General features: G+C 45.2%; 4 protein-coding genes and 1 long non-coding RNA gene across 13 annotated transcripts; 3 read left to right on the top strand and 2 right to left on the bottom strand.

Moving 5' to 3' along the window:
* Positions 1-50,587: 50,587 nt before the first annotated feature.
* On the bottom strand, positions 50,588-64,262 carry SIK1 (salt inducible kinase 1). Of its 3 annotated transcripts, XR_005932842.1 has the most exons (15): positions 64,088-64,262; positions 63,623-63,856; positions 62,612-62,728; positions 60,032-60,095; positions 59,663-59,824; positions 59,259-59,383; positions 59,021-59,144; positions 57,797-58,020; positions 57,408-57,557; positions 56,639-56,761; positions 56,158-56,383; positions 55,181-55,456; positions 54,398-54,629; positions 52,982-53,595; positions 50,588-52,083 (listed from the first exon to the last, which is right to left on the bottom strand). XR_005932842.1 is itself a non-coding variant. In XM_030020293.2 (14 exons), exons 2-14 carry the CDS (start codon positions 63,773-63,775, stop codon positions 53,175-53,177), a joined length of 2,397 nt encoding a protein of 798 aa, XP_029876153.1. In that variant the 5' UTR covers positions 63,776-63,856; positions 64,088-64,262; the 3' UTR covers positions 50,588-53,174. The 3 variants fall into 3 exon arrangements, 2 of the variants coding, with proteins under 2 accessions (XP_029876153.1, XP_040980823.1); XM_030020293.2 differs by having other exon boundaries at positions 50,588-53,595; XM_041124889.1 differs by lacking the exons at positions 63,623-63,856; positions 64,088-64,262 and adding an exon at positions 62,856-63,594 and having other exon boundaries at positions 50,588-53,595.
* Positions 64,263-106,494: 42,232 nt separating this feature from the next.
* On the top strand, positions 106,495-110,982 carry LOC115343723. Its single transcript, XM_030020065.1, has 2 exons — positions 106,495-106,902; positions 109,820-110,982. The coding sequence occupies exons 1-2, from the start codon at positions 106,844-106,846 to the stop codon at positions 110,391-110,393; spliced, it is 633 nt and encodes a 210-aa protein (XP_029875925.1). The 5' UTR covers positions 106,495-106,843; the 3' UTR covers positions 110,394-110,982.
* Positions 110,983-127,370: 16,388 nt separating this feature from the next.
* LOC115343722 (heat shock transcription factor 2 binding protein) lies at positions 127,371-188,757 on the bottom strand. Of its 5 annotated transcripts, none has more exons than XM_030020064.1 (8): positions 188,654-188,757; positions 186,270-186,420; positions 181,348-181,451; positions 177,070-177,219; positions 173,330-173,468; positions 171,083-171,200; positions 164,860-164,963; positions 127,371-127,502 (listed from the first exon to the last, which is right to left on the bottom strand). In XM_030020064.1, the coding sequence occupies exons 1-8, from the start codon at positions 188,687-188,689 to the stop codon at positions 127,471-127,473; spliced, it is 834 nt and encodes a 277-aa protein (XP_029875924.1). In that variant the 5' UTR covers positions 188,690-188,757; the 3' UTR covers positions 127,371-127,470. The 5 variants fall into 5 exon arrangements, with proteins under 5 accessions (XP_029875924.1, XP_029875919.1, XP_029875921.1 ...); XM_030020059.1 differs by lacking the exon at positions 127,371-127,502 and adding an exon at positions 155,504-156,225; XM_030020061.1 differs by lacking the exon at positions 127,371-127,502 and adding an exon at positions 155,504-156,225 and having other exon boundaries at positions 186,270-186,417; positions 188,654-188,738.
* A 252-nt stretch (positions 188,758-189,009) lies between these two features.
* Positions 189,010-215,014, top strand: RRP1B (ribosomal RNA processing 1B). Of its 3 annotated transcripts, none has more exons than XM_030020057.2 (16): positions 189,010-189,254; positions 194,773-194,873; positions 195,852-195,909; positions 196,629-196,714; positions 197,752-197,813; positions 200,009-200,138; positions 201,597-201,661; positions 202,204-202,367; positions 202,954-203,045; positions 203,888-203,985; positions 204,494-204,513; positions 204,933-205,058; positions 205,873-206,615; positions 209,558-209,704; positions 210,461-210,527; positions 211,648-215,014. In XM_030020057.2, exons 1-16 carry the CDS (start codon positions 189,122-189,124, stop codon positions 211,836-211,838), a joined length of 2,283 nt encoding a protein of 760 aa, XP_029875917.1. In that variant the 5' UTR covers positions 189,010-189,121; the 3' UTR covers positions 211,839-215,014. The 3 variants fall into 3 exon arrangements, with proteins under 3 accessions (XP_029875917.1, XP_029875916.1, XP_029875918.1); XM_030020056.2 differs by having other exon boundaries at positions 189,011-189,254; positions 202,951-203,045; XM_030020058.2 differs by having other exon boundaries at positions 189,012-189,254; positions 194,791-194,873; positions 202,951-203,045.
* Positions 215,015-218,005: 2,991 nt separating this feature from the next.
* Positions 218,006-227,536, top strand: LOC121233451. Its single transcript, XR_005932898.1, has 2 exons — positions 218,006-220,374; positions 220,770-227,536. It is a non-coding gene; the product is annotated as an uncharacterized LOC121233451 (long non-coding RNA).
* Positions 227,537-228,859: the final 1,323 nt, after the last annotated feature.

Consider the following 228,859-nt stretch of genomic DNA (forward strand, 5'->3'; position numbering starts at 1 on the left):
TGGTAATTCCACTTCAGTGTTTGCTAATTTTCTGTCTCTTGCTCTGCCAGTACAACTGTCATCGCATGCATTGTGCTATGTCCTCTATGAAAGGATGTACAGATAGCAAACAGTCTGTACGTACAATACAAAGGCTGCTCTTACCTCTGCTCCGGCAAACAGCTCCCTGCCTGCAATTATCCTTTCAGTTCTTCTCTTCATCCTCTTCTGTTCCTCGGGTCTTGGTTTTTCTGTGTATTTCCTGCAGTCTGGCCCCTTGCCAGCTTTGCTTCCCCACCTCAAGCTGAGTCTATGCCTATTCCTGCCATTGGTAGCACTTGCAGCACTTCCCTCCCTTGCCCAGACCAGCCTTGCTGAGACAGCTGGAAGGGAGCGGTGTAACAAAGAGGACGTGAAGAGCATCTACTGCAGATCTCTGTGGTCATGGCTGAGGTCAAAAAGCCAAACGTTTATGGTTTGTGCGTGGGTGTTATGTAAACAACAGCAATTATTCATTGTCAGATCTTCCTAACTCAGCCAAAACTCAACCATTTTTGCTGGACTGTTCACAGAGCCTGCTAGTTCTAAAGACTCGCTTGCAGCCGGACTTCAGCCTTCCTCTCCCAGCTGTAGAACTATGTTACTACTATTGAAGGACTCCCACTGAAATGAATGGAAGCGTCCTCCCATTAACTCAGCAGGTTTTAGAGCCTCTTGCACCGAGGTGTGTCAGCCTCTATGTACTGCTTACACTTTTGTTTACGAAATCCTGTGTGGATGGGAAGTTGCATTTTGACTATAAAGGAGGAAGTAGCCAAACTCTTTAAGCTCTTCCATCGGAGACAGACATTTAGCTTACACAACGGTGGCCTCATTTCCTTCCTTTTGACTAGAGATTTGGAAATGGCATTGGCTCTCCAAAAGTCAGTGAAACCTAGCAGTAGTTAGGTCAACTGCTAAGTAGTTGGGGTAAGCAGGAAGTACTTCAAAGGGTGACAGAAAGGCATCAGAACTTTAACATACATGAGATGGCTTCTGATGACCCTTCACTTGCCCTTTCAGAGTCCCCAAGTGTAAGGTAGAGGGTGGAGTTTCTTCATTATACCTAGTTCCCCAAGAAAATCCCTTAGTAATCCCCATCCTTACACCCCTTGCAAGAATGCTCCTCCATCCTCCTTCTGCCATCACATGCAGAGTAATCCTCCTTTTCCTGCGTCACCCGTTCGGTGATCCTTCTTACTCTGCAAGATCACATGCGCTGCATGCAGCGACCTCCCTCTCACACTCACAGGGTGAGCACTGAGCTGGGGAGAAAAAAACCTCCCCTTCTCCTACACGTTGCAAAGAAAGCCTCCCTTTTTCCCTATTCCCCCCATAAGACCCAGGCAGTTTAGATCACCTTTCTTTCACCTTGATGCCACGAGACCACTCTTCTCTGAGTGGTACCAACTGCAAAGGTGGTGTTTATTGACTTTTTCAGCTAACTTTTGCCATCGGTTTCTCTTTGCTGCGATAACCTTTCCCACCCACTCTTCTGCTCCTCTGAGGCCGTGAGCAAGGCAACACTGTGCTGACGTTTTCTCTTCTGTCATAGCAGTGGGACATGCTGAAAGAACACACCAGGACTAGGTTACCCTGCCAGCTCCCCCATGTACTTGTGCCCTTGCAGCACACAGAAAGCATTGTATTGCAAACCAGGGTGCTGCTTACTCACAAGGGAAGCCTGTGCTGGCTTGTAGCCTCAGGTAAAGAGCTGCATTTTTTCAGTGTGAGAAACTGTGGGTGAAATGAAGAAAAAATACCCTGTGAAATGGCCTCCCTCGGTACGTGCAATCCCAAAGTATCAAGGTCCACAGACCCTCTTGCTCCAGTGTCACAAATCCCACTGCAGCCAGCATGACTCCTGAGCACCCAAGGAAATAACTCTATACATTAAGCATACAGCTGACCAGAGGAGAATAAGTGGGCTCAAAAGCTGCTGGTTTCTAGATTATTGTCATCTTGCAACTCCAATGGAGCAGCAAAATTGGAATCAAAAAGTGACGGTGACTTGCCTATCCTTCCCCTCCTCTCCCCAACACCCATACAAGAGCTTGGCTGTGCCTCTCCCAAGGCAGCCTCTCTCTTATTCAGTGGAGGTGACTTAATCCAGAAAGGGTGAAGAGCAGGAGAAAGATTTAAATCAAAACCGATTACTGGGGCTTGTTAGGCTTCCCTGGCAAGCTGTTCTGGGACTGACCCAGAAGTTGTCAGCTCACTGCCTGCTCCCTTGACAACACTGTTCGGAGGGCTCAGGACCCTTATGAAATGGAGCCGTCCTCCCAAAGCTCTTCTCAGCTCCAAAAATCAGCCTCTCCTTTCCCCTGGCAAAGGACAGGTGTGCATTGAGGGTCATCAGGAGGCTGAGCAGCATGTGGCTTTTAACTAGCCCTTCAGCTATCGGTGGGCAAACAGATGGAGAAACAGCTCTGTGAGCGCTTTGTCCGAGACTCTTGAAATGGCACACTCTCTCTGTGGCTTTGGGAGTAATCCACCTAAGAAATTACTCGGCGTGGCTGCAAGATAATCCTGCCAAGCCATTGCATGTGCTCAGCCACCATCCCCCAGATGCCGGGGCTCTGCCCGGACCTCTCCCAGGCCACGTAAATGGCTCATGATGTCCACAGGGACCTCAGGATGGGCACTGGGCAGAACCCAACCAGCAGCCACTCCTCATCCCAGAGAGTGGAGATGTGCATGCTGGCCTGAGGCTCGGAACAGGGAGAAGGTGCCATCACATCAGTGGTGGTGGCCATCACAGGCACCAGCCTCCAAGGCAGGCAGGTCCCTCCTGGCAGGGGTGGGAAGCAAATCCCTGATTTTGGAGCTCACAAAGTTTATGGAAAGGGTGGTAGGAGATGGTCGTGACTGTAGCAGAGACCTGAGCTCAGTGGCTGTGGAGATCCTGGCCAATATCTCGTGCAGGGAAGGAGGGGAACAGATAAATACAATACGTACAGCACAATACGAGTCGTAGAGGGACAAGCACGAGGGAGTTGCATCATGCTGCAGCGGGAAAGCTTGCTGTCCTGGACCGAGCTACAGCAAGGTTGGCTAATGCTGGCCAACACCTGAACCCCCCAGGGGGATGCAGGCCATTGAAAGTGATGAAGAAACATTTCAGAAACAATTCTGAAATGAGTCAAATACATCCTTTTTTTTCCTCAATTCAGTCATAAATGCAGCTATTAAAACAGATTGGGTTATAAATAAAAAAAAAAACTGGGCCAAAGCAGCATGAGTGTTTTATTTTTATTAAAAAATGGAGAGTAATAAAGTAAAGCTGTAATAATAATATAAAAACGTTGACTAATATCTGTGAAAAACTTGGACAGCCATAGAGGGAATGAGCTATTGTGTTTTGTGGCGGGTGGGGTGCTGGTGAAGTGTTTGTGGTTAGGACAAAGACACTGAATTTTGCAAGCAGAGCCGATGAGTTTTAGGGTTTGCTTTCTGGAGACTCCCTGCACCAGTGAGGAAATTGCTCATGCTCAAGGAAGGCAGAATAGGCAGGCTTTTATTGAACTAACCAGAGTCTCTTTTGAGGGTCTTTTTTTTCTTTTCCCTTTCTCCCCCTTCCACTACCCAGTGCCATTGATAAAATACATTTCAATATTGCAGAAAGAAAAGCAGTGACAGACAAAAAGCTCCTTGTTTTTAAGCCATATCAAACCTATTACTGCAAATCCAACAACACCTACCATTTTACCTTGCTGAGCTGGCTTTGTGGATGGGAGCTGGTGGGACCTGGCTGAGGAAAGGCTGTGTCTGTGAAAATTCAGTGAAATAAAAGTTCAAAGGAAGAGAAGGGAATGGGAGATAAGAGAGCTTCAAATCTTCATTTAAAAAGGAAAGAAAATCTGATTAAGATGTGCTGGCTAACTCAAAACATATGAGCCTGAACATCAAAAGGTTCGTAATTCGTACACGTGCTGTAGATAATTATCAGTTTAACTCGATACATCCTACAGCGACAGAGCTGACGTCAGACTGCTTCAGCGACCGACTTTCAAACCAGCCTCTGACATTGAGCGAGGGCCCCGCTGCTGACGTGCCATTCTTCCCCCACCCCTTACACCCCTGCGTACACGTGTGTGCCAAATAGTCTGCTCGGATGCTCTCTCGTCTGCCCAAAGCGTGAGACCCAGGCAAGACTGAAAGAGGAGGCGAGTGGCTCCCAGGCGGCTCTGGACGTCTCCTGCTGCAGACGACCTCTTGTAGATCCCCTGTCCTGCAGCGTGCACTGCAAAGGACAATGACAGAAAACCTAATTTAAACAGGGCTCCCGAGACTCCGTCAAAACATGGCCTAGAAAATAAATGTCAGACTCTGCTTCCTCCAGTCCACTGCAATCTGGGGATGGCTGTCAACTGGCTCCTCCAGTGCTGCAAAAAATTGCTCCTGTGCTGCAAACCAGCGAGGTATGCAAGGCAGCTGGTGGCCCATTCCTGCCCCGGCTCTCCTCGTCCTGCTTGGCCAAGGGGCAGAGCTGCTGGCGCGGTCCGGGTGGGGACAGGGTCGGGGGCACTGGGAGCTGGGCACACAACCTGTCTGCCTCTCAGCCAACTGCGGTTTCATGTCGCAGTTTGGCCGGGGGAGCTAATCTTGAAACTCTTTGCATATTTCCAAAGCCAGAAGGCTAGGGCAGAAGGCAGGTAATGAATCCCAGACCTTCCAGGAGAGCCGTGTGTAGCATGAACATAAGAATAACGTGACTTCGGGGAATGGCAAAGCAAAGCATTTTCCTTCTGTGTCCAAGAGACTTCTGTTCAGTACTAAGCTCTCCCCGAGAGTTGAAATGACCTTCTGTCTGCCTGTCCACAGGAGAGAGAGACAGACAGAGACAGGATGTAGGCAGAGGAGAGGTCATGTTTTTGTTAGAGGGAAAAAAGTAATCGAAAGCCTGCTGGTGAAATACTCCTAATCCCTATGACTCTTTGTATGGTGTAGCTGGGAATTTTCTCTCTCTCTCTCCTCATGCATAGCCCCATGACACTTTTCTTTTATGAAGAGCTCCTTGCACTTCATCCACAACCCCAAGACCACCTTCTCTACATTCTTTTTTAATTTAAGGATTTTATTGCTTTGAGGGAGGAGGGGCGAAACGCTAACAATTACAACTAAGTCCCCCGCTGAGCACTCTGTCATTACCCCATCCTTGTGGAATATGCTTTTTTTTTCACGTACTTAATCATTCATTTAATGGATAGCCAACTGCATGTGAAGCTTCAAGGTCTATAAAGAATGAAGCCTAACCTGCAAGACGCTCTGGTAAGTCGAATGTTTACAGTAAGCACACCAATCCATCAAACGTCCTTCTGAAGGCTCCTGAAGAGCAGCTTGAGGCCAATAAAATAGTCCAGATTTTTTTTGGAGATGGAGAAATATACCTATAAATAATCCTCCCTGTCTGTGCCAAGTCTGAAATGCAAGCATCTAACACCATGGAGAGTAAGCCAGCTCACTTTATAGCAAAGTGGATTCACACTCTGTTGAATATTAGACACACACCAACTGATCGACCTCCCCTGGAAGTTCAGTTTTGTCCCACCCAGCAATCAATTGCACCACTTCAAACAGCATAAAGCATCATGTATTTATTTTAGCAAAAGGAACTCCAGATACAGAACTTAAACCTATTCCTACAAAGGTGCTTTAATTACCTAAAAAGGCTGACAATAAATTTACATTTTAATTAAGAGTAATGAATTATGCATGATTGTGTAGCGCTTTCTGTGTAGCTAGCAGATGAGCACAGAGAAAGGTACGGTATGGATTGCAGGAATTTATCCTGACAGTACAGGGAAAAGGCCATTTTGTTTGCAATTGCAGGCAATTTAGGAAAAAGGTCACTCCAGCTAGGTAGCTATGTGTGAAAACGGTCCTGCTGCACTATTGCAGTTCTGCTGCAGGCTCCATGTTGTATTATGATGTATGAGAACTGAGTCCAACTTCTCCCTGTCATGACAACACAACGCTTGAAAATCACATCGCTAGAAGTTTACTCCTTCTGAATGCATTAGGACTGTATATGTAGGAAGAGTGATGGCAAAATATCTCCCATCCTCAGGAGGGACATGGAAACACCAACGTGACTGTTGGTGTTGCAGACTCCCATGATTTTGCCATGTTTTGTCAGCTCATCTGTTGCAAGTGTCACTCATCCCCCACATAAAACCATAGCACTCATCTGGGGAGGAAGAAAAGGGAGGAAGTTAGCTCTTCAGGATGTATAAAACAATAGGCAAATATGAGTACATGCAGTCAGGAATCCTGAAAACCAAAACCACCAGAGGACAAACTGGACCTCCAAGTGGATGCTTGAACTGTGACTTTGGGGATTTTTTTCCATCAAGAGTTCTTAGATTAGGAGTGGACAACAGAGCATTGCTATGAAATTATTTGAGATTTCACTACCAGTTCTGCCACTTAGAGCTCTGACCTTCAAAACAGCTTATGTTTCCAAGCAAAAAGATGTGAAAGGCTGGAAAAAAATTAGAACCACTAAGGAAAAAAAAAAAAAAAAAAGAATTGTGTCTGATTGGCACCATCCTGTACTTATGTCAAATTCTAATTTGACTGAGTTCCTTGACTTTCATATTTTAGCTGCTTGCTTTGGCATCATAACAGTAATTTCCTTCTTCAACTGCAGCGTGATTAGTGCTCCAGCCCTTCTCTGCGTGTTGCTGGAGACACCACCCTTTCATACCCTTGTCCGAGGGGAGGTACTACCTTGGAAAGCAGGGCAGTGGCACTTGGGCCTCATGGTGAGGAGCCACTGTGAACTTGGCATGGGTGAAAATGTGAGTTTTGCAGCAGCCAGAAAGGCTGGTGGGGAGCTAGCAGGGACTCAGGACAGGTCAACGGAGCTGAGCTAAAGCCCACAGTTCTGCAAGGGATGGCACGGTGTGAAGCGGACTGGGGCCCAGCTCTCCTGTCTGACCACAAGAACTCCTGTCCAGGGCGTCACGGATCCCAACAGCCTTCAGTTAAAGCAAGGGGCAAATTGTTAATGTTAACGGGAGATTTGCAGGGACTATTTCTAAGCTGAATGACAATGTCTGGGTCCAGGACTTGCTATACAAGGCACCTTGTTCCTGCTGGAGCAGATGTCAGGAGTGTACCTACAAAGTATAGTAGAGTTTCGTTTTATTTCCAGTGTTGCCAAAAGCAAATAATAGAAACATTTCCAAGAACAAAAAATCGACTAATCCAAGATTTAATAATAATAAAGCCATCCTACAAGCCTCTCACTGGTACCCAGGAGGTAACTTTGTTACCAGATATTATCACTTTAGTTAACAATGGATTTTGAGTACCTTGTTGATGAATATATATGATCACAAACAGAACAAAGGACAACAGTTTTAGTCTCTTCTTTCACCCTGCTTTACAGAAATGAAAGATTTGATAGGTCTGGTTTAGGTCTGTCTTTGCATTGTTGCTGATATTAATGGCATGTGTAACTTCTGTTATCCAAAGCCCACTAAAAACACACAAATGAAAAGTTTACTGAGTACAGAATTTTGGGAAGTATTTTAAAATAAGTAAAAACAGTGGTGAAAGCCAAAACTGAATGCTACTGATACTTTCACCTTCAATACAGTGAACTCAGCAAAAACAGCACCATAGGACTCATCTGAGTTCTGACAGAGTCCTGCACCGGGAGCTCTGGCTTCTCCCCAGTTACAGCTACAGAACATAAAGCAGCTCCATCTTTCCATGCAAGGTGTTCTGAGTAAGGTGTAGTATGAAAGATGGCCAGCATTTGGATGCTGCTGCTATCTTATTGCACGTTTAAAGTTAGAGTCGCATGTAATGGTAGTTATGCCCTACTGGAAAAAATAAATCTTTTATTTTGATATGCTGCAAACATACAAAAGATCCTTTGCCAACACTTCTGCCCTAAAGCTCTACGATCCAACTCCAACAAACAGGACATAAGTTCAGGAGTGAAGAGGTCTGAATACATCATCATTTAATAAATTAGTACAAAAGACTTCAGTGAACTTTGTTATTCATTTTGTATGCAGCTCATCAACAATTTTAATATTTTTACTTGGGGATATTTTTTACTAAGCATACAGCAGTTATCTAGTTAAATTAAATGGCTACATGAGACTATCCATTAACTTCACGTAGGCCACTGAACAGCCACCAATAAAAACCTTTAGCTGTTGCTAATCTTATCTGAAGTCAAACTTGTGACCTTGAAGCACGGCAATACAGTTCCATTACCAGTCCCTGTGAACTAGCCAGTTCCCTGGGTGGGACTCTGTGTTTGTTTCTCTTTTCCTCCTTGAATTTTCCTTTTTGTGTGTGTGCTCCTGGTGACATTGAAGGGGAATTTTAATTGGTTCAGCCAACAGAAGGTGCACCTAATGTCCCTTTTGAACGGTTGCTCTCACTGAGGCTGGCTATGAAAAAAACACATGGAAGGAAACCTACTGAAGCCTTTGATGATGGAAGTAGTGGGAGGTTTCAACATCTCTTTGCTTCTCCACAGACCTCCAGGTGATATGTTACTTTTTGATCTCAGTCAGAGTTTGCTGGGCTTTTGCCATGAAGAAAGAAAAAAAAACCACAAAACCAACCACCTACTTTCAACTGCTGATGCATTTGCTTTTGTTTTGCTCTTTAGCTGAGCTCTCCAGCACCAGAGGGGGATGTTTGACTCACACTAGTGTGTCTTTGCCTTTCACACAGCACGGTCCATTTGGTTGCTGTAGCTTTGCTTAAAGCAGGTCATGGGGAAGAATTAAGCTCCTTCCTTCAGAGACATGCAAAAAGCCCTCCAGTTCAGGCAGGCTTAGCCAAAGGGAGAGGAGACTGTCTGTCTCCTTCTGTGCAACTGTAAGTGTGGAGGTAGCCTGAAAAAGTCTTGATAGCAGGAGACTGCTCTAATGACCCATGACCTTCACAAACCTCTTGATCCTGAAATGACTAATAAGATGCCCAGATGAACTGAGTTTTCAACCAAAAAAGATAGCATTTCCCCTCCCCTCCACAAACACAGGCTCACACACGTTTGGTCCTGGCAAATCACACGCTCTCTGGTTCAGTGGAGGGCCCAGCTGCACCAGGTACAGAGAACTGATAAAGGCAGGCCAAGATGCAGGTTTTGTACAGGACTCACAGCTTGGTTGTATCCACTGTCAGGTGGGTACAGAGCCAAATGGCAGGTTTTCCCCCAAATTGGACAGGGCATGCTAGCTAGGGCACAGCGCTGCCCGCAGAGTCACACTGCTTCTAGGCTGGATGTGCCTTGCGCCTGAATGACATGGTGTGAGTGAAACGAGTTTGGATCTGCTCTTACCTGCCCATGAAGCCCTGTCCTAAGAAACCCAAAGACACCACAAGATGATGTGGATGCCCCATCACTGGAAATATTCAAGGACAGGTTGGACAGAGCTTTGAGCAACCTGATCTAGAGAAGGATGTCCCTGCCTGTGGCAGGGGGGTTGGACTAGATGATCTTTAAAGGTCCCTTCCAACCCAAACCGTTCTATGATTCTATGAATAAGTCACACTTCCATGACTGGGGAAGGAGTGCAAGAAGTAGACAAACAGATAATAAGAGAATCTGGAAGAAGACAGAGTTTGTAATGAATTCAGCCAAAAAAGTAACTAGGACGAGATGAAAGGCATTTCAAATATCTGGGCTCATTAGGAGCAGGTAGTCAGTGGAGAGACTGTGGCCAGAGCAACCTGAGAACTGGAGGACATATTTCCAGCTATAAGGAAACTCTCAACTAAGCAAAACTGGAAGTACCCCAATGTCTGAGATATACTTAAGGCCGAGAGACACTGAAAGAAAATATTTGAGAATTGACCCAAACTGCGAGGTTGGTACAAATGCGTTTATTAGCTGGGAAATGCCCGCACACACCTAAATCCTTCATGGAAGTATAATCACAACCTCATATGATCTATAATTTTTTAAATTAAGCCAAAGGAAGACACTTGGGGAGACAAAGCTCATACCCATTTTCTGTGTGCTGTGTGCTACAGCAAGGTGGGAAGAAACAAGTCTGAGGCGTTTGACTTGTCACACACGCCACATATTAGATCAAGTCAAAGAAAGATTATGGTTAAAATAACAGAAGAAAATGAAACATAGATTTTCTCACATTCTTATGAGAAAGCTGCATTTATTCCATTATTGTTTCAACTTTGCAGAGACAGCCCTACCAGCAGCCCCAGCTAAGCAGGTGGCTCTCAGACCTATTTCTGGCGGCTGTGGTGTGCCAGGCAGAGTCGTTCCCAACCAGCCAAACCGATGTAGGCAGCCTGCTGAGCAGCTTGGCTGCAGACATTTCACCATTATCTTTACGCATTTTAACATTTTGGTTGAAAACAGTGTTTGGGTAAGGAAGCTCCGCTGGAAAGGGTGATGGGGTCAGATACCGATCCTCACCCGACATCACAGAAAAGACCCAGGAATGAGCTGTTGCTGCATAAAACCCCATTAGAGATGCCAAGCTTTCAGGTCCCCCCGGGACCTTCGACACAGCCATCGTGTCCCCCAACCTCCACCCCAGAGCAGGAGCCCCACAGGGAGCTTTAGGCTCCCCGCCAGCCCCCAGTGCTTCGCTTGCCGGGGAAGGAGCGACACAAGGGGCCCTGCTGCGGCGGACGGCCCGGTGCTCAGCCCTGCTGCCGGGCCCACCTCAGCCGCAAGGCACAGCCACCGCGGTGCGCCCGCCGGCGGTGGGCAGAGCCTAGACGGAGACTGGGGCCCACCATGGTCACCGTCTCCTCCACCCCAGGCCCCGTGAGCCCGGCACAGCTGGTGTCACACTTCGTATTGACCACGTGCCGTTCCCCCCACCGCCATTTTATCCCCCGCTGGCTGTCAGCCGGGTGCCGCGCTCCCGAGGCAGGTTTCCTCCTGCTGACGGGTGAGGTGCAAACACCCCAAGCCTGTGGCCGAAACGGTGCCAGCTGGCTTCTCCCTGCTGCGAGCCCAGCAAGCAGAAGATCGGGGAGAAGTGCCAGGAACAGCCAGTGCCACCCAAACGCAGGCTGTCCCCCTTGCCCCTGGAGGTGGGGTACGTTCCCTTCCTGACGCGTTTCTTGAGCTCAGCCGCGTCGGCTCCCCGGCAGGATCGTTCCTTACAGATCCTGGCACTGAGACCTGTTCCCGTTCTGGGTCTCTAAGTACTAATAATGGTGCGTACATGTACGTGCACCACGGTAATGACAAGCAGCTGGAAGGTGGAGTGCAGAGCGTGCTGATGTGAGGTGATAGCAAGCCGGGAAAGACAGTGCAGGAGAGCATAGGCTTAGACCACAGCAGGTCGGCTCCCAGGAGACACAGCTCAGTCTGTCAAAATCAGACGCAAAATAACTGCTTTAGGAAGAGATAACCAAACAGATGAGTGTGCAGTGGGGACAGACTGAATAGCGCAGTGCAGCTTCACTGCAATCTCCAGAGTCCGAGGAGAAAAATCGGACACAAGAGTTGCACTGCACTGTGTATCCCATGTGGAGTGAGTTAAGGAGTCATCCTAGTACTCATCAACCTCTCCCTGACTGTCCTCTGAAAGCAGTGGACAAACTGGAAGTGAACCAAAATGGAAGGCAAAAAATCTGCACAGAAGGAAAAGGGGCGCAGGGGTGGTCACAGGGAGAGCTGAGCCTCCAGGCTGCAAATGAAGCGCTCAGAAAATGGTTGCCCACAGGGGCAGGTCCTGCTATTCTCTGTCAATAGCCGGTAAAGCTAGTTATAGCAGGGACCGTGGGGATCAGGTGTGCAGGGGAAAGGAAAGGCGCTGTGTTACTTGACAGGGTTACCCTCCAGGGGGAAGGAGTTCCCCAGCTAAACCCTGCTGCGAGGCACACGCTGAGGCTTCTGCTTCCTTCTCCCAGCCACTGCTTCTGTTCCCTCCTTGTGCAATTTCACCAGCTTTGCCAGCCCTGCAGTGGCTGGGAAAAAGGCACAGCAGGCCTGGGAATGACAGCAGACATGAGGCAATGTGAAGGGTAAGTAAGTGGAGAGACTGAAAGCAGCCACAACATTTCTAAAATCCAGAGTGATTCCCTCAAGGCCTCTTAGGCGTGAGATTTTTTTTTTCTTCGCTGCAAACTGAAGATGGTGTTTGTCCGTGGAAAGATGGTGCAGGCTGGGGACCACGCTCAGCCAATACCCTGCCCTTCCTGCTGGTGAACCAGGTGGAAACACAGCTCTGACCCTTCAGGTAGTGTTGAAGGCACAGCTGGGTTCAACGTCACCCACCCTGCTCACAGGGGGTGTAAGAGCTCTTGACTAGGCTGATACTACACTGTGAAACAAGGAACCTTTCTGTTAGCTACCAAGGAGCTGAAGAGATATTGTACCATACCTCTCTCTTCCTTCCCACCCCGAACCCATTTCCCCTCCGTTTCTGTACTAGCACTTACAGGGAAGAAATTGCATTGTGTAACCTAGATTTGCACTCTGAATAACAAGCGGAGCATTTCAAGGAAACACAGGGAGGGAGGAACAGAACAGAGAGAGCTCCTGAGATGCTCAGGAATCGGAAAATCAGAAGTGCATGGTTTCTGGGAGCGCCGCGGTATGAACAGGACTACCTGGAGAGCTCAGCAGCCACCCACTGTCTCCAAGAGCTGCCTGCACACTGTAGGCCCCTGTAAGGGATGGATAAACGTGAGTCTTTTCAACACTGTGGCTCTCCTACTTTCCAGACAGTGGCTCAAGTGACTCCTGTGGTAGAGGGCCTCTCCCTGTACCATTAAAGCCCTCCCTGTGCCAAGTGCATTCAGATTGCAGACCTTATCGCAAGGCTTGAGAAGTTACCATCAACTCCACAGCTTAAGTGCTGCAACAGGGAAGATGGATCCTCCTACATCAGCCAGCCCAGGACCCCAGACACACAGCTGGGCAGCAGACCTGTCCCCCCACCCAAAAGCTTGTATCATCCTCACCCTTTGCCCTGTTGGTACATGTACTACCCAGACTATCCTGACTGCAGTGTAGACATCCTTTTAATCATGTTGGGGAATTTTTTCACCTCCACATCACCATTCTCCGCTGAGGTATTTCAGCTCTCCTGTCTAATCCCCAAGGAAGTGCAGAATGAAAGGGGGCACAAGACAGAGAAGACATGAGGGAAACCTAAACACCCCTCGTGTGAAAAGGAAAGGATAGATAAAGCATCCTGATATTGAGAGGGAAGAGAATGAAAGGAGGAGAGGAAGGAGATGAGCATATGAAGCTGCCAGATGAGCAGAAACAAGGAGGCACTGGGTGTGGGGTGGGAGAAGCAGGGAGCAGAAGTGGCTTTGGTGAGAGCAACTGGCAGAAGCCCGGAGAGCAGGGAGGAGCAGGCAGGTGGTGTACAAGAAGCTTGTGTGGGGAAGGCATCCCTGGCGTGGGTAGCCAGCTAGGTCTGCAACAAAGCACGATACACACAGAGGCAAATATTAGCCACTAGAGAGGAGCCTCAGTGTGGGGAAGTCCCTCAGAGTTTTGCAGTTGAGCTAAATGGGGACCAGAGCTGGATCTTCCTCATAACTTTGCAGGAATTTTCAGCCTTCCTTTAGGCTAGAGCCCCCACTGTGGAGTAGTGGGGGGGCTGTTGCTTGATTGCTTTAAACTAGGAGCCGTTCCAACAGTACAGAGCCTTGGTGCGGATAGCAGAAATGCAAGGTCTTACACTGAGGGAGGCAATTTGTTGGGACAGATGGAGGCACTTAAAGTCCTACAGGAGGTAACGGGTGCATGCTGTTGGGCTGAGATGGGGAGATGAAAAATGCTTTGGTGCTGTGCTGCATCCTGCAGTGAATATACAAGGTGAAGGCGGCTCTAGAAATGGCATCCTCCAGTAAGGTGGCAACTCCTAAGCCAGGTCTTTCTGACAGGGTCACATTGGCCGCAAGCCGTCCTTGCTTTTCTATGCCAATATTGGAAGAAGCATTGCACAACCTTCTCCGCACCCACCCCGGCCTCTCTAAGCCTCCAGCGTGGCACACAGCTGGGGAGGCAGCTAGCCCAGCCCGCGAGCCCGGTACCACGCAGCACGGCACTTTCCAGTCAGACAAGCCCTGACCCGATAGTAAGCCGCTTTCGCTTTGCAAATTACTCAAGCATTTCCTGTAAACACCATCAACATCACCTACGGGCTGTGAGCAGGGAAACATAGTGACATTATAAAATGTCTTCTGAAAGGGCAGGCTGCCTCATTTTTTCCATTATTTCCCAGTTTCCATGTTTGGGAGAGCTAGAAATTGGGGCAGGGAGTGGGGTGTGGGGAAATCCGATATTGCTTTAGTGGAGGGTAACCTTAGCAGAACCTCAGCACAGTACTTTCCAAAGCTGTCCAAAACCTTGGCGTGGAGCAGTTCTTTCCCTAGAAAACTTTGGGTGAGAAAAGATGAGGAGTGCTTACCAGTTTCCCATCCAACTTCTGTACTCACTGTGCCTGAGGAAAAAAACGCTTGTGGTCTAATATCAGCATAGAGAGCGAGCCTGCAGAGGACATACAGGCAAACAGAGCTGCAGCTAAATAAAATATAACCAATCTCACATGCTTGAAAGTTCATGATTCGGGCTGCCCCAAACTGTGACATTGGATTAAAGAGCAACTTAAGCATTGTGCTTTGGAAAGGACAAGAAAATAGGCAAACAAAGCCTACCTGGAGGTCTATTTGTCTTCTGATATCTTTGTTTTCAGGGTCACCAGGGAGGGGCTTCACCATCTCCCTATGACCGTGAGACCTAGAAACAGCATAAAAATTGATGGCTTAGATTCTCATGTGACCACAAACATCCAAGCATTTAGCAAGCAACAAATATCACAAGATTCAGGGTTCATCACATGAATGAGGAATCATCACCAAATTTGCCACTAACACAAAGCAAAGCAGACTGACAGTGTCACCTTACACTGGCATATACTAATGAATTGCTGTAAGAATGGGCTTCAAGGACTTTTTGAAGTCAAGCTTACTTTCCCCTTGTTTGTCTTATGCTGGCATTTGCCTACACCTCAGTCAGGACAAGGGGGTCACCTTGCCAGGAACTTTATAAAAACCCTTTTTTTTTTCCTCAGGGGCTCACAATCCAGTGTCAGATGGTGTCCGGTAAAGGGACAGACATGACTAAAGCAATGAGCCAAGAAGAACCGTAAGGACTGGACCTAAATTATTGCTCTGGAGTAGATAGAGAAAAAAACCAAAATAATAATCTGCGTGATGCACTATCACAAAAACATGAAAGAAAGTTAAATAGATACAGGCAGCTAATGCAACCTGGCAAGTTCCATGGCTTTACTGGCGCTACGCCAGAAGGATTGGTGCCATCTGGTCTGCAGCCATGCCCGAGGCTTCGATTAGATGAGGAGCAGTGATTGATGAACGAAAGCGCACAGATGCAGGGCAGGTGGAAGGGGCGAGAGGAGGGGAGACAGTGCAAGACAGAGCCAGTCAGATGGCAGCACATTTGGAATTATCTTGGAATGAAATCTCCAAGGCTTAATTTTATTGCAGATTTCTGAGCCCATTTCCACCGAGTTCTGTCCTTTTCCAAGAACGGTCAAAACCCTCTTTCTGCTGTCCACAAGAGCTTCACGTCACAAGGTAGTGTGGTCTCTTATGAAAGTCCCAATACTCTTTTTTAGATCAGAGCCTGTCCCAGGGAAAATTTCTCGTACTCTCTCTTTGCTCCTGCAAATTAACCTGGAAAAGGAAGAGAGACCTGTAGAAAGGAAAACTAGTCAGTCTGCATTTCTAAACCTCCAAGAACCTGAATCTTTTTTGACTCAGCAGGATCAAAATAGCTGTAATTGGGCAGGCTGTAACTGGGCAGGTTGGATTTTCAGCCCAAACCTCCCCCTTCCCCTCCAAAACCACTCTGCTCCCACATACAGAGTTCTGCGTGGGATGTTTCTCTGCTGCATTCAGTGTCATCTGAAACCATTACCCCAAGTTACATATTGACCCATGGTGTTATGCCCAGTGAGCAGGAAAACTGGCAAACAGGCAGGCATTGTGCATGGCCTGCCTGATACACCTTCTCAGCATGGCCAGCAGCTCTCTCAAACTCTCATGGAGAACTTTGCAAAGCCTTTTGCCTCCTAGCAAAAAAGCTTCCAGGGGAGATGGCAAAGCAGGGGGCTGGATCATAGCAAAAGCACAGCATCATCCAGCTAGTGAAGCAGAGAAAGATTCCTCTGTCTTCTTCTCCTGACAAGGGCAAGGATGTCCCAGCTACCCCAACCTGCATGAAAAAGTTTGCTCAGAGAGTACCAGGACATGAAGATCTCTGCTTGAGGAGTTTCAAAGAGTCCATAATAAAACTCAGAGGAGTTTTGTGTCACCTCCTATTTTGGAGGATGTCAGGATGCAGAGAGGGCTGGCTGCTCCCTAGAGGCTGGGCAGCTGGGTGCAAGGGTGACCCCAGCATTGGCCATGCCCTTGATGACAGGCACCATCCTGCAGGAGCCAAACATAGTGGGCAGACCTGGGGGCTTACGGAGGTCCATTGACAGCCCCCAACAGCGCAAGGGGATGAGCCAGGGCCAGAGGCCATCCCGGGGCTCAAGGAGACGAGGATGAGAAAAGAGCTGGAGACAAGCTACCTACAGCACAGACCTCAGGACCATCCAAGAGATGGGGCTGGAGACAGCCACACCTAAATCATGGGTCAGGAGGTGACTAGAAGCCCCAGGCTGAGCTGAAATGGGGCTCTTGAACCCATGGCCAGGGTGTTGGGGGAGGCCCCAGGTGAGACCGGTCAGCGCCATTAAGGATTGTTAGGGCCCTCAGGGCTCCGACAGATGAAAACGCAATGGGAAGAGGGGTCTGCCTTATTTAAAAACAAGTCCTTTCCCTCTCCTTAGCTTACATCCTGAAGAACACCTGATGTGAGGCCTTTCTACGGAAGTATCAGCTCCTTAACCAGTGCCTGCAGGCTTGGCTGCATGACGCACGTCTGCAGAGTGGTCCTTCATGCAAAGTCTGCCCTCATACCAGAGAAATCTTGGTCGCACAGCTGACGTATGTTCCTCAGAATCAGTTCCTTACAGCAGAAAATACACCCCTTAAAAACAGTGTTAATGGAGGTGTGGAGTCCAAAGTTAGGAAATGCTATGATTAAGGCCACCTGTGCAGCCTTAACTTATCATCCTTGTGCGTCTGCATTGGGAAATAATCTCTAATTGCCTGCTCCACAACGACTTACCTCACTCGGTGCACAAGATGGGCAGCGTTCTGCTGTTTAGTCTCTGGCCTCTTCTGTATCCACTGACATATTGCTGCAGGCTTTGTGAGCTGCACACTGCTCCAGCCCTGCCCAGAAAATGATTATTTCACAGCTTTTTCTGAACTCCCCATCATTAATGTATCAGGGCATTTGCCATGGGGATTCATCCAGCTTCACAAAATCCATTTAAAGGTGGAAAACTGAGGCAAGAGACAAAATGAATGAATATACCATTTTTGGTACTGAAACTGGGAGCGTGAAACTCTCAGAGCCTGAGACTTCCCAGTGCTCAGTATTAACAGTGCTCAGTATCTTTAAGGACAGAAACCACCAAGTTCAGCTGAGTCAAAAAACCCACAGCATGTCTGCTGGTCAAATCCCAATGCTTCCACTTTGTAGCCAAACTGAAGGAACAGCTGATTACTGCTTGGTTTCAGCCACTTTTTTTACCATCATAACTAGAGCTTTGCAGAACAGGCTGCAACAGAGTTCAGTCACTAAAACATCATCTTAGACAAAAGATGTTTGAGATTCAGACTGGTTCCTTCAAGGGAAATAATGCACTTATATGTACTTTAAGATACACTTGTATGTACTTTATGCATCCCTGGTGCCAATTTATACATAGTTAGAAATGTGAAATTAGCCAGCACTTTTCAGGAGGCTGTGTTGGCTGCGTTCAGGAGTGGCATCTTCTCAGTGTGGTACATGCTTTTCTGTATGCTCTCTGCAGGTTTGACATCCTGGAGTTGGGAAGAAGAGTGAGAGGTCAGCAAGCATGTTTGTTCCAGTCCCATCTTCTTCTCCCTCTTAGATCCCTGGCTATCCTCTCCTGTGATGAGCTGAAGTCCTCATCGTTCCAGCCAGCCTTTCCCCAGCCAGAGTCATCAGCCTTGCAGTTGTCTGCACTCAGTCTCTCTAGCATCTGAGGTCTAACAAGCTCAGACAGCTGAGGACTAGCCTCTCAATTCACCAGCCACAACAAAATCCACACCAGGTGCCCTCAACTGCTCTGCCAGGCACCAGCCTGCTGCCCCATGCCCAAGCCGTCTCCATCCAGCTGGCGCCTATTTCCTAGTCTTTGATTACGGTCTCCTTGTGACCCTTCAGCTTCTGTTTAGCCTTGTCTCCCCCAGGAGACAAGCCAACCTTTCTGTTACCACTGGGCCCTGCCACCCATGTGCCATTGAAGATCCTACAACACCAGAGTCTGAATCGCTGCTTCCTTGGATAACCTGTCTCTCTGTACTCTACAGACTTGGTCCTCACCTCTCCTCAGCCTCTTCTCTCAAAGTCTTGGGGAAAACCTCAGCTCTCTCCCAGTGCTCCCATCTCCACCTCCCTGCCTAGACATCCCCTCCTCCATCCTTTCTCTGAGTCAGACCAGCCTTTCTGCCTTCCCTCCACTAACTCTGCTTCCTAATCCCTGTACCCTTTCCTCCCCTGCCTGCTTTCTCCCAAGCCTCACTCTGCTCTCATTACAGCTCTCACCATCTTCTTGTCTAGTTTCCCCTCTTCACCTGTCTGGCCTCCTCTTTATGTGCAATTCATGAGAAGGTTCATAATCTGAGTGGGTTTTCCACAGGAAGGGGGGGGGAAACCACATCCCATAAACCAGATGTACATTCATTTATGATGTTACATACCACCCAGGCAGTGACATGATGTGCTCACGGTGTCTTTGAAATAATTCTCACACATTTCTGAAAAACTGGACACATGTACGAGATAAGGCAGCAAAACTCACCCAAACTGTTTACCACAAACTGAGTGCTCTTCCCTTTACTCAGATATCCTTTTAGCTCGGGAAGGAAATACCATGTCTGTATGTGCACAGGACATGCTATAAGCAGGTGTTTTGTGGTTTTTGTTGTTCACAGGAGCAGGTAGATTTGCATTAAGGGCAGACACAAAGGTAAACTGAGCAGACAGATTAGGTACAACCACATCGGGTGATGTAGAAATGCCCCTCTTTTTCCCCCAGTTCATTAACACTGACCCATTTGAAAGGACATTTCACTAAAAAATATAAAAATATCAGCAGTTATCCTTGCCTTGGTGGTATGAAGACAGAGAGCACAACCAGCTCCCACCCTCTCTAAAATGAGGGTGACCAGAGGTGAATGACTGAATAGCTCAAGAAGTTTCTTCAGCGATCATTATCTATCAGGCCAGCATCATTCGGCACAGCTAATTCCACCCACCACAGGTTTGTTTTGAAAGCAAGATGATGCCATTCCTTGTTGTGGATGCACTGTTTAGGCATGTTACAGTATTGCCTAAACTCAGCAGGAAAGAGAATAACATTGCTAAGGGCAGGTGATATCATTTCTGACTGAGAGCAAGGACACGTCTTTCCCAGCACCTGTGGGGAGTAGAAACTGGCAATAAGTAAGCAGTAGGGAAAAGAGGAATTGCACAGTGGTCCTGATTCAACAGAGTTCCAAGCACATGCCCAGTCTCAAGTTTGTGAGTAGCCCTTGATTAAGGGTTAGTTCATGAGTAGCCCCCTTTGGTTAGGGCCAGGTATATGAACGCCTCACTGAATCATGGCCATAATAATGGGTAAATGCAAGATGGAAACGCTGTCCTAAAGCTCACCAGGCTCCCAAACGAGGATCCACCTGTCTGCTAGAGATGGGGTTAGGAAGGAAGGAGCAGACTAACTGGCAAACAGTGATATCCACAATTTATTTTCATGCCTACAGTGCCCTGACCTGTAACAGAATATAAATACGTATTCAGTGTGTCAAAGAGACAAAATTCTTTAAAGCGAGCAACATTTTCTTCCCAGCTGAAACATACCTATTGCATCAAGACTCGATCACACACTTCTTCAAAGAATGCCATGCAACCAAATGGCAACCAGTCACCTGGATTTTTTTTATACCACACCAGGGAGGGAAGGAAGGCAGAGAGTTAGTCCCGTAAGTATCAGAGGGTGGATTTCATCTGGTGACCCCGAGATTTTCAAAACAACAGTAGATGAGAAGTCATTGAAAAAAAGGGAGAGGGGAGAGAGAGAAGGAAGAAATTCCTATTTCCTTTGAAAGCATCCGTGTCTGGGAACAAATAGGAAGCAAACACCTAAAGCGGACATTTACACCTGAGTTAGCTGCTTGTGGAAAATGGGGAACAGTGGGCATTTCTGGGACACAGTTTGCCTCATCCTCATGGAGATGTCTAAAAGAGATCAGATGACTCATGCCATGGGAACGAACTCCTGCTTCTCCTCGCTGACAATAAAGGGAGCCCAGAGTGACTGGTGCAAACAGATCTGTCTGCAGGCGCTTGCAGCTGGATGAGATACACCCCATCTGCAGTGTCCCCAAATGCTTGGTAAAGACCTTTTGTAAGAGACTGAGTCACTTTTTTTTTTATTAAAAAGAGATCATACAGACAGAGAGAATTGTCTTCAGGGTCACCTTTTGCTCCATCCAGGCTTTCCTTGGAAAAAATCTGCTGATGCAGTTGACAGACCTGTGTCTCCTTGCTTTGGGAGGCCGGGCAGAGTCACAGGCTTAGCTGGGAAAGGACAGAGACTCAATGGTGACAGTAACACAAATCCCCTCGTTCAGAAAGGAACGGAAAAAAACCTTCACGCTTCAGAATTTGCTAACTGAGACTTCTAGCAGTCATTTAAGGGAATCCCTCCATGCTGTTGAATAACCTTTAAGGCGGAAAGCAATGGCTGGCTGAGCTTTCTGACATGCACCGGTACGTCACCGAGAAAGCAGTGTGATTCACGAGCGCACGAGGTGCTTCGGGGAAATCCTTCCACTGCGTCCTCTCGCGGGGCTGGGGGAGGGCAGGACAAAGCCAGTGTGACGGGGAGCCAGCTGCAGAAAACAGCCTGTAAGAAAGAGCAGGGGGAACCTTTCATGTCTTAGTGCTTTTGAACGTGACCATCTGGGCTCTCCCTCCCCCTGCCCTCATCCCTAGGGACTTCTGTCCCCGGATCGAAATGCGGGCCAGCACCGAGAAGGCAGGAAGCGGGGCACAGCAGCTGAAACCTCGGTGCTGCCCTAAAGGAAATGTGATGGCACGCTTTAGACAGCGACCGTCATGCCGTTTCCCTCGTGTTATAATGTTGGCTCCTCAAGAGGGCAGGCAGTGTGGATGCTCCAGCTGATGAGCCCTCTCCCAGGGCCTTGGGAAGCACCCTTTGGGTGCACTTTGGAGGACACAAAGGAGGAAGGTCTTGTTGAACTGATCAGACTTGGCTCCACACCAGGCTGGGTGTCGTTTGGTTCCATGGACAGCCTTTCAGGTGTCTGGATTCAACATTTCCCAGAAGCTGTATTACCCAGGACTTCTTCCCCCCACTGTAATCTACTGTATCTTGGACTTCATTCGTTTGATAATGTTATCCATACACCGTAGCTGAATACCTCTAGTGAACAAAGTTCTCACTGGCCAGGCAAGCATCATACCATTCAACCTTGGCAATTTCCAGCCTGCCTTGCAGCACCATTTCCTTTCTTTGGCTTTTCTAAGGAAACATAACAGGTAGCTGTTATATCAAGGCATGTGGCCACTTGGGAAGCACACTAAGATGTTCATTTATAGACAAACTACAGAAAATACCACTCTGAAAGCTCCAGTGGTGGTGAGATTTACTTCAACTCACTGCAGAGACTGACAGAGACTAAGGGACCAGATGTTCAGAGGGAGATCAAGCCTCAGTTGTATCAGGATTTCCAGAAACTCTCATCCCATCTCAGCACTAAAAAATAGGAACTGGGTTTTCTAAAATGTTTTGCCTGCTAGCAGAAGTTACCTCTGGCCACAGGCACAATACCCTGAAAATATGGCCCTTCTCTAGACACTTAAGCAGGGTTTGAGCTCTACGGAAAGCCTCTGGCTCCAGAGGTATATTCATCTGTGCTTAGGAGAATCCTCAACATTTTCCAGCTTAAAATACATTTAGCATGGAGTCACGCTGGTATGGACAAGTGGCTGTTGCTTTGACCTACTGCTCAGAGATACGCTGTCTCCAAGTGAAATCAGTGCAGTGCTCACTTAGAGGCATGCAAAGGCAGCAGGAACATAGTAAACGGACATTGCTATTCATGGGCGCACAACAGTAAGCTTTCCTGCCTTTGGGAACTGTGCAAACTGTTTTATGAGCCTTGATCTATGGCAAGGATGGCTTTTAAAAGAAAGATAACCTTTCTAGTTTATCTGGGATTTGAGTTTATGTGTTGCTGTTGTTCTTGTTGCCATAACAAAAAAGAGCTCTTGGTCTTTTAATGTGTGCTGTCCTTGATGAGCCTTTTGCCAGAAAAATCCTGTGAAGTGCGAGTCCCACAAACCTTAAACCTTTCTATTTATTTTAATAGCAAGGAGTTTACCACAATTAGTTGCCCATGTTTCTGTCTCCTTTATGATGTTGCTGTGCCTTCTGTTTAACAGGAGCAACTATTGCAAATTCTTGTTTTGAATAAAAGAATCAACATCAAGCATTTTGAAAGCAGCATATTCTATCACCTCTAGGTAGTCTCAGACCCTCCCACCTGTCAGATTTGTTTTCTTACAGGCCTGCGTAACACAGAGTGCAACCTTGAGCCCAGTACCTCTGCTAATGATGCCAGTCTGGATCACAGGCCTAAATTATCAGGTGTTTGGCACCAAGTATTCAAAGGGTATACTTGAAAAATAAATTGTAAGTTTGCAGAACTCAACTAACACAGTCTGTAAGGAAAAAAAGTGGGAAAAGGGTATATAAAGAAAGCTAAAAGTTTTACTTATTCTTTGATCATTTTCAGTATTCCTGCAGGATTATTTACTCAGTACTTAGAGCATAAGACTTTCTATTTACCTTTTAAATGTGTAAATAAGCATTTTTTCCCTAGTCTGATGACCAAGCAACAAAATTAGAGGAAAGGGTTCAGATCACATTGTGTTTTCAATTTTCCTGCAATGCTGTAAGCCAGAGGAATTGCTCAATGCTGAACATCAATATTCCATTTGTCCCAGATAAAACATTTTCCTTTGGGGGCACTGGTAAAACAAGCAAAGGAAGTGAAGGACTCGTTTCCTGGGATGGTTGAGGAGCAGGCGTGCTCCCTTACCTAATAGTTCAGCGGTCAGTTCATTTGTCCAGGATGCAGGAGATCCGATATTTTCCCTCTCTCCATGCAAAGGAGCCTGACCCCCCACCTTGTGTCCTTTAGATGACTGTCTTGAATGTATGAGATGACACTCAGGGGCAAAGGGAGCAAGAAGGGCAGAGCTCAGTTTCTCCTGCTGACGACATTTTACTTTGCATGACAACTTAAAACCTCCACTTAATCAGAGATGAGCGCTCCCATCCCGTCTACCACACGCATATCTCCGTCACGAGGCTAGAATTCCATCCCTGCCCCTCTGAACTGGGAAGTACACCGTGCAAAGAAGGAGTCCCAGTTCAAGTCTGCTCTCCACCCAGCTCAGCCTCCAGACTTTCAGCAGGCAGGAGCTGCAAAGCTATGCGGATTTTTACTCAAACTGCATGAGCACAACTCAGATCTGAGACATGCAGTTGGGCCTGACTTAGAGGGTGTAAATGCATGGTTTAGTACAGAGGTTTTGCCCTAATACCACATCGTGTTGACACGGCTACACCTCTCCTGAAGCTGCAGTTCCTCCAGAGACTTCCCACACAGCACTGCAATATACTGTGTACATGCAGCATATCCCTGACTGCTGCAAATTTGACTCCCTAGAGATGTAAATGGGAGCTCTGCAATGTCCATGTTTCTTAACAGCTAAGGCTAAAAGGAAAGGCAATTCTCATGCCTTGTTTCCAACATTAGCCTATCTGCAGGTAAATCAGTTCAGAAGAATGAAGAACAAGACCAAACTTAGCCAATTTGAAGGAGCTTCCATGAGAAGATTGGTCAACTAACTTGAAAAGGGAAAACTGTGCAGCACCTTTGTGCTTCCAGGTCCTGGTGCAGAAGGACGTAGCTGTTCTTGGCTCTTTCATTTCATCATCCTTCCAGCCTAGCCAGTGAGACTAAGGCGTATTTCCCTCTCTTACCAAGCTCTCTAGCCAAAACACCAGAGTGAAATAGTTTAAGTAAATCATAGGTGCGCATCTAAGTTTGGGATGCTTAGCAGAACAAACCGAGAATCTGAACTTTTGAGGCTTCCCATGCACATCCAGTGAAACCCAACACTGTAACCTGTGCTGTTGGATGATGCATCAGTTGTTCTTGGCTTTCAATCCAATTCCACTGAATGTTTGTATTTTTATGGTAAGTTTGTAAATATCCATGTAGCTGGTAACACGGTATAGTTTGAAAAGCAGCAGAATGTTATCTGGGCTTGTTGGGAAAGCTTTCCAAATGTTACTAGTCTTCATGGAGCCAGAAGAGGCAGAAAGTCTGTGTTTCCAAGCCAAATTAGTCTGCTGGTTGCTAACAAGCTATCAAATTATCCAGAGTAGGCTTTGTGCACAACCATACTGTAATTGCTGTCTCGCATGCACTGTGATTTACAACAGATCCTAAGAAACAAGATAAAAGCCATGGGTGAGTCAAAGCCAAGTGTCTCGCTGCACCATCTGCTCTGCGAACTGAAATTTTCACCTGGCTTGAGAAAAACCCGTAAATGGAGAAGAAGATGGAAAAGATTGCCAGCAGTGCAATCTGAATAAATCTGAAGAGTAAAAAAACCAAACACTGCAAACTCTCAATGAAAATGCAGTGGGAGCTACTATGATCCCTTTGCTCCTTCTGTAGGACTGCGTTAGAGCCAGAGCGCTTTATCTGAGCATCTGAGTTGTGGCTGGAAGAACATGGCCCTCTGTGCTGCTGACTAAGACTCAGGTTCAGTAAAAAGGAATGATGTGACCCTTTCAGTGCTAAAGCTATAGCAAACACAGGGTCAGAAGCTGGTGAAGAAACCAGCAGGAGCACACTGGACCATTTAAAGTGGTCCACTGATACACGCCTTAAGTATATTACATAGCTGAAAATTTTTGCCCACTTAAGAATTTCAAGTGACCACACCCAGGAATGTCTTAATACTGTTGTAATTAGGGGTGGGACAACCGGTTCAGATAAAATATAGAACAACCTGAAACTACACCCAAAACTTAAATGATCCTCTCTCATCCTGTTCAGAGTTGTTTCACCTTTAATCTTTTTTTCTCCTCCACATACCTTGCCAGTTTTGAACAAAGAGGAAGCAGAAATACTGACTAAAGCATAGCAGGCTCATCTCATTTCGGTAACTGAAACCAGCATATATTGCAAATCTCATAAAAAGTCAAGACCCTAAATCTCCAGTATGTTTTACACAAATGATCTGTGCTTTATAAAAACCCTCGCAGATAGAAATTTCTTAGCTTACCTCCAGGTTTCAACCGAAGAAATGTAATTAACATTCACTGTTTGTATTTGTGATCACCTTATGTTTGCAGTTTAAATGATCACATTTCTGATGACTGGCTACAACAGCCTGGAAAACACCTCTCCTCCCAGGCCCCTTCCGTGCCCCACCTCCTCAGAGGGGGGGATACAGCTCAAGACTGGACATGGGGCAGGAAGACCTGCAGCTTTTCATGGTTTGGAAAGCCTTTCAGAGTCCTGAAAAGCTGCTGCTTCTCACTTCTGTGCTCAAGGTTAAACCGGTTATTAGATGTAGAATAAGGAAAGGATGTCCCCCTGTCACTCTCCAGTCAGGCTGGGGAGAGGACAAGGCTCTTGTCCTTCCTTTTTTTGTAGCATGGAGCATCATCCACTGCCTAGGATCCCCTGGGGACTGAAGATTTGCTCTCTTTTTCCTACATTTCTGGAAGCTCAGAGCATTTTTGGCTCCTGGGCTGAGGTGCTTTCATTTTCTAGAGCATGGGTTTGTGGAGGAGAGGTGCTAGGAGGGAAAGGCTGTTTAGTGACTGTTTAGTGGTCCCCATGGCCAATAACTTCTTATGCATTTGTGTACAAATCACGTCTAAGCTTTCCAGGTGACTCCTTGAGGCCTAGCCACAAAAAGGAAAAGAAATCATGGCAGAAAAATTAAGAATGTATTGAGACATGACTAAGGGAGTCATATTTTTATGATTTATAAAGTAGTCCTGAAAGGTGTTGGGTTTTTTTTCTTTATGTTTATTAAACCATTTGGGTTTTTTACCTTAACATTATCAGGAATGGCCCAGCTTCCTCTTTACATCTTGTTAGTGGTCAGCCTGGAAAAAAAACCCTCAAGGGACTTGGCTTGAGACAGCTCCCAAGGGCTTCAACATCAGCAGCAAAGGAGCTGAATCCTAAGTACATGGGCTGAGGTTAGTTTGTCTTTTTGCCCCAGCTGTCTCTAGTACTTAAGTTACATTTGGCTATGTTAATTAAAGTATAGTGAACTTTAGTCTGACTAAAGATTACTTCCCTTTCAGTTAGGTAGCATTTCTACAATGGCAAGTGTCCTCAGCTTCCTATGTTTCTTTCATGGTCTGTACTCTTTAAATAAACACATAAAAGTCACAACAGCAAAACCCATGCAGGAAGCAAGCCGTTTACTAAGCTGTTAAAAACCCCAAACACAGTTTTACAAGTTTCAGACGCTATGGGTATGGACTCCTGCGTCGCAGGGAGTCAAATGAGGGGGCTGTAAATGGGGCAGGGGCAATAGCACGGTCACTGACCACAGCTCTGCACCCCACCTGGGTCAGCTCTGCCAAGCTTCACCTGATACCCCAATTTTGAATGCAAAGAGCAGCCGGGAACAACAAATGGAGCCCAGCCCGTGGCAACACAATGTACCTACATTCCCAGCTCTTCCTCACACCGCCCTGAAAGCCTTCATCCTGCCAGGTCTGACAGCACCTGGCTTTCCGCAGAGGTAGCCAGGGAAGGCAGGCAGCTAGCCAGGAAACGGCTCACACGTGGCGAACCAACCCAGGCCATAAGCCTCTGCAGCCTCCACGTGCCCCAGCACTTGCTGCAGGGGCACAGGGGGCTGGAGGAGCAGCGAGGAGGGCTCCCGGGCTCACCAGCCACTGAATCAGCTCCTCCAACAAGTGCTGTGCTGCATGCAGTTACTAGGACATTTTAATTTCCATCTCTTATTGCACGTTCTTTTCCCCTCTTTTTTTTTTTTTCTTCCTCTCCCTCATTCCTCCCCCACGCACTATGACCTTGGTGCAAAATGAACATGCTTAATCAAAAAGGAAAGAAAAACAAGCGCTGCCTTGTGCCACCACCTGTAAGCTGTCCTGAATATATTACCTGTATGGTGCCAGACAGTGACGTTCCCAGCCACTGTGAGTGAAGTACAAACACTACCTCACACCAATGGCATGTGCGTAGGAACAAAAAAACAACAACAGAATTCCTGTACACATTACTTCAGTCTTGCAGACTTTCTTTTTTTAATGTTATTTTGCCTCAACATGGGCATTAGAAGCACACTCTTGATTTATTTTATTATTTCTTCAGATATGCTTGCAGTTTGTTGGCTAGTTAAGCCACTTTCTAAAGCTCTTCATACACACAAAAACAGCTGAACAATACTGCAAAATTATCGGCAAGGCTCCTTGCTGGTTTTAAACCTAGGAAATATTAGAAGACGGCAAACACCAAACACGGTCATCTTCTTGCCTTCCAGTTTCTGAGCTCTTGAGGTGCGTGCTATCAGATTGCTAAGCTTGCCTGTCATGGTCACAAGGGCTGGAAACTCGTTTAGCTTTTGTTTTAATCCTGCAGTTCCCCCCTTCTCACTTCAGCAGCTGGGTAGCAGAGCTGCTGGTGGCTCTTGCTCTGTGAAGGAATTGCACAAGAGTTTAAAACACAGGTAGTTTTTAAAGGACCAAAGTAGTAATAGTAGTAAAACATTTGGCAGTGACACCAGGTCTCAGGAAGATAATTTCCTCAGCTTATGTAACTGAACGTGTATCTCACTTACAAAGGCGGCTACCGCTTTTCCAGAGACAGGGGCATTTAGCAGTAAGATGGCATCAAGAAACAGCCGCTTTCCAGCTCCCCTGTTCTCATTTGCCTGCAGAACAGGGATCCCTCTACAGAAAGTTTCAGCTTTCTGTTATTTAAAAAGCTAAAGCTGCAGCGATTAAGTTTTCTGGACTGCATTTAAGCTGTTGATACTGCAGTAGCTGGTGCCAGTCCCCATTGCGAAACAGGCCACCACTAACAGTTGCAGAAAAACTTTGAGTTGCACTGAAGTTTGGACAGTCAGTCCTTTGTGTGGACGGGCTACGGCCAAGCGGTCCACGCAGCGCATCCGCTCCGTTCTCGGTATCTGCGAGGGTTGCCTGGGAGGTGGCCAACATCTCACTGGCAGCTAGTGGGTGGCTCCCATCTATGAAGAGGCCATAATTTATAGCCTGGACCACATCAGCCAGGGATGAAGGACTTGGTATTGCATTTCCATTCCTGGGGCACGCAGGCACCATGCTTGCTACTGTTTAGTCTTGCCTTTTGAGAACGTCTGGTAGTTTCAGGTTCAGAGCAGTAATAAATTCAAAGGAAAGAAGGCACATTTTAATTATAAAACCACCCATTTTTTTGCTTCACAGTTCTAGCTTTTTGTTTTTCAATGTATCAGTCTTTCAGGGATCGTGTTTTACCATGTCTCTCTGCTATTTCCCAAGCTGAGGTTTGGTCAATGAAACATTAGATTATAATGAAACTGCAGCGGTTATGTGCTCAGAAATGCAAGAAGCGTTTTTTACTGTGGTTTTGCTCTTATCCAATTTCAAAGATTCACTGGAAGACTTGTGAAACTAACCCACTCGAAGTGTGAATCAAAAGCTTGGTCTGAGCTCATAAGCTGTGCTTGAGAAGGAAATCTGTCTTTCCTCTATGCTGAGTCAAACTATTAACCCACCCAAAACATATGTACAGGGAATTTACAAAGCACCCACTTGTTACCACGTCTCGCCTCGCTCCCGCAAGTCTAACACAGATAGTAACTTCCACTCCCTCTCGACTCCACCACCCATTTGTTTTTCTCTAACTCCTCTCTGCTCTTATGCGGAGGGGGAAATTCATCTGCAACACACAGGCAGCCCAATGCCCACATACTTCTGAAGTTTAAGCGCTGGCCTTTTGCACCGACCCCTATTTCCCCAGCCTTAGAGGCCTCCCAATCTCTCTACATAACCCCCTAATTCAAGTCACTGCAATCAACCCACTTTTCCGCAGTACCTGGTGAGGGCAAGCCCACCACTCGATTGTTCTCTCAGCCCGGGACCCTCTACCCTGCCTGCGGCAGAGTCAGCACCTTCCTCTGGGACTCTCGCTTTACAGCTGTTGTCCAAGGCCACAGGTTCCAAGCAGCGATGGGTTTTGTCGCTTGCGAAGTGTCAATCTGGTTGCTGTTGCCTCAATAAAAAAAAAAAAAAAAAAAAGGCAATGATAATTATACTGGTCAGCAAACCTCCACACTTTTTACACTTGGATGGAAAAGCCCCACTTTTTTTGGCCCAAATTGTCACAATTGTGCAAGAAGGGCTTGTTATCATCAGTGCTTTCCTGAAGGGTCAACATCCAGGCGATAATTTTCTGTGTTTGATTGAAAACCCCCAAAGCATTAAAAATTTTTTTTTAAAAGTTTTTCATCACAAAAACACAAAAAACTTTTTTTTTTTTCCTTTCCTTTGCATCAGATGAGTTCCACATAGCGTCACATCACAATAACGAAGGTCTCAGTGTGAAATTATTTGCTGTAGGTAAGGTGAGGCCAGGCCTCCTCTTTTGTCTCCCACCAAGGGACACAGCACTCCATACGTGTTCAGTGCAGCACTGGGAGTAGACCACCACAGCTGTGGTCCCAGCTACTTACAAGGGCTTGAGCAACTAGCAGTCGGAGCTGAGCAAAGTGGTTTTTGAACATGATAAATAATAAAAGTGGTGATGGGAGAGATAAGTATTATTTACATATTTGAATACTTAATTACATACTTGAATCTGTTTGACAAAATAGGCTTAAAAAAAACAATTGGGGGAAAAAAATTTCAGGAAAGGCATTGATATCTTAAAAATTAGGCAATATGTTAATTTTAAAATAGAGCTTTTGTTTCAAACTGTATACATGTAAAATTGGAACGGTGTAGGGAAAAACCTTGCCCTGAAGATGAAACAGAGTCTTTGGTCTGAGCTTGACTTTTGCTGACTCAGAATAGTGTGTGTGGAGGGATCACATTGGAGGAAAATAAATCCAGCCCCCCAAACATTTCACACCAGGGTTTTGTTCTTGTTTTTTCTTTATTGAAGTTCAGCTACCAGATCAAGGATGTATTACTTACATGTTATTTATACGTTTATAATTAATGGGTATGAGCATTATTAGTGACCTCTTGCATCATCAGCACCACATGCTTTCATATTTAAAATGTATCCGAGGACCTGAACAAGTAGGCAAAGCGAACGAGTTGTTTGTTGTAGCAACAGCTCTTTCATTTTTGCCGGGAAAACTCCTCATGGCCTCCAGACACTATATAAACCAAAGAAACCACTTTGGAGAAGTAGAAGATGCTGATTCAGTTTCCCCGCATGCCCCCCCCACTCCCAAGAATGAAAGGGTGAAAATATCCTGTGGTTATATGGGAAAACACTAAATTAAACACCTTAAATGTCCATTCAATTAGGCTTGAAGGAAGGTAGCTTAGTATTTGAGGATAATGAGAGTTATTTATAAGGAATTGTCACCTATATAAATATTCCCAAGCTGTTACACAGACCATTCTCCATTAATCACTCAGTACTTGTTCAGTTAACTGTTACAACTACCCTGCGCTACGGTTGTAGCCGTAGACGCATACGTTCAGCTACCAGCCAGTTAATCCCATATGTGCATGCTAGCCTCAGCGTTTCCTTATTGCTTTTTCCTGCTGCTCCCATCGCCTCATTGCTCGACACACCCTCAGACAGATTTGGTGACGACTGTCTGTTCCTGCTGCTGCACGGGTATTTTGCCTGTGCTTGTCCTTATGGGGAGAATCCAGCCTCGACTGAAACACACAAAAGCCTCCAACAACGATGCTAATTTGTTTATACCCCTTTATTACTTAATGTAAAACAAAGCAGCTCATCTGCCGCTAAGAGCTTCCAGCTCCCCTTCCTTGCCCTGCGCCGTGCCACACGTGAGCTTGGAGCACATGGGACTCCTCGGGCAAGAAGGGAGCTGATGCTCAAAATTACTGCGAGAGATTGCGGGTTTGCACAAAAAAGGAGAAGGAGAGGATTGGAAAACCTCACCTCCTCACCCCAATATATATATATTTTTTTTTACAGAAAGAGCAGGCCTGGGAAGGCGAGGGGGCTGACACAACAGCAGTTACCCAACTGTCAGACCGGTGGGAAAACGCAGCCAAACTCCTCATCCAGCAGTGACCCATTTACCTTCAGGCAGAGAGGGAGATCTCATTAGATACCATGGTACAACCCGAGACCTTTTTTTTTTCCTTCCCCCTCTGAAAAGTGATCACAGCCTTAGTCAACTTGCCTGGGTGTTCAGAAGCCTTCTGTTGTGAAAGCCATATTCTCACCTGCTCCTCTTGCTGCGCTGGGTTTGCACGTCAGAGTGCTTCCTCCTACCAGAAAAATCATTAGTTCTGAGGAAATCTGTCACACTGAAGTGGGCTGATAAGCCATTCAGAAATCTGAGGCTGCTTGTTAAAGCTTTGAAGAAAATAAATTTTTTTCCAACAAATTAAAAAAAAAAAAAAAAAAAAGCCTTGGGCAGTAAGTTCACTGGGCTGGCAAACAAGCAGATTTTTGTGAGACCCTTTATGTCACTATCATTTACCTTCATTTCTGTAAATCTCTAATCCTTTGTTCTTTTGTTACCTTGCCAAAGGATTTCTCCTGCTAAAAGAGCACTTTACTTTTAGGTGAACAAATATGCTGTGAGAATTGTGGTGGGGGGAACCAAAATGCCAACAAAGCTCTACTTGGGGAAAAAAGGAGGGAGCACAGGGGGAAAACAAAGTAACATACCCGCATTTGGGAGAGGAATGATGGAAACCAGGAAGGATTAACCCTTGAGGCTCATTTTAGTAACAAACTAAAGTTTTCCATGGGAAAGCAGCAGATGATTCAGGCAGCGGGCTGCAGGATGCGCAAGGCGGGTAGCTGCAGAAGAGGGCTGGCACACAGTCTGTCCATCCCGAAGGACTGGGCGGCAGCTCCACCGTCCTGTTTGCGAGCTGCTATCTGCAGCCCCGGCTCCTAAGGCTGCTTTCCAAAACACCCCCTGCTCCCTCGACAGCACACCTGGACTCAATAAGCACGAACCTGAAAGTTAAAAGGAGAAAAGAGCTCACGGCAGTACTGATCTGACCAGTTCACATCTTCATTTGGAAGAATATGTTGTTCTTCTGGTGTTAGCATGCTCGTAGTTAGTTTTTAGTTCATATTCCTTTATAACCTTAAAAATAAAGGATCTCTTTCACAGAAGACTGTTGCAGCCAACTCATACTAAGGATATCCAGCATCCACCCAACTCCAACAGCGTTCACGAGCTGAGAAATGTTGTTATTCAGCTATATAACAATTCATCTGATACCAATAAAGTGTTGCTATGTAGTTTGGGATTTAGGAACCAGGAATTCTATATGCTAGTGTGTATGTGTAAGGGGGGTCATTTTACACTGTTTCTTTTCAAATGAAGCCCATGAACAGCAGAAGTTAGTTTCTAAGACAGTTGACAGCTTTGATGCAGATTCAGAGAAGAGGCTGCTGGCCACCGAGAAGTCTGAAATGTTGAAAGTTTCAGGGTTTTAAATGGAAATAAAAAAGTTCCGTGACAAAAAAAAAATCCAGCTCACTGTACCTGCAGACTTTATCTACCTACTCCAACTATTCAAATTATAAACAAACTTCAGATAGGGGCTTACCTTGGCAGAACAGTTGTTAATCTGAATTCTGATAAAGCTCCTCTGTCCCAGTCACTCAAATCTGTAAAGATGCTTGCTGATCTCCCCATGGGAATTAATGCTATCAGGTGACTATAATCATAAAAATGAAATTAAGAACAAAGCCTTAGGTATTTCTTTTTGTTTGCCATGCAGAGAGAAAGTATCCCAGAGACAGTAGGCTGAAATGTCTCCTTCAACATGCATCACAGGAAAACTGCCTACAAAAATCCTCCACAGCAGCCCTGCCGTAGCTCTTCTCAGAGTCTGTGTTGATGATAATGGCTTCTTCAGGGGTCACCAGGGGCCTAATTCAACTAGCAGCACCTTGGTTCTTAACACTGGCCAGGTGGCCTAAGGAAGAAAGGTTCTCATTTTGGGCTGGGCCAGAAAAGCAGCTACATAAATACACCTCTATTTTCACTTGTTGCCCAAATGGTCTCTATAGAACCATAATTTTCATATCAAAAGCCCCTTTTCAGAAAAGAACTGCACCATGGAGAACCACAGCATGTTTTCAAGTCACTTCCCCAGCTGGAGGACACTCACTTGGGAATATGTTCATAAAGAATTTAGTTGCCTTTTTAAGATTTTTAATCCAATTCTGAGGTTTTCAGAAACACTTCTCCATAGCTCCTCATCTTTTACATTCCCTCAGTATCCTATTGCTAAAGCGCAGCAGATGCCCTCATTGGGCTGCTATTCAGATGCACAGCTACCCAAATTCCTTTGGATCCAAGCAGTTTGATAGCTCAGACCTGGAAAGATTCACTGAGTGAGCATTCTTCCACCTGCTAGATCTGATGTGGCAGGTGTTCTCCTAACAAGCCAAGCAGATGTGGCTCCACATTGACCACAACAGGGAGCAGCTCGAGATCCGAGGTCAGGTCCACCCTCTGCCTGACCTAGGAGCAGTGGCATAGCAAAGAGGGAGGGTATGGATCTCAGGGAAATGATGAAGGTTTCTCCCCAGTACTTTCCATAAACCAGATTATTCTTGGAAACATACAGACATTTGTTCTTTACGGGCATGCTAGCTCCATCACAGATCACTGCAAAGCCCTGAGAGGATCCCTTCCCATGTAGGGTCTGAGGATGACCCCAGAGATCACCTTCCAAGAAGTTCCAGATGTCCTCATTGTGGGACAGCTGCTTCTGCAGGGTTGCCTGCCACACTGAAGACAGGTCAGACATGTTGGAGCAAAGACAACTTTGCTTCTTTTAAACTGAATTTGGTTTCACAGCCCTTTTCTTGACTTGTAGTGTCAAAGCAATTTTCTCCCCTTTTTTAATTTCATTGCCATGTTTGTGCTGCAGGACCAAGAGGACTGAGAAAAAACAGCTGGATTTTATTCTGGGCTTTTTATTCAGAGTAAGTTTTTCAACACTAAACAGTCAGCTTGAGTCTTGCTCTGTGTATTATGTACGGCTCCCACTCCTTCTCCCTCCGGACAGTAAGCTCTTTGAGGCAAAGGCTGGTATGTTCTCTGTGTTTGGGCAGCACGTGGCATATCTGAAGCTTACCGTTTTTAAAATACAAAGAAATCCCAGGCACCTGAGGCAAGCAGCTGCTGTACATGCCCGCATGAGTGTGGGCAACTGGCAACTCCGTAGTAAAACCAGCCAGGTTGATTGGAAACTGGCCAGATGGCAGCTCCTGCAAGCTAAAAGGATTAATTATTTGGGGATCATGCCTGGAGAGCAGGCGTGATGAATGCAATATATAATTCCTTGTCACGACTATGTGTCAGCACTGGGAAATAAGGAACAGCCAGTACCCTGGGATTCAATCACAGCCACCTTTGCGCTCACTGGGGAGGTGGCAGGTTTTTTTATAAGGCCCAGAAGATGAAAAAGGTCTCCCTTTTAGCCTGGAACTGTACGTGTGAACAGCTATCATCTAGCAGCCTTCGCTTTCCTGCAATTACATCGATGTCATACTTTCTTATTTATTTTATTATGTATTTCACAACTGCAGTGTTAATTAACTATTTTATTGGATCTGTGTAATTAACCATGTCATGACTCAAATATCTACAAGGCTGCTTTGGTTTTTTGCCTTTCAACTTATCACATAAGATCCTGTCGCTGCTTTTTCTACCGGGTATTTCACTAGATACCCCTACTGCTCCTGGCCAAAGAAAGCTGCCAGGCAGCCTCCGAGAGTTCCTAAAATTGTCCGGTCTAATTAAGAGCAGTTTGTCTAAGTGGAAAAATCCACTTAGGAGTTTGCTGCCAAATGTCCCCCGCAGGGCTCATCTGGGGTTACCTCTTCTGCTGTGGTTCAAGGCGGTGGGGGTTTGGTGGCCTTCTCCCACCCCGGCCCCGCAGACGGCTGAGGCTGGAGCTGGGGGGGATGCGATCCTCCTGACGTGCCAAGTGGGGAAATTCCTCTGCACGGAGCAAAAACACCTCCCCGGCTTTTGATCTACGTATCCTCGGTCCAGAGACAAAGGCAAACCTCCGACACGGTCCGTTCCTCCCGTTGGGCAGCAAGGTCCTGGCTGTGCTCCCGTTCAAGCGGCACCGGTGACAGCCTGTTTTTGACAGCTATGCATAAGCACAGTTATTTCTAGCACAGTTTCCCTGAGCTGTGCCAGCAGAGACACTTTTTTTTTTTAATATATTTTCAGACCCTAGCTAGCCAAACCGTGCTATATTCTCCACCTAGACATGAGTATAGTGTTACAGACCCTAGCCAAAGCCGCGGGGAGGAGGAAGGACAACGTAAGTTCTCGTATAAGCCAACTCTGCCATAATCTCTGGGGCTTTACCCCCCAGACCTGGGCTTAACCGCACGCAGGGAGAGCGCAGACAGGGCTCCGGCCGTTTTGGCCCTGCTGCCCGCACCCCTCCTCGTGCGAAGTGCCACTTTGCTCCTCAGGCGTGGGCATGATGCGAGCAAAAGCCGTGTCAGAGGGAGACGCTTGCTGAGCAGGGCTACGCGCAAACCCTTGTTGAGCCTGCCCTCCCTCCATCAAACTGCCCTAACTCACAGCAGTGGCCTGGCGGGGCTTGCTGGGGCTGTGCTAAAAGGAAAGAAATGGAGCTCTGAATTTGGCCAGCTGGCCATGCTTGCCTTTGCCGCCTGCCATCTCAGTCCCCAACACCTCGGCTGCCATGGCCCCGGGCTCTGGGGCTGCTGCTCTGCCTCCGGGCTCAGTAAGGACATCCCCCCGCCCTCACACAAACCCTCTTTGGGGATCTTTGTGCAGGTACATCCCTCGGTGGAATAAAATGTCCTCCCTCAATAAAACAATCTCCTTTTGGTTTATCATCTCATAATTTTTTAGATCCTTCTTTCAGCAACAAAAGGACACATCACTGGATGCCTGTCATTGCGTCATTGCAGGAATTCTGCAGAACAACGCAGATCTACTTTCAGCCCCCGGATCGAAGGAGTTTCCGACTGGTCCCATTTTGGTGAGATCTGATCATGTTAGGAAGGAGCCCAGATTTCCAGGATGCTTTTGCATTGCTGGGAGCAACCCCACAGCGCCCTCCCCTCAGCCCTTCTAGCCCCCTCCCCATTTATTTACGTGTGACTTCTTTAGCTCTAGTCTGCCGCTTTGCTGTTGTGGAGCTGGAGCCAACACGTAAATAAGGCAAATAAAACAGGGAGAGGCCTTTAATGCCTCTCTGCAGTGAGGCTCCTTAGAGCCAAACTGGATTTTAGGAGCTCATCTGTGCCCATTGCTGTTTCCTCACCTGAAACCATAATCCTCTCTTTGTGCTTTCAGTCACTTCCATAGCAACCAGTTGTGATGGCTCTGAGGATTATCGCTTCAGGAAGGAAATAAGCAGTGATGGAAGAAAAAAAAAAGACCTGTTTTTTGCTCTGATCCTGCTTTTATGATGATGGAGTGAATGAGTGCAGATAAAATAAAGAGCTTTCTTAGCCCTCAGCTGATCTCCAGACAGTCCCAAGCTGAATGAGTAGCTGGTTGCAAAGTTGGGTTTGTTCCCTCCTTTTCTGTGAGTCATTGTATTGAGGTCTTCTAGCTGAGCCAAAGCAATATGAGAAACACGTTCACCAAGAGCCTGCTCACCTTGCTTGGCTGACCTGTCCAGTTAAATCAGGTCGTATGATCAAATTGACTTTCCTCAGAAAGGACCACTAGTCTGGCACTAATGCACCACAAAATATTTGTGCAAATTCCTCGGTAATAAAAACATCCTGAGAAAAGGAAATGGATAATACATGCTCAGTGATCCCATGGTGAAGCCCAGGAAAATAAACAGAAAAGCCTCCTGAGCTTTTTTGGCCGGACCAAATTGATAGAAGAGTCCTTTAAGTAACTGTATTAACCTGGGAGAGAGACCTTTAGAGATCACAAGGAACAACTCGTTTCTCTCCAGTGCCTCAGTCAGATCAAACAATCCAAATATCTGAAGGCATAAGAAACAACATGGAGGATACTGCAGGGAAAAAAGAGGTAGCGTGAGCCCATGAGGCAAAGTCTGCTAGAAGGGTAGGAGCAGTACAGCTCCCTCAAAGTGCCACGGGAGGATCAGGGGCAGCTGAAACAGAGTTAGTGATGTGAGTTATCAGGTCCTGGAGAAACAACGCTACGGAGAGAGACACTTCCCCGGAGGAGCGGGATGGGAAAGTGGGAGGGATGGGAAAGTGGGGAGAGCGATGGAAGTCTGTAAGTGACCGGGGGGCTGCGTTAGTCTCAGAGCCCCAGAGCCAGCGCTGCTAGTAGGGGTAATGCTGCCAGGATCCAGAGTTGAAGAGGCAAGAAACCTCCTGCTCCTTGACCACAGCTCCTCCGCCCCCGCCCTTGCAATGCCGGGCACCCACCACCACCAGGAGATCAGCACAGAGGGGTCTTTGTGCTGCCCTTGCTGTCCTGAAAGGTCTCTCTAATTTTTATTGTTGCTTTCCCAGAAGCGGCGGTGTGTTCTGGAGAAATGTGCGTTATTTGAGGTGCTCAGTACGCTGATTTTTGTCATTGCAGGTGCAGCGACGAATGAAATGGAAAAGAAGTTCATTCCTTCAACAGAGTACGATTACTCCTAAGCCTGACTAATCACCCTCTGACCGCAGCGGGCAGTCTGCCCAAGGAAGGAGCTCCGAGATAGGAACGGCAGAGCTCGTATCCTCTCCTCCTCGCCGCCTGAGAGCGAGCAGCCCTCAGGGAGCAGCGCTCTGCCTGCTCCGGGGGGGACGTGCTGGGTCTCGGCCGTTCAGGCCTGCTGCCGCTTGCAAAGAAGCCGGCTTCTGCACGAACCTGCGTATTTTCATCCCCCTTGATGAATGCTTTCCGAAGGGCACAAAACGTCTCCCAGAGAGGAGCCTGACACCGGATCTGTCGTTTGGGGTTATGGAAGCGGCTTGATTTTTTTTTTTTTGTCTTTTCTCGCGTGGAGGCAGTTTGTTGCTAGGACTTCCCTCCAGCGCTGGCCACAGCTTCGGTGCTGTGCCGTGCGCAGGGAGGGCAGCGAGGCTGGATCCCCCTCCCCTGACGGCCGGCTCTGCCAGGGAAGGTCCCCCTCTGCCCGGTGCAGGGCACCTGCACCCCACCGCCTTCCCCGGGACCCCGCGGAGCCGGGGGACGTGCTGCCGGCTGGCTCTGGGCTGCCCAGGAGGCTCCATCCTGCCTTCCCCCTGCGTCCGCCCGCGAGCCGAGCCAGCGGGAGGGGACCGCGGGTGCACCCCTCCATCGCGGCCTTGTGCCGGCAGCCCCGGCACAAACCTGCCGAAAGCGAGAGGCTCATTTTTTTTTGGGGGGGGGGGGGATGCAGCCTGCAGCAGCACTCGCTCTTTCGCCGTGGCTCTCGGTTTTGGGAGGAAGGTGCTGAGCGGCAGCGGGGTGCTTGGCAGGGGGCACGAGGCGACGCCAGCCCGGGCGCTCGTGGGTTGTGGGCAGAGCTGCTCAGCTGGGTCCCGGCACTGCGCCCGTGCGCTGCACAAAGCTGAGAGCGACAGGTTAGGAAAGGTGAGGTGAAGGCTCGTACAGGTGACCTTGAAAAGTCGGAGAGAAAGCTATCTGCATGTGTACTTCAGTAAAAATCTCCAAGGAGCCTAATGAAAGCTCTGATCTCGAACCACCTTCAAGAATGCAGTAATGACAAAGGGAAGCTCAAAACCATGAACAGGGTAATGTACTGAACTAATACATATTCACCACCGCTCATGCGGAGGTCGCATCAATCAGATCCGCTTCATTCTTCAGAGCCTGATCCAAGACAGGTCACGCATAATCTATTTCTTTTCACTTAAGTCTGTGCTGGAGACCGGTGGTTACAAGTTCTGTTTACCAGGCTGTGCCGCTGAAATTGTTTAGCTGATGACTTTGGTGTGGTGTGTTAGAAAGGATTAGGTTCTTTGTGGGCATGTGCACATGTACGTATAAAATGAAAGTGTTTCTTGTTGAAACCTTCTGGGGGAAATCTATGCTAGGATATATTTAGCAGAAAACCCCAAAGGAACATTTTTCAGACTTTGATTTTTTTCCTTTTTGCTAAACATTTTTTTTCTTAGATGAAAGGAAAAGAAAGACAAGGTGAGAAAATAAGATAAAAAAGGGGACAACAAAACTTTGCTAGGATTTGTAGGGAGGAAAGCACGCAAACCCAGGACTGCAGAGCCACATAAAAATGAGGCCGGAAGAGAAATAATTAGGTCGCATGGTCCCACAAAACAGGACCAGCTGGACATAAACCTGCTGTATTGCAGGCTGAAACAGTCCAAATCTGTGGTGAAAACTCCCCCCGCTCCCCCAAACCCACCTTCCCCACAATAGCTTGCTTTTTCCATTCACCTTTCTCAGGCCCTTCAGTTACAAGATGGCAGAGACCTACAGAGCACAGGTGGAGAAACACAGAGAGCTTCCAGTGCATGCAGAGAAAAGAAACAAAAGAAAGCACAAAAAAAGGCTGATGATGTATTAAGCCAATAACTAAAGCTTTTCACACAAGCTTCTTCCTTAATTACTGTATTTAGCGCCACTGGCATAATCAAGAACGTAGCACTGTGACTGTTCACTCAGTCATGACAGACCCAGCACGGTATAAACTCATGCTCACTCCTCACCAAGTTCCCTGAAGCCTTTGCAATAACATCCTTCATTCTCCAACCCTGCAGCCTAGAAAATAAGTCAAGGATGGATACTGAACTGTATCAGTACGCTCTGTATGCTGAAATGACTAATGTTAATATGCTCACATTATAGCAAATACCTACAAGCCACACAAATCCCCAAAGCTAAAACCGACCTGGCAACCTTAACTCTGGCTATATTTCCATATTACAGCTCCTTGGGAAGCAGATTTAGCTTAAAATGTGTCCTCCTGCCCTGCTCTATGCTGCTGTATGTAGAGCTCCCTCCAGACAGCTGTGGCCATCTCTGTGTTTTAGCAGCTCTGCTCTAAGCTAACTTTGCAAAATGACCTGGTTTAAAAATGTTTAAAAAAAAATCTGTGTTTTGGGGTTGTTTTTTGCAAGCTAGGACAATTTAGAGCTCTTGTTTCAAGCATGCTCACCAAAAGCGTTGGGCTGGCAGCCCAGAGGGCTGTGGGAGTTACCTTTGGGAGCAGGAGTGGTGGTGAGCTGCTGGGGAAGAGAGGACACAGACCGCACGGGACGGATGTACCAGCAAAGGGACCAGAGGGTAAATTCCTATTCATCTGTGACTTAGTAAAGTTAAACCTCTACACATCAGGGACGTGACTGTCCTCTACATGGAGGCCTTTTCCACCATTTTGACAATGTAAAATGTCCTCAAGGGGACAAGTGACATTCCTGTTCTTTTTAAATTGAATGCCTTCGTTGCAGAGGGATCTAGTTCTGCACCAACAAGGATCAGATAGTAGTTCTCGTTATAACATGAAGTACTTGGGCTGTGGAATAATGCCAAGATCATGTTGTTTGGGAAACCCCATTATTATTACACTCCTTTTTCATTTCCTGACTTCCTGATGGCTCGTCTTCCAACCTGAACTTTGCATTCTTTTCTCTCTTTCCCATCACTTAGTTTTAACTAATGAAAGGGGCAGGGGGTAAACCTTAAAGAAAATTTCAATAGAGCATCGAAATTCCTTACCAATGGTTGTTATTTTCCAGTTTCCATACAAACTTAACAGCCTCACTCTCAACTATCATTGCAGACGCACTGCCTTCATGCCAAAGCTTAAGGGTTTTGTTCAGAATGAAAATGAGGTGGAAAAAATGTACCTGTGCAGCTGATGCCTCCATTCTGCCCCCTCCAAAGTCCATAGGCACCTACCAGCCCATCCCTGTTGAAGTTGGACTGCACTCCCCAGGAGGAGTGTGAGGTGATAAACACCAAGGAGAACAGGACTGGGCAGGGCCATCAAAAATGGGATAACAGGAATTAGCTGAATAAGTAAGAAATAAATGTCCTATTTCTACAGTCCTGTTCCTCATCACAGTTCTGCAGAAAGAGTAAGTAACTAAATTAAGCAGAAGAACCTTTAGGAGGAATATGACGGGAAACGAAATCCTGACAGCAAGGTCTGTTCGGCTCCGAAATGGTCCCTCAAGGGAAGCAGCGGACGCTTGAGTCATTTGAACAATAGACTGGACCAAGCGCTGGAAAATATACAGGAGGGAATAAATCTGCATTAGCAGAGGGACGTCTCAGATGACCTAATAGGTTGTTTCCATCCATAAATCTGGGATTCTGTGACAAGCCCTTAGCCAGAAGAGGGCTGCGGCAACATCACAAACGGATACACCCATGTTATGTACGTTGGAGCTTGGAGTGACCACAGTGACCTATGTGTTATGTGAATGAGAACTCGTATTTTTGGAACATTTTAGTATGTAAACTGCTTTCCATCACCCATAGATTCTGGATCTAACTTTTGTGTGCACCTCACTACCCAGTCCACATCCTATTTACAGGATGAGGGAAAAGAGCTGGGACATCTGTGCCACTTAGTTGTTCTTCATAGTTAAAATACTTGGTCTAGACCCAGCTCACTGGCTTCTGGGGCCTTCCAGCTTCTCTGTTTTTTTCTTCCAGTGTTTGACTTTTGGGGGACTCCATCTGGAAATTTTTGTGGGAAGAAAGTGCCCACAAGTCTATTGATCTTAATCCAGGAACAACAAAATATAGGCCTTTCTCCCTGCACCACAAAGAAAAAAATCATAGTACAGAAGTAAATAAACAAACAACAAAGATTAAATGATTTAAAAAACAGTGATCATCTTGGTTTATAATAATGCACACAATCCACCTGCTAGATTTTAATACCCTTAGTACCAACGTCATCCCTTCAAGGACTTCCATTCTCAAAGAAACCATCCTCTTCTCCTCACATGAGTGCAATATTAACATGAGGAAGCAGAGGCCTGTTCCCCAACACATGGGAGACTTAGCATTAGACATTCTCTTCCTCATCTCCTTAAAAATAAAGCTCTCTTTTATACCCATGCATGTACATGCCTGCACACCACTTCTGATGGCTGAGCCAAAAGTCAATCCTCTAAACAAAAATGAGGATTCAAACCCACCGATAACTTCTCTGAGCTCCCATCCCTGCTCTCCTTTGTCGCTCCAAGAAAAAGGGGTTGGAGGGTCCCACTTCAAGCCTTTCTCTGCTCTGTGTCACCAAAACTCAGACCTACGTCCTACCTTCCATCCATCCGAAAGCATCAGGAACCACTGGGTGCCGACCGCTGCCCGTCATGCTCCAGCAAAGGGCAGCCAGCCTGTCTGCGGTTCCCCCCCCCGTCACTCACCCCTGCAGAGAGGGAAGAGCTCAGCAGTGGAGTCCACCAAGAAAAGTTTCCCTTGCTGATAGTGAGTCCTGAGAAGCCTTAGTAGCCCCTCATTACCAGGCAGGCCTGACAATAGGTAACAATCAATGATCCATTTAGGCAAAGAAAGAGCTCCTGAGAGTGTCATTATTAATTCTGGGAATATAATTTTGTGTGGTACCGAGAAATCACACTGATTCAGGCTCTGAATGCAACACAGGGAGTTCAGAGCACACAGCGTACGTGTGTATTCACGCATACAGGCACGGGTGCGTATGTGCATTCCCTCTCCTGATGCCTATCAGCCAGGGGAAAGGAGGTGAGCTAGTCTGTACTGCTCCAGTTTGACCGGGCACGTCTACAGCCATAAGCACATCTGATCCCTTGTATTGCCCTGCCAGATGCCAGCGCTGATCAGCATACTGCAGTGGTAGCTCCCATTTTCCCCTGCAGCAGCCAGATCCTGCCACCAGGACACAAACACCAGTTTGCCCAGGCATCTCAAAACTCAGCCCTTCCCGTTGGGCCTGAGGAAATAGCTAAGACTTCTGCAAGTGGTTAAAAAATGGAGGTGGACATTCAGCAAGGTCTGGAGCCCTTTGGAATTGCACCCCTCACCTGCCTGGGTTAACCTGGTCCGAAATGCCAGCAGACACCTGTCCGCAATTTTAAGAGCTCCAGTCCTTTCAAAAGGTGTTCCCTACTGGACCAGCCACCAGCTTGGCCCCGAGGGCAAGATGCAGGACGACAAGGATGGGGAGCCCTTCCTGGCTCCTGCTCCAGCACAGCCCCTGGTGCTGGCACATGAGGACGGCAGGAGGAACACGGCTTGTCTCTGCAAAGAGAGGGAAGGCTCCTCTTTAACACTCCAGCCAAGTCCTCTTTCGATGATGCAACTGGGTTTGAGCAGACAGAGGAGTGACTAGGACGGTCTCGACACGCAAGGTCTTCTGCGAAGTGCAGTTAGGATCTGCTGTGATTTCCTCATCAACTTTGGTAACGGCTCGCGTGACAGGGGAAAAAACTGGTAATGCTGGAAGCTTTTATTCTTTTAGTGAGATTTCATTCCTCCAATAAACAATACGCACCTGAAAGTATGATCTCAGAGATCACTAACCCAGGTGAAAGCCAGCTCAGTTCACAGTCAAGGCTTGGCGGTGGTAGTAGAGGCCATGTGCTGACACATCAGCCTCTCTGCGGTAAGCTCCAAAGCAGCCTGTGTCCTGGCTGCATGTGCTGGACACCAGGAAAAAACTGAATACCAACACACAGGAGGCAAGAAATAAAAATCCCCTCCCTGCCCATGTGGCTCTGGAACGCAGAGCAAGTGTCCATGGCGCCTCAAATTCAGCAGCCAGCAAAACCAGTGCGAGAGGTGCTGCTGGGGTGCCTGGCTCTTGCTCGCTCTGCTGCGTGGAGAATCGATGTTTAAGGGCATATCCTGCCCTAAGGAACTGGTTAATCCTGCTCACTCGAAGGATGAATGCAGCCAGTGACTTGATTGCATTTACACTGTTAAGCCAGTCTTTGTATCCAATTGGTGACTGTTGGCTGCTTGTGGGGTCTTGCAGGTGGAGAAATGGATCTACTCTGAAACCAGGAGGGCACTTAGGAGCTTGGAAAACAGAATCTGTGCTGAAGAACAACTGGGCATTGCTGCACCCCATAACCCCCGTGTCTGCTACCTGACAGTGGGCTGGAGCTGGGAAAGTGGATTTCACAGCTCGTGACTAACCCCAAAATGTGCCAAGGAGGGCCTCTGAGCAGCAAAATTATTCAGTTCCTTTTGAGGACAAACAGTAAGGCTATGACAAAAGTGCAGTAGTCCCAGGCAATTTCCCCTCACTCCCAAAGGTCCAGCAGCACGTACAACCTCGTAGCCTGGTTGCACCGACACCTCCATCACAAGACCCATGGTTCCTACTCCTGCTGCCTGGGACCGTCCCAGCCTCTCCCACCGCTTCTTGTGCCATTCATGACGGGTAGCTGGTGGTAGAAGAGACACTGGCATTAAATGCACCAAAGCTGTCCATAGAGCTGCTGCCACCAATAAGGAGCATAAGAAGACCAGGTCTCCCATTCCCCCCTGCAGCTCTGATGTTCCTCCCCCCGGGCTGAAATGCAGCTTCTCCTCCCTTCCCTCTGGAGAGCACACCTCCCACCACGCATCGGAGTCCTGCTGAACAGGACCTCCTTCCAAGCAGCAGCCAGTGTGCAGAAGTGGGCTGCGCGGCCTGAAGTCACCTCATCCTCTCAGATCTCCTGTTCCTCTTCGCTTCTCACTGTCCTCGTGGGAACACAACCCACTGGGCCACATCGTTTGGATGCCTACGACTCATTGGGTCTGGTGTTTGGTGATTTACAATAGAGATCTGAGTAATTAAGAATTAAAACTACATTTCTGTGTCAAAGCCATTATGAAGACATCGCTGTAGCCTCTTAAAATCATCTTACCTCAACTAATCCACAGAGAAGCCTTTCCTCCCTCCAGGACAAAGATCCACCCTTTCACTCCCACATTTAATTGAATTCAAAGTGTCCAGACCTCCTGCTGCAGAGAGTTATTAACCACTACCCCAAAATTAAGACTAGTACCCCAGTTTTTCTCAGACATACCAGTAAAGGGAAAGCATCATAGCTCGTATAAATAACTGCCTGATCTGTCCAGCTTTGCAGTTAATTCGGTGGCTCTGTGTCCTTGTTCCTGTTGTACTCGCTTTCCATGAACCGAAAGCAAAAATGTTCATGGAATATGGGTTTCAAAGGCATGTGCATAAGTGTTCCTGGAAATCTAATTTTACATTTTCAGTAAAAGCATCTGCTACCATACAAGGGTTGAGCAGGAAAAAACAATAAGACACTTAGCTGACCACTGCACAGCTACCTCCACTAGGTCCAAAGAACAGAAAGTGTGAATATATCCCAGCAAAAATAAGAGTAATCTTGTTAAACAAGCAGGGCAAAGCAGCTAAAATCAAATTATTTGCTACTTTTTTTTTTCATGTGGTATGAACAGAGGGGTTTAAAGCTCAAGTTTTATATCATGTTGCTTGCAGGAGGAGATCTGTTTGGAAATCCAGCAGGCGGCTGGGATAATGGGTGTGAGAGGCCCTAAATACCCATCTACCTATTGAGTGTGTAGACGAGCTCACCAAATGATAATGAAGCTACCTTACCAGGAAATGGGAAAGAAATGACCAGCAAGGATAGGCAAAAAAGCACTTAACTAGAATTTCTGAAATCCCTTTCAGCTCTTGACTAAGATATTTTTGTTGTCACGGAACAAACCAAGGACTGGTAATAAAACAGTTGCCCAGGGTAGCGGAAAGGAACGTAAGACAGAGAACTAAAAAGCACCCCAGCATGATACAGGAAAAGCTCCATCAAAAATAATGAATGTAAATTCACTGCCTCAGTGGCTGAAGAAACAAAGGATGAGATCGTCTGGCTCTGGAGGTCAGAGCCTTAATGTGCTGATAATAGCGCTTATATCATAAAGCAGCGTTGCTGCATTAGCTTTGATTTAGCAATGCCAGTTTACATCAGCTGAGGAAGCGATCCATAAATTCAGCTCTGCATCTCTGTAAATACAGTGAAGGGGGAAAGGCTTGGTCATCTCTGGAGGACGTAACGAGGGGCCCGCTGGGCTGACCTGGGCACTCCGCGGTCAGCGCCCACCCTGCTGTCACTGCTTTGTCACCTGCCTGTGAGCTGCAGAAGGGACAGCATGTGGTCTGCACGGCTCAGCCGCCGGCTATGCGGACCCGTCCGTCCGCTCATGGTAGTTCTGCTCGACTTCATGCCCCACTCCAGCCCCATTCCAGCGGCTGGCTGCACAGGGAACGAGCCTCGGAAACTCTCCAAAACTCAAGTGTCAGTAGAAGAGATTTTAGGATAAAACAATAAAAGTAATATTAGCAGATTGCTGGGACCAGACGGTTTCACTCAAGCGCTCTGAGGGAACTCAGACTCGAAACTGCTGACCTATTCAGTACAATACCACAGCAGCTCTTGAAATGGCGAGGCACCACAGGAATGGAAGGTGGCAAATGTTACATTCATTTTTAAAAAGGGCTTTTAGAGGCCATCCAGAGACCTGTGGGCTGGAAAGCTGGGCAAGGCAAATTGACAGAAAGTATAACAAAGAGCAGAATAGCTAGGTATGTGACAGAACGGGAAAGAGCAAAGTTTGTAAAGTGAGAGCTCAGGCATCGCAAATCCATTTGTGTCAAGACCTGGGCAACTCGACATATTCATAAAAGATCCAACTGCAACCCAGTGGAGAGTGATCTCAAAAAACTGAATGACAGGTTGATGAAATGATGTATGAAACTTGCCAGCAGCAAATACAAAGCAAGGAGCTTGAGGAACACCATCCCTAGCCAAACAAAGACCATCAGCGGCTCTAAATTAACATCAGTCAGGAATGAAACCTCAGAGTCACTGAGTTTGCTGAAAACTCCAGCTCACTGCCTAACAGTTATCAACGAAGTAAAAAGGAGCTTTAGGAATGACCAAAGAATGAAGAGAGAATGAAAAAGTGACCACTTCTAGGGTACCCCTGCCTCAAACACAGGGTGCGGCTCTGCCTACACCAAGGAGGATGTAGAAGAGTCGGTGAAGATACAGAAGAGATGGCACGGAAACGTGCAATGGTTTCCACAGGTGGGCAGGCTAACTACGGTAGTGCTCTGCTCGGTCACCTCAATGGAGAAGGGATGTGAGAGAGGTGTGGAGGTGTGAACAGGAAAGCATTACTTGTCACGTCTACTATCACAAGAGAAAGGCAGCGCGACTCAATGTGTTGGGCTGGAGGTCTAACACAAAGAAAAGGAAGTACTTCTTTCACACAATGCAAAATTGAATTATGGCACTCGTTGTCACAGGATGCTGTGAAGGCCAGAATTATAAAAATTCCAAAAGGGGTTAGCCAAATTCTTGGAGGCTCGACCCATCTGCAGCTGTTAAACACAATGACCCAGATGCCAGTCAAAAATTCCCTTAACCGCAGTCTGCTCTCTACTGAGCTGGTAATACCACGGAGGGATTGTGCTATGCTTGCCCTGTCCTTACACCCTTTCCCTAAGAGTCTGCTTCTGAAATGAGCTACCTGATTAGCTGGACCTTTGGTCTGAGCCACTATCGCTGCACAAGACATTATATATTATATAAGATATATGTTAAGAAACTGGATTTTATTGCAGGCGATGATCAAGTTTGTTCACCTCACGTGAATGTCTTGCCTTTGGCAGGCACTAATATCTGATGCCTTGGGAGAAAGGCATTTCTGTCCTAAAACTCTATCTATCATGCCCCTGGCAGTCTGTACCAAAGACCAGCTCTTTCCTGATCTCCCACAGATGCTCTGCTAAATCCATAAACCATGACAGTGGATTACCTTTATCATTGATTTAACTGTCACCACTAAAAGTAGTTAGCAGTCATGAAATAAGCCAGCAACCATATTTGAAGCAACGTCCTCCCGAGGCACATATTTCCTTTTATCGGTTCTTAAATTAATTCTCCTTCATTGCATGAAGCGTGCCTTATTCTCACTTTGCAGGATGAGTAAAACGGAAGTACTGATCACTTTCTATCTCATGCACCATAATTTTGTACGCTCAACTGCTCTCCCTTCTGCCGCTTCTCCTTTCCAGCTGACACAGGCCAAGATTACACGACGATGCCGTTCACCACGAGGAAGTCCTTTCCTCACTGAGGTGTGACTGCTGCTCTGGACACAGCAAAGGAGAAGGTCGTGGGTCTGGGGATGAGTTACGCATCGCCTGCCGGAGGGCAGGAGGAGAGGGACAGGTGAGAATCCCTCGCTACCATGGCTGGACCACACTGGCACCAGAGTGCTTGGCTTGGTCTCTGCGTTCAGCTTGCTCTGTGCAAAAACAGCCTGTGTTTTTCATTGCTAACAGCCTAGCATCTCCTGCCAGCTCTAAGCATTTCCTTTTTTTAAAAAAAACAAGGGTTGATCATTCACTTTTGGGGCTATGCTAAATTTGCCAGCATCTGTTCCATCTAAAAGGGGGGGAAAAAACATCAATCCCGGACGGGGAAAGAAAGGAAAAGGAACTAGGTACCAAGTTGTGAGAAACGAAGCCAAGAAAAACAGCATCTTGAGAGATACTAAAGACAAAAACAAATGTGGTAAACAGGAGCAGAGACAGATTTCAGAGGAAAGGCAGGAAGACAGTGACTAAAGCACCAAGAGTGAAACAGTGTACACATGGAAACTGAGTCCAGAGTCCCAGGGTTTCTTTGTTCATGTTTTCCCTACCATTTCACAGAAATCATGGTGCTGTCAAGATCCCTCTATACCCAAGGGTCAGTGATGTCAATGAAAGTTGGTGGAGCTGCAATGATTTATGTCCATTACGAAGCAACTTTCTGAGATTTCCCAGAATTACTGGGGTTTAAAATAATGCCCTGAGAACCCAGTTGAAAACAGCAGTTGGGATTATTCTTAAACCAGGTCATACTAAAAGCTAGATTAAAAATAATTACGAATACCCCCATTATTTTTTAATACTTGCAAAATTCCTAACTTTGGATGGTCACATTGAAAACACAACCCTAGAAAAACATGTGCATGACATTTTTCTACCAGTTTGAGAGCCATGGCAAATGCATACAGAGCTCTACAAATTCCAGCTCAGCAAACAACTCCTTTAGAAAGCAAAATAAGTAAATACTATCTCTGTTGCCCCCAGGTTTTGTTTAACTTTTTGGATTTACCTTCCCACCACTCTCCCCTTCCTTCAAAATGTGATAGGTGGATTTGAAAATAAAAACTTCAGAAGGAGGATCTAAACTTTTTTCAAAAAACTCACCGTTGTTCATTGGGAAGAAAAAATCCTTTTTTTAACTGAGTGTTTGCCAGGTTAAACTAGAGGTTTCAAATATTTAGAGGTCCCTTTGCAGGTGAAACTCCTCCTTGCCCCCATTCTAACTGCATGTGCAGAACACAAAACCTTCTATCGCTGACATCCTGCGGGCATGCTGTGCAGGCAACAGCCCAGGATTATGCATGTCTCTCAAAGGTGCAAAGCAAACACAGAGCAAGTGAAGCCCACACTCAGTAAATACCATCTCCGCCAGCTTCAGTGCCACCGTCTCAGTTGGCAGGCAGCCGCGCCGGGTGCTCTCACAACTGCTCTTGCTAGAGCAGAGGTGCATCCCCACCGGCAGCGAGGGCAGTGCTGCAGCGCGTGGTCACAGGGGGAACCTTGGCTTGTTTAAAGCCAGCCGAGGCATCTCCACAGTGCAGGGCAGCCAGCGCTCTACACACATTCCCAGGCCAGCTAAGCCTGTACCTTTCCAGCATTTTTTAAATTCTCAAATTCTATTTTAAGGGAGAAAAGCCACCACCCCTGGAATCCCTCCCTCCCTCTCTCTTCCCCTTTGCTCTTTTTCCATCACTGCCTTAATCTGGCTGGGGCCTCTTTCAGATGAAGGTGACACGGATGGAGTGCTCATCTGGTAACGATTAAACCACGCTTGACCATTTTCTCTCCATAGACCTCTCTTACTGTCAGATTTTATAACCCGATTACTACAGACTTGGGTTAGATTCAGACAGATTGCCTACCAGCGAAAGGCTCAATATCCCATTATCAGATTTGTGAGCCCGCCATTCCTCTTCATCTAGTATGTAATAGAAAGTGTCAGTAATGTCCTATGGACTTAGCCTTTAAAATGAGTCTTAACTATGCAAATCGTATGTATGTATCAGGAGAAAATACTCCACAGAATCATTTGCAGGACAACAATTTTAAAACATTTTTTATTTAAATATTAAATAAAACACATCGACTAATCATTTTGGTGTACACCTCTCATTTTAACATAAGAAATAAAATGATTGTTCAGTCATGATAAAAAATAAACTATACATCTTAATTAAACCAATCACGTAGTGTCTTTAAATACCCTATTGCATTGCAGTCTGCAGAACAGCACTGTCAAGACATCTACAAAAAACCCCAAACTTTTAAAATGACCTCTTTCTGCTCCAGCAATAATTCCAAAGAGGTTCTACAGCAATTGGAAAAGAAAAAAAAATACTATGAAAGTAAAGTGCTTGTCATTGCTCAGGACAGGAAACAAAAGAATCTGTGGCCTTTTGATCCATGGCATTAAACAAAACAAACATTGAAGAGGAAATTCTGCGTTTTAAGTATGTGTGCTACCCCTTACAAAACTGAAGGCAAAGTTGCTGCTTTGTGATGAGCTGGCTTCTTCTTGCCCTCCTCTCCAGCCATCTCCATGCAATCTGTTTTTCGGGTTGGGTTTTGTTTGTTTGTTTTTTAAAACCACTACAAATGAGCATGAGACTTTGGTGTTTTCTCTACTGCAAGGCACCGCTCATTAACAGAAATTCAACTCAAGCAATTTTCTCTCACTTTGAAGCTTCCAGACCACGAAGCAGCAGTGGCAAGCTGGAGATGCACCAATATAGACACACAGTTACTACACAGAGATAAAGAGGTCGTTTATGGAGAGCCACAGACAGAGCCACATGACATCTTCAACCCTTCCTACTCCCACCAATTAACCTGGTCAATCTTTGGCTTTTTTTCTTTTTAAAAAACAAAACAAACCAAACAAAAAAACAGGTATCTATATTATTTGCAAATGCGTAATACTGCAGGTTGCATGAAGCCAAGGTAACTTGAAGGCACCCTGTGTCACACTAGGGAGATGGGTCCTTTAAGCATTTAGACAGAATGCAGCTATTTTCTGACATTCGGATGGCAGCTTCCAGCCAAGCTGGCTCACTGTTTGCTTACCTGCTTCCAAAGTTTGCATGCCCTACCTGACTCATTTCTGTAGGAGCACAGTCTGTTCTCCCCTTTATACCTAAGCATAACTTCTGTCAATACCCACAGAAGTTATGCTCTGCCTTGAAAGGGGAGTGGGGTCTATACCAGAAACACAATATAAGCATATTACAAAATATAAAAAATAACTAGTGTTATATAGTTTTCTGCTTCCTATTTATATACATATACAGCATTAAAAACCATACGAAAAAACACCTATCTAATCCAAAACCTCATTTTGCTAATATGCCAAAAACAAACCAACCAAAAACAAACACCCAAAGATTGTGCTGTTTTACTCACTTTTAATACAGTTTTGTTCAGAAATAGCTGTACTCCGTTAGAGTAGAATTCTGTTCTAGCCTATTCCTTTTGTCTTTGCCGGTATGTAATTATAACCTCAATATTGCACATTTCCCCAAGAGTCAGTTCTGTTTGGACCCTGATAATGAAATGCATAAAAACATAATTAGCAGCGGAAATAACAATGTGCAGCACTAAGAAATACCCCTCAGGCAACTTTGTAGGCAACCTCCAGGAGGGCTTTTTAAAAAGAAAACCCTTCCCTTCACCCCACTGGTACTAACACTTCCCTCCTCAGTGCCTCTGCAAGAATATGAAAAAACTTAGCGTTTATAAAGAGATTCCTAAAGATTATTCAGACCGACAAAATATATGCATGTGTGCACGTTTATATGTATATACACACACACCACCCCCAAACAAACATCCCTGCAAAAGACCAGACATTATGCAATTTGGATCCTTACATCAAGGGATACATTTTCAATAGATTACTTGCTTCTGTACTAATTAGAAGGGCTTTTTAAGCTTTTCCAGCTGATGTATCAAGCAAGAAGTTCACAGTTTTCATTTAAAGTATATGTATCTGGGAGGTGTGGAATGGGGATGTTGGTTCCTTTAAATAAAATGAGTGTTAACAGGAGGGAAAAAAACCCCAACAAATGGCAATGCTTCCATTTTTGTCTTCTATGAATGCATAATGCTGCATGCCACTGGTTTTCTGTTTATTTTCTTTAAAAGAGGTAATCATCTTCACAAACCCATAAATGAATATTGTGAAAAAGGGAGGCTCTGGTCCCTTCTTTGAAAAGCCTCTCCCTGCTGTGTCACCACTACTGACAGCTGCTAATCTTGCATAACAGCAGAGCTGTATTGGTCTGACTTGAGTACAGTACCGAAGAGTTCTTCCCCAACCACATCCCTCCCTGTCCCCACAAATGCCCCACCCATCTTCCCCATCATTATTTTTCCTTTAAAAAATTCAGTTTCTATTCATATTTGTTCAGTGCAAGAATAGTAGAAGCAAAAAGACATACATATTGCTTGTTTCAGTTCTATAAAGTTGCTAGCTTTCTGAGCCAGACAGCCTCTTCACATACTTCAAAATTTATTGCTTCTGAGAGTCACTCGTCCACACAACACCAGCCAGCCATGGACCCACACATGCCATGGAACAGTGGTGAAAGTTCTTCGCAACAAGAGCAGCGTGAGCTGTAGCAGCCGGGGCTCTCACTTGACCAGGACGAACTTCCCTAGCTGGTTGGAAGTCAGGTCCTCCATCTCACAATCCCCGTGCTGCAGAGTGACAGCGTCATAGCTTGGAGACTGCGCAGAGAAACTCTGTTGCTGAGAGAAGGTAGTGCCAACTGGAGAAACGTTGCTGCTGATGTACAGGTGCGTGTCTAAAAGGTGAGCTGCTGAGGACACCGGTGATACGCTGACACCAAAGAAATGAGGTTGGAGCAGTTGGCTGTTGCCAGCAAAGGCCAGCTCAAATGAGTTCTCTCTTTGTAGCTCTGACAACAGAAGAGAATTGGATGCTTTGCAGGTACCTATGCTATCAGAGGAGGGGATGCCATTTGTTGCAGATGTCTGAGAAGTCTGGGGACAAGCTGTCTGGAGTAGCTGGTGGTGCTGGAGCTGGAGCATTCTGAACAAAATCCAAGGGTGGAAGAGGTTAATTTGCACTGCTAGGATGATTTAATGTTTTTCTTCCTCCTTTCTTGCCTGTAACCTTGACCGTAACTTTCCCCTTTGTTTCCCTCTCTCTATCAAACCTCTCCTTATCCAGCCACTACAATTAAAGCAAGCTGACCATGCCAGGTCAACGTGTTTTCACTTGGGTTTTCCTCATGTTGGAGAGGGCAACTATCACCAGAGGGTTATCTAGTCACCATTTGGCCTGCTAATAATAGATGTTCTAGAGACAACGTGTGCAGATAAACCGGAAACTCAATTTTCCATCTTGCTTCTATGGGAATGAAGAGGTGCCACCACACATGACATTTGAGGCCACTGGAACTGGGCCTCCTTTGTGGGCTGTAACTTTTCCAAATTACAAGGTCTCACTTCCTTGCCATGGGAAAATTACAGGAGGAGGCAGAGGAGGAAAGAAATCATTCCCAAAACTAACAAAGCAAAACACAGCTTGCAATGGGAAGAAGTAATGTTTTCCCCCACAGTACCAAATTGCTTCTCAATTCAGCAACCTCCAAATATTTGGATGTCGAGATTTTTAAGTGAAACTGCACGTCCTGTGTTACGTATGCCAGTGCAGGAAGCCACAAAGGAAGCCAAGCAGTTTATCTGCTGCCACACAGCAAAGATGGAGGATAGGAATCCCCAGTGACCAAACTCCTCAACCTCTTTTGCTGTGTTTACTCCTCCTCACTTGCCCCTAACCAAAGTAAACCCAATGAGAACAGCAAAACTCGTCCCAGCCAGCTTCTCACCTCTGCTGCTGTAGCACCTCCTCCAGGAGGCTTCTTCCCTCTCTGCTGCTCCCACTGCTGCTGTACATGCAGGTGTTCGGCTGCGTGTGCTGGAAAGGGCTCATGCCACTCCTTGCTGCCCGAGATGAGGAGGACTGACACACCTGCCGAGCAAAGCCTTTGATTTTATTCAAGCCGAGAAACCCCTTGGCTCGAGCGTTCTTCCGCAGCTGCTGCCTAAAAGCCTTCAAGCCTGTGGGACACGAGGAGAAGAAATGCACTTTAATCCTCCTTAGCATTTGCCTAGGAGCCTGCTTTACAGATCAGCCTTTCTGGGCAGCTGCCTTCATTTGCGTGAGAACTGCACTAGAAGAGACCATGACTTTTCAGTTCATGTTCACCCCTCTGCCTGACGGTCAGAGCAAAATTTATGTAATGGAACAGGGTTTGGGACAGCTGCACCCTTATGTAGATGGACACATGCACAGCAAAGGAGAAACCTGATAGAAATCATGATGTTGTGCACTCCATATTTTAGGAGGAAAGCGGAGCCTGCCATCCCACTCACAGCAGCAGAAATACCTTCATGGGCATGCTGAATCAGTACCCGAGAAACTCTCATCTAGGCACCTTCTCAGGGCATCTGAACCCCCCTCGGGGACAACGAGTAAAGAGGCAGAATATCCAAGTGGCTGTCCTCAGCATAACACTAACACGGGCAAGCAAGTATCCCTGCATGCTACCCTTTCCTAGTGGCAGTTGGAAGGGTGCAATTCCCCAGCAATAAAGCAAGGAAGACATTACCTTGAGTTAATGAGGTATCAGATGCTCGCCTTCCTTCTTGGAAGCTGACAGGCAGGAGAGAAGCACCTCCTATGCAGCCCTGGGCTTGTAACACTGGAGCGTCAGACTGGGAAGCTAGGAAGGGCGACGTCATCCTAGCTGTGGCTGGGCTCCCCGTCATTACTTGACCTGCCAAACAGCTGCTCAGGGCCACTGAGCTGTCATTTGAAGATGAAGTAAGGCAGCTGTCTGAACTAGTTCCCTCTGTGGGGCTTGCAGAAGAGGAAATGACTATACCTATGGAGGGGAAGGAAGGAGAGAAAGAGCATTCCCAAGATGAGGACAGGAAGGAACAAACATGACATCAGAGTCTTCTGCCCACCTACACTGGCACTAATAAGCACCTGCGAGCTGGAGAGGTGTCCAGCAACTCATGTTGTTGCAGGGCTTGACTCCAGCAAGAGGTCATCAACAAATAACCTAAGTTTGGGCTCCTGTCCAGCTGGCAGGGCTCCACCAGCAACTCCAGCACCACCAGGCTGTGCTGGATCAGGCCTACAGTGTTTCTTCAGCACAACAGCTCTGACACAGGATTATTGTTTTGTGAACAGTTTTGCTTGTATGTTTCATTCACAGGGTCTGAATGTGTACCAAATACAGCTAGTGACAACCTGTTTTTTTAAATTCAGACACCCCCACCACCCCCGGTACAAGAGCAGAAGCAAGCAGAGAAGGGTTATGTCCTGCTTGTGAGAATGCTCCCCTCTAAAGTGATCTAGGTGAAATACAACAGTGCAATGTCTCTTCCTTAAGGGCCATGCTTATTTACGGAAACACAGAAGTGTGGAGGGCAGAGTACAGACCTCTTTTCTGGGCCTTCCTATCCCAGTCAAGGTAAAATCAGCACATACTCCCCAGGCATTTGTCTGCTATGGCACTCCTTCTCTGTCCTTTTCCTCTAACTATGGACACCCTTCACCTCTCCCAGACTTACTTACATGGAGGGGCATGCTGATAGAAATGAGTGGTCACTTCGGCCAGTGTGTGCCTCCTGCTGGTGTTGCTAGGGATGCGGATGGGGTGGTCATATGCCTTAATTTCATCTTCCAGCTCCTTTTCTTGCCTTACTTCTTCACTAATGGTGGTCTCCAGCAGGCTGTTGGGGGAGATGGAGCGGTTCCGGAAGAGCCCATTGAAGTTGGGATCCACAGGAAAGAACATAGGCTGCAAAACATGTCAGATCACAGACTGAAGGGTGTTTCGCTTTTTTCTGAACTACCTTTTAATACTCTTCACAGTCCTGTAGCATATCTTCAGTAGGCATATTGTTTGAGAGGCTACTATGACACCATGCCCAAATGCCAAACAAAAGATTGAAGGCAGAGAACAAGAGAGTCACAACCCCCATTGTTTTGGATTGGCAGAACAATGGGGAAAAAAAAAAGAAAAGTAACACACAGTGTAGCTGACAACACCAACCTGTAATGGATTGCTCATGTCACAGTCCATTTCTGCCTGCAAGGATGGCTGAATCAGGCTCTGAGGTTGCTGGTAAAGCAGAGATGATCGCAGGGTTTCACTAGTGAGACTGTCCTGAGGCATCTGGAGAGAGAGAGCGATGCACAGAAGCCATCACATACACCGCAGTTCCACATGACTTTTCAGATACTGGAGGCTCAAGGAATTTCAGAGCCACCTTCCGTGTAAGCTTTCTCCATGTACTTTCTATGAAAATTAACAAAGCTAGTCTTTCAATGCCAACACAAACACAAAACTCCTTCTCCTAAGTTAGGCCATTTAACTGAAAGTACAATTTGAAAAGGCACCCAGAGCACACTTTAAAGGGTGTGGGGGTGAGGAAAAGAAAAAGAATGTCAGAAAAACACACAAACTGACTCATGGTGTACTTCTGAGGATCCTACGGGGTATGTAACAAAGAAGTGTAACCGATCCATGCCTAAGAGGGCAAATTTCCATGAGAAGCCTAATCTTCTGGCTCATTATTGACCTGCACTGGAGGCAGACTATTCTTTGGACCGTGACCCACAGTCACTTCTTAGGAAACAGGCCATTAGTATTCAATCAGCCTCCTGCTGAAGAACAGTAGGCTGTGTCCTATCAGAGGGCACCAATATCAGTATTGGTTTTCAGAAGCTTGAGAGGTACAGTCTTGTGTTTTCCCACAGCAAGGGACAGAAAAAAGAAAGCCAATGGACACAGCTTCCCAGTAAGTAATGCCCTTCCTTACCTCAACACTGCTGATCTCGGAGCTCCTTGGCCTTTGCTGACGGCCAGCTGCTGGACGACTCGATAGCTGGCTGCTTCGATACTCCTTGAGGCGCTCCAAAAGCAGGTAATAAATCGCAGCAAAATGGTTGTAGCTGCTGTTTTGCAGAGACTAGAAGACATTGAAAGGACTCTTGACTTACAGGTAACTCAGGACACAAGCAGCCAAAACTCATCACTAAGGCCTCATAATAGTGTACTCAAAAGTAAGTAAAAATCCAGAAGGGCAGTGAAGATTTTACTACACTCTGACACTGGATCGAGGCTAGTCACTGAATAACTTATATATGACTGCACCATTGGCATTCTGGCAGTCACTGAAGATGTATCTAAGGGGCAAGCGCTTCTCACCTCAACAGTTCTCTGCCTGTCGATGCCAAGTGTTTGCATGATCCCAAGGACCTGCTCATTGTAGTCACCCAGGTTGGAGTTGTAGTTTTGCATGGAGAAGGACAAAGACTGCTGCTGTTGAAGAGACGGGTCAGCTTGCATCCACTTGTGCTGCTTTATTTGGGAAATGGTTATTCGCTTGGTTGGGTCCACAACCAACATCCGTCGGATTAGTGTTTCACAGTCTGGATGACAAAAACAAACTCATGAGCAAGGGGTAAAAATAACAGCCCAGCCCCAGGTCACTGCTAAGAAACCTTCCCAGCAACAGTGTATGATGTCTGTGAAAACAGGAATTAAAGGTTTCTGAGCTGCTGATGCCTGATCTGACTACCAGATATTTAAAACAGCACAAGAGGTGTCCACATACATTTCACAAAAGCAACACATCACTACAGGAAATGAAGCTGTACTGGATACCGGCAGGTTTCAGGTGGCCTTGCACCTTGTAGGAGAGCTAGTTTTGAGTGGATGCAGGTTTAATGATGTTACATCCACTTAAAATAGGCCAGAATTCAGCACAGAACCCCATCACATACAACTTCCTGGCCCATATATACTGCTTATTTGTTTATGATCAGGGAATTAAAGCCGTTCATGGCTACGATAAAGGTCAGACTTCAAAAGATACTCCTCACTTGAAGACAGAGGCACATTCACTTGTTTTTGAATCCAAATCAGAGAGAGGTGATTATACCTCTCAGTTCCTTTTTCTCACCAGACTGCTGGAGTGCTCAAGAAGCAGTGCTAAGCCCCACTATTTCTGCTGTCCTTGACAGCACAGCCACACTGAAACATACCCCTTCTGCATAGTTAAAATATCTTAGGAGAACTACACCCATCTCAGCGTTACAGGCTAGTCTCATTAAAATCCTGTTTTCTCTCTTTTGTGAGTGATTATTTCCCCAGCTACAGTGTCAAGTATTTTTGTAATCCATAGAGATACTCTAAGAAAGGAAACGACAGCCTTTTAGTTGCACCGTAAAGTAGATCCCAGAAAAGAAAACATGTGCAACTAGTCCCTCAACTATAAGCGCTGCTCTACAGAAATTACTGGATACATAAAAGACAAAGTGATTGCCAGCTGCAAAACCAGTCCCATCTGTCATTGCCCCAGGAAGGAACAGGACAGCTATTCCTTTATTTGTAGCCCCTTTTCTAACATTAAGGATCTGAAAAAAGCACCTTCAGACATGAAGTAAGGGATGCGGAACCGGCCCTCCAGCACTCTTTGCCTCAGAGTTGGTAAATTGGGTCCATCAAAAGGCAGAGAACCACAGACAAGGACATACAGCACCACCCCAAGGCTCTGTCAATAGAAAACAGCACAGCATGTGAGCGACTCCAGTAGAAGCAACGATTTTGAAAGCCCACAGACCCTCACAAAGTGTGAAATGTGATTTCTAAGGAATATCAAGCTCACCCATATATCAAGGTGAGGTCCTTCGTATTCTTTGCCTTCAAAAACTTCTGGAGCTGCATAGGGTGGGCTTCCACACCAAGTGGAGAGGGGCTCTCCTGACTTGTAGAAGTTTCCAAAGCCAAAGTCTGAAATGAAGGTGAAAGTGTGGGGTAAGACATTACTCAACCACATACTAATATTTCAGGAGTAGCAGAAAATGGAGAGAAGGGAGCAGATGTATTGTTTTGTTCTCTGCCTATTCATTTAAGCTATTCTCTTTTGTCCAGAGGATATGTTCAGAGACATATCAGTAACTTTGTTTTATTATCAGTTACCATAAATACATTTATAGGATCGTCCTAGGGAGACTGAATTTGACTACATGCCTAATGTTGTTTATAGACTAACCACGTATTTCTCATTACCTGCTAACTTGATATTCATGTTAGCATCTAGCAGAAGGTTCTCTGTTTTGAGATCCCTGTGCACTATGTGGTGGCTGTGACAATATTCCACTGCTGAAAGAATCTGCCAGAACTTCTTCCGTGCTTCGCTTTCACTTAAGTGCCCATTGGAGGTTAGATGATCTGCAATACAAAATAAAAGAGGCACAGGATTTAGAAACACCTGGAGGCAATTTTTCATAATCCTGCAGGTGCTGCACTCTCTGTTTGACGGCTGACAATGCCAACCCTGGATTTTTAATCAGAATATATGTATTACACAGGAATGATAACAATAAAGCCATGGTTTCTAAATCTAAAGAACTGTTAGCTCCGGCAGTGAGGACTTACCAAACATTTCTCCATTCTTTGCAAATTCAGTAACAATGTAAAGCATATCCTTCGTCTCCATAACCTGTGAAGACACGAGAGGACATGCTTAAAAAAATGCAGACCCTCTGTAGTTTCATTCATTTTTCTAAGTGCATTCTCAAACATATCGGTTCAATTATTTATTTGCCACAGCAGCTGGCAGTAAAGGCAACAACAGATCAGTGCTTATGTGTGTACAATACACAATGGTTTCCCATGCCATTGTTCTCACCATTACCATGCCACCTAATCTCCGCAAGATAACGGATGAGCATTTCTATAATTTCATACACTTCCCTGAATTCCTTTTTTGCTAAAATATGCATATATAGTTTTACAATTCCTTTGATTTGGAACACGCAAAGACACTTAAAATTTATATAAAGTTGTCTTTGTTTCAAGGCTAGAAGGTACTGAGGTCAGGAGAGATAGTTGCAACTTGGACAAATCAAGAAGTAGTATCAAATACCCCGGTGCCATTTGGTGTTGGCCAGGGACATGGCAAGCCTCCCAAGCAAGTGACAATAGGCTGCTGTTTGTGTAATGGCAGTCCCTGATGCACATCAACAACCGTCAATATACCACCCAGCCTTCACCTATCAATCTAGTATCAACTTCCTTTGATACTTGTCAATTTTTTCCTTTGGAGGAAAAAACAAAGAAGAACTAAAAAACAAAAAATGAATGAGAAATGCTAAGCATTTCCAAATTCATCTTCAGTTACTATGGCACATCTTTCAAATGTTGCATTTCAGTTTTTAAAATACAACATTTCTCTGGAATTGGACTCTCAAGTAGCAGATTATTTTGTTTCGGAAGCAGGAGGCTCACAACATGTTAACAATCAAAAAAGCGTCAATACTACTTCAAAGGCTGCAATTTCCAGGCTCCTAACATGTAACCTTTTTCGAAGACTCTTGTCCTCCCCTCACTACAATTACACACAGACATGAAATGAAAATAAACAAACAGGGAGCAAAGGAAGAGAGGTTCCCAGTTTAAAAAACTGAAGGAAAGTATTCTGGGAAAGTTGCCAGCTGGATGAAATTAAGACGCCGTGCTGAAACTAAAACAATGATGAAATAATACAAGAACACACACCCTACATTGGTATGTCATCTAATTCCATCCCTGCTTCTCAGTCTCCACCAAACAGGTAAAGCATCAGTTACAACAACAAAGAAAAGAAAACTTCACTGAAAAGAAATTATGGTCCACTACGAACGTCATTTGCTCCATCAAGTGAAGTGGTTCAACTAGATGGAATTTAACCTGCTTTTCTAAAAGCTTCGAAATAGTATTTTCACCCGCATCATTCCACTGAAATGAAATCAACTGAACTGTTAGAATGTTTCTGTATATCCTATACTGCCCTATGGGCAACAATGACGTCAGATGTTAACACAGAATAATTTTTGTTATGATGGTTAATACTATAAATATCAAGCACTTCATGTGTGTCAAGGTCTTTAAAAATAATGCCTTGCCTAAGCACCTGCCTTACTGGCTCTTCAGCCTTACACATTAATTAAAACTTTTTTTTTTCTTTTTTTTTTTTTTAAAGCTAACAAACCCAACGGTAAGATTGCAGCTGATAATACTGTTTACTACTGCACACGGACTTTCAGACCTGCTGCTTCATCCATCTACTCCTCTCTCCCCGCTGCCCTTCTAGACCGGTCCAGACAGACTGTGATACCTCATCTTCTTCTTAAATCCACATGGCACTATTTAAGATGATTAAGAGGAACTTACACCAAATGCTAATTAGATCGAATATTTAGAATTTGCAAAGCAGTCCTTGCTCACTAGACAGATGTGATCCTGTTTTCTGCACAACACATTTATTTGTTCTTACTGTTAAAAACACCCATCAGTGCAGAAGCTGAACAAATCTAAACCAAAATTCATGTTGTGAAACTCTACAAGGGCAAAGATATTTAAAACTGACTTTCAAAACTACTGGAACAAAACAAACTGGAACAGAATAACCAAACAGGTCATTTCTTGACATATTCTAAGATACCAGCATTTACTGGCTTTTTATTTTCTACTTAGGTTAGAATTCTAATTCTTATATTAGATTTCTACTTAGATTTTCTCCTTAGATTGATTTGGTTTAATTGTTGTTGATTTTAAATCCCTTCCACTTCTGGCAAACTCAACTTTTGTGCTTTCTTCTCTGCTATCCTACATGAGTTTAAGTCTTCCTCTTATCAAAAGCACGTAAGAAGTTCCAGTCCTCTAAACAGGAAAAGCAGAGGAGTAAGGAAAGGCAAGTTAATCCTAGAAGTTCAGATAATCAGTTCCTCGATCTGAAACAAACCTCAGCCTCACTTTAACTGTAAATTTTACAGTGCATTTTGTCAAAAAGCTGTCTGATGTACCAGAATCTTGTTCAACGAATGATGAAGGACTTTTAAAAAACCCAGTTTAAGTGTTTTTCAAAAAGTATTTCAATATGCATCGTCTCTGCAAATATCTGATGTAAAATCATGTGCAAGAGAAGAGCACAAGCATATCTCATCTGCGTGCTGTGCTTCAAAGCTGACCTCTTACCTGATATAGCTTGATAATGTGGGGATGATTCAAAAGCTTCATTATCTGAACTTCTCTATAAATCTTCTCCAGATTGCTCGGGTCTAACCTTGTTTTGTCTATTATTTTTATTGCAACCTGCAGGTTTAAAAAAATAATAAGATAAAACAACCCCAGGTATTACAAAATAGGTACTCTTACTGTTCAGATCTCTTAAAAAAAAAAGAAAACGACGACACCCCCCCCGCACGCGCACACAACTCACAAAATCCAAGTAAAGTAGCTTTTAAAGTACAGACTTGACAAAGCTGATTCTGTTTTTCTGAACTGCACAGAATTCACACCACAGAACGTTTTCATTTTTCTTTTCTACGTCAAAGGATTACACCTAAGGTAGTGAACAGAACCGCAGAAATTAGCACTGGACAGGATTCGGTAAATCTTTTAATCCATCTCGTGCCAGTGAAAAACAGATTCCTGTAGCAGACTGTTTTGTGCTGTAGCGACTGATGGGATTTTGACATGCACTAGAAACTTAAATACGGTTGCATGCCCATTAATAAATTATTTCTGCAAATAACACTGCAAGTTCTTTGTTCTTGAAGCACGCACGGGGAATGAAAAAAATTGAACCCGTCCGAAGTCTTCAAAAGATCCTTCATTTGTTGGACTTTTTAGCAAACTAAGAGCGGGTAACTCGACGAAGCTACCGTAGCACTCGGAAATGTTGTTTTTTATATATCCTTGCCCGGTTTTAATTTCCCGTGAACGCCGCTGAGCGCACCGGGAGAACCCGAAGCTCCTCCGAAGGGCCACACCGGCTCCCGGTGCCCACTCACCGCGGCGGGCTGAGCCCGCCGGACTTCGCAAAGCTGGCCGCCGCCGCCGCCGCTCCCTTCGCCTCCAGCGGCAGTCAGCTCGCCTCACGGCGCCGGCAGCGGCACCCCACCGCCGCCGGCCCGCCAACCGACAGGCTCTTCACCCACCGCCCCCCCCCCCGCACCCCCCCCCGGCCGCAGCCTCCGCACCCACCTGCGTTTTGGTCACCCTGTGCCTGGCCAGTTTGACCACCGCGAAGTTGCCTTTCCCCAAGGTCCTCTCGATATCGTAGAAGCCGACTCGCAGAGGCCGCTGCTGGGCTTGTCCGGCAGCCGGCAGGGAGCTGTACTCTGACATGATCACCATGATTTAGGCGGGTGGCGGGCAGCGCACGCCGCGCCTAGGAGGGGAGCATCCGCGCTGCCCCGGGGACGCGGCCGCTCGCACCTGCACGGAGACGGCACAGCACACCCCGTCAGCCCCGCCCGCCGCCGGACACCCCCTCACAGCTCGGCGCCCTCTCCCCGCTCCCCACAGCCGAGCCCCCGCCGCCGCCGCCCCGTCCGACCTCCGCGGCGGCGCCAGCCCCGGTCCGTCCCCCCCCTCCCCGGCTCGCCACCCACCCGAACCCCCTCCTCCGGCCGCCCCACCGTCGGCGCGGCCGCCGAGCCGTCGTACCTGGCGGGCGCTCTCCGCGGCTGCCGGGCTCTGCCGCTGCCGGTGGGGTGTGAGAGTGTGTGCGCGCGAGTGTGCGTGTGTGTGCGCGCGCGCTTGTGCGTGTGCGTGTGTGTGGTGTGTGCGTGTGTGCGTGCGCCGGGGGGCAGGCGGCGGGACCACGCGGGATGTCCCGGCTCCCCCCCCCCCCCCCCCCCCCCCCCCCGCCCCGCTCCGCTCCGCCGCCCCCCCCCCCTTCCACGCACACCCCGCCCTCCCTCCCGCCTCTTTCCCCCCGCCCACCGCCGAAAGCCGAGACGGGCCCATTGACGTCACTTTGACGCCAGAGAGACGCGCGCCCAGGCGCGAGGCTGAAGGAGAGCGAGACACCCGGCCGTTGCCAAGGAACGGGCGGCGCTGACGCGCGCGCTGATGGAGCCGTCGCCCGGGAGACGGAGGGGCGGTGACGTCAGGGCAGAGGGAGGGAGGGGGCCGCCAGCTCTCCCCCCCCCCGCCCGCCCGGAGCGGGCTCTCTGCTGTCACGTGACGCGTCCCTTCTCCCGGCGGGGTCGCCCCCTGCCGGCGTGGCCGGCGCCCGCGTGAGCCGCCGGCGCGCGGGGCGGCGGCAGCCGTTAACCGTCTCGTGGCCGCGCCGCGGCGGCAAGGGCGGGGTGGGAGGGCGGCCGCGCCCGTCTCCCCTCAGCGCCCCGAGCGCCCGGGGCTCAGCGGCAGCGAGAAGAAGCCCGCCACGGGCAGGGTTTGCCCACGGCCGCGGCGGTACCCTGCCGGGGGGCTCGGCGGAGACGCGGGGACGGCGAACGCCGCGCTAACCCCGCGTGAGGGGACGGCGGCGGGGGGGGGGGGTGCCAGGCCCCCGCTAGCCCCATCCCAGCTCCCGAGACCGCCCTCGGTAGGGCCACCGGCAGGGACTGTCCCGCTGGCAGTGGGGAAAGTGTGGCTGCAGCCCTGCGGGGGACATTTTTTCCTGGTCCCAAAGCACGGGGAGGGCTGTGGCCGCCCGCCCTTTGCAGCCGTGCCCGCGGCGGGAATACCGACCCGCCTTCCCCCGCGCCGGACCGGGTTTCCGGACCGGGTTTCCGTTCCCGTCGTTTCCAGGGCGGAATGGAGGGGAACTGCCGGGGGCTGCTGCCGACCATCCCCTCAGGCACCCAGAGCTGGAGCCAGCCCGGCCTGGGGACAGCAACCCTCCGGGTCCGCCAGCTGGGCACGGGCAGGAAGGGAAGTAATAATAAAGAGCCCATATATATAGATAGATAGATATATGGAGTCCTGTGATACTTTGGCAGCTTGCTCGTATGTTCTGAACACACCTGCGGTGCTATTACCTCTGGTCAGCCTGGAAGTGAGGCTTGGGAAGTTACCCTTTTGCACAGCAAGGCTGAAGGAGGTTGTTTGGGATTGAACCTCAGCACCCTGGAAGCGCCCAAGAAGTTCCTCTCAAGGTCAAATGTGAAGCGGAAGGTGCGCTGGGTTCAAACAAGTAGGTCTTCAGCCTTCACGCAGCAAGTGACCAAAATGTTTGTACATTTGGTCTCAAATTCCAGTTTAGCCTCGAAAACAAGTCTTGAATGATGCCTGCCACATCTGTTATTCAACTTCATTCTTCTCTGTGAGAGTCTGCCCAGGCTTTTTTCAGACGAGTAATTCTCCAGTCGGCGGTTGGGCTCCAAACTGGAAGACTGTCCATCTCAGCCTGAACCCCTAGCCTGACCACCATGGCCAATGGGATGCTGAGTGGTGATCCCTCCTCTTCCATCCAGAGGCACCGTGCAAATTGGATTTGCCAGACTGCTTGAAATAAGGCGATGCCTTGGGTGGAAGAGGTATAGCTCTGCTTCACGCTGGAGATTTCAAAGCAGTCGGTACGATTGTTTTCACCTGTAGTTGGTGGTCTCCTTAGGATCTGTGAATGACTTCTAAAGGGCTCAAGAGGGACCCACTATGGGAGGAAAGGAGTTCTTGTAAATTTACTCTAAAGACAGGATGAGAAAAATGTGGTGCTCTATACAAATCAAATTACATGATACATGAGCTGTGTGTCATCAACACACTTGAGAGAGATCCATCGGGACGTTCTAGTGAAGCAAGCAAGACTGCCTCTGCTTCTCTTATCTAATGAACTGTATTGCTTGTGTCACCCGCCATAACGTGGGTGCTAGCCCTTTGGGGTTACACTGCAGGCTCTTTCTGCTAGAAACAGGGAGACATAACGCCTGAAATTAACCCCCAAACTTTGTTTATCTTGACCGTTGCTCAAAACACATGCTGTCCCCGTGCTTGTTCGCTGTGAGAGCAGGCAGGTTGGCAGTCTGCAGGGCTTGAATGGCGCTGGGAGAGGGCAGCGGCTTGCAGAGCTGGTGGTCAGGAGCCGAAGGATGGGAGCTGCTTACATGGAGGCGGTGGTGTGACCCAGGTCATGGGACTGCTATTCCATTCGCTGTAAGGGTGGTCATAGCACGCAGCCGGCCCGGGCTATTGTAACATTCAATTAGTGCTTACACAGTGCCTTGAATAACTCACATGAAAAGCTGACTTACTATTATTCTTATTCTTATTCTTATTATTATTGTTGTTGTTGTTGTTATTATTATTATTATTGTTATTATTAAGCTAACAGTATATTCTCCGTGGAGCTCATGAAGAGGAGGTGACGCACAAACAGCGCATACAGTAGCAACTGCATGTGAACAGTGCCCCAGGAGTTATAAAGAAAAAAATTACCTTAATAATGGCTCCTCTGCTGTGGTGGGATTTTCCTCCCTTTAATTATAGTTGCTGTTTTCATTGGAAATTGATTAAGTGTTTTAGGATAGCAAACAGAACTGGTCTTTTTAGAAAGAACACTCAAGACAGCCAGCCCCAGCTAGGAGCATAACATTTTTATTCCTTTTCAAAGGACTCAGAATTTCTTTCTTCCCAAATGGGAAGAAGAGGGCTGGATTTGGTCCTCTCCCTAACATCTCACGATCTTTCCGTCCTAAGGAGAGGTGGACACCTGTGCCATGGGACTGCCTGGAGAGTGTAAGACCTCACCAGGGGGCTACACTGAGGAGAATCCACCATCCTGACTTTAATTACCTGCATTAGAAGGCAGAGCAAGAAGAACTGGCACGTGTTGCTACCTGTGGAAGGTATTCACACAGACCTGTAATCTCTAGTCCAGAGGGTGGGGTACATATAGATTCTGCAGTGGAGGAGGGAGCACGTAATTTTTAAGAGTTTTAACACTATTGTATGATTTATTGAGAATTAAAGACCTCCTACATCTATTACTCTCTGCAACCTTTTGGTATTTCTCTTTCATTTTCATACGTACGGGTCAAAACAGCTTCCAGCAGTGCTGCTCAGAAGTAGCCATTGCACAATTTTGGTGTTGTCATAGTTACATTGGTTTTCTACTACTTTCACTATGAATTGACGCTGTCAAGGCATTACGAACCTCTTACGCAATCACATTTTATCATCCTAGAGGTGCTTCTGTTGGGAAGGTTGATGCTTTTGCAATTTCTGCTTTAACACTTTTGCTGCCCTCTGGTGTTTTGGATATCCTGAACAAGGAATCGCCTCGGAGAAGCATCCATGGTCAGGAGAGGTATAATTACGGAGCCGGCTTGTACATGACAAGGGTAGAAAAGCAAGGAAAGTGGAGAGGCACTTTCCAAAGCATCTCCACGAGGATGTTGCTTTGATTTCTCTCGGAAGAGGGAGAAACTGGGAGGACACAACTGCTAAGTTTTTCCATTGCAGCAGTCCTGTGCTCCCTCCCCACGGGTGGCATGGTCTACGGATGGGAATATGCATGAAGACTGCTGCCTTCCAGAACTCCTCTTGCAGATATTTCCAGCAATTCAATCTCTAGTCATTTCACTCAGCATTTTCTATCAGTTTCAAAACAAACTAACAACAATAGCAACTTTCTTCACTTGGCGAAAAGAAAACAAAACCGAGAAACGGAAGCATTCCTTTCTACCCATTTCACCCTCCACAGCTGAAGTCAGCCTGGTTTGCTATGGTAGGTTTGCTGGGGCACTACTTGCAGCATAGCTGTAGTTTCTTTTTTTTCCCAGAAAACACCAGTGTGATTATTTTGAAAATCAGATTTATTGGGCTATTTTCAGCGCAACATCATTTACACAATTTAATTGAGTAAAACCTTGCTGAAGTGAATAGAGTTGTTCCTGGTCACAGCAAGTCAGACTCTGGCCTAGAAAAAAATAAAATGGAAGGTGTCAAGTTCCAAAAAGTGTAGTGACATTTAAAGTAAAGAAGATGAGATAATCAGCTAAAATACTTGTAGGCTTATTTTAAAGACAAAAGCATTATCTTGAAAAAGAATGGTGCATGACTATTTCTAATATGACTTCAAAGCGTCTTTGAATTTGAAAAACTCCCGGTTGCCACTGCAATTTGGGCAAAAATACTTTAAAGCTAGCATATCCTTACTGAGGCACCACAATGGTATCCAGAAATGTATTTCAGACCACTGGAATGTCGTTGGTCATAATATTGCATCAGAGTTACATAATTATGATCACAACAATGATCTTTTGTCATTAATGTTTATGACATTTCATAATTAATGAGGCAGTGACATTTCACTGACATAATGCATTGAGCTTGTCTTGCAGAATAAAGGTACGTAGACCTTCTCTTCAGCATTCATCCTTATCTAGGGCTATAAAATAGCTTTTTAAAGGGTTACCACCAGGTATGTTAGGGTTCTTTACTTTCCTAAATATGATGTGCTACAAAATCTACTGTTAACCAAGGCTCTGACTGTTTTTGTTTGTATTAAGGGAAGTACAAACACAGAACAAACAAGGTGGTCTATGCCCTTGAGAGCGTCTTTCTTTTATTGTAATCATTTCCCTTCCGTGTTTGTCACTCTAATAGTGCTCCACTGTGCTCAGGCATGTGAACCTGACTGACAACTGGCAACAAACATATGGAAAGATTATGTAAAAAGAGAAGTGGGCCGGGTTATTTCCATTGCCCAGGGTAAATAAAATGCAGAAGCTAAATACCCAACATTGAATAATGGCTTTTGAATTAAAGTTTTTTCCAACTGTTTAAGCTTAATGACCAAAGGTGGTGATAGTAGTAAAAGAGAATACACACCTGTAATCTAACCATGCCCATTTAAATTTAGCTGAAAGTCATTTTATACTATGTGGGCTGATTTTCAGAGAGAGCGAGCGAGCATCCACAGTTTCTGCTGATTTTAATGGAAGCTGCAATTGCACAATATCTCTTAAAACATCCAGCTGCAATGTATCCTGCAAGGTAAAGCACATACTCTACCAAAAGGCTTTGACTAAGGAGGACTCCAACAGCCCCTGGGGCTGAGTACATCTATGTTAAGCTACTGTTACTCTTAGCATCAGGATTAGCCAGGTAGGCACCTTCCTGGGGCAGAACCACACAGAGTTCAGATGCCTATAGACCAATACTTGGAAATGGCACTTTCCCCACCAAGAGCATACGATCTTCATAGACAAAATGGACAACAGATAAGGAAAAGATGTGATTTCCCCCACTTACTATACCTACTTTACTACTGGAGTGGAGGGCAAAAAGACTACAAGATGAAGTGTCTTGCCCATAGTGGGGATGTGCAAGTCTGTGGCAGAGCTGTGAAACACATTTCTGTGTCCTGAGCCCAGGCAAAGTGCTTTAACTGCAAGGCCACCCTTCACACTGCAATTAAGCAATTAATGTTAATCTTACAGCTGGTATAAATAAAGCTACATACATACTGGGTTTAGTACAGTTTATACAATAGGCAGCTCTTACATGTGATTTTTCACATCAGGCTGGACTTTCTGTAAGATGAATACTTGTAATTTAGTGTTAGCCCCCCACTTCCAGCTGGACTGGTGACAGAGAGGTGGGTCAAACAGAGTCAGCTGGCTTTCTGGTACTCCCAAGGCTTTGCGACTCTTTGCCAGCAGTTTCTGTTGAGAGTGCGTATTACTTCTCACTGCTCCCTGAAACATCCTACATGCTGTTGTAGCTCATGTATTGTTTTGTTGTTTGGGGTTTTTTAGGCCACACCTGACAGGGAAGCTCAGCAGTCTAAGATCAGTCAGAAGCTGCCAGCTCCAAGGCAAAAAATAAATGGTAAGTAGACTTCAGATACGAGAGCAGAGGTGGGAGGAAGACATGTCCACGATCCATTTGGCAGGGGGCTTCGTTCCTGTGAAATTATCCTTCCCCTTCTCTGGCCCGGCATCCTCCCTGCTCGCTGCTGTAGGCACAGCTCTAATTTGACGCTGTCGGTCCTCCCAGGGCCCCAGGCAGAGCTGGAGGCTGAGAAGGAGGCGAAGGGTCCCAGACCGAAGAGGCTACGGACAGGGTGAAATGGAAACAACAAGCAGCAGGCAGCAGCAGGGAAGTAGCGCTGGAAACCCCTTGCAATGGTGAGAGAAGGAAACCCACTGACACTGCTGCAGGAAGGCCGGCCGCGTGAAAAAGCCATGCTGGGGCAGGGACGAGCTGCGGAGTCTGCCCTGCATGGGTCCCGAGCTGTCACATAGGAGTCAGGATGCTTGGTCACCCTGTCATCCACGTCCAGTGACTTCACAGCCCTAGGACACCCCCAGCCCGAGGCAGGGCTCTCACTGGGACCTCCGCATTTGAGCTGTGAATAAGAGCCAAAACTCTTGAGGCCAAATTCGCTTGTGCACCTTTTCCTTTGCCTCGCCCAGGATCTTTTCCCTTTGGGATCCCTGCAAGTAGGTGAGGGCAATTCTGCCAGCCTGATGGAAGTGGTGGGAAACCAGCCCCTGTTCAACAAGTTTGGCAACCCTCCCGTGGGCAGGCCAGAAGACGGAACGCTGTTGCCCTTAGTTTTACGGCTGCTGGGGTAGCCACGAGGTGTTCCCACTTGGGCAAGACCTGCCAGTTATTCTCCAGCCAGTGCAGATGCCCTCACCGGGGACGGGACATCTGCCCCCGTGCCGGGCCGGAGGGACAATCTGTGAGGGCGGGAAGGTAATCCAGCCTCGTTCCTTTTGGCCTGACCTTCACCAGCGTCCTATTGCTTTTTCCAGGAGTGCCATAGGATGCGGAGGTGCCCCGGTGGCGCAGCTGTGGGCGACGTGGACACGTGCCCAATAGGAAGTAGCCTGAGACAATGGAATTCATTGCACACGTATGTTCTTTGTTGATTGCTGTGCTGGAAACGGTGACCCAAATGTGGCAGTTCTGATGTCCCCTCGCTCCAGCCTCTGCTCCCTTCCCCTCACTTGTGAGTGATTCACGCAGAAAGCTACACAGCCTTCCCCAGCGACAAAATTAATAAGGGCCCCCCCTCACCTTTCCTCTGTATTAACGCATTAGCATCTGAGATCCAGCGTGCTCTCGATGCAGTTTGAAATGGAAGGGCTATCGCTTTCCTGGTGTCCCAAGGACTTGCTTCATCTGCTTGTGCCTGCCTGTACCTCTGCCAGGCAAGGGCGTATGCACTGGCTCCTTTGAAGAGGGTATTAAGGGCATTTGTCTACTGCATGCTGAAAAATCAGGAGCTTCTCCCCTCCCCCTTCCCCTTCTCGACTTTGCTCGCTCTGAAAGAAAACAGAAACAAAATAAAAGTCGCGTTTGCAGCACAGTGCCGGTGGTACAGTTATTCCACAGGGAAAACCTGATATATCCACCTATTGTCTGAGCCACTACTAAGAGACCTTAGTGAATGAGCAAGTTACGAAAACAGGTATCCTTCCTTAGAGATTAATGTGATATTTGCGTCTGATATTTCCTGCCATACAGCACAGATTGTTTGTGCTGATGGACAAGTGAGAAATATGGCTTTCCAGAAGGGGGAAGGACTGTTGCAACACACCTTTATTGTCCTCCTCTGGAACAGCATATTAAATTCGTTTTCCATCCATCCCTGTAAATACATTTCCTATAATTGCTGCTATGTCAGATGCACTGTAATCCTTCCCCTCCTACGTCAGCTGCATTGTTGTAACCCCCCCTTTGGTGTCAGGAGAACTGTAATCCTCCTCTTATGTTACATAGGAGCTGCATCTCTGACATTTTCTATTGCATTCACCTGCAGTCAGACAGAGCAGGGACAGAGAACAAAACACCAGTTTCTGGACCATGAATGTAATGAGTTCTCTGGCGTTTTGAGTGTGCACGTGGGTGTTTGAAAGTAAGGTCAAACGCATTTTACACACTTGGGAGCTGGCTTTCTCCATTCACAGACCAGACACAGATTACTATTGGTGCCAAACGTGAGAAGATCAGCAGAATTTTTGCATGGCATTTAATCATGCAAATCATACAGTCTTACATACTGGTTCTGCACCTAGGCTGTGAGGAAGGGCAAGAAAATAAATAACGTTTCAGAGAACAAAGGATTAGCAAAAATCTTGCTTTATAAGCCCGAACTGATGAAATGACTCCAATGAAGAAGGAGTGGGGGAGGGGGTTGGCTCGCAGTTTGTGAGTGGGACACCAAGACAATCTATTTCAAATATGTACGCCCATGTGACGCTTCAGTCCCGGGGCTGAGCAAGAGCCTATGAACAATAACACACACAAGGCAAATTTCTTACGTGCAGTTCTTGGCACAAGCCAACCCTGAGTTTCCAGGGAAGCAGAGTACAGGGCATATGGCATCTAAATATATGCAATCATGGATGACGAAACATGGAAGAACTTTTTGGATGGAGTTGTTTGTTAACATCCTGAAATATCTTTCACAAGACAGATACTGACAGGACAACTCAAACCCAGATGGTACTCCAATGATTGTTTCAAAGGAGCTTTAACTTTGGGGTGGAGTAAGCAGTTTGTGCTACTGGAGAAGATTGATTGTGACTCCTCAGATAGGAAACCAGATGTTCATACTTCAGCTGGAACTACTCCTCTTGTTACACAGCTGATATAACCAGAGAGCACACAGCTTTGTCCTTGTATTCAGCAGAACATGTTATCTTCAGAAAGTCTTCATGTTGCGTGTGCTAGATCAGTTTTTGGGTTAGCTCAAACTGTTTCTTTCCTGTCGACAGATGACATAGCTTTTTCCCTGCTCAGTTTATGCTTTTCTGTTTGGCAGATGGTTCCCTAGTCTTGTAGTACATACCAGGAGAAACCCCTTACAATTAGATCTGCAACTACTAATCTTGGCGGTTAAGATAGACTGGTGTCTTGGTTTAAAGAGATGCCTTTTTGAAGGTATTATGATTATGTGAGTATATCAAGATCATATTCTATAGGTATTTATTTTAAAGAATAACACTGCTAGATGCATAAAACGTAGAGGGTCACATTAGGAAGAGACCTAGTTACACAGCAATTCTCACTGCAAGCAAGGGTGAGAAAGTCAGGAACTGAACTTGTCTGTTACTTCTGGTTACCTAGATGCCTGCATAGGAGCTGAGCTCTGTGACATGGATTCTTCCAGCCAGCGTGATCCTACTTTGGTAAGTTACTCATGTCAGCAGGGCTTTTTGAGCTGAAAACCTGTAAATTCTGTCATTTGTAATGGAAGGAGGAAGAGCGTGAAGGAGAACAAAATGGGTATTGATTTGCACTGGGTTCCAGTGCAAAACCCCTTCTGGTGGGTCTGTGTGTGGACATGCATGTGCACTACCTGTAGCTGCAGATGGTACATCCCATCATGGGTAATGATCTGGGATTGAAAAAAATGGCAGTAATAAAGTGTATAGTCTGGGAGGCCTCCAGAGGCATCTTCTTGCTTCACTGTTTGTCAATAAAAGTCAAACCTTTCCATAGACTCATTTATTAATGACAATGTGAGATACTAGATAAGAAAGTCAATATATTTTCATGTTCATCCCTTTGACAGCATGAAATTACTCCGGTGGTTTGTAATATCAAATGCAGTCTAACCTGGGATTCAAGGCTTTAACCTACTAGCCATATTGGTAAATATTTTCCTCTGGCAAAAAGTAAATTTCTCACCTTTGAAATCTGAGTGATAAGCCATAAAGGGATATGTGCCTTCTCTGTTAGTGCTAGAAGGTACTTCTCCTGATGCTTTTGGGGAAGCGGAATAAGCTGCCTTACAGAACACACATTGAAATGGATAAACACAAGCTTGCAGTGTAGTATGGACAAAGTATGGGACAGAGCAACACTCATCACCACAAGTAGGATGGGGCTGTGGTGAGAACAACTATTACTGCATCTTCACAAAACAGAAAGGTATTATGGAGGAGCCTACAGCAGGCTCCTCTGTTTTCAGAATCTCCTGGGGAGGGGGTTGCTGTTTTTCATGAACAGGAGGCTTGTTAAATAACACAGCAACCACATGAGTTTTTAGAGAGAATGTACTCATGCAACAACCTTTATGAAAAGGAAATATTGGTCTGGGAATCAGGGGTTAGAAAAAAATGCCAAGACCAAACCCACAGAATGAGCAATGAGTATTAAAGGCATGAACAGCGGTACAGTTCATCGGGTGATCCTGTGCTGGTCACTGAAGCCATTCACTGAGGAATTTCCAGTGATAACGAACTCCCAAGACTCTGCGTCCAGCTTCACAAACAGACAGGACAATTTGTCTTAAACACATTGTTAATGGCAAACTGTTTGCCCGGCATTAGAAGAGAGCAGAGTGGGCATATGTGGCTCATCAGCCCATGAGAGCCTGCACCTTGCTGTCTCTGACTGCTCACTGCATTTTGAGGAAAACCTGGGAGTGCCTGAAGGTGAATTGAAGGAGCTTATCACTGGAGCCTGGACAGTGGAAACATAGTGATAGGAAACAGCAATACTGGACTGGCACTGCAGATTGGAGGGTGTCACAGGTTCCTGAGCAGAAAGAAACCTGCAAAGATTTGCTGCCTGTCATCAGAAAGTTGGCTGGTGAGGAGAGGTGCTATTTGTGATGATGAAGGTGCACCTTATCCTGAGAAACGTATCAAGGATCCACAAGGACTCGGAGGTCTCTGTAGGAGAGGCTACTCCAGCTGGAAGCACCACCCTGAATCATCAGCAGCTCCCCTCACCCAGGGCTTCACTCTCAAGCCTACTGCATGTGAATAACCTGTGTGTGCAGGCACACACCCTGCGTCTGGAGGAGGAATCCCCTCTAAATCATCTTGCTGCTGCACATGGAGGCAACGTGCCCAATGCCTGGCATTACCTACCCCTAGCAGACTGCTGCAGCCCAGGACGGCGAGTGAGCTGCAAAGAGACAGGTGCAGATGCCCCGTCTATGGAGGATTTCCACATTTTGACAGTTCATATTTCCTTTTGGAATGAACACTCAGAGGATATGTCCTTGCCAACTGCGTCGACGTGTCATCGTGTCCTGACACAGAGGGACCAGCAGTTCTGCACTGCCCCAGCAAATGTCACTGGAAAGGACAGGGAAACTTTGCAGAAATATCACTTGCATAGGCTGCTGGCCTTTACAGTCTCATCAGTGAATCGTTTTACATAAAAGCCATTAGTGGACACAGTAAAAACACAGCGAGTCATAAACCAGTCATCCTAATAAACCTAAGGCAAAAAAGGCTGGGTCCGAGCCTGGAGTAATGGCGGCAAGTTTTTGCTACTGGAGTAGCATGAGAAAGCTGGAGACTTGTGCTGGATATGCAACAAAGAATACGCTGGAGCAGGGAGCTGCCGAGCCCTCCTGGGGAGGGAAGACACAGCCAGGCCGTGCCGCGCTTCTGAAGCTGTGGGTACCAGCCATCCCCCCTGCCAGACTGGAAAGACCAAGGAGGGGCAGGCTCAGGCACACAAGGATGGTTTGCTGCTCTGCTTCCCGAGCACTGGTCTGCCCCCTCCTGCATCTGGCTTACCCTGATCGCAGACTGTCCTGACAGCAGCTCCTGGTGCTCAGCATGCTAGTGGTTAGTTATCTTCCTCAGGCCTGTATCTCTCCCAGCCTGTCCTTGTTACCTGCCCAGGTAGGAAACTGCACATGTGCATTGCCCCTACCCACAGGCAGAGGGGAGCCACATATTCCCCAGAGTCATGATCACCCCAGGTCTCTTTGGCAGCCATGACATTAGAGCAAATGCAATGAGATACCCCCTGTGTTTCTGTAACCTACAGTCCCCAAGAAAGGTGGGAGGAGATCCTATGTTTGTTTTTTGGAGACATTCCTTTGTTTTTGCCCCATCTGGGAGCTGAGCTGGCAGAAGAGCAAGGAGATCAAGCACTCCCACAAGCAGCGAAGAGCAAGCTGCCTGCACCAGGATGTCTTATTTGGATAAGACATTCACAGCCATAGTTGGTCCACTGGCCATGAGCTTTGGTGTAATCAACGCACCGATGCAGTACTAGCGTAAGGGATGCTGGACCTGATCAACGCCTGCATCTGTCCCACTGGTGCTGGGCCACTGCTGGCTGTGGGGCTCAAGGTTTCCTTGCCTTAGCGAGAGGACATTTCCCTGTACTCCTAGTTTGCTCCAACAGTGCATTCCTACCCACAACATGGATGCTTTCTTGGGATGGCAGACCCCCCCAAAAAGGAATAAAGAAGAAAAAAGCTTTAAAAAGCTTTAAAAGAAAGAAAATCGTCAGTGACCCCTGCTGGACACAGACACAGGTATTCCTCTTGGGCTTCCCACTCGCTCAAGTGCCAGTGGTACATGTGGCTGGCTGAAGCCCTTGGGGGGACAATAGCAATAGTTAGACTAGAATGAAAAAAAAGGTTGAAGAAAGCAAAAATTGCAACCTTTCCCCCTCTTTCTGTGCATGTTTCAGTGCTTTATGGAAGCTCGCATTTTCCCCTCCACCTCAATTGCAAAATGCCCCTTGTTGCAAGCTTTTCCACTTCATCGCCTTTCTCTCTCTGCCTTTGTTTCCCCATCTGTAAAGCGTGTAATGAATCTGACCCTCCTGGCAGGAATAGGATGTCTGTACAGCACAGGGAGAAGTGTGGACACATATAAATCACCACTGCGCACTGTTGGCACAGCCCCTCGTCGGGGAGGTGAGCGGAAAGGCTCTGCGGTTGCTCAGGTTTGCTCCGCACAGCAGTCCTGCAGGCACACTATGACAAAATTGCCTTCTGCCATTTGCCAGCAAGCACGCTCTGCCCAGCAGCAGGGACCCGCTCCGGAGGAGCCCTTTCCCGGCAGCCTTGACCCTTCCCTTGCTGCCTGCTGTGTCTGTGGGCTCCATTTAGCTCCTGCCAAGGCCAGGCACTCTATATATCTTGCCAGCTCCTTCTCTCAGGAAAAGTCCTGGTCCCTTGTCCTCTGCTGCTGGATCTCCTGACGGTAGAGGTCTTTGTGTAGGTGTACACGGTGCACACCTGAGCCGGGATGGACCCCATGCTCTCCTTCCCGCCTTTTAAAGCCAGCATTAGATGTCCAGGCAGGAGCAAGCCAGGCTGGCCGTGCATCCCATCCTCCACCCTTCCTGGCCCCGGGGGCAGTCTAAGGGGAAGGGTTGCTGCCGGGGTTCCCAAATGGCTCGGCTTCATCTCCCAGTGGCTCCCTGGCTGATGCAGTTAATTATCCTTGAAAGCCCTCGCAGCTGTCGAGTCTTTCATTTGCTCTGGAGCCAGGATAATTGGTGTGCTCCAGTCCAAAATAGTTTAAGACAACTGCATCCTGTCCACCTAAAAGTCACCCTGCAGGTTCTCGCGGATGGTCCCGGCAGCTGGTTGGTGTTGGCGTTTATGTGCGCTGTTTAACAGCTGTATTTCGGAAAGGGAGAAGGGACTCCTGTAACGTGTACAGTTGTCTCGACTGCTTTGGAAAGGAACAGCACACTGTCTGTCCTGGCTTGACTGAAAATGCCCTCAGCCAGTGCTAACTGTGCCAAAACCATAATTACATCATCTTCCTTGTTCTTCTGGGATAACCGAGAGCTGGTTTTTATAGGCGATAATAACAGTGCTTCTTTCCTAACAAGCTTGTGTGAGCTGCTTCTGACGTCTCCATTTCTTGAATCCATAAGCGCAAGCAAAAGAAATCCCCCACCTGCTCCGTAATCGTGTGCTAACCGCCGGGCACACAGGCAATATATTCTGCCTGCTTTGAGGCTGATCGGCTTTTGGCTACAACATTACCTGGTGTTCAGAGGCAATGGGAGAAGGTGCACACCGCCACCAGAAAACAGATTGTGGTGGTGTGGTCTTCAGTTTCCAAAGCTGCAGTGCCTTTCTGCGTAAGCAACCCCACGCAGTCAGTAGATCAGTGCATCCTCATTATTCACCCTGTGAAAAATATGAAGCGTCTGCAAAATTTGGCTGAGTGCGTACAAAGGATTTGGACAAGTTCCGGTAGCGCTCCGTGTACCCCCACAGAGTGGATGTGGTGAGTCTGGCAGGGTTGACTGCCCACCCACTAGGTTAGATTTTCTGCTCAGTGACCAGCATTAAGTTTTGACTTTAATTAATCTATGCACAAGAAGGAAAAAAAAAAGAAAGCCTTTGCATCATGGGCACTTTTTTTCTCTCTAACTGCTGTGATCCAGCATTCACCTTCCTTTCCTCCCAGCTCCTGGGGAAAGAACCTTTATATCAAACAGCCGGGTCAGCTCAAAGATGTGTTTGCCAGGCCAGTAAACAGCAGTGACATATGAAGCTGCAAAGAGGCTGAACTTCTGTTTTCATGACTAGAGAGTTCGAACAAATGCAGATAAAGAAAAGTACAACCCCTCTGCTTCCACCATCACTCCCAACATCAAAGGCCCTGCTGACTCAAGAGACTGACACAGATGTCTGTGGATAGGAACATCATTTTTGCCTCCGCACCATGAAGGAGTAAGTCATGAAGGAGACTGATTCATGAAGAAGACTTCCCTGACACACAGTCTTTGCAGAAGGAACAAGCCCCTTGGTCGTAGGTTGTACGGAGGAGCCCAAGGCAGTAAATGAGCCACAAATAGTCACTTACAGGTAACCTGCATTAATAAGTGAAGAAGGGCACGCAGACCTGCTTGTCCATGCTGCTTAACTGCTATCTCACTCTGCGGGTCTGTTTTGGACCGCTCTAGCTAGCTCTCTCCAACACAAGTGTGCTCAGAAGGGGCCTAATCCTGCACAGTGGAAAAGTGAGTGAGCAACTGCTGCACGTGGTCAGTCTACGGCTTTTTTTTTTCCTAGCAGGATGTGAGTGCCACAGGGCTTAGGTGCTTTTGCCAGCTGAAATCGGTGAGCAGCTACCCAGTTTTCCAGATCTAGCTCCTAGGATCTGCCGCACAGCCCAGAGAGCATGCACACTGATTCAGCGGGCCTGGGACAAACAATGCTGACTTCCCCCCTGCACACAAGGCATTTTTAATGTCTACATTGTATTAAACAGTGAAAATGAATGCTTCCCTAATAATTGCTCTCAGGAAGAAGTAACATTATAGTGAAGGTGTCCTGCAGAAACACCATGAGTCAGAGGAGAGGTAATTCCAAGACAATCTTCCTGTTAGCTGGGGTACAAGCTATGAAGATTTTGCGCAGCTCTGAGCAAACAGATCCCAGCAGGACTGTAATTTTGAGCCTATCATCCTTTATTTTCCCTTTTTTCTATGGAGATGTGCCTGCTCTGAACCCCAGGCCAGGCTTACTGCATTGCCAGTGTTCGCAGAGGTGGAAGTACCCTTTGGATACGTGGCTTGCATCATTAGTCACAGACTTTGATCCTTTTGCTCCCATTTCCTCTGTGGCAAGAGCCCAATCTCTTTCTTTCTGACACCACTCTGCAGGGCTCAGTCCTTTCACCACTGCACTGAACAGCACTGCAATGTTTTCAATAGCTCGTCAGGAATCCAGTGACCCTGCTGCAGATGGAAATGCCCAAAATATTCCAGTACATATGTGTTAATAACATCCAAACGTTGTTGAGCAATAAAATGCAGTGGGGCTAGTGCAATACTCACGGAGGACTGCAGAGCCCTATGTGGGGTGTAGGCACGTGAAATGGCCAGCTCTCTATACAGTGCAAGCTTCGCTAATGGGTTGGACATGTCAGACAGATGGGCTGGGCACCAAGCCTCATGCATTTATTCTGTCTCTCAGATCGGAAACTTCCTGTGCCAGGGGTTGTGTCGCACAGGCAAAAAGTTAAGCATGCTGTTGGCTTTTTGTAAATACCACATTAACAGCTGGCATTTTCAGTGGCTAGAACTTCAAAAGCACAAGCCAAGGAACTGTTCTCTGGGCATAGGGGGGTGGTGGTGGAGATGCGCAGGGACAGGGTGAGAGGCAACAGAAATGGGTTGCAAGAAGGAAATTCTGATTAGGTACTAGAAACATTTCTTTCTCTGTGAGGGTGGTCACGCACTGGACCGGGCTGACCAGAGACGCTGTATAATCTGCAGCCTTGGAAATATTCAGAGCTCAGCTGGACGAGTCCCTGAGTTCCTTCATCTATGTTGGCCACGCTTCGAGCAGCGGCTGGGACTAGATGTCATCCGAGGTCCTGCCTGACCTGCACAAGTTAGTGGTTTTACGACTCTGTGGCCAGTGCTGGCCAAGTCACGGTGATTCAAGAAGACATCCCAAGGATGGAGACTGAGCTAAATTCTCCTCTGCTTTATAACTGTTAAATGAAAGCATGCAAAAATCATCTTGCTCACCTCAGGGACTGTGGGGAGCTACTCTGCATCAGGGATTGTATCTGCGATTGCTTGTCTCTAAGCTACAACTTTATTAAGGCAGGATTCCTCTTCTGGCTGATAGCTCATTTGCAAGGAACACGGTTCCAATCAGCCGTGGAGCACGCAGTTCCTGTTCAGCAGCTGACATTTCAGGAGGGATCACAAAGCCATTGGGACCCAGCAGCAGCATTTTGTGGTCAGGGCACAGAGCTGAGCTGTGGGAAACCCGTCTGCCTCTTTCAGACCAAGCGGTGGAAGCGGGATGTCCCACCACACAAGGAAGTCTTTTAACTCCCAGGTCATCCTCTCTTTGGCTCCTGGCTATTTAAAGCGCCGGGGGAAAGTAGAACAACTCCAGCACGAGGGACTGAGAGCAACCCACCCCCCGAGAGCGCAGAGACGCGGTCAGGACGCTGCGGAGGAGGCTGGAGACGTGGGTTTCCCTCGAGGGGTGAAGCCGTTGGCCCTGCATCGCCCACGTCCTGCGCGAGAGCCCCCAGCCCGGGGCGCGGGGACACCGGCACCCCATGCGTCCCACGATGTGTCCTGCCCCTTCTGCCGGCAGCGCCCGCGGCAGGAGGGGAACGGGCACCCGGGGGGGTTTGCTGAGGATCAGACGAGGGTCTCCGTCCCGTGTAAAACTTACCGCTCTGTTTCGCTGCCAGAAGGACAAACCAAATGGTACCCCTGGCAGGAAGGGAGCGGGGGCACGGCGATGCCCGACACACCTTAGCTAGAGAGCAAACAAGAGAGAGGGATGTGAGCAGGATTTATAGCTGTGACCCTCGAAGCTTTCAGCACCTCTTACTCTATATGGGGGGGTGGTTTTCTTTGAATGAATTGCCGTAACAGCCTCCTGCACTCTGTAATGGGGGGGTGGTTGGGCCTGTGCATTTAAAAAAAAAAAAAAAATCAAGCATTACACTGGTGAGAATTATATTAAAAAAAAAAAGATGTAGAAGAAAAGCAATATATGAGAACTGAGCACAAGCATTTTCACAGGAACCGTTTGCTCTTTCCCTTTGGGTCAGTGTATTTGCCCAGCACATAAACAACATTGCTCATACAACTCACGAGGAAACCTGACCGGCAGTGCAGGCTGCCTGGGTGGGGAGATATTTTTGTCCTAAGGCCCAAAAGAGGAACAAACAATATTGAGCAGAGAGCATAGGTGAAACACAAGCCGAAGGAAGCCAGCTCCAGGCAGCGTGGGGAAGATGGGCAAGTCGCTGGGCGGGTGAAAGCAAGGCCTCTCACGGTCAGAGGGAGCAGCCTGGAGAGATGGGAAGTGGGAGGCGGGAGATGGGGAGGTTGGAAGAAGAGAGATGAGCCTGTGGTGCTCCCACGAGGAGCGGAAGAGTAGGAGGAAAGTTGAGCTGAGTTGTGGGCAGAGGCTGCTCAGCCCAGAGTTTTAAATATCAGGATGAAGAACTTGGTCAAACGTGGAAGGGAAGGGAGTGGGGTGGCAGTGGAGGGAAGGGACAGCCCCACAGGTAGGGAGGGCACCGGCACCGCTGGGTGTTGCGGGGAGACCTGCCGTGCCCAGCACAGGGTGAGCGCAGAACAAGAGGGGAGGAGAGGCAGCGGTGCAGGGCTCCCAGGGCGGTGGGAGACGTCCTGACGTTCCCGAGAGGCACTGGGTGCTGCGATGGTGGGAACAAACGGCCCTTTCAGGGACCTCCGCAGTAAACAGGAAGGAGGAGATAAAGCTGCAGCCAGAGAGGCCACTTGATTTTGAGGGAGATTTCCTCCGTCTTAGAAAGACCAAGGCATGCTTACAGCTAAACGGCCAGGCCTGAGGGAAATGCAGCCTATGGATGGAGGGGAGAGCCTCACTAGCCCCTTGCAGGCAGGCCCGTGCCAGGGACAGTTGCAGTAGAGAGATGTGGAGGAGTGTGGGTGCAGCTCCCCTTCCTAATGACAGCTTCACCCCATCTGTCATGTTGGCACCTTCTCCATGCTCAGGTCCTACTCCCGCAAGCCTCCCTGATCTCAGCCCCCCAGGAGGAGGACCGCCCTCAGCATTTGGAGATCAGCTTCACACATCCCAGCCACCAGAGGAGAAGGTTTCCATGTGATGGGCTCCTCCAGGGAGCTACCACCCAGATGCAGGGGCTCAGCCTTGAAAGAGGGCAGTGGCTGCTGGCAATGCCACTCACACCTTGGGCTGGCTTCCTCTGCATGCTCAACCCCTGTCCCGTCACATCCCGTCTCATCCCGTCCATCCCATCCCATCCCATCCCATCCCATCCCATCCCATCCCATCCCATCCCATGTCATTCTATTCCATCCTCAAGATAGGAGCAGCAGCTGTGGGAAGACCTGGCTGTACTGAAGCAGCAGCAAAGCAAAGGAGATGCAGGAAAACACAAATGGAAGGCCAAGCACGAAAGTGTCAACAGATGGGTGTGCAAATGCCTGGCCCCAGGGAGCACAGCCCCGTTGGGTCACATCTCTGATGCTGTCTCCCAGTGCCTCTGTGTATGGAGCTAGGTGAGATGCGGTAAATGGTGCTACATGACCCAGGGAAGCCACGCTTTAATGGTTTTGAGGAAGAACTGTCACACATGGGCTTTCTTTGAGCTCTCGTCCAGATTTGTTCTCTGACACTGACAGCGATGGCTGCTGTCAGCATGTCTGTCCTGGGCAGCGCTGGCAGGGGAGACAGGGCTGCGGGTGCCTTCCTTACTCTGCAATGTAACCTGACCTGGTGGAGGTAGAAGTCCACCTGCAGCCTTGTCTGCCATACCTCTCTTAGCCCCGCTGTCAGCAAGCAGTGATAACGGAGGGGAAGTGTTGGTTTTCCAGCATGGATTATTTTCCTAAGGATTCCTATCCCTTGTGAGTCACTAGAGGTTTTTCTGCTGACTGCAAGGACTGAAATCCTAGCAATGAGATACTCAAAAAATGTGTGCAGTGGTCAGGAATGCTGCTTTATCAGCTTTTAGGACATCATTTGGTTATAAGACAACATAGATTAGAGTGGAGATACAGCTAATTACAATTTAAAGGCCACACCTTCAAGTGAAACACATGGGGACACCTTTGTCCGAAAGATCTGTAGTACCCCAAAACAAAGTGCTAACCTGGTATATGTTTAGCCCACTGTGGGCTTAATTAAAACCTTTTGTCCATGGGAAGCATTTGAAGTTGGGCTTCAGTGCTAGATGACCATGATCCCACCATGAGTTTTTGTACCCGGAGGTGCACAAAAGGGAGCCCTTTCCCAGAGCTCACCGCGATGGGGTAATGTCAGTCACAGCACAGACTGCAGCATGATTTCGGAGCGCAGAGTCCCTTCCTCCCAGCTTCCCCAGATGTCAGCAGTCAAGCACTTCCATCCCACACTGTTGGAATAGCAGGTTAAGATATTCTCAAACAAATGGACACCATGTAAAAGCAAAGTTCAGGGTTTTAAAAACCAACAGCTTGTGTGCAGCTGAAGAAATTCTCTGGGTGGTTACCGCATTACTTTAAAATAGCTAGTCTGAGGGAAAGGGCTGCATTTACCTAGAAATATTCATTTTCCTGCAAAGAGAGTGCTTTTCTGGGCTTTCTTGGAAAGAGCCCTCCAGATGGGATCATCTCAACCATCACATGGGAAGGATTTTCAAACCACACTAATGTGCGGCAAGATGGAGACTCTAAGTGCTGGTTTAGACCTTCTGGAGAAGGTCAAGACCCTGTTTAACTTCCATTAATGTCACTCCAGTCACTTCTGATAGTACTGAATAGCAAAGGGAAAAAGAGAAAGATAAAACCAATCTTAAAAGCTTTTCAAAAATACCACATTCTTAAAGAAAGCAGCATTTGCTTTAAAGTGGCTTTAAAGGGAAAGAAAGCGTGAAAGAACAAACGTTTCTTCACTGATTCCCAAATTATGGGCTGGGCACGGGGACAACTGAGATGTGATTCAGTACTTGTTGGACACTGAAACCAACTGACAGTTGCCCTTAGCACTGCTCATGTGGCCAAAAGAGATGGTCAGATATCAGTGGGGAGCATGGGGTGGGAAACGTCCCCTGGTCCCTCTGCACTTTGGGAGCAGCACAGAGTAAGCAGAATCAAAGCTAGGCTCTGTATTGCATAGCAAAGCAAAGGGTTTGGAGAGAAAGGCTGTAAGAAATAGTTCCTGTCCAGAAGGAAGAGAAACAGTGGTCACAAGCTCAGAGAGACCACAACTGCTTTCTGCAATGCATAAATGTCACACTGCGTTTAAAATACTTGATCAGCCTTGTTCAGCCAGCTCGGCTCTGGCAATAAATGCACTGTACTACTTTTTAATATGTTTTCCCCAAACGATCATCTGGCAACAAACACTGTGTTCAAAAAAGCTCCACGGTTGCAGTTCGAGATTTAACTTTTCAGAAGAATAAAACCTCAGAATCAAAACAAAAAGAGCCGGAAGGGACTGTGGGAAACTTTTTCCTAGATAAATGTGAAGTTAGATTATTCTGCTCTTTCCACCCTGGCAAGGCTGTTGGGATGCCACCCGGAGAGGACAGAGGATGTGTGGTCTAATGACTAACAAGGCCAGAGGAGTCTGAGTCCAGACATTGAACACGTACAGAAGCACCTCAGGCAAATTGCTAATTGCCTGTGACTTATTCCCATTTATCTGAGGGGCAGCGGCTCAGTCCTGGGAATGCGGTGAGCATTTAATCAATTAGGGCTCAATTGCTGCTTTGAAATCCTGGCCTCTGAAACATGCGGGGTAATTGCAGAAAGTCCCTTATTCTTCCCGTCAGCAGGGACAGGACACGCTCGCCCACACGGATCAGACCCTTCCCAAGCCTGGCTGGTCCCCCTGCCCGTCTGGGTGATGTGCTGATGTGATGGTTCATGGCTAGAAGAGATGGCTGCGCTGCCCATCACTAGCTGGAGCTTTCTTTGAACCCCGCCAGACAGAGCTGTCAGAGGGGGACCGCAGGCAAGCTGAGAACAGACAACCAGAGGACTGTGGCAGTCATTGCACTGATGAGAGAGGACAGCCAGTTTGCAACCCCGTTCCCAAGGGGACATGGATGACTTCCTGGGAGGAAGGAAGGGACTTGCCTTCAGGATGGAGGTGGAGATGGAGATGGAGCGGGCTGCGGTGACTATGATGAATGGAAAAGCCCCCCTGCGCTCTGCAGACCGATATGGCCAAAACGCTCAGCTGGATGGTGAGCTGAAGGCAGCAGCGAGCTCTGCGCTGCCCCGTGCCCCTGGCAGCACCCGTCCCCTCAGCTCCCCGGTGGGGGAAGCAGGATCACCGGCAGGGACCCTGGCTGCCATCCCGGGCCGCAGAGGAGCGAGCCCGTGCCGCCCAGGCAGTGCCCGTGATGGGAGACAGTGCAGGCAGCGCGCAGCCGCGGGACCGGAATGGTGTCGTCCGTCAGCTGCGTGGAAGAAAGCCAAGTGACATTTTTTTAGGCACCTCAGATGAAAAGGTTAACTATTATTACTAGATAAGGCATTTTCCATCCAAGTAGGACATTTTAAAATTCCCCATTCCCAAACAAGCATTTCTGAGAAGCCTGAGCAAAAACAAAGTGTCAGAACCCATTGGTTCGAACTCCTCCTCCCTCTGTTTTGACCCCCCCCCCGGCCTCGCTTCCCCCTTTGCCTTCTTTCAAGGAAGAAAGAAAAAATGTTGAAATTGGAAGGCTGCCAGCAGGACTGAAATTTCATTTTCCAGCAGCCTCTGCGGCCACACCAAACCCTGCAGGGCCCTAGTGCTGGGCAAGGCTGTGACCCGCGGGGACGGTCCTGCGGCATCACGGGGCTTGTGGCTGCAGCCACCACCGGGCTCTGCTGGGGACCCAGGGGCTCCTGGAGGTGGCACCAAGTGGGGTGGCATTTCTACCCACCCACGAAGCGGTGACAGTCATGGGGACTGGGAGCGCTATGGGGGTCACCCTCCTCTTCCTCTGAGAGTTGCTCGCCCTCAAGGGTGTTAGAAGTGAGCCGATGTCTACAGAGGGGCTCGACCCTTTTTCCCCGCTAGCTTTGTGCCATTTGCTGTTGAAATCAATGCCCTTGGCTATGTTTTCCCTTCTTCTGTGCGACTGTCACCCACCTTCAAAGCTAGCACCCAAGTGCCCGATCTGCCTGGGGCAGCCTTATTTTGGAAAGTGCCCAAGGAGGACGACCCCTCTATCTACTGCAAAATGTCCTACATGACATTTCGCCGTGGCCCGCCGTGTCCAGATGAGATGGATGGGTTCAGATCCCATGCTGGTGACTCAGTGCCTTGCTGCAAAATCACCGTGACCAAAGCTCTTGCTGCGCTCTGCATCGAAGCGAGGAGCCGAACTTGTGACAGAGGTCTCCAGACTCGATAGCATCCATGCTCTACCATGCATGGCCGGGGTCAGGGTAAATCAACCTTTCCCAGAAAGCTGTTAAGCCAGAAGAAAATTGTGCCTCCTGAGAGCAGGAATAAAGCCTCACTTCTTGCAGGCAAGGCGAGGCGAGGTGATGCGGCAGAGCTCAGGTGAAGCGAACACCTTGCCGCTGCGGGTGGTTTTATAGCAGCGATGACTCTTAGGCTGTGAGGCAGCGCTGAAACCTTGCGTCCCTTTGAAATGCCATAAATGTCAGGGCCACCTTCTCCACCTTTGCCGGGCGAGATGCATGAGCGCAACGACTTCCCATATTGCAGCACTGCCTTCGTGACGATCCTTGCTCCTGCTGATGTCTGACGAAAGGCTTGTCAGATAACCTCAGAGGTCAGCCTACGGCCAGGGGAGAAAACACATGCAGGGCGAGTGCTCGGTCGCTTCATCACCGCAGCCCTCGGCGCATGCGAGTGCAGGAGCGGGGAGAAGCCAGCCGAGAAATACAAGGTCTCGCAGAGAACTGCAATGGCTCCCGGGGGAGCGTGCAGCAGGGAAATGCCATCGATTCATGTTTGCTAATGAATGGCATTGCCACACAACTGAAAAAAGGAGAAGTGGAACAGTGTAAAGGCTGTCTCATTACCTTCTCCTCGTCTCTCCTCTTCCCCCACTCTCTCTAGCTCATCCCGGGTCCTGTCTGTTGAGATTCACTCACTTCTCCCTCTTACCAGGCTGCGGCTGCCACTGTTTCTCATGGTGGAAGAGGTACCTTTTAAGATGCCATTTACTCTCCGTTAGCTTTAGCGATGATTCCCCTAGGTACAGAGGAACTTTCTCCGGTAACACCCTTTTTTCCAGCGGCCGAGCCAGGACCCCTTCACAGCCAAGAATAGTGCCAGGACCTGTCACAGGGCATCCCCCCGCTGTGACCATTTTGTGCCATTCCCTCTCCCTCGGCAGACGTGTGCCTTGCCGGAGCCTGGCACCCGGGCCTGGGGGTGCCCGGGGGGGTGGCTGTGTTGCACTATCCTGGGGAGAGGCACAGCTCCTACGTGAGGGTGGAGGTAGCTGGATTGCCTGGAAAACAGCTGGGGGGGGGTTGAACTTCTTCAAAAGGCTGACTTCTTCTGATTGCTGCAAGCTGGCTCCAACCATCTGCAGCCTCTCGGGAAACACCAATGTGCTCCAAAGCATCTCCGATGCTGTCTGTCAAGGGGGATGATGCAGCCCAGGCATATTCAAGTTCATCCAGTGAGCAAAGGGGAAAAATAGTTCAGTGACAAGCAGCAGTTATCGCTATGAGTACCTCTGACAAAAATGTCCCAGTGTGACTCCAGTTCTTCGTTTCTCAATCCCTGGCCTCTCTTGCAGCTCTGTGCTAGAAAACCATCCCACCTTTTCTGTTTCCTCCTGAAGGATCGCTGTCTGCCTCAGTGGAGAGAGGGTTTTGGGGATTCTTCTTCTGGAAGAATCCTTTCACTTTTAGGGACAGACCACAAGCACAAACCTATACATGCCATGCATATGTATATAAGATAGTTGTGCATGCAGCTACCCTTTTCTTTCAGCTGTAAGCTCACTTCTCCCACAGAGTGCCTCCTCCTACAGCTCACCCCACATCCTTTATCCCAACTCGCTGTCTCCATGGGGCTTCCCTCACTCCTCTCATAGCCTCCAGCTCAAATGAATAGGAGCTCCCCCACACCTCCTGTCCCCGCCACGGTCTGCACAGACCACTATGTACAGCGTCCCACAGCTTGCCTCCTTGCTCGTGTGCTCTGAGATGTTCACCAGGCTCCAGTGTGACTGAACTGAAATGCCTTTGAAAGCCTTTAAGGGGTATCATTCTACAACCTGCAGCAGAAACATGGTCTGTAGGGCTAAGGAGCCCAAGTCCTGACTTGTCATCCCCCCATGTAGGTAGCAGACAACAGAGAGTTGAAAAAGTGGTTATGAAAAGCTCCCTCACAAACTCCAAGGCAGTGAGCTGCGTTATTTGCCATCAGGAAAGGTGCTTCCAGCCTGCTAACCAGGGGAGAGGACATTTACCACCCACGGTAGAAAGCGTGGCTGCCGCCCCGTGATGGAGGTACCCTCTCCCAGCCAGCAACAAAAGTCATGTCCTGCCCCCTCAGATAACCCACCTGTGATGGGCCAATATCTGCTATGATCCCACCAGGAGAGACTGCAGGGAGGAGCCCACCACCATCGCTGGGAAGAGACCGTGTTCCCACAGTGCCCAAGTCAGCACTATAAAGCCACTCCCCAGGGAAGATTAATAATTTAGGAATAAACTGAAGCCTCTTTTGTGTTCTGAGTAGGCTGTCATATTTACTTATCACGACAATGTCTGAGCCCCTTCCGGTAATGCACTCGGCTATCTGATGAACATTTGGCATGTTTGTTCTCTTGTCCTCTCCCCAAAAAGAGAAGCGCCAGCCTGCCCGATTGCTTGGACAGCGGGGGGCACTTGGTCAAGTGCTGGACACCGTTTATTGGATAACAAGAGAGTCCTATTATAGGCATTCAGAGTAGGGTCTAACAACCCGAGGTAGTCATGAACAGGCACCACTTGTGGTTCACTGAAAGCTTAGAAAGACAAGACCTTGAAGAAGGGTTGTCAATTGGTTTGGTAGCTCTCCCTGCAATCTGGGGTATTTGTTGAACCCACATAGACCCCTGGGACCGATTTAGGCTCTTCAGTTTTCCGCAGTGATTCCTGGAACTGTTCCGGGATAGCTTTTTCTGGACAAGCCTGTGTGCCAGCACCCCTGTCCCAGAGTACACATGTGACTCAGTTCATCCATTTTAGTTGAGGCACCCAGAAGTAGATACTGTGCTTTAAATTCACAGCTGTCACTAATACCAGATAGATTTTCTGTGTGGACAGGCCCCTGTGAAAACCAACAGCATCCTGGAAATGTTCACGGTCATCTCGTGTTGCAGGCAAAGAGGTAATAAGACACACCACGGTTCAGGAGCAAGACCCAAGCTATGAACATAGGTACAGATGGAAGTTAAGAGTGAAACAGGCTCACCTTCCTGTTAGCTAAACCAAAGGGCTGCAACTCCTATGGAAAGTGCTTAATGAAAAAGGAAAGAGTGATTGAAATCTAACTTAATCTGCATTCAGCATATTTCATGAAACCAGCACATTGAGAGATCCCTTCTGAGAAGCCTTGAAATGGGATGACCCGATGCCGGCTGGTTTACAGGAATACACAGCGCGTAGCACGGTCTCTCCGTTAGCTGGATGGAGGGAACAGCTTAGTCACTGTTAGGGGAACCATTCACGGAGAGCTGAAACCTTCACCTCCTGTTGCAACAGAGGAGTTGTTGTTTTTTTCTTGCCCACCACTTATGTCACCACTTGTGCGTGGCAGACAACTCTCCCCCACTTCCCAGCAAGCTCTCCGTGTCACTGAGTCACACCATTGATGTCCCGTGGGGAGGTGCCCAGAAATTAATATCTCACAGGGAACATTGCAAATACCTTGTCTGAGCAGCCGCTGAGGCGCAAGGGGAGTACCTACTCATGGGGGCTGATATTTGGGTAACGCTGCAGTGTCTTACTGAAACTGCATCTCTTTATAAGAAGCAGCAAGGGTCCTCCAGGGGCTTGACTCAGTGGCCATGAGGTAAATGCCTTTCGTTAGAGGCCAGCTGAAAAGTTGCCTGAGATCAAAGGAGACTCACGCAGATCCCAGTGGGTTTCTACTCAGGGGTTAAGGGCCTGGGGTTAGGTTTGCAGAGGGATTAAGACGTTACTTCTGCTCATCAGCTAAGGGTGGGTCCATCCTGTCAATGCCTTCCTGGCAGCAGCACCCTTGTATCCAAGGATTTGAGAATTAAGACCTCTGAGTAAAGGGATTTAAACCCACATTTCCCATCCCACGTGACACTGCATAGCATGCTAGGGTCGGAAGAGATGATCTCATTCCCTCCTGCTGAAGCTGTTCCGCTTGACATAGATAAATTAAGTATTGATGCAAGTATTGATTACTGTTGTGCTACGTATTGGAAAACTTACCCTCATCCCTTAGTGGACGTTTTTCCATCTCTCTATAATTAGATGCTCAGGCCGATAGTCTTCCCCCTGAGGAGGCGAGGCTGGATTGTCACAGTGTCCTATAGGTCAAGACTAGGGCTGGTGGGCAAGGCGGTAGGAGAAGGCACCATTACCTTGGTGCACTGCCCAGAGCAAGCAGCGGCTGGCAGCGAGAGCAGTGCCACCAGCAGGGCCCACACCTGAGGACTGCAGGCGCTGGCTTGTGTTTAGAGGCTGTGTTTGAAGAGCACAGTGAGTGCAAGGGGGAGAAGATCCTCTGAGAGCGTTACTGTGCCTTGGAAATCACTGGTGGGGACTGGGAAGACCCCAAGTAAGATGTTTCTAAGGAAAAGGCTCCTCTTGCACTGTGACTCTGGGTATGACTTTTCTTCTCAACGGCATTTATGAAGCCATTATATGAGGCCATATCTGCAATGGGCGTATTTTATCAGCCTGGGTTCAACAATACTGGCAAGGCATATGGCTTGTACTGAGCTTTGGGTCAACATTGTAGAGCCACATGCATCTCCCTGAGCAAAGCCGAGTGAACTATTGCAGCCAACTGGTAGTCACTGTGCTTTTGCTTAGGGAGTTTGCAAACTGTCGTGGTGAGGATCACACCTCCTTATACTCCAACTTAACCCAGCAGGACTGTAGTATAGACAGTCTGCATTAATCATCCTCTACCTGTGCACAGACACCTTTTGAAAACACCTTAATGCTTTTACATTTTGGAAGCCCTTTATGTGCAGGATGCAGACAAAGTAGAGTCAGAGAGTCCTACAAATACTAAAGCCCTGAAAACAGAGCAGGGCAAAACAGTTCCTGCTACTATGCGGTTTGATCTATGTCCTTTTCAGATTTTGCTCTGAATCACAAGGTTAATATAGGTCTTACAGCACAGAGACATTTTCAGTAGAAACTGAGTAGTTTCAGTTAAAGTGATATACAAATACAGTGGTTTCATATCTATGAGGCAAAATTAAAAGGAAATGTATTTTTGGTCAAAATAGCTGATAGATTTTTTTGATCAAAAGTAGATTTTCCAATGAGACTGCAATTAAGGTACACCTATATCGGAGGTGAATCTGCCAGGACCACTCCCAAAGCGCAGCCGCAATCTGCCCCATGGTTCTGATCTGGTGTCATTGATAATCTCTGGGCTTTTTGAGATAAGTCATGGGGCTGTGCGCAATGGCCGTTCACTGGCATAGGGTGCATTCACTTCAGAAATAGGAAGTAAACAACAGGTCAGATAAGAACTGTCACATGTTATTCACAAACAGTGAAAACAAAACTTAAATAGGCCAGTTTTTTGTAACATCATGTAAGCTACAGCTCCGCCGTCCGTCAATGAAGGCATCCTTGAGTATTTACTGGCACTGAGGGAGACAGCCGAAACATTTTGCAGTTTATCAGCCTCTCTCTAGGGTGAATATTTGCACATGGTGGAGCGCCTTTCTTTTCTTTTCTTTTTTTTCTTTCCCGAAATCAACTGAGAGGTGCATGATTTCTCACTGAAAACATCACCGGTTTCTGCAATTCTGCCAGAATCAATAGATTCCAGCAAAGCCTTTGATGTGGAGATGTGTTAGTGAAGCAAACTCACCACAGTCTGTTTTTAATGCTTTTGGCGTGTATGCTCTCATTGGAGAAGAGTGGAGAGAGGGAGATAAAACAAAAACACAAAATGCATTTTACGTGACACCTTATCCCACCCAGAAGCAGAGAAGCACTTAAATCTCACAGTTCCTCTCTGAATGGTGCTTCTGTCAACAGTTTAAAGCAACATTGCCTAAAGTGGCATTTATCTTTGGGGCTATCTATCAGATTCCTTTCTAATTCTGTTATGTGCGTGCTCCTCGCTGTTTACGCCGTACATGGTTAAAGGGAATCTTTGTTGCTTCTCCACAGGTTACGGCAAGGTCAGGACTGAGCACTGTACATCCTTTCGCTTCCTAAATATCAGACACTTAATCCCAAAGGCTCTGTCACGGGGGTGGAAATGTACCTACAAGGATACCTTCTCTCCAGTCTGCCCGTAAGGTTACCTCTCCACGCAAAACCCAGCAGCCGCATCGGAAGCCCTCTCTGGAAGCCTGCCCTGAGGTCTGCAGCGTAAGGATGAGTTTATGTAGGATTTCAGGCAGAAACGAACCAGTTTCTTCCTGCTTTAGGTTTATGTTTAAAGCTTGGCGAGAACGGATTTATCCTTGCATTGACCTATTCCGGGGACTTCTGAGATAGGCAAAGCAAATCAGACCCTGGAGTGACCTGGGTGGTGGTCCCAGCTCTGGCCAGGGGCTGCACAAGGTGTTCTTGTCAACTCACAGCCCTGCTCCACCTCCCCAAGGTGTGCAGGGTTGTCCCTTTTGCTAGACATTTTAAGAATGACCACACAGTACTTACACATAATTAATTCGCAGCCCATTAAAACTGGAAGGCAAATCTCCACTTGCTTTGGCTTGTCAGCAGACAAGTGTTGGCTTACCTAAGGTGGTGGAGGGAGGTGTTATGATTTAGGTGTTCAATAACAGTTTCTTCGCTCTGGCCCATCAGACGAAAAGTAAGGCCTTGATGAACAACATCAACCATTTCTAGTGTGTTACAGGTGTTTTCATGCCAAGGAGCCCTATGCCTCCCTTCCCTCCACTGCTCCCAGCAGGAAGGTCCAAGTGCTACGTGGTGTCACAGCAGTAGCAGGATCGTGCCTTAGGAGACAAGTCCCCCTCTGCCACTGCTATTTGAGAGGGACAGCCTTAGTAAGCAGAGCCCCAGCCAGGCTGAGGAAGCACTTGGCAAAGATGGAGCAAGCCCACCCTTCATGCTGGCACACACAGAGCTGAGTCTCTGTGGTCAGTTCATCCTCAGGATACCCACTGTCCTCTGCCACCGAAAGGCAGAAAACCAAAGAACTGAGCAGGATAAGTGGTAGCTTCCTTCTTTAATGCCCTGATGGGAATTACTTGCACAGAGAAAAACCATTTGATGTTGAATGCCACCCCAGGCCTCTTAACCGTGATACACAGATGCACGGAGAACCCCTTCTGTGAGGATACCTCTGCACATGCCCCACTCACCATGCAAAAGGTCAGGCTACAATGAATTGTCAGGATGGGGGAACTGAGTCTAGATTTTGGGGCAAAAGTTAGTTACACTTATGATCCTCCAGTTGAGGAGACAGAGGAATAACCCGTGTTGACAAAAGATCTGAAGAAACAAATTAAGAGAAAAGGAAAACACCATGCATCGTCCTCAGCTCTCAGAGCTTCTCCACCTCCTTGAGGGACCGTGAGAGCTTGATTGATTCCTCCGACTGCAGGAGAGGAGGCAAGCGGGGAACGCTATTAATACCTCTGACTCCAATTGGTGAGCAGTCGTGGTTTGCGTCTCATGAATTTCAGTAGGAGTCTGACAGAAACAGAAGGCTCCTTTGCTGTTTATGGCACACGAACAGCTGTTCGAGAGGAGAAACATCTCTGCAGCGGATGAGTCTGCTGTAAAAGTCATCTCTAGATTTTTGGGAATTTCTGGCAGTTGAATCCCTTCTATACCACAGTTGTCTGAGCAAGGCTGAATGCGAACACATACCCCTCTCAGACAGACACCTGTAAATCTGATCAAGAAGGCAAAATCAACACCAGGATAACCTAATTAACTTTAATGAAGTTACTTCTAATTTACAGCTGTGCGCCCAGGAGAAGAATCAAGACCTGTACGCTGAAGCTATTTCACCATGTCATGGTTTTGTAACACTAGAGAAAATTAAGGAATATACAGTAAACCAGGGGCAAATGTCTGTGAACAGCTTGGTGGATAAATGGTTAAACTCTGGGCTGTTTTACAGTGGTGTAAGTTAAGAGAGACAGCATTACCGTTGGTGGCACCTCTCCAGCGGAGATCTGCTGGTCTGACTCAGGTCTCATACTCGCACCAAGGTAAGCAGGAGCAAAAAATAGCTGGCACTGTTGGCCAAACAGCAAATGAGCTCAGACATCCCTGCTCCATACCCGCTCACAGAGGATAACATTTCCAGCAATTCCATGTATTCACTCCTGTGCAGTAGGCTCCAAAATCTTGTAAGAGCCATTGAAATCTGGCAATGGGCAGATTAACAGGCACCAACAAAATGGAATGACTGTTGTTTTGCATTTAACAATTAGGAGAACTATTAATCCACACATGTCACGGGGTGGAATAGCAGCCTTTCTCCTACGTGAACAGTCTCACAGGGTTTTTCTCAGCTCTTTGAAATGTCTATATGCACACTGATGTGTCTATGTGGGTGTGTAATCGTGCCTCTGTGCAGAGTGGGACATACAGTGAGACACGTCTTCACTGAAGACAGACAGGGTCACTTACAAAGGGGTTGGGGTTTTTTTTTTAATCTTTCCCTGACCACAGCAAACATTTAAGGGCTGTGAGAACTTCCTTTGCTACTCACGTGCCTGGTAAGGACATGCTTCTGAAATAACAACCTCAAGGGAGAATTGCCCCCGCCAACAGCCTTGCCCCACCAGTGCTTCTTCCTCCTGCCCCACCGGGGCGGTCTCTGCTGCAGCACTTTTTGGTGACTGGCTTTTGCTACCTCCAGGAAAGCCAACGCAGTGTTTTACTGCAAAGCCCCGTGGGTGCACGTGTGCATGTGTGCAGCTGAAGGGGACTTATTTCTGATGGGTACTCAGAGTAGGATGGGTGCAAAAGCTGCATAGCCATGTGCTTGGGGTTTGTAGGAAGGAGAGCAGTGGGAATCAATAAACAGAACAGGAGGATGAATGCACATGTCCATGCTCCCTAGAAATCCCCAGGCTGCCGATACAGACTGCCTAGGGAAGAGTTAAAAGCAGAGCTCTGGAAAGTTTGGCCAGATGACTTCCTGATGGAGTTTATACAAGTATAGTGTGCACAAGGACGTATGTGCCTACGTGCCACTTCTCCCGAAGCAGCCTGAGCCGAGCAGAGGGAGGAAGAAAAATAATAAAAACATCACGGATGGGTCCAGGCTGAAAACGAGCATCTGATGAATGTGCAGGGTCATCACACCCCTCTCATTACAAACCCGCCAGACAAATCTGTATGATGCCTCCTCTGCTATGTAGCCCCTTGCTGCAGAGCAAGAGCACAGAGGGCAGAGGCAGGGGTGAGGCAGGGCAGGGGGAGAGGCAGAAGAGGACATTAGCACAAGGAATTCGCAGTATCCCAAACCAGCTGCCAGTTGTTCAGCTCTCAGGACATCCCCAGCAGTCAGGGAGATAATGCAGTCATCTGCAGTCACTGGGATGCCAGGGTGATGCAGGGGTGATGCAGAGGTGATGGCTGGGAGATTCCAGGGAGATACTGGGGTGATGTCAGGGTGATGCCTGTAGGCGCAGTCAGGAGGTGTGATGGTGTGTAGGTACATACACATGAGTTGGTGTCCTAAGACCTAGCCTGGATAAAAATACCTAACAGACACAAGCTTGTTAGCATGGATCGTACAAACTTGTGCAGGACATTGGTACTCAAACTGTCCCCTCTTCCCTGCTAGCTGTGCATGTGCTCTGTAGATGACAAGCCCTCAGGGTTATCTTAATGCACTAATATGCATGTCCTGCTGAGGAGTTGTGATAGCCAGAGCTGCTAACCATGAGACAAATAAGCATAAGCACTGAAAGTCTATTCTCACTACCATGATTGCTTCCAGGGAATGATTTTCAGAAATGACTAATGATGGTTTTGGTCTTCTTGTAGCTGGATACCCTGCACGCCTTTCATCCTGGGCTGTACCTAGTACTCTCTGTAGCAGCGGGAATTACCTGTTGCAGCCAAATGGACATTAGTTTGTGCAGTGATTTGCAACATACTTACCCTCTAGCTCCTTACTTCAGCTTTGGTTTAGAGTTAAGACTTCAGTATTGCAGCTATATGGAAGTTGAGGTATCTCCTAAGACATCTCAGCATGTGTATGAATAGGGGAGCACAGAGCTGGCACGGGACCAAGGCAACGCTTGAGATTATCAGCCTCAACTGCCTTGAGACTGTGAGCCTTTACTGGCTGGGTGCTGGTGGTACTACAGTGCTGGGTAGGGGCCCTTGCTGGCCTCCCAAAAGAGAGGAGCGGGGACAAGGAGGTAGGGACAAATCAAGGACTATGTAGAGTGGCCTGATTGATAGCCTGGCCTGCTCTAGGCAGGTCAGTAAGAAGGCAAGACCCATATTACTCACATTTAGCAGTAGATCAACTTTACTCTCAATTACGTCATTTCTCTAGAGCGCATTTGCCGTCCTCCTTCAGAGCAGGGTGAGAGGGCACCATCTATGAAAGGATTAAGCATTAGTCCCTTTAGGGATGCTTAGTCAGTGAACCCGTGCTTCTCATTACATACTTTCAACCTGCTGTCATTTGATAATTATCTTGTGGAAGGGTTTACAAGTTTGTGCTGTCTCAGAAATTTCTGCTTGTTCATTACAGCTGTACTCAGAGGGGATGCTCTGTGCACAGTAAGCCTCTCAGTGAGACCATGGCTAATTGCATCAGGAGGTCAAAAGGAAGGTCTTCTAAAGTGCTACCGTTGCAAACCCCGCCTGCATTCCCAGAGTCAAGCCAGGTTGCTTACGATCCATCATTAGCACCAATAACTAAAAAGCTGCAGATAGAATTTACACAAAGTGAAGCAAAAATAGAAAAATACAATTCTTTTCCCAATAGTTGTGCTGACTTTGGAAAGTAAGACATGTAAATAGTAGATAGACATTGGCCATCTAAGTAAAATGAGCATTTTATTCATTGATTTCTTTTAGATCAGAATACTAACACTGAATACTATCATTTGACTGTCCAGATTCCAAAAGTCATGTTATTTTATTCAGCTGGCCCCTATTTCTTTTTTATTGAGCCCACAAACTTATCTTTGACTGCAGCAACTACATATCTTAAATTCTTGAGTGCAATTCTTTGGAAGGCAGTTTGGAATTTTGACTTACTCTCTCCCTTTTCTGGATATTCCCATCTTTACATTTCTATCAAAGATCTCTGTCATTTCCATCTTGTTTCTCTAATGCCCAAAGCAAAAGAAACCTGTTGTGTTACAGTCCGCAGTGCAGGTAGGGGAATTAGGAGGAAGATATGTTACATTTTGCATCGGTAGCAAGAAGTCTGCTGAAGATGAGAAGCCAGGGAGCTGATTTTTGCAGCAGCAGATTCAGAGCTGATTTTCTACCTCTTTGCATTTCACCCTCTCTACAGACTAGCACAGGCTCAAGTCAGGATGATTAGGATTAGGATGAAATGAGGAAGTGGAAAAGATGTGATTTCATCTCAATGCAAGCATTTCACACTGGATTGTCTCCCACTTGAGCTGATGTGTTAAAGAACAGAGCTGTTTGTTTACCTGTGTGCGGTAAACTTAATTTACACTGGGTACACAGCCTGCATTGCACTGTAACCAGAAGTGTCCCTGCTCCTGGATCGCTGCCTGAAACACAGTCAGAGAGCACAGAGCATGGTTCAGTCTCTCTACCTGAACGACAGACATCTAATGCCAGCCACTACAGTGGTTTCCCTGTTTGGGTATGAAGGACGGGCAGCATCAAACAATGGGTGGATTCATACCAGATTTATTCCAAAACCTAAGAATCAAATCCATCTTTCTGAAGAAACAAGCTCCCTTTTCAAAAAGAAAAGTAATTTAAGGTCAAATACTTTCATCCTAAGCAACATAAAATGAAGAATAGCAAAATTTGGTTGGCATCCTGTGTGGTTTACCAGTGGTCCCTCAGTTCAGGGGAGGAATGCAACGTCCTGCCTGCACAATGCAAAGGCCAGCAAGCCCTGTCGCAACACCCCGTGGCAGCAGAATGACATCAGGTCGCATTACAGGGGAGCGTGCCACACAGAAAAGGTCATACCCTGGGCTCCAACCCAGCCTGCCCCACTTGGAAAGTGGGTTTCTGTACCCGGCACTGGCTGCCTTGTTCTGGAAAATGCCTGCTCAGGCTCAGCGTCCCACAGGGCTGCAGGCAGATGCCACCCAAGCCCCCGACAGCAGCTGATCCCAGGGGAGCTCTGAGCAGGCACAGGCGGTAGGGAAAAAAAAAGGAGTCAAAAGGGAGGGCTTGTTTCTTAGAAAGAGAAGAGGAACGGGTCACTCTTGGTCTCACCAGCCAGCACAGGGTGTTTCACAAACACCAGACCTACATGAACTGAAGTGGCTGCCGAGAGCTGCCTAGAAATGAGCTCGACCCTCTTAGGACAACCACAGCTGACAGCCTCCCTTGCAGGACAACTTCTCCCTCTCTTTCTTCCTTTCGGCATATTTCCTGAGCCACTGCAGGCTAAACGTAGACCCATGGGCCTGGCAGACACCAGCAATGTCTGGCAATGCCTCCATGGATATAACCAGTCACGTCTGTGTCCTCCCCACCTAGTACGAATTGCCATGTGTCACCGTGTTATAAAGCAGCAAGCGGCTCTGTGTCCCTTCGCCATCCGTTAATCCCTTTGCAACAGCAAGGAGGTTGGTTTCTGCCCAACCCCACAAACCCCTGGGGAATGGTGGGCAATGTGGTCCCCAAACGGTGGCTGCAGGGCGCAGGCCAGCATTGCCAACCCAGAATGGTCTTGCAAGGTCTTGAAGTAAAAACCAACCTTCTTAGGCAGCAACTGTGCTTGATCTCGCATGAGATATCCAGGCACCCACAGCAGTGGCTGCCACTGGGAGCTGAGCTGGTGGTGCCACGCTGTGCCTTGCTCTCCTGCCCATCCAACCATTGGTACCCAGAGGAGTGCGTTTCCAACCTCAGAGGGACTCTGCCCTGCCTAATTTGTTAGTTTTGTACCACCAGAGTCTTCCTAAGAGATTGCATCCAAGCTAGGCTCTGGCTTATCCCCATTTATTAAAATGCCTGCCAGTTTGGATGCTTGTGGACCTGATGGTCTTGCTGCCGCAGCAGGTTGAAAAGGGAAGCACATCCTAAATTCCCCTAGGTTTGGGGACATAACAGGGCTCATGTGGCTGGTGATGAGGTCTGGTACATCCAAGGAGTGGTTCAGTGCTCATGTTGTAACACTCAATGCCTTGCTTAGGGCAGGAAAAGGAAACGTAGACACAAAGCCACTTGCACTCACCATCCTTAAAAATGCCTCATGGCTTTCTTCCCCACACACGGTGCAACACAGTCATTTGCATCTGTTAGTCAGAAAGGCAGAGAGGGAGGACACTCGAACATCTCACAAGGGCATGTTTCTCACCCATTTGCAAATGGTGATGCCCTGGCAGAGTGCCAGGCTTAGTGACCAAGCCATCAGAGACATATTGTGAGGTGCTGGGACCCTAAAATGAATAGAATAGAATAGAATAGAATAGAATAGAATAGAATAGAATAGAATAGAATATTTCAGTTGAAAGGGACCTACAACTATCATCTAGTCCAACTGCCTGACCACTTCAGGCCTGAACAAAAGTTCAAGCATAGAATCATAGAATCATAGAATGGTTTAGATTGGAAGGGGCCTTTAAAAGTCACCTAGTCCAACCCCCCTGCAATGAGCAGGGACATCTTCAACTACATCAGGCTGCTCAGGGCCTCGTCCAACCTGACCTTGAATGCTTCCACGGATGGGGCATCTACCACCTCTCTGGGCAACCTGTGCCAGTGTCTCACCGCCCTCATTGTAAAAATTTTCTTCCTTATATCTAGCTTGAATCTACCCTTTTTTAGTTTAAAAGCATTATGCCATGTCCTATTGCTACCAGCCCTACTAAAAAGTCTGTCCTGTCTTTCTTATAAGCCCCCTTTAAGTATTGAAAGGCCACAATAAGGTCTCCCTGGAACCTTCTCTTCTCCAAGACAAACAACCCCAACTCTCTCAGCCTGTCCTCATAGGAGAGGTGCTCCAGCCCTCTGATCATCTTCGTGGCCTTCCTCTGGACTCGCTCCAACAGGTCCATGTCTTTCCTGTGCTGAGGGCTCCAGAGCTGGATGCAGAACTCCAGGTGGGTCTCACCAGACCAGAGTAGAGGGGCAGATCACCTCCCTTGAGGTGTTATTAAGGGCATTGTCCAAATGCCTCAAACACTGACAGGCATGGGGCATCGACCACCTCTCTAGGAAGCCTGTTCCAAGCTTCCTAGACATCAGCTCCGCATGGGCCACCAAATCTAGCCCCTGCTTTCACACACAGGCACCTTTCACATTCTTTTTCATCCCTTCCTGATGCAGCATAGCACCTGCACCCCAGCATCCCAAATACATCTGCCTTCCCCATACTGGACATTTAGATGGGATACTTGGCTCAGTGCTTAGGCTGCTCAAGCTGGGCTGCAGATGAATTCCTGTCTCTACTGAAGTCAATGGCAGTTTACCTTTGATTTCAATGGGGAGTTAATTTTGCCCTATACGGTGATGACTTGCTGTTTGGCAGCAACCCTGCAGGACATTAGGCAGAGGCCACGGCCATTCTTGTCCCCATCCTGCTTTGACAAACAACTTGCTGTGTGACTCACAGTCACACCACTTTTTCATGCCTCAGTTTCCCCCTCTGTATCTAAAAGGAAGCCCAAGTTGAAAACGCACCTTCCCCTTCTTTATGAAGTTCTTTGATACAGAGATCTAAAGTACAACATAAGAGCTAACATTGACCTTCACTTTCCTTTACCGTGTCCAGACCTATTTAGTGCCTATTTATGGCAACCTGGTCATTAGCACTATAAGAACAAATTCAGCACAAAGAAAGCTTTAAACCACTGAAGCGGGGTGTGCCACACTGTCAGAACAGCTATTGTACAATACTTTCCTCCTTGCCCTATCAAAAGACAAAAGCTGCATTTGATGATTGAAGATGCAGAAACTAGAATAGCAACAGGAGCTCCTCCTGCAAAAAAGGAATTCCGTATTTCCTAAACCCCACATTTCTTGTTTCCTTCTTGGACCTCTCCACAAGGGGATCAGAGCAGGACACTTCCCCAGCTTCCAGCTCTTGCAGCCCCTCAAGTCAGCCCTGGGCTAAGCTATTCCAGCAGCGTCAGAAGAGCTTGTGATTTGCACACTTTTTTGTTGTTCTGTTTTCAGATAAACAACAGAGCAGGCGGCTGATGTGAGATGTGGACTGTCTCTTTGTCAGGCAGGGAGCTGCTGCCACTTGCTGGCATCCTGTCATGTACAAGTGAAATGGGTTTTCCATCTTCATTTCTTCCCATGGAAGGTTTCAAGGGTGAAAACACATTGAAAGGAGGTGATGCACCTCCTGCTGAGCCTGGAGGAATTTTTCCTGTATGGTTTCAGGTTCCCTCATAGCTCTCTTAGCACCCATGGGCCTTACTGTTGCACATTTCCTCTTATTTTCTCTCTGTCCCTCTTCCTGGAGAGGGCTGCTCAGCTCTAGATCTAGAGCCAGGGGAAGACCAGATGCCTTTGCCTCACTGAAACTCAGAGACAATGAGAAGACCTGAGTTAACCAGATCTTTCACAACTCTGCCTCTGAACTAAAATCAAGCTGGAACAGGATATTCATGTTCAGATGTGAACAACAGTGAGATTGCCACAGAGAGAAAAAAAACCCTAAGAATCCTATTGTGAAAACATAATGTCCTGGTGGGTTTAATTTTCATGAAAACAATTGTGGTAGCAGCTTGATATCCTTTGAAAACACATGCGCAGGCACTCACTGTACGTACACTACATATATATTTTGTCACTCCATCATTTCTTGTCTTTCATTCAATTCCATTTCAAAATGCCCATCTGGCTTATGTTGCTGGCAACATAGCAAAATAACTCCAGTCTTGATCAGTCCTAGGGATGTACCCACAACTCTGTGTAAACAACGCTGTAGAAGACATGGGTTTAGTAATATTTTCCAGCTTGGATGTGATGGAAATGGAAATCCATACCCTCCTCAAAGAGGCACTAGGTTGGGCAAGTAGATGCAGCAAGGAAGGAACTATAAAAATGCAAAATAAAACTACATCTTACAAAATGAGCATTTTATTTCAGGTGTCAGACCCTGTGGATGCTTGGGGGATGCTGTACTGTCCAAACAGACCTCTTCTGGCACCCGCGTTTCCTGGAAGAAGAGGCTTAGAGATATTTTATGGTTGATACAAATAATCTGTAAGGAGGGGATTCATTCCTCCCAGAAAATGCACCACAAAATGACTGGGGAACACGTTTCTGCCCAGGAGTTGAAACTATGCTGTGGATGATGTAAACGCGAGGCATACCCATCCTGAGAAAGCTCTGTTTGTTTGTTGACCATTGGTTAAGCTGGAGATTAGATAAAGCTTAATTAATGCAGACAAGTTATGCTTTCTAGGTTAAATTCTTGACACACAGATAAAAATTATTACGGAAAGTCACAGGCTTACTCCAGCAGAAGTCAAGGGAAGAGAGAGCATTTTAACTGCTAACTCAAAGGGGCCTTTTAACAAAACAAACCTTATTAGTGAGTTGTTATCTGGTCCATGCTCACAGCCTCCTTTGCTTGGCAGACCAAGAGTATCACCCTGGGAGAAGCCCCAGAAACAATCTCTCAAGCATGCCCTTTTATGACCCCAAATATCTATTTTCTACATTCATTTGCAAATATTCTGCAACATGTTGAAGCTGGCCTTTTATCATTGGGAAAATATCAATTCCTTTACTCGTATGTTCACATAATCACAATGACTTTGCAAATGCCTTATCAGAAACCTTCAAGGTCACTGTGACCTATAAGTAGGTATTAACGGCAGCCTCATTCACAAAAATCTTACCAAAACCTCGTTACCTTCTGAGCAGATTCTGATCAAACATATTAACGCATCATGAGCCCTTCTTGCCTTTCACCCGATTTACAAACACAATGCCATTTTCTGGGTCAGAGCAAATAATTCCTGTTTCTGTTACACTGATCAACCAAGCTCCCAACAAACCCAGAGACCAATTCTTTCTGAAGCCTTTTTAGGAGTCAGATTCCTGCCTGGTTATACCACTACAGCTACCCAAAACTTTTGTATGGTCAAGTGGCAGCCAAATGGAAAAGAAATGGACTGAAACCAGGATGCTGACCAAGGGAGACAATAATACTAAGCAGTAGGGATGAGTGCCTCAAGCCTCCCAAAACACCTCTGGAAACAGGACTAAATAACAAAAAAGTACCCTGAGGTTTGAAAAACCTCAAGATTATGAACCAAAGCAGGCAATATGAGGGAGAGGAAGGGACCTAGGCATAACCAAAGGCAGAAGGAGTTTGCTGAGCCCTTCCCCAGAGAAAGCAAAGCCCACAACCCAGGGCTGAGAACAGCGAGGCAAAATGCAGCAGAAAGAAGGTGAGCAAAAGGAAAGGCTGGGGCCAGCTGATGTCCAGAGCTATGGCCACAATATCAGTGGGAGCAAGGCCAAAATGATATTAAATCTGCAGAAGCATTGTCAAAATAGCATCCCCCTGGCTGAAACGCCACGAGCCCAAGGGTCAGCTACAGGCCAGCTACTGCAACCGAGTCAGGCGGTTCCCAGGGGGGACAAGTCCCAGCACATCCAGCAGACCTAACTTCGGCTACGTCTCCTGTGATCGCGCCCAGCGCTATGTCAAACCATCCAAGGGGACCGCAGCACCTTTCAGCGGGACGAGAGGGTGACTGGAAGAGCGTGGCTCATGTGGCGTGAGCCAGGGAGCATGAGTTAGTCCCTGGCAAACTACCCCTGCCCTAACTCCGCTGCGTTTCTAACCGAGGAGCCGAGCACGTCCCTCCCAGCACAGCGAGGACAGGTCTCCCGGGGAGAAGGAGCGGCTGAGAAGGGGAAGGCATTCAAAACGACCCGAGGAGGCTGTGCGTGCTGCCTGTGGAGCTGGCCAAGGGAGTAGAAAGTGTAAATGGGAAGAAATAATGATCAGTTAAAATATTTGTATTACACGTGGAAGAGAAGAAAATTGAAAGGGAGAGAAATTATAGCATGCTAAGATTGCAAATAGTCCTTTCAATTTTTCCCCTATAACACCCCCCCTCCCCTTTCTGCCGGTTTTCCTATGGAAACAAAGCACTCTGATCCCCTCCCCCGACTTTAATAACTTCTGAACTTATTGGCCAATTTTGATTAAATTTACTGAGAGGCAATGATATCAAAGATGATTTCATTCCCATAAGAGTTGCCCTGGCCAGGCAGAGAAAAGAATTTATCCTATTTAAGAGACCAGTATAAACTCACCATTTACCAAGCAACAGAGAATCCATGTGTGCGCATGGCTCTGCAGGGGTGGGGAAGAAGGAGGATAAGAGAGGTGTCCAAACACCAGTAACAGCTCTGGCCAAGCTCATACGGTCTTAGACATTAAGGCCAATCAAGCACTGGACACAGGGTCTTGCTGGTAATGTGTTTGGGAGACACGCTACTTCCAATGGCACAGAACAAGCTCTCCTTTTGCTTGCATGTGCATCACAGATTTCAAATTATGCTCTCAGGTAGGGTCAGTGCTTGTGCTAAGGTGGGGGGAGCGCTGCCCTCACCACCCACGTGCAGGCACCTGCCTGCCCTTTCTACCTGGGGGCAGAGCCCTTTTCTGCCTCCGAAGCACAAGCACGAAGCTCCCACCCACAGGCGAGTGGGAGGCCATTCGACACGGGTGCTCTCCTCCTGCTTTTTGGTTGTATATAGGCAGTGCTAAAAACCAACCTGCATAAACTACTAGAATAGGAATGGAAAGCGTAACAGAATGATCATATGCCTGGTAGGAGGCCAAATGCTGACAGCGAAGAAGCCTATACGGGCTTGTTAACCTACTAAAATAACATAACTCTTTCCCCACCGGCACATTCGTACATGACTTCTGCCACAACAGGTCAGTAAAGATTTATTTACTGGGTCTGTGACACAAAGGGTAGGAAATGCTAGCTGGACCCTGCTGGGAGGCTGGGGAAACACACAGTAAACAGCAGCAAACTTGTGCTGGTGGTGACCATAAGTGCTTCAGTGTTTTTCCTCTTGCTGAAATCTCCAATGGTGGCTATAAATCTTTTGCTGCCACTTGCAGTGGGTATTTACTAATTACAGCATCAGCACATCTTGTACCAGTCCGTGGGTCCTCGGGATAGCCTAGCAAAGGAGCAGAAACAGTTTTGCAACAAAGGCAGGTTCAAGGAACGAATGTCTCGGCACTGATCTCTCCACTGCTCTGGCAGCAGCGCTAGGAAACTAAGGATCACAATACAGAGAACGAGGATGTTAATTCTGCCTAAATAACAGACTGCATTTCCTCTACCCGGCTGTTCTGGGGAGCTAATTACACAGATTCCCAAATCAAAGAAATATGAAACAGTCTGCAAACGTTTGCAATGTTGATGTGTTGGCAGTCCAAACCATGACATATGGTCCTTCAGTATGCCATCCTAGAGAACAGGCTCACGAGCAACGCTCATTACGCAAAATAATGTCGTAAATAACAGAAAGAGGCTGATTTTAGAAATGTACTTGAGGTGGCCTCCCTGCTTAGCCCCACCAGAAGACGGTGTTTCACAGAGCTGCTGCCAGCCTGGTGATAGGTTCCCAAATGTACCTCCCTTGAGGGGGAAGGAAGGTGAATCATATCCAGACAGGATCCCAGCTCAGTCAATACCCACACACAAACTTTGCTAAAACAGCACTAAGGTTGCAAAGTCAAGATTTCGGCACTAACGCTCGCTGAGCGCCGGGTGCATGCGTGCGTGCCACCAGCCCTGTTTCGGGAGGGCCCTGCGGCGGTGTGCCAGCCCTCGCACCACTCACCAGCGGGATTTGGACCTCGAAGCTCACCACCCAGATCCCCGCCGCGGACCTCGTGGAGTGAGGGATGCCTGCACAGACTGTCTGTAGGCCAGGAGGGGAGAGGGGTTGAGACACGGGCACCCCAAGGGCTTTCCCATGCCTTCGCCCGCAGCAGCCGCATGGAGGTTCGGAGATCTGCGGTCCCAGCTGAGGAGGTGAGCATCGCTCCCGGTGGCACAGGGCTTGGGCCATTTCCCAAAAGCGAGACCCTTCCTCTCTCCTCCTCCTTCACGCTGCCCTTGTCCGAGCTCTTCCTCTTCCTCCACCCCGGCAGTGCCTCGCTTCGTACCTTCGCAACCTGACCCACTGCCACCACCCCACTTCGGCCCCTGGTTAGCCCCCCAGTTTGTCCTCTAGCCCCCACGAGCACCCCGGCACTAGCCCAGCCAGCACGCCTGGCCTCGAGCAGAAGCCCTGAGGACCAGACCAGCGCTCCTCCCTGGCAAGCACAGAAGTGAATTTCCTTGTGCAAAGGTTAAGGACAGAGCTGATTTATTTTCTCCTTACCCTTGGGGCTACAAAGTTCAGCTGCACAGAGCAGCCTCCCTGCGTCGAGCGGCTCAGGGCATTAAGATCAAGATTTTGGCCCAGAAGACAGGTAACCCAGGCTCCCCTGCCCGCATCCTCAACCTGCCCTCCTCCTGCCCCATCAGGACCACAGGGCAGTAGGGAAAAGGCAAGGGGGAGTGAGACTCACCACACCACTCCTCCCTTAAGGTCATCATTTTGCTGCTTCTAGCCCTGGGCAATGGATTATTTTTAGGTGCCCAACACCTGCTCTGGACACGAGTCATTTGCTGTGGAGTTTATTGTTCCAGGAAAGGCTAAAGGGCCACAGTGCCGTTGCACTTGCCTGCCTTACCGCACAATGAAATCCCAAATTCTGGCGGGCCCAGGGGCCCAGGTTGTCTTCCTCTCGCCCTGCCTATATTTGGCCTTCAAATGGGCAAATATAACTCCGGTAGCGGCATAGAGGAAAGCTTGGAGAGGCCACAAGAGCCTTGTGCCTCTTGGGAAAGAGGCAGCAGATAAACAGGATTAAGGAATTTTTCATAGCTCAACCTGCCAATTTCTGCAGAAAGGAAATGTAGGCAGTGCCTGCAGCCCTGATTCAGAGGAGAAGCCTTTGAAATGCCTGCCAGGTGAAACGTGTTAAGATACAAGCTGCTTTTCCTCTGTAACAAGGTGCAGTACAGGGAACAGCCCTCCTCTGTGGAGCCCACCCTGTGCCAGGCACAGTTTGTGGTGCGTAGCCGGACAGCGAGAGCCCTGGGAGCCGGGAAAGCAGGCCTGATCCTGCGTCACAGGCTCCAGCTACTGCCGGCATTCAAACAGGGAGGTCAGCTGCAAGATGCTCTGTCATGGACCAAACTGAAACATTTCACTAAGAATTGGTTTCCTGGGAAAATCTTGATTATTTTCACGTTTTGTTGTTGTTGTTGAAAAGAGCAGACCTGAAAACTAAACTATTTGAAATGGGGCAGGAAGAGTTGGATTTGGGGTTTTCTTTCAGAAAGTGTTTGGATTTTCAGATAAAAATAGTTAGTTTTCAACTTTCCATCGGAAAGGCAGCTATTCCATGGGGAAATACCGGCGTGCACCTGCTGGCTCTGACACCTAGTCTCACAGCAGCAGGAGCGTTCTGCAGTGGTTAGGGCTTCGCCCTGCAGGAACATGATATTAGAGGGACCACCCTAGCATCGAATAACTCTGCCCTCAGGACTCTGACACCCCTGGGAGGAGAGGACATGCCTCTAACTTGCCTCTGCTCTGGGACAAGGGGAGCCACCAGCATCTCTCCCCAAAAGCAGAGCCCCTGGCACCCTCTGCCTGCTCCTGGTCATGGCACTAGAGGATGAACGCTGTTTTTCGAGTGAGCTTCCTGTGAGCAAGCACACAGTGAAGCCCGCAAGGGCTCTGCTCATTAAATCCAAGGGGAGCATACTGGGAGAAAGGGCAGGAGCACTGTAAAAATAAGTTTTTTTCCATGTGATCAGCTCCATGGTGGTCCAGTCGAGCTGATACGGTGTCACTGGACTGCTGTGTTGGTAATACTTGGCGTTATCACTAGCAGCTGTGGGTTTTTGCCCCTCAGGTTAGGCTGGGGTTGGTGCCTTGAAAGCACAGAGCCAGGTTTGAGCAGTTTAGTGGAGCTGGGGAGATGGGAGGCAAGAAAATCAGAGCAGAAGTCACCACAGCCTAAGCACTCCTTGTGGCATACCCATGGGGGTGCTCTGACAGGGACAAGGACCCCAACTGAAAAAACAGCAGCATCCATCATCCCAGCCAGAGGACAAGCAGCTGCCACGGAGGCAGAAATCTTCAGCGAAGAGCTGGGGCAGGCACGTGCCAGAAACTGGCATGAAACGATGGAGCCGGTCTGGAGCACGGCAAAGCCCAGCCCAGGGTTTTCAAGGCAGGACCGACCCATCTCTCGGAAATATGGTTGAAGTGATGCACACACGAGGTCTGCGGCAGTACACGTGTCCCCTGGAGTGGGAATAAGGATACTGGTGCGGGGGGTGGTGGTGTAAGATGGTGGAGATTTCCTGAGTGCCTGGGATGCTCATACAGGATTTGGCCGTGTCTCTACTAGTGAGGGGAGCAGGGCAGCCCTTGGGCAGCTGCCGGTGATGGGGAGTGAGGCTGGTGTTCCCCAGTGGGGAGCTCCAGGTTGGGGTGACCGGTCCCATCTTTGCAAGAGGGCTGAGTCTGCAGGCCTTGCACCTACAGGGCCAAATCAAACCCCAGCACACATAAACAACACAAAAAAGCTGCACTTCTAGAGTATTTAGTTCTAACCAAGTCCAGCTAAAATGAAGAAAACTCTAAGCTTTTAGTTCATATATGGTTTTTTAATTATTGATTTGCAGGTAGTGATTTAGAAAAGTTTTTTTTCAAAGTTGGTCTGGACAGCCTTTTGTTAAAACTTACTTTTCTCCTGCACAAGTGGCATCCACCACTAGAGAGTTATATGAGCAAAGAATTAAGTGAGGAATCACGTCTGGTTTCCCTGCATCTGATCTGCATTTTCTCTCTTTCGCATTGTATGGTATTTGTTCTCTCCCTCAGGGTACTCTTGTCCTTGGATGAGAATTTAGTGTTGCTCTTAAATCCTGTTTGGATGGACTTCCAGCAAGCCCCAGACAGCCGACAGCTTGGTTGCACAGCATGTGAGATAGGACCATTTGGTACGTGGTGCATGGAGCAGGCATGGGGAGAAGCTACTGCTTCGGACAAGGTCTCACGTGTGGTGGGCAGGTTTCCAAAGCAGCCCACCCCTCCCCTGCTCTCCTGGGCTGGGAAGACGCAGGTAACCTGCTTTGTTGCCCCACTCCACAGAGCCCCGAGTCCAGCCACATTGCCCACCTTCACGGCCCAGCCGCTGCAGCATGTTCAGGCAGCCCCTCTTGGCTCTCAAGACCCAGCAAGCACAATGCCAAATCGGCAGAGGTTGGCAGCACCCAGAGGCAATGCCCAGGGCTGGGAGGAAGGTGGGAGACCTGGGGTAGAGGAAGCGATGGTGGCCCCAAAAATGCAGTTCGATGCCATGCCTATGGAGATCCTGGCAGCAGCTGTGCTCGCTAGCAGGCCAAGGGATGGCCATGCTGGTCAGCAAGCTGAGCTGTGTCCTGTGCTGTCCTGAGCACCAATGCAGTTGGATGCTAAATGTTCATGATCGTTGGACCCGAAGCTTTACCCTGGATTGCGCCCTGAGAAGAAACTCAACTCCCTCTCTGAGTCTTTCTCTCTCAGGTGTACTGTATATCAAGTTACATCTATGCAGAGATTGCTTAGGACATTAGAGACAGGCAAGAGAAGCTGTAAGTAAAGAAAAATTATCAAAGAGAAGTTAAAAAAATATCAAATATCCCACAGCAGTCTGAAGTAATTGCTCGGCTGCTATAAAAGGTGAAATTAAACAGGTCTATTTGTAAAGCTGTGTCATTTTATGCCAGATAAAGGAGGTAGCTTCTCATCTGCTAGACTATTTCATCATTTGCTTTTCCAAGAATCCATCTCTCTGCTAGTAATGATGTCAAATAAATCTTCACTAAAATGTAAAAATGTTTATGATTATACTTACTGACCTGTTCCTTTATTAAATGAGGACAATAGGATGATGCCCTGATATTTGCTAATGGGTTATTCTCATCTAACCTTTTCTTGTTCATCCAGATCATCTGTTTTCATTTCATCAAACAATAGTTGCCAATAAAATCAAGTCAATTAAATTAAAGGTCTATTACGTTCTTTGAAATCAGGCTGAGACCTTTTTTCTTTCTTCAGTCAATGCTCTGAGAAGATTTTTGCTAGGGCAGCTGGGAAATCTGGAGCAGATTCTCATCTGCTGTAAATTGGTTTAGCTTTTCAGAAATCAATAGAGTGGCATCAGCTAACCCCAGTTGAGGACCTGAACCCTGATGTGTATGAATAAGCCTCAAGCCTGTCTTTGGGCCAAAATTTAGATCTGGATTTACTCCTTCATGCAGTCTCAAAGACCTTGTCTACTTATCAGAGTGTTAGCAGTTGCCTATAACATAAGTTCTGTAGTTAGGTATAGCATTAGCAGCCAGGTATATGGTGCAGTTACACCATGATCTCCTCCCTATGTAAATACCCCTATTCCAGTATAGGAATGACCTTTTAGATTTAACTTTAAATGTGAGCTATTCCCAAGAGGCACAAGTGAAATCAATAAAAGACTCTAATGTCACATAGTAGTGTCTGCATGAAGCTGCCTGCTTTGGGTTTCTGATATAAAACATTTTACTGCTTTTTTTTTTCCAGTGTAGACAAGACCTTAATATCTCATTCAGTGATTATTTAAATAAAAAGGCAAACAGAGGAGGAATGTTCTACATCCTAGCAAAATCCTAAGCTCTAGCCTTGAAATGCCATTCAAGTATCTTAAGAACTAGTAGTGGATATTACAACTATAAATGGTCTTAATCTGCGGACAACTCATTCACTTTGCAACATCTTTGAAAGTGACTTCTCATTCTGGGCCAGGCTTCCAGTAAATTTTTGCCAAAATCAGCTGCTGCTTAGAAAACGCCATTGAGCTATTTCATCCTTAATGAAAAGGCTAAGGCTGATAAGGCCAGGTGCCCATAGTTTATTCCCCTGCCTTACTGTGGGACAAATCCTTCGTGAAGAGCTGAACACGTCCCCCAGACAGGGTGTGTAGGTGAGGAGAGCTCAACCGCTTCGAATATCCCCAGCGTGACTCACCGGCTGGTGTGGTCCCCAGTTCTGTCTCGTCTTCTATTCACCCACAGTGCCTCTGACATGTCTGATAAAAACACGATGGGGGAACAGCCTCTCATGTGGTGGGGCAGGATGGATGCCTCCAGCAGTCAGTGGGAGATGCTATGGTGTAGCCAGGGGCTCCAACCCACCCAAGGGAGCGCCTTGGGGCAAAACGTCTTGTAGGAGACATACAAACTCACCTGCATCTCCTAAGTAGTTGCAACTGGTAGGTAAGCCATTCGTGGCACTAGGGACGTGGCTTGGCAAGGTTTGGGGGCTGCAGCGGGAGGCTGGAAACCTTGTATTGCAGCCTCCAGCAGCAAGACGTGTGGCCTCCCTGGCGAAAACCCTGCACTGTGGCAACCACAGCAGGGTGCGGGGATGAGGGAGCTCCGTCTCCAGGCTCAGATGAGTGAGAACCGCTTGTGCAAAAGGCCACATGCTGGTACATGGTCAGGGGAGAGAGGAGAAGCTGCCAGAGCAGCTGGGGACTACCTTGAGGGAGCTTCCCAAAAGGTGTTGGGCTGCAGTCCCATAGATTCCTGGGGGACTGAGGGACACCAGCTGGGACCAGCCAAGGGGTTTCCTTCAGTCTCATGTCACAAGGTGGGCATGAGACCTGCCTTTCTACAGCCCCAAATGTCAAGCCTTGGGAAGACAAAAGGTTTCATATCTGTTTAGAGGCCCAAGATATTCTGATTAACCCTTCAGACGGCATAGAGAAGTGAGTTTGCTCACATCACTCCAGGATACATTTTCTTTTTTGTGTTTTAGTGTCTTCCCCCTAATAATAAAGAAGGACTACAGATCTTCTCTGTAAAATTCTTATAAGGCCAGTGAAAATTTCACAAATAAACCTAACCAAGACACCATCATCTAGCTCAGGTCACACTCTTGGATGCTTTTTTCAAAGCGGTGAACCTCCCTTAATACTCTGAATGCTCTGTCAGAAGTCATCTGTAAACTCTTAGCTCATCATACCAGTACCGCTATTAAATTTGGATCTCCAGCCCTCTGTTAGCAATCACGCTGAAGAGCTGGTGCACAAGTAGAAAATGTTTTAACTGTCATCCTGCAGACTTGATGGCAAAGTTAGCACAATCCCCACCAAGCCTAGACAAACTCTGCTGTGAAAGGAAGGCAAATAAAGACCTGGAAGAGCTCCTTCACAGAGATTGAGAGGAGAGAAAATGTTTACCCGAAAACCTTAAAGCAAACTTGGGAATTAACACTGAACAGCTTTGTGTGTATTTCCAAGTGAGAGACTTTGTAAGCAAAGCTTTATTTAACTCTCTGCTGTCACAAATTCAGTGAAACAGCTCCTAACCCTAATTAACTCAAAATGTTTGACATCTTAGAGAAGCTTTGAAGCACAGAAGGGCTCCCTATCAGCCAAACCTACAGTGCAGACCAGAAGTTTCCTTATTCAAACTTCAAAGGTTTTTTTATTGCATCAGGCATTGTATAAACTACATGAAACCTCACCCAAGATCCAGCAAGGTATTTTGGTAATAGAGTGCATTTTTCTAAGATAAAAGCTTTAAAGTGATCTACACATTTCTAACTGTAAGCAGAAAATCCCAACTTCTTTTCAGACCCAAGGGACATGAAAATCAATACAAGAGATGCAGTCACACTGTCAAAAGGCAAGGCAAAAATGTCCCTTGCATGGTGTTGCAAGGGGCACAGGATAAGAGGTCAGGGTCAGACCTTCCTCTGAGGTGATCTCCTCTCTGCCACTGAGCAAGGGATGGACCGGAGATATCCCAAAAGTTTCTTGCCACGGCAGTCCCTACTCAGGCTAGAGACTGGCTAAGGGTAGAAAGTTTAACACTCTTTTCCCTCAAAGGATCTTATCATTCATTTATGGGTTTCCAACTCTAAACAGTCTCTCAAACTATGCAAACAAGACTTGGTTGCTCGTTGCCTGTTAATGACCCTGGTGTGTGCAGTTTCATCAGCTCTGTGTAGAGCTAATTTTTGCTGAACAATCACAGCTAAGCTGCTGGAAACCCACATGTCATCAATTTCAAGAACCGTAAAGGTGAGCTTCCTCCCAGGAGATCCACACCCCTCCTGTAATTAATGGAGTTATGTTGGGGTAAAAGCAATGTAAATGAAGAGAACACTTGCTTGGCAATTTATGTGCTGTATCAGGAAAACGTTATCACTTCTGACATATCAGGTGGATTCTCTGCTCACTGACACCTTTGTAACACAACAGTGATTTTGATGAAATCCTTAGATAATGATTACATCAGGAGAGTTACACCACTGAAAAAAATGACAGCGTTTTCCATCTGTGGTGTACATTAAGTATCAGCGATGATGACTTGCAGGGGTTATCCCTGTGTAGAAGGGAAGCAGCAGAGTTCTGATGCCTGCATTTTCATCAAGGCAATGCACAGCGTTCCAGTTACTTCCAGTCACTCACACGGAAACAGCATCTTGAGGTGCTTTACTACATTACATCTTACAAAGCAAACGGTGGTAGTCACAGGTGCCACAGGTAACTACTGCTTCTCATCATGTGAAGCCTGAGAGCCACAGTCAGGAGAGCTTGGTGTCGGTGAGAGAGAAAGGGAAGGCGATCCTTATACCTGATGTGCTCACGGAAGGAACAGGGTTTGACCAACAGAAGCAGCAGCAGAATGACTTCGCCATCTCCATATATGCAGCATGTCTACAATTCAGATTCACTCACGGCTGGTGGGTTTTAAAAGGAAGTAGGAGAATAAAAGTAAAAACTTGCTGAACAAGGTACTCTGAGTTTGTATGTAGCAACCTTTGCAATCTACCTACCTTTTTCTTAAAGAAAGATCTTTCTTTAGATCTTTAGATCAAGGTGCCCCAATGAGAGTTAATGCTCCCTTTGACCAAAACTGAAGTGTTGCTGCGATAAGGATTAGCCTGGGGACTGTGGAAGAAAGGGTACCACGCTCAGGGTAGACCAGGGCGGCACGCTCCATCGCAGGGCTGCCTGAAGGGTTTGCAGATGAGGGACATCTGGACTGCTAAGTCACACGAGCGGAGGGAGCCTCTGCTGCAAGCAATGGCCAGATGGCAAAAACATACAAGAAAAGCTGTGTCCCATGTGCCTCCCATGCAGGATGTGGAATCTGACAGTATAATACAGGAAATCTGTGTTGGAAGGGGTGGTTGAGAGGCTTAGCCCTGACTGATGGGCGAAGGGCATCCGTCGCTAAAAACGGCAGAGGTGTGCAGTTCCTGTGCTGGATGGGGCATGCAGCAGCGGCTCCTGCCCGTGGGACGCGTGCACCCTGGGGGGCCTGTCCACTACCTGGGCAGCACCCCATGTTTGCTGAGGAAAGATGCTGCAGGGTATCTGTGGCCTCTCAACTCGGCTCTCTTCAGGCCAGAGCTGCCAAGGAGGTCAGCTGCCTATTTGAAGAGGTCTGCCTTGGCTGGTCTCCTCCTCTGGCTGTTGAGGCTCAGTCTGGGCCCTGCTGCATCTGGCTGTGGGCACCTCCACATGGGGAAGGGAGCACTCTCCCTGAAGGCTTTCTCCTGAAAGAGTGGAAAACCACCAGCAGCTCGCAGCAGGAAAGTGCAATTGTTGTAAGAGAAAAGAATTACGAGATAATGCATGGACAAGGGTGGGCGGCAGTGAGAGAGAAGAGCAGTCATTTGATAGTCTGATTTATTGAGCAGGGGTTATCTACAACAATATCCACAGTGCAGTGATGGAGCTGCGGCTTTTGTGGGGGTGACGTGTCTGAGCCCACTTCTAATAGCCAGGGAGTTCCTGTGTCACAGGTCCTGGCTTTCCTCTCCTGCCAGGTAGACTGGACACCTGGCGTGCTTTTTTTTCCTCTTCTCGTTTGCTAGTGGGAAGATGAATTCCATTGCATTAATTTGGGAGCAAAAGCCAAGAGAACAAAAAGCAAATACTGCAAGACTTACAAAATTACAAGAGCTGGCAGCACTGCATAGATTTGTCTGTACGTTAGCCATTCTAGAATAATTGGGAGAGACTTAACCAGCCCACTGGCAGAGACAGGGACACATGGTGCCTTGTAAAACTCAGAGCAGAGAACAAAGCGAAAAGGTAGCATAGCCCAACTCCCTGCAGATGCAGAATTGCAGCGTGAGAGTCTTGCAGATCTAGGCTCTCTCTCTGAATGCCCTTGTTCCCTGCTGTGTCCCCAAATCCCTGCAGATTTCAGCACGAACAGGTACTCCCTGAGCCTTTTACCAAACTACAGGGGAAACAAAGTCCATATGACAAGAGCATGAATTAAGAAAAAGGGCTTATTAACTCCAGGCAGTCGCCAAGTCAGTGTTTTTAGACTGCATCCAATAAATGCTGCCTGTGCCATGTGGGCAGACTAGCTTTGATTCCCACTGCCTCTGGCATGTCAGTGGCAAGCAGCATTTTGTAGTGTAAACTTGTCCTTAGTTCACTCACAGTTCTCTGCGGTTCTCCTAGGACTTGTTTGATATAACATGATCTTCTCAATGTCACCACAGTAAGGACCTGTGAGCCACATCCTGTGTTCCTCCTGCATTTGATACTTTCAGGGCTACAGAAATATCCACTTTAAGGCTAACATCTCAAAGAAAAAGTTAAAAATGCCTTTTCAGAAAAATATCATGGTTGGATGCTTTGAGTCTTCTCTCAGGTCTAGATCTTCAAAACCGGTTCCCCGTATGGAGTCATGGTTTAAAGGAGAGCAACAGTTTGCATTTTGTTTCTAGACAGCCATTTATTAAAAATGCCAAGACAAGCAACTTTTCAGGGAATCACACTAGGCCCATTTCTGCCTGCTGAAGGACAGCTGTCAACCAGCCACCGGTCAGACCTTTCCCCACGGTAGCACACCAAGCCTAACAGCCTGCAGCATCTGGGTCTCCCCTCTTTCACTCCAGTTTGGGTTAGGAAGCATTGAAAGAGGCTTGACTGATATAAAACCGTAGGAAGCAAGATATTCTTAGACACAGTGGTTATGGTAATACAGTACCTTTGCAGGACAGAAATAAGACAATTTCTTTTGACAAGAACCAGCAGGACCGTTGACACCGGCAAAACTGGCTGTGGCAAAGAAGTGAGAGCCATCTGACAAAGCTAAGTAAATACACTACAACAACCAAGATAATCCCAACAATGTGGTGGATAAACAGAACAGGTTTTTCTCTGCCTATACATACACACACGCACATCTATATATACACATGCACACATGCAAGTATATATATTCAGGTAGAAGCATTATTCTGACAGAGGTCTAATTTTAAGCTGACGATGCCCATTAGTGCAAGGCGTAACCAGCGATTTGGAAGCACTTGGAAGCATTTCCTTTTGTGGGTGTAGAGCTACTAAATTGCATTGTAGAGGCAGCAATGGCTCTCTTGGAGAGCCTGTGCTGCACAGCCCCAGAAGACAGGCTGGTGCCTCTACTTCCCCGTATGCCTTTCATTGCAAGTCAGAGCTAGGCTGCAAGTAGGATTTGCTGTCTTATCACCTCCTCCTGCCCCTTTCACTGGAGTTTACATCAGCCTGAATCTGGCCTGGCTCATTTAAACAAAGCCATCAAAGAAAATGTCACTGTGTTTTCCTAAGCACAAATGGATTTAGAGAGCCAAGCGTAGCAAATAGCAATGTAAAACTCGCTCGCTTTACAAGTACAATCTTGCTGATGTAAACCAAAAGACATATGCCAAGGGAAAGTTTAATAGTCACCTGGAAAAAACATTAACTCGAGTTACATCTATTTTCTAATGGCATATTGTGTATGTAACAAAACACCCACAAATAATTTTGGGACCAAGGATGTTCCCCCTTCTAATTGTTTTCATCATGGGGGCCGCCAGGGCTCTTACGTGCGCTTTCGACTGCTGCTGTGAAATATGTGTTCCCTGTTTGTTCTTGTTCTGCCTCTGCAGGAAATCAGAGACTCTGGCTTCCTGTAGGCTGCAGATGCTTTATTCTTTGTATTCTCCAAATAGGAAGTCCTGGGGTCATTCTGCCAAATATATGGAAACTTAATTTCATTTCAACACAGGATTAATCACTAGGAAGTGTCAGGACATTGATGGTCTGATAATAAGACAGTTACAGCAGAAACCTTTTATGGGCACCAGGGCTAAAGCATTTGGCAACAGACATGAAGCCGTGTAAGTCTCTGCATCAAATGGGGAAGGAAGGCTACCTGATGAGAATTAATGCCGGCAATTGTAATAGCAGTGTTTTTTTAATGCCCTGTAAACCTTACCAAACTTTTAAGCCTTTTTATATTTTAAAAGGAAGGTAGATTGTTTTTGATGACTAACCCCTGTTTTTGATGACTAAGCTCTATGTTTTTTCTCTACAAATCACAACAGTCTGTGGTGAACGTCCTCTCACTTACCTCAGCCCGACAATGGCACACCTCCGCTTAGTTGAAGGAAAGGCTTCTGATTTGCACCCTTGGAAGTCACAGATCAGTCCCCTACTGCCACTGCATGTTAGAGGGGGTGCAGATTTCTCAGGCTAATGTATACAATGGGAACGCTGGAAAAACCACTTGCTAAATTTAAGTCCATAAGCAATTAAATAGAGTTTCACCAAGTGTGCTCAGACTTCCTGTTTAAAGCACTGTTTAAACACAGCCAACGCCACACTGCTGGGAGGTTAGCAACTATTATTATTCCCATTGTAAAGGGTGGGAAAAGTGAAGTGCAAAGACCGAGAGCTTGGTCTGTGCCCACAGAATTGGGCTCTTCGTCAGCACTCTGGGATTGACAGCATCAATCTTTATGCAGCGTCCAGCTTTTGCTCAGGGCTCAATATAGCTTGCAGAAGAGTCGCTTTACTTAGCATCCATTTTTGACTGATCAAATCCCAACAGCATGACCTTCCTAACAGCTCCTCCTGTATTCCCTTCTGTGTGTTACAGGCTGTTACAGGCCCCATCTCGTGCTGCACCCTGCTCAGCTCATTAGACATTTTTACACTTTTTCTGAGGTCTAGAGCTTTAGGGACAGGTACAACACTGCTTTATCATGACACTGGGCTGTGTTCATCTTAGCTGCAATGGGGACAGAAATGCAGCTCTGTAAGGGATTAGCATGTTTTATGGCAAGCAGTTAAGAACAAGACAGGGCTGTGCAAAACATTTCATGAATATAGCATCATCTCCAGCCTCAGAGGAAGAGATCTGTCTAAATCATAGGACTTTGTGAAGACAGTATGCTTCTAGAAACATATTCAGTTTAGCATTTTCTACAAGGAGTAAACAGGGAGGGAGGAATCTCCTTTACAGAAAGCAAGAACCCTTTCACAGAGACCAGCAGGCATGTGGTGCCCTGCCCAAACCGCTCTTGCGCAGTATACAAATGGAGCTGTCACCTCCTCCCTTCCAAAAACACACTGCAGCAACTGAGTATTTCAGTTTCTACCCTTTTGAGCTTGTGTGATATCTGGTATGAAAAAGCAGTCAGATGAGCCCACTGTGCTTCACGTGCCTCCTCCAACTCCACCGTCTGAAGCTGGAGATGAGAAAGACTGGGTGCGTAGAGGGATGCCCTCTGCATGCCGCATGGGATCACCCAGATGCCATCACCCTTCCCACGCAGCAAAGCTGAGGTGCTCACCAAGGATTTGAGCAACCCCACAGGACATTTCACCTGGCAAATCCAACACTACAGAAATGTCCCTTGATGAGCAAGACTAAAATATCAACACTATGCCCTGGGAATAAACTGTTGGATGCACAACTGGCAGAACAGGGAAGCCTTGGGGCAGGAGTCCACCACTCTTCTGTCTGAACCCAGCTCAGCAAAGCTCTCCCCTCCTTGTAATTAATCCCCTTCTCTTTCAGTGATGTAGTGTGGATATTCACCTAAATCCAACAATAAGCCATGGGATTTGAGCATCAGTTTAATATTAAACTCATGGTTAAACATTCTGCTGAATAGAAATGGAGCCAAAAATTGGCTTATGTGCTTTGCTGAATAGGAACGGTTGCTGAAGTTCAGCATCGGTGACGGGAGATTACTCTGTGAGGATGATTCACTTCACTCAAGCCCAGACAACCTCAAGCTCCGCAAGCCAGATCCCACCCTGCTTGTAAAGGAGGCTTGAGAACACGAGAGACTGGAATCGAGCAGCGATGCATATGATGACTGCCAGAAGACACCCAGGACATGAAAATAACAAATGCAAAAAGGTTCACTGCAGAGTGTCACTCCCTCGGGGGTCTACATGAATCTGCAGAAAAGCTGCATGAATAAAGCAGTGACCTTACCTAACTGACATACGGCAATTGAGTCAAACCACCAGCACTTCAGTCAGCTTCACTTAGGAGCACTTGCCTACACTACAAAGCCTTTACCAGCAGCTAAGCTGGCTGATTTATGTCAGCAGCATCTCCTAAAGCAGACTAAGCTTATATTTGGAAGGGGGTGATTTGGAAGATTTATCTTAATGTCCTCCCTGAATAAAATAAGCAGTGTTCTTCTGCTGGTCTAAGTTCTGCTTACTCAGCGGGTTTTCCTGACCTACCTAACCTGGTTTGGGAAATTATCTTTTTCCCAGAAAAACTTCAGGACATCAGCTTGACTGAGGAGACCGATGCAGCGGCAAACACACATAAAGAGGGCAGCCTAGGAGAAATGAAATATAAAGATGACAAGAGGCAGGAAATTTGGGATAAAAAACAGGCAAGGAAAGGTTTCCCAATGGTAAATCATTTTTGTTACAGAAAAAACCCAAAGGAAAAAAAGCTAAACAGCTTATCACAGAAAGAGTCATGCTAAAAGCCTGTCACAGAGAGAGTTTACATTAGGGGACAAACAAAAGACATCAAGAAAGGCGTAAAATGTTGCCCTGAAGGACATGTCCTTTTCAGAAATGGCCAGGCTCTGGAGGACAGAGCAATTGGGGATGAGAAGGAAGCTGAGAGACCGAGATTAAAGGATCCTGCTGAAATTTGTTGAGATATCTGTTTTAGTATTTAAAGTCTGAACTGGAATAGCCAAAAAAAAAGTGAATAACAGCATTTCCTCAATTGAAGGGTTTTACCAGAAGCCCTGTGAAGATTTATGGTGTGCACGTGTGTAGCCCAGGGCATGAGCTGGCTACAGCCCCCGGCGGTGGGTGCAAGTGGGCTCTAGCTGGCCTCCGTGCCAGCCAGTTCGAGCTGCAGCAAGCAGAGATCTCCCGAGCATGGGAGCTGGCACCAGTGAGGTGCCTTCAGGGCCAGACCGAGCCCCTGGGGGAGGCTGTTCTTGCAACTTCACTGACATCTTTGTGCAGCTGTGCAGAGCTGGGATAGGGGAAAGGGGCGAGGGGTCCAGCAGGGGATATACTGAGAATAAGATGACCAGTAAGCAAGGATTGCATTTCACAGGAAAAAAAAAAAAAACAACAAAACAAAACCAAAAACAAAACCTAAACCAAAAAGAAGGATTTCAACACTTGTTTCCCACTCCAAGCCAGAGCAGGAACTCAATTTTGGATGGCCCCAACATGGAGAAGGGAGCAGGGGAAAGGGCGAGGGGAAAACGTGGAGAAAGCCTGAGAGGAGTGCCTTGGCAGCAGGTGGCTCGGGCTGGGGTAAAGCCAGCATGCCTGAGGTCAGATGTGAGGAGCACTTAATCCTCAGCATGGCCATTCATTTCCTCACTGTTTAAAAACATACATATATTTACAGGACCTCTCAGGGAAGTTCAGTGAATCAGTGTCTGACTATTAGTTGCTGACCCAGATGAAGGCATTAGCAACTTGGAGAGCCCCTTTCACATCAGCTCCCCAGGCATCCTGTTAGCTGTGTGCCATTAGAGCTAACCTCACGCGACCTTGCATCACTGTCATGTTGACATAGCACTAGCAATGTCTCTCATGGACCTGAGCTCACCTCGGGGGCTTTCTCTTCCTGCCTTGAAACTCTTCATTCAAGGTCCTCAGCTTGTTGAAGTGTAAAATCTTTCAGCTTCATGATAGCAAATTCTTCAAAAGGAGGTACTTTTTCTCTTTATGCCACACTATCCTTGGAGCTTCTCGCAGCAACCAAGTTCCTACCCTAAGGTGCCTTTGACCATATTGTTCTGCAGAACACCCCAAAATATATACTGCCAGTTTCCAAGAACTATGGATTGCCAAAGGAAACCTTGAAGCTGCCCACATCCTGCTAGGTATTAAAGATGCACTCCTTTACCCCTGCGAGCTGCCATCAGGCTCCGCAGCACTTCTCCCAGGCTGAAGGGTCACATCTGATTTCAGCCTCTGTCAATGAGGCCTTTCCTGTACCCCACAGCCCTGGCCCCGGGCCAGAGAGGGCTTGTGTTCAGGCAACAGCTTCCCTGAGTTCCTCATCCCTGCAACAAGGGAAACCCTTGGAGAAGGGCTGTTCGGAGCCCTTGTGAATTAGACAGGTCTTAAGTTTTCTTGATGGCATCTTCCAAACTGCCAGCCAAAGGCATCCCCGGGAGGTGAGGACCAGCAGGTCAGCCCACTCTGGGGAAGCATGGCCACAGGGTAAGGTGACATTCGAGTCTGCGGAAGTGACGGAGAAACTTCAAAATTTGGGTGGTTTCTGGTGAGAATTAGGCACCCGGAGGCACATTTGTAAAGGCAACCAGCGAGGTTTTCAAAAGATTCCGATCTCCCAACGCATTTATTTCAATGGAAGGTGGGGACCAAGGGGCTTCCCAAAGCCCCATCGCTCCCCACCACCACCCGGAGCTCGTTGCACGTCTGGCCTTTGAGAGCCGCTGGCATCCCCCACCAGCAGGCTTTCAGCCCCGAAGGCTGCAGCTCCGCCAGCGTCAGCTCTCCGCACTAGCAGGTCACCTGGCAGGACAAGGCTGAGCCCGAGCAGTCACGCTCACACGGTTGCCTCTCTGTCAAATTAGCCACAACACATGGCCCAACGTCTGTGCAGCTTTACTTCATCACCCTGGCCTCCTGCCAGCTTCAGGAGGACTTGTAGCACCTGACCTAGCATGAAAGCTGCTTTAATAACATTAACCCATCCAAAAGCACATTGTCCGGTGAATAAGAAGCAGCAAGGGGATCCAAAATAGCAGCTCACTGTTTTGTGCTATATGGTTGCAATGGATTTGGGTCAGCGCTAAGTGCCCTGAAAGTTGATTTTCTATCTCATTGAGCTACGGCCTCTGCTATTTGGGAAATTTGAATAACATTTCCAGAAGTACCTAAGTGCTCCTGGTAAATTTCACTGCCAAAAATTAATTTCCTTAATTTCCTCTTTTTTGTCCCACTTTCTCCCCCTATTCCCATTATTGTTTCAGGAGCAAAGAATTGATGTCAGTGCCACGAATAGCTCTGAATTCATTTGCTTACAGCTTTGGGTAGGGAGATTTTTTTTTTTCATCAGAAGGTTTTATTGCATTTATTCTCTCCTCCTCCTTTCTTGCACCTATGCCTGGCCTCTTCCTCCCTGTACGAGCATTTCAGACTCCCCCTCAGCTGCTCTTATAACAGAGGCATAACTACTGAGTCATCCCTTCGGATTCAGCTAGTTGCTAATCCACCTCTTGCTGTTTCCTTCACAAGAGTTGTTCACTTCTTCCTCACACCCATCCCCAGCGGTCCGTGGTTTGGGCATTTCCACCCTCAGTCACTCCCGTTACCTCCTCTCTCAATTTTCTCTCTCTCCTTTCTCTGGAGTCTGCATTATTGAAGACGGCACCCGCCCCTTTCCCCTACCTGCTGTTTATTTGAATGCCTTCCTCAGATGTCCTCCCAAGCTTCTGGCCTTTCCCCCCCCGCTGCCCCGTGCTATGAAAGTAGCTACCTTATCCTCATCTTTACAGTCACAGTGAATGCAGCAGGGACAGGCTTGGCAACCTTTCGTTTTGATAATTTTCCATGGGAAATAGATTTCCCTCTTTTGTTTTTGCTTTTGGTTCTCTGCTCTGGACACTGGAGTCCTGAGACCTCCTCCTCCTCCTCCTTCTTGTTCTCCTCCTCCTCCTTCAGAGGCAGCTCCGAAGGAAGGAGCCCCAGCCGCACTTGGAGGTTGGTGACACAAAGCCAAAGTCTCTCCAAAAGCCTCTCCGTGCCTTGTGCTGTTGAGGCCGACTCAGGAGACGGCCGCAAGCAGAGCTCCTGCGCGAGGTGTGGGAATGGGGAAGGGAGGAGACTGTTCCCTCCCTGCTGCTCCCAGACACGCTGCTCAGGTCCGCGGGCAGCTGCCTCCCTTGTCTCCAGCAAGGCAGCTGAGGTAGGGTGAAAACCCCTACCCCGCACACCACGGTGTAATCAAAAGAATCGGTTTTTGCAACATTACACATGCAACGACTCTATGGGCAGGTTGCTTGTACTTAACCAAAAACCTTGGGTTTCCCACCTCTCCAAGAAAGGAGAGGACATCACAGTCCTTCAGCCCTCCAGGTCATTCCCCCTCCCCTCCTCTTCCCGCAGCTCTCTGCCTGTGAGCCCATCTGCAGGGTTGGGGACCCTGAGGGTTTCTTCCTCAGGCTGCCTCTGCTCAGCTGTCTGGAAGCTCCGAAATACCTGGGATGAGCATCACAGGAGGAGGAAATCATACCGAGTGTCTTCCAGAGAGGAGCTAGGGCTCCTTTGAAGAGTTTGAGTCCCCAAATCAGAAGCTGGTTGTTATTACCACAGACGAAACACACTTCAGAGGAGTGGGCTGCGGCCAGAGACAGTGATCGATAGCCAACAGCTACAACGCAGGAGGCTGCATGCTTTTTTACATCAGGATCAGGAGCTTTCATACCACATCCTCAGGGAAGGACTGAGACCACCATCAAGATCAGACCCTTTCTTGTCCAAGCAGCACCTCTGCCCTCCAGCACAGTTAAAGCTTCCAGAGCGGGAGAGACTCCCTGTGCATGAATACATCAAAACAGGCTGTCACACCACTAAGCATGCCTGTACCAGCATCTTCGCAGTTGTCACTGGAGAAGTCCAATATGCAAAATGGAGGTAGAAGACGGATAGGGAACAGGACGTGCTCCTCTTCCAGCTCATCCAAAGACCTTTCTTTCAGAGCTGTGCGAATACAGTCTGTGTAGCCAGGACATCAGCTGGCAAAACTCAGTCACCCAAGTAAAAGGGAAAGTTTTAGGACGTTTTGCCAACAAAAAAAAAAAGGAGGGAAAAATAGATTTAAGTGGCAACAAATAATTCAACCGATAACAGTAACAACCTTTCAGCAACTTGCTGTCTATTCAGTAGCTTTTGGTGCCATTTTTATTAGCCATATAGGATGGAGATTATATGATCCTATCCAGGTAACATCATTAAACCAGAAAAAGATACTACAGCAAAACAGCCTTTTCTGTGGCTTAATTATATGGCCTTGAGCCAAACTCCACTGAAGTCAATAAGAATCCTTGCCACTGACTTTAAAGACTTTGTACGACTGAATACTCCCAGCAGGGCTTTAATAGGAAAAAAGACTGAAGTTTAAGATACAAAATACAGGATATAATCCGTACAGCAGGAAAGCTGCTGACATACTTCCATGGCATAGGCAACTGTCATTGATGGGAAAAAGGAGATTCTGACTAAATGGGAGACCTTCAGGGTTTCCATCTTCATCTTCTGTTTATGGACTTAAGGAATGCTTTGGGATTTACATTAATAAACCGGTGCCTAACTATAAAACGTACACTGTCAGAGGGCCAAAATGCATGTCTGTGCATCTGGGAGAGGTTGAGTATGTTGACACCCAGAGCTTGTTTTCTTACTGTGCCAAATCTTGATTAGGTTGAAGTGAATGGAAACACTTCCATGGGCTGCAGCAGGACGGTGATTTAACTGTTTCTCTGGAAAGGGCTGGCACTGTGGAAGGAGCACTATTATATACTCTGGACTGACTGTCGCTTTGCAGAGTCCTTTCTATAGATGCTTCTTGTTTATAAGCAAAAGTACCTACATTAACATTGCAAAAACAAATAGTATAATGTTGTTACATTTTAAGGGCACATTAACTTGAAAGAGCAGCCAAGTTTGTTGACTAAAATGATTTACACAACTCTAAGGCCACTGAACAAGTATTTCTCAATGTCTCATCAGCAGCTCAAGGGAGCAGAAGCTAAAAATGCCACAGCTCAACACACAGTTCTGTGTTCCTACTGTTGATAAGTACATCATGTTTCTTTGCAAATAAAGGACCGTCAGGGGTTGCTTTAAGAAAAAAAACAAAACAACAAACAAACCAGAAATAAATAAATAACATGAATAATTTCTAAGTACATAGTGTCCTCTTTCCCTCCTTCCATTTCCCTCGTATAACTCCATTACAACATCCCCAACAAATCATCTGCAGTATGTCCAGGATTCCCTAATTACCTTCAAACAGGCTGCTGGCTGGCCAAGAGGCAACCCCTAGCGTGGCTATTTCAAAGCAACAACCCTTTGCTTGGCAGGGACAGGAAAGTCCAGGTGTGAGTAAACTCCATTTACACAAGTTGATCATCCAAGGTGCCCAGGTTGCCTGAGAGATTCTGACTGTCCTCCACCAGCAAATATTTTGATGGGAGGTGAGTGTGTTCAGCATCACACAGACATGGTAAGCACCTCACAGGGGCCAGCCCTAAGAGCACAAGCCTAAGCATGGCCATGGGGCCTTATGTGTAATTCCAGTTTGCAGATGCACCCCCTGATCTGTCAAGTTGCAATGGGAATAGGTCCCTGTCAAAGGCTGTCGTCGACTAAGATCTCAGTCAGGATCTCTACTCAGCTCACCAAAGGGAATTGTCCAGGTGCCTTGCCAAGGAAGCAGTATAAAGTGAAGATGGTTCCTTAACAAAGCAGGCAAGGGAGTGGTAAAACAAGCAGCTGGAAACTGAATTCAGGAAAACATTATGCTAGCAGACATCTAGTACTGAGAGCAATCAGTCAGGGGACTCATTACCAAGGCACATGGTGTAATCCCCATTACTTGATGCCTTTATGTCTAGACTGGCAAAACTTTCATAAGAGACACTATTCAACCAAAAGCTGTTGTGCTTGATTTTAGGAACTGGAGGATAAAATTCAAAGTCCTCCATCACACATAGGTCAAACAAGGTGATCGCAAAGGATTTAAAAACATTGAAGACTATGAATGCAATCATTTAAAAGATCTGAAGAGTTTTCGTTTCTGTCAAAAATGTCAGAGAAGCAGAATGGGAGAGTGTGCTCTGCAGCTGGACTGCAAGCAGGGAAAACACCAAGCACTACACTGCTCTGTCTGTTTTGGTAATTTCTATGGCCATGGTTGCCAAACAACAGAGATCCTCACCGATGTGTTGACTCCAGCAGGCCTAGTGAAGCATGAACACAGCCAGCTTTCACAGCTACAGAAAGAGATGAGAACCAGTGTTTTATGTCATCCAGTCACATAAAACATAAATATGTCCTAATGGAGGCATGCAAAGTACTTGCCTTACTTCCTCTGCTAAGCCAGCTGAGAATATGTTTTGCTGTTGCAGTAAAAATGGTCAAACCGCTGAATGTCACATTTGGGGCATACATCTTCCATCATACATAGTCAGTCTTTTCTCTTGGTTTTCCTTCTTTTCTCTGTAAGGTAGCAAGAAAGCTTCACTGTAAGTAGACAGATGTCTTGCAGACTTGATTCTCACTCAGGTCCTATATCCTTACCATGCATATTCATTACACAGATCTATTCTGCCAGAAGAAGATGGCTGGTCTTTTGCCTGTGATACGATCATTTGCCAGAAATTATTTTAAATAGAGCAGACAATGAGCCTGTTACTTAGAAGTGTTTTCTGATAATTATGTTCTGTCACTCTGAGCCAAAAAGATATAACATCTGTGCACAAACAGTTCCTACACAGATGCTGTCTGAGACCTGTTTTCTCTCTGAACATTTGGTGAACAGTGCAAGATAGAGCAGGAAAATACCGGTTTGAGTAACGTTGGCAGTATCTCCACGATGCAGGGAGAAGTCCATGAGCTGAACTCTCTTTACATAAACACCGATAGGGGATAAGTCAGTACTCTTGAAATCAGTATGTCACCTTATTTCAACATCAGACTAAAGCTTGATGTGAAAGTTCAGTCAGAGCTGAATCTGGCCCCATGATTTATAGTGTTTGTTTAACTTAGCAGCCAGCATGATAGTAAAATATCTCAGAAATCTCTTTAATCTGGATAGTTTATACCCAAAATTACATTTAACTGTTGGAGGATGGGAAGGAGGGAGAGTCACGGTTTGGACCAGGTTTTATTAGGTGCATCGGGAACTGCCTCTTGGATGCCTGTCCTGGGGAACAAGACCCGGAGAGCAGCCCCAGAGCGGGGACGAACTCTGGCCTTGGAGGCCAGAGGAGAGGCGGGAGAGGAGCGGGGAGGGAAAAACATGTCTGTACAGAAGGGCAAAGGCACTTGGGATTTCCCCCAAAATGTATGCTACAGGGCAGGAGGCTCAAATGAGAACGGGACAGGCCAAGCTTGGCACAGGAGACAGCTCAACTGACTGCGCTGCCCTGGGAGGAGACGGGAATGGCTCCACAGGCGACGCACGCTGCCTGCACCGCTCAGCTTCCTCTCCTGCTCCCTCCCTCCGTGCCGAAGGACACCATGCATCTCCTCTGCAAGGGATACAGCCCAAAACCCGGGGGCCGAGCTTCAAAACTGTGAGAATGTGTCCCCCGCTGCAGGCTGCGAAACAGGGTCCTGCCCCCACAGCTGGCGGGACTGACCCCTGCTTCCAGAGAGGCTGCTGAGGGGCCGGCTGGGCACGGGGGGCACTGAACACCCCCAGGCGTTCGGTGTCTGGCTGTTGAGCCACATGCAGCCCCTGATGTAAAGGCTGCTGCTATTTTGGATTCATTAATGACTGGGCTGAAAGCTGCTTCAGTCAGGAACTATATCCAAATCACCTTCAATTCGGGGGGGCCAGCGAACAAAATCTCAACAATTTGCAAATTTCCCCTCTGGGACACATAGCTGTGCATCTGGATTTTTAAATATTAATTTGCACATTATCTATAATATAAACATACATTTACACACATACGCATATAAAACTCAAGAGACTTTTTTTAAAGACATTTAAGTGCAGTAGAAAGTTGTGCTGCTTCCTTTCAGGCAGGGCCCTGAAAAGCCTCTCAAGGCCAGATGGTATTCCCTGCCTTTCTCCGCAGACGTCTCAAGAAGGCGGCGGAGGTTTGTGCTTGCTTGAGAGCTGGAGCCCCTTGGGAACTGCCGAGGGACTCGTGCTGCCCACCTCATGCAAGGTCAGCAAGGGATGGACGTGCCACAGGTGAAACTGGGTGAGACGAAGCCAGACGACCCCAAGGCAGGAGTGCTGCTGTGTTTTATACAAAAAAAGTGAGGCTGTTATCCAGAGGGTGCTGCAGCTGAAGTACTTGGGTGCACTATCAGGGTTGGCACGTTTCAAAACTGCCACAGGTCCCAACACAGATCTGCTGTGGGTGGCACAGGCACAACGGTACGCTTGGACCAAAACCACATCCACGCACAAATGCCTCGTGGAATGGTTTGGTTTGTTGGGATGGTGACAAGACCTAATGAGGCCCGAGGCTTTGCTTTATCCGTTTGCTTGGTCTTGGTTAGCCAGTGCCAAGACCTCCTCCAGGACGCCATGACAAATACCTTGTCTAATGGGTCCCCCTGAAAAGCCAGGATTTTCTGCATTCTGAAAACAGTCATCACCAGACAGTCTAGGAGGCAGACCCAAGTGATTCCAACAGCGAGCAAATGCCAGAAAGGGGATGATTTAACTGCATTATTGAACACATATTCGACAGATAAGCCTAGCAACAGGGACCCTGCCTGCAGGCTGACTCCCAACAATCAGCTACTGCTGTAGCTCCCTGTCATTCAACTGCACGGCTGCAAACTCATGAATAAATAAATAATCTCCTATAGCATTTGTGCAATAAGCAGAGTATTAGCATGTGGCTCTCAAGACGACCTTTATCAAAGGAACCAGCATTATACTGGAGAAACTTATCTAAAAATAAATGATTATCACTCATGTATGCATAGAAATACCAAGGGCAAGTTATGACTTTCTATAATGTGAAATGACTCATTTTCCCCCTGAAGTTGTAGTGAGTGTCAAAGATATGTACTTCTAAGAGTGAATCACTCCAAATGGCCACTGGGTGACTGGCTGAGTTTGAACTTATCTTGGGGAGGAGAGCTGACGTAAGGGCCAAGGGCTGTGGGACTCGGAATGCATCGGCTATTTGCAGGGCAAGGATGGCAGACGTTAGCACTCAGTTGTCACTAGTAAATCTCGAATTGCTTTGACAGGTGGCAGATTGAGAGACGTGAATGGCTACAGCTTCCAGGGGAACACTTCTTTTCATGGAAAGTGGGATGAGGCCAAGGAAACAGCCCATATTTCTTCTTTATATATATGTGCGTGCGCGCACACATACACACACACACCTATATAGCTGTAAAAAATAAACCACCTCTTTTATGGATCAGTAAACTAACTTGAACCCCTCATTTATACTTGCTAGCTTAACCCCAAAGTAAGAGCTCAAGCTTTCTGGAAGCGTGGCTGAATTGCCAGCCTCCAGAACAAGCCCAAAAAAGTTCTGGTGAGTTATCAACAAACTTTGTAAGCATGAGAGAATTCAACAGCTCTGCAGATATTCACGGCGGAGCGTGGAGCCTCCTCTCGCTGGGTCCAAACCATTCCTGGGACAATCAGTGACCACAGTATGATGCCTAAAGTGTTTTTTTTCCAGCTACCCCAGTGAGGTTTGTCCTCTGTGTCATTCGCAGGTGTCCACGTCAGCATGGGTGCTGATCAGCACCCCAGGAGATGGCACGAGCCCTGGGGAGGGGTGGCATCCCCTGTCTTCCTGGATGCAGCCAGTCTGGCCAGCATATTAGTTGTGACAGCAGCAGGGGAAGAGCTTTATTCTCTGTTCCCAGTGGCATGGATGGAAATTGAGGGTGGCAGGATTGAGCAGGCATGGCTGCAGTGTGCTAATTGGGCACACAACAAGCTCCTGACTCACTTAGGAGTGCCTCCCCCAGGGCACAGGCACTACATATACATAAATATCAGCTTCATATTGGAGACATATCCCAAGGAGGGAAGTGAAAGAGAAGCGAGCCATGACTTTACAGATTAGCTCACAGCTTTTCGTGTCTCCCTTTAAACAGTGATTAGAGCAGCCTGAATGCTGAGGAGGGAAAGATCCCCAGAAAGCTCTGTCTTCTGGAGGAACTTAGCAGCCTCCATAAGCAGTGTAAGTATGACTGTACTTGGCAATAACACATGCCAGCCATGCAACATGTCACACAGTTAAAATGGGCTGAAACAGAAATGCACCGATGCCTCAGAAATGGCTGCACATGCAAACTCATACTCTACAATCCGCTATGTATAGCTCCCAGCATACAGCCCAGTGCCTGATGCCTGTGTGGGTTCCTTACACTCAGTGGAGTCAGTTGCTGAACCAGGGTCCCACACAGGCTTTACACTTTGCTAAGGGACTGGCTGGCTTTCATTTTACAGTCCCAGACAGAACAGTCAATACAGCTTGCCCTGCATTTTACAGGGAAGTTTGTGAAAACTAGTTACACTGGGGTACAAGTTTTGTTGCGGGCTATAAGAAAAAATGAAAATCAAGCCAAACCAATTCACGGCAAACTTCTTATGAAGAAATGTTTCCTCAGATGACAGAACTGTCAAGCAGAGGTCTTTCAGACAACAGGAGAAACCTCTTTTGACTAACACAGTCTGCCAGAAAGGATGAAATCCTGGAAGGATTTTGAAAATGAGTGGGAAATGTGGATATTTCCAGTACTGCCACAGAGATTTTGTGTGACCTTGGAAGAGTGGTTTAACCCCCACTTTGAACCACAACTTCTCCCTTCCTCCAAAGGCAGAAAGATGACAGGAACGCCTGCAGTTCCGCCCACTCTGTAAGGGCATTGGTAAGTCTAACACACTGGACAGGTAGGGATTTTAAGCAGATTAATTATTTGCTGTGAACATTCTTTTCCACTTTGCTGATTATTCGCATACCTACTTGGATGGCTACAAATTCACTCATTATTATTAAACAAGAGAAGGATGCAGCTGTACTTCATCCTGTATGCAAACTCTTTGCACAACAAGGATGGAGTCAGCCCTTGTCCCGCTGCAAGAGCTGTGCAGCTGCACAGCCACAGCCATCTGCTGCGAGGGCAGGGAAAAGGGTCGGGATCTCTTAGCCAGCCTCACACAGGAGTAAAACAGGAGTGCAAACCACTCATTTTTTTGCTGCCATGGAGTTACTCAGTTGCACTTCCCAGTCCCATGGTACCTGATGGCCAAAGCCACAAATGCGTGCCAAACTAACCCTATGAACCCTTCCAAATATTGATATATTTGCATTTTACCTTCTTGAGAACAGTCTCAAAAAAACATACAAACTCCTCAAGTGGAGTCCTCAATAGCTAGTAACTCCTGTGGTTTCTAATGAAATTAAGGTTTCTGGGTCTTTTGGGGAAGAATTTAAACCACTCTGCTCTCAGAGTGATGCAGCTTATCTAGAGGGAAAGATACCGTATAAAAACACAGATAAGCTTGTTTCAAATCCCACTGCACTCCAGCTCTCCTCTGTGATTTCAGACAAACCGGGTTAAGCGTTAACTACAGTTTCCACTTTCCACCAGAGGACATTCAAAGGACTGTTATACCAATGACTGAGAACAGCTCATAAACTACACAGATGAGATCTGTAACCATTTGCGCAGGTGAGGCAGGAGACTTCAACATAACATGCCTATTTAACAGAGAGCCAGGCTTCCTCTCTTATAACAGGCAATAGCTGATACCTGAACAACAGATTCTTGCATGAAGAATTTTGCTAAGTATATTCCATTTTCAGTGGCTGAGATTCTCCTTAGGAGAATAATTAAGTATGCAATATATGGTCTAAAACAGCCAGGAAAGAGACTGAAAATATAGAAAATTGAAAGGAAATTATTTCAAACTGGAGTGCTCTGACTCTGGAAACTAAGTTATAAATGCTTTTGAGAACCTGCATTTATTACTTGCAATAAATAACTTTTCTTCCAAACACGCCTTTGTGTGAGAGACAGATTAGCAGTGCAAGTGGAGCATATTTCTGCTGTGCAGAAGTTACTTATTTTAGAATAATGGACGTCACAAATTGGCCCTGCATAGCAACACTCATTGGAAAAAGATCACAGTTCCACTTAACACAAAAGTGCAATCTTGAAGCCCATTGAAACTGAAGTCTCTTCACAGGGCAAACACTGAAGTAGCTCCTCATTTGCGTAAAGCCGGACAATTGCTCCACTTCCATACACAAAAAATTGCTTAGATATCTGCTATGCATGGGGAAAGGCTCATTAATCACATTACAGCAAGTGAACATCCCAAGGTTAAACCCTGCTGCTGTGGAGTACTTCAGTGTTTTATAAAGTCATCTAAACGGGATTTATATCTGCAAATCTTCATGGTGCGGTGAAGATTTGGAGCTTACCTTTAAACTCGAGGCACTTCTTTTTCCCTGTAAGAAAAGCATGGGTTTGAAAAACAAATTTAGATACATAAGGTCTAATTCTCCACTACATTAAGCCTGTTTTACAGCTGTGTCACTGCAGTGAAAATCAATGGAGTGGCACCAGTGAAAAAAACCAACGTAATGACGAGGAGAACTAGCCCAGGCTCTTTAAAAGAATGTTCATGCAGCCATTCCCTCAGGTTTTCTTCAAGTCCATTTTGCTAGGGGCTACATGGCAGAAGGATATAGGAAAAAAAGGCCATGAGATGGCAAACCTTTCCACCCTTGTTCGCTTGTTTTATGGCATTCCTGTCTTTCTGTCTTTGCATCATAACTCTGCTTTCCTTCAAGGAAAAGAAAACAGTGAGACCTAGATTTATCCTCACTAAGCGAGATGCCTTTCCTTACAGTTTTTTCTGTGAGAAGCAATTACACCTGAATTTGTTCCAGTGCTTCTTACCGCCTGGGAGGAGCATGGGCTGTAAGCCAGCGTAGCTCTAAATGGGACCGAGGGAACAGTGCTGATTTACACCCACAGAGGATCTGTCTCATGAGGTTTGCTATCAGGCATGTTATTTCACTTCTGGAGTCTCCACTGGCAGACACTAAGTTTCCCCTCAGAAGCCGGCCAAAACTGCTTAAAATCTTGCAGACCTCTTCAAAGTCACCTTGAAATCGCTTGTGAGCAAAAAGGGGGCAACTCCTCTGCTTGTCATCAGTCACTTGCGTCCCTCCCAGTGCCCGCTGCCTCCCACCCAGCCCACACCAGCTCTCACCTGTGCTCCTCCAGGATGACCCATGCGGGGCCAGATCCTGCCTCACCACCCCATCCCAGACAGAGCCAGCTGATAAGGCACACGTGCTGGGGTTTCTCCTCATTCATCATACCAAAAGCTGCTCTTACATGGCTGGGGCCCAGACACAGGAAGTCTGAGTTGGTGTTTAAATTTGCCACAGACTCCCTGCATGAGACATGGATTTGATGGATGGACCACTCGGTGGATAAGGAACTGGCTGGATGGTCACACTCAAAGAGCTGTGGTCAACAGCTCGATGTCTGAGTGGAGACGAGTGACGAGTGGCGTTCCTCAGGGGTCAGTATTGGGACCGGTGCTGTTTAACATCTTTGTTGGTGACATGGACAGTGGGATTGAGTGCACCCTCAGCAAGTTTGCCGACGACACCAAGCTGTGTGGTGCGATTGACATGTTGGAGGGAAGGGATGCCATCCAGAGGGACCTTGGCAGGGTTGAGAGGTGGGCCCGTGCAAACCTCATGAAGTTCAACAAGGCCAAGTGCAAGGTCCTGCACATGGGTCGGGGCAATCACAAGCACAAATACAGGCTGGGTGAGGAGTGGATTGAGAGCATCCCTGCAGAGAAGGACCTGGGGGTATTAGTGGATGAAAAACTGTATATGTCCCAGCAATGCGCGCTAACAGCCCAGAAAGCCAACCGTATCCTGGGCTGCATCAAAAGAAGCATGACCAGCAGGTCGAGGGAGGTGATTCTCCCCCTCCACTCCACTCTCATGAGACCCCACCTGGAGTACTGCATTCAGCTCTGGGGACCCCAACATAAGAAGAACATGGACCTGCTGGAGCGAGTCCAGAGGAGGGCCATGAAGATGATCAGAGGGCTGGAGCACCTCTCCTATGAGGACAGGCTGAGAGAGTCGGGGTTGTTCAGCCTGGAGAAGAGAAGGCTCCAGGGAGACCTTATATAGCAGCCTTCCAGTACCTAGCTGGGGCCTACAAGAAAGCTGGAGAAGGACTTTTTGGAAGGGCATGTAGTGATACGATGAGGGGTAATGGCTTTAAACTGAAAGAGGGTAGATTTAGATTAGATGTAAGGAAGAAGTTCTTTACTGTGAGGGTGGTGAGGCACTGGAACAGGTTGCCCAGAGAAGTTGTGGATGCCCCATCCCTGGAAGTGTTCAAGGCCAGGCTGGATGGGGCTTTGAGCAACCTGGTCTAGTGGAAGGTGTCCCTGCCCATGGCAGGGGGGTTGGAACTAGATGATCTTTAAGGTCCCTTCCAACTCAAACCATTCTATGATTAGGGAAGACAGTTGAGCCCTCTGTGTCTCAGTTGCCCATCTCCTAGGCTGACACCACAGCTTGTCCTCTCATCCACCCTCTGTCCAGTGCATCAGCTTTTGGGGACAGAGTTTTTTTTATGTGGCCCCCCTGTAGGGGGGCCCCATCCCACTTCATGGGATGCATGAAACTCCATTCAGAGCTTAAAAAGCAAAGGTGGGCTGCACACCTGTGCCTGCATTCGCTTTCTTGAAACGGACACTTTTCCCGAGTTTGGGTATAATGAGGCCAAGTGGCAGGAGAGCAGGCTGGGTGCTGGGAGTCTGCTCAGTGTCAACAAGCCGAGTTGCTGGCTGCAGAGGAGGTTGGCACAAGACAGCTGGCAGCAAGGAAATATCTGAGTCAGGGGAGCATCTGAGCGAAAGAATGTGTGTATGAGCACAAACTTGCTTAAAAGAGGGAGCCATGGCTCTGGAGAACTGAGAAGGGAAAGGAGATAGGACGACTGAGCAAAATCCTGAGGAAGAGTCGAGAGCCATGTAGGCACAGAACAGTGCAACGCAGCAGCTTGAATTTTTCACATCTCTCTGATTTAGCCAAGCTTCTTGAGCACTTTGTGTCACATGGCTGCAGTGTTCTTTTGCCCAGGACAAAGCGCTCTAAACCCAGATTTGCCACCTTCCGGACACATGGCTCCGCAGCTGAGGCTGTGCCCATGCTGGAGACAGCCCTGGGGAAGGGGCAGCAGGGATCCCTGCGCAGCAGGGTGGCTCTCTGATCACATCTCCAATAGGCGCTGCTGCAGCTGCGATGTATACGTGTGACTGGCAGAGCTAAATCACCCTTCGTTGGATTAACAACTGATTCAAAGGCCACGCAGCTGTCATATCATCCGTCCCATTCCTGGGGTCAGACTCTTTTAATTTTAGCAGCCCCACATACCTTCGGGGCTACTTACAAGGTTAGAAATGGGGGGTTTCCAAGTGAAAGCTGTGGGTAGCCAGACCCACCCAGAGCTTCTTCGTTCTGGAGATGATGCAGCTAACTGGACATAAGCAACTGGCTATGAGTCATCTGCCTGGGGTTTCTGATTTGGTTTCCCTTTGTCTGGAGGTAAAAGTGAAGTGCCATGACTCCCAGTAAAATGACAAAGCACAAAGATGAACTGCGGGGATTCAGCCAGTGACAAAGTAATGAATGAGGTAGGGAGGAAACTCTGCCTGGAGGACTCTTCTGTTAATCTGCAGCTGGATGAATTACTCTTGCTGATAATACGCACACATTGTCCACTGACAACAGGGTGGGCTTGAGATTTTCTGCAATGTCCACAAAAGCATGAGATTCAGCACTAGTTTGTGGGGATGTGGGGCCACGTAAAAGAATGAGGTGAATAAGCGACATAGCAGGAATAAAACAAGGTAAAAAGTTAGCTTTGTCAGTGGTGTAGCCAGAAGGAAACACAGGTAAACACAGCTTACCCATTTCTAATTCAGACACTTCCTTCCTTCATGTATGAGGAAGCAGCCAGACAAGTGAGTTTACCCACCTCCTTCCCTACCAGCTCCCACCAAGCTACACTGTATTATATTTAGTTGAACAGCCAGCTCTGGCACTGACCTTTAAAGCACTACCCAACTCTTCGTAACCCCCCTTGTAAATTAAAGAGCCTTCTAGTCTCAGGACAGGCAGCTGGAGACACCCAGGCTATGTCCATAACAGCATATTAGACATGCCCAGGTCTGTCCTCTGGCACTAAGGCCAGCCAGCATGAGATACTCCACTTCCAGACTATTGAACTTTCTTATCTGCCAAAACAAGGCAGTTTCATCTCAAATGCCTACTGAGAATAGTCTCCAGGCCCTACTGGCTTCCAAGCCATGTCTGGGAAACATCTGAAGGACCACAGATGTGCTTCGGACATCCTAACAATCTAACAGTATAGATGACTCAGTCTTAATGTCTGGGAATGTGCCCTGGCACCATTTAATTAAGTAGCAGAGAGTAGCTTGAGGTGCTGAAGTACTGCAACTCCAGCTAAAACCAGGGTACAGTTTCAGGCAGCCACTGGCAGTTAGCCCTTCACTGGTTTAAACTGAGCACCAGCGTCCGAGGCAACAAGAACAAAGCAGCTTTCTAAAGCCTCTTTGCTGTGATTGACTCACTCAAGTAACAGAAGATGTGTCAACATCACTGCCCCAGAGCATGTCTTGGATGTCTCTTATCTCCTACTAGAGAACTACGTGGGAGTGTGGGAGTGAAACATCCTTTCTCTCATCCCCATTGCACCCTAGTTCCCACACAAAGGAAACCTGAGTGCACAAGCTGAGCTAGACCCATCCCACAGCTTGTGGAAAATGTAGCTGCAGCTGCAGTGATCCAGAAGAACTGGGAAACATTCTCCTAAGAGCTCTACCTCTCCTCACATCCTCCTAAGAGCTCTACCTCTCTTCTGCCTTTTGCCCCAACTTTCTGGACAGTCTCCTTCTGTGGCTAGGTCATGGAATCAACCCGGAGCTTAATTGCACAAATGACAGCATGCAACTTGCTAATTAACGACAGACATGTCAGGCTGCTTGTATGGAGCTGCACACATGCCGTGCATTTTTAACATCGCTTAGTAAACAGTGGTGATGAAACGTGATAAAGAATGCCAAATGTCTAGCACTGATACGATGCCCAGACAGGTTTGAGTGCCTTTGGCAGACAAGGGAGAGGGTGAGCTCCTTTTCTTTGCCATCACAATAACCCAGCGGCCTCACTAGAATCGTATCTGCAAGATCTCAGAACTAAGCAGGATGTCCTGTTCATAAATCAAATCCCAGCAGACCTCTCCCTCGACAGGCTTTTCCCTTCCTGGACTGGACTTTCTGGAAACTTAGCATTTAAGATTCTAATCCTGCAAACATTTGTACACATGTTTTCCTACCTAGAGGCCCCATTATTGAAGTTAAATCCATGCACGAATGTTGACAGGACGGGCCCATGCTTAGGAAGAGATTTTGTAATGTTTCTTTCCAGCAAGTTACCTATTTCTAAACAAGCATTTGTATTTTTCCACATGACCTCATAACTCTGGGGCAAAAAGAGAACCATATACGCCCACTGAGTGATATTATAATCAGTTGTCTTAGCAGCCTTGCCCTACACCAGATTTGGGATGTGCCCTATGGAGTACCTCAGATATTGCTCAAGTCTGTTGCACTTCCCTCCCTATTATTTAGGCAATAATAGCTGATGGGGAGGGTATTTCCTGAGAGTCATCTGGAGAAAATGAGGTCTCTGCCTTAGGCCCATAATTCAGCAAGGAATGTACCGCCAGGAAGTAAGTCCCACCCTGTCCCCCTACGCTGGGACCCATCGCTATCACAGCAAGCCAGCAAGTGGCTGCTTCGTTTGGGGTTTTCAGGTGTAAAAAATATGTCAGGCCTACATTGTGTTTTCTTCAGTGAGCTATTTCTCAGCTTTCCAGAGTGACTGGTGATTTTGGAGACGCAGAAGGCTGCTCCACTTCCAAAGGGAAATTTTGCCCCAAAGGGTCAATGAATCGTGGGATGTCAGGCTGCAAATGGGGAGATATACAATAGACAATATATGCAATATACAATAGACAAGATACACAATCAATATATGATTGCTGTCACGTGTCACGTATTGATTGCTGTGGCCTTCACAGGACACATAGGAAGGCTTCACAAGCAGCAGGGGGCTGCACTCTGCATTTGAAAAACCTCTGCTTTATATAGGGACAAATTTACTGATCCAACTACACACTCGGAACCACTGCTCCGAGCCATAAGCTGCGTTTATGGCTATATTGAATTCCCAGAAAGCTGCAGAGCAATCAGAGCACACAGAGGAATCTGCTGCAATTATTTGATACCAGCATTTCTTTGACTGATGTGTTCGTTGCTTTTCATAGAACCTTTTCTTGCTTAAAATTGTTATGATTGCAGGAATTATTCTTCTCAGCAGTTATATATATACACATGCATACATACATATGCATATACATATATAGCTATATATTTACTTTTTTCCTAACAGAGAAATAAAAAAAAAACCAACCCAGGGATTTTAAAAACCTTGAATTCAAACCTGGAAAAATGCCAGTGGATATGCTGGGGAGAGTTTTGTTAGCTTTATTAATGTGAACTGTGAGAAAGAGAAAATATGTTTTCAGATCTGTACCTGTACACTACAAAGACTGTAGCACTGCTCCAGCAGCCTGCAGAAGTCATGGCCACAGGACAGCAATGTGTTCACAGGCTGGGTAGGATTGATGTGGAATATTTGGAGCCATGGGATATTCTCTAAAATTACTTGTTGCTGCTGCAAATTAGCACACTTCTCCTATCTTTACCAGAGAGCTGTTGCCATCAGCTGAGGTTTTAGCTGCAAAGGTTCCTGTGGGCACAGTAACACCAGGACTAACAGGCTATGGTTTCACAATACAAAGCCATCAGTAGCAACACCGGCTCAGGCAATTAACATTGCCCTCCCGTCTTGTCCCCTGTGTCATTCCCTCATACTACTGCCGCCTGTGGGGCCAGGTTTTGAACTGGCTTAGGGAATGGCTCCAGCAGAAGAGTAATTTAAAAAAACCACAACAAAGAATCCTTGGGTTTTGACCCAGCTCAGGTGTCCCACCTGCTTGACAGCACTGGCCAAAAGCAGGCGCGCAGCACAACAGAAGGCAGGCGAGCCCCACTGCGAGAAGGAGGTGAAGAAACCAGGGCATCCACCACTGAAGCCGGCAGCGCTGCCAAAGACACGGCTCTCCACGAACAGGGCAACTGTATATGATACCTCTCCTGAATGCCCTACAACCACTTGTGTTTCAGGGATTTCCTGAGCCAGCTGCGGTGTCTACAACCCTCCTGGTGGCGCTCAGTGGATTTTCCTCCACGAACTTTTCCAACATCCTCCTGGATCCACACAAGCCTCTTTAGCAGCTACAATACCCCCGTAAGGGAGAGAGCTGCTCCACCGCCAGGTCACTGGACGGGACAGGACCACCGTGCCGTGTGCTGGAGGAGGGCCCGGGCAGGGATGGTGTGCCTCCCGGCAGGACTCAGCGAGGCCCTGCTGAGGGCAACGCGGCACAGACCATGGGTCAGGCTCGCATGGGTACCCCGCATCAGACCATGGGTACCCCTCGCATCAGGCATGATGGTACGAGGTGTTAGGGGGTAGGAGAGACGCCGCAGGGCCTTCTCCTGCCAGAGCACAAGGTAGTGGCCGAGGAACACGTGGCAAAGGCCAAGAGTTCAGATGTACATGCTTCAGAGTACAGATCAGAGCAAACAACGGGGTCAGGAGGAAGCGTCCCACCCTCCTCATCCTCCTAAGAAATGTACCTATTCCCCAGATCTTCAGCATTTTCCTTGAGAGCATCTGGTGGTGTGTCCTGCTGGAGACGAGATTTGGTCTTACGGATTGTGATTTTGCCTGATACAGCTGCTGCTTTCTTTGCACAGTCTCCACCACAGAGGAGAAAACCTGCCCGCGGAAGACGCAGTCCTTGCTGTTTCTTTAGTGCTGATCGACTGCACATTTTGGGTGGGAATGTCTGGATATCTGCTGACATGAGTTATGGCAGAGTGTCAGGTCATTAAGCATCCAGAAGGTTTCGACATCTTGCACCTGCCACTTGGACAGCAAACCCTGGCATTTCACATTTCCACCAGACGAAACTTTAAGCCCTTTACAGAAGCTGAATTTTCAAAGACACCAAATCCTCTAGCATGACAAAACTGACAGTATTTCTATACTCACTACAGTTTGTCTCTCTTTATTTGAAATTGCATCTACCCCCTAGCGTGACCAAAACTCTGGATGTACAAATCAATTGAAACTGAGTCACTGGGCTTGATAAAAGCAAACAGACGTCATCATAACGGGAGTGAAGCCCCACTTCAAGCCTCTACCGCCCTGCTGAGTTACAAGATTAATTAAAGGAACGTATAAAACTGTAATGAATGAAGCAACCATTACACATGCTGCTAATATTTAAAAGAAACCTGGCCGAAAAGAAAAACTAACTAGTGGACTAACGTTTACATTGTAAAATGTAAATTTACAGTGCTAACCTTCTCCAGAATGAACAAACAAATATTTTAAGCAGGAAAAAAAAAAATGCACATACTTTCAACAAACACTGACATCTTCTTACACTGGGGAAATTCTTGGCATGCTTAACCCAAGTGTGACACAATGCCTTGTAATAATTATCCATTACTGAAGCTTATCTGGGCTTGCTGATAGCATGGTGTTCCTGCAGCCCATAAAGAAGTGCATATTTCACCTCATTTATCTTGGACACCAAGCTTATTTAATCCACCCACCACCTTAGGTGGTCCAACTGCCTGTATACTCAGCATAAACCAAGAAATATTTGGGGGCTTTGAATGACTCACTTGGGGCTACAGTCAGTCTTTGGAGAGCTGACAAACCTATCAACTTAGATGCCTGAAGTAAGGCAGGGCGAGTATTTACTAAATATCCATCTCAGGAGCTGACAGTTTGGTCCCCCACTAATAGCTTCACCAGTGGGAAAGCCATTGTAAGTGACTTCCCTCAAATCTTAAAAAAAATTACCCAGAAAGAAGTCAGGGTTTCTTTTAAATCTGTGAATCCATGCTGCCCCACAAGCAGATGCTCTGGTACTGCTGCAGAGTGTATCCTGTGCTGAGAATGGGGGAGAAGAAGGGTAGATGATGACAGAGGAGGACAAAGCCTCTTATTCGGGGAATCTTAACACAATACCATGCCCTGCTTTCATGCACCCAGGGAAAAGCAGAAGAGGTCTTGACTAAGACGACCTTCATGGCCCATTAAGAGTGTGCCAGTCCACCCAGCTGCTTTCACAGTGGTAGCACCCTACCTTGTTGGAATGGACCAATGTGGGCCACAAGAGAACGTTTTACTGGCAAAACCATGCTGTGCCCTGAAGCTGTGGTGACACCACTATTCTGACCTTCAGAAATCCTCTTCAGGGCAGCTGGAAGACCACCTAAAGGGAAGCCTTTTTCTAGGCCACTTTAAAATGTATCAGTGACCACAAAATACTTGTGCCAAAGAGCCAGGCAGATGCTGATGTTCCAGCAGCGGTTGGGCTGGATGGCCTCTCCCCATCACACCACATAGCAAATGCACCCCACAAAGCAGAGCTCATGGGGACACAGGAGGGCAGGGGGCTTACAGTCCCCTCGCTCACATTCCTCTTGCTCCCCCCATCTAATCCCTAGCAAAGGGAATAGCTATGCATCTTTCTACTGATTTTCCCATCCTAATGCCCATTTGTGACCATGGGTTCAGGCTTGCCTCCACAAGCAAAACACTGGCAACTTTGGAAGTCAGTTTTAAGTGTAGTAATTGACAGAACAGACCTGATTCAAGTGATAAAGGTTTCACCTGTTTCTGCCTTTTTTTGGTTTGGAGAGCATTTACACCAGGTTACATTAGAGGGCCTGTATCTTTTCTACTGATGTGGAGAAGGGATAACTCTTCCCACTTACCCCAATTCCTTTTATTGGGAGTAATAGCTTAAAAATATTACTTATCCTCAGAGCAAAAAACATTGTTATCAAAGCTCAGCAGCAGAACCTAAAGTTCTTTGGTTAGGCCTTTAGTCCTGGTCTTCAGTCCAAGAATTTAAAGATATCGGTGAATAAGTCAAACAGAAGTGTGCATGGGGAGCAATGAGGAGATAGGGAACAGAGTAAAGAAGATAAACAACCATGTTATACTCTTCTCACTTCCAACAGCCCCACATTTTCAAGCCACAGAATGTAATTTTCATGCTGTCTCTAGACATAAGGATAACTGCTCTTCAGGAGCTACTTTGTGTGTTAAACAAATACGACATTTACAGATTGTTTTCTCTCACTATTTATTTGCTATGTCCTGAGCTAATGACCTTAAAAATTGCTCTCTCTGATGGCATTAGAGTGAGACGATTTCCAAAAAGCATGAAATTGCAATAAACTGTCAAGTTTACACAGGTGCATTAGAGATTAAGAGATCAGCCACAGAGCCATTAAGATCTATGGCAAAATGCCCAATGGGACCAAGATCAAACCATAGGAGTGTTTTTAAAAATGTCATCATTAGTAGAGAGATGCCTTGCTTGGCAGTCCCAGGAGTTCAACATAATGCTGGATTTTAACCATACACTTCTGCAGTACTCCTCTGAGATGGCAGCTGCTGGAATTTCCTATTCATCTCAAAATAGATGAAGCAAATATTAATTCTGCTGGAGCAAAGATCAGTGAAACATCCCCACTGAGATGTTGGTATATACTACGGAAGCCTTCAAATTCTTCCTAACCTGCAGGAAGAGGGCACCTTATAGGCACAAGAAGCCCATTTGCACTCAGTGGACAGGACATATTTTTACCTACTATGAAAAACTCTAAGGAGCCAGCTCTTGTGAAAAATCACACCGGCTATCTGTCTTCTCTGTAGCTGTCTTCTCTGCAGTCACACAAGTTTCATTCTTATCCCACTAACTTTCCACATGGAAGGACTCTGGCTTGGGAAACTTCTGCTAGCTGGTGTGGCCAAAGGCAAAGACTATGTCCTGAGCTGCCTGTCTGCAGAGAGAAGGTGTGGAAAGAAATCAATCAGTGTTCAAAATCTCCCACTGTTTTCCCTGATTGTTTCCTGGAAGGACAGACAAGTTTCCTTTTAACTGCCTGGGAAAGAGCTCTAGAGCATCTCAGTCCAAAGAGCCATGAGATATGCTCGAGACATACATGGGAAAATGCAGAAACATTAGTACTGCAGGAATGCAGGTGGAGATTTGCTTAGCAGTGCTCACACATGGGGTTGACTCTGCGTACATGATAGGTAAGGAGCAGAGCATTTGTAATGGCTTGGGAATGCCTTTCAGTGCTTCTCATCTGAAAAAATGACATCATCAATGCTGAGGTTACATTTTGCTTCAGTTCTCTATTGGCAAACTCCCATTTCTGTCCTTTTGTACCGTTGTTTTTGCTCCGTATCATTAAGTCTTACCCCACAAAGGAAAACAAAGAGAGAAAGAATAAAAACTAATCCAACTTTTTTTTTTAACTTTCCATATTGCTTTTCTCAAGAGAAAACCCGGGATGTTCACGGAAACCCATACCCCGTATCTTACTGTTGAGCACATACTTTTGTTAGTTCTTCAAATATTTTTCCAAGATAGAAAAGTCAAGCAGGAGGCGGGAAATGACTAGATCTGAGGGAACACATGCTTAGCAAGCTGAGTCACCCCTGAATCCAGCCAGCTGCCTGCAGACAGCTCCTCTGCTGCTCAACTGCAAATTAGTTCTGGCCTTGTACAGAAAATCTGTTAAACAATACATAATAGGTGCTACTTCTGTAACACTTTTTTTGTTGCTGATGTTGTCCTCATCCCCTCCCACCGTGGTCCAGGCACCTGAAGCACTGCAGTTGATAGCATTATCTGCGTGATACTGAAGGTGCTTTCTGCCTGCTCATTCACACCAGTCCAAATCAGACAAGCATCAGGTCTAGTACTGCTGACAAAAGACAGCTATATCCCACCCGCTACAGCACTTTTCAGCCTTTTTCAATACAAAGGCCCATACGCATTTTCTAATGCTTAATGCCCAGGAGAGGAATGAGGGCAGAATGAGGAAGGTGTCTATCTTTGTGGAAAGGAGTGAAAAGGGCAAGAAATGGAAAAAGATTCCCATCATCAGTCAGAGACACCTAGGAGACCTTCTGTCCTGTCCCTGTTGTTGTATCCTTGGCCTTGGCTGCTATTCTGAATTCAAGGACAGTGAGATTTTCAAAGCAAAAAACCAAAGCATCCCCTGCAGGGCAGAGGAAGGAAGGGAACCACAGCGAGCCCTCGGGAGAGGGTCAGGATAAACAGAAAGTCATGGCACCTACCTGTCTGCCTCCCTTCCTTTCTCTGCAGGTTGTGGCCATGGAGCAGACAGAAGGCGGCACCCTGCCGCAGCTGGGCAGCTCCTGGTGCCGTGGTTCAATTGCTCAACACAGGCCAGGTAACTTTGCGCAGCATTCTGGTTACTGCTGCTGCTGTTTTCCCTTCTCAATTCTGCTCTGTCCCCTGCAGCAATCCCATGCTCACTGCTGATGCAGAGAAGCTGAAATATCAGCCTGCTTGGTTAAGACGGGATTTGCAGCCCCTCGAGGATAGCATCACTGCAGCTACCCTGCTATCAACTTATTAGATACACCGTCCAAAGCTACCAGCAGGCTCAGCGGTATGGGGAGATTGCTCTAAGACCTTGTGAAATGAAGGAAGGAATTTTTTGAGACCTGACAGGGAGATGAGGGCTGCAGGGGCAGCACTAACACACGCTGTGCTTGGCTGAAGGTCTGGGAGATGTGCTGATCCACAGCCAGAATGATGCCATAGACCCAAACAGCTTCTCCAGGCTCCTGCTAGCAGCAGGAACAAAACACACGGGACATTTTCCAGTTTCCAAGACACACTCCAAGTCTTAGGTTGCCTGCTTCCTGACCGTATCTTTTACTTTCCAAGAAAGTTGAGCTCTTCAAAAATGAACAGATTCAATATTCAAAAAGCATCCTGCCCCAAACCCTCCAGGGGAGGGAAGGGAGCCAGGTCTGGCTGTGCTGCGGCATGAACGAGTGCACACACGGGTATCCTCAAAGCCTGGCCCACAAACAGCAGCACACCAGTGCTGTGGGCAATGCAGCCACAGACGGTGGTTTCTGCTTCTGGGAGACAAGCTCTGCAGGGAACAGACCTACCTCTTTGTCCTGCCCCAAAGGACAAGCTTTCGTTGGTGAGCTGCTTCTTCCTCCCCCACTCTAATTTCCTTTCTCGCTTCCTCCGTAAACAGAATCTCCTTCTTTCTACGTCACTGTGCTTAAGGGTTGAATCCTTGGAAGCAAGTTTCTTTTTTCTCTTCCTCTTGGTGCCAGAATGCCCTTTGTCCTTTTGTCTTCCCTCAAAGTATCCAGAAAGGATTGCTTCATTCTCATTTAGGATCTTAGCATCTCATTTAGGATCTTAGGATCCTCATTTAGGATCTTAGCAGTCTCCCATCTAGAGGGGCAGAGGAGCACAGGGCTGGAGTACTTCTCCCTTCCATAACCTATGGTGGTGAGAGCAGGAACACCAGTTTTAGCCCTCCCTGCAATATAGGAGCTGCTCCTCTTGGCACCCACGTCCCGCTTTCACAGCATGAGCCCAAGAGAGCTCACACTGCCCAAATTCAGACTGCTATGTGCAAGCTGGGCTGCAGATAGGCAGAAGCAGCATGCCCAGGGCCTTCTTTTCCACCGAGCTCTCTGTAGCCTGGCAGGAGCAACATCTCCTGAGCTGGAATGGACTTGTAGGACTTTGCAAAGATGGGTCCTCTTAGCAGCTTGCATGGGTCTCACTCATTACCCATGGGTGGATTATCAGGTCGGCAGAGAGGCCATGCCACAGCTACGCAACCAACTGAGCCGGGAGCCAGCTGGAGGCTGGGGGCACTAGCCTGGGTATCCTCAACACTTCAGGCTCCCTCTTATCCTTCTCTCTGCCACCCATTACTTGGACTACAGTACTAGCCAAGCAAGATGACAGCCCCCTTGTGTCTGCCAGATGCTTTAGATACTTATCTCAAAGACTTTTGCAACCCAAATAAAAGTGATCAGACTAAGGCAGAAAGGAGGGGGGTTACATGAAAAGAAAACCAAAGCAGAAATCTCATTTGGAAGACTGAACCCTTCAGCACACTCCCTCTGAAATCAGGAGTGCTCCAACAGAAGCTCAGCCCCTCAGCAAATGTGGTCCACGTGGCTTACCTGGGCACACAGGAGGCTTGTGACTGCACAAAGAACCGAAAGCACATCCCCTGAGTCCCAGATAAGCCCAGCAGCTACGCCCTACCTCATCCTGGAGGGCTGCATCTCAGGTCCCAGCAGGAACCACAGAGACAGTATCTCCTGGCCACCGGTGAAGCACAAGCTGTACAATCTTCTTGTGCCCAAAGAAACTGAAATGCAGTTCTAAGAAACTATAATTTAGTAGCAGAAGAGCACTTCAACGGAAATACTCAGTTTGTGTAGTAAAGTTTCATTTTTTGTGGCATTATAGCAGTGCCTTATAAACATTTTCCAGTCCTGTCCACTGTGCAGCCTTATCAGTGAGAAGGTTGCCAGCAGGCCACCCCATGCTGTAGGCAGCCTATACAGTAGAAACTACCTATCTCTACAGAACACTCCATTATAATTAAAAATTAATGGCAAATGCACTTTCTCCCTTTCTCCATCCTGAAAAATGTGTATCATTCTGGGGCCAAAGGCTTGTGGGATACCAAGCACTTTCCGTTATAGGCTCAGTACATCGCTCAAAAGCTGCCTCCTCTGTGGCAGCTCCCACATCAGTTTCACTGTGCTCTCATGCTTGTAATCTGCCCTTGAAGCTTCCCCTCTCCCCAGGCCACTTACAGCAGCACTATTGTTTTTAGCAGTTCAGCTTTTCAGCTGACTTTAAGATCCCCAGAGGCAGTCTCTTTTTTTCTGACTCTGTTCCAGGTTGCCATTGGTGCTCATGAAATGACTCCTGCACCTTTTGGTCCTTTGCCATTTACAGCCAAGAGGGTACCTCCTTTCCCTTGGCTTCCTTACCCGAGATCTGTCTGCTGCTAGATTAGCTGCCTGGGCACTGGAGACACTGGCTATGTCTGACAAGTAATCTCTGAAGGTTTCCGGGGCAGTATTACACACTGTCAGCATTGTTAAAGCTGAATAGCCTCGGCGAGGGATCAGGGCTGCACAGGACATCATTGCTAGAGAGGCTTCCTGAAGGGGCTTCCTTACTGGAACGAGGGTGACTCACTCCTACTCAGCTGCTCTTGTTGCAGAGAGATTAAGCTGCTGCTGCAACAGGGTAGTAATGATGTTCATGAAAATCACTCTGCAGAAATAAACAGTTACTGGAATAAAAAAGAAGAGAGAGGCTGTGTTTAGGAAGAAGAGCAATCTCTATCATAGCTTCTTGCTGCTGAAAGATTTCTGAGTGCATGGAGAGCCCTGTGCTTCTTTGTGTCAGGCACAGGAGGAAGAATTCACTGCGTTTTCCAAAATGCAGCTGCACCCAGCTAAGCTGTGAAATGCAAAAAACAGTCATGAGAGCACGTGTATTACGTGCACGCTGGGGATCTTGCAAGCGCTACGGCAAGCCTACACATGCAAAGCAGAGGTAACCACCTGCCCATCTGCCACACGGGTGTTGTGACTATGGGCCCATTACACATTACAGATCCCCCAGAAGTCCCATTTTCCCTGCGAGCAGCTCTGCCCACACACCTCCAGTGCCAGCAAGGTCTGCCGGGGCGGGCTGGGGAGCTGCCAGGGACTGGCTGGAGTCTTTGCTTGCCAGCACTCGGGGTTACTGTGTCTGTCTGCTTCTCAGGACGGCCACCCCGTCCTGTCCTTTGCCTCGGGTTCGTTCCTCAGAAAAGGCATCCTGCATAATGCTAGTGCCGCTTTCTGGCACAGGCAAGGCCCTGGTGCTTTCAGCCACCCCCCCAAAGTAAGGCAGCTCAGGAAACTCATTCAGGATCGCATGCGCCAGTGCCCCCCACCCAGGTGGAAAAAAGCCTGCCCCACTGCTGGGAAAAGAGCCGGGAGCATCGCTCAAATCCTGGGCATGTCCGCCGCCGCCCCGCTCGGCTGGTCTGCCCTGCCCTGCCTGTCGCCTCCTCGGAGACTTCGCTCCCTCTTATCGCTGGTGCCTGGCCCGCTGTCAAGCAGCAGGGTCTGGCCACAGCCTGGTATGGTGTCAGGAGTGCCTGGCTGCTGACTGGGGGCTTCCTGGGGCTCTGCTGGGCCGACCGAGGCTTGTCTTAGCCCTCTTTCATGGCCATTCACGCTGTGGAGGCAAAAGCCGACTCGGCTTGAAAAGCTTCAGACAGCTCGCCCGCACGCCAAGCGGTCCTTTTGCCAGAAAACCTGCCTGATGTTTTCTCACAGTGCCATCAACAGTGGCGTGGAGGAGCTGCCCTCCGTGCACCAAAGCCAGCTGACGCCCGCTCAGCACGGCCCCGGGGTGCCATCAGCCACGTTTAAAAGCGGCTGAGAAGGCAGACGGAGATGGAGCGAGGCCCAGCGGGTCTGCGGAGCCATGCGTGCCAGCTCCTCATTGCCATGCCAGAGCTCCTTCCCGGCCTGCTGCGGGGCTGAGGCGGCAGCTCAGCTCTGCTCCCCACCAGCAGGTTGGCTGTGTGGAAACCTCTCTTTCGGCAGAAGCTGCCTTCCACCCACTTACCCACCCAAAATCAGCCTCTGCACCCCTCATGCCAGGCCAGTGAAGCCCCACTGGGAGCCGTGCAGCCCTGTTGGCAGGAACAGCATTGCCTCACGGGGCCCCAGGGCTCCCTGCCCTCAGCACCCCAGTGCTCTGCTCCCCGCTTAGACCAGCCTGAAGACCCGTCCGCCACGTTTCTCCTTCCTTGCCATCACCTCGTAGACCTTCCACCTCTAATTAAATGTTCTGGCACACGCCTAGGAGTACTGACACAGATCCAGACTCCCATTGCAGTGACTCGGAAGACTTCTTACCCTAGCAGGAGGCCCTGACGCTCCTTAGGGTTTGGATGCCCACCACCCTCGTCCCCATGCCAGCAGCTCCCCACAGGCTGAGAAAATGGGCAGAAGCCCTCCCGAAGACCTGTCCTTGTGCTGCACCGAAGGCCTCAGTGAGCCCTACGACCGCTGTAAAAATGCCAGGAACCACAGCAGCAATTCCTCTGGTAAAGCTGCAGTACACTGGCAAGCGGTGAGGGGCTGGTTGCATTGATCAGCTTTCACACATGCCATGGCTAAGCCAAAGTGCCCTTGAAATTGATTCTGGACACCACAGATCCTGCTCAGGAGGAAGGGGCACAGACCCAAGAGCTGGGCTTTTTTTCCTATGTTCTCCATTTTCTGTTGTGCTAATACAGGATGACTGCTGCACTCTATTTGACCTCAGCGGCTATACAGCTACAGAAGAAAGGAGGCATTTATCTCTTTGCAGAGAGCTTCAAACAGCTCACTTGCTTTCCTAACACCCAACCCATTCTCCTGTCTCAGTTCAAAGCAAGACCCAGGTGGCATGAAAGCCACTTATGCAGCTCAGTCGGACCTGACCTTCCCCATCCACCTGGTAGAACCACCCAGGTCGCACAACATCTTGCCCTTCCCCAGCCCTTGCCGAGGCCCACACCAACCTTGCCCTCAGTGATTGCTGCCTCTCAAGACTGCAGCACAGAAAATGAAAAACGCACGCATTCAAAAAGACCGAGCACCTGGCATTAGAAGTGCTTTAACTGCAGTCGCGCCCACAGTAAAAATTATAGTCCTATAAATTACATGTGAAACTGTAATTTGGTCAAAGTCTTTTTAAGGTTTCCGACCAAGCAAGTTATAGGTTGTAAAGGTCATCATAAAGCATTGGAGAATTTAAAATCTGTATGACCTCAAGAGTTTTCTAATGACTTTTTATCAGCTGTAACTTGTAACTCACATATATGAGAAGCAACTAGCAGTTGCAAAAGTTCCTGCATACAAATCAGAAAATTACCTACAGAACAACACAGATACGGCCAGATGCGGCTGCAAATGAGATGCTATGAAGGGAAGGGGAGGCCATGCTTTGCATATCCCTTAACTTGTAGCATATGCATTGGGCAGGGATAACAGAGGAAACAGAAGTTCCTTATTCCCTAGTAAAACTACTTTCTCCTCACCTCCAGCACCCCTGCAAGACTGGAAACAGTAGAAGAGATGAATCACGCAACATTTCCAAGACTTGTAAAATCTTGCCAATTCTGAAGTCCAATTTCTGCTAATCAGTGCATATCACAAGTGCAAATGTTAACCCAAAGGAGCAGCTAAATGACTGGTGCAACCAGCTGAAATTGAATCATCTGAAAATTCACTCGTGGCTGTGTGACCAAATCACCACCCTCTCCTATTCTTCCTCCTACTTATTTCCCCTCTCTTAAACAACCATAACAGGAGGATGTGTCTTGCACTCTAGTTCACCACCTTTGTCATGAGCTCCTGGGAGCTCGCCAGCGTCGGCAAGCGACCAAACACCAGCTTCCCTCAGGAACTGGGCAGCTGGTTGCCATTCTCATCGAAGATCTCACAGTCCTCTTCAGAGATGCCAGGCCACTCATGCTGCCATGCCTGCCACTCAGCACGGGGCACAGAGCCAGCGGGGAAGGACTGCTTTCAGACTGGGCCTTGCTTTCTTCTACTGAGGTTTTCCAGTTTCTTTTCAGCCAGCTCATAGTCCAGGCCAAACATCAGCCTAAGATACCACAGGAAGAATTGGTGGGGCAGTACATTACATAGATAAACTTCTTAAGTTACAGGAAACACATTTAGTGGATCCTCATTTATTTTTCCTTTGCATCTAATTGATCATCAACATCAAATATGAAAAGCCAGTATTTCCCAGGAGCGTCAGCAAACGGACGTCATTTCAGCAGCTTTGTACGCAGTATATAAAACTGAAAGGAGTAAAGTTCAATTTTAATCGTGCAGCTGATACTGTGAAGTAAACAGGCGCTTTCTTCTAAGGATTTTTAGAACAGATTTTTCATCTTTTGTGGCGGCTTAGTATGAGTAAAATTTTGCTTTGAGTTACATCAGTATAAATCTGGAGTAACTCTGATAATCTCAAAGCAACACCAAACTCACATTTACTTCTTCACTGAAACTCTGAGATTGTGCAACAGAGGAAATGGCAACGATCAAGTAACTGCAGACTTTGAATAGGGCTAGTGAAATTAGTGCTTTGACTGTGTGAACCGCCTTTTCTCCTGCAAGCTAGTAATGCAATTAATCAATTACTACACAGAAGAATCCCAAACTTTTCAACAGGATCCAGAAAAAGCAACATTCTAAAGCCGGTGTTTTCCAAAGCATATGCAGAACTCTTGATTTTAAACCACTAAAACTTCCTAATGGCCTACAATTTCAGACGGAAGCAAAATTCACAGCAAAGTAAAACCAGAGATTTATAATGCGTATGTTATGCAGCAGCAGCAGCACCTTATAGTGTTATATTGTGTTCTGTATATCACCCCCTGTTCAACTTTGTAAATAAAGGTTTGACATGCTCTTAAGTTTTTGGAGCACTGCCTGTTATTTAGAGACTTTCTTTTATTCATAAACTGTCAAAAAAGGGAGAGGGAGACTCAAAGGAGATCCACAGTTAATTAACAGCCTAATTTCTGGCACTAGCCACATAAAGACAAATTAAGACTTTAAACGCTCTTCTCCTCCAAACAGGGATTTCTCAAGCTTATCAACAAACGAAATTCTAAAACACTGTCTGCAAACAGTAGGGTAATCTGAAAACTTGCTCTGTATCTGTTATTGCAAAATAGACACCAAAGGGTAGGATCCACATCTCACCTAATTTTAGCCATCTAAACTAAACAGTTGGCACCTTGTCTCAGCAAGTCACTGGAGCTTTCTCTACAGCCAATGGCATGACACTCCCACCAATTTTAGCATGGAGAAAGAAACAATAAAGGCGGCATTGATGCCACTGATTGGAGAGTACAGATCATTAGTTTATCATAGATGCCAAGGTCTGGGAGAATCCCACCATGTATGCATGGGGTATAGCAGACACCTCTATGGAAAGCTGCAGGCTTCATTCCCACAGCAAAAAGGTTCAACTAATTGTAACACAGCCCTAGCCCTGTAGAGGAGCAGGAGAAGGGGCTGGTCCTTGGCTTTATCAAATGGGGGAGTGGGGAATAAAGGAACCTGAAAAACAGCAAAAAGATGTAACAGCTCATAAGGTCATCTGCAACTAGTAATGTCCGACTTATTTTACTAAAATATTTCAGTATGAGAAACTTTAATGAAATTTCAAACATTCTGAAATGTTAAGGGGTCAGGCTTATCCCTGGCTTCTATCCACTTGCCTTACTTCAGCACAATTTGACTCCAGTGACCCCCTTTTTTTTTTTCAAACCAAAAAGTATTATGAACTTGCTTCCCTGTGATAACAAGTTCCCCTCAAATGTTGTCTTTTTCTTTTCCATAAACCCAAATAAAGAATTAAAACTATAGCATTAATAGGAAACACCTAGACAAAGTAAATTTAGGGAAGATACAAAGACTTGCCTAGAGGCCTGTTTGTCACAGGTTCTCTCTGACGCTTCTGGTATTTTTGCTGTCTGGTATTTTTGAAGGTACACTATGTTTCACAGATGGGGTGACTTTTTCTTATTTATCAATCTCATGTAATGAAACACTTAGTACAGAAAAAAGACTTTCTCAAGGTCAGTGGATCATTATGGCTTGATTCTGCAGAAACAGTCCTGGTGAGCTACACCTGAAAATAAAGCCATCTGAGAGACATTCAAAGAATTATCATCAGATCTGAAGAGCTTGCTGGGTAAAAACTGTAGTGTCTCAAACCACCTATTTTAGCATGACTTTTAAGTGCTGACCATGCCAGTGGACACACAATTAAAATGAGCAGTCCTGAGCGTTTTGTTTCCTGATTTCATATAAAAATGAGGTGCAATTGCATCACCAGTCCCTCTCATAACACTGAATCTGTCAGTCAGCTCCCAGCGAACCTGACAGAGGGGAAGACTTCTCAAAGATAATTAAGCTCCCTCAAGCTCCATGACCAGCCAGGGTAACAGCAGCAAAGACCAAAATTAAAATCTTCACGAGGGCAAAGCTGGCAGAGTGGCGCACACCCTGCTTGGCGGCAGCTAACCAGCCCATTGCCACAGCCCACGAACCTGGCCATGAGCATTTGTGTCACTCTCAGCTCATGCGCTCCATGCTGCCCCTTGGGTGGACTTGGTTTCAGGGGGAAGGGCTGGGAAGGACGGGAAAATTTTCAAGAAATATCTCTAATCCACAGGACATAAGGCTTCACCAGCTCTTCTGCTCACAGAACTACTTTTTTCTTTTTCTGTTATTTACTGGCTTCCAAAGGTTTGATGAAAGACCTTCCTGAGCAGATCCCCATTAATGGAAAGTAGATGCCCTTTAGTGTTTCTTAAAATTGAACACTTTCATGAGTTGATATTCCAGAAAATTACTGATTATCATTTTGAGCGCTTTAGGATTAAACTCTAGGAGGTTTAACTAGGATAGCAAGATAAGAAAACAAATCCAAAGAAAGCATACTTTAAAGAAGATTTAAAGCCTTCCAAAAATCTTCACTTCGTAAGTTCAATGTAGTGTTGAATCAGACACAGCAGAACCCCATGCAACCCCTTCATCTATGCAAGATCTGTATCTTAATCTTCATTTTAGACAGTCCCAAATCAGACTGCTACCGTTTGCAGCATTTGAGCCAATTATTTCAAGTAATTTTAAGCTGATTTATAACATTTCTAACTGAATATTCATCATTCTGCAAACAGACTAATGGGAGATCACCTATACCTTAACTTCACATTTTACAATGGTCTTCCTCTAAAACTGTCTGCCAATTACAACATTTAAACCCCATGAAGTTTACTTCATGTTTTCTATACATTTGGATTAGAAGTCCACACTGTTAATACATTGGGTTCACAGCTGAGGTACCATAACTTTAGTATGGGAAAAGTTGCCACCACAGCATTGCATTTCTCATTTGCTATTCCCTTGAATAGCATCACCTAAATTGGCTGGGTTTCTGTCATCGCAGAAATGGATGCTTTTTTTTTTTTTCTAAAAAATGTGTAAATTCTAGCAATACAAAGCACACAAATGTTTGTATGTACCACCAAGGTAAGCAAGCTGTACACAGAAGCTCTAACAAACACCACAGTTGTGAGGGAAGGCAATGCTGCTCACGACAGAGCAGCAGTTCATTTTAGCCTCTTCAGTGCACAGTGAGGTACCACGGACAACAGTAATTAATTTCCTTTTTTCAGGGCTTTTGAAAAAACAATGGCTCAGTTTCTAGTATGCCTGGCAGCCACAGATGGGGTCGACTTGCAGTTCGAGTGAATCTGAATGCGAATTTTGAAAGCAGAATCCATTACATGCTACAGAATTTAAGTTTTCTTTTATTAGAATAGAAGAAGAGAGGTGAGAAACAGCAACAATAAAACTGGAACTCAGGATGCATTCTGACACAGAAGAGTTAGGAAAAGCAACAAAGTTTTCCTCACAGTACAATAATTCTTAAGGATGGACCAAAAGGATTATTTACTACTGCAATAAACTATATATTATCAATGAATGAGATGACTACTTTATTCCCTCTATATACGGCAAATAGACAACATAACCTGGATCATTTTGGAAACCCATTATCAACAAAATCCTACTCAAAGAAATTAAGTCTGCCCCATCTCTACCAGATCACCTAAGATTATATTTAGGCAACTAAAACCCAACACATTTTCCCACGTGTTATTTTAGTTGGGTTACCCAATTCCTGAAAAAGATTTTGTCAGAGGAACTTAGGCAGAGTTTTTTCAATCAAGCCCAACTCCAACAACACTCACAGCATAAAAATATAGGAAAGACGTAAGCAGTTGGTGTCATAGAGCTCTTCTATGCTTCATACTCAAGTATTTTAAGATCGTCAAGTAGTTCTTTTGCAAGTGCTTGCAGTTCTGCATTGCGGCTCTTTGACAGCGCAATGATACGCTGAAATGGCAAAGTATCACGCATCTCAGAGGCTGACTTGGCTAATACTTCTGGCTCTAGAATCACAGACTGGAGGAGCCGCAGAGCATGAAGACAAACTTCAGTATCCGGGTCTAAAAGTGGGGGAGGAAAAAAGCCAGTGCTTATTAGAAGCGAGTCCAAAAAAGTAGCATTAAAGCTCTACAGTGCCACTCCTCATAACCCACCAGGCAGACAGGGAATAACTGAAGTTTCATAATTCACAGCTGCCATTTGGTGCTGGCTGGCTGGTTCTAGAAGGAACCTGAAAACAACATCTTTGCCCTCCTCGGCAGCTTGTTCTCAGCAGTGTTGGGGAGGGAGGAACCTTTCTCTTGTTTTTCAAATGTTGAAAATGCTACAAATCAGGGAATTTATTAACTTGAATTTATGCAGTCAGTAGCCAAGATATACTGTTGGATGCAATCCAATTTAAGAGCAGAACAAGCTATATCCCATGACTATTCAGACTTAAAAACCAAACAGACCAACTGATCAAATCTGCAGTAGATTACCAGGCTTTTCTTTAATTTCTTTTTATACAAGCCTTCAGATTTCTTCAAAGCTCAATAAAATATTAATCTTTATAAAATTTCCTGGTAACCATGTATCAACCTTCCAAGTGAATTCAGTCTACACAAAATTGAAATGGGTACTGAAGCTAAGCACTGCTGCTTAGGAATGCATCAGAAAAATGTAGCAAAGACCTTTGACTGACTTAAGGTAGGAAGACATATAATAACTCTACTGTTAAGAACACAGGATGCATTTTTAATTACTGAAACATTAGGAGCATTATATTTTAATTGTTCACAACAGTCCATCTGCACTTAATTGTTTATAGCTTTATCAAAAGCATGTGGTAGAAAGCCCCATTTTTGCACTTCTCTTCTGCATATTCCAAATGAAAACATATAATATATTTTTATGGCTGAAGTAGTTATTTGTTCCACATGCCATGCATTTTTTATGTGTTTGTCATTAGCATACCTAGTCTTCAGCAAGCTTTTGATAAAGTGTTGTGCACAAATGTTGAGAAAAATTAATTCAGATCACTTTGCTCACAAAATCACCACAGAGACCAAAATCTCACTGAAGGAGCATAAATGCAGTGCAGCAATAAACCACACTGTACTGAGTTTGAAGGAAGCATTTGGTGGGCTGAGGCAAGTTCTTTCCTTTCCTGGCTTACTTAATACCTAACACTAGTGACCTGAAAAAGGACTAAGGAGAATTATTCATTAAAGTGTAAGGGGAAATATTGAAAGCACCCAGGGGAGAAAACGGAATGTGATGGGCAGTGAAGACGACTATGGCTTTAAGCATGAAACTGACTGTCGAGATGGGAATTTTTAAAGAATTCCCACTAGCACGTGGCTGAAGTACAGATGTCAAACACAAGACTGTGACATCTGATCTACACCCACAAGCCAGGCACTCTCTCTCTCTTTCTCCATTTTCCATCATAAATGAGATACGTATGTCTTTTCTACCAAACCTCCTTCCTTATTTAAAGTGTAAACTTTCTTCAGAAAGGAATTCTACTTTCCCCTGGGAAGCTAGCAGAGTGGGGTATAATCTGAGGACACGGGAATTGTCCAAAACCAAACAATAACATGCATTTTCTGATTTTCTGTGCAACAAGAATCTTAGCTATTGGGCATACTGGACAACTTTAGACATTCAAATCAGCATTTTAAAAAAAAGACAATGGTTAGTGCTCCACACCCTGCAGAAGTGGCCATACCCATAGTACAGCCACCCCTGTTGCTGCCACCTGGGTTGAAGGCTCTAAGGAGTATCTTTCAATCATCATCTCCAGCAATACCTGCAGGTGCAATTTCTGAGTGATGAGCAGTCATAACTCATGGAAAAATGCTACAACTCAGCCTCACAGACAGCAAGACTTTATGTCCAATTTCTTGGACAGCAACACTTCAGTGAATCCTTTTTAAAAAACTTGGGTGCAAGTTTTGGTTTTCAGATTTATTTTGACCTATTCAAAATATGACTAAAAGCCTTGAATTCGTCCTCCCATTCCTTCTATTTTTGTCTTCATGCCTGCCAGAGTTGTTTTTTTAATTCCTATTTTTTTTGTCAGACATAATGTTCAAACTCCGCACATATCACCTGCCCCCTTTCTCTGTACTTAGTATTATTCTACATTTATTCACCAGAAATAGCAGCAACAAACCATAGCCCAAATAGGTAAAAAGAAAGAAGCTTTTGGGAATGAAATCTATGTAGTTCATTACAATCTTCCTCCGTGTGACATTATTCCTCCATGAAATAAAGCCATTAATACTTTTAATGGCTTGCAGTACTGCTGGGAAGCTTCATGTATGTAAGATGTTTTAAATCCCTGGATGAAAAGTCCTTTGTTATTAATACCGTTACAGGCATCTATGTTACTGTTATCTGCAAGTGTTTAAAGGCTGTAGAAAGTAAAGAATTGATCAGGGAAGAAGCGTTAGCAGGGGAGCTAACAAAATTAGGATCTGTAGGAGATCAGGAAATTATTTCCAGCTTGACGAGCAAGAACATTTTCCAGTAAGAGCAAAGAGGTTCTAGGAAGAATCTCCAGCAGCAGCCAGGGAAGCTCAACGGCTTGAGTCACTCAAATGAAGAACAGATTAGGCACTCGGGCATACAGCAAAGGAGGAAATGATCCTGCACCAGAAGATGACTTAATACGCATTTAACCTCTGATTGCCATTGTTTTGCATGTATTCAGAGACGCTTTGAGTTAAATAAATACATATGCCTTAAAATATACTTCCTTAGGATTACATGTGGTTTTGAGAATACTTCTTATTACGGATAATCATGTTTTCGAAGAGGATTAAAAAAAAAAACCAACCCTAGAAGTCCTTCTCTTGTCTCTCCAATATCATTAGGGATTTTTTCTAAAAACCCTGTCTAAAGAATATTAGAAGAAATGTAAGGAATCTTCATTATTCAGCATTCTATTTATTTCAATACCTTCCAGATTTAGTCATTTCTACACTAGCTGAGTAACATTTTGTTTGTACAAGATCAAAAAAATCATTTAGCTGTAATCAAATCACTGCATCATATCCTCCCAACAACTAGTACACACATCTCTTCAACTAAAATTTCAAAACTACTACCATTATTTCTGGGGAATAGGGGAGGAAATCAAGCTGCTTGCCTCAGTCAGGGATGACAAGCGTAGCATAAGCCTACCACCATCATAAAATGCTGATGCAATTTTAACAAGGTGTTGAAACTGCTGGAGTTCGCTGACGTTCTGCTAGCTGCCAGCACTACCGTTTGATGTCACTGGCTTTCAGTCACTGACAAAGGCAACTGATAACGTGGACAGATTTTAGTCACATCTGTCATTAGCACTATGCTCTCAGATGAACTGTTCCCCACAGCAGGGTTTAAGTAATTGCATTACATCAATGCTAAACAGCTTATCCACAATTGGCTCTGAGTTGTGTGAACTCAATTTACACGTGCCCGTACCATTCCCTGGCCACCTGAATGCAAGATTTATTACCAGCAAGCGGTTTACAGCTATGTCTATGTACAAGAGCAGTATTTCAAAAGCTTCCCACCAGTGTCGTAAATGTCATTCAATTCAATTACTATCTGATTCTAGCATGAAGGGGCAACTCGCCACTCCCCCTTTCCTTTTTATGAACCTGTCAGAGTACCTATGATCACAGCATGTCTAAGAGAGAGCTAGGGCACAGCTTGCACCATGTAAGATCTCTTTGCATTTCCAATGCTGGCAGAGCTGAGCCAGTACCTACAGCAGCAGAGAGTCTTCCGGACATTTTCATAATGCTGATAGGTCTGAGGAGACAAGAGGTGTTGCAATAAAGACACCATGTGGGGAAGGAGCAGGGAGAACACCGCAGCAGAAAAAAGACTGAGCTTTGCTGCTGCAATTCCTATGGATGCAAACGCCCATTCTCTCTACAACATATTTGCCCCAGCTCCCGTAGAACAGCTCAGTTTGCTTCAGTCTCCTTCCCAGCCAGGTGACTGCTCTCACTGTCAGACACGGAGTTCAGCTAATCAGAATTCCCCACTTTCCTACAGACACATGCTTGTCACGCTTGTATCAGGGAAATCCTTGAGAAAGACTCCCAGGGTCCAGATCGAAGCAGCAATTTGGTCCCAATTTGCCTGACTGCTACTTAGGGGCTGCGAGTGAAAAGAAGCTTGCACAGACATCACTCTGCAGCTAGCAGATTGGTGAGCTGTTAGATACGTTGTCCAGCTCCCATCAGTCCTAGCTTGGGCTTCTGAGGATTCCCACAGTAGCTACTGAATGAGAGTAACAACGTAAGAACAAATCAATGCTTTACAGTGACAGATGCATTTACCAGAGTTAAGGTTTCTTACATATATTCACAAAAGGAGAAATACTGTGCTCCTCAGGAGAACATCAGTTTGCAGGAGTCTGCTGTTAGGCAGGGTGAGGACCTAGTCAAGAAACTCCTGCTCAGATGGCAAGGACAGCCACACTGCACCCAGCTGGAGCTCCATCTACGCAAGTATCATTTGCAGCAGCTGCTTAGAGAAAAGTATGGAAAAGGGCATTCAGTGAGACTTCCCCTGGCCACTCTTCCAGCCTCTCAGCTAACTGTGGTTCAGGGACTTTCTGCGTCAGAGCTGACATCTTTGCATTTAAGAAAATGGACATGGTCTTACAGGGCAAGAAGGGCAATCCTCTTTTTAAGACTAGTTTCATAGTCTGACAAGTATGAAACTGTTGTGCACTTGAAAGTCTGCTAACTGAGGTTTTGATTTATGAACCAAAGTTTCTTTTAATACAGTCATCATTTTATAAATAGGGGGGTTCTGTTTGTCCAGATGTCTTAAATAACATGCTGCCATGCAAATAACCTGAATTTTCAAAAACTCTCACAGCCATAACCAATTCAAACAGAAAAGCAAGACATTAAAAACTTTCAGGGTTAGTCATGAAAAGCAAATATTGAAGGTTGCAGGCAGCATTAGCAAAATGAGAATGTGCTTCATACAGGCATTTATAATAGAGACTGTCATTTGCAAAGAATTTGGATAAACAAGGTTAGATTTCCGTGTGGAACTGTGGTGGAGGAAACTGAAGGGCAAGATCTAAAATTAGTCATACTTCTCTTGTTGTCTTTCCTTTAATGAAGTACCTGGAGCAATTTCCCAGCTATAGATGAGAAATGTCACTGACAGCCTCTCTGAATTCCTCACTTTCTCATGTATCCAAGGGGAGCAATTTTTTTAACTGCATTCAAAGGAAAGTGGGGAAAACCAAAATAAAGACACAGGATAGTTAAAAAAAAACAACGAACCACAGAGAAGAGCCTAGACCCATTTTCTCCAGCACACATTTGTTGGTAGATGCTCTGTATGATCAAAAATGAAAAACATAAATCTAGTCTTTATTATTAATACCTGAGCTGACTGCATCTTCTTCTTCTTCAAAAGATCCTTGGCAGAGGAAAGTCCCAGTCTACCTCTTTGGGAATTACAGAATGAAAGTCTTATTGCATCTATAGATGTAAAGCACCAGAAAAAATATTGACAAATCTCAGGCGGATGTCTACCCAAATTATATAACTTCTTTTTCTATTGCTGAGGACAGGGCTTCTTTAAATCTTAAAGTTATACAAAACCTGTAGCCAAGACATCAACAAAGGGACAGCAGCTGATGGGGAAAAGGAAAGCTGCCTATTTTCTCCAAGATGGGAACAGCTGCTCTGCAAACAAATGGTGCTCCACAAGACAAGAACTCTACTGATCCCACAAGCTGCTCCACAGCCAGAAATGTGAGTCATCATTCACATGTTTTATGCTGGCACCAGGCTGGGAAGGTATAGGTAGGCATAGACAATACCTACACAAGAATACAACAGCTACATAAGCTATCAGAGTATCTTCAGTGATCAGTGCTGCTTATTAAAGGGTGCCCATCTTTTAGACAGTGTTTAAAAAGGTGGAAAAAAAAGAAAAAATAGCCCACCTCATAAAGTGCTAAAACTACAGAGATCTGCATTACCTTCAAAAAGCGTGTCAAACATTTGGTTTTCTCCTATTATCAGTATAGCCTCCAGCAGAAAGAGCTATTAAGAATTCTTGTTAGCAAGTGTAAAGTCATACCAGCTCATCTAAATTTTCTAAAGACAGTAGAACAGATGAACCCAGTTTGCTCTTAACATTCCTGCTCTACTAGAAATCTTTATAAGATTTTTCCTCCTTTCTCTTACCATCCACGTATTCAATATCAAGGCGTATTTCTGTCTCGTCAAAAAGCCTGCTAGACAACCTGAATCAAATCCCTCTTTGCTTCAGATACAACAAAGGGGAATAAAGAAAATCAAGTTAATGATTTGCTCTCCTCACTTGGGGAAGGACATTCCTCAGTGGACAATAAGACTGGGCAGAGACTGAGAATTCAGAGAAGGAATTTGAGGGATTTATCAGCTGCGTACAAAACAGTGGGAGAAAAATGGCCTTGATATATAGGCTGAGGTCACAGACACTTGTATATTGACAATGGAAAAGCAAACAGGATGATTCTCTGAAAAAAAAAAAAAAGTTAGAGGATGATTTCTGGGGCCTCTCTTAGTGGGAATGCTGATAAAAGCTTACAGAATTGTGGAAAGCTGAATCATCTCATAAGCCTTAATCAAAACACTCTTTGAAAAAGCTTCCTGGAGGAAGGCAGCATATTCAGGATACCCTGCCAGCAGAGTGTAGAGCTCTACACTCTTGCATGGAAAAAACTGTAAGACCTTATGCTATAGCAGTTCCAGGTGTTTATAAACTGAATCATGGCTAGCAGAAGCTGAAGATGCTGGCCACAGAAACAGGAGAGGAGCAAAAGTGGGAGGAAGTTACTGAGTTTTGCAAGTTGAAACATTTAGAAAAAGTTTAAATGTACAGAAAACTACAGCAATCTCATACAAAATGATGGGAACAAGACAGGGTCTTGGATCTGACTTCTCATCTGATATACAAACTAGGCAGCCATCCCCCTTGACAGTAAGCAGACTTCCTCCGAAGTCAGGAAAATGAACCAGCAGATGTGGTTTATACCTGAGAATCTTCCTCCTTTGCTGTAACTGGACAACTTTATTATCAAAAAGTGAAGGAATTAGCCATGCCCGTCCTTCCTTCTACAACCCAGCTATACACAATTAACACTTTCAAAATGCAGAGTAGCCTTTCTATATCTTATTTCCATTAGCAGCTACAAATTAATAACAACTGTGCCACATTTCATCCTCTTATGTGACCTAGGAGCCTTCTTCAAACAACAGACTTCATCAAATGATTAGCTGCTTTGTTTTATCACATTTAGAGGGGCGCATTTGGGAACTCATACTTAGACAGGGATTTTTGAGGGTGTTTTGGTTTGGGTTTTTTTGCTAGAACAACAGCTTATGTATATATTAGCCAAACAAAGTAAAAGGAAAATCTGGACTAACATATATTAAATTTCTAAGCACAGCAGAACAAAGGACCACATATTCAGAGTTCTCTGAGAATACAATTTTTCTCAAACTATATTAAAAACAAACTATGAAACAGGTGTTTTCCAACAGTCTTACAAGGATTACTTAATTTTCTGAGATGTCAGAAGAGTGAGCCTATGGCATTGCAAAGCAGTAAATTATTTGGTGAAAAGCACAACTACCTACATTTTCTGTAAAATATTTGAGGGAACTGTAAGCGATACAACTAGCTTCCAGCTTACCAGCCCAAATGAAAGCTTTTCTAAAACTTCAATATGAAATTAATTCCTTGAAAAAGCAGATGGAACCTCTCTCATTCTGGCTGCTGTTAGTATTTACTAGTTGTATTACAACAGGGTTTTGCATAGCAGCACAGAGCACCAGGATGACGGACCTCTCCAGTCCTGTGAACTGCACACCAAAATCTTCTCATGGACAAGCCACAAAAAACTTAAGAAAGCCAAGACAGAGCAACTCTAGGAGCAGTTCATAGGCAGCACAGTGTCATGGCTTTGTCCTTACTGCTGTCCTCACTGTCCCTTACAATCTGCACACACAGCAGCTGCCAGCCAAGTCCAATGCACACTGGCAACGTCAATCTCTGCTGGCTCCTACGCACGGATTTGAAGCCTCCAAAAGAGCAGAGCCTTGATGTCACTCATGTACCTGACAGTGGCAACAGAAGTCCTTGATGTCCTTGAAGTCCTGCACTGGCCAAAGGCAAAGCTGGGAATAGTACTCAAGCCCTGCAAGCCCAAATCCTATTAGAGCACAAGGCCTCTCTTCAGCTGTAGAAGGGGTCACTTTTGTCACGGGTGAGTGTAGTTACGGAGGTTGGCTTCTTTCCCCAAAATGTGTCAGAACACAGTTATATTTTCTTTTGCTAAATGGTAGTGATCTGATACATAGTTTCCCCTCCAGGTTTATTTTAAAGTTGGTATGTGAAAATGCAGGTGGCTTTTTTTAATCCACTTCATCAAATTTCTCCATTCCCTGTTTTTAATTCTACCATCCATAAATTTTATATTAATGGAATATTACATACAGTGCCAAAAATATTGTGGGAAATGCGTATCTTCTCCCTCTAGCTATTTGCCCTTTTTGTTTACTTCTAATCTGACAAAAGCTATACATAATCAGGTTACAGAGATAAATTCCTGTTTTGTTAATTGCAACACCTATTGCCAACCTACAATCCCCAAAGTCACGATTTACAAAGTTCTTAGAGCAACTTACCATTCAATAGCCACCAAAGCAAAGGAATAAAACCTGGACTTTCACTGATGTACTTCAAGCCTTTCAAGTTGATACTCACATTGTAAAGTGACATTAGCATTAGCCTAGAATTGAAAGAAAAAAGATATGATGTACTTTGATTTCTTTGCATGTTTTGGCATCTTTTGCTATTTATGCCAAGCATGTACTGAGGCAGAAGCCTATTTAATAATTTATATTTTGATAAAAGAGACAAGTCTCAAATTATATATAAGCAATATTGTGCAAAACCTTGTCTCTACTGTTAAATCACGTATTTCAAACACAAGGACAAACATCCCATGTGTAAGTAAGAAAGTCTCATCAAACTCCATGAGATCTATTACATAAAACGTGCAAAACCAGGACTTGGCTTTATGTGACCACTCAACCTATACAATAGAGCTTTTGTAGTGCCAGTCCCCACTGGGCAGAAGATCATCTCAAATAAGCTGTTTGCCCTGACAAATAAAAGGGCCACTAGGAAACACAGAAAGCCAGACTGTATACTGAATACTAGAAACAACATTAAAGGAAGTCTCTGCTCCATTGGTTGTGCAACACCAGCCTTTCTGTACATTGACCCTCCAGTCAGTTGAAACGCAGACACATTGCTTATGCCATCCTCTTTCAAGCATCCTCCTGTTCCTCCTGCCTGCAGGAACAGATGCAACATATAGCTAGCATACAGCAAACACCAATGTAGTCTCTCTCCGCTGGCAGGGGAAGTTACTATGCCTACAGAAGCATTTGGAAGAGGGGGACAGGCCTGAAGGACGGAAAAGGAAGGTATTAGTAGTCCCAGCTCAGCTTAGCACACTCTCTCCTAAGCTAGACTCGTCCCTTCTGCTGTGGGCGCAAGGCAGAGAACTGGCTCTCTCTGCCTGCTCTCCAGCCCCTCGCAGTCAGGCAGGGCTGTACGATCTGGGTCATCGAGTGAGACCCTGCTGTGAAAAAACCGACTGCTTGTCTCTTAAAATGTCATCATGGACTTTCCTATTTACTTTGCCTTCAGGAATCCAGATTGATTATGTTCAACGTACAACTGGAAATTTTTTTTTTTTTAAGGTCAATAACACTGGAATTCAATTTGGCTGTAAACTGTGCTCTTGTCTTAGCATAGATCAACACCAGGATAAGACAGGCCAAATGGTACTCTCACCCGCACCTCTTCAAAACTATTTCCAAATAACATTTGGGCCCACTCAAAGCCATAATTTTTTCTACAAGGTGAATTGTTTTGGTCTATTATGGTCATTGATGTTGAAGGCGGACAGAACCCATAACTTGTCTTCCAGGTGACAGAAAAGATCTATGGCCTGGCAGCTAGAAAACATTTTCTTAACTGAGCATTGAAAAAAAAAAACCTAAGATGACATCTCTGACAAACTGAAACCATGCATGTCCATGTGTAAATGACAAAATAAAAATATATATAGTAAGTATATGTTCATTTCAGCCACATTTTCAAAAGCTTCCAAACCCAGGATTTCCTAATTTATCAGCCTCCTAAAATAGGAAGTTCATTAGTCATTTGGGGGCTGCATACATCACAGGTTATAAATTAAACCAAAGTCTCAACTTTTTTACAGAGAGAAAAACCAGGTAGGCTGGAGAAGGCTCTGCATTTTAAAGGACTGCTCTAGCCTGCCGATCCCACCAGCTTCTCCCACTGCGGCTCATGCTGAAGTTACTGCAAATATGAAAAGCTTCAGTATGATCAGTGACTTGCAAAATCTGAAACCCATCAGGCAAAAGGGGTTTGGCTACTGGTACCCCCTCAGCCTCAGCCGTGACAGAGCCAAGGTAATGTTATAAGGTATAGGAAGTGGCATGCAGAAATGGCAGCTCTGCCTCTCTATGCAGAGAAAGTGCCTGGGTCAAAATTTATTTTAAACTGCTTTTCACTGTCAGACACATATGGTAACTTAGGGCTCAAAACAAGCCTCCCTTTCCAAAGCTATCTAGAACATTTGCTAATACTCAATGCAGAGCATTTCATTGGGATTAAATCTTCTCCTGCAGTTTCTGCTGAACTAAGTTCTGCTTTCAAACATTTGATGTTGTTACGCCCTCTTCCACATTGCTGATACAAGTTTTTTTATGGTTTTGGTGGGTAAAACCTTCTTTTTCAGCTAAGCAGAGTCTCAGTAGGTTTGACACAAATTATTTCAATTTCCCTCTAACTTCCAGTAGGAATGGGACCTGATACTCAAAAGCAGAAAGCATCCAGAAAAAATCCCCACTGACATTAACAAGACAAACTAATGCTCAGCCTCTTTCAGAATCAGATCACTGCTGTACTATGAACTTCGAGCCAAGAGGTCCCTGATGTTCCTGAAAAAAGAGCCATACTCTGGAGTGAGAAGTTGTCTTACAAGTTCTTTCACCCTTCTATCGATGTTCTCCTGTCCTGCCTTTTATGAAGATCATCTTTACAGCTGTGGACTAGCTGGGGGGACAGGGCATTAATGTACTTTATGATGTGCTATGATGGATGCTATTACTTTTTATTTTATTTCTTTTCAAAGATGGTAACACGCAAGTCAATCTTCTGGACAATGAAAAGGGAAGATGAATGAGCAGGGCTCCTAACATTTATGGAACATGTCATCATACCCACTCACAGCTGGGTGCCGGGTTGCATACAAAACACAGAGAAACAGAAGCAGGCTGGAACGTTCTCTTCCATTCTGGGTCCAGCTTGGCAGCTGCTATCTCGCATGACTGTGATAAACCTGCATGCCACTGCACTGCCACCGTTTCCAAACAAAAGGGAAATAATGTTATTCCGAATGGACCTCACACCCTATTCTCACAGCTTAAGCTACTATGCCACCAGCAGACTTTTGGACACTCTCCGCACATACCTTCAGAAAGCAGGAAAGTAACCAACCCATTGCAGGCTAAACTGATTTTTAAGAGGCCTAATTTATATTATGTGCTGCACCACTGTGAGTTTGATCACCTAGGCTTTTAAGCAGTAGGAAGAAGAAATAGTACATTATTAAAACTACTGCATCAGTGGCCACTGACAAGCAGCGAGGGGTGCTGTGGAACTGAAATTGCAACTTGTAAAGCCCCTACGCTTCTTTTCATACAGTCTGTGCAGCTCTTTCTTGGCTTCCAGAACCCAACCCCTGACAAAGGAGCACACCCATAATTACCTATAATGAGCCAGAATGAAAATGATCAATAAAACAGTATCTTATAATGGAATTTCTTGACAATGTCTTTCATCCTTAATCTGTTTGACATTTGCAGTTAGAAATAAAGTGACGTAAAAAGATACTGCTATGTTTGCATTTTTATTTCACTTGTTTGCTTTGTGCAGACAAAAAGGGGCTGAGTGGTGGTGATCCAGGGAACGGCTGTGGTTTTGGAGTGTCAGAAGACGACAACCCCCCCCCCCCACAAGCCAATGTAGTAACATATTATTACTAATTAAACACACTCACCTGAGCACAACATAGAAGCATTTCCAGGCCCTTTATACCACCTTCACCTCTAGTACTTGCACATTCCAGTAAGTATTGTTTGTGATAATTATTGCAAAAGTGCTTATTGAAGCAAACCTGACACACATAATTACTGGATAAACAATACTTTGTTTTTTTTTTTTAAATGTGGAGGGCTTTTTAATTATGCATTTCATAGTCTTCCTATTTAGGCAAGCCAAATTTAATTAACATCCTGTACTACTATATCTGTCAATGCTTTCTTTAAAATCTAGAACTAAAAGAACAGCTAAAGCCCCTTCTCATCTGCTTAATACATGGGATTAGTATAGAAAATGTACTAAATATGCACTGAAGAACATATTTTTATGGGCTACTTTCAACTGCTACATAAGCAAAGTTCAATATTCCTAACAATTTAATTATAGCTATGAACAACTATGTAAATGTTTATTCACTGCCTAACAATCACAAATGTTGAACAAACCCCAGACCAATGAGAAGAAAACCTAGTCTTTCACACCACTGCTATTTCAGAAAGGCAAAGATACCCATGAGATTTCAGTACCAGCACTCAGTCATGTAGATGCCTTGGATATATTTGTTACATACTCATGGACTACAATGGATATTGTAGCAGTGCTGGAATAAATGACAGCTTTTCCCTGTAAATTTTTTATTTCTGTACCGGTACAAGTAAAACACAGGATTGCTAGAACTAGAAGAGGAAAGAGAACTCTTCCGTTTATCAGCTTACTTTGATACTGCTCTGTGTAGAATTAGACTCACAGTTTCCCCTGATTTGTCACAGAGTAAAGAAAAATATTTTTGAAAATAAAAGCAAGAAAAGAATTGTAAAACCTCAACACTGAGCGAAGGACAAACATATCCTTGAAAATAAGCCAAATTTTTTCTTTAACTGATTAAATTTTAAGTTGGTGATATCCTTCCATGTCATACCACAGTGATGTTTTTTAAGCTTCACTCAATTTGTTAGCCTAAGAGGCTGGCCCCTGTTGAATCCCTAGCCACTTCATGGGATTGTTTTATGTATGTTTTACCAGTATTGCTGTATGGCAGCCAAGTTTATATCACCATGTGTAATTCTTCTGGAAAGCAGGCAGGTTTTGAAATATAATTAAAAACCCACCCAAAACATCAATTCAAAAGGAAGTCCCTCACATCCAATTACATTACTACAATCTGAAATGATAAAAAAAATAATGTATCTGGACCCATAGACACACATTTGCTTGAAATTCAGAGTGTGTGTTCATGTGTGTGTGTTTAAGAACACTTTCCTTTCCCTCCTCCTCCCAAAATAAAGTCCTCTCATAATTTTTTTTTTCTGGACAGATTTTGAAATGGTACAGGCCCTCTTTTCTTTTTTTTTTTTTTTTTTGTTATATACATGAAGGCACAAATTACCTTTTCTTTCTTAAGTTGAGATTCTCATACAAATCTTTTAGTTGGGGCTTTACAAAAACAAACCCCACTGTTGCAAGAGTTAAATACCCTGTTTTGAGGGCTGACCTTCAAGCCCAACACTTGGGAAACACAGTAAATGACTGACATCAAAGCATCTAACCACTGAATAGCACAGGCTATTCAGCTTCCCCCTTGCTACCCAACGGGGAAAGGCAAGCACCTTCAGAGGGCAACTCGTTCCTCCTAACACAGGCTGAGTGAGCAATCATCTGACAGCACCATCTCCTTCCACTAACTGGGAAGGAGCCCAGACAGTTAGCAGATACTTGACATCTAGCTTTCTGATAGCTGAGATTAGGCAAGATAAAACCTATCCAAAGTTAAGACTGAGTCTGATTTCATGCCTATCACATACAACCTGCCTAAATGCGTGCATGGACGCAGTCAAGTCACTGTGGCTGACAGGGTTGCTGTTTGTCAGCTGAGCTGTGACAGCTGGCTTGGGTATGAATTCTTTGTGTGCACGCGCGTGTGTGTGTGTGTCCCATTTATGAAAAAACCCACCAGTTAAGCCTTTTTCATGAACAAATTAACCAGGTGTACTGGGCAAGTGCCCACAGCTTAGCGGATGAGCAAGCACTCGTTAAGCCACTGTAATTTGCTTAGTCGAGGCCATATATCCTCAGCTTGTAACAGCTCTGAGAAAAAGGCAAAGACAATAGTTTACTCAATCTCTCCATGAGCTGGGAAGTACAACTTTTCCAGCATCTGAACTGTGTAACATGGCCTGTTCTTTACAATGCTGTATCACAAGGTCCCTTTACAGGCATTACCTTTTACAAACGTAAGTGCATGGTACTTTTGGCTACTAAGTAGCATAAACTAATTTAATTTTTGCTCTTAGCAGATATATAACTCACTTTCTTCACTAAGCAGATGCAGCGTTTTAGTGTCTTCATATTAGAAGGGAATGAGTCCACATTTCCCACATCCTCTCTGTTTTAAAACTTGACCTCACACCTTCCTTATCTGACCCTCAACTGATAAGCCCCTCCTAAGGTAGAAGGCTGCATCCCTGCTCATCTCTACAATATTATGGTGATTAAGAGACTTCCCAAGAGACACAAAACCTGGATAAAGCTAGCCTTGTAGCCAAGCCTAGTATATCTGCAAGGAATGCTACTGTGAAAAGAGTTTCCAAAAATTGTTTCCTCTCCAGGAAAGGAAATAATGAGAGTGGGAAAACTACTGTCATCACTGTGACCCACACTGCAAGATAATGCATTTCATTTTCAAGGAAAAAAAAAAAGTCATCATACACTTTAAACTTGGTACAGAGTCCTGGCTTCATGTCTCCCAGGAGGTGCATCATTGTGTCCAGTAATTCACGACTTGAACTAACCAAGAACTCACGGCCACATGCCAATGCAGCCACATCTGTGGGAGAACAGAAAACATCATCATAAACATCATGTTTCAAGCAAAAGTTCATACTAATTATCAGAACCACTAAAAAGATATGTCAGCTGTGAAGAATGAACTATGGCATCTATATAAACTTCAAACTATACTCATCTAAATAGCAAATACTGAAGCAGCAAATTATACTGGTCAAACCCCTCCGTAATTCTACTTTGGTAATTAAAATATTTATTAAGAGTGGCCAGTATCCTAATAATAAGACAGTGAATTATGAAACAAAAGGTTGGATTCATCCACAAATGATGTGGGACTGAAGCAAAGCTGACCATTACAGGTCCCACTTTAAAGAAACAAGATTGCAGATTGTTTTACAATTGCTCAATCCAATACATCTGGCACATTACACAACCAAAACTCTCGTGGACATCTACTCAAAAGCTCTTTTCCTACCTCTCTGCAAGTGTTGCATTATTCATGCACAAACCAAAAAGCAAAAATATTTCCAAAGACTACTGGTCCAAAGCAGACTTTCCTTTAGTATTTTCCCTTACGCTTGCCCCATACCTCAGGGCATCCTTAAGTGCAAGAGGTATCTTCCAGCAACCCAAGCTTCTCTGTACTGTGCAACTGGCTAAGCCTCCTCCAAACACATAAAGTGCAGCGTATGTAACTAGTGACAGAACCTGGTTCCCTGGCCTCCCATTCAGGGCAAGTTTGCGATCTGCTGCATGATACAGTTCTTCCACTTTCATGCAGCCTCAGTTTCTCTCTCCTATGCGTGTACATCATGATGTCTTTTTTAACCTCAGAATAAGCAGAGGTACTATGGACACAGCATATAATTAAAGACTGTTATTGCAATGTTTGTGCATGCTGGGCTGTGTTATGACTGCACTGAGAACTTCTGTTCTGGTATTTTCTAACTTCTGAATACTTGGCACTTCATGACCACCTCCTCAGTGTTCTTTTAATACTGCTTTCTAGTGTAATACTACTTTACAGTGTAACTAGGAGGATTAAACTGGTACCTTCTACATCATTCATCTGACTATCCTTTATCTCATTTGAGTTTCAGCAACCTCCTTTCCCAAATTACAGAGACAAAGAGACAAACCTTGGTAATATCAAATTCACTGGCAAAATTTCTATCAGCTTCAGTGAAGCAAGATTTCATTCCACCATCCTGATTCCTTCTCAGGCAGAACTCCAACACCCCCCACCCCAGCCTTTAAACATTTTCTTTGTTCAGACTTTACTTTTGCTATGCTTTTTTTTGGTTTTTTTCAATGAAGAAATTGGAAAGAACTAGATTCCACCTTGGTACAGTGGCATAATGCATCACATATTGTTTTTTATTACAATCTTTAATGGTACCACAACACCTAAAAACATACATTCAACAAAGCCATTAATGCAAGATTCACCTATTTGTATAAATACCCACTATTTCATCTATCTTGCATCATGTCATTAGTGTCATTTTGACAGTTGCACAGCTTCACAAAAATGCAGATGATGCATCAAACCCATTTCTCACAGCCTTCCAAGCCAAGGGCAGCCATACTAAGATAGATCTGTGGTTTTCTACTTATTTTCTGACCCTAAAAAGAAACATTTGGTATGGAAGTCAGGTCTATTACCTTTTACTTCTCTTAGCACTATGGACTCAGGACAGTGAAGGTGGGGTCCATCTGGCACCAAAAAAATTCTTAAGCAGTTTCAAAATGCTGAGCACATACCTTAAGATGGGGCGGATCTACTTGCAACATCTGCAATTCATACATCTTGAAGATGTTAGCGTTACTGGTGATTCAGAAAGTAAATTGCTTGACATTTACAAACTATGGTGAGCATGGCAGAATGGTCTTTGCTTTACTCCAGATTGAGCAGACATGTTAGGGAATTTCAGAACTCAATGGCTCTTACCTGTCTAACCCTGAACTGTGTCACTGACAGTACAATGCCTCACAGAAGTGTAAATGACAAAATCTGCTAGGACTTTAAAAGACTAGGAAGTCAACCAAGATATCAACATTGACTAAATACCCAACTTTGAAAAGCTGTACTTACTGCAGCACATATAAGGCAATATAGAAATTCCTAGTACACATGGAATGCTATTCTGAAAGATAACATTAACTTACTTGTTACAATCCCTGCCAAAGCTAATACAAACTGATTTTCATCAGAATCCAGATCCTGCTGTTTCATGTCTTCACTTAATGACTTCACAAAGCTCTCCATGGTCTGTGCAGCGATCGTGAAAAACTTTACTGCTTTACTCTGCAAGTGCAGAGGAAAAAAAAAAAAAAAAAAGATTATACACGCTACAGCAACTATGATTATTAGATACTACAGTAAAATTAGACAATCTTCAAAATTACTAAAACACCCAGTTACTTCAAAAAACAACAGAAAATAACAGGTTTGCACTGAGTGACATGCTTGATCCCCTAATATTTGAAACCATTACCTCAGAAGAAAGTGGGAAACTACTCAATGCCACATTTATTTATAAAACTAATGCATTGCATATTTATCTCCTAAACCCACAATAATATACATCAAACAGCAGAATTATAGCTTATTTTCAAAAGTGAGGACATTCTCTCTTTGCTTTGCAATAACTGCACCAGGTGTTTCACATTTACGTGGCCTACTACAGCAGCTTTCATCAAAACCCGCTCCAGCCGAAGACTGGAAAGCAGCCTAAGATAGTGACTTGACAGGAATTTCCGAAGAAAACCAGCAAAATACCCAGAAAAAAAGCAGAAGTCGATTGGATCCTACCAGGATTCGTTAATTGCTCAATACAGGATGGAGAACAACAGGCTAGGTAGAAGTTCTTTAGAAAAGGAAATGGAGGTCCCTCCTGGGTCACAGGTTGAATTTAAGTCAGCAATGTCACATTAGAAAGACGCTCATCACACCAGACCGTACAAACAGGAGTACAGCCCATAATTATGTTACGCAGTCTTCTCCCCTCAGCTGGAATACTGCTCCATTTTGGGGTATCTCAGTTGAGGAAGCAGCCATCTGGTACAAAGCTCAGGGCAGGTCAAAGAGCCTGGTCAGAGGTGCAGACAGAGCCCACAAAGAAGGACAGAGAACTGTTTCTGTTTATTAATAATTCTGACTTGTAAACATTCCTGGAACACTATTTCACACAGATGATGCTGGCTTTCATAATAAAAATAGTATAGCAGAGAGCCCATAATGCCAGGTTTCCCAGTGTCTTTAATAATTTTGCCAGTTGTTCGTAAAGCAGCTGACACTTTTAGTCATTCCCAGCAGCAACCAAATGGGACAGTCCTAGAAATGCCTGAACTTTTATTCATTTTGCAGTGACTAAAAATTTTAATATTTTGTCAAAACTACTGCTTTCACAATATGTGCAAAGCTACTGGTAACATTTATTCCTCCACTACTGCACATTCACCACATCAAAGATGTACAGTTCCTGTGGGGTGACTCCAGCAAGTGGGCATAAAAAGCAGTGTCAGCCAATACTCAACATCTTCACAAATGATACTGTGATCCCAGAATAACAGGAACGAAGGGATCATGGAGAAAGAATGGAAAAAAGTGCACTTCTGCATGTGCTGGATGTACTTTTTATGCTTATATGGACACCACACCTCAAAGATGGCAATTTTAACATAAGCAGTGACTATATAGTTCAAGAAGCAGAGGGCATGAGAGAAAAGTGAAGAGAGCCTACTATAGCAAAGTAGTATAAGCTATTATGCTTAGAGTACTAAGCTCTATGCTTAGAGTACTAAGCAAACTAAGTCATTGATACGTTGCACAGAAAACATGCAAAATATTCTATTTGCCAGTCTCTTGAGGTGCCGCTGGTATCCTCTGCTGAACCTTCTTTCCAAACAGCCATTAATTAACTAGCAGTGAGGTCTGAGGAGCTGCAGCAAAGACCAATCAAGCTTATAAATAGCAAACATTACGTACTCTGTGCAGTCTCTTATTAGCTTGACAGTATTTTCATGGGACTGAAAAATGTCTCACCCACAGACACCGAGATACGGACAGTTCTGAGAGCCGCCATTAAGGTGCTTGAGCTCAGATGGTGCAACGAACCCTTTGCTGTCCAAGTAACTCCTGCATGAAAACATCAGTTAATGTGCAAAATTGCTGCCTTAAAATATAATGGTGACAAACGGCTTAGCAGATAACTGAAGTAGCAGACCACCTTGTAGGATCCAAAATTTCTCAAGTTGAAGCAAGTCTTGATATTGTTCTGAAATCAAACCTTCAGTTTGCATTTCCATGTGAGAGTCCTGTCGTGGATATCTGGTTGAAGTTTTTTGAAAGACATCTAAAACAATCTCATGGGAATTAATTTACTTCTTTTTTGGCACATGCAACTAGGCATCCTTGAAAACTCTCTCTCATGCTGCTTCTCTGGATGTTTCTTCAAGTTCTCTCTAGAAACGTTATGCATGGATAGAAACAGTAGGCATCTCTCCCCCACTGCCTTGAAAACTACTTGTGCTAATTTCAAATTTGCTGCTTGAGTTTTGACTTTCTCAACCCATATGGACACAAATGGTACACTGGTTCCAAACATCACTTCAGTCAATCTTACCTGCTTTCAACAAGGCTTCTACTAATTTTATTCTCATTTGTAAAAATATGGTCATTTTCATCACTGCTAGCATTTTGCTTGTGGGAAACATACCATTTCAATTCTGTTTCACAGGTCAAATAACAGCAGCTAGTCACTAAATATTGTCAACTCTTACAGTTATAAACTGTTGTGAAAATACAGAATGTAATTTTATACTGGTTTTGTTGCTATGTGGGGGCTCTGCAGTACCCACCTCCCTTTTTAAATTATTATTATTATTATTATGTTAACTGCTTTATACAGTGTTTTTACAGACTATTTTTCCTTAGTAACTGCTGCTGCTTGGATCTTGAATCATCAGATGTTATCACCAAAAGGTACTACTGTACAGCTTTCCAATACCCAATATAAAGTTATAATTGTATTTTGGTGCACCAAAACTGGAAGCCCTCTTACAAACACACTAGTTCACCACTTACTATAATGAACTAATCCTATTCACTCAGCTGTTCATCGTGCTACTGAAAAAAATCAAGCCAGAAGAAACTGTGGCATCACTTCACTCAGATTAAATACAACAATTCCTTCTCATGTTGGCTGTGACAAGACTGAAAATCATATTTTTTATCAGGCCTGATCCTCTGATCCCTCCTATTTCCATCAGCTGCACTTGGCAGCGAAACTGTTAGTTGTAATATTACTATTGTCATTAACTGTTTTTGTTTTGGGGTTTGGTCTGGGTTTTTTGTTTTTTTTTCAAATAAGCTACCTATCCACATTTAGCATTGAAGATTTAATAAGATTCAGTAGCAGCTAGGCTCTCTAAATTTCCAATAGTCATGCAAGTATTAAGGCAGCACAAAGATTTAAAGTTGTGAATCGATGATCTGCCTTCCTTCCATGGAAATAGCTCCTCCAAGCTCTCTACAGGTATTGGAACTACTGCATGTGCCCATGAATTATTTTCTTTTTCTGTTAGCTTGCAAAGATATTTACATTGTGCTAGCTGCAGCCTTGCTTCCAGTTTAACTGTGTGGTGCAAAACAGATAATCCTTGTTTGGTAACATAAGGATTAATTACTGCATTTATTCCCAGCCTACTTCGTAACACTTTGTAGTTCCAACACTTCTTAAATGAGAATGGATTGTTCCCAAAGAATATACAATTCAGAAAACATTTTTGCTGTCCAATTAGTTTCTGAAATATATCCTTATATTAAAGTGTGTTACAAAGCAAGGTCCTTATTTTAAAAGGCCTAACAGCATTACCACTGATAAGTATTCACCTGCCATACTTACTCCTCCTAGAATGGTTTTAACAGCTTCCTCATTGCTAGATACACCCCACAACAATGTGCACACTGCTGCACCCATTTCTGTGCAATACTCTGCTTGCTGCAGGAGCTGCTGCTTGGCCTCATTCAGCTGCTGGCGAAGGTCTAGTTTCTCCTGAAATAGCACAAGGAAATTTTGGTTGCACTTTGTATCAGCCAAAACAAGTTTCTAGGCTAAGGGACAGAACAAGAAACAACATCATGGCCGTATATGAAATGATGGGGGTGGGGGTGGCAAACTCACAGCGGTTACAGATACATACCTTCTCTCCTGAGCTATATCTAAGTAGTAAGTACATTGTGGAGGCTGACAGTAACCAGAAGCCTCTCCGCAAGGTCAGACCAAGTGACCCACCGAGACTGAGTGGCACCTAGAGAAGTCTGATAGGAGAGTCTACTCCTCCTAATCAAACAGCTACATGTGTCCCTTCGAGAGAGAAGGGATTTCAGCATCAGAGGTCAGCCTTTCCAGACACCTTACAAAAGATACTGGAAACATCTTATAGAAAGGGAGAGTTTTGGTTTTCAAAACAGACTTCTGCCTTAGCCAACATGGTAGAGTTGCTGGATATCTAGGATAACTACTATCATCTCTTCCAACTTTTTTCTGTTGGCATATTCCTGATCAGCAATGGCAAAGTAAGACAGAGTCCCTGGAAAAACACACCGAAGGTTTGAAATTTAGAGGGCCTTTCATACCAAGAAAGCCCAAGCACCATTGTGCATCCATCATCTAAGTGAGATGCTCAGTGGTGCTTGCCACAAAGCATAAAGAGACAACAGAGCAATCCAACATGACCAGGACACAATTTCAATTTGGCAGTACTTTTTTCCAATCACATGGGAAGTTGGCCAGAAGAATATCATGAGACTAGGTATGATTTGAGGTCTCACTGGCTTCCTACCAACTGCCACAGGGGTAATGAAGCTGCTGCACCTCCCAGCTTAGAGCTAGTGTGGACAGTGAGATCAAGGCAGGGATACTGCAGTCTGTGGTCTGTTAGGGCAGATGGGCACTCCCTGCTAACTTGGAGTGGGGTGGTATTAGACAGTGCTGCAGGGAAAGATAAAGGCCATGAAGAAAAATGATGCTAACTCAAGTATTAAAAGAGAGAGAGAGAGAATCACAGATCACACGACATCAAAAGAGCAGAAGGATCTTGTTCTGCCCATTTTGTGGGCATGGGATTTTCAGATTCACTGCAGAAAGCACCCGCCTCAGCCCAGCCTCCCCTGTGTGTTTAGCTATCAGGATGAAGTATGGGGAAATGAGAAGGAATCTTTTCCATGTGAATTTTGAAAGCAAGTAAACAAACCAAAACTTTCAACCATGTATTCCCATCAAGATTTTAAAATAAGTATCTTGTCATTTTGGGGGTTCACCTCAATATTTTGTGACGAGGGTTTGGAAAGAATAGAAACAAACTCATCTGAAAATTTACATAACATGATATCAACCAGTACAAAGCTGCTTGTACTTTGTCATTAATTACCTACCCAGCCCCCTGTATCACACCTGACAGCCTGATTTGCATTGCTTTATCATACTGCTAATGGAATACACAGGCTAGGATTTGTAAAGTTCGAATTAAATTTATCAAGCAGACTCCTGTGCATATTTACTCTCTGGAGTCTCTTTCACCTTTTAGTTTAATATATGCAAAAGACTGACACTTGCTGCTGATTCCCTAGGCATAGAAGTCCCAGGAAAAGTCTCTTATTTCATAACACTTTGATAATTTTTAAGCAAGTTAGCCAATTTTTATCTTTTGCATAACTCACTGCCAGACCTACCAGCTTTTCTGCCACCACATGCATCAACAAAATGTCCACAGGCATCTTCCTGTCTAACCCCTATATTGTCCCTGTTTTTCTTCTCTGCACTGTCCTTGTCTTAGGAAAATGTATCTTTTAATACATTTTATTTGCATTTTGCATTTGGATGCTAATACTGACTAGTAAGACATAAAACTCTGTAATACCAAAGTTAGATCCCCCAACAAGGATGCAAACCCAGCACAAGAAATGCCAGGATTTTTAATAGATCAAAAGCAGTATCAGAACAAAGATACGAAGCAAGGAAAACAAAATAGTACATTCAAGAGCCAGGAAAATAAACGGACCCTGCAAAAGCAAATAACCTAGCTGGAAGCAACACTCCTGAGAGTTCACATCACGAAGCAATCACTGTGCTATGCAACATCACCATCTTCAGGAAAGGGTCAAGGCACAAGAATACAGCAGTGCTAAAGTACATAACTATGGATAGACAAACAAGGCATTGGCCAAGAATAACATGTGCACTTCAAGTTTTGCTCAGGTTCAGAAAGCACAGCAATGCCCTGATCAGTGATACAGCACTGCACAGAAATTTTGGAATGCAAAATGTTGATTTATGATCCCCAAAGAAAAGGACACTGCTCAACTAGAAAATGCATTTATTTTATGTTTGTTTCAGAGAATCATTTCCTTTTCCTTCAGAAGATAAATATGTAGAAAATAATTCAGAAACTATATGCAAGGTTGCCTATAGCAGAACAGCAGCCAAATGAAAAACACCATGCAAAGTGATTAACAGGAACAAAACAAAACAAAGCAAACAAAAAAAAATAATCACACATATACATACACCATCTTCTTTTATCCCAGAGACCTAAGGGATTTCACAACATACATAAGCACAATCCACTCTGACAAATACACTGCTGTGTATCCTGCACAACAGCAAAGATACGAAGAGAAGAGCTTTGATCAGGAACACCAGACAACAACTACTCTTAGTAAACTATCCATGCTTTAAGTAAAATTTTCACCCAAAAGAAATCACAAACCTAAACCACCTGCCATTTCTTTTGTAATATTAACAAGAATAAAAGGTGGGACCCACTTCATTAATATCTAAAGCAGCAACATTAAATCTTACAGAGATTTTAGCCTGGATGCTTATATAACTAAAGACCTGGGTGCACAGCAAAACTAACTGTGGACCTATTGTCGAACTGCAACAGCTATCCCAGAAGATACTTATTTTGAAGTAAGGAATAGACAACTATTCCATCATACTTTACATTCATACCAAACTTCATTCCAGAATGACTTGTCCACACAGATGTGCCCTAAAACTGCATGTCTGAACTCTTCATTTATTCCTTTTCAAATGAAATCATTTCTGTAGATTCATCTGTCTTCATGCAATCCCAAGGCTGGCAGATGCTAACTCTAGAAACAAAGTGAGCTTCTGCTAACTACTGAAGATAGCTGTCAGCTCCAAGGAAATGAACTTTTGCAGCAAATAATCACAACTGATTCTCACACCTCTCAGAAATTAAGCCACTAGTCTGTGTGATCCTATTTGAACCCCAATAGCTTCACAGAAGACCCACAGTCTGGGAAGTCACGGTCTTTGCTATTCCTTCATTGTTAAAAATCTCCCCTCTCATAAACACTAAATACAATATTGACAGAGCAAAAGGAGCCCTGTAATTGTTCTTTGACTCACAGCTGTACATGGCAATTGGATCAATAGGTGCATTGAGAAAGACTATTAAAACTAAAAAAAGGCACACAGCTTACAGCAAGCCAAAAGAGAGGCCAGTTTCATTTTGTACATTGCATTGCTTACATTATCTTCTATTGTCCTCTTACGTTATAGTTACATTAAATTCAAAAGAACTGATTCCGCAAAGGACCTTTTGATGCCAGCTATACCACAATCTTCCCAAATTCCCAATGTTCTACTTCAACATGTTAATATAAACAAAATGCTCATGGCTGATTTTTAACTTTACACACATCAAAACAAACCCAGCCAAGAAGCCCGTAATGCAACCCCATACAACTGCACCTCACACAGTATGGAAGTTGAGACATCTATGCAGTTATGCAAGGGTTATGTGCGTAAGTGGGAGACCAACTGTCAGTTGTACCTGTACTTGTACACACCGAATACGTTTGGGTTCTGTATGGTATTATATTTTGTCTTGTTATAATATTGACCCTTTTGGTCTAGAAATATCAAGGGGAAAAAACCATCAGTTATGAACTTATCGGTAAATTGGGAATATTGGCTCCAATTATGAACACCAGTTCCAATTATGAACACCAGTTATGAACTTATAGAAATCCCAGATTATTTTTCAGGCTGAGGATGTATTTTGTGACATGAACATGAAAAACTGATCATTACTGCTTTTGTTATTAAAACTCAAGCATACAGATACCAATATTCTGACAGCAAATATACCTTCTTCTCCCTCATGCAATCTGCCTGGGCTGTTTCCAGACGGGCTCTGAAGTGTTCACAATCCATTTTCAGCTGCTCTATTTCCTCCTCCTTTTTCTCCATGTCTACGATAGGATAAATCAGATAAACGAAGCAGTAAGTTATGACCAATGGGCTTGCACTAAAGAAAAACGAATCCATCGAGTACAACATTGAGGTGCTTTAACTATTTGCTTGTGTTCGATCACCTCCTCGTGGCTAAACTGCGTATCACAATTTACCACATCTCAACGGTTCTTATAAGAGACTACACAAACATGACATTTCCGATTTAAAACAGGAAAAGACTAAAAGAATCACATCTAGCTGTTAAACACGGTGTGCCGATAAGATACCATTCTGGAACTGAGCTCGAGCTCCAGCTCCTTAGGGATTTTTAAAAATTCAATCAATTCTCTACTTTTTTTGTTTGTTTTCATGATGGCTTTTGTGTCTGGTATCTTTGAAATTCAGTGAGTATAGCAAAAATCTAAGAAAAAGAATACCAAGATCAGTCAAAAGTGAGTGTTTCAATATACAATGTACAAATTATATGAATAGTAAGAATGAAATGCAACTACTCCAAACATTTTAAATTAAAAAGTATTATAAGACATTATAAACTATTTAAACATTATGTCGGTGACAAGCAAATTTTACAATTCCTTTAAAAAATTAATCTCTGATGTTATCAGAAATACATTCCAATTTAGATGCTTTATTTTAGTGAATCAATCAAGTTAAAAGTGTTATATTTCACAATCACGATGTCTGTTTTAAAAAATTCACTTTGAAGGATATTTTTAATAACTGTTGTGTATTGTATTTTACTTTAAAAACCACAGTTCTGGATGTTTAGTATTTATACTGAAAAAAGGAAACACATTTAAGTAATTCCAAAAAGTAATGTCCAAACAGCATCTACTGTAATTTTGATTTGCTTAAAAAACAAGTTACACCGCACTTCGAGCACCATACCCTTGATCATGAGAGTATGGTCTATGGCTTAAAATACTTCAAGTACTTCCCCTTACATGTGGTCAATATTTTTGAATGTATTTACCAAAGAGCATACCAAATTCAATCATAAAAAGATAACATCATTTAAAAAAAAAAAAAAAGTCTTTATTATCCAAAGAGCTTGGATTCTGGCATTTTATTTGGTAATTCTACATTGTTTGGAAATAAAATCATTTCTCTTTTGGTCCTAATTGACAAAATGTCATCATCTCAAATACATAAACATTACTTTGAGCAGCAAGTATAGAGGAAGTTAATCTAGCCACGAACAGCTTTCTAAAGCAGAACGTATTTCCACTCAGCCCTTGTGCGACTCTAAGCCATGAACACTAGGACTTTTTAACAGAAACCAAAGAAGGAAGGCAAGGGTCCACTCCTAGGAAACATTATATGTGCCAGGGCATGCTCTCCAAGCATTCAGTTCTTTTCAACCCTGCAATCCAAAGGAAAAGAATGAAGGGGGGAATGGATTCATTGAGTTTTTGTGGAATAACTCTGCTCGGTGGCAGGAAACTTTCTTTTCTTCTGTCAAGTAAAGAAAATACAGTTCCACGCACCTATTACTCTGTGGGTGTGAGTCTTAAGTACTTGACTGAAAGATGCCTTGAGCATGAGTAGGGCATGCTCTGCTTACCAATAGCAGACCAAGAACCTATTTATCCTTGCCAGGTAAGTATATCCAGTGAAAATCTCTCTCACTGCAAGGAAACAAGCTCTCCTGTATGAGAAGAATCACTTCCAGCTTTTGAGAGGATGGATCCACCCTGAATCCAGCATCAGCGCAGCCAGCAGACACACAAAGGTGCCACATGCTTCACTGGCAGACTTCAAAGGTCCTGGAACCAAAACTGAGCCAGGAGAAGGGGAATAATATTAACTACTGAGTGCTAACTCAATGCTATCTGTATTTTTTTTTTATTTTTTTTTGAGTCCTCCAGATAAAAGAAGGATGCGTCAACCTCCTCTAAGGTATTACGATGTTCGATGTTAAGGGGGGGGGGGGGGGGGGGAGAAAAAAAAAAAGGGGGTAATATTGGAAGCTGCTGAAGAGAGACCTACTTCTAGCTATGCCTCATTTGTGGAAACTCCTGCCATTATCCCATCAGCTCTCCCAGCTGTGGATGCCTTTGCTCTGAAGAGAATTCAAGGTTGCACGCACCACTCCTGACATTTGGCAGCCTCTTGACACACAGCAGCAGAATGAGCAGCAGACATTTCGCTGACACCGAAGACTGCAGCTGTGCTGCTCACTCCTGCACACCGTGGTCCAGAGCAGCACACAGGGAAGCCCGACAGGTTCTCCCACTGGCTGCAAGTCCCAGCCCCTGGTAAGAAAGTTCCTTCCCTCTTGACACTAAAATCTTGAGGCTCAGACTGTCTACCTCCGCCAAGTCAAGCAGCAGCTTTCACTATCAACTTGGAAGAGCAAAAAAACGTGAAATGGCATTGTTATACAAACAGGGAATACATAACTTTACCACTGCAGCAGTAAATCAGACTCTGGGAAGAAGCTGCATTTGCTCCTGAGATAGACAGCAGACTCAAAAGCAGAAGGCGGCATTGCGCACAACAAAAGAAGAGGAGGCTCACATTTCAGGCGTGAGGTGGACTTTCTCATCCATGCTATAGGTCACATCAGGAGATTTTCTGGACCAGAGATCTAATCTCAAAGCTCTGGGAGGTGGAGAACTGAGTATAATTACAGTGAATGCCAACAAGTGATGGAATTCCAATTCTACTGATCCAAATGCTAGATCAATGTTAAATGCAATTTTTAACATTTTAGTGGAACTTGGTCCACTGGGGAACATATGCATAATAATACAGAAAATTTTTCTAAGATTCCTGGAGCCAAACACTCTTCCTGAGGAGGTTAGTAAGAACAAAACGGACCTTTCTTTTTGAAATGAACAATTACCCTGGCAAAAGCCTTAGTGAAGACCCGGACACCAGCCTGAAAAGCAGGTGTTGGTTGCATTGACTGTTGCCAGCTCAGATCTCAGATACCACCTATGGAATGCTCCCATAGCAAATGGGTATCCTATTGACCTAGATATACAAGTGAAACATGCAAAGATCTCAAGGTTTCTTAAAGGTATTCAAGGCTCCATCATTCTCACAACTGAATGGGCCAGAGGTGTTGAAAGTATCTGACTATAATCTGCACTTCTTGAGCACAACCACCCGCTCACCCCTTCACGTTTATAATACTTAGAAAACTGCAATAGCTGATGAAAGCCTAGAGAGACGTACAAATCACCCATTAGGCTTCTGTAAGAACAACGTGAAAAAACATCTCTAGTAGCTGCCAGGACTCCTGTAAGCTTCATATGCCAACACCAAGAGATTGTATTTAGTAAACAGCACCAGAAAGCTCACCATTCTGAGACGGAAGACTGCTTGTGTCCCTGTGATGTCCAACCTTTTGTGAACTGTATGCTCCAAAGCCTCCTTTCAGTCTGCTTTATTGCATGCTGCAGAGGCAGGAGCAAGATTGGTGTAGCAAAAAATCACCACTTGACTTGTCCAGCTGTAGGGGCAAACAATAGCAAGAGCCTGAATAAATACTCAAATGGCTTCATTAAATGCAAGAGAAATCTCCATTGCGGGGATATACTCAAGAGAGTTCAAAGGCTGACTCAGCTTCAGGTACTCCTCCAAAGGACCCAGAGAATGCTGGCCAGCCAGCAGAACATTTGAGAAAGTCTTAATATCCCCATGTTGATGCCACAAACATGCTGTTGTAAGGGCCCAACAGTGTCTCCTTGATGCCTGGCACAAGGAGCGTAAGAAGGCTCAGTGAGAGAAATCTTGAGACTGAGCACTGATAAAAGTAGGTAAAACAAGAATCTGACTAGTTGAGGATCTTGAATACTTAATGCAACTGGAAACAGTCCTTGATGCCTTGCAATAGCATAAATAGAACATTTCCAGATCCTGCATCACTTCTTGTGACACGGATGACGTCTTGACTGGCAGCAGGAGAGGTGGTACAGTCTTTTCAACTGTTAGTATTTGATGGCATGGAACAATCTTCCCAAAGAGTGGATCACTGAGGCAGCTGGAAGCTCTGCCCCAATATATTACTTGGTATTGGAGATAGACCTTGAGGCTCTATCTTACTCTTTCTTAGCCAGCTGTTGCAAATTAATTTTCAATTCATCACATGATATTCTAGAAGAGATACACCCTCTACAATCTGTCTCAGTGCTTGTCCCGCATCTTTTCAGACAAAACCAGTTCCTAGAAGAACAGGTGAATTCTACTGCTGCATGTAAACTACAGGCCAGGGATGGAGCTGACTCCGATTTGGTCCTGATGGCACGTCGGGAATGGTGCAGTTGTTGAAAAAAGTGACGCACAGAGAATTGTAACACTGAAACACTGGACTTTGGGGACAGCAGTAAAAAGACCTTTGTAACAGAGAGTCTTCAACTTTTCTTTTTATTATTATGAATATTTAAGGCAATAAAAGCATACAAGCTAAAAACCAAGACAGGCTAAATACAACAATATTATCTCTTCCTTTAAATTGAACTTTTTATCCACAGCTATTTACCATGGGTTTTTGCTGTGCATCTAAAGTGACATTTTCAAAAACAGAATGCTTTTGCCTTTTCCTCAAAGAGGAATCACTTTTTTCCTGATACAGCTGCTCTTACTGCCTGAACTAAGTATGTTTTTATCCACAGTAAAATATTTTTAAAGATTAATTTGACATGTCTAATTATTTCTAATCCAGTTTGTAATTTTCTTCATTACAAACACATTAATTTACTGAAGCAGTCATTGAACATCATAGTTTAATGCAGAATACCTCCACAAACTCTACAACTTTTTTGTAGGGGCATGACAGTTTGAGCTTGTAACATGGTACTACTCACTTGATTCAATAGCATCCAGTTTCTGCAATGTCCCCAGGATATCCCCATTTACTATTTTGGGTAAGAAATCCCGCAATTGCATAACCTCAGTTGTCAGCCTTTCCAAATCCCTCCTTCTAACTTTAACAAATTCCTCTTTGATGTCAGCCTTCTGAAATAAAATAAAAACAAACACAAACAAACCAACAACCAACCAAAGACACTGTTACAGCCTTGCAATGCTTTTCTGCTTGAATCCCGGACAATCTGTCTGACAAAAATACTCCTTTGTATTACAGCATTTCAGAAATTCATAACCTTTTAAAAGAGAACTATCCGGTAACAACTAAACCCAGAAGTCTCTAAGGTGGACTCTTGCCTGTAATTTTTGCCACTCTGGCCTAAAGCAAATCATATTACCTGTCTGCATCTGTTTCTTCACCTAACGTGTGCAGCATACCTCAGAATGCTGTAAAAATTAACATTCACATTTTAAAATGTGAGCAGCTATGCAAGTGCCAAGCTATTGTTTCGAGACTGTTGTAAAGGATATAATAACTCAGTTTTTTAATTAACTCAAGTATTTGCAAGATCCTCAGTCACCTTGCTAAATTACAACACCTCTTTTAGTGGAAATTGTATTTTTTCAAAGGAATTCATCTTTTGTGAAGAGTAAAAAATATTTGCAACTATTTGCAACCCAATCCCACAAAAAAGTAATTTAATCCTGAGTTAAGTCAACAAATGTTTATTAGTTTCCTCTTCTGCCAAGCTATTGCTATAAAATAACTTTAATTCCACAGTCCAAGACAATGCACATTAATTTTAAAATTGCAGAGAAATTTCTGTACCAAAAACCTCCTAAACTCCAATTTCTGATGTATGTACATGTGCACACTGCTGTATCTTAAAAACACTACCATATAGACAGAGACTAAAAAAAGGTTTAACGTCCTTTGCCTAAAACTTTAATTATCTAATTTGCTTTCACAAAGCAAAATTATAATACATCCTAGTACTGTTTTGCACTGCATTGCGAATGGTGCAGAAAAAAATGAGATCCTTTATGTATCACATCTTATTCCAGAGGAAAGAGGGTACTACAGAACAACACAAGAAACCATCTCCTACAGGTACAAAAGATGCCATCCCCACAGTCCTCTCAAGTCCAGCTGCACAAGACAAATGGTCATTATCACTGGTACATACAGTGCTGCCCCGGTATTTCCATCCTTTCCTGCCTTTTCCTACAGTTCTCTCTTTCTGCTTCCCTACTTCCTCAGGGTGAACATTTCCTTTCAGTTTTGATTCCTACTCTTTTTCTTTCCCAGCTGTCTTGCAAACCCAGACAGTTTTAGGGATAGAACAGGCCAGTTCTAGCTTTCCCGGTTCAGAGGCATCCAAGCCGCAGTAAAGGTATGGAAGAAAGATTTTACTTTTAACTTTAATTGTATGCTCTAAGCTGCATTTAGGAAGTGCTTATGGCAAAGCTAGTACGGCCAACTACCACCACATTACATGATTCAAGAAAAATAAAACTCATTTAGGTCTCAAGAAAGTATGGCATAAGCACATGGCAACAGGACTCTATGGAAGAATACCATCTTCATGTCAGTAAACAGGAAGGACAGAGAGACAATTCGGTACTGCTCAAAATTATGGAGCATAATTTGGTACTGGCATAAAAATAGCTCTATTCACTAGCAGAAGCTAAAGTCAAATAAAATACACTACTGGAGTACTGGGATTGAGATATGAAATATACAACCAAGGAGAAAATTCTCATTTACAGTTCCCTCTGTAAACACAGGTCTTTGCAATACTGCAGTTCCAACAGCAGGCTTTATTTTCTCTGCTTAAGCTGCTACTCAACATCTCCCCCCACTACAATAGTATGTTAAAAGCAAATACAGACAACGGAGAACAGAAGTTTTCTGTCCAGCCCTTACAGTAGCAGCAGGCGACTGATGTAGGAAATTAGACTTCAGTCCTCACCGGCCTCTTGCACAACGGCCAAGTTACTAGCTCTGTACCTCACCTAGCTCCCGACCTGCACGACCCGAATCCCCCTTCCCGGCCCGGCAAGGGGCTGAACCTGGCGACGAACACCCCACAGAGAATCCCAGCCAGCCCGGGCAGGAACCCACCCGAGCAGCCACCGCGGTCCCCGGAGGGCGAGCCCCGGGGGCCGAGCTCCTGCGTGCCTCACACAGCCGGCTCCCCGTCCCCCCGCGGACCTCGGCCGCGCCGAGCCCGCCATCGCCTCCTCAGAGCCCCGCGGGCAGCCCCCCCCTACCCCCACCGCCTCTTCCTCTGGGGAGCCGACCCCCGCGGCGGGGTTCGCTCACACCCCGACCGCGGAGGCGGGCAGGGCGGCGGGCCGGGGCCGGGGCCGCGCGCGCTACCTGCGCGTCGCCGGCGAGGCCGGCGCGGCGCCGCATCGCGCCACCGGCCGCCGCCAGCCTCGTGGGAAGGAGTCAGGGCGGGAAGGGCTCAGCCTCTGGCGTCACGCCGCGTCGCCGACCCCGCCCCTGGCGGTAGCTCCTCCCTCCCCGCGGGTGGGATGGGCGGGGCCTGGAGCCCGGCTCGGCGTGAGCCCGCGGCGTCGCTGGGGCGGGGGCTGACATGGGGTCCTGGGCCGCGGGCGGGGCGGGGCGGGGGGAGCCCCGGGGGGGCCCTCGGGGCCCGGGCAGGTGCTTCCCGCGCGTGCTTCCGTCCCGTTTACACCAGCAAGTTTGCACGCTGCGATGACGACAAAGGCGGGCGACGGGGGGTGTCGGTGACGCCATCAGGAGGCGCCCGGCTCTCGGCTCGGCGCGGCGCGGCCGGGACGGGCCCTGACGGGACGGGCCCTGACGGGAGGGGGACAGGCCATGGCTCCCGCCGCCGTGCAGCCGCCCGAGATCCAGTTCGCGCAGCGGCTGGCCGCCAACGAGAAGCGCATCCGGGACCGCGCCTTGAAGAAGCTGCGGGGGTACATCGGCGTCCGGACCCAGCGCCCAGCCGGTAGGGCCCGGCGGGGGACGGGGGCGGCCCGGCGTGGCCCGGCTCGGGGGCGGTGGGGCCGACGGGGGCCGCAGCGGCGGGGGCCGGGGCCGGGGCCGTCAGCGGCGCGGCGCGGGCGAAGCGGCGGCCCCGTCATGCTGGCAGCGGCTGGGGAAGCACGTGTGGCGGAGAGCCGGGACCCGCCTCCTGTTCCCCGGCCTCGTCTGTCACCGCGGGGCCGCCACCTGTGGGGTCTTCTGGGGTTTCTTTTTTGTTGTGGGGTTTGTTGTTTCTTTTAATTTTTTTTTTTTTTTTACGCCTGTATTTCATCACGGAAAGTGTTTGCCTTGGTGATCCCGCAAGGACCAAGCACGCTGCCAGCAGCCCTTGGAGGAGCGGAGGGCCTTTCGGATCCTTGCCCATAAAGTTTCCCCGCGGTGGCCGCGGTCAGGCCGGGGCACAGCACCGGTTCAGGGGGCTGGAGGACTCGAGGAGGATCTGCTTGGTCCAGGGAGGGTCTTGCTGGCAGCGTTAACGGTGCCAGGTTCGGAGCAGTATAGTTTATACACTCTCACTCCCAGGAACACGACGTAAATGCACGGAGCTGATCCAGACTGAACCCAGCCCAGTGTAGGGAGCATACACTTTTATCTTCTGCTGTGCCGCCTGGTGAGGTGGTGTTTCTGTGACTGATATTCAGGAGCATTGGAGGGAATTGAGGAAAGCTTAGGAGTGTTTCAGCATTTGTATAGTTGCAGTCAACTCTCTGTTACCTGTTCAGATTACCTGGGTTACCTGTTAGCTCCACATTCATGGCATCAAAAGCTTTTTTCCAACAAGGCTTATTGTCCTCCTTGGAGCTGTGTACTGCTGCCTTAAAACAGCAGTATCCTGTGCATGGGCACTTCAGTGGTGTCCCTGGAGACAGTTTGTGTCTAGCCATACTAGTATGAAGCTGCCTGCACCTGAAGGTGCCTCCTGTGCACCCCTCTCCTCATGGACTCAAGTTACAAGGTCAGTCATAGCATTGTGTGAATGCATGGATCCAGTTCAGTAAACCTTCCTATCTGATAGGGAGCACGGTGCACAGATGCCCAAGAGATTCTGTGATGTTTCTGGACTGCTTTTTCTGGCGTGTTGTGTTGCAAGCTGGACACAACACGTGAGGGAAACTGGTCATGAGCATTTGCAGAGCACTGTATCTGACCTAGTAAACCTTCCCACAGCATTTGGGAAACTGGTGTGGAGGTTTATGCATATGCACTCCTTTGGCTTTGAGGAAGCCAGCCTAGATGTGGCACCCCAAGAGCTAAACTGAAACTGAAATGCTGGTTGAACCTGAGTTAATTCCTTGAAAAGACACTGGGGAATAAATGTTGTTTCTTCCCTTTACCCTCTTCCTTTTCCAAATAGTATTTGACCCATTAGCCACATTTGACATAGGGAAGAACACATAAGAACAGCCTTACAGAGTCAGGCTAGAGAGCCAAATAGCGCATTATCCCATTTCTGACAGTTACCATAGATCTAGGGGTTGCCTGGGGACTAGTAAGAGCAAGTGAGTGTACACTGTATTGCTCCTAAGTACTTTTTGAGCCTCCAGCTATTTTTAACTCTGGAGACTTCCTGAGATGAACATGGCTTCTCTCTGTTCACTAGTGCTCTGTGCATCTCATTGCAAAGTGCAGATTCCTTTACGTTTGTGGAAGTAACCTTCCAGATAGACAGGAGTGCCCTAACTAAGGGAAGAGGTTGCAGGTTAAGCTAATGCCTTAAGATATTAGGAAGCCACTGCAGGGAAATTATCAGTTGGGATGTGAACCTTTTGCATGTTAAAGTCAGCCCACCATGAAATGCAAATGAGTAGGAAGCAAGGGTGATTCATTTCCAGAGCTCTTAGATTTACTTACTGTTACGTACTATTCAAGCTAGTAATATTAAAACAAAGGTTAAATTCTTTGGACTTGGAGGGAAAGCATTATGTTCAGGAAAGAGATTTTTTTTTTAAGTTATTTATTAATTAGCAGTCTTATCTTCATCTAGTGTTCTGAGAGATGAGGCTCACATGTTAGATAACCCAGCTAGATACCCTAATTTGAACAGCTGAGAACTTGCTAACTTTTGGAAGAGGTGGTGGAGTTCACCAGATGTTCCGTCCAGTCACATGTTTCATAGGTAGACAGGACTGCTCAGTATGGTCTGTGCTAAGGCTGAATTATGGGTCATGCTGGGGAAACTTCTTCAAAGAGCTAGAGCTCTTAATTTTCAACAAGAAGTTAAACTCTGCAGAAGGCATAGAGCTACTGAAGTCGTGTGTTGTTGTGGTTTAAGCCCAGCTGGCAGCAAAGCACCACGAGACCACTCGCTCACTCCTCCACCCCGGTGGGATGGGGAGGAGAAATATAAAGAAAAGCTGATGGGTCAAGACAAGGATGGGGAGGGATCACTCGTGAATTATGGTCATGGGCAAAACAGACTGGTCGGGGGGAGGGGGGAACCAAAATCAATTTAATTTGTTACCAATCAAATCAAAACAGGATAATAAGAAGTAAAACCAAATCTTAAAACACCTTCCCCCACCACTCCCTCTTTCCTGGGCTTAACTTCACTCCCAATTTTCTCTACCTCCTCCTCTCCAGCGGCACAGGGGGACAGGGAATGGGGGTTGGGGTCAGTTCATCCCACGTTGTCTCTGCCACTCCTTCCTCCTCAGGGCAGGACTCCTCACACTCTTCCCCTGCTCCAGTGTGGGGTCCCTTCTGTGGGAGGCAGTCCTTCACAAACTTCTCCAACGTGGGTCCTTCCCACGGGCTGCAGTTCTTCACAAACTGCTCCAGTGTGGGTCCCTGCCATGGGCTGCAGTCCTTCAGGCACAGACTGCTCCAGCACAGGCTTCCCATGGAGTCACAGCCATCTTCGGGGGCACCCACCTGCCCTGGCGTGGGGTCCTCCATAGGCTGCAGGTGGGCGTCTGCTCCACTCTTAACCTCCACGGGCTGCGGGGGCATCACCTCCTCCAGTGTATCTCCTCCTCCTCCTCCTCCTCCTTCTTCACCGACCTTGGTGTCTGCAGAGGGGTTTCTCTCACATTCCAATCTCCTCCCCCGCTGCAGGTTCCCCTTCTTAAATCTGTTCTCCCAGAGGCGCTACCGCCGTCACTGACGGGCTCAGCCTGGGCCAGCAGCGGGTCTGACTTGGAGCCGGGGAAGCTTCCAGCAGCTTCTCACAGGAGCCACCCCCACAGCCCCTCCCCTGCTACCAAAACCCCACCACACCAACCCAAAACAGTGTGCAGATAGATGAGCTTGGATGAGCACATTATTCTGTGGAAATGGTGTGGCTTTTTTCTTGTTCGCTACCTTGAAAGAGAAGAAGAGCGTGCTGTACTGGGCTGAGAACAGGATATCTTTATAGAGACATTGGTAAATGAGTTGTTGAAAGAATAGTAAATAAAAGTAACTTTTAGTAAAAGAGGAATGATGGCTGGGTGGTTTCCTATCTGACAGAGCTGCACTTACTTGGGCCCAGATCTATAAAGGATTTATGTAATTTCCACTGAAATGTGCATGTGTGGATCTGGTCCCTGGACGTGATCTAGAATAAGAAAAATTGCAACAATTTTAATGATAGCAATGTCAAAACAGCATAACTCCCAAACAGAAATGCTAACAAGGCTTGCATTGAAGTAGCATGTCTTTGGTGAGTGGTTGTAACATTACTAATCCAAGTTCCCACATTGTAGGTAGGGACAGAGTTACAATTCAAGCCCTAAAACCAAAAACTCTCTCAAGGTAGGTTTAAGGTAAAGAAGGCCTTCAGTTTTGTGCACTGTGGTTGCTAATACTATAGGCTCAGGTTTTAAAATAACCTTGCCTGAATGATTATTATTATTTGCCAGTTGTGGATGATGACAGCAGGGCACATAAAGTTGAAAAATGGAAAACACAATCTTGAAACTACTTTTTGAGTGACCAGGATAAAAAGCTTGCTCTAAAACCTTTTGATCAGGGTCCTTTGTCAAATGGACGAAGGACTGCCTAGGACATTTTAAAAAGCCCTCTATGTATGAAAACCAACCCCATGGAAGTCTGTGTTCCCTAGACGGGGAAGAACTCCTGAGCCATCTTTATAGGTAGCAGCTGACATCCCCTGGACATAAGCCTGATGTCTGATGCTTCTGCAGAGTTAATGCTGTGTGTGAGGTTAAGGCTGCTTCTTACTGCTACGTGTGTAGCATATAATTCTGTTAAGAAATGTTAATTTTAATATTTCAATGAATATTAAATCAGTGAATCAAATTGTTTCATATTTAATCTTAACATTACAGCCAAATCTAAGTTAAATTTATAATTAATGCTTAATATTACTAGACATATTGCTTCCTACATAGCATCTTGCATATTTCCTTTGCTCAGCTCTACTTCCTTTCTTTTTAACCAAGCATGACTGTAAACAATTTAACTAACGTGTTTACAGTTTTTTGTCTGAGTGGAGAATGATGCAGTAGGGATAACTGCTTTCAAGTTACTTGGTCCAAGGAGGTGGTACTCAATTTAGATCTAGGACTGGGTCTCAGGCTTTTTGATTGGCAGACCCCTGAAAATTTTGCAAAAGTGACAGTGATCTTTTTGGAGCAAATTTGAGCTTACTGGAGACTATTACCTTTCTAACGTGATTTTTCTTGAAATTACTTGGGAGTACTTAATAGGCCATAGTTTGAAAATAGCTGTAGTCGGTTATTGTAGCTACCTTGTAACAGTATACTGTTATAATTTTACTTCCCAGAAATGTATTTGAAGTCATGAATAATCCAGTTTTTAAAATGTTCTTGAGCAACTATTACTGACAGTAAAATTTTATTTTCCATGTAGTACTTTCCTTCTGTAATGTGTGATTTTGACTAGAATGTGAATTTTTATACTGTTAATAGTGAAAATATGCTTTGCTGTTAAAATTCAGGTGATGCTGTATCTCAAGACTAACTGTAATGAAACTGTCTTTATTATAGTTACTCAGGCTCTTTCATTATACATTTTAATACAGAAATAAATGTGTTGACTGGTATAAGTTTATTCTATCAAAACAAGCCCGTAGTAAGGAACAGAACTATTGGTAAAGTGAGACTTTATTTAAAACAAACAAACAAACAAACAAAAAAACCCAAACAAACCAAAAAGCCGTGTCAGTTTTGTTTGATGATTTGCACATCACCTCTTGCAAAATTAGATACGATGGACTCATTAAAAATATCTTTCAGACTTGGTGCTAAAAATATGCCAGAGAGATTAATCAGAATTATCTTAGTATTCATCTCATCTCATCTGTGATTTCTTTGATGTCTTTGTTACTTGGGGACAAGGTAGAAGCTTACAGTCGTGGAATCACTGAACTGAGCCAAGTTGCCTTCCAGTTAGTGTGCTTACAGTAGGAACCGACGTTTACACAAGAGAATATAACAAAAAGAAGAAAGCAGGGAACAGAGGGAACTGCATGAAAATGTTTTGGTGGAAATGTTTTTTTTTTTTTCGTTTTCATTCAGACTTCTTCTGTACTGTAGGTGGCTTCAGCCAGGAAGAACTGCTAAAAATATGGAAGGGCCTGTTCTATTGTATGTGGATGCAGGATAAACCTCTGCTACAGGTAGAGTAACTGGTTTTATACTTGCTTGAGTGGGTCTCTTCTAAAATATGCTATAGGGATATACTAATTTAGAATAGTGAAAATTACCTTAGTGACTTTTTGCTCACCTTTTTTTTTCTTCTCCTGCTGCCCATATGTGGCATGTGCGGGAGAGGTGACTGTAACTCAGTGATCCTCACCATATGAACAGAAGCCTAAATGGCATCGTGTTTGGAGTCACCCTCTGAATGGCAGGTGTAGCTGTTTACCTTCCAAAACCAGCACTGAAATATATACTGTTATGAAGTTCATTGATTTGGTGGAACTAAGGTAGTAACAGTGGAAGTACTGTAGTAACAGTAGTAACAGGTTGCCCTTAACTGCAACTACAACGTATGTGCAACCTTTAATTAGCCTAGTTTGAAAGTTTCACACTTTACTTTCTTATGTTAGTTCGGTCGCACTTCCTCTGCTATCATCTTTGTCTCTACTGTGGACTTTTGTCAACTACTACCAGTTTGTCTCCCTACTTTCAGAAGATACCAGTTTTGGAGTACCAGATCTTAGTAGCCTCACTTAATCAGTTTTCAAATCGCTTGTCCGTTTGCATGAACAAGGTTTATCTCACACATAGCACAGAGAGCTCCGCTTACAATTAAGCTATATGAAAACAGTACCCCTAAAGTTTTACATCATTTATTAATTCAAATGCATGGGATTTTTCTCCTCCTTATTTAATTTTGTCTGCTGTCAAAAAGATGATTTTTGCAGAGATCTGGTGAAATGAACAGGGCTTGATACCTTTGAATCTTCTCTTACAACTAACCTAATCCCAGTGGAAGGATAACTGCAGTACTAAAGCAGCTATTAAGAGAATATTTTTCATTTTGAAGGATGTTTCATGATATTCATACTTCTCGCTGTTTTCAGGTTGTGTGTTAGAGTGAGGAGACCAAGCTCTGAACCTATGCTGTACTAACTATATTTATTTACCTTTAGGAGGAACTTGCAGACAACATCTCACAGCTTATCCATGTGATTCAGAACACAGAGGCTCGTAAGTACTATTTCATTATCTGATGCTTTGTAAGGTACTTTCATCTTTGGTGATTTTGAGGCCACTATCACGGTGTCAGAATACAGACAGCCAGATAGGGGTGCTGCTTTGTTGGGTTTTTTCTTTGCTTTTTATCCAACTGGTGTGTGTGATTGCATTAAGGAAAGCATGAGATGCAGTTTGTTTCTGGTTGTTGCAGGGTAAGAGTTGTGTCTCCAGTGTGATAAAGATGAGACTTTGCAGGGTGGGTAGCAAAGCAAACTTGTCCCCTTACTTTGTCATTCTGCATAGACTTGTTCCCTATATTTCCTACACAAAAAAACCTTTGTTTCATGAGCTGTTGAGCACCTAGTATTCAAAATGCGCTTGAAATAGAAAGCTGTGTCAATGACAAAACTTGCATGGATAGAAATGAGTGCAGAATGGATATTTTGTTCTAACTTGTGTGTATATACCACAAAATAGATACAAAGCTGTCCCTGTAATTACACTTGTATTTAAAAGTAGCTGTGTGCCTTTTCTTGTGTTCTGAAGTTTAATTGACTTGTCCTTGTACCTGTCTCAAGCATGTATTCCCATAGCTCTATTCCTGTTACGAGGCAAATCCCTAGGGAAATGCATCCCTTTCTCAAGTTGAAGTGATTTCTTGAGATTCTTTTAGGTTAGCAAAATAAACCGTTGTGCCAGACATGCAGATATTTTTTCTTACTCTCTTACAGGACACCTGTTCATTCAGACATTTTGGCAAACTATGAACCGTGAATGGAATGGGATAGACAATCTGCGTCTTGATAAGTACTATATGGTAATACTAACTCTCTTGCAGATCTTTTCTGTAAGAAAAGATGTGGTGGTTGTGTGCTGGAAGGCAGCTTTGCACATGCGTTTATGTATATTGTAAGAGAAGACAAGTGACTATCTTCTTGATGCATTGCAAGAGATACTTCTTTTAAAGGCTTTCACTCACCACTGCATATCTAAAAGCCATTACGGTTTATGTCATGCTGCAAGCGCTTTCTTGTTTGCCTTCCTTTATAACATAGTGATGTTTCTCATTGATTTCTTTAAGGAATATAAATACTGTCTCAGAGGACGCTGCCTCAACATCAGTTATTTAGATGAGACTGTTTAAAGACTTTTTTATGACTCTCTATAAAGTAGTTGTCACTAGAACCCCAACTTTCCACCACTAAAGTATCCACTGTAGTACATTCAGCCATCAGAATTCTTTCTATAGGAAACGCTATAGTAAAGCAAATAGTAAAATCAGTGGGAGAAGAATCTTAAAAGACCTACCTTTGTAAAGAGAAAAATGACATTAATCTTCTTCTTTGAAAGAAATTAATTGCAGGCACATTCACTGCTGGTTTTTGTTTCTTAGTGTCAGCAGAAACCAGGTATTTCAGTAAGTAAAGTGTTTTGAGGCAGTTTAATGTAGCTGTTTTACATATGGCTGTCTCAGTGCAAGTTTCAAGTAAATTAAATTATTATTGTTATCATCTGTCCCATATTGTTGTCTTCAGTTTAAGCTGTGAGGTTTTTTTAGATTTGGCAGCACTTAATGAGGAAATCAGGGTGATAGAGCAAGAGAAAGCTGTATAGTAGAAGTGGTCATGGATTTTTCTGGGCTTAGGATATGAAAATAGTTTATTGTCTTTTGAGCTTCACAGCATCCTTCCGTTGCTTGACATGATAGACAAGCCTGTCAAAATGTTGATAGAAGGACGCTGTCCACCTTGTGCTACGAAGAGATTTACTAAGAAGTCTATTCATATTACCGTCACAGTAACTCCTTTATCTGTTTTCATGAACAACATGTATAAAAAATTTTGTACTTTGCAGCTAATGCGTATGATTTTGAGGCAATCCTTTGAAGTGCTGAAAAGAAATGAATGGGATGAAAGGTAAGCAGATTTCTGAATGTAGTTGCATCATAAAGAAGTTGCCCAATTTACCTTCATCGAATATATTTTCATTTAATAGATCCTTTTTCTCCATAGATGGCACTGTCATGAAGTCTTAACACTAAGGCTTATTTGTTCTCCAGATCACTTATGTAGTTTGGAAATGAAGTTAGGTGTTATGCTTCATTGAGTTAAATACACACTGCAGTCGATAACTCTCATGTTCACCTAAGCCATTTAGTGCATGTTTCACAGAAAGAGATTTGAGAAAGTAATTCATGTATGCTTATGCAAAACCTGAACGCAGGAGCTTATCGTGTGGTATTCCAAGCAGTTGTGAAATATGAGGGCTCCAAATTTTTCATGGAGTTTGCTAGATCTGACTGATTCCGCCAGGAGAGCTATCACCTGTGGAGAGATTAGACAGGGAACCTGCATCCCAGAAAATACAGAAAAGGGATTTTTTTTTGGTTGTGTTGTTTTTCTGATTGGCTGTGACTTTTTTTAATTTTTATTTTACTGTGTTTAATCATGGTGACTTGTCTTTTGATAAGACAGAACTCTTTAATTGTAACCTGGCTTCCTGTTTGTTGTATACATCAGTGGTTTTGTTTGTATTTCTTCCATATTCTATCAAATGGCAAGTAATTGCAGTCATCTTGCTCTGTCTAGAGCTCTTGTGCCACTTCTAAGCTTGCTCTGTGTTTAAACTGATGAAGAGCTTTAAGTCTTTTAATTAAAAGTGCTTGATAACCTAGTGTTAAGGTTATCCTTTCTCTCTCTTGCCTTCTGAAATGTGGAATGCATATGGGCATGTTTTTGTGGAAATAGAAGCAAAGCTAAAGTACACCCCATCCCCTCTGTTCTACCTTAATTTTGCGTTGGGTAGATAAATGCCTGCAGGTTGAAGAGATGAAAATGCTCCTTGACAGGAATGGGAAGTGTGGGAGGAGGTTTAATAAAGCCAAAGCCCTTCGTCCCCACACACATTCCCGTGGCAGAGACATGGTCACCCAAACTGATCTCTGACAAGGTTTCTTACGGTGTTGGCCTGCCTTTTTCCAGCTTCGCTGGAAGGATGGCCTGGAGGCCCTTCAGCACCAGAGGAGGCAGTGTGGGAAGAGAAGATCATGATCCCTTTCTTTGCAGAGTGAGGGAGCTCAAGAGCTGCCTTTCCCTCCTAGGTGGAGCCTAGAAGCTGCCTAGCATGCCTTCAGTTTCTCTTTTCTTCTAAAATGCTTTTGAAGAAAGGAGTATTAAAGTAAAACTGAAATAATCTTTATGGTTTTGGAATGCTTTAAATTCTTTTTGGAACTGGAAACTGTTGTTCTGGGCAAAATCGCAGGAGGTACCACAGAACGGCAGAGGGGAAAGGGTAGAATATACAAAGCTTCACTTTCCTGAAAGATAGCAAGGATAGGCCTCCAGCGGGGAAAAAGCAAAAAAGTCCCAAGTGCTGCTTAGATGCAGCAATGACAGCATGTCTTTTTGAGCCATTTCACTCCAGCAGTATTTGTTAGTACTCCAGAAGTCAGTAACTGAACAGAGCCACAGTCCAACTTGTACACAGCTCAGTCACTTCTGGCTTGAGCTATTGGGGTGGTGATTTTTTTGTGCCTAGCTTAGCCCTTGATCTGTTCTTCAGTGTAGTTGTTTTGCTCTAAGGGACAGTGGGTAACATGCTTTAATGAAGGCAAAGTCTGCACAGTTGAAATGAATTTGAGAAGGATCAGTATTAAATTTAATCCTTGGGTGTGAACCAGAATGAAAATCATCTCATAAAATGGAAGGGTACGAGGTGTTGCCCATCAAGGATGGATGAATGTGACAGCTGTGTCTTCAGAATGCCCTGCTCAAATGGCAGAATCCCTCCTCCTACCCATCAATGATATGGCATAATAAACTTCAGTCCAAACTAAGGTGTGAATTTTAAAACAGTGATTGTGTTGAGTGGATTGTCTGATGCTACAAAATCATCTAGACTGTAAGGAGTTCTGATTATGGATGGATTTTTTTAGAAGTTTGCTTTTAAGATGTGAAAATTGGTCACTGGATTTATTTTTTATGAGTCTTGGATAGCCGTGTTAAAGAACTGGTAAAACTGTGAATGACTAGAGTTTGTTTTCAAAGCAAATAGAACATAACCAATTGAATATGAATATCTTATTCTTTTTTTTCCCCTTTTTTTTTTCCAGTCTAATTGAACTACTCCTCCAGCTACTAATGAAAGAAGTTATGGACCCAGACAGCAATGCTCCCACTGGGATAAAGTTACATTTCATTGATATCTATCTGGATGAATTGGCTAAAGTTGGTGCCAAGGAGGTTAGAAAATACATTGTAATCTTCTTCCCCATTAATGTTAACTGTGGCATGCAGCATTTTAAAAGAAATATAATTTTAGATTATGTATGTTTTAACAGTTTTAAATGTAACACAGCAACATTGAATAAGCATGAAGAAAGTGCCTTATTACAGTTTATGCTTTTACTTTTATTCATGTCTTAGTGTAGACTGTGAGAATACAGTACTTTCTCTCAAGTTCCTGAGTACTGGTATACTGCTCCAAATTGAGGTTGGAAATAACGATAGAAAAGTTAGACCATTCTCATTTGTTTGTTTCAACAGAAAGTACTTAACATCTTTTCCCTTGTGTGAACGTGTTTGCCAGTCTTTGCTTTTGCAAAAACTGACATAAAGCCTGCTCTTGGCTGATGGTGTAACACCTAAATAGAGGCAGAAAGTGAATGTTCAAAGTTGTCTAATATTTGCTTATTGTCAGCTTCAAACCTTATTGGCTGTGCATTAAGCAATTTACCCTCTACATCCAGTTGTTCATTTTGCTGATGACATCTGTCTTTCTCTGCTGTATATTGCTGTTTCAGTTGACCTTAATTGAGGTTGATGTTACAGTGATGCAGAGTTTAACAGCAACTGAAAGCTTGTTGCTGCAGCTGTTGCTTCTTCCAGAGTATTTCTCCTGTTACTCCACTAGGGCGAGCTGCCTGCTGCCCCACACTTCATTCCAGGCTTCTGCTCATTTACCTCCTCTTGTTTCTGGGATCTGACACATGTCCTTGCAATGGGCAAAGCTGTTAGCAATTTTCCATTTGTATTCTTTGCAGTCACTATTAAAAGTAATCCAGCCTGCAGCTTTTGTAGTTCTGGACTGGGGAGTGTGAGAGAGAAGATGTCTGCACAAGAGAAGTGCCTGCACTTGGAGCCCAAATAATTTCTGCAGCTCCACAGTCACAAAACCCTCATCCCATGGCTAAGCCACTCTGGAGAAGCATGGGGAATTAGTCCCCTAGACTATTTGAAATCGCAGCTGAAGCTTGTAAATTGAATTTAGGGAAGGATTTTTATCTTTAGTACTGCTGACAGTGTTTTTTGTCTAAGTGGTCCAGTTAAGAGAAACCCAGATCTTAGTCATGTCTGCTACAGACATTCTTTGTGAAAGAGCACAAAATTTTTTAAGTTTTCTCTGCCTCATGTTTCCATATCTAAAATAAGAAGCTTTGCTGTATTTCTGAACTCAGTAGATTAAAGTCTGCAAAGCAGTCAACATTTTTATAATGATTCCAGGGAATATCTGGAAGTTAGTGGTAGCAGTGGTAACAAAAAGTCACTGGATACTCCTGTCAGTTGGAATTAAGACACTATGCTGAAAGACTTTGACTTAACTTCTTAAAGAAGATTCCCCCTACACCAAATATTCAAGGAATTTGAGGATATGCATACAATGTTTCCTGTACTCATTATTTTTTCTTTATAATCGTACAGCTCACAGCAGACCAGAATCTCAAGTTCATCGAACCTTTCTGCAAAATTGCTGCCAAGTCAAAGGAGTAAGTTTAATGAAAGGATAAATATTTTTTTAAGAATTAAGAAATTCTGCATATACTACTCCACATGGTAATAAATGGATTGAAGAAGAGTCATAATATAACTTCAGAATGTAGAGAAAGAAGGGTATTTTACTAACGATGTGCACAGTAATTTGTGTTTATCAAAGCTATAGATAATCTTCATGGATTTATAAGAACTATAACAACTTCTGTTCGTTGATTTTGTCTGGTTATTTTTTTTTAAACATGCATAGAACAGCTGAGCTGGTTAGATTCTTTGTTGTTGTGGTGTACTATAGAGCAACATATAAACACAGTGAAATTTAAGAGGGGAACATTGGCAGGACACTATTTGGTTTAAAGAAGTGTTTGTTTAGGAAGTAACAGGTTCCTTTCCTCATCTGGAGAGCTAGATGCTCTTCCACTTTCTTCGTTCTTACCCATTTTCCCTGTATCCCTCAAATTTCCTTATTTTAATGTGAGAGGGGAGGGTGTGTATGCTTCTGCCTTTTGACTCTCATCCCTGCTCTCTTGTAATGCAGTCGATGTATGCTGCATGCTGTTGCCACTGGTATCTTTGAGATCATTGTGGATCAGTCACCCTATGCCATTGAGGACCTAATGAAAGAACTGCGTAGCAACAGTGATGAGGAGGATGTGTCTGAGGAAGACAAACAGGAAAATGAAGAGGTGCTTAAAACCAAAGGTGAGGAGGAAGTTCTAAATGGCTTTGGTAATACTTGCTAAGATTTAAAAATCTGTTTCTTAAAAATACATTTCTGCTCTGAACCAGTCAAACATACATTCAAGGTGTTGTAAGGATAATTGTGTTTTCCAGTCTTCTTTTCAGATGTGCTTAAACAAAGTGACTCCAAAAGAACATGTCACAAAAATCAGTGGTCTCTATAAAACCAGGCAATATCAGCTTTCTGCAGCAGCGCCAGATGATAACCCAGTCTGGCTTTTGGCTCTTGGATGTCCATAACATTTTTTAAGAAGATGAGGTTTTGGCCTTCTGTGGGAGTTTTAAATTAAAAAAAGGAAAAAAAAAAAAGCTGAGCAGGAAGGTTTTCAATCCAGATATACTCTGGTACAGAGGCATTTTTTTAAAACTTGCTCAGATAATGCCACAGTTGTGTATTGCATAATGGTGGCATAAAGTAGTTAAATCCGTCCAGGCTCACAAGATCGCATGAAGAAAAATGCACCTGATCTTCTGTCTATCAGAGTAGGGTGTGCTATTGGTTTTTACAAACTAAACGTTAATATTCAGTCTTTTTTTATAATAGCAGACCGATGTTTGTCAAGAAAATCAGTGCAGAGCTCTGAAAAAACAGAGGATGTTTATGAAAATGCGGATGATGGTATCGGGACTGTTCTTCAGGTTTGTGGCTTGCTTCCTCTGTTATTGATACTCTCCCTCTTGTTTTCTTTTTTCCCATCCCTTTCAAGAGGTACAGAAGTAAAGGCTGTTAATCGGATAAACATGTTACAAAATTTTAATCTCCTTCTGCTTTAATGTAAGGTGGTATTTATGTAATGTGTACTCTGTGAGTGGTTTAGAAGAAAATAAATCTGCGTCTAATTTGTGAATTCTTCTTTCCTCTCTCCCATATCTTCTTTTTTCTGCTCCGCCCTTCCTGTTTCAAGAGTTCAAAAATGTGCAGTAAAAGCCAAGTCACTGTGGGTGGTGAAGCAATCAGCCTAAGTTTCATTGAAAATAAGAGCAAAAATAATGGATGATGGGATAAGTAGGAGAGAGGGTAACATGTTGCAGTTTGGGTTTTTTTAGACCCACTTCCAGTGCAGTGTAGTGTTTTTGACTGATCCACCCATCAAACACATATGCAGGTAGATACGCTTCATGCATCTGTGGCTTTTATCAAGAATTAGGTTATGACACACTTTAAATTTGATATTTAGCTAAATATTTGTGGGAGTTTTGAAGTGGATTGGCTTCTCTTGAGTAAGAATTAAGGTTAGGAATGTTTGAGAAAGTGGTACTGAGTTCAACTGTTCTGTTAGTGAAGCAACCATCTGTAAAAGTCAGTATACATGTGTGAAGGGGGCTTAAATTTCAACAGAGGAAAAGTACTTTGTGTTTAAAGGAAGTGACTGTTTAAAGGATGTGTGTGCTATTTGAAGTGTTGATAACATGAGTTGTATTGGGTTATCTTGCATAAATAAGCTAACTAAGAAAGGCTGTATCATACTTTCCTCCAACAGTTTGATTATAAGGCTGTTGCTGACAAACTCTTTGAATTGGCGAGCAAGAAAAATACACCTTCCCTTAACAGAAAGCGTCTGTACAAGCTGGTCAAAAAGTGAGTTCTGTTGAAATACACCTTGCATATGCACCTTGTGCTAAACAACTTTTACTTTGCTTTCTCTCCACCCTCGCTTGTCCTGGTGACAATGTCATGAGAGCAGGCTTGTCTCGCAGCCCTGGATAACATGAACAAGGTGCCTGAAGCCTGTGCTACTGTTCCTCATTGGTACTAGACAACTGCAGCTAGCTGAGGTCTATCTGCACTGGGTGGATTTGTACTGCAGGATGTGACATTAGATTGTGTGTGATGCAAATTACAGATATGGGAGAAGTGTTAAATTGTTCTTTTCTCAATATTTTCAGTGATTTGGTTTGAGGTTTTGGATTTCTGAGGCAGATCTCTTCTGGAATGAGCTCTTTGTAACTTCCTGTGTAAAATATGTTGTTCCTATTTTGACAAAACCATAGTAAGTACAGTGACGCTATGGTGCTAGTGTAATTATTGGTACTAAACCAGTAATACTGTTTTGTTTCTCCTTCTCTCCCTCCCTCCCTACCTCCAGGTTCCAGGACTTAGCAGAAGGTAAGGACTGAGCAGCATACAGAGACAGTAGTTTCTTTCCATTAAAGGGTATATTATGTTCTTGTACAATGTGTATTACAAATCTTTTTTTCTTTTTTTTTTTAATGTGTATTTCAAGAATATGTTTTGGGGGTTTGGTTTTGGTTTTTTTTTAAATCTCATTAAGACACATTACATATTTTTGGTGAGTTGGCCAAATCCCCTTCACAATTTGAGCAACCCTGTACTTTGTCCTTAAATGAAAGATGATTATTTTTACTTAAACAAATAGGAATCACTCATATGAATTTCTTTCAGGTTGAGTGGGGAACCAGGAGTTAGTTTTCTTTCTGTGGGAGTTATGCTGTATATGAACAGATTAACTGTTCATAGAAATAGAACTACTAGTTTTCAGATACATTATCCTTCCTCCTCAACAGGAATCTTCCCCCAAGATTTTCCTGAAGATGTTTCTACAGATGAAGACGATGATGAATTCAGCAGGGGAAGGCGAAAGAAAAAAGCTGTCAAGCCTTGGGAGAAAAACAACTTGGAAAAAATAAAAGGTAAGGCAAGATTAACCTTTGGAAGAGAGACAATCTGCAGTCATTTGTGTAATTTGGCAAAGTATCAGATATAAGCTGTTCTGAAGAACGCAAACCTGTTGTTCAGGATGTGTGTGATTTGTATCATGTTGCGATGAAGGTTAAATGCGAAATTAAGGGCTCTTTGAAAGTGGTGGGAATTTTGTTACCAATTCTGAGGCAAGCATCACCTCAAAAACTTCAGTCAAAAGTAGAACTGGAAGCAGTTGTTCGCATTGCTCCATCAAGCAGTTCCGTTTACTGTAGGAAAACAGAAGCATGTCAGTCTTCTTAAAATAAGATGACTGTTGGAATACAGGAATTTGGGGGTGTTTCTGGAAAGGTGAAGACACGTGCAAGTATCTCTAGCATCACAGCTTATATTGACATGGCACATGCCCAATCATACCAAAAATACCTCACCAAACTACTGAACCCCTGAGTTGCCCTTCTGATGGGCTTAACAGGTGGGTAATGACAACTTTTTCTAGCCATATTGTTATACAAAATAGGGTTACCACGGGGAATGGCTTAGATGTTAGCTGTGACAAGGCAAGATCAGCAAAATATTAATTAGGCCAGGCATCAGAGGAATGCAATGTCGTGGCCAGCTGTCATAGTAAAACTGTTGTGCTGGCTGATAGCAGGAAAAGGGTATGCCTATTTTAAAAGAAAAGGGCGGGAAAAAAAAAAAAAAGAAAAAAAAAGAATAGAATAGAATTCAGAATTCAGTTGTTGTAAGTACCATTGTGTTTCACATCTGTGTTATATGGCATTCTTTTTGGGGTGGATTTAGAGGATGAACAAGAGATGTCAAGTGCGAAGGAGGAATCAGTGCCCCAGAAGAAGAGGAAAAAAAGGAAGAAGAGGGACAGCCCAAGTGCTGATTCTGGAACAGCTGATGGAAATTGTGAGGAGGGAATAGCTGAAACATCTGGGTCTAATGTTTTTAGCCTGGGAATGGTGCCAGAAAATAACAAGGAAAGGAAGAAAAAGAAATTGCTAGTAAATGAGGCAAATGAGACCACAAATGTAGCAACTGACACCAGAGAAAATCACAGTATCTCTGCACAGAACAGTCTGACTGATGCAGAACAGAGTAAAAAGAGTCAGTTGAAGAAAATGAATCCAAAAGTGCAAAATGTTCCTGTAAAACCTGCATGTCAGAATGGACCAGCTAATGCCAGTGAGGCCGAGGATGTCAGCCCATCTGTCACACTGTTAACTCCTAAGGTTGTGAAAAAGAAACAGAAAGGAGGGGCTGTCTTAATGAATGGGGATACCAGTTTGCAGCAAACTGACATGAAATCCAACAAGGAGGGCTTGCTGGGGACCCTGTCAGGAGATGCAGACTCTGAATCTGCGCCATCCAGAAAGGTCAAATTGAAGACAAAGACAAAGCTAGTTGGTTTGGAAGGGATGAAAGTCCCCAGCCAGAAAGCAGCAACCTTGAAAAAGAAGAGAAAAGTAAAAGAGATGCTAAACTCTGTCGAAGCCAATGGAGTTCTGGAGACTGCATGCAAGAAAAGCAGGAAGGGGGTACGTATATCTCATTCTTTTCTCTGCCTTCTTCATGAACTGCCAGGCTTGTTTTCAAATTTGGCTTTAGCTTTCTGAGTGCGGGGCTTCATGGGCAGGGCACGTTCTGATGTAATCATGCATTGTCACCAAAAAGAACTCAATTCCCCAGAAGTCCACACCCACTGCCACGGTCTTATACCCTCCTGTGTCCTGTGCAATGGCACTAAAGCCTGTGCCAGCTACTCAGCTGGAATAACTCACCTAGCTGAAACTTGGGTTGTTAGGGTACGGGGTTGTCTTTTTTTCTTTTTTTTTTCTTTTTTTGGTCCCTGGGTTAATTATTCTTTTGCATTGGGTTTCTGGTTGAGCTTACAGTATGTTCACAAAGGCCATATTTTGGCAAAAGGATGAGAATGGAAAGATGGAACATCCCTTTTTCAGCAGCAGCAGCACACACTTAGATTACTATAAGCTTCTTGTGAAATTGCCCACAGAAATTCCAATAGTGGCTTCTTTTGCTAGCTCACTTCTCCATCTTAAACAAATTGTTAGTGCTGTATGGGGAAAGTATTTGGGGAAAGAGCAAACAGAGAATATGACACTGTGACCTTCAATGTCATCAATGGCTGTATGATCACATTTGTGAGTGGTCCAGTTTCTTGTAAAGACAATACTGGGGTTTTTTGCTAGGAAGGTCTATTGTAGCCTTCAAAAATGTATGTCTTGGAGTTTGGGAACAAGCTAGTTTTTTTCTCCCCTCTACCTCCCACCCCGATTTTCTTCTTGGCAATAAGTAGAATAGGGTTGATTTTCCTCAGCGATTTGAGAGTCAAGAAGCATTTTGCACTGTATATTTTTGGTAGCGTGGCTAAGAGAGTGAGTGCAGGGGTTCTTCCCTCTCCTGCCACTGAAATTCTTTTAACTGCTCATTTCCTGTGTGTATATTCACCCTAACACATTTAGGGGTTCAATTATATTCTTGGAAATCTTGCTGACAATCTCACTTTGGTGGAAAGAAAATTCATAAAGCATAAATGAGATTCAGAATACAAAAGAACTCCATCTTCCTCTGACTAAAAAGTGCATGTTAGTAGCTCACTTCTGACTTAAGTTTAAAACTATATGATTAGTTAAGTAGTGCAGCCTCATATATGAACTTGATATAACCACTCAGTCCTTCAAGGGACAAAAAATGTATTTTGAAACATTGCTTAAATAGTATTAAAATAGCTTTGACATTTTATATTTTTTGATGATAAAATACTGAGAGGGAAGAACCAAAACATTGCTCTCTCCCCAGCATGCAAACTGTGTTTTTCTCACTGCAGGGCTTCCAAAGTAGGACCCATTGGCTTTGTCTCCTGTTGCCTAAATATTCCGTGTTGCATACCTCATCTTTCTTTCTCTATAAAAGTTTAGTTTCTGAGAAAGTGTGATTATGCCACACCCACCTCCATTTGTAAAACTTTGCTGCTGCAACTGACAAACAGGTTCAAAGACCCACCATAGATTCAAGATAAAGTTCCTGCAAGCTTCGTGGAAATTGGCACAAATTAGCGTGGTCACTGAGGGAAAGGCAACAGCATGACCCCAGCACTTGTCTGTTGGCTGGCTGGCCAGTCAGTGCACAGGCTAGCAGGCCACTCTTCCCATGTGTAATTAGAACTAAAGCATTTGCTGTTTCTTGCGCAGTCCAGGTAGCTGTGTGTATATGTGTGTGTTGAGTGGGAGCTGGGGGACGGAGACAAGGAGAGAAATTTGGAAGTTGAGTCAGGAGGAGAATGTGAGTATTGGTATAAGAAAGAAGAGGGCAGGGTAAAGCTAAAATGCACAAATGTAGAGGAAATTAGGCTTTTCTAAATTTGTTTTCATTGCTTGCAAAATAACATGTTGTTTTATTTCCTGGTTTTACTTATGTAATACTGGTCTTTTGCCCAGAAATCATGAGGGGCATGTTTTGATTCTTAATTTCAAAGACAACACGCCCCTTCAAAGAATTAGCTTCAAATATCGAGAGGAAGGAGGAGGAGGAGAAGGGGGAAAAAACAGACAAGTTCAGCATTATTTCACAGTTGTCTCCAGAATTCAGAAAGCTAAAAGACTTATGCTTTTTCACTTTATTTAAAGCAGAAGTGATTTTCAAATCAAAAGAGGCCATATCCCCTGAGCATTTTCCACAGCATGGCTGCGAATTGCTTTCAGAATTTCACATCTATAGGTTGATGTGAAGCATAGCTGAACTTCCCCTCGCAGTAGTCTACAGATACCTGGAGCCCATAGATGACAGATTAGAAAGCTCTGGAGTGGTGCACTACATTAGTGGCACTGCCAGTACAGGTCCTAAGAATTGCCTTGTGCTGGAGAGGATTGCTTTAAATGGCAATCCTCAGTATGAATTTGAGGCAGCAAACTAGTAGCAATACACAATAGCTGGATTTCTGAGAGCATAGACAGACTTCATGCTCCACTTTTTTTTTCTCCAAAGTCTCTATCTTAGCCTAAAGCTGGGTTTTTTCATTAGTTGGATAACTTATGTATCCAGAGGTACCACAGAAGAGATTTTGCTTAAGGGCAAGCTAAAAAAAATCAGCACTTGTGTGCAGAAGAGCTGGGTCAATTGTAAGGCAGCCTCATGCACATAAAGAAAACATGTTTGTTTGCACTCTGATGGGCCGGGCAAATGTATTACAAGTTCTTCATTCTTTGCTTTGCAAAGACCTTCCTGTTTCTGTGCAGAGCTTGCCTTAAACTTCTATTTTCAGTCATGCTAACAGCAAAATTAACTCCTGAGAGTTAACCATGATGATTAGCTTACGTGAGTACCAACTAGCACTCTGTCAGCTGTGGCAATATTTACAGGAGCCACGTGTGGTAAGCTCTGAGCACTGATCGCTGTACTAGTACGGTTAACTACAGTACTTTTATACTGAGACCATTTTTTTTCTTTCCCTCCTTTATAGGAAAGCAGTGCTGCTCTATCATCATTAAAGAAAAAGAAAGCAAAACCAGGAACTGATTTTGTAAAATTTGAAAAATCAACTTTACCAAAGCCAGTATTCTTCAGGAAAGCCAGAAGCACCATCTCTTCCACCAGGGCATCCATGCAGGTAATGTGATCTCACAGATGGCAGCTGAGTCTGGGCACAGGTCTCCTTCCAAGCTTCCTATCCCAGCAAAGGGTTTGACCTCACTCATGCTGTCTCTTCCACTCTGCATTAGTCTCCTAGCACGGGCAGATAAAACTGGAAATGCCGTTGCATTTCCTTCTAGACAGAGTCACACATGGCTCCAGAGTTTCAGCAAATGAGTTGCAGGCATCTTTAAAATCTCTTCTTCCTTCCCCCCTGCTTTCAAAAATACCTTCTTGTTGAAAGGACATCATTCTGAACATGCTCGTTTTGCAAGAAAGCAAAAGCATAAACTGACTTTCAGTCTTGCTAAAGGACTTTGAGCCTCCATTTCTTCCCATTGTGGAGGCTGGCAACAGTACAAAGCTTCAAAAGACTGCTCTCTTTTCTAAACCTTTTTAACATACAATATCTTTTCAAGCCCTTTTTGCACTTCAAGGCCTGAGTGCAGTGGGACCAGTGTATTTAATACACAAATATCTTCTTGTTTGTTGTTAAATTACATAATGACATTAAGGAGAGTATGTGATTTCTCTACAAATGGAATATGTTTGCTTTTGGCTAGAAAAACAGTGCTGTCTTAACAGGGGTCACTGCTAGAGGACTGGGGGAGTTCTAAATCAAATGAAGGGAAGTAAGCTGCTTTGCATCAGTTTTGATGGGATGCAGGTAAAAGAACTCGTAGCATTGCCTCAGAAATCTTATTTCATTTCATGTCTTTATTTTGCTTTATAGCTGAACAAGCTGCAGTCATCCAGCTCCAAAAAAGTCACGTTTGGCTTGAATAAAAACATGACTGCTGGTGAGTCTAATACATCTGTGTGTCTCCACACTCTCTCTTGTAGCCAAGGAAGGGGGAAGCTGTACTCACTCATACACACCTATACTCTTCACCTCTCTAGAACAGGATGATTCTGATCCTTTTTTTGTCTCAATATTTGTATATAGTTTATAAACCATCTTCAACTTCCTGTCCAGAGGAGATGGTAAGTTTAGGACATTTGGCCCAACAGCTAGACTTGCAAGATTCCAGGGTGCTGCATTACTGACTTGCAGATGGAGCCTTACAGATAGAAAACAGTGCAGCAGAGCGACAAACTCCCCTTCCTGAGCCACCTGTTCTGCCAGGCACCTCTTAGGGAAAAACGTGCACTTCACAGTCTTCATTGCTCACTTCTGTTTCCCAGGACAAAGGTGCTGATATGCTGATGAGTTCAGGCTGTATAATAGCAAAGTTTCATTTTTTTCTTGGCTGCCACTGATTTATTATTGGTAATGAGTAGATAAATGTCAGTTCCCTTCTGGATCTCACATGTAAGCAGACAGTGTCTTCCCTATTAAATAAATGTCTTGCTACATAGCATAAAAGTTTATTCCATGTATTCATTTAGCATTTTTTCTGGTTTTTTACTCTCTGAGGTGTGCTATAGGCCAAGTTCAAATGGAGAATAGTGGGTTTTGATATATGTGTTTATGTTATTGTAATACAGCTGCACAAAGAGAACAAAAATGCTTACCTGCTGGCAGAAAGGATAACCAAGAGTCTCTAGAACAGTGCTGTTCAACAGTCAGAATAGAGCCACTTCTTACCCATCACCAGCTTTTAAACAAAAGTGTGGTGGTGTTCAGGATAGCTAGAACACTTGTTCCTGAGTCTCTGGTGGTCTGTGAAACCATGGGGAATGGTTCACAGCCTCTCTGTGGATTGCAACAGACCCCATTCTCCAAGGGTCTCTTCTAAGAGATGTGCTTCACCACCATCTCTCCATTTTTTTCTCAGTGTCTTATGCTTCTGATCTTTAGTGATGGTCTTAAGGATCTAAGGCAGACTTCCAGGGTTGGACAATCCCACAATTGATTGACATGCCCAATTATTCCATGGGGTGGTATTTCTTTTAACTTGTTTGCTTGCTTTTCAACAGAATTTAAAAAGACTGACAAAAGTATATTAGTGAGCCCAGAAGGACCCTCCCGTGTGGCTTTCAATCCTGAACAGAAACCCCGTCATGGGGTGCTGAAGTCACCCACAGGTACCCCAGCAGGAGAGCCTCAAATGAAGAAACCATTTACTGTATCAGCTAAGAAGAGACCAGCTACTATGGACTTCTTTTAAACCAACAGATGTGGCCTACTTTTGTACAGGACATTTTGCTAACCTAGAATGTTCTCTGGAGGTATTTTGAACTTCCTTATTTTTTTAAGTTAATACAAATTGTATATACAAAATTCTGATTGTGACCTGGGACATCGCTATTTTGACACCACTTCAGCTGTATCTTGAAATACTTGTTTTGTCTATTTACAGAAAAGAAACAAAATCCAATCTCTGCTCAGGTTTGGTCTACAAAAATAGGGTCTTTGCCCATGTCATTTCTGAGAGACTTGTTCATTTCGTTAAGGAATATTCAGGGTTTGATTGTTCTGGTGATTTTTTTGAGCCAGTTTAAGAAAACTTGCACTTCATGCTATTAAACTGTCTTTCACTGGACAGGGCTTAAAATGGAAAAAGACACTGGACAGGGCTTAAAATGGAAAAAGACAATGTAGATCTTAAACCTAGTAGTTGTTCATGCATTTTAAAATTTTACGCCATCCTTTTTCCTGTGTCACCTTTGGCATCTTGCTAATTCTTCTTCTGGAAATAATGATTACCTCATGTCTCTGTTTAATAACAGCTGCACTTGGATAGCTTCACAGATATAGTAAGCAAGCTTTCCCTGGGATAATAAATGCCTAGCTGCTCAAGTGGTCACTGTTGCAAGTAAACCTTCACAGCTGGTTGCCTGCTGAGTTGGGAACAGTCACCACATTATTTTCAGTAACACAAGTGCCAAAGCTGGCTTATGCTTCTCATATTGTAAGCTGGCTTCTTCTCTTTACTGTAACTGATATAATGCACTCGCACAGGAAAAATCTTTGATATTTCCAGGTCTTCTCCCTGACCCCCACTGCTGTCTTTCCTGAAGGTCTGACAAGACTCCTAGTTTTTTTTCTTTAGCAGCTGGTGTCACCACATTTTACCAGAACTTGGATCTCATTTAGTGAATGAACCTCTGATTGTCCTAAAGGGAGCTAGATCAGTGTAGTGCATCTTTGGTTAGGACACACATCTCTCTGTAAAAGCTTTGGTGCCTCTCAATACAGGGTAAAACTTGACAGCCCAGACACCTTGGTTTTGATTTTGATGTAGAACCAGAAGAATTCTTCTTGCAGCATTTCCTTGCGTTAAGTTTTTATTTGGATATTTTATTACTACTGTGCATGTTTTGTTTTTTCTTTGCTGCTTTGGTAAAGAATGAGGTGTACTTCTGTGAGAGACCGTTGATGTATTCTGAGGGGTAACTATGAGGAAGGGGAGAGCAAATGAAAATAAAAAACTTTTTTGATACGGTTAGAAGTTTTGCTTATGCGAATGAGGCAAAGTCTTTGCAGCAGATCTCTGCGTTAGAGCTCAGCTTCCAAGCACGACCTGGTGCGAAAGCAAAGCTATTCATGAAGTTTCCCACCAGTTACTTCTGTGATCCTATAAAAGAGAGGGTAAGCCTGCTTCATTACCTTGGCTTGTGTTAACTAGTAAACATTTGGCTACTTCAGCCAGCAAAGTTAAATTTTGTGACATGATATATTTGCATACTTCAATACTACTTTTTACCAGTCTTTGATGCCGACTGTCCTCTGCCAGATCACTCCCTGTAAGCAACTGGATTGAAACTGCTCTTTCATAGCTCATCTAGAATTTCTTCAATATGCTTGTGTATTTGTAGATTGCTGGTTGGTCTCAGTTCCTCAATTCTAATCCGTGCCAGTTCTTCCACTAAGTTTGGGACAGTCCATGGTTTGTGGCACTGCCAGAAAGTCGTTTTGCTCTTGTCTTTTCTCATTTAATTTGGTTTTGGTATAGTTTGTATTGGTTTGACTGATCGGTAAAGAAATCTGGAGAATACATCTGATAAAATTAATAATACTTGCTGTTTGAGCAATTGTTGTTCATTTATTTTTTAAAAAAACTCATTGTATATTAGCATAATGCATTTTTTTTACAAGATGATGGTAAGTAGGATTTAACAAAGACTATTCAATATGTTGTACTGTTTATCTTGTACTGTGGGTGAGAAGTCTTTGTGGAATATGCATAAAAGCATTTGTATGTGCATGGTTGTTAATGCATTAGATTGAAGATGCCATATTCCTCTAAGGATATAGATGCAAACAATCAGTAGGTGGATCTGGTATGCACAGAAAAATCCAGGATCAGGACACATTGGGGTTTGGTTTTGTTTGGTTTTGCTTTTAATACATACAACCTTTATGGAAATGTACTTAAATGGTTCTCTGGATCTTTTTCTATTGGTTGTGGGTCCATTGAACCTGTTGCTTGTCCAAATATTTTGTTGCCCACAGTGCTAAATGGAGAGGGCAGAAATGGCAGTCAGTTTTTTATCTAAAATGTTAGTGATGTGATTGCTTGTTGGGATTCATGCATAATCCATCTGTGCAATGAAACTGGTGGAATGTTCTGTAAGTATATGTTTGTGGTGTGTATTGTCTTCAGTGGTGTCTGGAATTTCATTCAGGACAACTTCACAAACAAAAACCAAGCACTGTCAATGCAGTTTAATTGACATTGCTGGGTTAAATTAAATACGTTACCAAAAATATTTGGATAGTGAAAATTCTGATAAACATTGAAGGAAAAAAAAAAGGAGAAGTAAATGTAACGTCTGGGATATCCACTGCACAGACATGATAGTACTGTAAGGAGAGATGTATCTATAGGAAGAGAGAAAAGAAAAATTGATCTGACCTGTTTGATGTCGCTTCATAGGATCTTTCATAGTGTTATTCCAACTCTGCAGCTGCCCATCATGCTCTGAGTCAAAGTAAGTTAATATGGCATACCTTTTAAAGGACAGTATTTTGTAATGATTGTCTCTGCATTTTTGTTATGAATCAGATCAACTTTGTACTTCTCAAGCTCTAATAGTTTATAATTCTTTATAGCTTCAAGAGAACTCAAAAGCACAAAACGAATTCAGCAAGGCAAGAAGTTGAAATTACACTGAAATTACTGGGTATGCAAGATCTTTTATAGTCTGTCAAAGCTATGTGACTTGGAAAGCATCAAATGCCCTTTTTGTCATTTATTTCCTGTGCTTGGACTTAATTACAGGCAGGAAAAAAAATCCATGTGTCATTTTATGTACCTCTGCAACAGCATTGTTAATACAAATACAGTGTCTAAGCATTACATCATTTACTCTAGTCCAATAAACCATCTTTTTTTGTGGACATTGTATTTTGGATAAATTTGTAAATTTGGGGGTGGGTGATAGGAGCGTAGTATCTAAGGGGCCATTTGAAAGTATAAAGGAAGTTTTTCTTGCATGCGTGCACACGCTCTATTTTATTCTTACTGTAAAAATACCCAAAACTGATGAAGACTCAGATACATGTCAGAAGTGAGTAGGGATGTGGTAGGATACACCTGTTCATACACCTTGAGCTTCTGACTTTTCTAATTGGCCATAGAATAGATACCAGCAGCTGAAAGATTGCTCAGGATATACAAAGCAGATCACACACAGTCATTCCTTGACAATTAAAATTGGTAATGGAGGTGATAATGTGGCGAGAGGTGTACTTGAAAAGTGTAATTGTGCAAGTGCCAAAGTATGTAAGAGATGGGCACTCAAAGGCATTTGCATCTTCATTAGAAGCAGCACGCCACATGGAGTTACTTCCGTACAGGAATCACACACACAGTATTGCGTCTCCATCTCGGGTACTGACAGGCACAGCAACTGCGCGGGATCAATAAAAAAATGAATCATGTTTTCTTGACAGGCACAGGATTTTCAGAAATGCAAAAAACTTTATTCAGACAAAGAAAAGTGACCTATCCACAGCAGTGGCACTAGTAAAATTAAAACATAAATTCTCAGGTAAAATGAAAACAGACTTCCTTCAAAACAAAGTCCTGTAAAAGTGACATTCTTGTTACATGTTTAAAAAATTCACACATCTAAGTTTCTAGATGGTAGTATGTTTTGACTGTGTTGAAGACCATAGCGATAGCATACAAACATAAATTAAGTGCGTGCTGCATGTGCTTGTATTATACATGGTGTCAGGTAGAAGTCCTCCTTTGTAGTTTAGCTGTGGGGCCACGATATGACTTACTTATTGCAGTACCTTATGCCACCTTTGTGCTGTGTAGGATCTTAGTCTGTGCTGTACAGCAAAACTTGTAGTGCCTGCCCTGAATGCACTGCAAGGGGTCGTTTTAAGATTCGATGCCCCTCATGATTCTTCATGGAATCCATGCGAGCAGGTTGGACCTGGATTGGCATTCAGCAATCCATACTGGCTAGTGTTTCATAGATTCATAGAATAGTTTGGGTTGGAAGGGACCTTAAAGATCATCTAGTTCCAAGCCCCCTGCCATGGGCAGGGACACCTTCCACTAGACCAGGTTGCTCAAAGCCCCATCCAGCCTGGCTTTGAACACTTCCAGGGATGGGGCATCCACAACTTCTCTGGGCAGCCTGTTCCGGTGCCTCACCGCCCTCACAGTAAAGAACTTCTTCCTTACATCTAATCTGTGTCTACCCTCTTTCAGTTTAAAGCCATTACCCCTCATCCTATCACGACATGCCCTTGTAAAAAGTCCCTCTCCGGCTTTCCTGTAGGCCCCTTTTAGGTACTAGAAGGCTGCTATATAAGGTGTCCCCAGAGCCTTCTCTTCTCCAGGCTGAACAACCCCAACTCTCTCAGCCTGTCTTCATAGGAAAGGTCCTCCATCCCTCTGAACATCTTTGTGGCCCTCTTCTGGACTTGCTCCAGCAGGTCCATGTCCTTCTTACATTGGTGTTCCCAGAGCTGAATGCAGTACTCCAGGTGGGGTCTCACGAGAGTGGAGTAGAGGGGGAGAATCAGCTCCCTCGACCTGCTGGTCACGCTTCTTTTGGTGCAGCCCAGGATACGGTTGGCTTTCTGGGCTGCAAGTGCGTATTGCTGGGTCATGTTGAGCTTCTCGTCAACCAACACCCCCAAGTCCTTCTCCTCAGCGCTGCTTTCAATCCACTTATCACCCAGCCTGTGTTTGTGCTTGGGATTGCCCCGACCCATGGGCAGGACCTTGCACTTGGCCTTGTTGAACTTCATGAGGTTTGCACGGGCCCACCTCTCAACCCTGCCAAGGTCCCTCTGGAAGGCATCCCTTCCCTCCAGTGTGTTGACCACACCACACAGCTTGGTGTCGTCGGCAAACTTGCTGAGGGTGCACTCAATCCCACTGTCCATGTCGCCGACAAAGATGTTAAACAGCACCGTCCCAATATTGACCCCTGAGGAACGCCACTTGTCACTCGTCGGCACTTGGACATCGAGCTGTTGACCACAACTCTTTGAGCTGTTGACCACATCCAGCCAGTTCCTCATCCACCAAGTGGTCCATCCGTCAAATCCATGTCTCTCCAATTTAGAGAGAAGGATATCGTGTGGGACAGTGTCACATGCTTTGCACAAGTCCAGGTAGATGACATCCATTGCTCTTCCCTTATCCACCAAGGCTGTAACCCTGTTGTAGAAGGCCACCAGATTTGTCAGGCACGATTTGCCCTTAGCGAAGCCATGCTGGCTGTCACCAATCACCTCCTTATTTTCCATGTGCCTTAGCATAGTTTCCAGCAGGATCCACTCCATGATCTTGCTGGGCAAAGAGGTGAGACTGACTGGCCTGTAGTTCCCTGGGTCTTCCTTTTTTCCCCTTTTTAAAAATGGGGGTTATGTTTCCCCTTTTCCAGTCCCTGAGAACTTCCCCGGACTGCCACCACTTCTCAAATATCATGGATAGTGGCTTAGCTACTTCATCCGCCAGTTCCCTCAGGATCCACAGATGCATCTCATCAGGTCCCATGGACTTGTGCACCTTCAGGTTCCTTAGATGGTCTCAAACCTGATCTTCTCCTACAGCGGGCGGCTCTTCATTCTCCCAGTCCCTGCCTTTGCCTTCTGCAACTTGGGCGGTGCAGCTGGAGCACTTGCCAGTGAAGACTGAGGCAAAAAAGTCATTGAGTACGTCAGCCTTCTCCATGTCCCGGGTAACCAGGTCTCCTGGTTTCCTTCCAGAGAGGGCCCACATTTTCCCTAGTCTTCCTCTTATCACCGATGTACCTATAGAAGCTTTTCTTGTTGCCCTTGACGTCCATGGCCAGATTTAATTCTATCAGGGCTTTGGCTTTCCTAACCTGATCCCTGGCTGCTTGGACAATTTCTCTGTATTCCTCCAGGCTACCTGTCCTTGCTTCCACCCTCTGTAGGTTTCCAAGAAGGCAGAAAATGTTGGTCTGCACAACAGTCTGCAAGGTAACACAAGCATATTCTACATTTTATTCCCACCATGCAAATCAAGGAGAAACGTAGTGCCTCTTTCAAGATTAATATAATTTGTTGTAGAACTAAAAGGTAAACCATAGAAACAACCCTTCCTGGGAAAAGACTTCTTTAAAAAAAAAAAGTATGGATTTTGTTACTTCAACGTAACACTGCAACAGTTGTCATATATTTTGAACAGATAGAACTATTAACATGATAATTCTGTGATCTCTAAAATAAACTTCAGCATATTTGACCAGTCTGCTGTACTCAGGCATCTGTAATGGCTGCATCCCAGATTATATACATTCTCATATAAGAGAAGTTGAAAGAATTTTATTTTCCTCTTGTCCCTGAAACCACAATGAGTGTGTATTCTCTATTGTAGGAGCCAAACTCAAGGATTTTGTATGTATGAAAGCACAGAGCAGTTTGAGGAGGAAAAAAATTATTTCATCTGCAAAAACATTGCAACATGTTGCAAATAATACAGTTAATTACTGTAAATACAATCCAAGAGGTGGTCAAAATACTTTTAACACCATTTTGTGCAGTGGTTTCCTTAATATAGCTACTTTATTGACATGTCTTTTTATTAGACACAGAAAATGAAAGATCTTCCATTCTTTAGAAAGCCTTTTTAAAGAGGGTTTAAGAAACCTCCAAAACCTGTTTTTAGAACCCTGTTTACATTAATTTCATCTTGGAAGATTAATTATTTTACAGAAATTGACTTTCAAAAAAGGGCTGACTGTTCTGTAGAGCTGCTTATGTTCCTTATTTCTGAGAGGTAGGCTTCAGGTTTTAGCACCTCCATATCGTCTTTCTGATATTTGACCCACACCAGAAAAAAATACAGAAATGTTAAAGGACGGATTTGTGAGATTCTTTCCTACGTAAGAAGTCTTTTGAACATTTCTTCTTGGAGAAGAGCTTTAAGGCATAGGCTTAAAATCCTTCTTACAATCAGTTGCGTGTTGACTCCTTTTGGGGAGTTAAACAGAGAAGAGTGCTTATTAGTAATATCATTCCTTTAGGATTTGTACGCCATTCTTCTGAAATATCACAATATTCTGGATTCAACACCAGCACATACTAGCCAATTTTAGAGGTTTTTTTATTTAAACAAAGAAAATCTCCAATGTCTTCAGCACAAGTATTATACAATGCTCCAAATAGAACATGCAACCTGGTGCAATTACACAGTTCCTAGGCTAAACTGTTCCTTATTTACCTTTCTTTTTCAGATATTTGTCTTGCATAATCTAAGTAAAGCTCTGGGAGGTTTGAATTCCGCTCACTGTGTGGTTTTGACTGTGGGTACAAGTTCTGCAGTCTTGGAAACTGTCTCCTGTTTGCATTCCTGCAATATTTGTGGCTGAAAAGCTGCTGTTGCTGTTTCTATGGTCCACCTTCCCTGAAGACTAACAGGGCTAACACTCTGGTGAATGTAATACTCAGCACAAAAATAGGCATACAAGGTCATAAAGACAAAGAACTAAAACAGAAGGGAAAAAGACTGAAACTGGATCTTCTTAATAACAAAAAAGCCAGACTCGGTCCCAAAGTCCAGTAAGATTTCTGGGTGCGTGATTTCTTAGAATTTTTCTGCTGTTGAAAGCTTTAGTTTAATCAAGGTTTGGTCAGCCTGCAGCCTGTACCCTTCTCTGTGATCCTGCTCAGAGGAGGATACAATAGTGAAATAGCTCTCAGTGAGGAAATTTTGCTCTTTACTATTTAATGGGGATGTGGAGAGAATCCCTGATTAAATCCTACCTCTTTCACACAGATTTGTAAAAAACAAGTGGAAGTGCCAAGAGTTAGGCTCTCCAGGGAAGTGAATTCCACACTCTCTTAATTTTGGGAGCAGATCTCATTCCAGTCTCGAGCCACATTTTCACAGGCTTTGCCACTACAGTAAACATCTGGTAAACATCTGCCATATTATGAAGACTGAAACTGTAAACATTTGTATAATCCAATAATGTGTACTTGTCTCTGCAGAGTATTGCCACGGAGTAATTTTGCTTCTGAAAAGAAAGCCCTCAAGTCTTTCCCTGTCATTAGTCCCTTTGAAAGGACGAACAGAAATCATTCATGAGGTCTGCACTGCCTTCAAGTAGACTGACAGAGGAGAGAGTGCCCACTGTTTCTTCCTTAGAAATCCACTTGGGTGCCCTTTACAGCAGAGGGGAAGAAATTGCTGTTTCATGTTCGCAAGCTGCAAAATCAGCCATTGAGGGCCTGAACTCCAACGCGGTCGTTTGCCAAGGGTAGGAAGTACTGTATTGCATTGTAATGCCAGGCCCAGGAATTTGCAGTTGACCATTGGCATGTTTAGGGCTTGCATATGATACAGACATTTTTGCTGATCATTACTAAGCAGCCATCGTCAATGATGTTAGTTTGCCAAGGAGCCTACCATTGCTGCTGATAATGATAGGCAGCTCGGAGATCTGCCAGGACCAGATGGCAACTTTTTGTCTTTGCCCATTTATCTCATATCTTTTCTGTATCAGTTTAGCTTATTTAATTATAGAGATTACTAGTTGTCCCGGAGAAAAACCTTTGCTATCAAAACTTCTGGTTATCTTCCTGGATGTTTTTCACTATGTGGTGTTGGTAATTTTTATGTAAAAAGTTTTCTTTTCTCTCCTTCAATCCACAGATACCAAATTAGGGAAGATGAAAGGCCCATATAAGAAATAAACTTGTATGAAGCATCTTGCTTTCACTTAGGTGAGAGACTGAAATGAGTCCAAAACAACTTGCTGTTTCTAAGTCTCCCGTTTCAGAAGCCTGAATCCAGAAATGCACTGCTCGTGTTATGCTAATGGTCTCTAGTCTTAGGCTCTCATTTTATTCATTTTACTTTTGCTAGAGCTTTGGGGGGGGCTGCCTTAGAATTGCTGCTGTTTGCTGAGAAGATCTTAAGCTGGATTTATCTTCAGTTCCAGAAAAGAACTGTTCATTATTCCTGTTCTAAGAATGGAAGCTAATGATTTATTTCCTCTGAATTTTTGTAGCTTTGGCTATTTGTGGGAATTGCAGCACTGGATGAGTGTATGTGGGGTTTAGGCTTCTCTATTTATTTTTTTTTTTTAGATACCTATGGGTGCTAAACCAACGATGTACTAGTAAATGCTACATCTAGCAAACCTAGGATCATTCCGAAACGCCTGAGGAAAGTTTCGTATGAAATCCTGGTCCAACTAATGTCTGCTAATTTCATCCTACCATTATATTTTTGTACTAAGAAGGAAAAACCAGGAGACCTTCAGAACTACACAGGTTAACTGTTGCTGCTATTCGTAATGGTCAAAGCTACAACAGCAGGGAGAATTGTACCCTAATAGCACAGGCAAAAGCAAGAGCAAATTAGAAAGGAATTTCCAGTCTGGACAGAACTAACATCTCTCAGACTCCTGAACTCTGTCCTCTATTATTGCTATTTTGCTAAGTAGTGAAATAATACTAACTGGAAAAATCACATTGTTTGTGAACTTACTGAATTTCATTCAGATTTTTAAAGGTTAATTTAAGGTAGAAAATCTTTTTGTAACCACTGAAGGAAAAGAACAAAATGAAATTACCATTACCCAGGTAACAGTACTAGAAATAGATGCAGTATTAGTCAATTTAGCATGTACTCCCTGCAGCTTGAACTCAAATGCAAATCTGTTCTGTTCTGAGCACAGCAGTGGCCTGACTTCCCACTGCTTTGTGTGCACATTTCCCCAGGGAATAAGCTATGTAGCAACGCAGCTTTGCCAAGCCGATACCCCTGAGCAGTGGGAGCTGAAGCAAGTGACTCATGACTGCAAGACGACAGCATCTGATGCAAGACACACACAGGACAAACTGCTGAGAGATGCAGTTCATGACTGAGAGGTTTATTCGCATTGCCAGGAAAAGCCTTGTTCTTTTCCAGCTGTTACCATGTTTTATAAAACAAATATACGTAGTGTGGCATTTCTGATACAAAATCTGTATCAGTTTGCAAGATTAAATATTTAAAATTAGGTACAGAAGTGTCTGTGAAATCAAAATATTAAAAGCAATGAAATAACACCGATTTCTTCCCTCTCCCACCCCAAGTGCCTTAAAAATGAAGCAAAAGCAAAATTAAAACACTTGTATACATTTCTCTAAAGCTGTTGTCATGACCACATGTCACGTTGTACTGTATTGCACCATAACTGCTTACATCTCCTGCCTCTTTGCTTGCCAGAGCAGGGTTTTGGTCTGCTGCTAGAAATACAGTGGTTGGCAAAGAGGTATGTGCACTTAGTCTGCCACCTCTTTGATGCTGGTGAATGGTTATTCAAGGACAAAAAGGGGTAACTGGGACTAAACTCCTGATAATAATGAGTTACTTTTCCACAATATTAGGTAGTAGATATTAGGCACAACAGGACTGCATCCTGAGGGTGTAAGCATGAGCATTCAGGACAAAACTGCAAGCTGATCCTAGGCACTGTAGCTCCCTTAGCCAGCCAAAGGAGGTCTTCTACTTCCTTTCCATTAACTTCAACTATTTTGTTAAATGGACACTGGAATGAAAATGTGCTGACATCAGCACCAACCAAAATATTTGTGTACAGTTGCTGGGAATTGTACCAATGTAAGGGGTGTTTTAACTTAGAATTTCACAGCAGAGGGGTCTTGCATTGTTTTGAAAAGGAGTATTAGTTTTCTGAAGGAGATGAGGATCGAGAATGCCATGCTATACAGTGCTGTTCAACTGTGACAACTTGTGACGGTGATATAGCATTTTAAAAAGATCTTTGTTATTGCTGGCCTGTCTCTCAGCTTGACACCTGGCCCCTTGCATGTTTTTCATAGGAGCAGTTTCATTTAGTTCAATAAAACAATTGACATGAGGATTGCAAGATTGGGCCTGACATTTGGAGGCTGATACTTTGCATGATCTCCTCCATGAGGCCCCATTTTGCAAAAATGCTCAGAATATATGGAGCTTCGGCACGTCAGTGATAGAGAACAGGTTTGAGTCAGAGCTGGTAAGAGAATGGATAGCCCACTGTTACTCTTTTGATCACATCATCTCTTAATATATAAAATGACATTTTTTTTCTAAATGGCTACAACGCTAGGCTACTCTGGGGTGTGGGAAAGATTGTATAGGCCCTTGTTCTGCAAGTTTCAAAGGCCGTAAGAGAAGGGAGCACTCAGCAGTTTCCATGATTGGATCTGGAGTATAGAATTATACATGCCACTTGCATTATTTACTGCCTGTTATGAGGACTGTTTCTCTCAATTCTGTTTAAAGAAGTTGGGGCATCTGTGAGTACCGTTCTCTGCATTATAATCGCTAGTGGACTCAGTATGGATTTAAGTCCAACAATTTTTCTGCAGGCTGTTTTTTCACCAAAGCTGAGAGCGTGTCAACCTTGCTAGTTTGCAGTTCTATTTCATGCTAGGTTTTGGAGAAACAGCACCGACAGGTGCTCTTTTTGTACTAGAGACAGCAGCTCCACCAGCCTGTCAAGGGGTTTAGAATGACCTAATTCCCCCATGCAGAACAGCTGTGATGGCAAGATCATATTTCAATAATCTGCTTTCTTTTGCTGAGAAAATGGCTCCTTCTGTACCATTATTAACAATTCCTGACAAAGTTAATCATTTTAATACAGACCAAGTGAAAATTTGGTCTGAAACAAGAATAACACCTCCGTCCTACAACAAATGCTGCTAATACTTTATTATTACTATTACAATCATAAACTGGTACTTTGCAATCTGTCTTAGCAAACATTCAACTGACCAGCAAAAATCAGTATCTTAAATACAGATGGTCTTCTGATTGGGGAGTGTGCAATTATTACTCTGTGCTAGTCCAATTCTGCCGCCTTGAAGACTTGTTGAGAAAAGGAAAGGCTATTGATACAACTTTTACATAACCTTGACCTTTTATTTTCTGTCAATGCCTATGATGATTTAGAGAATCCACATACAATTTACAAAATCTGATTTAAGACCCTTTCTCTTTTATCAAGCTGAGTGTGTCATATTCTTGGCAGCCCCGTATCTTTTCTGTTGTGCTTATGTAGAAAATCTGGACTTCAGGAGACCTTGGTAGTTAATGCAGTCTGTCCCCCCATTCCAATACAAACTTAAATATAGCTATCAATATTTATAAAAATATTTCTTCCACTAGTTATGAAAAACAAACAAACTGAAGATAAAAACTCATCAATCTTCCAAAGCAATCTCTTCCTGTGCTTTTCATATTCCTTTGCTTAATGGAGGTAAGCCCTCCATTAAGGACATCAGTTTATTCCCTTCTGCTCCTTCATAGCTCTGTGTTATATGTATTTGTAGGCTGTTTATTAGAGTTGAGCTTTCGTTAAGCTAAAGAAACCATTTCCTCCTAGGTTGTGTGTCCTGAGCCTTGGATCCTTCTTACGGCTTCTTGCATTGCTCTTTCATGAAATGTCGTTCCAAAAACTTGGCAGTACTCCACCAGAGACCCTACCAGTGCTGAATATGCTGCAAGGATTACTTCATATGTCTTGGAGACTATATTGTTTATGCAGTCAAAAAGGTGATTATCTTTATTGCAATATTGTGACATTGTTGACCCACGTTAAGCTTGTTATTCACTGTAATCTCACAATTTCTTCATGCATAGTGAGCTGGAATTCCAAAGGGTAACAACACAGATCTAGGAAGGCAGCAGCCTGTGCAATGAATGGCCCATAAAAATGTTTATCCTGTCCATCCAGGAGCAAAGAGAAGGCAGGTAAAGATGTGTATCTTCCTGGATTGCTGTCTGGCCAACTGTCGTGTATTATTGCCTCAGGTCTGCCATGGGGTGTATTGCTTTTTCGTGCACTGACAGGCTGAGCAGAGGAGTGGGGGAGATGTGAGAAGGATTTAAGGGAGGTGTACAAGGAGAGCACAGGAGGAACAAAGGCTATTGTGGAAGCAATATTGCCAGTTGTTGATAAACTGTGGTCTTTCTGACTATACTCTTTCTTGATCAAATTATGATAATCTTCTACTCAAACTTCATGATTTCCAGAAAATATTCAGCTCTGACCAAGGACAGCTGGTTTGAGAGGTCAGGTTACCTTAAAAAATAAACCGTAAAACTCCGTGCACAGTCCAGTGACAAGGTCAGGAGCTTGAGAAGGTATCATGCCAGTAGTACTACAGGAGCAGCTCTAATAGGAAGCCTAAGACAGCTTCTCTATTGCCTACATTTGATCTATCCTGGACTGCCTTTTTCCTTTTTCCTAATGAAGCCCTTTGTCACACATTGAATGGTTATTTGCTCTTTGAATAGTCATAGTAACCCCCAGATTTGGAGGAGTACCTGGGAGTTAATTTTTTTCAAACAGAGTAGGCTTGAGAAGGATAGCATAGCAGAATTTATAATGATTATGGAGTAGAAGTCTAGCTTCACCTTTTTCTCTGACACACACTCTTTTTTATGAGGAAGGGGCCTGACTTCTTAAAGAATAAATAGGGCAAAGTCTGTAAAAAAACACTGCTCAGAAACTGGGTGCTCACATTTAGATGAGCTGCTTTCTGGAAGGGAAGGAGAATTGTTTTCTAGTCTTTGTTTTGCTTGTGGCAACTTTTTTAGTGTATAGACATATAGGTTCCCCCATATTTTGAAAAATGTTGGGGCTCAATACTGTTGAGCCACCCCTTTGCTTACTTTTGGTTGTGTATGCAGGTTCTACTCCTTAATCCATGAAAAAGATGTCAATTTTTATAGCTTAGAGTGTAAAGGGAGGCTTCAGATGTTCCTCTGAGGTAAGCATACAGACTGCTAGGAGTACTTGCCCTTGTTGGACCTTTCAGTATATTAGGAAGAGGGTAGCACTCCTGCATAGAATGGGTTTCTTCACTTGCTTGGAGAAACAGCGTGTGTTCCACTGTAACAAATACTCGTTCACTGCCAGCAGCTGCAGAGGAAGGCAGAGGTCTGCATTTGCACCCTCCCTGCCTTCCTACAAAGGGCCTCAGCATTGCTACCCATGCTGTAGTTTCCTCGCTCAGGTGTACAAGCTGCCTGGTATCAGCTGTGCCTTGCAATGTGAGACCTCCTTGAGCCTATTCCTTGCTTTGCCTGTGTGGTCTAGTAGGTGCAGGAGTAGCTGCTGTACAAAACCTAAGGACAGGCATTAATAAACATATGAGGTGTGCTTTCCTTCTTGGGGGAGGAACTTGCTCCAGTGAGAATGTCAGACGTGCTTGGGTAGTTTTCAGAACGAACAGCTGTAAATGCCAGAACACTTCCTGGCATCTTCTTTGGACAGTATATCATTATCAGGAAGGGAAAGATACAGTTGGCGTACGCACTACAGAGACAAACCATTAATGGCACTGCACAACTGTCATATTAGAGGCCCAGTCTCACCTGACAGCGCTGTGGAACCCACAAGATAAATCTTCTTGAGTCATTCCCAAAAGAAACATATGCCAGCATGCATGTATCATATGCTTACAAGGTTGAAGTGGAGCATTAAGCCCTATTGCTGGGGAAGGGAAGAAAAGCAGGAAAAAGGACATCTGTATTCCAACAATTGCCCTCCAAGCTGGAGGGAGACCAAAGAAACTTTATTCTTCAGTGTATCAAGAGATATGGAAAAACACAGGATAATAGCGCTTCAGAATTTGTTGCATCATGTTTGTGGAGGCTTTAAGAGCAGCAAAATGGGGGCACATATGCCTTCTGTTCCAAATAGTATGCAGTAGCTGCTCCCTTGAAAAGCACAGGACACAGGCAGCAATTGCTATTAAATGAAAAACAGTGGTTGGACTTCAGGCTGAATGAACAAGTTGTAAGTAGGTTTCATGTTAACTGCTTGCAGCGTGTATCTTGTACAGGTACCTATTACAGAACAGGCTGTGGCCTTTGGATGTGTGATGCCTTGAAAAAAGGCTGGTGTTGAAAGACTCCCCTGTATTTTTGTAGCGCTTAATTTATGCTTGCTTGAGCAACTTTGAAACTTTTGGTATGTAAGAAAACCTTGAGCTTTATTAACAGTATGCACAAATAGATAAGAAGCCTTAAGTTCTGCTGAGCTTTGTGATTAAAACCTGCCAGGACCAGCAAATTGGGAAGAAGAGATGAACCACCTGGGATGACCTGCACTGCTCATGCCTTAAGGGAAAGTTCAATTAGCGGACACCAAGAAGATGACTACCAGAGGGTTTCAAAGACCCCAAAAGACCACCGACCCATTTAATAGCGCATGCCCAAAAGGGCAGACACAATTTAAATAATTTCTGGGAAATAACATGAATATGTACAACAATTCTGGGAAATGTAATGAATATGTATATATTAGAACAATATAAGCTTTGCTTGCTGTAGGTAGTGGTATGCACACTAGAAGGAACTATCCCCCGTGCATCCAGCACTGCAATAAAGAATGCCTGCTTTCTAAAACTCCAAAATTGAGTCTTAGAGAGTTTCTTCGACCAGCTTTTTATGGTAACATGTGCATCACGAGAGCAGCACATGTATGTAGCATACGCCTTACTGCATATATATGGTTACAGCATGTGCATTCTGTACTCAATTATTATGACGCATGTCAAACAAACAGGGCTGGAAACTTCTCTACGGTTGCCTAGCCTTTTCCATGTGAGAACTTATTTTTAGTTGTTCATAAATTTGCTAATGCTTGAGTGTTTTCAGAGAAATTTTCTGTCTGAAGTTCATTTTAGGGTAAGAGAGGGAGAGAGGACAAAGGGAAAGAATATTAGCTAGAACAATTGAGTCATGTCTGGAAATCAGCCTTGCAGAAGATGCAGAATATCCTTCCCTGTATTTTTGGCAACCTTTCTTTTAAGATGATGACATCTTATGCTTTGGAACCCTGGATTTCTTATTTGGGGGAAGATGATGCTTTCATGTCAAGAATGTGCATTTTGCTCAACTTACGAAAAGCAGCCCCAAATGTAACCCGGTTCTGTTAGCCTTTGTGAGGGGAAAAAAAAAGTCACTGTCTATGCCTTGTTAAGATTTGCTAGTGCTTTAAATTCTTCAAAGTTTTGTCTTCTTTAAAGTGGATTTGACCTGCAGCTGCCAGTCTGGACTGTATCCTGTCTGGTCTCAGCACTGCAAATGGGAGCAGGGAGCCTTGCCTTTTCCTCCCTTGTGAGCTCAGAAAACATTGACCTCAATCAGGTTGCCTGATTTGGACCAGAGCAAGATGTGTTGGTGGGGAGAGTGCAAGTGGGAATGGGTCGAGGAATTTGAAGCAGGAGAGGAAGGTGGCACAAAATGACACTAGGTTAAGAGTGATCACTAGAAGCTGAGACTAGATAGTCAAGGACAAGGACTTGAGAAATATGGATAGAAAGAAAGAAAAAGAAAAAAAGAAAAAGAAAAAGAAAAAAGAAAAACAGAAAAAGAAAAACAGAGAAAAGGAAAGGAAAAAGAAAAAAGAAAAGAAAGAAAAGTAAAAGAAAAAAGAAAAGAAAAAAGAAAAGGGGAAAAGAAAAAGAAAAGAAGAAAAGAGGAAAAGAAAAAAGAAAAGGAAAGAAAGAAAAAGAAAAAGAAAGAAAAAAGAAGCTGGTGGAGTTGCTGGGGATAGATGGTGGAGTTACTGGGGAGGGAAACAGAATAGCTCAAGTCAGAGGAAAAATAAGAGGGAAGGCTGGCACAGAAAGTGAGAGATGCAAGGAATATGAAAGAGGTAACAGATGTGGCAAGCAGCTGTGGCTCTAAAAGTACTTAAATGGTGAGAGGTGGAAAATTAGGACTTGGGACCC

This window comes from Aquila chrysaetos, chromosome 7 (genome assembly GCF_900496995.4).
Source record: "Aquila chrysaetos chrysaetos chromosome 7, bAquChr1.4, whole genome shotgun sequence".
In the NCBI taxonomy this organism is placed as follows: domain Eukaryota; kingdom Metazoa; phylum Chordata; class Aves; order Accipitriformes; family Accipitridae; genus Aquila; species Aquila chrysaetos.

Bases quoted from the DNA above. Each gene is read 5' to 3' on its own strand.
- SIK1 (XM_030020293.2), bottom strand. From the start codon at position 63,775: ATGGTGATCATGTCAGAGTACAGCTCCCTGCCGGCTGCCGGACAAGCC. The intron at 57,558-57,796 runs GTGAGAAGCGCT...AATGTCTTCTAG, and splicing joins ACAGGCAGAGAACTGTTGAG to TCTCTGCAAAACAGCAGCTA. The intron at 54,630-55,180 runs GTAATGTCTTCC...CGTGTCCCACAG, and splicing joins TGATACCTCATTAACTCAAG to GCTTGAAGGCTTTTAGGCAG.
- LOC115343723 (XM_030020065.1), top strand. From the start codon at position 106,844: ATGCCTTCGCCCGCAGCAGCCGCATGGAGGTTCGGAGATCTGCGGTCC. The intron at 106,903-109,819 runs GTGAGCATCGCT...TCTCTCCCTCAG, and splicing joins CTGCGGTCCCAGCTGAGGAG to GGTACTCTTGTCCTTGGATG.
- LOC115343722 (XM_030020059.1), bottom strand. From the start codon at position 188,689: ATGCGGCGCCGCGCCGGCCTCGCCGGCGACGCGCAG. The intron at 181,452-186,269 runs GTGAGTAGTACC...ATCCTATCGTAG, and splicing joins ACTGGATGCTATTGAATCAA to ACATGGAGAAAAAGGAGGAG. The intron at 156,226-164,859 runs GTAAGTTGCTCT...CCCCACTTTTAG, and splicing joins GCTTTGGTGGCTATTGAATG to ACCCGGATACTGAAGTTTGT.
- RRP1B (XM_030020056.2), top strand. From the start codon at position 189,122: ATGGCTCCCGCCGCCGTGCAGCCGCCCGAGATCCAGTTCGCGCAGCGG. The intron at 194,874-195,851 runs GTAGAGTAACTG...ATTTACCTTTAG, and splicing joins AGGATAAACCTCTGCTACAG to GAGGAACTTGCAGACAACAT. The intron at 195,910-196,628 runs GTAAGTACTATT...ACTCTCTTACAG, and splicing joins GATTCAGAACACAGAGGCTC to GACACCTGTTCATTCAGACA.